At 44.2% G+C, this 287,551-nt stretch overlaps 3 protein-coding genes and 4 long non-coding RNA genes across 9 annotated transcripts; 6 read left to right on the plus strand and 1 right to left on the minus strand.

Moving 5' to 3' along the window:
• Window positions 1-39,004: 39,004 nt before the first annotated feature.
• On the plus strand, window positions 39,005-42,530 carry LOC141578986 (uncharacterized). Its single transcript, XR_012509892.1, has 4 exons — window positions 39,005-39,292; window positions 39,857-40,121; window positions 40,591-40,726; window positions 41,240-42,530. It is a non-coding gene; the product is annotated as an uncharacterized LOC141578986 (long non-coding RNA).
• Window positions 42,531-44,527: 1,997 nt separating this feature from the next.
• LOC105068438 (uncharacterized) lies at window positions 44,528-72,869 on the plus strand. Its single transcript, XR_006724648.2, has 6 exons — window positions 44,528-45,000; window positions 48,252-48,380; window positions 62,071-62,256; window positions 64,691-64,915; window positions 72,241-72,440; window positions 72,745-72,869. It is a non-coding gene; the product is annotated as an uncharacterized LOC105068438 (long non-coding RNA).
• A 26,002-nt stretch (window positions 72,870-98,871) lies between these two features.
• Window positions 98,872-138,953, plus strand: LOC123616645 (uncharacterized). The gene is made up of 10 exons (XR_012509813.1): window positions 98,872-99,572; window positions 106,645-106,735; window positions 107,602-107,690; window positions 107,887-107,986; window positions 111,502-111,647; window positions 112,178-112,350; window positions 132,766-132,885; window positions 135,718-135,828; window positions 137,588-137,732; window positions 138,825-138,953. It is a non-coding gene; the product is annotated as an uncharacterized LOC123616645 (long non-coding RNA).
• An 8-nt stretch (window positions 138,954-138,961) lies between these two features.
• On the plus strand, window positions 138,962-219,191 carry LOC141578993 (ankyrin repeat domain-containing protein 26-like). Its single transcript, XM_074373094.1, has 39 exons — window positions 138,962-139,087; window positions 139,347-139,524; window positions 141,753-142,076; window positions 145,704-145,793; window positions 147,281-147,428; window positions 150,929-151,016; window positions 157,382-157,668; window positions 158,345-158,459; window positions 158,622-158,795; window positions 165,015-165,121; window positions 166,416-166,553; window positions 167,999-168,084; window positions 170,155-170,307; window positions 170,909-170,960; window positions 171,339-171,408; window positions 174,084-174,144; window positions 174,228-174,415; window positions 175,687-175,816; window positions 176,222-176,283; window positions 178,789-178,882; window positions 181,311-181,339; window positions 181,529-181,601; window positions 183,347-183,598; window positions 185,197-185,267; window positions 186,415-187,149; window positions 189,233-189,387; window positions 189,877-190,044; window positions 192,396-192,429; window positions 192,706-192,847; window positions 195,001-195,211; window positions 196,397-196,580; window positions 197,419-197,556; window positions 198,995-199,507; window positions 200,988-201,140; window positions 207,500-207,873; window positions 208,454-208,642; window positions 210,233-210,443; window positions 215,151-215,196; window positions 216,356-219,191. The coding sequence occupies exons 7-35, from the start codon at window positions 157,454-157,456 to the stop codon at window positions 207,602-207,604; spliced, it is 4,608 nt and encodes a 1,535-aa protein (XP_074229195.1). The 5' UTR covers window positions 138,962-139,087; window positions 139,347-139,524; window positions 141,753-142,076; window positions 145,704-145,793; window positions 147,281-147,428; window positions 150,929-151,016; window positions 157,382-157,453; the 3' UTR covers window positions 207,605-207,873; window positions 208,454-208,642; window positions 210,233-210,443; window positions 215,151-215,196; window positions 216,356-219,191.
• Window positions 219,192-219,390: 199 nt separating this feature from the next.
• Window positions 219,391-224,190, minus strand: LOC141578920 (uncharacterized). Of its 2 annotated transcripts, none has more exons than XR_012509815.1 (4): window positions 223,876-224,190; window positions 222,099-222,281; window positions 219,627-219,774; window positions 219,391-219,527 (listed from the first exon to the last, which is right to left on the minus strand). It is a non-coding gene; the product is annotated as an uncharacterized LOC141578920 (long non-coding RNA). The 2 variants fall into 2 exon arrangements; XR_012509814.1 differs by lacking the exon at window positions 223,876-224,190 and adding an exon at window positions 223,546-223,686.
• A 10,437-nt stretch (window positions 224,191-234,627) lies between these two features.
• LOC141578919 (uncharacterized) lies at window positions 234,628-241,779 on the plus strand. Its single transcript, XM_074372970.1, has 5 exons — window positions 234,628-235,007; window positions 235,670-235,784; window positions 235,943-236,116; window positions 239,201-239,307; window positions 240,624-241,779. Exons 1-5 carry the CDS (start codon window positions 234,796-234,798, stop codon window positions 240,763-240,765), a joined length of 750 nt encoding a protein of 249 aa, XP_074229071.1. The 5' UTR covers window positions 234,628-234,795; the 3' UTR covers window positions 240,766-241,779.
• Window positions 241,780-252,756: 10,977 nt separating this feature from the next.
• Window positions 252,757-279,132, plus strand: LOC141578918 (ankyrin repeat domain-containing protein 26-like). Of its 2 annotated transcripts, none has more exons than XM_074372968.1 (13): window positions 252,757-252,799; window positions 254,654-254,727; window positions 255,219-255,360; window positions 257,510-257,720; window positions 258,883-259,066; window positions 259,916-260,053; window positions 261,495-262,007; window positions 263,486-263,638; window positions 270,000-270,365; window positions 270,945-271,135; window positions 272,729-272,939; window positions 277,647-277,692; window positions 278,854-279,132. In XM_074372968.1, the coding sequence occupies exons 1-12, from the start codon at window positions 252,772-252,774 to the stop codon at window positions 277,656-277,658; spliced, it is 2,223 nt and encodes a 740-aa protein (XP_074229069.1). In that variant the 5' UTR covers window positions 252,757-252,771; the 3' UTR covers window positions 277,659-277,692; window positions 278,854-279,132. The 2 variants fall into 2 exon arrangements, with proteins under 2 accessions (XP_074229069.1, XP_074229070.1); XM_074372969.1 differs by having other exon boundaries at window positions 254,657-254,727.
• Window positions 279,133-287,551: the final 8,419 nt, after the last annotated feature.

Raw genomic sequence — 287,551 nt, forward strand, 5'->3', positions numbered from 1 at the left:
CGGCGGGCAGAGGCGGGACGGTTCCAGCTCCAGCTTTCCCAGGCCGCCTTTCTGAGCCGGCCTGGGCGCGGACGAGGGACCGCGTGCGGAGGCGGGACGGCTCTCGGGTCCAGGGCTTCCAGTCCGCTTGTGTGAGCTGCCCTGGGCGCAGACGAGGGACCGCGTGCGGACGCGGGACGGCTCTCTGGGTCAGGGTCTGCATGCCGCATTTGTGACACGCCTCGGGCGCTAACGAGGGACCGCGGGCGAGGCGGGCGGCTCTCCGGTCCTGCGTCTCCAGGCCAATGTTGTGAGCCGTACTGGGGACGGACGAGGGACCGCGGGCGAGGAGGACGGCTCTCCGGTCCAGGCTCTCGAGGTCGCCTTTCTGAGCCGGCCTGGGCGCGGACGAGGGACCGCGTGCGGAGGCGGGACGGCTCTCGGGTCCATGGCTTCCAGGCCGCTTGTGTGAGCTGCCCTGGACGCGAACGAGGGACCGCGTGCGGAGGCGGGACGGCTCTCCGGTACAGGCCTCCAGGCCGCTTGTGTGAACCGTCATGGGCGCGGACGAAGGACGGCGGGCAGAGGAGGGACGTCTCCATCTCCAGCGTTTCCAGGCCGCTTTTCTGAGCCGCCCTGGGCGCCGACGAGGTACCGCGGGCTAGGCCGAGCGCTCTCCGGTCCTGCATCCCCAGGCCGCCTTTCAGAGCCGGCCTGGTCGCGGACGAAGGACGGCGGGCAGAGGCGGGACGGTTCCAGCTCCAGCTTTCCCAGGCCGCCTTTCTGAGCCGGCCTGGGCGCGGACGAGGGACCGCGTGCGGAGGCGGGACGGCTCTCGGGTCCAGGGCTTCCAGGCCGCTTGTGTGAGCTGCCCTGGGCGCGAACGAGGGAGCGCGGGCGAGGCCGACCGCTCTCCGGTCCTGCAATTCCAGGCCGCCTTTCTGAGCCGGCCTGGGCGCGAACGAGGTAAGGCGTGCGGTGGCGGGATGGCTCTGCGATCCAGGGTCTCCAAGCCGCCTTTCTGGGCCATACTGGGCCCTGACGAGGGACCGAGGGCGAAGCGGACGGCTCTGTGGACCAGGCTCTCCAGGCCGCTTGTGTGAGCCGGCCTGTGCGCGAACGAGGGACCGCGGGCGAGGCGGAGCGCTCTCCGTTCCTGCATCCCCAGGCCGCCTTTCAGAGCCGGCCTGGGCGCGGACGAGGGACCGCGTGCGGAGGCGGGCGGCTCTCTGGTCCAGGCTCTCTAGGCCGCCTTTCTGTGCCGGCCTGGGTGCGAACGAGGGACCGCGGGCGGAGGCGGGACAGCTCTCCGGACCAGGGTCTCCAGACCGCTTGTGTGAGCCGGCCTGGGCGCGGACGAGGGACCGCGGGCAGAGGCGGGACGGCTCTCCGGACCAGGGTCTCCAGACCGCTTGTGTGAGCCGGCCTGGGCGTGGACGAGGGACCGCGTGCGGAGGCAGGACGGCTCTCCTGTCCAGGGCCTCCAAGCCGCTTGTGTGAGCCGGCCTGGTCGCGGACGAAGGACGGCGGGCAGGGGCGGGACGGTTCCAGCTCCAGCTTTTCGAGGCCGCCTTTCTGAGCCGGCCTGGGCGCGGACGAGGGACCGCGTGCGGAGGCGGGACGGCTCTCGGGTCCAGGGCTTCCAGTCCGCTTGTGTGAGCTGCCCTGTGCGCGAACGAGGGAGCGCGGGCGAGGCGGAGCGCTCTCCGGTCCTGCATCCCCAGGCCGCCTTTCAGAGCCGGCCTGGGCGCGGACGAGGGACCGCGTGCGGAGGCGGGCGGCTCTACGGTCCAGGCTCTCCAGGCCGCCTTTCTGTGCCGGCCTTGGTGCGAACGAGGGACCGCGGGCGGAGGCGGGACGGCTCTCCGGACCAGGGTCTCCAGACCGCTTGTGTGAGCAGGCCTGGGCGTGGACGAGGGACCGCGTGCGGAGGCGGGACGGCTCACGGGTCCAGGGCTTCCAGGCCGCTTGTGTGAGCCGGCCTGGTCGCGGACGAAGGACGGCGGGCAGAGGCGGGACGGTTCCAGCTCCAGCTTTTCGAGGCCGCCTTTCTGAGCCGGCCTGGGCGCGGACGAGGGACCGCGTGCGTAGGCGGGACGGCTCTCGGGTCCAGGGCTTCCAGTCCGCTTGTGTGAGCTGCCCTGTGCGCGAACGAGGGAGCGCGGGCGAGGCGGAGCGCTCTCCGGTCCTGCATCCCCAGGCCGCCTTTCAGAGCCGGCCTGGGCGCGGACGAGGGACCGCGTGCGGAGGCGGGCGGCTCTACGGTCCAGGCTCTCCAGGCCGCCTTTCTGTGCCGGCCTGGGTGCGAACGAGGGACCGCGGGCGGAGGCGGGACGGCTCTCCGGACCAGGGTCTCCAGACCGCTTGTGTGAGCAGGCCTGGGCGTGGACGAGGGACCGCGTGCGGAGGCGGGACGGCTCTCCTGTCCAGGGCCTCCAAGCCGCTTGTGTGAGCAGGCCTGGTCGCGGACGAAGGACGGCGGGCAGAGGCGGGACGGTTCCAGCTCCAGCTTTTCGAGGCCGCCTTTCTGAGCCGGCCTGGGCGCGGACGAGGGACCGCGTGCGGAGGCGGGACGGCTCTCGGGTCCAGGGCTTCCAGGCCGCTTGTGTGAGCTGCCCTGTGCGCGAACGAGGGAGCGCGGGCGAGGCGGAGCGCTCTCCGGTCCTGCATCCCCAGGCCGCCTTTCAGAGCCGGCCTGGGCGCGGACGAGGGACCGCGTGCGGAGGCGGGCGGCTCTACGGTCCAGGCTCTCCAGGCCGCCTTTCTGTGCCGTCCTGGGTGCGAACGAGGGACCGCGTGCGCAGGCGGGACGGCTCTCCGGACCAGGGTCTCCAGACCGCTTGTGTGAGCCGGCCTGGGCGCGGACGAGGGACCGCGTGCGGAGGCGGGACGGCTCTCGGGTCCAGGGCTTCCAGGCCGCTTGTGTGAGCTGCCCTGTGCGCGAACGAGGGAGCGCGGGCGAGGCGGAGCGCTCTCCGGTCCTGCATCCCCAGGCCGCCTTTCAGAGCCGGCCTGGGCGCGGACGAGGGACCGCGTGCGTAGGCGGGCGGCTCTACGGTCCAGGCTCTCCAGGCCGCCTTTCTGTGCCGGCCTGGGTGCGAACGAGGGACCGCGGGCGGAGGCGGGACGGCTCTCCGGACCAGGGTCTCCAGACCGCTTGTGTGAGCAGGCCTGGGCGTGGACGAGGGACCGCGTGCGGAGGCGGGACGGCTCACGGGTCCAGGGCTTCCAGGCCGCTTGTGTGAGCCGGCCTGGTCGCGGACGAAGGACGGCGGGCAGAGGCGGGACGGTTCCAGCTCCAGCTTTTCGAGGCCGCCTTTCTGAGCCGGCCTGGGCGCGGACGAGGGACCGCGTGCGGAGGCGGGACGGCACTCGGGTCCAGGGCTTCTAGTCCGCTTGTGTGAGCTGCCCTGTGCGCGAACGAGGGAGCGCGGGCGAGGCGGAGCGCTCTCCGGTCCTGCATCCCCAGGCCGCCTTTCAGAGCCGGCCTGGGCGCGGACGAGGGACCGCGTGCGGAGGCGGGCGGCTCTACGGTCCAGGCTCTCCAGGCCGCCTTTCTGTGCCGGCCTGGGTGCGAACGAGGGACCGCGGGCGGAGGCGGGACGGCTCTCCGGACCAGGGTCTCCAGACCGCTTGTGTGAGCAGGCCTGGGCGTGGACGAGGGACCGCGTGCGGAGGCGGGACGGCTCTCCTGTCCAGGGCCTCCAAGCCGCTTGTGTGAGCCGGCCTGGTCGCGGACGAAGGACGGCGGGCAGAGGCGGGACGGTTCCAGCTCCAGCTTTTCGAGGCCGCCTTTCTGAGCCGGCCTGGGCGCGGACGAGGTAAGGCGTGCGATGTCGGGATGGCTCTGCGATCCAGGGTCTCCAAGCCGCCTTTCTGAGCCATACTGGGCCCTGACGAGGGACCGAGGACGAAGCGGACGGCTCTGTGGACCAGGCTCTCCAGGCCGCTTGTGTGAGCCGGCCTGTGCGGGAACGAGGGACCGCGGGAGAGGCGGAGCGCTCTACGGTCCTGCATCCCCAGGCCGCCTTTCAGAGCCGGCCTGGACGCGGACGAGGGACCGCGTGCGGACGCGGGACGTCTCTCTGGGTCAGGGTCTGCATGCCGCATTTGTGACACGCCTTGGGCGCTAACGAGGGACCGCGGGCGAGGCGGGCGTCTCTCCGGTCCTGCGTCTCCAGGCCAATGTTGTGAGCCGTACTGGGCACGGACGAGGGACCGCGGGCGAGGAGGACGGCTCTCCGGTCCAGGCTCTCGAGGTCGCCTTTCTGAGCCGGCCTGGGCGCGGACGAGGGAACGCGTGCGGAGGCGGGACGGCTCACGGGTCCAGGGCTTCCAGGCCGCTTGTGTGAGCTGCCCTGGGCGCGAACGAGGGAGCGCGGGCGAGGACGGCTCTCTGGACCAGGCTCTCCAGGCCGCCTGTGTGAGCCGGCCTGTGCGCGAACGAGGGACCGCGGGCGAGGCGGAGCGCTCTCCGTTCCTGCATCCCCAGGCCGCCTTTCAGTGCCGGCCTGGGCGCGGATGAGGGACCGCGTGCGGAGGCGGGCGGCTCTCCGGTCCAGGCTCTCCAGGCCGCCTTTCAGAGCCGGCCTGGGCGCGGACGAGGGACCGCGGGCGGAAGCGGGACAGCTCTCCGGACCAGGGTCTCCAAGCTGCTTGTGTGAGCCGGACTGGTCGCGGACGAAGGACGGCGGGCAGAGGCGGGACGGTTCCAGCTCCAGCTTTTCCAGGCCGCCTTTCTAAGCCGGCCTGGGCGCGGACGAGGGACCGCGTGCGGAGGCGGGACGGCTCTCCCGTACAGGCCTCCAGGCCGCTTGTGTGAACCGTCATGGGCGCGGACGAAGGACGGCGGGCATAGGAGGGACGTCTCCATCTCCAGCGTTTCCAGGCCGCTTTTCTGAGCCGCCCTGGGCGCCGACGAGGTACCGCGGGCTAGGCCGAGCGCTCTCCGGTCCTGCATCCCCAGGCCGCCTTTCAGAGCCGTCTTGGACGCGGACGAGGGACCGCGTGCGGAGGCGGGACGGCTCTCGGGTCCAGGGCTTCCAGGCCGCTTGTGTGAGCTGCCCTGGGCGCGAACGAGGGAGCGCGGGCGAGGCGCACCGCTCTCCGGTCCTGCATCTCCAGGCCGCCTTTTGAGCCGGCCTGGGCGCGAACGAGGAAGGCGTGCGGTGGCGGGATGGCTCTGCGGTCCAGGGTCTCCAAGCCGCCTTTCTGAGCCATACTGGTCCCTGACGAGGGACCGAGGGCGAGGCGGACGGCTCTCTGGACCAGGCTCTCCAGGCCGCTTGTGTGAGCCGGCCTGTGCGCGAACGAGGGACCGCGGGCGAGGCGGAGCGCTCCCCGGTCCTGCATCCCCAGGCCGCCTTTCAGAGCCGGCCTGGGCGCGGACGAGGGAACGCGTGCGGAGGCGGGACGGCTCACGGGTCCAGGGCTTCCAGGCCGCTTGTGTGAGCTGCCCTGGGCGCGAACGAGGGAGCGCGGGCGAGGCGCACCGCTCTCCGGTCCTGCATCTCCAGGCCGCCTTTTGAGCCGGCCTGGGCGCGAACGAGGTAAGGCATGCGGTGGCGGGATGGCTCTGCGGTCCAGGGTCTCCAAGCCGCCTTTCTGAGCCATACTGGGCCCTGACGAGGGACCACGGGCGAGGCGGACGGCTCTCTGGACCAGGCTCTCCAGGCCGCCTGTGTGAGCCGGCCTGTGCGCGAACGAGGGACCACGGGCGCGGCGGAGCGCTCTCCGTTCCTGCATCCCCAGGCCGCCTTTCAGAGCCGTCCTGGGCGCGGACGAGGGACCGCGTGCGGAGGCAGGACGGCTCTCCGGTCCAGGGCCTCCAGGCCGCTTGTGTGAGCCGGCCTGGTCGCGGACGAAGGACGGCGGGCAGAGGCGGGACGGTTCCAGCTCCAGCTTTCCCAGGCCGCCTTTCTGAGCCGGCCTGGGCGCGGACGAGGGACCGCGTGCGGAGGCGGGACGGCTCTCGGGTCCAGGGCTTCCAGTCCGCTTGTGTGAGCTGCCCTGGGCGCGGACGAGGGACCGCGTGCGGACGCGGGACGGCTCTCTGGGTCAGGGTCTGCATGCCGCATTTGTGACACGCCTCGGGCGCTAACGAGGGACCGCGGGCGAGGCGGGCGGCTCTCCGGTCCTGCGTCTCCAGGCCAATGTTGTGAGCCGTACTGGGCACAGACGAGGGACCGCGGGCGAGGAGGACGGCTCTCCGGTCCAGGCTCTCCAGGTCGCCTTTCTGAGCCGGCCTGGGCGCGGACGAGGGACCGCGTGCGGAGGCGGGACGACTCTCGGGTCCAGGGCTTCCAGGCCGCTTGTGTGAGGTGCCCTGGGCGCGAACGAGGGAGCGCGGGCGAGGCGCACCGCTCTCCGGTCCTGCATCTCCATGCCGCCTTTTGAGCCGTCCTGGGCGCGAACGAGGTAAGGCTTGCGGTGGCGGGATGGCTCTGCGGTCCAGGGTCTCCAAGCCGCCTTTCTGAGCCATACTGGTCCCTGACGAGGGACCGAGGGCGAGGCGGACAGCTCTCTGGACCAGGCTCTCCAGGCCTCCTGTGTGAGCCGGCCTGTGCGCGAACGAGGGACCGCGGGCGAGGCGGAGCGCTCTCCGGTCCTGCATCCCCAGGCCGCCTTTCAGTGCCGGCCTGGGCGCGGACGAGGGACCGCGTGCGGAGGCGGGCGGCTCTCCGGTCCAGGCTCTCCAGGCCGCCTTTCTGTGCCGGCCTGGGTGCGAACGAGGGACCGCGGGCGGAAGCGGGACTGCTCTCCGGACCAGGGTCTCCAGACCGCTTGTGTGAGCCGGCCTGGGCGCGGACGAGGGACCGCGTGCGGAGGCGGGCGGCTCTCCGGTCCAGGGCCTCCAGGCCGCTTGTGTGAGCCGTCATGGGCGCGGACGAAGGACGGCGGGCAAAGGAGGGACGGCTCCATCTCCAGCGTTTCCAGGCCGCCTTTCTGAGCTGGCCTGGGCGCGAACGAGGGACCGCGGGGGAGGAGGTCCGCTCTCAGGTCCTGCGTTTCCATGCCGCCTTTCTGAGACGCCCTGGACGCGGTCGAGGGACCGCGTGCGTAGGCGTGATGGCTCTCCGGTCCAGGGCTTCCAGGCCGCTTGTGTGAGCCGGCCTGTGCGCGAACGAGGGACCGCGGGCGTGGCGGAGCGCTCTCCGTTCCTGCATCCCCAGGCCGCCTTTCAGAGCCGGCCTGGACGCGGACGAGGGACCGCGTGCGGACGCGGGACGGCTCTCTGGGTCAGGGTCTGCATGCCGCATTTGTGACACGCCTCGGGCGCTAACGAGGGACCGCGGGCGAGGCGGGCGGCTCTCCGGTCCTGCGTCTCCAGGCCAATGTTGTGAGCCGTACTGGGGACGGACGAGGGACCGCGGGCGAGGAGGACGGCTCTCCGGTCCATGCTCTCGAGGTCGCCTTTCTGAGCCGGCCTGGGCGCGGACGAGGGACCGCGTGCCGAGGCGGGACGGCTCTCGGGTCCATGGCTTCCAGGCCGCTTGTGTGAGCTGCCCTGGGCGCGAACGAGGGACCGCGTGCGGAGGCGGACGGCTCTACGGTACAGGCCTCCAGGCCGCTTGTGTGAACCGTCATGGGCGCGGACGAAGGACGGCGGGCAGAGGAGGGACGTCTCCATCTCCAGCGTTTCCAGGCCGCTTTTCTGAGCCGCCCTGGGCGCCAACGAGGTACCGCGGGCTAGGCCGAGCGCTTTCCGGTCCTGCATCCCCAGGCCGCCTTTCAGAGCCGTCCTGGACGCGGACGAGGGACCGCGTGCGGAGGCGGGACGGCTCTCGGGTCCAGGGCTTCCAGGCCGCTTGTGTGAGCTGCCCTGGGCGCGAACGAGGGAGCGCGGGCGAGGCGCACCGCTCTCCGGTCCTGCATCTCCAGGCCGCCTTTTGAGCCGGCCTGGGCGCGAACGAGGAAGGCGTGCGGTGGCGGGATGGCTCTGCGGTCCAGGGTCTCCAAGCCGCCTTTCTGAGCCATACTGGTCCCTGACGAGGGACCGAGGGCGAGGCGGACGGCTCTCTGGACCAGGCTCTCCAGGCCGCCTGTGTGAGCCGGCCTGTGCGCGAACGAGGGACCGCGGGCGCGGCGGAGCGCTCTCCGGTCCTGCATCCCCAGGCCGCCTTTCAGAGCCGGCCTGGGCGCGGACGAGGGACCGCGTGCGGAGGCGGGCGGCTCTACGGTCCAGGCTCTCCAGGCCGCCTTTCTGTGCCGGCCTGGGTGCGAAGGAGGGAACGCGTGCGGAGGCGGGACGGCTCTCGGGTCCAGGGCTTCCAGGCCGCTTGTGTGAGCTGCCCTGGGCGCCGACGAGGTACCGCGGGCTAGGCCGAGCGCTCTCCGGTCCTGCATCCCCAGGCCGCCTTTCAGAGCCGTCCTGGACGCGGACGAGGGACCGCGTGCGGAGGCGGGACGGCTCTCGGGTCCAGGGCTTCCAGGCCGCTTGTGTGAGCTGCCCTGGGCGCGAACGAGGGAGCGCGGGCGAGGCGCACCGCTCTCCGGTCCTGCATCTCCAGGCCGCCTTTTGAGCCGGCCTGGGCGCGAACGAGGAAGGCGTGCGGTGGCGGGATGGCTCTGCGGTCCAGGGTCTCCAAGCCGCCTTTCTGAGCCATACTGGTCCCTGACGAGGGACCGAGGGCGAGGCGGACGGCTCTCTGGACCAGGCTCTCCAGGCCGCTTGTGTGAGCCGGCCTGTGCGCGAACGAGGGACCGCGGGCGAGGCGGAGCGCTCCCCGGTCCTGCATCCCCAGGCCGCCTTTCAGAGCCGGCCTGGGCGCGGACGACGGAACGCGTGCGGAGGCGGGACGGCTCACGGGTCCAGGGCTTCCAGGCCGCTTGTGTGAGCTGCCCTGGCCGCGAACGAGGGAGCGCGGGCGAGGCGCACCGCTCTCCGGTCCTGCATCTCCAGGCCGCCTTTTGAGCCGGCCTGGGCGCGAACGAGGTAAGGCATGCGGTGGCGGGATGGCTCTGCGGTCCAGGGTCTCCAAGCCGCCTTTCTGAGCCATACTGGGCCCTGACGAGGGACCACGGGCGAGGCGGACGGCTCTCTGGACCAGGCTCTCCAGGCCGCCTGTGTGAGCCGGCCTGTGCGCGAACGAGGGACCGCGGGCGCGGCGGAGCGCTCTCCGGTCCTGCATCCCCAGGCCGCCTTTCAGAGCCGGCCTGGGCGCGGACGAGGGACCGCGTGCGGAGGCGGGCGGCTCTACGGTCCAGGCTCTCCAGGCCGCCTTTCTGTGCCGGCCTGGGTGCGAACGAGGGAACGCGTGCGGAGGCGGGACGGCTCTCGGGTCCAGGGCTTCCAGGCCGCTTGTGTGAGCTGCCCTGGGCGCGAACGAGGGAGCGCGTGCGAGGCGCACCGCTCTCCGGTCCTGCATCTCCAGGCCGCCTTTTGAGCCGGCCTGGGCGCGAACGAGGTAAGGCGTGCGGTGGCGGGATGGCTCTGCGGTCCAGGGTCTCCAAGCCGCCTTTCTGAGCCATACTGGTCCCTGACGAGGGACCGAGGGCGAGGCGGACGGCTCTCTGGACCAGGCTCTCCAGGCCGCTTGTGTGAGCCGGCCTGGTCGCGGACGAAGGACGGCGGGCAGAGGCGGGACGGTTCCAGCTCCAGCTTTTCGAGGCCGCCTTTCTGAGCCGGCCTGGGCGCGGACGAGGGTCCGCGTGCGTAGGCGGGACGGCTCTCGGGTCCAGGGCTTCCAGTCCCCTTGTGTGAGCTGCCCTGTGCGCGAACGAGGGAGCGCGGGCGAGGCGGAGCGCTCTCCGGTCCTGCATCCCCAGGCCGCCTTTCAGAGCCGGCCTGGGCGCGGACGAGGGACCGCGTGCGGAAGCGGGCGGCTCTACGGTCCAGGCTCTCCAGGCCGCCTTTCAGAGCCGGCCTGGGCGCGGACGAGGGACCGCGTGCGGAGGCAGGACGGCTCTCCGGTCCAGGGCCTCCAGGCCGCTTGTGTGAGCCGGCCTGGTCGCGGACGAAGGACGGCGGGCAGAGGCGGGACGGTTCCAGCTCCAGCTTTCCCAGGCCGCCTTTCTGAGCCGGCCTGGGCGCGGACGAGGGACCGCGTGCGGAGGCGGGACGGCTCTCGGGTCCAGGGCTTCCAGTCCGCTTGTGTGAGCTGCCCTGGGCGCGGACGAGGGACCGCGTGCGGACGCGGGACGGCTCTCTGGGTCAGGGTCTGCATGCCGCATTTGTGACACGCCTCGGGCGCTAACGAGGGACCGCGGGCGAGGCGGGCGGCTCTCCGGTCCTGCGTCTCCAGGCCAATGTTGTGAGCCGTACTGGGCACAGACGAGGGACCGCGGGCGAGGAGGACGGCTCTCCGGTCCTGTATCCCCAGGCCGCCTTTCAGAGCCGCCCTGGGCGCGGACGAGGGACCGCGTGCGGAGGCGGGCGTCTCTACGGTCCATTCTCTCCAGGCCGCCTTTCTGTGCCGGCCTGGGTGCGAACGAGGGACCGCGGGCGGAGGCGGGACGGCTCTCCGGACCAGGGTCTCCAGACCGCTTGTGTGAGCCGGCCTGGGCGCGGACGAGGGACCGCGTGCGAAGGCGGGACGGCTCTCGGGTCCAGGGCTTCCAGGCCGCTTGTGTGAGCTGCCCTGGGCGCGAACGAGGGAGCGCGGGCGAGGCCGACCGCTCTCCGGTCCTGCAATTCCAGGCCGCCTTTCTGAGCCGGCCTGGGCGCGAACGAGGTAAGGCGTGCGGTGGCGGGATGGCTCTGCGATCCAGGGTCTCCAAGCCGCCTTTCTGGGCCATACTGGGCCCTGACGAGGGACCGAGGGCGAAGCGGACGGCTCTGTGGACCAGGCTCTCCAGGCCGCTTGTGTGAGCCGGCCTGTGCGCGAACGAGGGACCGCGGGCGAGGCGGAGCGCTCTCCGTTCCTGCATCCCCAGGCCGCCTTTCAGTGCCGGCCTGGGCGCGGACGAGGGACCGCGTGCGGAGGCGGGCGGCTCTCCGGTCCAGGCTCTCCAGGCCGCCTTTCTGTGCCGGCCTGGGTGCGAACGAGGGACCGCGGGCGGAAGCGGGACTGCTCTCCGGACCAGGGTCTCCAGACCGCTTGTGTGAGCCGGCCTGGGCGCGGACGAGGGACCGCGTGCGGAGGCGGGCGGCTCTCCGGTCCAGGGCCTCCAGGCCGCTTGTGTGAGCCGTCATGGGCGCGGACGAAGTACGGCGGGCAAAGGAGGGACGGCTCCATCTCCAGCGTTTCCAGGCCGCCTTTCTGAGCTGGCCTGGGCGCGAACGAGGGACCGCGGCGGAGGAGGTCCGCTCTCAGGTCCTGCGTTTCCATGCCGCCTTTCTGAGACGCCCTGGACGCGGTCGAGGGACCGCGTGCGTAGGCGTGATGGCTCTCCGGTCCAGGGCTTCCAGGCCGCTTGTGTGAGCCGGCCTGTGCGCGAACGAGGGACCGCGGGCGTGGCGGAGCGCTCTCCGTTCCTGCATCCCCAGGCCGCCTTTCAGAGCCGGCCTGGACGCGGACGAGGGACCGCGTGCGGACGCGGGACGGCTCTCTGGGTCAGGGTCTGCATGCCGCATTTGTGACACGCCTCGGGCGCTAACGAGGGACCGCGGGCGAGGCGGGCGGCTCTCCGGTCCTGCGTCTCCAGGCCAATGTTGTGAGCCGTACTGGGGACGGACGAGGGACCGCGGGCGAGGAGGACGGCTCTCCGGTCCAGGCTCTCGAGGTCGCCTTTCTGAGCCGGCCTGGGCGCGGACGAGGGACCGCGTGCGGAGGCGGGACGGCTCTCGGGTCCATGGCTTCCAGGCCGCTTGTGTGAGCTGCCCTGGGCGCGAACGAGGGACCGCGTGCGGAGGCGGGACGGCTCTCCGGTACAGGCCTCCAGGCCGCTTGTGTGAACCGTCATGGGCGCGGACGAAGGACGGCGGGCAGAGGAGGGACGTCTCCATCTCCAGCGTTTCCAGGCCGCTTTTCTGAGCCGCCCTGGGCGCCGACGAGGTACCGCGGGCTAGGCCGAGCGCTCTCCGGTCCTGCATCCCCAGGCCGCCTTTCAGAGCCGTCCTGGACGCGGACGAGGGACCGCGTGCGGAGGCGGGACGGCTCTCGGGTCCAGGGCTTCCAGGCCGCTTGTGTGAGCTGCCCTGGGCGCGAACGAGGGAGCGCGGGCGAGGCGCACCGCTCTCCGGTCCTGCATCTCCAGGCCGCCTTTTGAGCCGGCCTGGGCGCGAACGAGGAAGGCGTGCGGTGGCGGGATGGCTCTGCGGTCCAGGGTCTCCAAGCCGCCTTTCTGAGCCATACTGGTCCCTGACGAGGGACCGAGGGCGAGGCGGACGGCTCTCTGGACCAGGCTCTCCAGGCCGCTTGTGTGAGCCGGCCTGTGCGCGAACGAGGGACCGCGGGCGAGGCGGAGCGCTCCCCGGTCCTGCATCCCCAGGCCGCCTTTCAGAGCCGGCCTGGGCGCGGACGACGGAACGCGTGCGGAGGCGGGACGGCTCACGGGTCCAGGGCTTCCAGGCCGCTTGTGTGAGCTGCCCTGGCCGCGAACGAGGGAGCGCGGGCGAGGCGCACCGCTCTCCGGTCCTGCATCTCCAGGCCGCCTTTTGAGCCGGCCTGGGCGCGAACGAGGTAAGGCATGCGGTGGCGGGATGGCTCTGCGGTCCAGGGTCTCCAAGCCGCCTTTCTGAGCCATACTGGGCCCTGACGCGGGACCACGGGCGAGGCGGACGGCTCTCTGGACCAGGCTCTCCAGGCCGCCTGTGTGAGCCGGCCTGTGCGCGAACGAGGGACCGCGGGCGAGGCGGAGCGCTCTCCGTTCCTGCATCCCCAGGCCGCCTTTCAGTGCCGGCCTGGGCGCGGACGAGGGACCGCGTGCGGAGGCGGGCGGCTCTCCGGTCCAGGCTCTCCAGGCCGCCTTTCTGTGCCGGCCTGGGTGCGAACGAGGGACCGCGGGCGGAAGCGGGACTGCTCTCCGGACCAGGGTCTCCAGACCGCTTGTGTGAGCCGGCCTGGGCGCGGACGAGGGACCGCGTGCGGAGGCGGGCGGCTCTCCGGTCCAGGGCCTCCAGGCCGCTTGTGTGAGCCGTCATGGGCGCGGACGAAGTACGGCGGGCAAAGGAGGGACGGCTCCATCTCCAGCGTTTCCAGGCCGCCTTTCTGAGCTGGCCTGGGCGCGAACGAGGGACCGCGGCGGAGGAGGTCCGCTCTCAGGTCCTGCGTTTCCATGCCGCCTTTCTGAGACGCCCTGGACGCGGTCGAGGGACCGCGTGCGTAGGCGTGATGGCTCTCCGGTCCAGGGCTTCCAGGCCGCTTGTGTGAGCCGGCCTGTGCGCGAACGAGGGACCGCGGGCGTGGCGGAGCGCTCTCCGTTCCTGCATCCCCAGGCCGCCTTTCAGAGCCGGCCTGGACGCGGACGAGGGACCGCGTGCGGACGCGGGACGGCTCTCTGGGTCAGGGTCTGCATGCCGCATTTGTGACACGCCTCGGGCGCTAACGAGGGACCGCGGGCGAGGCGGGCGGCTCTCCGGTCCTGCGTCTCCAGGCCAATGTTGTGAGCCGTACTGGGGACGGACGAGGGACCGCGGGCGAGGAGGACGGCTCTCCGGTCCAGGCTCTCGAGGTCGCCTTTCTGAGCCGGCCTGGGCGCGGACGAGGGACCGCGTGCGGAGGCGGGACGGCTCTCGGGTCCATGGCTTCCAGGCCGCTTGTGTGAGCTGCCCTGGGCGCGAACGAGGGACCGCGTGCGGAGGCGGGACGGCTCTCCGGTACAGGCCTCCAGGCCGCTTGTGTGAACCGTCATGGGCGCGGACGAAGGACGGCGGGCAGAGGAGGGACGTCTCCATCTCCAGCGTTTCCAGGCCGCTTTTCTGAGCCGCCCTGGGCGCCGACGAGGTACCGCGGGCTAGGCCGAGCGCTCTCCGGTCCTGCATCCCCAGGCCGCCTTTCAGAGCCGGCCTGGTCGCGGACGAAGGACGGCGGGCAGAGGCGGGACGGTTCCAGCTCCAGCTTTCCCAGGCCGCCTTTCTGAGCCGGCCTGGGCGCGGACGAGGGACCGCGTGCGGAGGCGGGACGGCTCTCGGGTCCAGGGCTTCCAGGCCGCTTGTGTGAGCTGCCCTGGGCGCGAACGAGGGAGCGCGGGCGAGGCCGACCGCTCTCCGGTCCTGCAATTCCAGGCCGCCTTTCTGAGCCGGCCTGGGCGCGAACGAGGTAAGGCGTGCGGTGGCGGGATGGCTCTGCGATCCAGGGTCTCCAAGCCGCCTTTCTGGGCCATACTGGGCCCTGACGAGGGACCGAGGGCGAAGCGGACGGCTCTGTGGACCAGGCTCTCCAGGCCGCTTGTGTGAGCCGGCCTGTGCGCGAACGAGGGACCGCGGGCGAGGCGGAGCGCTCTCCGTTCCTGCATCCCCAGGCCGCCTTTCAGAGCCGGCCTGGGCGCGGACGAGGGACCGCGTGCGGAGGCGGGCGGCTCTCTGGTCCAGGCTCTCTAGGCCGCCTTTCTGTGCCGGCCTGGGTGCGAACGAGGGACCGCGGGCGGAGGCGGGACAGCTCTCCGGACCAGGGTCTCCAGACCGCTTGTGTGAGCCGGCCTGGGCGCGGACGAGGGACCGCGGGCAGAGGCGGGACGGCTCTCCGGACCAGGGTCTCCAGACCGCTTGTGTGAGCCGGCCTGGGCGTGGACGAGGGACCGCGTGCGGAGGCAGGACGGCTCTCCTGTCCAGGGCCTCCAAGCCGCTTGTGTGAGCCGGCCTGGTCGCGGACGAAGGACGGCGGGCAGGGGCGGGACGGTTCCAGCTCCAGCTTTTCGAGGCCGCCTTTCTGAGCCGGCCTGGGCGCGGACGAGGGACCGCGTGCGGAGGCGGGACGGCTCTCGGGTCCAGGGCTTCCAGTCCGCTTGTGTGAGCTGCCCTGTGCGCGAACGAGGGAGCGCGGGCGAGGCGGAGCGCTCTCCGGTCCTGCATCCCCAGGCCGCCTTTCAGAGCCGGCCTGGGCGCGGACGAGGGACCGCGTGCGGAGGCGGGCGGCTCTACGGTCCAGGCTCTCCAGGCCGCCTTTCTGTGCCGGCCTTGGTGCGAACGAGGGACCGCGGGCGGAGGCGGGACGGCTCTCCGGACCAGGGTCTCCAGACCGCTTGTGTGAGCAGGCCTGGGCGTGGACGAGGGACCGCGTGCGGAGGCGGGACGGCTCACGGGTCCAGGGCTTCCAGGCCGCTTGTGTGAGCCGGCCTGGTCGCGGACGAAGGACGGCGGGCAGAGGCGGGACGGTTCCAGCTCCAGCTTTTCGAGGCCGCCTTTCTGAGCCGGCCTGGGCGCGGACGAGGGACCGCGTGCGTAGGCGGGACGGCTCTCGGGTCCAGGGCTTCCAGTCCGCTTGTGTGAGCTGCCCTGTGCGCGAACGAGGGAGCGCGGGCGAGGCGGAGCGCTCTCCGGTCCTGCATCCCCAGGCCGCCTTTCAGAGCCGGCCTGGGCGCGGACGAGGGACCGCGTGCGGAGGCGGGCGGCTCTACGGTCCAGGCTCTCCAGGCCGCCTTTCTGTGCCGGCCTGGGTGCGAACGAGGGACCGCGGGCGGAGGCGGGACGGCTCTCCGGACCAGGGTCTCCAGACCGCTTGTGTGAGCAGGCCTGGGCGTGGACGAGGGACCGCGTGCGGAGGCGGGACGGCTCTCCTGTCCAGGGCCTCCAAGCCGCTTGTGTGAGCCGGCCTGGTCGCGGACGAAGGACGGCGGGCAGAGGCGGGACGGTTCCAGCTCCAGCTTTTCGAGGCCGCCTTTCTGAGCCGGCCTGGGCGCGGACGAGGGACCGCGTGCGGAGGCGGGACGGCTCTCGGGTCCAGGGCTTCCAGGCCGCTTGTGTGAGCTGCCCTGTGCGCGAACGAGGGAGCGCGGGCGAGGCGGAGCGCTCTCCGGTCCTGCATCCCCAGGCCGCCTTTCAGAGCCGGCCTGGGCGCGGACGAGGGACCGCGTGCGGAGGCGGGCGGCTCTACGGTCCAGGCTCTCCAGGCCGCCTTTCTGTGCCGGCCTGGGTGCGAACGAGGGACCGCGTGCGCAGGCGGGACGGCTCTCCGGACCAGGGTCTCCAGACCGCTTGTGTGAGCCGGCCTGGGCGCGGACGAGGGACCGCGTGCGGAGGCGGGACGGCTCTCGGGTCCAGGGCTTCCAGGCCGCTTGTGTGAGCTGCCCTGTGCGCGAACGAGGGAGCGCGGGCGAGGCGGAGCGCTCTCCGGTCCTGCATCCCCAGGCCGCCTTTCAGAGCCGGCCTGGGCGCGGACGAGGGACCGCGTGCGTAGGCGGGCGGCTCTACGGTCCAGGCTCTCCAGGCCGCCTTTCTGTGCCGGCCTGGGTGCGAACGAGGGACCGCGGGCGGAGGCGGGACGGCTCTCCGGACCAGGGTCTCCAGACCGCTTGTGTGAGCAGGCCTGGGCGTGGACGAGGGACCGCGTGCGGAGGCGGGACGGCTCACGGGTCAAGGGCTTCCAAGCCGCTTGTGTGAGCCGGCCTGGTCGCGGACGAAGGACGGCGGGCAGAGGCGGGACGGTTCCAGCTCCAGCTTTTCGAGGCCGCCTTTCTGAGCCGGCCTGGGCGCGGACGAGGGACCGCGTGCGGAGGCGGGACGGCACTCGGGTCCAGGGCTTCTAGTCCGCTTGTGTGAGCTGCCCTGTGCGCGAACGAGGGAGCGCGGGCGAGGCGGAGCGCTCTCCGGTCCTGCATCCCCAGGCCGCCTTTCAGAGCCGGCCTGGGCGCGGACGAGGGACCGCGTGCGGAGGCGGGCGGCTCTACGGTCCAGGCTCTCCAGGCCGCCTTTCTGTGCCGTCCTGGGTGCGAACGAGGGACCGCGGGCGGAGGCGGGACGGCTCTCCGGACCAGGGTCTCCAGACCGCTTGTGTGAGCAGGCCTGGGCGTGGACGAGGGACCGCGTGCGGAGGCGGGACGGCTCTCCTGTCCAGGGCCTCCAAGCCGCTTGTGTGAGCCGGCCTGGTCGCGGACGAAGGACGGCGGGCAGAGGCGGGACGGTTCCAGCTCCAGCTTTTCGAGGCCGCCTTTCTGAGCCGGCCTGGGCGCGGACGAGGTAAGGCGTGCGATGTCGGGATGGCTCTGCGATCCAGGGTCTCCAAGCCGCCTTTCTGAGCCATACTGGGCCCTGACGAGGGACCGAGGACGAAGCGGACGGCTCTGTGGACCAGGCTCTCCAGGCCGCTTGTGTGAGCCGGCCTGTGCGGGAACGAGGGACCGCGGGAGAGGCGGAGCGCTCTACGGTCCTGCATCCCCAGGCCGCCTTTCAGAGCCGGCCTGGACGCGGACGAGGGACCGCGTGCGGACGCGGGACGTCTCTCTGGGTCAGGGTCTGCATGCCGCATTTGTGACACGCCTTGGGCGCTAACGAGGGACCGCGGGCGAGGCGGGCGTCTCTCCGGTCCTGCGTCTCCAGGCCAATGTTGTGAGCCGTACTGGGCACGGACGAGGGACCGCGGGCGAGGAGGACGGCTCTCCGGTCCAGGCTCTCGAGGTCGCCTTTCTGAGCCGGCCTGGGCGCGGACGAGGGAACGCGTGCGGAGGCGGGACGGCTCACGGGTCCAGGGCTTCCAGGCCGCTTGTGTGAGCTGCCCTGGGCGCGAACGAGGGAGCGCGGGCGAGGACGGCTCTCTGGACCAGGCTCTCCAGGCCGCCTGTGTGAGCCGGCCTGTGCGCGAACGAGGGACCGCGGGCGAGGCGGAGCGCTCTCCGTTCCTGCATCCCCAGGCCGCCTTTCAGTGCCGGCCTGGGCGCGGATGAGGGACCGCGTGCGGAGGCGGGCGGCTCTCCGGTCCAGGCTCTCCAGGCCGCCTTTCAGAGCCGGCCTGGGCGCGGACGAGGGACCGCGGGCGGAAGCGGGACAGCTCTCCGGACCAGGGTCTCCAAGCTGCTTGTGTGAGCCGGACTGGTCGCGGACGAAGGACGGCGGGCAGAGGCGGGACGGTTCCAGCTCCAGCTTTTCCAGGCCGCCTTTCTAAGCCGGCCTGGGCGCGGACGAGGGACCGCGTGCGGAGGCGGGACGGCTCTCCCGTACAGGCCTCCAGGCCGCTTGTGTGAACCGTCATGGGCGCGGACGAAGGACGGCGGGCATAGGAGGGACGTCTCCATCTCCAGCGTTTCCAGGCCGCTTTTCTGAGCCGCCCTGGGCGCCGACGAGGTACCGCGGGCTAGGCCGAGCGCTCTCCGGTCCTGCATCCCCAGGCCGCCTTTCAGAGCCGTCTTGGACGCGGACGAGGGACCGCGTGCGGAGGCGGGACGGCTCTCGGGTCCAGGGCTTCCAGGCCGCTTGTGTGAGCTGCCCTGGGCGCGAACGAGGGAGCGCGGGCGAGGCGCACCGCTCTCCGGTCCTGCATCTCCAGGCCGCCTTTTGAGCCGGCCTGGGCGCGAACGAGGAAGGCGTGCGGTGGCGGGATGGCTCTGCGGTCCAGGGTCTCCAAGCCGCCTTTCTGAGCCATACTGGTCCCTGACGAGGGACCGAGGGCGAGGCGGACGGCTCTCTGGACCAGGCTCTCCAGGCCGCTTGTGTGAGCCGGCCTGTGCGCGAACGAGGGACCGCGGGCGAGGCGGAGCGCTCCCCGGTCCTGCATCCCCAGGCCGCCTTTCAGAGCCGGCCTGGGCGCGGACGAGGGAACGCGTGCGGAGGCGGGACGGCTCACGGGTCCAGGGCTTCCAGGCCGCTTGTGTGAGCTGCCCTGGGCGCGAACGAGGGAGCGCGGGCGAGGCGCACCGCTCTCCGGTCCTGCATCTCCAGGCCGCCTTTTGAGCCGGCCTGGGCGCGAACGAGGTAAGGCATGCGGTGGCGGGATGGCTCTGCGGTCCAGGGTCTCCAAGCCGCCTTTCTGAGCCATACTGGGCCCTGACGAGGGACCACGGGCGAGGCGGACGGCTCTCTGGACCAGGCTCTCCAGGCCGCCTGTGTGAGCCGGCCTGTGCGCGAACGAGGGACCACGGGCGCGGCGGAGCGCTCTCCGTTCCTGCATCCCCAGGCCGCCTTTCAGAGCCGTCCTGGGCGCGGACGAGGGACCGCGTGCGGAGGCAGGACGGCTCTCCGGTCCAGGGCCTCCAGGCCGCTTGTGTGAGCCGGCCTGGTCGCGGACGAAGGACGGCGGGCAGAGGCGGGACGGTTCCAGCTCCAGCTTTCCCAGGCCGCCTTTCTGAGCCGGCCTGGGCGCGGACGAGGGACCGCGTGCGGAGGCGGGACGGCTCTCGGGTCCAGGGCTTCCAGTCCGCTTGTGTGAGCTGCCCTGGGCGCGGACGAGGGACCGCGTGCGGACGCGGGACGGCTCTCTGGGTCAGGGTCTGCATGCCGCATTTGTGACACGCCTCGGGCGCTAACGAGGGACCGCGGGCGAGGCGGGCGGCTCTCCGGTCCTGCGTCTCCAGGCCAATGTTGTGAGCCGTACTGGGCACAGACGAGGGACCGCGGGCGAGGAGGACGGCTCTCCGGTCCAGGCTCTCCAGGTCGCCTTTCTGAGCCGGCCTGGGCGCGGACGAGGGACCGCGTGCGGAGGCGGGACGACTCTCGGGTCCAGGGCTTCCAGGCCGCTTGTGTGAGGTGCCCTGGGCGCGAACGAGGGAGCGCGGGCGAGGCGCACCGCTCTCCGGTCCTGCATCTCCATGCCGCCTTTTGAGCCGTCCTGGGCGCGAACGAGGTAAGGCTTGCGGTGGCGGGATGGCTCTGCGGTCCAGGGTCTCCAAGCCGCCTTTCTGAGCCATACTGGTCCCTGACGAGGGACCGAGGGCGAGGCGGACAGCTCTCTGGACCAGGCTCTCCAGGCCTCCTGTGTGAGCCGGCCTGTGCGCGAACGAGGGACCGCGGGCGAGGCGGAGCGCTCTCCGGTCCTGCATCCCCAGGCCGCCTTTCAGTGCCGGCCTGGGCGCGGACGAGGGACCGCGTGCGGAGGCGGGCGGCTCTCCGGTCCAGGCTCTCCAGGCCGCCTTTCTGTGCCGGCCTGGGTGCGAACGAGGGACCGCGAGCGGAAGCGGGACTGCTCTCCGGACCAGGGTCTCCAGACCGCTTGTGTGAGCCGGCCTGGGCGCGGACGAGGGACCGCGTGCGGAGGCGGGCGGCTCTCCGGTCCAGGGCCTCCAGGCCGCTTGTGTGAGCCGTCATGGGCGCGGACGAAGGACGGCGGGCAAAGGAGGGACGGCTCCATCTCCAGCGTTTCCAGGCCGCCTTTCTGAGCTGGCCTGGGCGCGAACGAGGGACCGCGGGGGAGGAGGTCCGCTCTCAGGTCCTGCGTTTCCATGCCGCCTTTCTGAGACGCCCTGGACGCGGTCGAGGGACCGCGTGCGTAGGCGTGATGGCTCTCCGGTCCAGGGCTTCCAGGCCGCTTGTGTGAGCCGGCCTGTGCGCGAACGAGGGACCGCGGGCGTGGCGGAGCGCTCTCCGTTCCTGCATCCCCAGGCCGCCTTTCAGAGCCGGCCTGGACGCGGACGAGGGACCGCGTGCGGACGCGGGACGGCTCTCTGGGTCAGGGTCTGCATGCCGCATTTGTGACACGCCTCGGGCGCTAACGAGGGACCGCGGGCGAGGCGGGCGGCTCTCCGGTCCTGCGTCTCCAGGCCAATGTTGTGAGCCGTACTGGGGACGGACGAGGGACCGCGGGCGAGGAGGACGGCTCTCCGGTCCATGCTCTCGAGGTCGCCTTTCTGAGCCGGCCTGGGCGCGGACGAGGGACCGCGTGCGGAGGCGGGACGGCTCTCGGGTCCATGGCTTCCAGGCCGCTTGTGTGAGCTGCCCTGGGCGCGAACGAGGGACCGCGTGCGGAGGCGGACGGCTCTCCGGTACAGGCCTCCAGGCCGCTTGTGTGAACCGTCATGGGCGCGGACGAAGGACGGCGGGCAGAGGAGGGACGTCTCCATCTCCAGCGTTTCCAGGCCGCTTTTCTGAGCCGCCCTGGGCGCCAACGAGGTACCGCGGGCTAGGCCGAGCGCTTTCCGGTCCTGCATCCCCAGGCCGCCTTTCAGAGCCGTCCTGGACGCGGACGAGGGACCGCGTGCGGAGGCGGGACGGCTCTCGGGTCCAGGGCTTCCAGGCCGCTTGTGTGAGCTGCCCTGGGCGCGAACGAGGGAGCGCGGGCGAGGCGCACCGCTCTCCGGTCCTGCATCTCCAGGCCGCCTTTTGAGCCGGCCTGGGCGCGAACGAGGAAGGCGTGCGGTGGCGGGATGGCTCTGCGGTCCAGGGTCTCCAAGCCGCCTTTCTGAGCCATACTGGTCCCTGACGAGGGACCGAGGGCGAGGCGGACGGCTCTCTGGACCAGGCTCTCCAGGCCGCCTGTGTGAGCCGGCCTGTGCGCGAACGAGGGACCGCGGGCGCGGCGGAGCGCTCTCCGGTCCTGCATCCCCAGGCCGCCTTTCAGAGCCGGCCTGGGCGCGGACGAGGGACCGCGTGCGGAGGCGGGCGGCTCTACGGTCCAGGCTCTCCAGGCCGCCTTTCTGTGCCGGCCTGGGTGCGAAGGAGGGAACGCGTGCGGAGGCGGGACGGCTCTCGGGTCCAGGGCTTCCAGGCCGCTTGTGTGAGCTGCCCTGGGCGCCGACGAGGTACCGCGGGCTAGGCCGAGCGCTCTCCGGTCCTGCATCCCCAGGCCGCCTTTCAGAGCCGTCCTGGACGCGGACGAGGGACCGCGTGCGGAGGCGGGACGGCTCTCGGGTCCAGGGCTTCCAGGCCGCTTGTGTGAGCTGCCCTGGGCGCGAACGAGGGAGCGCGGGCGAGGCGCACCGCTCTCCGGTCCTGCATCTCCAGGCCGCCTTTTGAGCCGGCCTGGGCGCGAACGAGGAAGGCGTGCGGTGGCGGGATGGCTCTGCGGTCCAGGGTCTCCAAGCCGCCTTTCTGAGCCATACTGGTCCCTGACGAGGGACCGAGGGCGAGGCGGACGGCTCTCTGGACCAGGCTCTCCAGGCCGCTTGTGTGAGCCGGCCTGTGCGCGAACGAGGGACCGCGGGCGAGGCGGAGCGCTCCCCGGTCCTGCATCCCCAGGCCGCCTTTCAGAGCCGGCCTGGGCGCGGACGACGGAACGCGTGCGGAGGCGGGACGGCTCACGGGTCCAGGGCTTCCAGGCCGCTTGTGTGAGCTGCCCTGGCCGCGAACGAGGGAGCGCGGGCGAGGCGCACCGCTCTCCGGTCCTGCATCTCCAGGCCGCCTTTTGAGCCGGCCTGGGCGCGAACGAGGTAAGGCATGCGGTGGCGGGATGGCTCTGCGGTCCAGGGTCTCCAAGCCGCCTTTCTGAGCCATACTGGGCCCTGACGAGGGACCACGGGCGAGGCGGACGGCTCTCTGGACCAGGCTCTCCAGGCCGCCTGTGTGAGCCGGCCTGTGCGCGAACGAGGGACCGCGGGCGCGGCGGAGCGCTCTCCGGTCCTGCATCCCCAGGCCGCCTTTCAGAGCCGGCCTGGGCGCGGACGAGGGACCGCGTGCGGAGGCGGGCGGCTCTACGGTCCAGGCTCTCCAGGCCGCCTTTCTGTGCCGGCCTGGGTGCGAACGAGGGAACGCGTGCGGAGGCGGGACGGCTCTCGGGTCCAGGGCTTCCAGGCCGCTTGTGTGAGCTGCCCTGGGCGCGAACGAGGGAGCGCGTGCGAGGCGCACCGCTCTCCGGTCCTGCATCTCCAGGCCGCCTTTTGAGCCGGCCTGGGCGCGAACGAGGTAAGGCGTGCGGTGGCGGGATGGCTCTGCGGTCCAGGGTCTCCAAGCCGCCTTTCTGAGCCATACTGGTCCCTGACGAGGGACCGAGGGCGAGGCGGACGGCTCTCTGGACCAGGCTCTCCAGGCCGCTTGTGTGAGCCGGCCTGGTCGCGGACGAAGGACGGCGGGCAGAGGCGGGACGGTTCCAGCTCCAGCTTTTCGAGGCCGCCTTTCTGAGCCGGCCTGGGCGCGGACGAGGGTCCGCGTGCGGAGGCGGGACGGCTCTCGGGTCCAGGGCTTCCAGTCCCCTTGTGTGAGCTGCCCTGTGCGCGAACGAGGGAGCGCGGGCGAGGCGGAGCGCTCTCCGGTCCTGCATCCCCAGGCCGCCTTTCAGAGCCGGCCTGGGCGCGGACGAGGGACCGCGTGCGGAAGCGGGCGGCTCTACGGTCCAGGCTCTCCAGGCCGCCTTTCAGAGCCGGCCTGGGCGCGGACGAGGGACCGCGTGCGGAGGCAGGACGGCTCTCCGGTCCAGGGCCTCCAGGCCGCTTGTGTGAGCCGGCCTGGTCGCGGACGAAGGACGGCGGGCAGAGGCGGGACGGTTCCAGCTCCAGCTTTCCCAGGCCGCCTTTCTGAGCCGGCCTGGGCGCGGACGAGGGACCGCGTGCGGAGGCGGGACGGCTCTCGGGTCCAGGGCTTCCAGTCCGCTTGTGTGAGCTGCCCTGGGCGCGGACGAGGGACCGCGTGCGGACGCGGGACGGCTCTCTGGGTCAGGGTCTGCATGCCGCATTTGTGACACGCCTCGGGCGCTAACGAGGGACCGCGGGCGAGGCGGGCGGCTCTCCGGTCCTGCGTCTCCAGGCCAATGTTGTGAGCCGTACTGGGCACAGACGAGGGACCGCGGGCGAGGAGGACGGCTCTCCGGTCCTGTATCCCCAGGCCGCCTTTCAGAGCCGCCCTGGGCGCGGACGAGGGACCGCGTGCGGAGGCGGGCGTCTCTACGGTCCATTCTCTCCAGGCCGCCTTTCTGTGCCGGCCTGGGTGCGAACGAGGGACCGCGGGCGGAGGCGGGACGGCTCTCCGGACCAGGGTCTCCAGACCGCTTGTGTGAGCCGGCCTGGGCGCGGACGAGGGACCGCGTGCGAAGGCGGGACGGCTCTCGGGTCCAGGGCTTCCAGGCCGCTTGTGTGAGCTGCCCTGGGCGCGAACGAGGGAGCGCGGGCGAGGCCGACCGCTCTCCGGTCCTGCAATTCCAGGCCGCCTTTCTGAGCCGGCCTGGGCGCGAACGAGGTAAGGCGTGCGGTGGCGGGATGGCTCTGCGATCCAGGGTCTCCAAGCCGCCTTTCTGGGCCATACTGGGCCCTGACGAGGGACCGAGGGCGAAGCGGACGGCTCTGTGGACCAGGCTCTCCAGGCCGCTTGTGTGAGCTGGCCTGTGCGCGAACGAGGGACCGCGGGCGAGGCGGAGCGCTCTCCGTTCCTGCATCCCCAGGCCGCCTTTCAGTGCCGGCCTGGGCGCGGACGAGGGACCGCGTGCGGAGGCGGGCGGCTCTCCGGTCCAGGCTCTCCAGGCCGCCTTTCTGTGCCGGCCTGGGTGCGAACGAGGGACCGCGGGCGGAAGCGGGACTGCTCTCCGGACCAGGGTCTCCAGACCGCTTGTGTGAGCCGGCCTGGGCGCGGACGAGGGACCGCGTGCGGAGGCGGGCGGCTCTCCGGTCCAGGGCCTCCAGGCCGCTTGTGTGAGCCGTCATGGGCGCGGACGAAGTACGGCGGGCAAAGGAGGGACGGCTCCATCTCCAGCGTTTCCAGGCCGCCTTTCTGAGCTGGCCTGGGCGCGAACGAGGGACCGCGGCGGAGGAGGTCCGCTCTCAGGTCCTGCGTTTCCATGCCGCCTTTCTGAGACGCCCTGGACGCGGTCGAGGGACCGCGTGCGTAGGCGTGATGGCTCTCCGGTCCAGGGCTTCCAGGCCGCTTGTGTGAGCCGGCCTGTGCGCGAACGAGGGACCGCGGGCGTGGCGGAGCGCTCTCCGTTCCTGCATCCCCAGGCCGCCTTTCAGAGCCGGCCTGGACGCGGACGAGGGACCGCGTGCGGACGCGGGACGGCTCTCTGGGTCAGGGTCTGCATGCCGCATTTGTGACACGCCTCGGGCGCTAACGAGGGACCGCGGGCGAGGCGGGCGGCTCTCCGGTCCTGCGTCTCCAGGCCAATGTTGTGAGCCGTACTGGGGACGGACGAGGGACCGCGGGCGAGGAGGACGGCTCTCCGGTCCAGGCTCTCGAGGTCGCCTTTCTGAGCCGGCCTGGGCGCGGACGAGGGACCGCGTGCGGAGGCGGGACGGCTCTCGGGTCCATGGCTTCCAGGCCGCTTGTGTGAGCTGCCCTGGGCGCGAACGAGGGACCGCGTGCGGAGGCGGACGGCTCTCCGGTACAGGCCTCCAGGCCGCTTGTGTGAACCGTCATGGGCGCGGACGAAGGACGGCGGGCAGAGGAGGGACGTCTCCATCTCCAGCGTTTCCAGGCCGCTTTTCTGAGCCGCCCTGGGCGCCGACGAGGTACCGCGGGCTAGGCCGAGCGCTCTCCGGTCCTGCATCCCCAGGCCGCCTTTCAGAGCCGTCCTGGACGCGGACGAGGGACCGCGTGCGGAGGCGGGACGGCTCTCGGGTCCAGGGCTTCCAGGCCGCTTGTGTGAGCTGCCCTGGGCGCGAACGAGGGAGCGCGGGCGAGGCGCACCGCTCTCCGGTCCTGCATCTCCAGGCCGCCTTTTGAGCCGGCCTGGGCGCGAACGAGGAAGGCGTGCGGTGGCGGGATGGCTCTGCGGTCCAGGGTCTCCAAGCCGCCTTTCTGAGCCATACTGGTCCCTGACGAGGGACCGAGGGCGAGGCGGACGGCTCTCTGGACCAGGCTCTCCAGGCCGCTTGTGTGAGCCGGCCTGTGCGCGAACGAGGGACCGCGGGCGAGGCGGAGCGCTCCCCGGTCCTGCATCCCCAGGCCGCCTTTCAGAGCCGGCCTGGGCGCGGACGACGGAACGCGTGCGGAGGCGGGACGGCTCACGGGTCCAGGGCTTCCAGGCCGCTTGTGTGAGCTGCCCTGGCCGCGAACGAGGGAGCGCGGGCGAGGCGCACCGCTCTCCGGTCCTGCATCTCCAGGCCGCCTTTTGAGCCGGCCTGGGCGCGAACGAGGTAAGGCGTGCGGTGGCGGGATGGCTCTGCGGTCCAGGGTCTCCAAGCCGCCTTTCTGAGCCATACTGGGCCCTGACGAGGGACCACGGGCGAGGCGGACGGCTCTCTGGACCAGGCTCTCCAGGCCGCCTGTGTGAGCCGGCCTGTGCGCGAACGAGGGACCGCGGGCGCGGCGGAGCGCTCTCCGGTCCTGCATCCCCAGGCCGCCTTTCAGAGCCGGCCTGGGCGCGGACGAGGGACCGCGTGCGGAGGCGGGCGGCTCTACGGTCCAGGCTCTCCAGGCCGCCTTTCTGTGCCGGCCTGGGTGCGAACGAGGGAACGCGTGCGGAGGCGGGACGGCTCTCGGGTCCAGGGCTTCCAGGCCGCTTGTGTGAGCTGCCCTGGGCGCGAACGAGGGAGCGCGTGCGAGGCGCACCGCTCTCCGGTCCTGCATCTCCAGGCCGCCTTTTGAGCCGGCCTGGGCGCGAACGAGGTAAGGCGTGCGGTGGCGGGATGGCTCTGCGGTCCAGGGTCTCCAAGCCGCCTTTCTGAGCCATACTGGTCCCTGACGAGGGACCGAGGGCGAGGCGGACGGCTCTCTGGACCAGGCTCTCCAGGCCGCTTGTGTGAGCCGGCCTGGTCGCGGACGAAGGACGGCGGGCAGAGGCGGGACGGTTCCAGCTCCAGCTTTTCGAGGCCGCCTTTCTGAGCCGGCCTGGGCGCGGACGAGGGTCCGCGTGCGGAGGCGGGACGGCTCTCGGGTCCAGGGCTTCCAGTCCCCTTGTGTGAGCTGCCCTGTGCGCGAACGAGGGAGCGCGGGCGAGGCGGAGCGCTCTCCGGTCCTGCATCCCCAGGCCGCCTTTCAGAGCCGGCCTGGGCGCGGACGAGGGACCGCGTGCGGAGGCGGGCGGCTCTCCGGTCCAGGCTCTCGAGGTCGCCTTTCTGAGCCGGCCTGGGCGCGGACGAGGGAACGCGTGCGGAGGCGGGACGGCTCACGGGTCCAGGGCTTCCAGGCCGCTTGTGTGAGCTGCCCTGGGCGCGAACGAGGGAGCGCGGGCGAGGACGGCTCTCTGGACCAGGCTCTCCAGGCCGCCTGTGTGAGCCGGCCTGTGCGCGAACGAGGGCCCGCGGGCGAGGCGGAGCGCTCTCCGGTCCTGCATCCCCAGGCCGCCTTTCAGAGCCGCCCTGGGCGCGTACGAGGGACCGCGTGCGGAGGCGGGACGTCTCTCGGGTCCAGGGCTTCCAGTCCGCTTGTGTGAGCTGCCCTGGGCGCGAACGAGGGAGCGCGGGCGAAGCGTACCGCTCTCCGGTCCTGCCTCTCCAGGCCGCCTTTCTGAGCCGTCCTGGGCGCGGACGAGGGACCGCGTGTGAAGGCGGGACGTGTTTTGGGTCCAGGGCTTCCAGGCCGCTTGTGTGAGCTGCCCTGGGCGCGAACGAGGGAGCGCGGGCGAGGCGCTCCGCTCTCCGGTCCTGCATCTCCAGGCCGCCTTTTGAGCCGGCCTGGGCCCGAAGGAGGTAAGGCGTGCGGTGGCGGGATGGCTCTGCGGTCCAGGGTCTCCAAGCCGCCTTTCTGAGCCATACTGGTCCCTGACGTGGGACCGAGGGCGAGGCGGACGGCTCTCTGGACCAGGCTCTCCAGGCCGCTTGTGTGAGCCGGCCTGGGCGCGGACGAGGGACCGCGTGCGGGGGCGGGACGGCTCTCCTGTCCAGGGCCTCCAGGCCGCTTGTGTGAGCTGGCCTGGTCGCGGACGAAGGACGGCGGGCAGAGGCGGGACGGTTCCAGCTCCAGCGTTTCCAGGCCGCCTTTCTGAGCTGGCCTGGGCGCGAACGAGGGACCGCGTGCGAGGAGGACGGCTCTCATGTCCTGCGTCTCCATGTCGCCTTTCTGAGACGGCCTGGATGCGTACGAGGGACCGCGTGCGTAGGCGGGACGGCTCTCCGGTCCAGGGCCTCCAGGCCGCTTGTGTGAGCCCGCCTGGTCGCGGACGAAGGACGGCGGGCAGAGGCGGGACGGTTCCAGCTCCAGCGTTTCCAGGCCGCCTTTCTGAGCCGGCCTGGGCGCGGACGAGGGACCGGGGGCGAGGCGGATCGCTCCCCGGTCCTGCATCCCCATGCCGCCTTTCAGAGCCGTCCTGGATGCGGACGAGGGACCGCGTGCGGACGCGGGACGGCTCTCTGGGTCAGGGTCTGCATGCCGCCTTTGTGACGCCTCGGGCGGTAACGAGGGACCGCGGGCGAAGCGGGCGGCTCTCCGGTCCTGCGTCTCCAGGCCAATGTTGTGAGCCGTACTGGGCACGGACGAGGGCCCGCGGGCGAGGAGGACGTCTCTCCGGTCCAGGCTCTCCAGGTCGCCTTTCTGAGCCGGCCTGGGCGCGGAGGAGGACCGCGTGCGAAGGCGGGACGGCTCTCGGGTCCAGGGCTTCCAGGCCGCTTGTGTGAGCTGCCCTGGGCGCGAACGAGGGAGCGCGGGCGAGGCGGACCGCTCTCCGGTCCTGCAACTCCAGGCCGCCTTTCTGAGCCGCCCTGGGCGCGGACGAGGGACCGCGTGCATAGGCGGGACGGCTCTCCGGTCCAGGGCCTTCAGGCCGCTTGTGTGAGCCTTCATGGTCGCGGACGAAGGACGGCGAGCAGAGGAGGGACGTCTCCATCTCCAGCGTTTCCAGGCCGCCTTTCTGAGCCGGCCTGGGCGCGAACGAGGTAAAGCGTGCGGTGGCGGGATGGCTCTGCGGTCCAGGGTCTCCAAGCCGCTTTTCTGAGCCATACTGGGCCCTGACGAGGGACCGCGGGCGAGGCGGACGGCTCTCTGGACCAGGCTCTCCAGGCCGCTTGTGTGAGCCGGCCTGTCCGCGAACGAGGGATCGCGGGCGAGGCGGAGCGCTCTCCGGTCCTGCATCCCCAGGCCGCCTTTCAGAGCCGGCCTGGGCGCGGACGAGGGACCGCGTGCGGAGGCGGGCGGCTCTCCGGTCCAGGCTCTCCAGGCCGCCTTTCTGTGCCGGCCTGGGTGCGAACGAGGGACCGCGGGCGGAGGCGGGACGGCTCTCCGGTGCAGGGCCTCCAGGCCGCTTGTGTGAGCCGTCATGGGCGCGGACGAAGGACGACGGGCAGTGAGGGATGGCTCCATCTCCAGCGTTTCCAGGCCGCTTTTCTGAGCCGGCCTGGGCGCGAACGAGGGACCGTGGGCGAGGAGGACCGCTCTCCGGTCCTGCGTCTCCATGCCGCCTTTCTGAGCCGGCCTGGATGCGGACGAGGGACCGCGGGGGGAGGCGGGACAGGTCTCCAGACCAGGGTCTCCAGGCCGCTTGTGTGAGCCATACTGGGCAGGGACGAGGGACTGCGGGCGAGGCGGAGCGCTCTCCGGTCCTGCATCTTCAGGCCGCCTTTCAGAGCCGGCCTGGGCGCGGACGAGGGACCGCGGGCGTGGCGGGAAGGCTCACCGTTTCTGCGTCTCCAGGCCAATGTTGTGAGCCGTACTGGGCAGGGACGAGGGACTGCGGGCGAGGCGGACGGCTCTGCGATTCTATGTCTCCAGGCCAATGGGTTGAGCCGACCTGGGCGCGGACGTGTCCCAGCGAGGTGGTTTCGTTGCCTACAGGGTGCGGGGTGTCGGTGTGCTGTCCGCGTCCGCAGCGTTAGGAGTCTGCCGAGGTGGAGCGGTTCCATTTGGTCCTGTCTCTCCCGTGTGTTGGCCATGGGAGCAGTTTCTGTTGCCCCAGGTGCCATTACACACGTGTCCCTGTGTCTGATCCTGGGAGGCAGGCGCGGTGGTTTTGGGGCGGCGACGTCGCAGGCGGCAGGGCGAGTGGGGCTGCCCTAGCGAGCTGGTCCTTTTTCTTCTGTCAAGTTTGGCCTGGCTTGAGTGCGTCCTCTCTTGCCCAAGATTCGCCCGACACTCCACTGCTGGTCAGGTTTGTCCTCGGAGGTGGGTGTGGTGCAGTCAGGGGCCAGAGAGGGGAAAGGGCTGCCCTTGTCGAGCTGGTGAGTTAGCTCCCATCTCCCCGGCATCCTGGCCTGGGGGCGGGCTCTTCTCCCCCTCATTTGCTGGTTGCCCTTCTCCAGGTCTTCCTGTGAGCAGTGGGGTGGTGGCGGGGGTATGGGAGCCTGCAGGGGGTAGCCGTTGGATTAGCTCTTGTCTTCCCTGTGGCTTGGCCTGGGGGCGGCCTCTTGCCCCAGGTCAAAAGACATAGATTCTCTGACAGCCTCACCACCAGATTTAGGGCACGTTGCCCTGAGGGGACTACCCCTGGCAGTCGGTCAGTTTGTTCCTATCTCCCCTGCAGCCTGGCACATGGGCAACGTTTGCTGCCCCAGGTTCACATGATGCCCAGTCTCCAGTTTACCTGCTTTTGGGAGGCCGGCGAGGTGTAATCAGCCCAAGGTGTGGGCTCTCCCCAGGGGAGGGGCAGAACTCTCTTGGTCTCTTTTGTCTTTTTTCAGCAAAGGGGTCAATGGAACCTGTTCGTCACCCTGAGAAAGTGTAGCCTGTGTTGTGGAAGAGCTGCTGGACAGTGTGGTTTCTGGGTTGGTTTTCACATCAGCTGATGCTCCAGGCAGGCAGAAAGGCTGTTACTCAGAGCTTCTTAGCCTGGAATAGGGGGATGGTGCCACCATCCTCACCGTGCTGTTTCTAAATGTGTTACTCCCCTCTTTTTATCCTAGGTGACATTTTAGGCTATTGGGTCACAGATTGCTGGCACACTCATCCCTGTTCTCAAACATCTTTTAAACTTTGGTGAAGTGACAAGTAGTGGAAGAAGAGTTACTGAAAGGTAAGACCACTTAAATTTGCATTAAAGCCGCATTCTGTCCGTCTTTCTCAAATGATTTTACTCTGATTCTAAACCCACAGTCTAGTGAGTGTTGTGCTCCTGTGTAAGTCATTGATCTTCACATCACATTTGTTGAGTGGGCGACAAGATTTGTTCATCAGGCTTATCAATGAAATGAGAAACTGAGGCTTTGAAGCAGAATTCCTTGTCTGATGTCACCCAGGCAGTCATAATAGGAGATAGATCTGATATAAAAGTCCCTCAGCTGCCTGAACTGCAAAGCTTCTGGGATTACTGATCCCTGAAATGCAGGTGATTCTTGATAATAATTTGGAGGTTAGTTAACATGATCAGTTTTTTCCAGTCCTGTAAATGGGTTCCGTGGCCTCAGCCCCGGTAGAACTTGGTCATAAGGGCCGTGTTGCAAGGAGCAGGTGGCAAGACAGAGGTGTAAGAGCTGGAATCACTGCGATTCCACACTCGCCAAACACAGACGCTAGAGCCTAATTGTTGTCAGGTTCTGCTGTGGATTTGAGAGAGTGTTGAGACATGATTCTTGCCACTGCCTGGGTGGAAGTAACTTTTATATAAACCTGGAAAGGATGGTGATGAAAGTAGATGGGCTGTTACATTACTCAGTTTACCCAGGCTCGCTCTTCCAGGCACTTGTGGGACTAATGGAGAGTTGTGTTATTCACTCATTCACCGATTTATTACCCCTGAATTGATCATTTGTCCCACAGTTAATGAAACAAGGAATCAGGAACCTGAGTTTTGTCTCCTCTCCTATCACTGATTGTATCAGTCAGTCGGGCGCCCTGCGTATGCATTTATGAAATGCTTCTTGCCCTATGGGACTGCGCTGATCAGTTTTGAGGATCAGGTGAGATATGTGGATAGGACAGTGCTTTGACAAACATGAAACCTCTTTATATTGTCACCTGGGAACTTCTGTCTCCATATTTAGCTCTGTATTATTTTTGTTGTTGTGTTTTATCCAGTGTTACTAAAAGTTTTACTTTAAAGGGATCCAAATTAGTTCTGTTCACTTGTTTCCAGATCTGAAAGCTTCAGTTTTAAGAGTATCTGTTTGATTTTTCTTAAAAATACATTCTAGTATATATCTCATGTGAAAATCTTTATCCTGTTAGCTATTTCCCCATCATTTTGTTATTTTCTTGAATATATTAAAAGTAATTATTTTATAGCCTTTATTGTTAACTCTGATGCCTACATCACCTGTGGGTTTGCATCCATTGTCTAGTGTTTCTTATTCTCATAGTGTCAGTCATATAGTCTTGACATGTTGCATGTCTAGAAATTCTTTATTACATGGCAGACATTGTGAGTGAAAAATCCATATGTTGTCTTCTGTGAGAGGTTTTCTACCTTCCTGTTAGGCAGACAGGGTGAGGGACTGATCATCTCACTCCAATCAGGCGCTGAGGTGGGTCAGGACTGAGGTGCCTTTTTTTTCAAACAGCTTTGAGGTATACTTGGCAGAATAATTTTTACATATTTAAAGTGTACAACTTAAAACATGTTGACATAAGTGTATCCCCAAGAAACCATGACCACACTCAGGACAGTGAACATACCTATCACGCACAAAACTTCTCTCCTGCCTTTTGTTGTCCCTCCCTCCCTCCCCATCTCTTCCCCTGGAAACCATTGATCTGCTTTTCATCACAGCATACTGGTTTGCATTTTCAAGATCCTTGTATGAATGGATTCATGCAGTATCTACTCTGTTTTGTCTGACTTCTTTCATTCAGCGTAATTATTTTGAGAGTCATCTGTGTTGCTGTGTGTATTAATAGCTTATTTGTCGTATAGCAGAGTATTGTTTAGTGCTGCGTTATTACTGACTAGTTTATTTTGAGTAGTGTTTGGATAGATCATCATTTGTTTATCCATTTACTTCTTGATGGATGCATGGGTCATTTACAACATTGGCTATTATAAATAAAACTGCAGTGAATATTTGGTTACAAGTCTTTGTATGGACATATGCTTTTATTTTCTAAAGCACCAGATGAGGAATGTCTGGGTCATATGGTAGATAGGTGTTTACCTTTTTTAAGAAACTGCTAAACAGTTTTCCAAAATGATCATATTATTGTAAATTCCTCGTGGTGTAGTATCAGTTCTGGTTGCTCTACTTCCTTGGCAGCACTTTGTGAGGTTGGTCTTTCTAATCGTATTCATTCTAGTATGTATGTGTACTAATATTTCACTGTGGTTTTTAAAAGCATTTCTCTAATGACTAATGGCATCTTTAATCAGCATCTTTTCATACGCTTATTATCCATCTGGGAATCTTTAATGAAGTGTGTTTTCAGGTCTGGCTCATTGTCATTCGGTTTATTATTGAGTTTTGAGAGTTCTTTATTCTGGATCAGATGCAAAGAGAGAGATCTATGTATCTGATCACCTTTATCAGATATATTATTTGCAAATAGTTTCTGTCTGTGGCTTGTCTTTTCACTTGCTCAGCAGTGTTTCAGAAGACTTTGAAGTCTTCATTTTGATAAAGTTCACTGTATCAGTTTCTTTTTTAAATAGATTATACTTTTGGTGTCATAGCAAAGAAATATTTGCCAAACCCAAGGTCATAAAGTTTAAGCCTATGCTTTTTTTCTCTTAGATGTTTTATAGTTTTAGATTTTCTATTAAGATCTATGATCCACTTTGAGTTAATTTTTGTGTATGTGGTGAGGTATGGATCAGAGGTTTTTTTGGTTTTTTTTTTTTTGCATATGGGTATCTAATTGTTCCAGCACTGCTTGTTGAAAAGACCCCTTTCCACTGCATCCTTACTGAGAATTAATTTTCTATGTAAGTGTTGGTTTAGTTCTGAACATTCTATTCCATTCCATTATTCTGTTTTCCTGTTTTCCACCAATACCATACTTTGTGATTACTGTAGCTTTATTAAAAAAAAAGTCTAAAAATCAGATAGTGTCAGTCTTCCAAGTTTGTTCAAAGTTGTTTTGGATATTTGGGATCCTTCGCATTTTTATATGAATTTTAGGATCAGATTTTAAGTTCTCTTCCTTACATCCTGTTCTGCCAAAATTTCTTTGTCCATCTCTAAAGCCACATTTTCTGAAGAAGTCTCTGTAGATCCCAGATGAAAGGAATTTCTCTTTCGTTTGTGCTCCATTCACATTTCATAATATTTGATTGCATTTAGTCATATTTGGCTGTATGTACTTGTCTGATCTTCCCTGCCATGTAGTAAATCTCTCAAGATTAGGAATCTTGACTTGGTTCCGTCTGTCTGCTGAGAAAACTAGTTCTATGCTTTGCAGGAGTGAGCCCTGCAGTAAGAGGTATCTGCAGCACACATCTAGCTCATTGCTTGCATATTGTCAAGGAATCCTGCGGATTTAGAATTGTTTATTGTTTGTTGTCTCCAATACGGCTCAGTCTTTATTATTTCTGTTGCTCCTTCTGCACTGTCAAAGAGCAATGGGCTAATTATTTTCCAAATATCAAAACAAACTGTAATTGACTTGTGATGCTAATTATGTGCTGCTGTGTCTTAACAACCTGCTTAGTGTTCACACACCCCTTCACTCACCGAACTTTTGGGAGAATGTCGTATCCTTAGAGATAGCAATGCTGTCTTTGGCGACCTGAGCAGCAGTATCTGAACTCACTCCTGCTGTATTTCCAGTGTCCCCTGTAGCCCTCTTCCTGCCCTCCAAGGGGGACCTGCAGTTCTGCCCTCTAAAAGCTTGTTGTTTCTCAGGAAGACTTTTCATATGAAATATAATCATGTCCTTCCTGTGGGGACATTCAGTCCAGAGACCTGACAGCAGAGGAAAATGTTTAGTCTGCTTTTGGTAGAGCCTAAACTGTTCCATACTTACTAGAAGCAAATCCAATGAGGAAACTGTTGGCATCTAACAAATCAGCATAAATGTCTGATGAGGAAGGTCAGCTTCCCCATCCCACTCAGGCGTCATGTTGATGTGACGCTCACCTTGGCTAACATTTTCTCCTGTGAGCAACGTAAGGTTCAAGACGTTGTGAATGGCCTTTTGTTTTTCTTCCTTAGTCTTTCCACATTCACTGTGTCTGGTGAGATTATATGAATCCTGCTTATTTTCAGCCCAGCACTAATCTTTTTTAAAGGATCATGTGTTTAAAAGGCCAGTGGGCAATTTGTTAGAAGATAGAAATCCTCTTAGATTTTGGTCCTAAAGTCAAATTTTGGTTAGTGGTGAATGAAAATTCCCCTTAAAATTTTAAATACAGTGATATAAAAATTTAAAAGTAATTAAATATTAGTCGACTTCATTAAACACTATAGCAGTTATTTACCTCTAAGCCTGTTTCTGGCAGTTTTGCAATGATTCCCTCTCTTTATTGATTCTCTCATTATCAGAGTCCTTGAGAGGCCCCTGTCAGCACTGTCAGTATCATCAGCACCATGGAACTGATTACTCTGGAAGAGCCTAGGAAAATAGAGATGGATGGGGATACGTGTAGGTGAGTGTGTGATAACAATAAGAACAGTTGTCACATGTTAGATGCACAATATCCATTCCATTTAGAGAAGAATGTGGCCATGAAATCCTGATGTGGTGAACAAAGGAAGTGGTGGGAACAGGATGGTCAATGAAAAGGAGGAGAAAGTGAGCAAAGCTGGGAGCATAGATCCTCAGCTAGGAGATCATGTTGGTGTGAATGACAGGAGTGTGGTGGCAGAATAATGTGCCCCCCCCCCCCCCGCAGGGTGGCCACCTGTGACATGTTACTGTGCACGGCCAAAGGGATGACACATATTTTAGGACAAAAATCTTAGAGGACTTCTATCTTCTAAATTGTCTACTAGTTAGCCTTTTAAACTGATGATACATTATTAAAGATTAGTGCCACAAATAAACAGGAGTCATATAATCTTACCAGATGTACTGAATGTGGAAAGACTTAAGAAAGAAAAACAAAAAGCCATTCATAAGTGTCTTGAACCTTAAATTGCTTGTGAGAGGAAACGTTACCCAAGGTGAGTGTCACAGCCACATACATAATGCCTGAGTGGGGTGGGAAAAGGGGATCCTGAGATGAGACAATAGGGAGAGTAGCCTGGATTGTCCAGGTGGGCCCAGTGTAATCACAGGGGTCCTTAAAAGCAGAGGACATTTCCCAGTTGAGCTTAGGGTCAGAGGGAGGTGTAGCCATGGAGCAAAGTTCAGAAAGGCTGCTGGCCATGAAGATGGAGGAAGTCATGGGGCACAAGCTAAGGAAGGTGGGTGACCTCTGGAAACTGGAAAAAAACAAGGAAACGCTCTCTTCTAGACCCTCCAGAAGGCAGGCACCCTGCTGGTACCTTGAATTATCCGTGAGAACTGTGTTGGACCCCTGACCTCCACAGCTGTAAGGTGATAAATCCTTGCTGGTTTAAGCCATTAAGTTTCTGGAAATTTGTAATAGTAGTAATAGAAAAGTAACATAGGGAGGGGGTGTGTAAGGGATTAAAGGTCTGGGATGGGGTGTGGAGGGGATTCTGACATTTACACCTAAAAAAATGAGGTGAAGTGGGAAGATGGTATCCTCAAGCCAAGTTTTAGGGAGAACTATGTGGCAGACTGGAATGAGGAGAGAATTGGAGTAGAGGAATCAATGAAACCTCTACCAGGAAAATAAGGAGTAAAATGTCACAGGGCTTCAGTGGTAGTGGATGTAGGAATGGAAAAGGGCAGAGAGATATAAGTGTTAATTTGAAGGAATTAGTATAGGTTTGATGATAGCAAGCTGGGGAGAGTTAGCCGATGTGTGGACTGAATGGGTCCCCTCGAAATCCATATGTTGAAACCGGATCTCCCAGTGTGAAATCCATATGTTGAAACCGGATCTCCCAGTGTGATGGTGTTGGGAGGTGGGGCCTTTGGTGATTAGTGGATTAGTAGGATAAAATGAGGTCATGAGAGTAGAGCCCTCATGAATGGGATTAGTGCCCTTATAAGGGGCCCCAGAAACTTGCCTCTCTCTGCTCTCAGCCCCATGAAGATAGTGGGAAGACGGCCATCTTCAAGCCATGAAGCCAGTCGTCTCCCAGATACCTTCATCTTGAACATCTAAGCCTCCAAAACTTGAGGAATATGCTGGTTGTTTAAGCTGCCTGACCCATGGTAACTTGTTACAGCATCCCAGACTAACTAAGGCAGTGGAGAATGCCTCCAAGTTTGGAGCTGATTGCCTGGAGAATGCTTAAACTCAGGGGAGTGGGCGGCACATACGTTAACTCATTAATCCTGCCAGCACAGTAGGAGATAGAGTCTACATATTCCTCAGTATTTAAAAGGTAAGGAAAAAGAGGCACAAATCAATTAAGAAAAATAGAAGAAGAATTTGTCCACGATTCACACAGAAACCCTCAGAGGCAGAGTGAGAATTTATACTCAGGCAGGCTGGCCCCAGAGCCTCTGCTTTAACTATGAAATCAGATCACCTTATGTGGATCAATTTTTTTCAACTGTGATATGAGGGTACTGTGTCTAGTAACTTATAATTTCAAAATACCTCACTATAAGGGAATGGTTAGTCACGGGCATTACAAACCACAGAAAGGCAGACATACAAAAATAACTCGTTAGGGCAAGAAACCCACTAATGTTTCTAAACATCATACATACTGAGCCTTTGCAGTAAAATGTTTATAATTCTGCCTGGGTACAGAATAACTTCATTATTCTGCATGTGGCTGATGGCTCCCAAAAGAGGACAGCATGGGCCTAGAGAACTTAAATGACTTGCCTAGCCTCGCCCAGGAAGCTCCTGGTGGGATCAGTGCTACAGTCTGGAAGTTTTCCGTCCTATCCAGCAAGTCCCTCATGGGGGCTTAGAAGCTTCTCCTTTGGTGCCCAGCTGTCTGTCCCTGCTTAAGACATCTTGTCAGGTGTCCCAGCCTGCTCCTGAGCCCCAGCCAGTACCCACTTCTGCCCCTTTCTGACCAGGTAATACCTCTTAGCAGCTTCCATTGCCTCTTGGCATCAGTTTTTGCCTGGAAGGGTAGTGGCTAGATGGAAATGTGTCCACATGAGCAGACGGACAGACTTTTCATAAACGTAGCAGGAGTGGGCAAGAGAAGGAAAAGTCAGGAAGAAAGACCAGTGGAAGCAAGTCATTAAATACACCAAATGGATACTTTCAAGGTATGTTTGTGTTACTGAATCCAAACTCATTCTTTTCCCTGCGTGACAGGCCAGTAAATTGGGAGACCAGGTTTTGGGGCAAGTAATGGTGACTTTATTTGGAAAGCCAGCTGACCAAGAAGATGGTCAACTAATGTACTAGAGAAGCATCTTCCCCAAGTTAAAATTCAGGCTCCTTTTATATTAAAAAGGGGCAGGGGGTGTGCTTGGTTGTTGCAAACATCTTGGTGTAGGAGTTCTTTGTTGTTAGAATCCTTTGTTCTTGCAGCTGTCCACCTGAGTCAGATCCCTGTAAACATCCAACAAACATGTTATTTTCCATTCTGCAGCTTGTTATCTTTATATGAATGGAACAGTGTTAATATCCTTGAAGCTCAGAGCCTTGAGAATAGGCTCTCCTGTATATTTCAGACTCTAGGCAACATTGTTTTACAAAAGGTGCAGAGCCAGCAAGACTAAGCCTAGGAGACAGAGCGCAGGGTTAAAGTCAAAGGAACAGATGTAATGTCGAGTCCAATTTGTTCTTTTCTATTACAGTAGTGCCATGGAGAAGGCAGTTTGGGCAGCTTTTTGTGGGGCCTTGGAGCCTTCGTGTCTTGGCCTCTGGGTGCCTTTATTGAAAACCCTTCCTAGCTGTCTGGCCTGCTGGAAATTCACTCCACGTGTTTTGCCCTGAAGTTGTGTTCTGTTTATAACATTTCTACTCCTTGGGAAACAACTCAATAAAAACTCAACTGGTTTTCCACCAGCCCTGTGCAGGGGTGAGGGATAGCATGTTGTTACTTTATTAAAAACAAATAATAAAAGAAGTCATAAAACAGCACTGGGCACATAGTAGAGAGTCAGATGCTTCCCAGCTTAAAGCAAAAGTGAATGGCTCAGTGTTTTCATGGATGCTGTATTTGCTGAACTAGTTAGTCCTTCCCTCCATTACACTTTTTTTTTAACTGGAAAAAAAATACATATGGTAAAAAAAAATTCAATCAGAGCACAAAACTACACGAGGGAAAGGTTTCCCTCATCTGTTCTCTCAGCCCTCCCTGGAGATGCCACTGTTTACAACCTTTGTGTGCTTTTCGAAATACACTATGCACATTCCAACCTATGTGTGTAAATTCCTTTAAAGTTTTACTTATTTTTAACCTAAAGGGATTTAAATCCTCAAGTGGCTTCTGCCCCAGTAATAGAAAAGTACAAATGTGACTCCATATTACATCTGTTCCTTTGACTTTAACCCTGTGCTCTGTCTCCTAGGCTTAGTCTTGCTGGCTCTGCACCTTTTGTAAAACAATGTTGCCTAGAGTCTGAAATATACAGGGGAGCCTGTTCTCAAGGCTCTGAGCTTTAAGGATATTAACACTGTTCCATTCATACAAAGATAACAAGCTGCAGAATGGAAGATAACATTTGTTTCCTTGGAGATTTACAGGAATCTGTCCCAGGTGGAGAGCTGCAAGAACAAAAGATTCTAACAACAAAGAACTCCTACACCAAGAAGTTTGCAACAACTAAGCGTACCCCCTGACCCTTTTTAGTATAAAAGGAGCCTGAAATCTGACTTGGGGAAGATGCTTCTCAAGGACATTAGTTTGCCATCTAGGTCTGCAGAAATTCGCTATTCCGTGCCTCAACACCTGGTCTCTGGATTTATTGGCCTGTCCTATGGTGAGCAGAATGAGTTTGGACTCCATAACACTCCTATCTGCCTAGCAAGCTGGGTGCTGGAATTGAGGACAGCTCTCCCAACCCAGGGACCTACTGTGGGACCTTGAAGGGCCCCCTAGCGCAGGGAGTGGTTTACCCAGGAGGGATGGGGACTATGCACTAACACTCAGGCAGTCTGCTCTGTCTAGGGCTCTGATATTGTACTTCCTCTCCCGCCCACCCAGCACCTGAGACAGTGCAGCTAAGGCAGAGATCGTCCCTGCCTCAGTTTCCCATCCTGTAAGAGGGGAATTTATACTGTACCCAAGGTGGTTTTGAGCGACGACGCCTGCGGGTGCTAGGTTCTCAGAGTGACAGGAAACTCAGCTGTCCAGGGGGATAGCAGGTGTGATCCCCGTAGGGGTTCTGCAGGGGCCTAGGCTGGGGGGCTTGACCAGGGAGGTGAAATTTGAGCTGCGGGCCTTGAGAGGTTAGAGGGACGCAGAGGCAGGACTGGCGCCTCCTTTGGGGTGCCCCTGAAGGTAAAGCTTTTTTCCTCTGTCTCACCTACTCTCCTCCCTCCAGATCCCTCCCTACTACCTCCTACTTCTGTCCACCTCTCTCCCTCCACTTTCCCTCTCTTCTCCCGCTCCCAACTTCTCCCTCCCTCGCTTCCCCAGCGTCTCTCATAGAGCCCAGAGCGGCTCGCTGGCCCGTCTGCGCATGCGCACGGCCAATGCGTGCTGGACCGCGGGTCCGAAGCGCCAGCTCCGAGCCGGGATCGGCCACAGAGGCTGCTCTGTCCGCCGCTCCTGCCCCGGGCCGGGGCCTCCGGCTGTGGAATTGTAAGGTAGGGGAACTCCGGGGAAGGGGGTCCACGTATCACAGCCCGCGAGGGCGCGCGTCAGCGCGCTTCCAGCTGAGGGGCTCGCGCCAGCCCCCTCTGCCCTCGCCGCCTGCCCCGGCGCCCAGGCCACACCTGTCCAGGGCTGGGCGCTCGCCTGCCGGGGACCCGGCCACCCCCGTTCCCGTCCCGGCGCGCAGCTGCCGCCTCTCGCCCCAGCCGGGCTTCCCTCAGTCCGCGGCCGGCGTCCCCATCCCCTCTCCCGCCCGCGAGTCCTCTCCTCCCGGGCTTCCTCTCCTCGGCCGCCGACCCGTCCCCGCCCCTGGGTCGGCTGTGTCCGGGGCCGGTGGGGTCTGTGGACCCGGGCGGGGTGGGGGCGGGGGCTGGGACTTGCCTCCGAGTGGGGCTGCAGCCCGCGCCCCGCGCCGCTTTCCCTGCCCCGCGACCCCGGGGCTGCCCTCCTCTCCCTTTCCAGCTCCTTGAGGTCCAGCTCAGCGGTGTGGGTGCTGCTCCCTGGGCTGAGAGCCTCCGGCTGTAAAGCCCAGCTTCTCCTGGCGGAGCCTTAGGAAAAGAGCGTGCATTGGTCTCCTCCCTCAGTGTTTCTGCCCCAGGTAGTACCTTTGAACACTTTCAGGTGTTAGGATGCGGGTGCTTGTTGATGTCACGTGTTTTTATAGTGAGAGGGATTACAGTGTTGAAAGCAGGGCTTGGTTCAGTTATAAATGAGCTGAAGGCGGGAGGCTGTGACATCCTCCATATTCCCCCGTCCCAGGGTGTAACCTGTGACCGTCGTTTTTAAAAAGACAGTTACAGTCCCTGACTAGTCCAGCCCAGCTAGTGTGTGTTAACAGGAACAGAACCACCAGGGGCATTTTGGAGACCCAGGGATATTGCAGTCCTCAAGATCTCCTGGTAAATTTTTGTTTGGTTTTGGTTTTTTTTCTTTTTCTTAAATTGTAGGGCTGACTAGTAGTATAGAGGGAAAAACAGTTGTCAAGGACTATTTTTTTTCATGTAACAGCTTTATTGTGATATTGTTCACACACCATGAAGTCCAGCCATTTAAATGGTACAATTCAGTGGCTTTTAGTATATTCACAGTGGTGCAACCATTATTATTCCAGAATGTTTTCATCGCTTCAGAAAGAACAGTGGAAATGAATGACCTATCCACTCCTCCCCAGCGGTGGTTCTAAAGAAGTTTCTTGGCTGTTCCTGACCATAAATTAATTTGTTACATTCCATGAAAAATCTGGTAGGAATTCTAATCAGAATTGGATTGAATCTATATCAGAATGGGGAGAATTAATGTTTTTATGACATTAACTCTTTCTACCTATGAATATATCTGGGACCCTATCTTCATCTCTCTAGTCTGGCCGATGGGAGGTCCTCAGTAATTGTTGGGTCTGTGAATGATGAGATTATATACATGGTTAGTTGCATCTGTAGCCTTTCACAAAAGAGAAAAAACTAACCTCAGTGAAGCTATGTGACTCCTTGATGGTCAGAGTGACAGCCAGTGCTGGAGTGATCCAGTGGACTTGGTGCTTGTAACCAGAGTTCCCTGCCACCTACAGCTAATGGGATTACAATGTTCTTAATTTTTTTTTATGGCGTTGCTTTTACTTACTTTTAAAATTCTTATTTTTGATTGAAGTGTAGTCAGTTTACAATGTTAATTTCAGGTCTACAGCAGCGACTCAGTTATATATATGCTTATGTATATATATATATATTTCAGGTTGTTTTTATTACAACTCATTATAAGAAATTGAATATAGTTCCCTGTGCTACACAGCAGGTCCTTGTCGTTTATTTATTTTATATATATTAATGTGTATGTGTTAATCTCAAACTCCTAATCTGTCCCTGCCCCCTTTCCTGCCTGCTAACCACAGTTTGCTTTCTATGTCCATGAGTCTATTTCTACAAGCACCATCTTTGCTAGTAATATATGCTGGTTGGCTGCTTTCAGTTTCAGTAACTCCATCTTATCTGTGGGCGTTTTTCTCCTGGTGGGCCTGCATGTGGTTTGCACACGTGGTAATAGAGATCTGTATTTGGGAGAACTCCGGGCCTCATGTAGTGCCTGGCACGGAGCGCCCGCTGAGCTCATGCTTGAACTGGGAAAAACCATAATAAAGGTTGGAATTTCCACTATGGTTCAGACTAGTGGGTTTCTGTAACTTACGTAGCCCACCTTAATGTTGGCTGCACCCATACTGGGTAATTTGGTGGAACTGCATGGTATGGCGATGTAGAGACAGGGCCTTGTCTGTTTCTTCTTTTTTCTAACACTCATTCTCCTGGGCCTCCCAGATCCTCCCCCAGCAGTGCCCAGGGTTGGCTTGGTGCTGCGCTTAGGCAGTATTTGTTAGTAAGGCTCTTTCCTCATCTCTTCTGAGCCTCCATTTCCTTCTCTGCACAATGAGGGCTTAGACTAGATAAGTGCTTTTCAGTTTCTTTTAAACCCATGTCTCCTTTTGAGAAACAGAAAACCCAAATCTCTCCTCCCATCCCAACCCTACAGATTTTGATACGTCCTCCAAGGGGTGACATAGCTCTTTGTGGAAAGTTGATGTGATTTTGGTTCTTTCCAGGTGGCCCAGAAAAGACTCTTCAGAGATTTATTGCAGGGAGGGGGCAGGAGGGGAGCAGTATGTCACACTTTCTAGTGTGAGCATTGAAGTAGGGGCTTGGGTTTAATTACAGCCTCTTACATGGCCTCTCTCTAATGTTGCACAATGTGATAAACCCGTTTTCCTCAGTTTCTTCATGTGTCAAGTTGGGCTGACATTATTTTAGTGTTTTTGTGAAACAATATGCACATAAGCCATTTGTGTCTCAGTAGAAACATGACCTGTTAGGGAGTCAGGGATTTTTTTTTTTTAAAAAATCTTGTCCATAGCACTCTGTCTATGTGTATTTGAAGTTCCTGGAGGGTGTGGATTGAGTCTAAAGTCCATCATAGGACAGGTGGCCCTAGGTCTGCATGTCCTAGATTGCCCCCTCCTCCCCAGTCCTCCTCCTCTCAGTCCAGGATGAAGTTCCCCATTAGAAGTACACACAGGTCTTGTGGAAACAGCTTTTAATTTTGTTTAACCGGGGAGGGCTGCTGTCATGATTTCCGTGATCAGGTTTTGGTAACCTGAAGGCTATGCAGTTGGGGGTTCCTATTTAAGAAAAAGAAAACAAAATTGTAAATACAAAATTAGACCTAGGGCCACGGCAGGGGCTCTTGGAAGTGGGGACCATTAACTTTGTTAGCTTCAGGTGCAGTGGCCTCTGGCCACGAGGACCCATCCTCGTGCTCTGAAGTTGGAGGGACCAGTGGGTTCAGTGGGAATGTTTACTGAGTGTGTCTCATGGGCTGGATGTTGTCCTATTTGCACTGTGTGTTCCTTATTTGAGACAGTGAGCTCATTTAATCTCAACAGCCTCTTTAAAAAATTAGACTTTTTATTTTGAGGTACAGTGTAGATTCCCATGCAGTTGTAAGTGGTAATAGGGAGAGAGCCTATGGACTCTTTGCTCGATTTTCTTTAATGATACCATCTTGCAAAGTTGTGCTACAATTCATTATTAACTCACTAACCTTTTGAGGTTTGTGTTATTACCCTCATTTCTGTTCATGATTAAACTGGGGCTTAGAGAAGCACACAGGCCTGCCCAGGTCACCAACATGGTTAGTGCAGAGTCAAGGGTGGAACGTGGGCTTGGGATTTCCAGGCAGTACCATTATGATGGTCTGTGGCAGGGAGCAGCATTCAGTTTGCTTGTTTATTCATTCATTCAACAAACATTTATTGAGTAACCTCTGTGGGTCAGATGCTTTCGTAGGGTTATCTAATTCTTCAGCAGTACTGGGAATCAGGTAATGTTTTCTTTTTTTATCTGAGAAAATTAGCTCTGAAAGGTTATAAAACCCCCTAAAGGAAACACAACTCATAAAAGAGGGATAGTAAATGTGTACAGCCCCCCCCTTTTTATGCAGGTGGTACTGTAGGCATTTTGCATTTGCAAACTTCTTTAATCCAGATATGTTCTTGTAAGGGAAGTTTTTTTTTTTTAATTGAAGTATAGTCAAGTTTACAGTTGGTCAGTTAGTTGCAAGGTGTGTTTTTTAATTTTGAATTTTTTTAAAAAATTATTTTTTGACGAGGTAATAAGGCTTATTTATTTATTTATTTAATGGAGGTACTGGGGATTGAACCCAGGACCTCATGCATGCCAAGTGTGTGCTCTACCACTGAACTGTACCCTCCTCCCCAAGGCATGTTTTCTTACCTCCATTATTTTGCAGCTTAGGAGCTCAAGTAGATTAGATTTCAAATCTAGATCTTCTGATCCCACTGTGGTTCTTTTCAGTATATTCTGCTGAGGGGTGGGGAAGCAGTTCCCTTGTTTATTCCTTTATTCAGCATTTTTGAGCACTGACTTTGCATCAGGGCCTGGCTAGGTGTTGGAAACAGAAAACAAGAAATGACCCTTTTCTGCAGTGGATGGAAGCCTAGACCAAGAGCTACCGCAAGGTCTTGGGCCTTGCGTCACCAACACTGACTGCTTCTCGGCCAAGAACTGGCCGCAGACCTTCGAGAAGCTCCATGTGCAGAGTTGCCGTGTGGCACCATGCTCTATGACTCTCAGCTCTTTGTCTTTGGGCTGCATGGGGAGGTGGCTGAGCAGCCGCGCACCATCGTGGCCTTCAACCTACGAGGACTGCGGGACGGTGGAGGAGAGGGCCGAGGACTTCAGAGTCACTCTTCATTGTGCTCGAGTCCAAGTGCCTGGACGGGGCCACCAACAAGTCTGGGGACAAGATCCGCCTCCTCTGCGTCCCATTTGAGAAGGAGGACTTGGTGGGACTGGACACAGACAGTAGGTAAGTCTATCTGGAGGCCCGGCCACCCTGGCTGTGTGCCGGGTTGCTTACCTACGTCCAGAAAGGGATCGGCAAGGAGGGGGGCTGTCTTGTAGCCAAGGGGGGAGGGAGGTGCAGCCCGCCGGTTTTCAGACGTTTAAAAATGAATCCGCCTTTGATTCAGAGAGATCCTTTTAGGGTTAGTGTGGACGCTTACTCCCCCTTTTCAGCCAGGACCCCTGGTGGAACCCCTGGAGTTGCTGTCCAATAGAGTAGCCACAGCCACTGATGCTGGGAGCGCTGGGGAGGAAGCTGGTCTGAGCTGAGATGTGCTATAGGTCAAATGCACATCAGATGCTGAGACTTGTCTAGAAAAAAGAATATAAACTATCTTGTTACTTTCTATATTGATTACATGTCAAAATGATAGTATTTTACATACAGTAGATAAGTAGGATTTGTTCTTAAAATCAGTTTCAAATTTTTTTTTTTTTTACCTTTTTAAATGTGGCAACTGGAAAACTTTCTTTGTGTGGCTCGCATTTCATTCCTGTTGGACAGCCTGCCCTGGGGCACAGTCTCGTCCCTTTGATGTATAGGTGAGACGCTGAATCCTGAAAGCTGGGGGTGGAGCCCATGTCTCCTCTCCTGCCTCCCAGGCCCCTCTTCCCTCTAAAATACAGGATGAGGGAGAACTGGTTGAGCTGCTTGCAGTGGGGAGTCTTCTCAGGTGACTCCCTCGCCCTGACTCCAGCCACTCTCCCCCATAGCCCTGCATGGCAGTCCTGCCGAAGCAAGCATGCACTTTGCTCAGAAACACGCTGAATTTCCTTGTGCCTCCGTTTGTCGGCTTTTTTTTAAAAGCACACCTTGCCCTTTGCTTAAATGCCATCCCTGTTAGTCACCTCTTACACTCATTCTTCCAGACCTTGTCCATATGTTGCTGCTGAGTGGATGAACAGAATATAGTATCTCCATGTAGTGGAGTATTATTCAGACATAAGAATGAATGAAAAAGAAAAAAATTAAAGGGGAAGATGAGAAAGGCCACCTGCTCTGGGAAGTCCACTCTGACTGCTCAACCCGCCCTTTTCCTTAGGAAACCCCACCCCTTGTACTCCTCTCTATTTGATAGTACTTAACACCTTCTACTAAACTATAACCTTAAAAAAAAAAGAGAGAGATGCTAATACCCCTTCAACATGGAGGAGCCTTTTTAACAGCATATTAAATAAAAGGAACCAGACACAAAAGGCCACATATGGTTGATTTCAGTGACCTGAAATGCCCAGAATAGGCACATGCAGAGGCAGAGAGCAGGTGATGGTTGCGAGGGGCTGGCTGGAGGGGGAATGAGGAGTGACTGCTTATGGACAGGGGGTTTCTTTTGGGGTGATGGAGTGAGTGTTCTAGAAACAGGTGGTGGTTAGGACCGCACAACCGAGTATACAGAAAGCTGCTGAATCATACCCCTTTAAGCAGGTGAGTTTTATGGTATGTGAATTATATCTCAATTGAAAAAAAAAACCCTCAAAGGACAGCCTCTCCTGGGTCTGTCAGAGTCTCCCTCTGTGCGGGAGCTGCCTGTGACATGGTTTTCTCCTGCAGGGACTGTCTCCTGGAGGTGGGAGCGGGAGGCAAGGTCTGTGTGTCTCCATCATCTGGGATGTTGTAGATGTTCCCTAAGTGCTTGTTAATAAATGCTGTGGGAGTAAGGACTAAAATGGGGCCCTTTCCTGGAAGAAGCTGACAGCTCAGAGAGCCTGCCAGCCCCTTAACAATTAATACGGGTCAGAATGAAGCAATGAAGTTTTAACAACGCGCTGTAGTACACACTAAGTAGAAGAGATTCTTGAATGGACTTAAATTTCCTAATCTGGCTTCTTAAAGAGAGAGAAATAAAAGTGGGAAAGAGAAGAAATCAATGCAAAAGAAAAGAGAAAACAGGTAAAAAAAAAAATTAAGCCAGATGAGAAGGGGAAATGATGGGAGCTTGAGTTCATTGTATTGAAAAAGAACTCTGTAAATTCTTGTGACTGATGGGCTGAGGGTAGCTGTGAGATGGGGCACTTCTCCAGCATGAGAACCCACCCGGGCCCCTGACCCACGTGGTGGTGACGGGCCTGCAGAGGACGGTGCGCTGTGCTCTTGGTGTCTCACCTTCAGTCCATCGGAAACGCACAGTGGAGCTTCCCGGGGGCTCCACGACGTGCGACACCACGGCAGACGGAGCGCAGAAGCGGCCGTGGGGACGTGGCTCACTTGTTTTGAGCCAGACAGGAAGGAAATTTGTAGAACTGAAAAACGATGCCACTCTTCTGGCATTTTGTTTTGGAAAATAGTTATCCTTCATAAAAGTTTAACATGTAATGGGCTTACTATTATTTTAATAGGAATGAATACATACATTTTAAAATCCTTCTCTATTTTTCTTTTTCTTTTTTTTAATGGAGGTACTGGGGATTGAACCAAGGACCTCTTGCATGCTAAGCATGTGCTCTATCCCTGAGCCATATCCCTCTCCCCTAGTTTTATTTTTGAATATGGTAAGTATCTGTAGGTGTAACCTGCACACACACACAAAAGCACTCTTTGAGATCCTCAGTGATTTTTGAGTGTCAGAGAGTTCTAAGACCAAAAAGTTGGAGGCCCATGGAGCTAATGAATACAGATGAAGACTAGCACAGCTTGTCAGGTGTGTGGCTGCGTAAGGTTAGCCAGGTGGAACTGCCAGTGAGAGGAGAGCAAAAGATTGCAGCCACTAACTGTGGCCGCCTTTGAGAAGGAGGCAGGCCAGTTAGATATTTATTCCAGGTGGGGCAGATGCATTTAGGGTGAAGGAGGTGGAAAGGTATTCTGGTACTGCTTCAGGTGGTATTACTTTAAAAGTGTCATTCCAGGCCCTTCCTGCTCCATCCCTCATCCCTCTACAGTGTCAGCACCTGGCCCAGAGCCTGCTGCACAGCGCGCACTGGACTCTTGGTTAAATAAAGGACTGGATGGCCTGTTTTATGTGTGGGCTCAGTTCCTCAGTGGAACCCTGAGCATTGTGAGATTCTTCGGTGTTCCCAGCCTTGACACAGGCGTGCAGAGCAGAAAAGGTGGCATGTTCCTGCTTGTAACAAAACCAGAGATCTGTGGGTTTGATCTTTGTTTGAAGGGAAAATTGGCATTTCCATGTAATCAGACTGTCTAGATCGTTCTTAGTCCCCGCAGTCTGAGCTGAGGATGGCCCCTAACTTTGTTCATTGTACTTTCATTTTAACGTCCAGCTGCCCCTGAGAGGTTGCGTTCGGCCTCTGTCATCTGTCACTATACTGCTGGGACTGGTGGCCAAGCTGGGGCTTGGAGGTTCCAGGGCAGCTCACTTCCTGCCGAGTTAGCCAACAGACATCGCCCAGGTAAGCTCTGCCCGTGCCTCTGTTGTGGGCTTGTTGGCAGTCCTTCAGCGAGCAGGAGCAATTTATTACTGTCCCCCCTGAGTTAAGTTTGACTAATGTTTAAATAAAGTATAAAATCCGTTGGGTCAAGAATCCTACACGAGACATTTTCTTCTGATTTTACTGATATGCATTGATTTTATTGAGTCTTATTGAATGATATTAATGGATTACAATGATTGGTTCATTTCTGGGACAGGTGCATAGCATTTCATGGTAGACCGACCTTGACGTTCTGGGTCCTTTTCATAATTCCTGTGTATTTGGTGAAGTTAATCCCAGATGTCAGTTTTAACAGCTAATTCAGGGCCTGGGGGCTGTTTCTTTTTTTTTTTTTTCTGGTTAACGAAGTTCTCTTACTGAGTGAAGTTAGATTTAGTTATGTTCGTTACCAGCTGCAGAGAGTAAAGAATCTTCTTTGGAGGAGCTGACCCACAAGTGATCGCTGAATGACTTTGACCCTTTGGGCCCCTAATGAATGAACTTGCCTTAAATGTTTCAGGACGTAGCTGTCATATCGCACAGGTCGCAAAGGTAATAACAGAATGCGGAGATCCAGGCAGGACACAGAGCTGCCAGGTGTTGTTTGATACATGAGGTTTTTTTGTTTTTTTTTAAAAAGATTTTTCCCTCCAAAGAGAAAGCCTATGGTAGTAGATGTGTATTAGATGAGGAAATGCCTTAAATTTCCTTTTCCCTGACTTATACCATCCCCCACCATCAACAAGTTGTGCAGAGACCACTTTTATAAACCATCAGTGCAGCCGCACGGTCTGAACCTGGGTGCACTCTTTGTAGATCAGCTTAGATGAATCTGATGGTTCTTGAAGACAGTTCATCATTCTTCCTCAGACCGTTCTAGTGGTTTCAGTGGGGTCTTGGCTACTGGAGAGGGAAGTAAAGCAGGCTGAGAAGTGATAGAGGAGATCAGGTCTAGAATGTCTCTGCTCCCCCTTCCCTGGGCTTGATTCTGACCTGAGGTCCCTCCTGTCAGTGTTCACACCCTCCGTGTTTATCCCTTGTTGTCGTCCCTGCTGTCCTTGGAGGAGGCTCCAGCTTTCTAAGTCCTGCGGTCCTCTGCTCTCTCTGGGAGTGCCTGTTGTTGGGGGCGGCTTTATTTTCTTCTCATCCTACAATGTGAAGAGTCATCATGTGCTGAGGTCGTTCTACTCCTGTGAGTGGTGAGGCTCAGAGACTTTGCAGAGTCGTGTTTCTTTTTTCCCCCTTGCTGAGTGTAGGCAAAAACGGTCTACCCCTGAGAAAGTGCTCCATCTGCAGAAATGTGTTTTAGTTTTGCAGGGTGTAAAAATCTTGAGGGCTTTTTAATCGTTGAGGACAGTCTGGGGGGGGAACAGCCCGTGAAGCCTTGGGGAGACCTGGAAAAGCCGTGCATCCCTCCCTGACATGGGTGGGGATTTCACCCCCGTTTAGGCAGTGAAGGGCCCAGACCCGTGAGCAGAGTTGACAGTCGTGAATATTTATGTGTATCCGCTGCTTCATCTTGGATATTAATTTCAAGCTGAGTCAGTTTGTGGCGGCAGCCTCATCCTACATCAGGAATTTATAGTATCTGCTCTTTGAGGTGAAGACCTGACAGACTTGATTATTTAACAGTCTCTCTTGAATTGATATCTCAGATTCCTTTGTCAATAGCAAAACAGCAGAAATACAGACGTCCTTTAATGCCGATGTGACCTGAAGCAGGTTTAGTCTCTGTGCCTCAGTGGCCTTATCTGCGGGTGGGGAAGGTGATAACAGTGCTTCCCTCAGAGGGGCTGGTGAGGGGGGAGTGGGAAGCACAAATGGAGGACTTACACAAGATGCTCATGAATGACCGAATTGAGTGATCTCAGCCTGGTGAGGCCTCAGGGGCAGAGGTGTCAGAACAGAGCAGTCCTAGCCGGAGCTTGATCCATGTTGGCAGCTGTTAGGATCACTATCACCACTGTGGGTTAGCAGGTAGTTTTAAGACTTGGTAATATGAACTCATGAATAATGTTAAAAGACTAGACATCTCAGATCCAGTTTACATAGTTCTCAAGATTTCCTTTGAGAAAAGGATTTTTTCCCCAACTTAAATCTGAGTTGAGTCTGCAAAAGAATTCTGTAGTCCTCCATCTTTGTGCTTTAATTCTCCATTTCTTCAGAAAAAAGTTTTTAAATGGAGGTACTGGGGACTGAACTGAGGGCCTCATGCATGCTAAGCACGTGCTCTCCCAACTGAGGTGTAATCTCCCCCCTAATCTTTTTTAACTTTACTTTCTTAGTATTCAGAGGTTAGAGGCCTCTTATTCTTTTTCTGGAGACTTGTCCATGAACCTGGAAGTCTATAATTAATCGACAAAACTTGGTTTATTAAAACAGTCAATAGAACATTCTGCAATCCATGCAAAGGAAATGCTCATTGACTTAAAATGTTTCTCCTTTATGGTGATTTGTACTTTTTGGTCTAGCTTACTTTATTAACAGCCATCCTCATCATCATAATGACCAAGTTTGCTCTGAGTGAGTGGGCACCTACCAAAGGCTAAAATGCTTTCCTTATGTTTTACTTCATAGCAGGGGTTCGAGGGTAGGTGTCAGTGTCTCCTTTTTGGCAGCTGAGGGATTGAGAGATGGGGCAGCTTGTCCCAAATCACACGCAGCTGGCAGTGGCAGGCTCAGGGCTGGAGCCCAGGCTGCACGGGATGCATTCTCAATGGCTCCTCTGCTCAGCCCCGTGTTGAGTGGTTTCCCGAACTCCTGTGAGCCCATAAATGACCGATTTTAGTGATCTCAGCCTGATGAGGCCTTCAGAGGAGACACCAGTGAGAATGTGAGACAGAGTGGCATAAATTAAAATTGTATATTTTCACAAATGTTTTTTTCTCAGCTAATGACTTAAAAAATTAGTATTTTTTATTCTAGTGTTCTGTGAGCACTAAAAACAAAATACTAAAAATGTTTATAATGCAAAACAGAAGTGGGCTTTGAAAGTCCAGCCACTGCTAATGACTCATTGCTTGTTTTTCTCTAGTGGTACTTACTGAGAGAAAAGTTTACAAAGACTGAATTGATTTTATGTAGTCTTAGTATGGAAGAAAAGGTTGTCTGTGAATATTGAAAGTAAAATCTTTACTCTTCTTTAATGATGATGATATGTAAGTTGTTCTTCATGGCTTAAGTACATTTTCTCATTTGTGAAATCTGAGTAATGCCGTTTACCCTGTCTGACTGTGAGAGTTAGACGCCTTGTATAGAAAGCACCCAAGAGGTGCTCAATAAAAATGTGCTGTCACAATGACAGTTTCGAAGGATCAATTCTGAATATGAAAGAGGGTGGCTTGTTTCTGATGCATATTCAATATGTATATATATGAATATGACTTAAAGTAACAAGGATTCAGTTTTTTTTAAGTGCAGTATGAAGTTTTGATGAAATCAGTGTCATTCTAGTAAGATAGGGACTAGTTAAATTGCCTTAAGCAGACGACCTTGAAGATTATTGACACAGAATGTGTATTTTTACAATGTGTGTTTTGCCATGTAACTATACACTAGAACCTTTAAATTCATAGGAATCTGACCAGAACCATTAAGTTTAGAAAAATCAACATTGATTCTTTTCAGGGAATAAGCTTATCTCTTTTGTGATTGAAGAAAATTTTGATTTTTTTCTGCATTCTTAATATGTTTAAAAATATCAAAACATTGATTTGACATGTCACTTTTTAAATAGAATAAAGCTCATGCTGTTCTAATATGTAAATAAATGTTTTTGCATTTCAACAAAATTGTATGATTTCCTGACTCTTTGGGAAGTATTTTGCAAGACACTTAGATTACCTACTGTTGGAAAAATGCAGAAATGACTTCTATGAATATAGGCCTAGTACAGATCTGTTGGTTTTTGACAGAGTGCAAGACATGAGGACTAGGAGAGCTTTGCTGCTGATTGCCAGGACAGATCCCGGGTCTCAGTCTCCCCTCCTGTAAAGTGAAGAGGCTGGACTGGATTCTTTCCTCTTCTAAGATGAGTTTCCAGGAGCCTTTGTCTTTTGTTTATATTCAGGAGTATTAATAATTTGAGATTAAATACCGAATACCACTCTCTTCCCCGAAGCAGAATTTAGTATGTGCTAGATAAGCTTTTAGTTATCTGATTCTTTTTTTTTTTTAAACTTTACTGAATTACAGTTACTTTACAATGTTGTGTGAACTTCCAGTGTAGAGCAAAATTTTTTAGTTATACATGAACATACATAGATTCATTGTTGCATTCTTTTTCACCGTGAGCTACCAGAAGATCTTGTATCTATTTCCCTGTGCTATACAGTATAATCTTGTTTATCTATTCCATATATACCTGTCAGTATCTACAAATTTCAAACTCCCCATCTGTCCCTTTCCACCCTCTGTCCCCACGGCAACCACAGGTTTGTATTCTATGTCTATGTGTTTCTGTTTGTATTTATGTTCATTTGTCCTTTTCTTTTTTAAATTTCACATATGAGTGATCTCATGGTATTTTTCTTTCTCTTTCTGGCTGACTCCACTTAGAATGACATTCTCCAGGAGCATCCATGTTGCTGCAAATGGCATTATGTTGTCGGTTTTTATGGCTGAGTAGTATTCCATTGTATAAATACACCACTTCTTTATCCAGTCACCTGTTGATGGACATTTAGGCTGTTCCCATGTCTTGGTTATTGTAAATAATGCTGCTATGAATATTGGGGTGCAGGTGTCATCCTGAAGTAGGGTTCCTTCTGGACATAAGCCCAAGAGCGGGATTCTACAGGCAGTCTTTGTGTTGCATGTTTCCCGGCAACCTGGAAAGCCTTTTTAGCCATAGGTGGTGCTGTTGCACCTTCTTATAGTCTTAATTTTCCTGTTTGTAAAAGAAGGCTTAGACGACGTTGTTATATTTTGATTCCTTTGTTTAATGCTTCAGGACAGCACAATGTCCATTATGTCTGTCTACCGGGAAAAATTATTCTGCTTATATCTTAGTTTTTTATTCTGTCATCTCGCTGTGAACATTTCAGACTTGCTGTGCAAACAATGGCAAAATTGGACTTTTCTTCCAGTGTTAGAAACCAGTGAGGCAGAATTTTATAAAACGGCTAGAAGCAGCCTCTGGAGCGCCTTAAAGCTGAAAAGTGTACTGAGCTCCCTGACTATTGACCCCGCCGCTGTGTGTTAATTGGTGGGAGGTGATTTGGTACATATAGGAAGGGGTGCAGTTTTTTGACTTGGGTTTGTGTGCACGCGCTGCCACTGAGCCACGTGACTCTGAGTCAGTTCGTTCTGAGTTTTTCCCTCATCTGTGGGATGGGGACACTCATACCTGCTTTGTAGAATTAGAATTAGAAATTATGTAAAGTGTTTAGCACAGTGGGTATCTCAAGAGGGCTCATAAACTTTAGCTCCTGTTTTGTGTGAAGCCATCATTTTATAATCTTTGGCAATTGCTAAGAAACAGGAAAATAAGAAAAGCTGGTTTTATGATGAAAGATATTTGAGGAGGTTCCATAGTTCCTATACCCATAATTTAACATCAGCAGAGTCAGGACCGTTACACAGTCGCCCTGAACCAACATTAAGCCACAGAATGTTTTGTTAGTTCATATATGTTGGGGCTTAAGGGGATCCAATACTTACATACATGTTTTCTCCAGCAGCCAACTGAGAGATGACACAGAAGAGCAGGCAGGTGATAAATGTCTCCTTTATTACTGATGGAGCCACGTTCTCCATGAAATTCAGGGATGTGGGAGAGTGGGTGCCATGATACTGTGTCCCAGAAATAGAGACTCACCCAGTCCCAGGTAGCTCTGGGCCACAGCGAGCCTTCCTTTGAGAGGATCTGCCCCATCATGCACAGGGCTGTCCTGCCATGGAGCTGAGCATCCCGGCTGCTTCCTGAGGGTGGCCAACACTGGAGGGAAAGGAAGGGTTTCACATGCCCTGCTTGTCTCCCGGACTCACACCTCACTCTGTTAGTGTGAGGAGGGCTAGCCGTGGGCCAGGGGTCAGGGGTGTGAAGGGAGAAGCACTCTCCGTGGCCCAGAGGAGTGGGGAGGAGGCATCCCCTCCCGCAGTTTAAACAGGTGGTGGGATGGAACAGAAGGGTGCTCCCCAAGAGTTTATAAAAGGAGAAATAAGGATTTCCTTTGGGACTTAGACTAGCCAGGAAACACAAGATGATTAGAAGGGAGACTTGTAAATCACTTTCATATTAAGTTAACATTTGTTGACCAAAAATATGCTACATTCTTTTCTGAGCATTTTATAGAAACGAATCCTTCACTCTTCAGAACAAGTGAGTAAGGAAGGTTTGATTGTTATCCCAGTTTTACAGATGTAGGAATTGAGGCACAGAGAGGTTAAGTAAGTTGGCCAAGGTCACAGAGCTAGTAAGTGGCAGAACTGGGATTTAAACCCTGGCTGTCTGGTTTCCAGGTTCCCAGAAATGGGCTTTGGGTGTTTAGAGGTATCTGCATGCCTGGATCTCTGTACCTCTGTGCATCAGTTAGCCCAGAAAGGACAGGGGAAGGAGCGTTACACAGGTGCTCACAGTCGTGTCTCGGCCACTGTCCGTGGAGAGTGCACCGTGATTGGCGTTAAATGTCTTCTGGGCAGCAGATCTGTTCATATAACAGAAATTTAGCCCATTGAGTTAATCTAGAAACCCTTCCTGCTCTGCTTCTGTCCATGCTTGCCATGTGACCGCCTGCCTGTGATTGGGCTGTTGAGGAGAATCTGTACTGATGGTTGAACTCTGATATTTCAGTCTGGTTCGTAGTTTCACGTCTCCAGTTACATTAATAAGTTAAACTTCTGCTTTTCTTGCATCAGTCTCTCATGAGTTTGGTTAATGTGAAACCAGTCCATGGGAGCCCAGGGGTGCTGATGGTATAATTTCTGAGCACGTTGTGGCACTTCTGCCCGTGCAGACCTGGCTGGAGGATATACCCCTTCCTCACTGATTTCTCGCAAAATCAGCGTCCTCTCCCACCCCCAGATGTGAGGCTGGGGAGCTCTCTGAGTAGGCCAGTCAGAGGCCAAGTCCACCTGTCAGAAAATGAAGTACCTAGAAGTGGGTTTAATAGAAGAAGAGGGCTTCCAGGTAGACTGATGGGCTCTTCGAGTCCGTTTGGTGAAAAGCTGTCCACTTTGTGGTTGAGCTGCTTCTTCGCTGTTGAAAAGACTGGATTAGATGAAGGGAGTTTAAAAGGCAGAAAGGGGTTATTTCAGGTGGTACATCCACACCGGTGAGAAGTGATGGATGACCACCTGTGTGAGGCATAGACAGAGTCTCACAAACTTCATCAAACAGCTTTAAAAACTCTGCCATCTGAGTGCACTTCATATGGGGTCCAGTTCCTCACTGGTCGCACTGAGAGGGCAAATAGTTGACGATGGCAGAAAGGACACAGGCATCAAAAAGGTCTCAGTCATGTTCCCTGTTTAAAGGATATGGCACAGTGTAATATATTTGAGGCAGTTTTTCACTGAAGTTTTGAGTGTTTTCTGGGAATCCTCAGTCCCCAAGGTTCCATGCAGCTGGGTGTCCCCTCAGTGCAGCTCTGTCAGCGCAGCTCTGTCAGCGCTCGTCCTGGGCTGACGTGGGTGTCACGGGGAGCAGGACAGTCAGCGTCCCCAGCTCCTCCGAGCTCTGTCTCCTCATCCGCAGTGCCAGGCTTCTCATCCGTGTCTACTTAGTAGGGTTGCTGAGAATCACACGTGATGGTGTCAGGTGTGATTTGTGGTTGTCACTGTGTTTGGCATGTAGTCAGTATTTGATAGAAAACAATTGTTTTTTATTATAATCTTGGCTCCTAGATTGCAGTGGTTTTTAGTCTGCATTTATTTTTTATAATTATTTTTTATAAGCACTTATTTTTATTTATTTTTTTGGAGGTACTGGGGATTGAAGCCAGGACCTTGTGCATGCTAAGCAGCTGTTCTGCCACTGAGCTATATACCCCTCTCCTTGTCTGCACTTAAAAATAGACATTGCAATACACAAAATAGCTCTCAAGCACCATCATGGGACTTAGTCTCTTTATAGACAATTGAACACATATGCTATTTCAGTAAGAATAAATGTTGTTGGGACATAACCTTTCTGAATCTGTTAATGTGTTTAAAAATGATCATAGCTAGTGATAAACACGAGTCTTGGGTCCAGTACTTCTTAGGGTCTGTTTGGCCATCATGGGAAATTACATTCTACAGAGAAGGCTAATTGGGTCTCTTGATTTTGGATGGTTCAGCAGATGATCAAGGCTTTTAAAAGCTCCTTGATAATAATGAAGTTGACTGTTTCATATTTTAAACTAACTACAAAGTTATCTTCCAAATGTTGGAAGTCGTTAGCTTGTGAATTGCCCAGTAATTCAGTGTGTCTGTGTGTCTGTGTCTGTGAACGTGTGTGTGTGTGATTTCAGGAAGGTGGAAATAAGTTCCATGTAGCCTCCTGGTACCTTTCTCCTCCAGTTCAAGGTGTAGGCGTATATTTACATGAATAAATTGATGTTCTTTTGTCATTTAGTGTATTGGTGGGAATAAGAGGTGGTCATACTTGTTTCAGAAGGGTTGGGGAGCATGAGCTTAGAAAGTGGGAGGGGAAAGAGGCCGGGAGGCACTTCACACTGTGCAGGATGTGAGAAACAGTAGCTTTTCTTTTCTCTTCCCTTCTAAAGCAAACTGGCGCTGAATTGTAACCTACTATTTACTCAGAATTGATTTTCTGATCAGATACAAGTGCCTCAGATTTTTCAAGGCAACGTGAATGATGAAATGTGTTTTAGCAGTTATCTTTAAAAGTAGTTTTATTTTTCAAGTAAAAGACTGTGGCCTGTTCTTTCTTCCAGCGGTACAAGAAGTTCTCATTGATCCAGGTACATGACCTATGTGCTTAGTTTCTTTGGGTTATTTTTTAAGTGCTTGTTTCGTTGTGGTGTGAATGAATGTTTAAAATTTCTGGATTTTGATCTTTAGAACATGCTGATTTATCAGAACTGTTAAAAACCTGATTGTTGTTTGGTCCTTGTTTGGTGGGGCACCCTATTGATTTATGTTGTCTGTTAAAGAGGGAACTTCTTCCTCTAGCCTGCAGATCATTAAGTGAATGGTTTGCAGTGTGACTTTAAAATTCTTGAATGCATTGAGCATGCTTGTCCAGTGAATTTTGAGTTGACTCATAGTAATGATTTTGCTCTGATTCCATGGCTTTTGCTCCTCTCCATGTGAATTTGAATTCTCTGTTGCATTTTGTATATGTGTTCTTAATGGGGGAAGAAATTTTGCTTTTTTAAGAGAGGTGGGTTTTCTTATGCCCTCTGAATGCCTTCTGTAATTAATACAGCAAAAATCTCTTTTTGCAGTGCTTAATTATCTCATAATGAGCTGTTACTTTTTGGTTTAATCAGAAACAATGACAGAGTGATAATAAAATACAAAAACCTTCCTTCCTTTGAAGAATAGAAATCAGGTGGTCAGGCTCACGCATGCTTTGTGCCTGACACACTTTCATGTCATTGTGTATCATGATTCTGAGACAGAGTTGCTTCAGGTTTGTAGATTTTTGTTTTAACATTTGTGTTGAATTCTTTCTGTAGGTTGACATTTCCTGTTGGGTTTGTGGAAAGTGTAGAGGAAGGGGAAACAAATGCTTTGTTTTGTTTTCAGGAGGCCTGAGTTGCTGATGAGAAAAGAGTTGAGGGTGGGCTGAGGAACAGAGTGACACTCCCTCTCCTCCCGGCTGAAATTGATGAACAACGAAATCAATTAGGTATATCGGTATTTGACCAATAGAAGTCAGAGAGCCCAGACTGGCTAGTTATGCCCAATGGAAAGTACTGAATCCACCTGCAGGAGAATTAGGTGCTTTACCAAGTAGAAGCAGCTTAGAGCAATCAGAAAAATCAGTCCTGTGGTGAGATATAGAAAGAATATAATATCTTTTATTTCTGTAACGTTCCTACGTTAGGTTGTGCAGAGCTAAAATTAAGTTTCAAGAACCAGGAGTTAAGAGTGTGGGTGGTTCTGTGGGATAGTTATTCAGGGAGGTGTCTAGACCCTGCTGGAGGGGTTGAAGCTGGCAGGAAAGGACCCAGAGCCAGGCTTTGTCATCCCAGGGTGTCCTCCATAATGGTTCCAGCTGAGAAGGATGCAGGCTTGATCTCTCCTACCTGAGGGAGAGCGAGGAGAGAATTGAGATCTGCTCCCCTGTGGTCCCTTCCTGCCCCAGGGCCACTCCAGTTCACCTGCAGCCTTCTGGCCTCTGCTCACAGGGCCTCTGTCCTGGGACTGACTGCAGCCTTTTCTTGTCAACATTTCCTGTGCCTTTCAGAAGTTGGTCTCTTCTCTGCAGTTCAACCCTGGCAGATGTGATGGTGGTCAGCGTGCTGGTGGGCAGTCACCTGGGGACACCCAGGAGCCATGCTGATTGTCCCGAGTCTCTCATTTGGGGTTACAGAACTGTCGAGCACCGGAGAAAGCCCGTTCACGTGAGGTCAACACAGCATCGCATCACTTTCATTTTATTTTTGAATTTTCAGTGGAGAAATTATTTGTAGCAAACTGTTCCAGATTTTCTGCCACCTGCTTTCCTCACCACTGTCTCCTTGTTGGCTCCGGTGCTTGTTTTAAGAACCAGGTTTCTTCTCTGGTCACTTCTAGCAGCTGGGCTTGCCCAATCCTTGATCTGCATTTGAAGCAGAATGCTTCTTCGTGATGTCCAACTAGTTTTCCTTGTCGTTTCTGAATATTTTGTGTACACTCAGCAACTGTTTCAAGTGAAATGCCCTTGTCCAGTTTCAGTTAACTCACATTTGCTGATCTGCTGCTTTCATGCTGAGGGCAGTTTCTTCTTCCTGTAATAAAAGTTAGCAATTAGCATTTACTATGGGAAGGTACTGGCCCGAGGTGCTTTTGTTCTTAACAGTTTTAATGCAGTTAACCCATTAAAATGTACAGTGGTTTTTACTCTATGCCCAGAATTGTGCATCCCCATCAATCTTAGCACATTTTCATCCCCCCAACAGGAAGCCCCGTACCCATAAGCAGTCATTCCCATCTTCCCCATCCTCCCCCAGCCCCCGGCAGCCACTCTTCTCTCTCTGTGGATTTGCTTGTGCTGGACATTTCATGTAAATCAAGTCATTTCATGTGAATGGAACCGTCTGTTGTGACTGCTTTCACACTGAGTAACGTTTTCAAGGTTTGTCCACGTTGTGGACAGTACACGTTGGGGTCAGTACTCCATGCTTTGCTATTGCTGAATAATATTCCACTGTATGGCTGGGCCCCTCTGTTTACCCATTCATCAGGTGATAGACATTTGGGTTGTTTCTGCTTTTTGGCTATGATGACTAATGGCGCCGTGAACATTCCTGTAGGAGTTTTTATGTGGACATATGTTTTCAGTTCTCTTACGTGTGTGCCCAGGAAGCAGAATTGCTGGGTCATTCAGAAACCAAATGTTCAGCTCTCTGAGGACCCACCAGGTTGTTTTGCAAAGTGGCCATGCTGTGTTACATCCTCACCAGCAAGGGCTGCGAGCTCCGCTTCCTTTGTGTCCTCATTAGTGCTTGTTACTGTTTTTTTGTATTATAACCTATTGTAGTGAGTGTGAAGCAGTTTCTCCTTGTGGTTTTGATTTGGTTTCCCTTACAGCTAATGACACCATGCATCTTTTCCTTGTGCTTATTGGCCATTTGTATATTTTACTTGAAAAACATTTTTTCAGATCCTTTACTCATTTTTTAATTGAGTTGTGTTTTTATTTTTGAGTTGTAGGAGTTTTTTTTTTTTTTTAATCTTGGAGGTACAAATTCCTTATGAGATAAATGATTTGAAAAAATTTTCTCCTGTGTATTGTTTTTTCACTTTCTGGATGGTGTCCTTTGAAGCAAAGTTTTAAATTTTGATGAACTCCAGTTTATCTCTGTTTTCTTTGTTCTTTGTGCTTTTGGGGTCATATCTAAGACCTGAGGTATTTTATATAAACTTTCTATATAAAATAACTGAATTCTTAGGACCGTTCTCAGAGACGGGGTGCTGCTGTTGTCCCCGGTCTATGGATGAGGAGACTGAGATGCAGAAAAGCTCACTGACTTCTCAGGGGCACAGCTACTTTGTGGTGCTGTGAGAGTTCAGACCCTCATGTTTGTCCCCAGCGTCTGTGCTTGTCACCACCACACTCTACTCCTTCCCGGGGTTATTAATGAAAAAGCCTTTACTTTTTTGATTTCTTGTTTTTTTTTCTCATTGGGGATCTCATCTCCTCATTTTCCTTGTAGAACGCAGTGTAGGTTTATTTTAGGCCTCATGTAGGCAGAAGCACTGCTGTCAGTTAACTTCTTTATTACTCACCCTCCAGTGATGGTTGTTGCTAATTGACCTAATCAAGTCATGCTTAACTCTTCCCTGCTCATGACACTAAAAACAGAGTCATGACTTACAGAATGCTCAAAGAAGAAATTGATTGATTTTATTTTGCTAACCAATCAAATAAAAACCCCGGTGTTGACACAGATATAAGCCCTCCAGAATAGAGTCACTGTCTTCCTTGTGTTTCATTTGTTTGGTCACAGTGTCTGGATAGTGCCTTGCTGTCCAGCAGTTTAGTTAGAATACGGTGCTCGTGAGTCATTGTAAGGACAGAATTTTGGCAACAGACTCTGTTGTTCATTTCACAAGGGGAAAGATAATATAGAAATCCTGCTCAGATCTATTTTAAAATTAAGCTTGGAATTTTGAGGAGAGTTCAAGAAACCATACAAAGATATTTTCACTAATTTTAGGTCTATCTTAGACACATTATGGTTACATAGCAGACTAACTTACCAACTATATTTGACAAGAGAAGTGCATTATTGATTATTTGTTTTCGTTAAAATATTCTACCTGGGATAAAGCAATCAGGGCCTATAAATGAACAGTTCGCTTGTATTTCTTTGCAACATGGGAGCAGACTTCATGTATTTATATATTATATATGTGTGTGTGATTTGATCTGTTTGAGTGTTTTTATAGTTTTTCAGCAGTGTTCTAACTTCAGAATTCTTTTAAAAAATCACCCCCATGTCTAGTGCAGTTTGCACTGTGTATCCTGCCTTATGCATGGGATCCCACTGTCCCCTCAGTGAGGAATCTCCTCTCTTACTGAGTTAATAGCAGAGCTACAGGGATTGGGGTTTCTAGGCCTTTGCTCTCCATGTGTTTGAAGTTGACTGTCAATCACGATTTTCCCTTTCTTGGGTTTTCATTGTTCAATTAGAATTTTTGAAAATAACTATTAATATGTTGCACCAGTCTCCCTAGAAACTTGATGTGTTTGTGCTTTTCAGTTTTCATTGTATGGAAAATGTAAATGCATTCATGTTTTTAAGTAGTCCTTTTTCACTAGGCATTTGTTTACCTCTTTATAGTTAAAAAAATTTCTTCCAATGAATGCATCAGTGTGCATGTTTTAAAAGATACCTTACCTTTTATTTTTCTTATTGTAAAAGTTACATTCATTGTGGAGAATTTAGGAAATAAGGATAAACACAATAAATAAGTTAAAAATGACCTGTAATCTCCTCACCTAGAGATAAAGTTGTAAGTTTTGAAATTGAGAATTCCAAGTCCTCTCACGTTGTTCTATTTTTTCAAGTACGTTTTGGTTGCTGAGACCCTCGAATTCCCATATGAATTGTAGCAGCAGCTAGTCAGATTCTGCAGAGGAGCCCGCTGGGATTGTGATCGAGACCACGTTGAATATACGGATTACTCTGGGGAGCACTGACATCTCAAGAGCATTGTCTTCTGATCCAGGAACGTGCGTGGTGTGTCTGTCCAGGTATTTAGGTCTTTAATTGTTTTCAACAATGCTTTGAGTTTACAGAGTATTATTTTACACTTTGTTTTTGCCTTTATACTGAGGACAAGTGTGCAAGGTACTGGGGTCAGAAGTTACTTGTATTTGAGCGCCACCCCTTGCTGCCACCATGGTCGCTGCACTCTTGCTTTGCCCTCTGTACAATCTTTCACAAAATAGGACCTCAGTAACTCTCTCAAATGAATGGTTATATGATTGTTGGATGATGCTTGAGAGCCCTTGCAATGATGTCTTTTTTCCAGCCTTTCCCCACTTCTTCTTAACTATACCCTTTCTCTTTCTTTTCTCCAGCCTGGGTTTCAGCCTGCCTGTGGTGTTGATTTTTCTTGTCTGTAGACTCTTCCTTTCACTGGTTCATGATAATGTTACATGTGGGCTGTGGAAACTTGCTAGATGTCAAGAAAGAACAAATCCATTGCATGCTAGCATTTTTAGAGTGTGTTATTCTTTTATCGATTGAAATTAGATCAGGCTGACCCCCTGAGCTCTCCTGTGAGCTCTTTTCGCCTTCCTACAGGTGATACTGCTCTGGTTGCTGCATGTGCCCTTCCCCCAGCCTTGGTTTTGGAGTTGAGTAAGTCACCATCAGTGGAGCCCTCTCTTTAAAAGATGGAGAGAACATTTGCTCCTTCTCCCTGGTTGAGGACGTGGATGAGATGAGGTATCAGATAAAGAATGGAGCCCCACCTCATTCTGACCCGTTCCTTTCCCCAAGGGAAAAGAGTACAGTTCCAACAGTATAAACACTAATTGTGAGCTAATGAGATAAAGACAACTGATCATTTATTAAATATCCTTTCACAAATGTATTAATACACATGAAAAAGCACACAAAGCACAGTAGTACTGTGGTTACAAACCTGGGTCCGAGTTCAAGTCTCCATCTGGAGTGACCAGTCCTGTGAGCTGGAGAACTAGCAGGTCTACTTAGCCTCTCCTGGACTTGTTTTCTGTCCTGCAGAGACGGGCTCGCTAGGCGTCCCTCCCGCATAGAGGTGCTGTGGGGTGTAAATGACGCGCGTGGGCAGCCCGAGCACAGCTCCTTGTTCCTTGTAAGTGCAGGATAGCATAGCTTTTGCGGTGATGGCTTTATGACCGCCCCGTGTAGACTCTCAGTGCTCCAAAGGGGTGCCTTGTGGTTTGGAGATGGGATTGTGTTGTTGGGCCTTGCTGATTTGAATCTACTCTTTACAAAGTATATAATGTATATTTTTTTTCAAGCATGCATGCTTTTTTTCTTTTATTATTTATAGTTCTGCCCTCTCATCTCTTGGTGTGACTTTTCATAGAATCCAGGAAACAGCCCTAAGCCACCTGCCTCTTCAAACGTCTCCGTGGTGGTTTTCTTCCCTGATTAGAGGAGGGTTTTGCATAGGAAATTTTCTTTGTTCCCCTTTTCTTGGAGTCACCGTCTCTCTGCCCATCTCTCACCTGTCCATCTGTCCATTTATCTACCCACCCATTCTTGTGACTTGTTTCAAAAAGCATTCCAGGCAGCTTACAGAATAACAGATACCAAATAAGCAGGTGAGAAAACGGGGCCAAGTTCAGATGGTGAGGCTAGGAGGCGAGCCTGTGTGAGGGTTGCAGGTGTGAGACACATGCCTCTGCCCTGTGACTTGCAAGATCGACAGCAAGAATGTGCCTGAGGCTCCCAGCAGACACAGGGAAACAGGGTTTGTGGGAGATGCTCACTGGCTGTGAAATAAATAAGTGGCTTAGGAGAAGCCCAGCCTTTCCAGCTACTAAGGCTTAGGAGAATATTTTGAGTGTCTTCCAAAATCAGTATTTCATCTTTTCTTTTGTCAGAGTTCTACGTATAGTTGGTTACATTCTATACCTGGAAATTTCTCCAAAACTCCTTCCCACGAGAGTCCCATGGCTCGGGAATGGGGTGGTTCTGCTCATTGACGGGGGCTGACAAGAAACAGAAATGACAGCCTCAAAGGAGCCTGGGATTTGTCAGTCATGTTTTGTCAGTGCTGTAGATTTCAGAAAATGCTTTCACAGTTCCTCTCCATCTGAGGCGGCAGCGTGCTCTCTTACCAGCACCAGGAGCTCAGGGCCACGGGATGGTGGGGGTGACTGCACTGCCGTCAAGACAGCTGAGCTGGTCACTGCAGGCCTGGTGCTTTCACGTAGTGCATTTCATGTTCTTTAATAGAAGGTTTCAACAGGGAGTTAATTAACTGAGTTGATTAACATTTAATAAATATGATGCTTTGTTGAAAAGACAGTTATAGGCAGAAAATAAGCTGTGGAGACTTTAAACGGTTTCATTACTGAAATTTCAGTAGGGAAGATACAGAGTTTATCTTATTTGTGCCTCTCTTTTAAAGTAACACAGAAAAAGAAAAGGCAGAGGATGATTTCTGTTCTTCCTGTCTGTTTGCAGGCGCCCTCACCTCCAGTGTCATCAATCCAGACACCAGCACTGACACTGGCCGTGCTCAGAACTGCCTCAGCCCTGAAGACACAACTGACAAATAGAAGGGGGCCACGCCCTGTGACAGCGGGTGCCCTCACTTTGTGGGTCCTTACATAGCTGCGCGGTGTTAATCAGGATCGCCCATTCTACATTGTGTGACGCCGCTACAGTGTCTCCTAGTGACTTGTTTCTGTAAGTACTCATGTATTATCCTCCAATGCGTGGTACTACACACCTAAAAATGCTTTTTTCAGATGAAAAATAATGTGCATTTAATTTAATAAGTCTGAAAAAAGGGGCAAAAGAGGCTATCCTGGCCCCGCTACTCAGAGATAATAATTAACATTTTAACATTTATCTTTGGTTCTTTTCCTCAGTGTGTATCACCTCTGTTATATAAACCAGCGAGGACTCTGTGCCTGTTTACTGTGTGGAGACCTCCAATTCCATTTGGCTTGTTACGTGTTTTTCTACGATATTTAGTCTCCCCTGGCATGATTTTTAATGACCAGTATAGCATTCTGTCTTGTGGAGGCATCATTCTTTTTACTTAAGAGTTAAATAAATTTTTAAATTCCAAGTATACTTAGCTGAAATACTGCAAAGAGAACTGCGGTGGTACCGAAGAGTGGTATCAAGGGAAAAGCGAAAGGCCCTGCCTCCCGTCCCCTTATTTCCTGAGACTAAAAGCTGTTGACAATGTGGTGTATATATTCCATGACCCTTATGCCCATGACAAATGCATATATACACATATATATGAGAAATCTATGTATACGCGTGTGTATATATGCTTTATTGAAAGATGAGACCATACTGTATGTTTTTCTGCAGCTCGCTTTCTTCACTCAGTGATATATCATAGATGTCCTCCCACTCCAGACCTGCCTGGTCCTTTCAGATAGAGTGGAAGGGTCTCCTGATGTGCGGGTGTGGCCTCTTGTGCACGGACACCTTTGGTGGGAGAGTGCTGTGGACAAGGCCCTGGAACATGCCGAAACACCGGCTCTCTCAGAGCCCGCAGCTTGCCGTGATTTACTGCATCATTGTCTTAATGGTGGGCACTTAGGTTTTCTCCATTTTCCACCGTCAGAAAGGATATTTGACGGACATCCTTCTGTATAGACACTCCTGTGATCTTGTATGAGTATTTCTTTAGTTAAGCCTTCTGGAAATTTAGTCCCTGGATGTGACATTTACACTCATCACAGGTTCCTTTCAAGTGACTCTAGAAATTTCTTCTCCAGTGGGGAATGAAAAGATGTAGATTTACTTATGTAACCAATTCTCTTATCGCTGGATATAATTTCACTTCAGCTTTTCTTCCTGCCATTTTAAACAGTGCTGTGTAAATGCCCTGATGGGTACATCTTTTTGGACTGTTTTTTTTTTTTTTTTAAGGAAACAGTTCCTAGAAGTGGAGTTGAGTCAGTGTGTATGTACGTTTTTCAGAGTTTACATAGCCATTCACATGTCATCCAAAAAGGTCACTCACAGCTTGTTCTCCCACAGATGGACACTAGATAGTAGATCCATTTAAAATATTTGCCAGTATGATGAGCAAAAGTACGTTTTCATTGTTTTAGTTTGCATTTGATGACCAGCGAGGTATTGAGCATTTTTCTCTTGTTAGCCATTTGCCTTTTTTAAAATGAATGGTCCTTTTTGTCCTTCGCACACATTTAGGTGAGGGAGCATCTTGTTGCTTTGTGACAGCTCTTTGTATGTTATGAACATTAGCTTCTTGTCTGTCATCGACATGTATCACAGAGCTTTTTCTTTTTTCTTTTTTTTTACTGATTTATAATCATTTTACAATGTGTCAAATTCCAGTGTAGAGCACAATTTTTAAATTATACATGAACATATATACATTCATTGTCACATTCCTTTCTCTGTGAGCTACCATAAGATCTTGTATATATTTCCCTGTGCTATACAATACAATCTTGTTTATCTGTTCTACAATTTTGAAATCCCAGTGTATCTCTTCCCACTCCCCACCCCCTTGGCAACCACAAGTCTGTATTCTATGTCTATGAGTCTATTTCTGTTCTGTATTTATGCTTTTTTTGTCTTTTTTTTTTTTTTTTTTTTTTTAGATTCCACATATGAGCAATCTCATATGGTATTTTTCTTTCTCTTTCTGGCTTGCTTCACTTAGAATGACATTCTCCAGGAGCATCCATGTTGCTGCAAATGGTGTTATGTTGTCAGTTCTTATGGCTGAGTAGTATTCCATTGTATAAATATACCACATCTTTATCTAGTCACCTGTTGATGGACATTTAGGCTGTTTCCATGTCTTGGCTGTTGTAAATAATGCTGCTATGAACAATGGGGTGTAGGTGTCATCCTGAAGTAGGGTTCTTTCTGGATATAAGCCCAGCAGTGGGATTCCTGGGTTGTATGGTAAATTTATTCCTAGTCTTTTGAGGAATCTCCACACTGTTTTCCACAGTGGCTGCACCAAACTACATTCCCACCAGCAGTGTAGGAGGGTTCCCTTTTCTCCACAGCCTCTCCAGCATTTGTTATTTGTGAACTTTTGAATGATGGCCATTCTGACTGGTGTGAGGTGATACCTCATTGTAGTTTTGATTTGCATTTCTCTGATAATTAGTGATATTGAGCATTTTTTCATGTGTCTATCGGTCATTTGTATTTCTTCCTTGGAGAATTGCTTGTTTAGGTCTTCTGCCCACTTTTGGATTGGGTTATTTATTTTCTTCTTATTGAGTTGTATGAGCTGCTTATATATTCTGGAGATCAAGCCTTTGTCAGTTTCATTTGTAAAAATTTTCTCCCATTCTGTAGGTTGTCTTTTTGTTTTACTTATGGTTTCCTTTGCTGTGTAGAAGCTTATAAGTTTCATTAGGTCCCATTTGTTTGTTCTTGATTTTATTTCTTCTAGGATAAAATTTTTGAGATGTATGTCAGATAATGTTTTGCCTATATTTTCCTCTAGGAGGTTTATTGTATCTTGTTTTATGTTTAAGTCTTTGATCCATTTTGAGTTGATTTTTATGTATGGTGTAAGGGAGTGTTATAGCTTCATTGTTTTACATGCACCACAGAGCTTTTTCTTGACATTGCTTGCCTTTCATTTTGTCATGAGGTTTTTCATTTTGGTTGTGGCTAAAAATATTCTTAATATAGTAAATCTTTTCCATATGGGTTTTATCCTTGGCTTTATTCTTAGAAATACCTTCTTAAATGGAATAAAATTCTTTTCTGTAGGCTTTTGTATTCTCTAAAGTGGAGATGATAATAGTACTTGTGATAGGAGGTTAAGTTGAGTTAATATGAGCAAAGAGTTGTATTTGCTGCTACTAGTATTTTTTAATTCTTACATCATTATCTAATTTATCTTGTGGTCATTATGGTAGGAATAGAATTTATTTTTTCCAGGTGATTCTCTGAGTGTCCCAGCACAATTTATTAAATTCATACTTTCTCTCTGAATTGAAATCCCACCTGTACTAAGTACTTACATGTACTAGAGCCTCTTTCTGAGCTCATGGTTCCTGTCAATCTATCCTTTCTTACTCCAGCACTGTATCTTACGTATTATAAACATTTATTTAATATGTAACAGTGTGATTCTTTTTTCCTCTTTTTTTTTTCTTCCATCCCAAATTTTCTTGGCTAGTATTATGACTTTATTATTCCCGAATAATTCTAAAATATTTTAAGTTAAAAAAAATCAGATTGGAGTTGTCATGGGAATTTTTAGTAAGTTTTGAATTACTTTTGGGAGAACTTACATCTCTACAGAACTGCTCTCCTCCAAGCAGTGTGTTGCTGTCGCTACATTGACACCTCTGATTTTTACCCCTTAGTGCAGTCCTGTAGTTTTCTCCATTTAGAACATGGGCATTGTTTTTGAATTTATTCCAGGTTATTGTTTTTGTTAATTTTGTAAGTGAGAATTTTTTGCTGTTATACTTTTTAACTGCTTAAAACTGACACATAGAAAGGCAGACTGGTTTTGTAAATACTCATTTTGTAACTGGTCATTTAAAAATTGTAAGAATTAAGTACTTTTCCCAGAGCCCTTTTCTGTTTTTAAAAATTTGGTTCCAAGATGGTCAAACTGATCGTAGCTAAGCAGCACAGACAGGGAGACAGCTGGAGAGAGGGGGTGCGGCTTCTGTACAGACTGAGCAGGTTTGTGGCTGCCTTTGGATAGGAAAAGCCCTGAAAGAGGTTGTTAGACCAGGGCTGGCTTTGAATGCACTTGAAGGCCAGCTCTCCTGCCTTTAAGGTGAAGCCCAGTGGGCGTGGCAGGCAGATGCCACTTCACTGGTCCAGCCTGATCAAGGTCACTGGCTGCACAGAGCACCCTGTCGGTGAGAACTGGAGACCATCGCCGTGGGAAGTGCTCGATGGCAGGAGCACAGCGGGGGAGTGGGCAGCCTGTGTGTTAAGGGCTTTCCAGGCCTGGGAGTGGGAAGAGCAGACTCTGCAGCTGGAGCTGAGTTTGAATCCATCCTCTCCTGTTCACTGATCCTCTGACTTTTGTCAGGTTATATGGCCTCTTTGAACTCCTGTTTTCTTGTCTCTCAAAATAGGGGAATTACGGCCTGCTGCTAGTGTTTTAATCAGGTAAATGATTTGTGTCTATAAAATGCCACGTACAGAGACAGGCTCATTTGTACTGCTCAGTAAGAAATGAGCTCTTGTTTCTTCTTCTGCAATTCAGTGCTCGACAGGACACTGGGGGAAAGTCAGTTCCTAATTTGTATGTGATGCAAATAGGAACAAAATTAACGTCTTGCCTTTCCCTAGCAGTAGTCTTATTTCTTTGCTTCATTTACCTCTTTCCTCCTTTCCTTTCCCCTTCTACCTCCTCCACCAAAAGAGCCCGAGACTTTCTCAGAACACTTGATTCAAATTGGTTTTAAGGTTGGCTCATCCCCATGAAATGACAGTGACATAAACAATATCTGTACACATCCCAGACTTGATTGTATTTGATTTACACACACACACACACAAACCAGGCTACCTCCCACTTGCTGAGGGAGAAGGACCACCTTTTCTGAGTTTTCATTCACTGAGCGTGAGAGCAAAGCCTCTTAAGCAGACTTTTGCCTGGCTTCATGCGTGGTTTTTTATTGGATTTCTGCTGTGGCCAAAGAAATCTCCTAGTAGAAGAGAGGAAGTGGAGACATAGATATTCTGAGATATTGGTGTCATCATATTTGAGTTGGAAGGAACTTAAGACAGCATAGGGCCATAACTTTTTATGGGTGAGAATCCATGATGGTGTAACTTGGACTAGAACCTGGGTCTTCTGTCATCGTGTCCACGCGGATGAAGAGGCAACTGGGTAGGGGATTGCAGGGGCCCTTCTTGCTTGAGTTCCAGGGTCTTGCTAGTTTTCATTGCTCAACTGCCTTTAGTTTATATCCATGTGGCCTCTCATGGGAAGGTCACTCTATCCTGATAGATTGAGTTTCTAATCAGCAAAAAGCTCTGGACCCGCTCATATTTCCCAGAGTTTTTCTGCTGACCTGCTGACACTTTATAAATGAGACCTAAGAAACTACTGGATATAAAATTCCTATTATCATTTGCCCTCAAGTTCCATAGGTATGAGGTGCTGTCTCAGGCTGTCTAAGGCTAGATCTGAACAAAGATAGGGTCATAGGCTGTGCTGCTGGACCCTCCCCAGTGGAATGGGATTCCCACCTTAGTGTTTAGAATCAGGCAGACGTGAGTTTTAGAATTGAATGAGCCAATCCTCTCATTTGTTCCTAAAATGCTGATCGCATGGTTCTGTGCTGGTGCCTGGGTAGTTGATTACTGAGGGACTCGGCAGTGAGAATGGGGGTGGGGCCCCCTGGATCATAAAGCTTATATCACAGGATATGCTGTAAAAGACTGGGTGTGCAGTGGGTTTTTAGTAAATGTCCATTCCTTTCCTAATCCCCATTGATTATGTATCTTTATAGTAATATATGAACAATTTTCTCATTGCAGTTTAAATCTCTGTAATATTTAAAATATGTAGCTAGAACCAAAGTACGTGAAATAAAATTATTTGACTTTTATTTTCTTTTCAGTAAGCAAAACAAAACAATAGAAAAGAAAAAGTTTTGAAGGAGTAGAAATAATTTTATTTCCATGGAATCAAGTCCCTGTGTTAGGTTTTTTGGTTTTGTTGTTAAACAGTATATAAAATTCATAAGATTTTTGACTTCAGTGTTGATAGTTAAGTAAGAATAGTTTCTTTTTGTGGTTGTTTTTGATGAATTATTTGCACCAGATCATAGATGATGTGCATGTTTACATATTGGAAACGAGGAAACAGTGAAGACATACTACCTCCAATGCAGTCATTTTGTTACCGAGTCTAAGCATGGTTTGCTTGCCACATGACAGGCCAGTAAATCAGGAGATGAGGTGCTGGGGCAAGGAATAGTGACTTTATTTGGAAAGCCGGCAGACCCAGAAGATGGCAGACTGATGTCCTGGAGAATCATTTTCTCCAAGTCAGAATTCGGGGTCCTTTTATATTAAAAAGGGGAGGGGGTGTGGTTGGTTGGTACAAACTTGCTGTAGGAATTGTTTGTTCATGCAGCTGTCCCTGTGGGTCAGGTCATGGTGCCCCCGTAAAACCTCCAACAAAAGAAATGTTATTTGCTATTCTGCAAGTTGTTACATTTATCTAAGTGCACAAGTGTCAATATCCTTAAAGGTCAGAGCCTTGAGAATAGGCTCTCCTGTCTATTTCAGGCTAAAGGCAACATTGTTTTACAAAAGGTGCAGAACCAGCAAGGCTAAGCCTAGAAAACAGCACAGGGTTAAAGCCAAAGGAACAGACCTGACAGGAGTCAGATTTGTTCTTTCCTATTACAATTTCTTTTTCTACCTCATAAATAATTTCAGTAAGAAACAAGAGCAGTTTTGTATTTTTGCGTCTTAATAACCGGTAAGTGGGCTGACTGCGTTTTTGTGAGCAGGGATGCTGTGCGGGCCTTGGGGTCTCAGCAAACTCTTGTTGGGGGTGGTCAACCCTGCAACATGCCTGATGCCCCGTTAGTGTTGGTGAGGGTCCCCCTAGCCAGGGGCTCTCTTCAGGCACCAGCATATGGGCATTGACCTCTGGAGACCACTTTCTCAGCTGCAGGAAATTTTTTCAGGTACTGTGATTGAAAAATCACTCCAGCTGGGGATAATTTTAGGGGAAAAAGGAGAAGGGTTTTTGGAGTAGAAGAGAAGGGCAGAAAAACAGGGAGCCTGAGGGCTTTGCAGTGGGGCCTTGGGGGCGAGGACAGCAGGGGTGGGGAGGGCCTGGCTCCGGATCCAGCTCCTGCACCTGTTCCCGCACCCAAGCCACACAGCTTTTAGTTAGCCGGGGCTCTCTCCTGGCTGGATGTCACCTTGGTCACATCCTTGAGAACTGAAGGCAAGGGGTGGGCAGCACTCACCCAGGGGGTCACTGAGGACTTCGGTCAAGTCCACGGTGCCTTTTCTAGTCATGTGCCTTCACTTGTTCTTTATCTCAGGATCTGAGGAGCAGGACCAAGGAACTCAGGGAGAGATCCAGGAAGACATCCAACTGGGTTAAGAGAGGACAGACACAGTGACACGGGGAGTGAGGACTTTCACAGCAAAGTAAAATGACTTCACAACTACTGCATCAGAGGTGCCCGTGTGAGAGAACCCAAGCCTGTCTCAGAGTGCAGGGGACAAGTGGAAAGGAAAGGTAAAATTTCCACTGACAATTGAAGTTGTGTAAAATAGCCTGCTACTGTTGGTTGTATCACTTGAATGAACACAGGTGTATTTCTGTGGGCATTTATAGGTTCACTCAACCCTACCAGCCCCTCTTGCCCCATCGGGGATGGGCTTTCTCAAGCACAGTGCCCCTCCTGCTTGGGGGGGTGCCACACTGCGGGTCCTCGCCTGGGGCCGGGCTGCTGCAGGGCACTGAGTCCCCGAGGCACAGCCTGTGAGACACGACAGGAACATCTCTGCTCTTGACTGAGGGCCTCTTTTTTCTCTTGCAGTGTAGGAATGCCGGTGAATGAGTTAGAAGCATGCATCCAAGCCGTCTGTGTCCTCGCCATCCAGAAGCAGAGCCTGCAAGCTTCCGAATTTCTCCAGAATGCGGTTGCCATTCACCTTCAACAGGTGAGTGTGTGTCCTCTTGCAAGTGGAGGAATTACTGCAGTTTTCCTGGAACTTACTCACCACTAGTCCATCTGATTATTCTGTGCTAGGATTCAGTATGGCCTGCTAAAAACTCTGGAGTCAGATCTTGAAACCCTGATGAAGAGGGTTATTTATTTTATTTCCTTATATGATAGTCTTTTACTTTCAAATTTCAGAATTTTCGGTTCTTTCAGGATTTTTTGGGGGGGTTGGAGAAACAACTTTGCTCTCACCAGCTTTGCAACCTGTTGCTTTGTGCCTCTCACCTGTCTTCTGTCACTTGCGAGGTGGTTCCATTTGTGACCCTGTGCGGGTCGTTCGTGTTATAAAGCATGAAGTCTGTGAAAGTATAGTTCCTTTTACTCTGAAGGCATTCCACAAATACTGCTTAAATCTGGGTGTGGTTTTAAGAAGACAGAATCATTAGAACACGTACTTGCAGGTTGCTAGTGCAAAATCCCCAAATCGATAGTCTAGCTCAACATCTAAAATCTTTCTAACCTACCTTGGATTTGTATAGATAAGTGAGGCAGTTTGCTAAGAACACAAGACCAGGGTTAGAATACAGGCCGGTGTAGCTCAGCAGGTCCTCCCGAGCTGGCGCTGTGCCAGAGGGTCATACCGAGGGGAGAGGGCGGGTCCTGCCCTCCCTGAGCTGACAGTTTCATGGCAAAGACCTTCACCAGGTGAAGAACTTGAAGTTTCTTCTAAGAACAGTGGATTTGAAAAGAAAGGTCTTAAAAGCACGGGAGGGACACAATCCTATTTGTCTCAAGTAGGGGACAGTGGTGGGGGACCACTTGGGAGACTCGTGAGTCCAGGTGGGCAGTGTTGGTGGCTTCCACCTGAGTGGTGGGATGGTCAGTGGGAAAAAGCGAACAGATTGAAGGCATATTTAGATGGTAAAATGAAAGAATGAATGATGTCTGTGAGGGTAGGATGGAGTAAGGCCTAGGTTTTTTGGGTGGATTAATGAGGTAAATACTGTGCTCTTAGGAGGGAAAGCTGCAGAGGGAGTTCTGGGGGAAAAGTGATGAGTTCAGCTGTGGGTAAAATGAAAGACTGTTAGATGTGTGGTCTGGGAGCTCAGGTGAGAGCCAGTGGTGAGTAGGGGGAGGGAAGAGAGACTTTCAAATCATTTTGTCTTGTGAACATACAAAAAAGTATGAGTAGTACGACACTCACGCCTCTGCCTTCTGGATTTAAACCCATTAACATTTTGCTATATTGACTGCAGAGGTTCTTAATTTTTTAAATAGAAATAAAATAAATAGAAGCAACATAGTGGAATTAATGAACACCTTAGAGTTGATGTGTGTCCTTGTATGTCATTTTGATACCTCATCTGTTTGTAACCGTAATCTATAAAAAGGTAACTAGTTTAGCATAAGAGTTAAACAGAGAGACATGACACACACTGTTGGGGCTTGAAGCCAATCTTCTCAGGCAAATTATGCAGCCTCTCTGTGCCTTAGTTCCATCTTCTGTGACTGCCCCCGGGCCCCTCGTCACAGCTGATTTCCTAGACTAGATGTTGGGAGGGAGGCTGCTGTAGGGAGTGAGAAGTGGCAACTGCCAGGGACACTGAAGAGAGAGACAAAAACAGAGTAAAGCCGATAAACTGAGTACAAACAAAAACCCTCAAAAGAGAAAGAATCCCACGGTGTTTTGAGCCACTTAGCGTAAGGGAAACAAAACCATGTGGACGCAAAGCTCTTGAGCGTGTGAGTATTGTGGGTGGGAAGGTGTCATCAGGAGAGGGTTGAGAAAAGGCCTTTTGGTTTCCCTTGACGTTTCCAGTAAGGATAGACAGCAGAAGAAAACCCCCCGCTGCACAGTGGAAGCTGCTGTTTTCTGCGAAACTGAGCAAAGGGTGGAAAGCAGCCGTCAGCGGTGCTGGCACGTGAACAGACTTCTGGATTGGGTGGGGCACTTACTGTGACTTCCAGGAGACCTACTGGCTGGGGGCTGTGAGGCGGGCAGTAGGTTTGCAGGGTGACCCGGGCATAATCCCTGGCTCTGAGGCTGCTGGTCTGATTAGCAGACCTGGGCACACGCAGTCCTAATGGGGCAGCTCGGGATGTGGCCTGGGACACCTGCCATGCTGAGGGTGAGAGGAGGGCTCCCCTGAGGGGGTGTCCCTGCGGAGAGTGGAAACATCCACCTGCAGGGGCAGAATATCCTCTGAGCAGGGGCCAGATGCGCAGGCAAGACCAGCCTGAGCACGGAGGGTTCGGTGAGCCGGAAGTCATACAGTGGCCCGAGCAACCTTGTTCCTGAGAAACTGGAGGGAAAAGATGGTGAAAAGGCAGGCTAGGGACAGACCCTGTGGTGGGTCATGAGTGACAGGAAAGGACTGGTCAGGCGGGCACGAGAGAACCCTGTGGGCATCCCAGCTGGGGCGTCACGCCGGAGAGGAGGAGCAGAGTTACGGACTTTGCCACTTACTAGCTGCGTGACCTTGAGCAAGATCACCCCACCTCTGTCTATATATATCTTCACCTGTAAAGTAACAATGATAAGCTCATGTCATCAGAAGGCTTAGTTTAGCTCTGATCCTCGGTGTCCAGTCCTGTCAGTGCTGCCCTGCAAGGTTCTACAGCGGCTACTCTTGTCCTGAGATGGGAGGGCGTAGAGGGACATCTGTAGCGCCTGAGGGCAGGCGGGGGCTGCTTTAAAAACAGACATGTAGTCGCCTGCAGCTGCAGACCTGCAGGCAGTTTGGCTGATGGTTGTGGAGAGGGCTTTGGAGGACTTGGCATTGTCTTAAGACTTGCTTTCCCTTGGTGACCGGAATTGCCTTTGCAGATGAATGTTTAAGATTTGGGCTCCTGGCAGACCTGTTTTCAGAGATGGGTGTATATGTAACATATCGTATAAAATAAAATGCTTTTATTTAATGTGTGGGACTTTGCAGCTGCTGAGAACAGCTCTGTTGGCCTGGTCTCCACGGAGGACACTTGGGGTCCTCAGAGCGTGTGGGAGGGCAGGCAGCCCACAGTGCTGCTGTGGGGTGTTCTCCCCAGCATGGCACTCTGCTGAATTAACTCTTCTCCGAGTTTGGTTGCCAGATGAGCAGACAGCAAAGTAATGAGTTCTGGTGGGATGTTATAAATGACAGGAACAAAGAGGGACCCATAGTTTTTCTGGACTATGACATGCTTTTGGTTCTTGATTCAGTGTGTTCCATTGTGGAATTGATGAGTTGTGTCTGTTCTGGGTCTGATTTGGGCTAATCTGGAAACTTGGAAAGAAACTGACATGGAATTATTGCAGGTATCTTGTGCTTTAATAAGCCTTGTGCAAACATAAACACGGATGAAGCATACATTTGGATTTGGTGGTGTAGGGAAGAGTTTCTGCACATCACAGGGAAGGCAAGGCAGAATTCCTCTTCTTTGTGGGCAGGGATGTGGGTCCACCTGTCTTTTCTGTAGCAGTTTCAGAGAGCAGTTGATGGTAATTAACCAGCATTGACAAACGGTGGCACACATTGCATTTAAGAGCTGGCCGGCTGCAAACTTGTGTATTGGACAGGTGGGTTTCACAGGCAAGTGGTCAGGGGGATGGGAGAGAGATGGAGCCCAGGCCTGGGCACCCCAGCTTCAGATTTAAATCGCCATTTTCTCACCTTAGGACCTTGGACTAGAATGTAACCTCCCTCAGCCTGTTGGTGAATCTGTAAAATGGGTGTGATAATACTCGCTTCTTCCTGGGTTTGTTGTAAGTTGTAAACAGTATTATAACACACGTGAAGCACTTGACACATTGTTTGGCACTTAGCAGTGTTCACTGTGTGCGTCCGCCCTGCTTGGCGTGTGTCAGAGCCGTAAAGGCAGCATGTGTCTGTTGAGGACGCAGTGGTAGCCCCTTGGCTAGGTTGTGAATTCGGTGATTTCCTTTAATCCTTGTAACTCTGTGTGCCATGGGCAGTTATTTTCATGGACAGATGAGGAACCTCAGGGTAAAGAAGACTCTGTAATTTGCCCAAAGTCAGACCATAATTTCGGGTGCAGGGGCCTCGGTTCAGCATGGGCCTCTGGGCTTTCTGCCCTCTCTGTTCAGCACCAGAGCCAGATGCAGAGTCGGCTGTCTCCCAGGCCAGAATATCCAGCAGGCAGCAAGACACACTGGCCCTGTGCTGCTTGAGCAAAAACTCCGGAGGGGAGGCAGGTACTAAAGAGATAAACAAAAACAGATGACTGCAAACTGTGATCAGCTCTGAGCAGGAAAGGAACAGGCCTCGCCGTGCAGAGCTGGGAGCTTTCCTGTTGGGGCTGCTCTGGGGGCATTCATTTCAGCTAAACAAGCTCTGCTCCTGCACCAAGGCAGGAAGGCAGGGCGCGTGTGACCAGGTAGACTGGGCATCGTTGATCATACTCTTTCCCCGTTAAGCGGCAGCTGTCACGGGCACTTACCTGGTAAACATGTTGGCCATAAGCATCATGCACTTTGCTTGGTAGTTTTATTGGCCCCACCTTTGAGATGAGGTAACTAAAGCTGGGGAGTTTGCTGCATGCCTGTGATTACCTTGGAAACACCCCCACTGGTCTTTAAACCTAGACTGGTGTGGCTCTTATGTCCCAGCTCTGTGAATGGCATCATGTAGCTTCCCCCAAGTGGCTCAAATGACTGACATTGATTTTCTTAATTCGTAGGAAATGGTATGTGACAATAAGGGAAAACTGTAGTAAGGAATTGTTTGGAAAACTAGAAAAAAGCCCAATGCTTCCCCAGCTGGGGGAGCATACCCTGGGACCAGTGTCATCACCGCACTCACTGCCTGGCACCTCCTCCCTGCTGACCCTGTGTTCAGAAGCCACTCTGAGCCGTTGAAGACATTTTGCCTCATGACATTGTTGACGAGGATCTGCGACCTCTCTGTCCCCGGTTAACTCTCTTCAAAGCCATTTAAGTTTTTTGCAGGCTCCTCCGCTCAGATGTAAGAATAGCCTCTTTAAACTTCTTGATGCAGCTCCTTGATGAAGATCTTGTGAAGGAAACCTAGTCAAAACCTGGGGGGTATGCACATAGTGACTGTAACCTCAGCACTTTGTCAAGTTCAGAATCAGAGGGGTGGGAGACTCAGGAAAGGCTATTTTAAGGTAGAAAGAGGAAATTGAAAGGACGCAGGCTCTGTGAGACTGAAACATCTCAGTCCCAGCCAGCAAGGCACCTGCGTTCAGGATGCTGTGTGGGGAGTGCAGAGTTCTCACAAAGAAAGAAGAGGTGGGATGGGAAGGCAGGAAAGTCAGGTTCTTAACTGGGGAAGGAAAAAGAGGGGGCTGAAAACTTCTTGGTTGAACAAGAGGACTGTGATACGACGTATTAGGAGAGAAGGGTTTTGTGAGGACAGGCCTCGGGAGAACGCTCTCTGGGTGGGAAGTCACCACAACAGAGAACCGGGCAGACCCGAGGGCCCCTGCTGGGGGAGGGGCTGCCCGCCAAGCCCAACCCTGGGGGCTGCCTCTGTCCCTTAGCTGGGGCCTCAGAGCTACCTTTGCAGCCCAGTCCTGTGATGACAGGGAGAGCAAAGGCCTGGCTGAAGCTCGAGCCACATACACCTGCTCCTTGCATTTAACGGGGAGGGTGGGGTGGGCCTGAGGATGGCACTGGGTGGTGAGAAAGATGTTTCAGGTTTTCCCATGTGGGACCTGTGCACCTGCCAGTAGCTGCTGCAGATTTATCTCCCAGGCATTACAGCTCCTGTCACTCATCTTCTGTTTCTTCTGTTTCTTTTTTTTTAAGTATTTAAATTTAACTTCTCTTTCTTGTTTGGAGGGGTAGGTAATTAGGATTATTTATTTGTTAGTGGAGGCCCTGGGGCTTGAACCCAGGACCCCGTGCACGCTAAGCACGCACTCTGCCACTGGGCTGTACCACCCACCCAATCATCTTTTTCTTTTTGCTTCAGCTGCCAAGAATCTTAGAGCTGGATCTCTAGTTGGCCTTTAACACTTACCCCGACTTCGTGGCATGCATTTTTATGGCTTTACCTCCCCCTGGTTTCATTTAAGTATTGAATCCCCATTTTCTCTTCACTCTCACTTTTGTCTTTTTGTTGTCTATGGTGGTTAAATTTTGTTTAAAAAATTGTTTAATTTCTCTTTTAGCAGGACGCTGAAAATAAATGTGTAAACAGACTGTATCACACTTAACTGCTTTTATACATCCTAAGCTGCTAGTTATTTAAAAACAGTTGAATATTAAAGTGATGACATTTTAAAATTATTTTTTAATTTTCTGTAAAGGTATAGTTGATTTACAGTATTATATAAATTTCAGATGTACAATAGATTCACAATTTTTAATGTGCTCCATTTGCAGTTATTGTAAAATATTGGCTGTATTCCCTGTGTTGTACAGTACATCTTTGTAGCATGTTTATATTACATGCAGCCATTTGTATGAGAAAGTTGGGTAAGGCAGGCCGTCTGGAGCGGGGGCTGTGTCTGACCCAGGTTCACGGTCACTGTGCCGAGCATGGTGCCTGCTAGAGCCTAGGCCCCCCTGCTTGTCGGGGAGAGAGTGGAGGCAGTTCTCCCCAGCCCTGGCGCCACCCCTCCCCAGCCCTGGTGCCACCCTCTGAGTGGCAGTGAAAGCGCTGACTGACTGTGGATGTGCAGAGTGTTGTTCCAAGAGCTTTACAGGCATGTCTGGGTTTAATCCTTAAAGCCCTCCTATGAGGAATCATTTTATGTTTTTTTAATGTATAATAATACACTGTATTTTGAAAGACTTCAAACCTCTGGAAAATTTACAGGAGTTGCACAATGAACGCTTAGATACCCTTCACCTAAAAGGGCAGCATTTGTCCTTTTGTGTCTGGCTTATTCACTTAGTGTAATGTTTTCAAGGTTCATCCATTTTGTAGCCTGTATCAGTACTTTCTTTTGGCTTGATAATATTCTTTTTATTTTTTAATTTTTTGTTTTTTTTTGTCTTTTGGTTTTTAAAAAAATTTTTATTGAAGTATAGTCAGTTTACAGTGTTGTGTCCATTTCTCATGTACAGCACAACACTCAGTTATATAGGACCATATATACTCATTTTCATACTTTTTAAACATAAGTTACTATAGCATATTGAATATATTTCCCTGTGCTATACAGTATAAACTTTGTCTATTCTATGCATAGTAGTCGGTATCTGGAAATGTTGAACACCCAATTTATCCCTTCCCCCTCTTCCCCCCACTGGTAACCATAAGTTTGTTTTCTATGTCTGTGAGTCTGTTTCTATTCTGTACATAAGTTTGTCTTTTTTCTTTTTTTTTTTAGATTCCACATATATATGGTATTTTTCTTTCTCTTCCTGACTTACTTCACTTAGAATGACATTCATCAGGTCCATCTTATTGCTGCAAATGGCATTATTTTACTATTTTTTATGGCTGAGTAGTATCCCATTTGTAAATATACTGCAACTTCTTTATCCAATCATCTGTCAGTGGACATTTAGGTTGTTTCCATGTCTTGGCTATTGTCAATAATGCTGCTATGAACATTGGGGTGCATGTATCTTTTTAAATTAAGGGTCCCTCTGGAAATATGCCCAGGAATGGAATTGCTGGGTCATATGATAGGTCTATTTTTAGTCTTTTGAGGAATCTCCATACTGTTTTCCACAGTGGCTGCACCAAACTGCATTCCCACCAGCAGTGTAGGAGGGTTCTCTCTTCACACCCTCTTGTGGACTTTTGAATGATGGCCATTCTGACTGGTGTGAAATGAAACCTGATTGTAGTTTTGATTTGCAATTCCCTGATAATTAGTGATATTGAACATTTTTTCATGTGCCTAATGGCCATTTGTATGTCTTCATTGGAGAATTACTTGTTTAGTTCTGCCCATTTTTGGATTAGGTGGTTTGTTTTTTGTTATTAAGTTGTATGAGCCATTTATATATTCTGGGAATTAAGCCCGTGTCAGTCTCATCTTTTGCAAATATTTTCTCCCATTTTTGTAGTTTGTGTGTTTTGCTTATGGTTTCCTTTGCTGTGTAAATGCTTATGAGTTCAATTAGGTCCCATTTGTTTATTTTTGCTTTTTTTCTATTGCTTGGGTAGACTGTCCTAGGGGAACATTGCTGAGATGTATGTCAGAAAAGTTTTGCCTATTCTTTCTTCTAAGAGGTTTATAGTGTCTTGTCTTATATTTAAATCTTTAAGCCATTTGAATTTATTTTTGTGTATGGGTGTGAGGGAGTGTTCTAACTTCATTGATTTACATGCAGCTGTCCAGTTTTCCCCACGTTATTTGCTGAGGAGACTGTCTTTACTCCATTGTATGTTCTTGCCTCCTTCATCAAAGTTTAATTGACCAAAAGTTTGTGGGTTTATTTCTAGGCTCTCTATTCTGTTCCATTGATCCATATGTCTGTTTTGTACCAATACCATTGCTCTGTAGTATTGCCTGAAGACTGGGAGGGTTATTCCTCCAGCTTCATTCTTTTTCTTCAGTAATGCTTTGGTAATTCTCGGTCTTTTGTGGTTCCATATAAATTTTAGGGTTACTTGTAGTTTTGTGAAAAATGTCCTGCGTGATTTGATAGGGATCGCATTAAATCTATAAATTGCTTTGGGCAGTATGGCCATTTTAACAATATTAATTCTTTCAGAACAAGAACATGGGATATCCTTCCATTCCTTTAAGTCCTCTTTCGTTTCCTTAGTCAGTGTTTTGTAATTCTTTGCATATAATTCTTTCATGTCCTTGGTCAGATTTATTCCTAAATGTTTTATATTTTGAATGCAATTTTAAAAGGGACTATTACTTTCGTGTAAAGAAATGCCACTGATTTCTGTATGTTGATGTGTCCTGCTGCCTTGATGAGTAGTAGCTTTAATAGTTTTTGTGTGGAGCCTTTAGGGTTTTCTATATATAGTGTCATGTCATCCACATATAATGAGTTTTACCTCTTCTCTTCCAATTTGGATCCGTTTTCTTTCTTTTTCTCCTTTAATTGCTGTGGCTGGGAACTCCAATACTGTATTGGATAGAAGTGGTGAGAGTGGGCATCCTTGTCTTTTTCCAGATTATAGTGGAAAGGCTTTCAGCCCTCTTGTTAGAGTATTATGAAGACTGTAGGTTTGTCATGAATAGCTTTTATACTGTTGAGATATGTTCCCTGTATACCCACTTTAGTAAGACCATGGGTGCAGTGCGGTCAGTGGATTGGGAAGATGGCAGAGGCGGTAGCCTTGGAGGTGGCAGTGAGGGGAGGGGGACTACCCCTTGGGAGCCAGTCACTTGCTCCCCTCTCCCCCGCCGCCTGGCCTGGGGGCTGCCTCTGCTGCCCCAGGTCCGTCTTTAGGTCAGCCTGCTCCCTAGGGGCCTGTGCGATCCAGTTACGGAGCCATGGGGAGGATGAAAGCTGTGGCAGCTGTGGAGGTGGGATAAGAGGTGCTGCCATGTGTGAGCAGGAGGATTTGCGCCCAACTCCCTGTGGTCTGGCCTAGGGGCAGCCTCTGTTGCCCCATGTTCGCTGGAGGCACATCCCCAGGTCAGCCAGCTCCCGGGAACCTTGTGCGGTGAGGTCAGCGGGCAGCGGCAGCCACGGTGAGAGGGGGGCTGCCCTATGTGAGCCCCTGAATTTGTTCTCGTCTCCCAAGGCCTGGCTTGGGGGCGGCATCTGCTTCCCCCGCTTTGTGGGACGCATGTCTTGCAATATCTTTCTCTTAGGAGGCCTGCGCGGTGTGATCGAGGGTCGGGGGGCAGGGGGCCTGTCCCGGACGCTCCGCTTTGGTCATTTTGCTCCCATCTCCCCTGCGGCCTGGCCTGGTGCTGGCCTCTACTTCCCTAGGATCGCCGGACACAGGTTACAGGTCAGCCTGTTCTGGGAGGCAGGCGTGAAGTCTGTGCTGGGGCGGCTGCAGCAGGAAATAGGAGCAAATCCCCAGGTTAGCACGGGGCAGCCCCAATCCCGCCACCGCCGCTGCCACCCCCTGAGCACAGCGCGCCCGCCTCCCAGGAGCAGGCTGACTGGGAGGAGTGCACTCTGCGAAGCTGGGGTGGCCCGCCGCCAGGGAGAGGGGAGCAAGTCGACTGGCTCTCCCAGGGCAGCCCCCTCCCCGCCGCCTCTACCTCCACCGTAGCCCCCTGACCTCACAGCCCTGGCCTCACTTGAGCAGACTGACATGTAAGCCGAGTCCCGTGAACCTGGGGCAGCAGAAGCCGCCCCCAGGCCAGGCCGCTGGGGAGAGGAGAGCAAATGGACAGGGTCACAGGAGCATTCCTCCTGCACCCCCTGCCGCCATCCCCTGAGCGCACCATGCCCTCCCCCGGGCAGCAGACTGACAGGGAGACGTGCCCTCCTGGAAGCTGGGGCAGCAGAGGCCGCCCCCAGGCCAGGCTGCAGGGAAGATGGGAGCAAGTCGACTGTCTCTCGGGCTGCCTTCCTCCCTGCCGTTGTCGTCATCGTCGATGCTGCAGCCCTCGCATCCTCACTGCACTGCGCCTGCATCCCAGTTCCCAAGACGTGCATCCCGCGAATCTGGGGCAGAAGAGGCCGCCCCGAGACAGGCCACGGGGGAGACTGAAGTAAATCTACAGGCTTGCACAGGGCAGCCCCCCTAACCCACTGCCACCACCCCGTGACCTCACCGCGGCCGCCTCCCGGGAGCGGGCTGGCCTGGAGAGGTGCCTCCAGTGAAGCTGGAGCAGCAGAGGCTGCCCCAAGGCCATGCCCCAGGGGAGATGGGGGCAAATAGACCAGCTTGTCGGGGGCAGCACCCCTCTTCCCACTGTTGCCCCAGGTTCACAGGACACATTTCCAGGTAAGTTGGCTCCCAGGAGGTGGGCATGGTGCTGTTGGGGCAGCAGCAGCAGGAAGGCAGCGGCAGTGTAGGCAGGGGGTCTGCCCTGGGGGAGCAGGTGGACCCGCTCTCATCTCCCCTGTGGCATGTCCTGTGAATCTGTTTTGTAGAAGAGTTCAGTGCCCCATCCCCCTTTTTTTTTTTAAGATTCCACATGTGAGTGATATATGGTACATTCCTTTCTTTTTCTGACTCGATTTAGAATGATGATCTCTAGGTCCTTCCATGTTGCTGCAAATGACATTATTTTATTCTTTTTCATGACAGAGTAGTATTCCATTGTGTAAATACACCACATCTGCTCTATCCAGTCATCTGTTGCTACATTTAGGTTGCTTCCATGTCTTGGCTGTTCTATATAGTGACAATGTACTATGAACATTGGGGTGCAGGTATCTTTTCACATTAGCGTTCCCTCCGGACATATATCCAGGAGTGGGATTGCTGGGTCATATGATAAGTCTATTTTTAGTTTTTAAGTTTCCATACTGTTTTCCATAATGGCTGCACCAAACTACATTCTCACTAGCACTGTAGGAGGGTTTCCTTTTCTCCACACCCTCTCCAGCATTTATCATTCATAAACTTTCGAGTGATGGCCATTTTGCCTGGTGTCAGGTGATACCTCATTATAGTTTTGATTTGCATTTCATTTGATAATTGAGCATTTTTTCATCTGCCTATTGACCATTTGTTTGTCTTCATTGGAGAATGGCTTGTTTAAATGCTTTGCTCATTTTTGGATTGGGTTTTTTTAAAGTTGTATGAGCTGTTTATGTATTCTGGAAATTAAGCCTTTGTCAGTCACATCATTTGCAAATATTTTCTCCCATTCTATAAGTTGTTGTTTCATTTTGCTGTGCAATACTTACGAGTTTAACTACATCCCATTTGTTTATTTTTGCTCTTACTTCCATTGCCTGGGTAGACTGCCCTAGGAGAATGTTGCTAACATTTATGTCATCTTTTGCCCTTATTTTCTTCTAGGAGATTTATCATGTCTTGTCTTAAATATATTTAAGTCTTTAAGCCATTTTGAGTTTATTTTTGTGTATGGGGTGAGGGAGTATTCTAAGTTCATTGATTTACATGCTGCTGTCCATTTTACCCAACACCATTTGCTGAAGAGAGTGTCTTTTCTCTACTGTATATTCTTGTCTTCTTTGTCAAAGGTTAATTGACCATAGGTCTGTGGATTTATTTCTGGGCTCTCTATTCTGTTCCATAGATCCGTCTGTCTGTTTTTATGCCAGTACCATGCTGTTTTCTCTTTTTTGCTGTCTCAGCAGAAAACTGAATATGTTGATTTAGGCACTTGTCACATTGTGTCATAAAAATCTGTTTAAAAATCTGTGTCTGTAAGAAATCCTTTGGCTGCAAGTGACAAATTCCAACTGGCTTTTTGGATGAGGAAATTGCTTATGTCAAGGGATGAAAAGCTGGAAGGAAGTAGCCTCCAACTCAGAGTTCAAGAGGTGCAACCAAGGGAGAGGGGATGGAGTAGTTTTAAAATATGAAGGGAAACTCTTTTGCACACCTCTCTTCTAAAGGTAGAGTCTAAATCCCTGTCCTTGAGTGCACGTTCTTCTGGATCCTCATGGTCTTCATCTGTCTAATGGGGTAATAATCACACTCACCTCCTAGAGTTACTGTCAGTACAGTGAGATCAGGCAGGTGATGTGCCTCAGGGAAGACAGTGTTTCCAGGAATGTTGATGGTCATTCTGCACCAGCAAAGATTCAGCTGTTGGCCAAGTAAGTTTGGGAAGCTCTGAGTTAAGCTGGTTGGCTGTAGGATTTCTCAGAGCCTTGAATAAGCTAATCTTCATTGCACCTATCTAAGAAAGACGTATTACCAAGCGGTGTTTCTTTAGTATATTTGACCCTAGGGTCCTACTTTGGAGGGCATTTTATGGGTCTCTGTCCACTGCCTTAGCTCTGTGTTAGGGAAGCCACCTGTGGCCACCCCGTGTCCTGTGGTGGGTCCGTGGTTGGTACCTCTCCTATTTGAGATGCAGGGCAGACCCTCCGCCGTGAGTGGAGCCCTGCCTTTCCTGCTGCCTTGTGTGAATTCTGGGCTGAGTAGACTTAGCAGTGGCCTCACCTGTACCTCACTTGTCTCCCATAGTGCACAGGGGCTCATAGTCTCAAGGCTGCCCTGGGCATCTGGTGCCACGATGGCTGTGGAAAGGCACCCGGCAGGTGGTCCTGGGGGGCCCGGGCATGCACCATGCTCTTCTTACCACCTGGGCCTTGCAGCTCCATTTGTTACCAAAAGCCCCTGGAAAGTGAGCTCAAGGACGACATGAGCACCTTTAAGTAAAAGGAACCTTTAAAATCCACACGCCAAGTGAGGTGCTTCCTGAGTGGACCCCGTCACGGAGAACCCATCCTTAGCTTCCTTAGCTCCCAAGGTAGCTGATGGGAGTCAGGGTGGAAGAGGGCACTGACACAGACAGGATGGCACACAGCCACTCCCCGCCGTTCCTCCCAAGTTTCTGTTTTCCTACCCTAGAGAAAATAGCCATTTCTCCTGGCTTTGAGAATGTGATGCAGTGCCCTTTCTGTGATGGGTTTTGGCCTCCTTTGTCCCTGGCTGTCCCAGTGAGGCTGCTTTTTTTAAAAATTTTAATTTAATTTTGAAATATAGTCAGTTTTTTAATGTGTTAATTTCTGGTTTACAGCCTAGTGATTCAGTTATGCATATATATATATTCCTTTTCATATTGTTTTTCATTATGGGTTACTACAAGATACTGAATATAAATTTCCTGGGCTAACAACAAGTTTAGCTATTTTGTTTAATTTGTGTTTTGTTTTGTTTGTTTGTTTGTTTTGGTAGAGAGAGGCAATCAGGTCTGCTTGTTTGTTTATATATATATTTAGTTGCAGTACTGGAGATGGAACCCAGGACCTCGTGCATGCCAGGCACATACTCTAGCACTGAGTGATATCCTCCCCCATCCTCCCCCATATTTTCCTTTTTTAAAAGTATAGTCAGTTTACAATGTTGTGTCAGTTTGCAGTGTAATGTTTTAGTCATACATGTATGTACATATATTGACCTTAATGTTTTTTCATTATAGGTTACTACAACATATTGAATATAGTTCCCTGTGCTGTACAGTAGAAATTTGTCTATTTTGTATATAGTAGTTAGTATCTGCAAATCTCAAACTCCCAATTTGTCCCTTCCTGCCCCTTTCTCCCTCTGGTAACCATAAATTAGTTTTCTGTCAGTGAGTCTGTTTCTGTTTTGGGAGGCTCCTTCTTAAGGCAGAAAAGGCTGTGGGTGAGGGAAGGGAAGCCTGTTGGGCCGAGGGTTCAGACTCAGGGTTTATCTGTCCCAGCCCACAGCTTTGATACCAATAGTGTGGAGTTAGTTTGGGATTCCCAGGGCTGTTGGGCCATATTGGGATGAGCAGAGCCTCTGAGTGACAGTTCTTGGTCTATTCTGGGGACCATATGGAATCATTGATTCCTCTCCCCAGAGAAACACACCCAGACTGACGCAGACAGGGTAAAACCCCTTGGATTAGGGCACTGTGAGTCTGCTCTCTTCTCGTTTCCCTTTTGCGGTCCCTGTTTGGTGTTGCCTTCCTCCCCTTTACGGCTGCATTTGTGCCTGTGCCCAAGACAGTGACGACGATGAGACACAGGGATGACCAGTTCCTCCATTGTGATCCCCCATCCTGGTGGTGACAACATGGGTGACAGGGACCAGAGCATGAGCTTCCCTCATCCAGAGCCTGGATTGGGACAAATCAGGGCTGGAGGATGGGGGATGGGGAGGAGAGGAAATAGATGGGGAGGGAAGAGGGTAGGAGAGGATGGAGGGGGGGTGAGGAAAGAGACCCAAGAGGAGGGGGAGGGGAGGGGCAGGTGGGAGGGGAGGGGTAAGTGGGAGGCAAGGGCCAGAGGGAGCAAAGGTTCCTGACTGGGGCATTCAGGACAGGGTGACATGGGAATGATGCCTGGTGACTTAAGAGAGACATTGGCGGCCTGAAAGGGAGGGAGACAGAAAGCCGGGCTTTTCAATATGAGCATTCATGTCACTGTGACAGTGGTCATTTATCACACCCTGAATGGGAGCTCAGGGCCCAGTGCTGCCGCCAAAGGCCTCTGGGTAAAGTTTTACCTGAGTGTGAAAGGGTCTGGGGCCTGGCCGAGCAGCAGCTCCTGGCGCTTCCAGGGCTGCGGGGGTGGCCCCCTGGGGGCTGTATGTTTGGAGCAGAAGGACTTTGGCACCAGGAGAAGGGGATACAGGACAGGATGTCTGCAGCTGGGGGGCCCCTCCAGGCATCCCTGGCCATTGGGGGAAGGGGCTGCTTCATACAGGGGCCTGGAAAGACTTCCAGGCACTGAATCAGGGCCCTTCCCCCATTCAGTCTTGTGAGCCTGCCAAGTGGGGGACATATCTGGGCAAGTGATGTCACTGGTAGCAGTTCAAGTTTTTAGAAAAAGATATTATTTCATACTTACCACGTGTAGGTCATGTATAGTTTTTTAATGAGGGTGACCCTCCGTTTGCTGTCCGGGAACTCGGGTTTCCTGAGATGCCGGACGTAGCTCTTGGAAAGATGGACTGCGTTTATCTCCACTTACAAGTAAGGAAACGGGCAGGGAGGACAAAGTTCCAGAGGCCGGAGGCCACAGAGCCAGGGAGCGGGAGGGCCTGGGTCTGGAGGTAACTAGTCTGGTGCCTAAGTGTGCGCTCCCAACCACTCCCCTGTGCCGCCTGGAACCTGGAGGCGACACCAGTGTGATGAACATGTTTTCTGAACAGTGAACCAGGATGATGGGGGCCAAGGGGGTCACTGGTCTGTAGGTCCCAGTGCTTGAGACAGTGTGTGAAGAACTGAAAGATGGCTTGTAAGATTAGAGCCCCATGAGTGGCATGGGGCAGAGGCCCAGTTCTCCTGGAGCTTCCCCTGCCACCCCCCACCCCTGAGCCTCCCACTCCAGCCTTAATTGTCTCAGAGGAGCTGAGCAGGGAGTCTGTGAGGGGCTCGTGTTTGTGCCTTGCACAAAGGACATTAAGTGAACAGGGTCCCTCTCTGTTTTTCATGTCATTAATTGGTGACCTTCAGACTCTGAAATAGCATTTTTCCTCTCCCATCCCTGATTTCAGCATGCTTGGATATGTTAGGAATTTCTTAAATGAGATGGGGATATATGGGTAGTTAAAAACAGCCTTCTATTCTGCCCCAATTATGTATCGAATTATGTTACAATTATTCCCAAATAAACTTGCTGAGAATCTCAAAAGGGGAGGTCCTGGGAGATTCAGGAGAAAAGTGAAATAGGGCACCGTTTGGGGTGGTGGCCCTACGGCCTGCATGGGCTCTGAAACCCAGGCAGTGTGTGTGTGTGAGTCTGGGTGTCTGTGTCTGTGTTATCAATCCATTTGCCTTGCTTTGTCTGTTGGGCTTCATTGGCTCGGGCCTTGGCAGCTGTAGGAGGGCAACAAGAGGTCTTGTGCAGCCTCTGTGCCAAGGGATCTGCTAAGACGCCACCATTCCCCAGCCATGTGATTGAGGAGAAAGTCTTGGAGCCTCTTGGAGCCTCAGTTTCCTCCTCTGTAAAGAGGAGGTGATGCCGGTGGCTCTAGTCTCTAGTACCTGGCACCTGGGGGCTCTTGGGAAATGGGATGAGTCACCATTTTTACTGCTGTTAGCTCACCAGTTGGGTCCATCATGGTTATCGGCTTCTGTCAGGGGTGGGAACCTGCCCTTCCCTCTGGCTCTGACTCCCTCTGCCAAGCTGATCAGGCTCGGGGCTCATGCCTCCGTAAGGCTGCAGCCTTCCCTATAAGACTGACGACACTGCAGAGCACCTCCCCTGCCTGGCCCTGTGCAAATGCTCATTCAGTCTTGGGAGGGAGGCATGGACTCATTCAAGGTGTTTCTGCTAAAAAGTGGTTGAGTGGGATTCAGACCTTGGTGTGCCTCTGAGGCCACAGGCCCCAGGAGGTGACAGGGCGCCACTTGGTCCCCGGGCTAGCGGTGAAGTTTCCTCTGAGTGGTTTTCAGCCATTCATTTTATGCAAGGAGCCAGCCTCCCCTGTGGCTCTTAGGAAAGGTCTGGATTAATCTTTATTAGTAACTTATTCATAATTATTAATCATCAGGAGGCTACTGTTGTTGCGGGGCTCCGAGCTAGGCTGCCTCCATTCCTCTTCTCCCACGACTGCCACCCACAGCTGCTCCTGTTCCAGGCCTGGGGTGGGGGACGGGAGGTGTTCCCATCAAAGGACCCTTTCCCTCTCTATTAGGTGGGTAAGGTTGCCCACGGCTGTCAAGGCATTTTCAGCCAGACCTCAGAGCCTGCTGAGACCTTGCTGTGGGGTGAACTGTATCCCCCCCACAAAAGATGTTGGAATCCTAATCCCCAGGACCTGTTTCCAAATAGCGTCTTTGCAGGTAATCAAGTTGAAATGAGATCATTGTGTTGGGTGCTATCCGGTATGATTGTGTCCTTATAAATGGGGGAATGTGGTTTGCAGAGTCCCAGCTCCAGCATCAAAATCAGAGTATAGAAGAGGTTTGAAACTTACAAACAGTAGCTTAATAACTGACACACTATGTCAACAAAAATTTAATGTATATACAGGCTGCATTATTAGAAGTATAAAGCCTAGTTTGAGGGAGGTGATAATCACCTTTTATCTTGAACTGGTCAGATCCATTGTGTTCAGGTGTGTGTACAACAATTCTAACAGGATCTAGGCCCCCCTGGAGTCCACGTTGTTAAGTGTCTTAACCTGGGGAGGAGATTCAGAACCAAAGCAACATGAGGAACACATGATCAGAGGAACTAAGGCCTCAGAGGAATAAGCACTGTCCTCATGTCCCTCAGGCTGCAGGTGAGAGACAGAGGCAGCTCAGTCTGGATGGTTCTGGGTGGGCAACAGTGGGCCCCAGAAAGGCAGGTTCCAGCTTTGAGATAAAGGAGATTGTTCTCCTTAAAAAAGGAAAAAAAATAAAACATTTCTTCCCCTTGATGGTAGAAGCAATGCCTGCTTGTTACAGAGCACTTGGAACATACGGGTTACTGGGCTGTCAGCTGGGATGCAGGATAGAGACATTATCTTTTAGAGTTCTGGGTGCAAAGGGCTCGACCCCTCCATTCTGTGAGCCGAGGGCCCTCAAAGCACTTGCAGGAGATCTGCGCATTCCCCGCTGGCTTCTGTTCTCCGAGCCTCCCCAGATTAGACCCCTGCCCACGTGGCCCTGAGATTCAGCTTGCCTGGCATCAGTTCCCCCTGGGCCAGGCCCTCAAGGGTTCAGCTTCTAGTCCAGGTGCTTATCAAAGCATTTCTCCAAAGCCAGATTCTTTCCTCAGAGGAATTCTGGCTCCAGCTCTCAAGATAATTAAATTTTTTCCCCCTTGTTGCCTACGGGAAAGTTTAAAGAAGCAAATAAAAACCATTTGTAATTATACCTCCCAAAGATGACCACTGTTAACATTTTGTCCTTTTTCCCCCTGCACCAGTATATTCATTTTTAAGATCATTGGGATCATGGTGAATATGTAATTTTATATCTTGCTTCTCCTTACCCTCCTCACTTAGCACATGAGACTAACCTCATTTAAATTATCTTCATCAGTAGGAATTGGGGAGCCTTAAGGCTATAAGAGCATTACGGCTCTATTTTTACCGCTTTGAGCCTGCAAATGTGTAACATGCCATATATCTGAACATACGCATGCATAGGTGGCCTCCATTGTGCAAATACTTAACACACAGATCTGCATTTCTTTGAGAGTTTATGTAAATATTCTAAAGAAATAAACATGGGCTTTTGATTTCTTAAATTTTTTTCCAGGCTGAAACATACAGGCATTTTTATTTTGGAAAATACATCATGGGATGTTTTCAGTTTGGTGTATTTTTGTTGCTTATATTTAAGCCTTGGGAAATAACCTGTTGCATTTGTAAGCCTTTTACTTTTTTCCCGTTTTGTTATTGTTGTTTATTGCCAAAACCGCATTAAAAGTGCTTCAAACCTCTTGTTAAGTGTAGGGAAGGAGGACTACAACACTTCCCACCTCCCCAGCAAAGCTGTTTACAAGGCTGATATTGTCCTAAAAAACGATTTTCTAGGTTTTCATGAATCTGTATACATTTTTACACGTGTATTTTGTTCAGGCAAAGGACTGAACAGGGACTTATGATCATAGGTGGAACGAGCAATCTGGATGTCTGTTTGTAGCTAACCCTTCAAGTAACATCCTAAGGCTTGGGCTGTTTCTGGGTAAATTCTTTTTTTTTTTTTTTTTTTCATTCTAGGAGCTAGAATTCTGGAGGAAATAAGCGGGCAGGCTCTGCTAGCTGTACTTTTCTGTATTTCCAAGTTGAATTTTTAAATTTCTATGCTGACCTTTAATTTTTTGTCTTATTTTTCTTTTCTCCAATAACTTTCTGGTTTTTTTTTTTTTTTTTTAATTTTTATTGAAGTACAGCCAGTTACAATGTGTCAGTTTCTGGTGTGCAGCATAGTGTCCCAGTCGTGTATGTACATACATACATTCCTTTTCATATTCTTTTTCATTAAAGGTTGTTGCGGGATACGAAGTATAGTTCCTTGTGCTATACAGAAGATACTTTGTTTTTTAAAAAATCTATTTATATATATAGTGGCTAGCATTCATAAATCTCAACTCCCAAATTTATACCTTCCCACCCTCTTTCTCCCGGTAACCATAAGATTATTTATTATGTCTGCAAGTCTGTTTCTGTTTTGTAGATGAGTTCATTAGTGGCCTCCTTTTCTTTTTTTTAGATTCCACATATGAGTGATATCATGTGGGTTTTTTTCTTTCTCTTTCTGGCTAACTTCACTTAGAATGACGATCTCTAGGTCCACCCATGTTGCTGCACATGGCATCATTTGTTTATGGCTGAGTAATATTCCACTGTATAAATACACCGCAATGTCTTTATCCAGTCATCTGTGAGTGGACATTTAGGTTGTTTCCATGTCTTGGCTATTGTAAATAGTGCTGCTGTGAACATTGGGGTGCATGTATCTTTTTGAATTAGAGTTCCCTCCAGATATATGCCCAGGAGTGGGATTGCTGGATCATATGGTAAGTCTGCTTTTAGTTTTGTGAGGAATCTCCATACTATTTTCTATAATGACTGCACTGAACTGCATTCCCACCAGCAGTGTAGGGGGGTGTCCCTTTTCTCCACAGCCTCTCCAGCATTTGTCATTTGTGGACTTTTTAACAATGGCCATTCTGACTGGTGTGAAGGGATACCTCATTGTAGTTTTGATTTGCATTTCTCTCATAATTAGTGATATTGACCATTTTTTCATGTGCCTATTGGTCATTTATATGTTTTCATTGGAGAATTGTTTGTTTAGGTCCTCTGCCCATTTTTGGATTGGCTTGTTTGTTGTTTTATTATCAAGTTATATGAGCTATTTATATATTCTGGAAATTAAACCTTTGTCAGTCGCATCATTTGCTAATATTTTCTCCCATTCCGTAGGTTGTCATTTTGTTTTGCTTATGGTTTCCTTTGCTGTGCAAAAGCTTCTAAGTTTGATTAGGTCCCATGTGTTAATTTTTACTTTTTTTCTATTGCTTGGGTAGACTGCCCTAGGAGAAGATTGCTGAGTTTTATGTCAGAGAATGTTTTGCCTCCATTTTCTTCTGAGAGGTTTATAGTGTCTTGTCTTAGGTTTAAGTCTTTAAGCCATTTTGAGTTTATTTTTGTGTATGGTGTTCTAAATTCATTGGTATACATGCTGCTATCCAATTGGGTTTTTTCAAAATTGGCATATAGTCAGTTTACAGCAAGATTCAAGATCTCACAGTATACCCATGATAATATGTTAAGTATGCTCCTTTGTGCTGCGGGGTCTTTCTTTAAGCTGGCATGAAGCCTGGCATCATCTTCACCCTCTACCTCTCAACCTTGTGTCCCTGAAAAACTGTTCTCAGTCCAATTCCAGTGCTCCTCATAAATGAAGATTTCCATGGTCCCTGCAGGCTGACGTGGGCAGTTCCTCCTCTAAGAACCCTAGTAAAGCACATGTCACATTGTGCTGTACCTGTCCCCATGTCTGTCTCTCCTGTCAATGTCTCTATGAGGGCTAGGATCTGTCTTTGCCTTTATGGATCCAGGGCCAACTCCCGGCCTGGCTTTTATGGCTCAGTTTGTTGAATGAATGAAAGAATGAATTAGTTTGCTGGCAGAAAGAATAAAGTCAGAAGAGGATAATTTAAACAAATAAGATTAACATTACTGTGCAGGCATGACCAGGGCCCATATCATGTTTTAATTGCTTTCTCTACTGGGACGTGATCTAAGGAATGTTACAACAAGGAGTCCAAACAGCATGGAAACTTTACAGTGTGGCTTTCTTGTGGAGTCCATTCCCACAGGGCAAGTTGCACTCATGATGATCAAACAATTACTGAGTCTCCTCCTCATGCCAAGGAGGGTCTGAGGCGAGGCTCAACCCAAGAAACTTGGCCGTGGCACCAAACCAGAAGCACCATCTGATGGAGTCAGCAGGATTCATGGTAGAAAAGAAGTGGGCAGGAGCCCGAGGTCACAGAGAATTAGTAGCCGAGGTGGACGTAAACCCCAAACCTTCGAAGGCCTGTTTGCTGCTCTTCCCGTTGGTCCTTGTTGCTTTGCTTCATCTGTGTTGAATGAAATAGTGGTTTTTATGGGAAGATAAGTAAGGATTGGTGGCTGGCGCCCCTCCCCTCTTGCATCTACAGGTTGGCCTGCTTAGTTGGGTAACTAGTGACTAGTCAGTCCATGTTTCCTTCAGGAATCATGTTTCTTGTGCGTATCATCAGCTCATAGCTGCTTTCCCACGTTCATACTTTTATATCTCATGCTGTGGCCCATCATTGGCCTGCTTGTCCTCGGAATCCCTCACTGTTCTCCTGTTCTGTATCACAGGGCAGGCATTCATACAGGATGCACTTCTCAGGCTCCCCATTTCACGTGGTTTTGAGTAGGCCGGCCCCTGGGAGTCACAGACAGGGGTTGGTGTTTGAGGGGGTAAGCGAGAATCTAGGGTATCTTCCCCCTCTCTCGGGCAGTATCCCCAACAGTGACCATCTTCCGTGCCTCCAGATATCCCCCTTCTGTCTGTAGTTCCTGCCTCTTCCAGTTAGCCTTCACCAGGGTGTTCTGGCCCCAGTGATACCTCCAGCTTTTGAGGCCTGGTCACACCCCCTCCTCTTGGTGTACCTCTAGCCCCTGGTGTGCTGATGTTAATCTCTGCATTTTTGTCACCACCTTTTGCTTAGCTTTTCAGCTCACCCATCACTTTTATAACTAATTCCATGTCTTAAATTCCCTTTCTTGAACACACCTAGAATGCATTCTGGGTTCCCTCCTGGCCCCTGACAACCCTCTTGAAGTGATAAAACATTTCAATTGCCTTTACTGCTCAAAGTAGCTCAGATGCTCCCAAGCCCTTGGAGCATGCTGAAAATATTGGTTCCCTAGACCTACCACGTAGGAGCAGTGATTCGTTGCTTTGGTGCATGGCCCGAAAACCTGAGTTTTCAAAAAGCTCCTCGCTGTTTCTGATGCTTAGCACTGGGATAGAGAACAGCAGAGCCCGGCTGAGATGGAGGGACTGCAGGTCACTCTCTAAGGGCTTCTCTTCTACAAACCAGCCTCCCAGCAAAAACCTCGGCAAAATTAAAAATGACTGCACCCCGTGGATATTACAGGAAGCTCAATTACATGTGTCAAAATAGCAGAAGCTAAATGGGAGAATGCTAAGGGATTCATTGCAGGAGTCAATGAAATCATGTATGTGATAGCACCTCACACAGTAGAGTTGTTGCTCTGTAAGTGATAATGTCTTTTCTCCACTCAAATTGAATGAAAGCATAGACATGTAGAAGGCTATGAAATAATGTAAATTATTTATTTTTTAAATGAACAGAATCCAGATGCCAAATAACCAGAAAGGACAGATAAGAAATTAAAAGTCAAAAAAATTTTCATTGCTTGGCATGTATTATTGTTAATGGAGCTGGTGTCTCAACAATCTAGCCATAGGACACCATAAATTGTCTCTGTTTAATGACAGAAATAATTTAAGAAAATAAGTTCCAACTGGGAGTCTCGTGTCAGGTTACATCTTAAATTTCCTAGGGAGACTTGAGTCTTATGATCATGCCCTTACTTGGCCATTAGAAATTTTGCATTCCAGGCTCTTGCCAGAAACTAAAACTTTGAGTGCTGCCTAGTCCAATTCTTATCAAAAGTTTGTTATGAGAAGTAGTATTCATAGAACACCGCCTGAGGGATACGCAGTTTGTTCATTCCTCAGCTTGACAGCCTAAATATTATTCATGGTTTAAGTCATCACCCTTCTGTGTAATAGCTTCTTGTCAGTTTCCCTTTACTGAGCAGGATGGATAAAAAAGGACATATCTTTCCTTATGGACTTTTTGAACTATGTGTTAAGAGAGAAAACTCTCATAGGTTTCAAAAAAGAAAACCACAAAGTTACCAAGACAGGAGCATCTGACTAGCATGAAACTATTCATCTGTAATCCAGGAAGCAAGGAGATGGCAATGGCACATCAACAGAGATGAAAGAAGGACTGTGAGCCAGGAATCCAAAAAATCTAGTTATATATGAGGACAAGAGAGAGACATTTCTGGACATGGAATGACACAGAACGGACCATCCATGTGCCACTCGTGAGAAAACTACTTGAGAAGTTCTCCAGCCAAATGAAAATTGAATCAAAAGTGTTCGGGTAGCGGGAGATGAAGAACCAAAGAAATGCTGAGCAACAAAGCTCGTAAAACTTAACGGTCAAGTTGAAATAAATGATACTAATGTGGCCATGAACTATAAATTGTTCATTAAGAAGAGCTGTGAGAGTAAAAATATTCCATGTATCTCCTCTTGGGGATGAGGAAGAGAAGAGATGTCATGGGTTGGGCTCTCTGGAAGCAAGCACTGGACCAGAGTTTTGGGTGCAAGATGTTTTTAGCATCAGTACCTGTGGCATGAGTTGAATTGTGTCCCGCAAAATACGTTGAAGTCCTAACCCCCAGTTCCCATTAACGTGACTTGTTTGGAAATAGGGTCTTTGCAGATATAGTCAAGTTAAAAGGTGGTCATTGGGGTGGGCGCTGATCCAACATGATGTGTCATGTAAGAAGAAGAAAGTGCCACGTGAGGACAGAGACACAGGGAGACGACAGAAGCAGAGGTTGGAGTGATGCAGCTGCATGCAGAGGAGCACTAAGGATCCATGGCCACCCCTAGAAGCTAAGCTGGAAGGGGAAAGGAAGGATTCTGTCCAGAGCCTCGGGGAGTAGGGTCCTGCTGACAACACCTTGATTTGGGGCTTTTAGCTTCCACAACTGTGAGAGGATAAATTTGTGCCATTTAAATCCACGCAGTTTGGAGACTAATACAACCTGCGAAAGGAGGAGGCAGCCGAGGAGGCACGCTGGGCAAGCAGAGGAAGAAGTCAAGTCCTCCATGGAGGACCCACAGAGCCAGGGCCAACTCGGGATGGGGGTGCTCCCTTGTCATCCAGTCACGGGCTCTGTGCAGTCCCAGGGAGGCCGTGGCCTACGGGGCAGTGGCAGACCCTGAGAGGGCTGACAGCCAGATGTGTCTGCGGACCGTGCTCATAAATGACCAGCAACCTTCCCTCCTGGGGGGCACAGCTCTGTGTCCCCCACAGTAGACCAAAGGGAAATGACTGGATGGTGGGATGGAATCATTTTATTTTTTTAATAGAAATACATGGACTCAATGTTTTAGAAATGGAAAGATAATTATCAGGAAAACGTGGAATAAAAAATTATTAGGAAAACAGATATAATGGAAGTAAATCAAATACAGTCTTACCACAATAGAAGTGAACTTATTGAGATCCCTTTTCAAATGACAGACTTAGATTGGTTAAAAAACCAAAAATCCAATGTTAAGCTATTTGTTGGGAACACAGCTAAAACCAAATGAAAACAACTAAAAACATTGAAGGTGAAGAAATGGACAAGGATATGCCAAGTGTGAACAAATAAAAGGAAAGCAGAAGTGGGGATATTAACATTAGCTAAGATGGAACTGGAGACCAAAATTATTAAATAAGAAAAAAAAGATACTTTTATAGATAAAAGAGTACAATTCACAAGGACACTATTACACACATATCCTTTGTACACTGGCCACCATAGCTATGGAAATTTTAAGGCAAAAAATAAAAAGAACTACAGGAGAATATGATTAATCTATAACCATATTAGGGGATTTTAATTTTTTTTCATAATTTGACAAAGTAAATGATATACAGTGGTAATAATATAGTCCTTTTTCTAGTCTAAACAGAAAATGCACATTTTTCTCTTGTGTCTACAGAACATTTATTAAAAAGTTATTTCTGTAGCCATAAGCAAAAACTTGATACATTCAGGAGTGGAGGAAAGATATTTCACTCATCCCATATTTTGATCCTAGTGTGATAAAGTAAGAATGTGCAATGAATAAAACATTAATAATTAAAATATACTTAGATGATTTTTAGATGATTTTAGATGACCTCTTTTAGATGATTCCTTGGTCAAATTGAAAATCAAATCCAAAATGACAAATTATTTGGAAATTAACAGAATACTTCACATCTAAATTTATGGGGAAATAATATATTCAGAAATACTTTATAGCCTGTTACTTCAATATTATATTTTAAAATAATGAAAATAAACTATTGCATCTAAGAAAAAAATAGTTTCTGTCAGCAGGCATTAAGGAGATCAACACACAACTGCACGTCTGTCTTTCATATTCTAATCTTATGGTTACCAGGGAAAGGAGGTGGGAAGGGATTAATTTGGGATTTGCAAATACTAACCACTATGTGTGAAAACAGGTTGAAAAATTTCTTCTGTATAACACAGGCAGCTACATTCAATCTTACGATAACCTTTAATGAAAATGAATACAAAAACGCATATATGTATGTATATGTATGACTGGGACATTGTGCTGTACACCAGAAGTTAACACGTTGTAATTACTTAAATAAGAGAGTCTGAGAAGAATAGCTTCTTTAAAACACTACGTCTCAGAAATAATTTATTCGAATAGTTTTAAATACAAAAAGACAAGCATCTTTATGTAATCATACTGTTAAGTTGTCACTTTTTTCTTATCTACAGAAAAAATAAACACGTGGCAGCAAGTGTGTTAGGTCAGGGGGCTGATTGTCTTTACGTGTAAAACCAAACCAAACAGAAAAACCAACCTTCTGCTTCTACCGGAGGTGAGTGGACACCTAATGGACTCTGGTTCCTGCTGCAGGTGCAGCGGGGAGAGCAGACTAACCCAGGCGGGCGCTGGCTGTGGCGCACACGCGCGCACGCGGGGCTGGGGGCGGGGCGGCGGCGTTTGGGGACTTAAGCAGGGCGGGCGGCGGCCGCGGAGGCGCGCGGCATGTGAGGTCCCAGACGCGTTTGCGGCTCCTGCGGCTCTTCCGGGCTCGTGCCCGGAGCTGAGAAGGGAACGACGGCCGCCTTGAGACCGCCGAGCACACCCCCAGCTACTTTCCACACCAACCGCCCTCCCTTTCCAGCTGTGGGTGCGGGGCGGCCCCGAGCGGAGGCGGCCCGTCGGTGGAGCGGAGCCCCGCGCTCCAGCCTCGCTCCGCCGCAGGCCGCGGGGGCCTACAGAGCCCCGCGCCCGCCCTTGCTCTGGCCTCTGCGTCCGCCGGTCGGAGCGGCGTCGGTCCGGGAGGTCTCTGGGCGGCGGCGGCGGCCGCTTGTCCGGCTCCACCGTGTCCGCGGGCGGAGGCTCCGGGGCTCCGCTGAGGACGTCCGAGCTGGAGCTCGTGTGGGAGCAGAGCGGTGAGTGCGCGGCGCCCCCCTCCTGCCGGCCCGCCCGGCCGCCCCGCCCGTGCGGCCCCGCCGTCCGCGGAGCCTCCCTGCTGGCCTCGCGCCCCCGCTCCGTCCCAGCCTCGGTCCTTGCCCGTGCTCGCCGCCCCGTCTCAGCCCCCGGGTCCTCCGGGCGCCCACGGTGCGTCGTGCTGCTGTGACCCTTCCGTCCCCGACGCCGCCCGCTCCCGTGGACCTGCCCTCCCGGTCCGCACCCCGCCCGGCCCAGCCTCCCGTCCATCCCTTTCCTCCCCGTCTCCGGCGTCTCCCCGACCCCCGCGCCCTTCTTGGAGCCGCACCCTTGTTCCCGCTCCGCTTCTGGTGCGTCAGCTCTGCGAGGCCACCGGGAAGCCCCACTCGGGGGACCGGCCTCCTTCAACCTGGCGCGGGGAGGGTGGGATTCAGGCGTCGCTTTCCCCTGAGGCTGGGCCCGGACAAGTGCTGGCCTTACGGAAGGCGGGAAGTGGGGTCCTGGGACATTCTCGGATGGTTTTCCCCTGGGTAGGGGCTTGCTCTGGGTTCCAGGGGATATATTTTCGGAGGTGACTGGAGGACGGAGCGGTCGGGGAGTGAGGGAGTGGCGGCGGCAGTGGCGATTTGTGGCCCTTGGGTTAGGCTGCGGCTTGTTGGAAAACCTGGTTTTCTTGTCTTGGCTTTCATCCCTGACAGTTCGTTTGGCAGTGTTAAAGGTTTTCTAGTCTCTACCAGATGCTGTGTCATGATGCTCTGACTTGGAATTTTTCACGTCACCTCATTTTTCTCTTTTCAACATGAAGCAGTGTCTGATTCTCCTCGCGGAGCAGACAGCAGGGATTACTGGGGAAATGGGAATTACTCCGTTTCTTGACTATTTTCCAGTGATACAGTTAGGATTCCTGAGAGAAAAGGCAGAACGAACATCTTTGTTTTGTAGGATTTCCTTTGGAGTTAGGGAGTATTAGAGACGGAACGGATTTATCATTTATTTATCTAAATTAGATTTAAATGTTATGCCATTTTGGCTAAATGTTTTTGGTTAATATTTCATAGTATCTGATGAGTGAAGTTTTTATGCCATTTACATCTCAGGCTTCTGCTGTCGCTGTATTCTATATGAGGTATAGCATTCTAATTTCGTGATGGCTGTCTCTAAATATTTCTTGTGATAGTTGTGCTTTTATGCTGTATTAAGCAAACTTCACACTGTATAACTTAGAGATGATCATCCTCCGTTGTTTTTCTCACACTTCTGACTGTCTTTAAAGTTGAGACATTGAGGTATTAGTTCTTCCAGAGTCATCAGACATTGAGTTACCTGCTAGGTGTTTTAGGTTAGGTTGTAAGACATTTATTTCTTTTGACTGGAAAGAAGGTAGCTGATAGAAATCCAGAGCTTTTACCACCACCTTGAACTAATTTGTATGGCATTAAAAGTAGTTTAATAGTAGTTGCAAAATTGCTTCCAGTTAGACCTTAGAAATCATTTTTCTCCATTCATATATAATTTTTCCTCCCTGCCCTTTAACCAAGTCTCCTCTTTGCCTGTTTTTTCCATAAGTAAATATGAACTTGTTTTTCTAGTAACTTAGTAAGACTTGTAAAGTGGACCCTTGTTCAGGTATTTTATGACAATTGCAAGGCACTGCCATACATAAGATACAGCCTTTTGGTCATTATTGTTAAGTATGGTTTGAAATGCTTGTTGTGTGCTCTAGGGATGTTACTGCCTGCCTTATGTTGTGATGCAGAGCTGTTTAGTGTGCATGAAAAATCCATTAATCTCTGTCCTAGGAAGGTTTTAGTATGAATGTTTTTGCATTTGCAAGTATTTGCATGTTTCCTTTGAATGTCTTCAGTATTTATGTTCTAATTCACATTGCAGAGTTTTACGGCTTTTCATTTCTTTAAGTCTTTACTAACTTCCCCCCATTCCACTGTAATTCCTGAAGCCATCTTAGTGTTTTTTTTTTTTTTAAGATTTGATTTTTTTAGAATGGTCTTAGATTTACAGAAAAATTAAGATCATGCAGAGGGTTCCCATGTATCTTCACCGTGTTCCCTTGTTATTACCATCTTAGGTTAAGTATGGTACTTTGATTATAGTTAATAAACTGATACTGATACATTATTAACTATAATTAATATGGCCTATAGTTTATTCAGATTTCCTTAGTTTTTATCTTTTCTTACTTCACCATTCAGTTCAGTATAAATACTACATTACATTTAGTTGTTGTATCTACTTAGATGCCTCTTAGGTTTTTTGTTTTGTTTTTTTTTTGTATTGGGTTTACATGCTTTTGAGATTAAGCTGTGAGATTAATTATCTTCTGAGGCCACTGTATTGCTAAGTGATGCCATCCAGTAGCTTTGACAATGAAAGATTGATCTGTTTTCACAGACAATGTCTGTAGTTTTCTTGTGCATGAGCAAAGGTCTGTTGTAGAATCCATGTCATCTTGATGTAACTCTTCATGAATTTTTTTACTTTCAGGTTTTAGAATCTCGTAATTCAACTTTCAGAGACTAACCTGTGGCAAAGCCTTTCTGTCTCCTTCATAGCATTTACCACATTTATATCTTATTTTTCTGTGTGTTTTTGTCTGTTTCCCATTGCAGAATGCAAGTCCCTGGAAGATTAAAAACCACTATTTATTTGTTCATTGTATCCCCAGTGCCTAGAATAGTGCCAGGCTTTTAGTAGCTACCCAGGAAAGTTGGTAAATGAATGATGGTTGAATCTAATAGTAACCAAAGCTAGTAGTCCTGTTGGTTATGATGAAGTCAACATTTTTTCCTTATGTAATTAATGGTTTAACAATAACATTTAGAGGGAGGATGTAACTAAGTTTGTTTTTTAACAGAGGTACTGGGGATTGGACCCAAGACCTTGTGCATGCTAGGCAGGCGCTCGCTCTACCCCTGAGCTATATCTTCCCCCCAACAATAACACTTTGTATTATTTGATTGTAACAGGGATATTCCAGATGCTCAGGGGACAGGGAATCCAATAATTTTTTACCCTGTCACTAAAAAGTAGAATACGACTGACCAGAATCTTACATTTTTTTTTTGAGTTGAACAAAATTAGTTTTGTTTTGTTAAAGCTATTGTTAAATTATTGCTGTTAGCATAGCACCTAAAGTATGTCAAATGATTGTTGAAGCTGTGTTCATGGAACAGATTTAAAGTTAGACCATTTTACTTAGCTTTTCAAAAATTTAAGGTTCTGTGGTCTATAATGAGGATGAATTGTTTCAGTATATGAAGCCTCATATTAAATTAATGATGTCAATCTTGGTAATCTTCCTGTAAACACTTACGGTTTTTTTATATTTCAGTGGTATACATGGCTTAATAGAGGAATGTTGAAATGCCAAAAGAAAATCAATCAATAAATCAATCAATCAATCCTTGGGGAACTGAATTCTATCCAAGGCAAAGTATGCTATTACACTCATTCACTAATCACTAGTAAAAATTGCAGAAGATTTCAAAATATTGAATCTGATCATTTTATTATTTTTCTGTTATTTCTGACTTTTTAAAATTGAAATATAGCAGTTACAATGTGTCAGTTTCTGGTGTACAGCACAATGTTTTAGTTATGCATATACATACATATATTTGTTTTCATATTCTTCTTTGTTAAAGGCTATTACAAGGTATTGAATATAGTTCCCTGTGCTATACAGAATATTTACATCTATTTTTATATATAGTGGCTAACATTTGCAAATCTCAAGACTCCCAAATATATCCCTTCCCACCCCTTTTCCCCCAGTAACCATAGGTCTTTTTTCACTTGGCCTCTTTCTGTTTTGTAGATGAGTTCATTAGCGTCCTCTCTGTTTCTTTTTTCAGATTCCACGTATGAGTGATATTCATAAGGCATTTTTCTTTCTCTTTCTGGCTTACTTTGACAGTCTCCAGGTACATCCATGTTGCAGCAAATGGCATTTTATTTTTATGGCTGAGTAGTATTCCATTGTGTAAATGTACCACAATTTCTTCATCTAGTGATCTGTTGATGGATATTAGGTTGTTTCTATGTCTTGGCTATTGTAAATACTGCTGCTGTGAACATTGGAGTGCACATATTTTTTGGACTTAGAGTTCCCTCTGGATATATGTCTAGGAGTGGGATTGCTGGAGCATAAGCCAAGTCTATTTTTAATTTTTTGAGGACTCTCCATACTGTTTTCCATAATGGCTGCATCAAAATACATTCTCACCAGCAGCTTAGCACGGTTCCCTTTTATCCTCTCCGGGATTTATTGCTCATGGACTTTTTGATGATGGCCATCCTGACTGGTGTGAGGTAGGTATAATTTTGATTTGCATTTCTCTGATAATTAGCGATACTGAGCATTTTTTCATGTGCCTATTGGCCAGTTACATGTCTTCAGTGGAGAATTGCTTGTTTAGGTTTTCTGCCCATTTTTGGATTGGTTTTTTTTTTTTTATTATTATTATTAAGTTGTATGAGCTGTTTGTATATTCTAGAAATTAAACGTTTACAAATCTGACCAGTATCAATCAGGTGATATTTTCCTCACAGTCATTTGTTTATCTTCTCTGTTATTATATTTTCCTGGTGGGAATTACTGGTCATTTTCCTGTTTTCACTTTATCTTTTGAATGGAATTTTCTTGTATCTTTGTATAAATCTTGTTTTGGTACAAAAAATACTTCATTATGGAAAATTTCAAACATATGCAGAAGCAGAGAGAAGAGGTCAGTGAATTCCCACATACCCATCATCCAGCCTCAACAACCATCAACTTACATCCATGAAATTCCATCTCGGCCCCACCTGCTTGTCCACTGCTGTAGTGTAATTATTTATAGTACAATATTCATAACGTAAAATATGTCATTTTAATCATTTTTAAGTGTGCATTTCTGTGACAGTAAATGCTTTCACATTGTTGTGTAACCATTGCTACCATCCATCTCTAGAACCCTTTAGTCTTCCCAAACTTAAAACTCGCTACCCATTTAAACAACTGTCCATTCCCCACTCTCCTCAGCCTCTGGCAACCACCAGGAGAATGTACTTTCTATCTCTATGAATTTGGTTACGCTGGGTACCTCATATAAATGGAATCATACAATATTTGCCCTGTTGTGACTTGCTTATTTCACTTACCATGATGCCGTCATGGTTCAAACATGTTAGAACTTGTCACGTGTCAGAACTTCTTTTCTGAACAATCTCCCCTGGTGTAAATATGCCACATTTTGTTTATCCATTAATTCATCAAGGAACACTTAGGTGGCTTTCACATTTTGGCCCTTGGAAATAACACTTCTATGAGCACAGGTGTAAAAATAACTGCTTGAGTGCCTGCATTTAATTCTTTAGGGTATATACCCAGAAGTGGAATTAATTCCTGGACTGTATAGTGGTAATTCCATGTTTAATTTTTTTGAGGAACTGCCTTGCAGTTTTCCACAGTAGCTGCACCATTTAACATTCTTACCAGCAATGCAGAGGGGCTTCAGTTTCTCCACACCCTTTCTAACATGTTACTTTCTGTGGTTTATTTATTTTTGATAGTAGCCATCCTAATGAGTCTGAATTGGTTCCTATATTGTTTCTGAAGCAAATCTCAGATATCGTAAATTTTACCTACAAATATTTCAGTATATGTTTCTGAAAGATGAAGACCTTTTTAAAAAATACACCTCCAGTGTAAACAATTGGTACAATCTTTAAAATATCAAATATCTAGTCAGTATGTACAATTTCAACTATTTTTGAAAAGGAATAATTATTTTTTTCAGTTTTCTGTTTGGATCTGGAGCTAGAAAATATTCACACATTGCCATTAGTTGTCTGAGTCTCTTTAGATTTATAGTTTCTTTCAATTCTCTTTATTTTTCCTTGCAGTTTATTTGTTGAAGAAATTCGATTGTTTGATGTAGTATCCCACAGTCTAAATTTTGCTAACACATCCCTATGGTATTTTAACATATTCCCCTATATTTCCTTGCAAATTGGAATCAAATTCAGGTTCAGTCTTTAGACAAGACCAGTTCAGTGGTTCTGTTTCTTCTATAGGAAGACTTAAGGTATCTGGATGTTTCCTTTTGTAATACTAGCAGCCATATATGATCATTGTTTAGGTATGCATGATACTATATGGTGGTCACATGTTGCTACTTAAGTTTAAATTAATTCAAATGAAATAAAATACAAAAATCAGTGTCTTGGGTGTTCTAGCCACATGTCCAATGTGCAGCAGCCTCATGTTGCTCATGGCTACTGTATTAGGGCAGACATGGAACGTTTTCACCATCACAGAAAGTTCTAATGGATAGAACTGGTCTAGACCTATTAATTCATCGAGGGTTGTGATACAGTGGATTTCTAATTCTAATATTTAGTTCACATTTACTAGCTGGAAAACTTCTATGAAGAGAAATTTCCCCATTTCTACTATTTTGCTACCAGTTCACGTAGGAAAGGCAAGTGCGCTTCCTTTAATGAGGTTGATTCTCTAAGCTGTAAGTAAACCATGCTTATGTCAACATTATATAATTCTTGTGTACTACAGAGCCAACTAATGGGTTATGTTACACTTCCTATTTTATCCAGTTTTTTCTTTCCCTTGAGTTTCTAAGTTTCCTTCCCTTCATTGCACAATTTTACATTATCATAGTCTCGATTTTCTCCCCCCATTTTCCATCACACTAATCTACTCTATGAAGATCCTTTTTTTCCCCCTTGAGACCTTGCTCTTGGTGTTCTTCCTTTTGGAAGTCTCTCTTCACTACTCTCTGGGATTATAAGTTTTTCCTGAATCTTACATCTTCCTATTTTGTGGCTTAATTTATTGGTTTGTTAAATATGTTCTCTTAAGATAATTTCCTGAAAAGAGTTTGTTGAAGGCAACATTTCTGAGTCACTCCATTTCTGAAAATGTTTTTTTCTGTCTCCATTCTTACTTGATAATTTGGTTGGACACAGAATTCTAATTTTAAATTCTGAACTTTAATGTAGAAAGTTAAGTACAAATCTTATTCCTTGTTAATTCCAGTATCATTCTTTGTCTTCCAGTGGACAGGGATTTCCTCCTCTGCCCTTGGTAAAAAGAATTTTGGTGTTCTGGCAGAATTCTGTCTAAATAGTTCTCAAATAGAAGATGAATGTAAGTAGACATTCATTTCATACTTAATATTTCTGAACTTTTATACAATTCGAATGTGTAAAAATCAAACAAGAGACTTGAGGACCTAGACTATGCTCTAAATCAGTAAGTAATGTTTCTCCCAAAGCCAGCCTCACTGGTCTGAGAATAGAGGATGGAAATAAATGAAAGGGGCTTCTCTATTAACCCCTAGTGACCCACCTCTGAAACTTGTCTCATTCCCGCAACAGCGGGCTGTGCTGGTTTAAAGTTCTCAATTCTCATGAGAGAAATACTTTCACTAGGGGGCACTGCAGTGGTTCAGTTAAACTGGCAGTTGAACCTGGCCACTTGGGGCTCCTCATACCAGTGAATCAACAGTCACTGAAGTGGTTACTCTACTGGCTGGAGTAATGGAATGATCTTGATTGTCAAGGAATTGCCACTACACAATGGAAGTACAGAGTATATTTCTGGGATGCAGAAGATACACTGGGGCATCTCTTAGTCCTCCCAGGTCCTGTGAATACAATCAATAGAAAACAATATAACATGAGGGCTGCTAATGGCTCACACCTTTCAGGAGTGAAGATTTGAGTCACCCCACCATGCAAAGAGCCATGAGCAGCCTACCTGCTTACTGAGGGCAGAGGAATAAGTAGTAGAAGGTAGTTATAAGTACAACCATGTGACCAGGAGCAGAAATAAGGACTGTAATAGTTGTTTGCATTTTCTTCTGATTTTGATATACTTATGTGTGTGTGTGTGTGTGTGTGTGTATGTGTGTATATATAAATATAAATATTTTTTTCTTCCCCATCTCATTCTCCTACCATCTAACATGTGTTAATAGCAGTTAATCTTACACGTTTGGATTAAATCTACAGGATGTCAAAGGCAGAATGTGATTTCAGCTAGAAGAGAGACAAATAACTTCCAAAGTTGAAGGAACTTTGTAAACTCTTTGGAGAGACAGGTTGGTTTTCATTGTATGAGGGATAATTGCATCATGTTGGGGGCAAGCATGGTTTTTCTACTCTTTTTTTGAAGTTAAGTATGGTTACAAGGTGTATACACAGAGGCCAAGTGGATTTTGGTAGCTTTGTACTGTGCCAGCTTACTGAAGATGAAGCTAAACCTCAGAATTTCCCTCCTTGTCTGGTTGTGAGTAGGTGTTGGCCACAAGAGACACTTCATGGGATTTTGGAAGCCAGCAGTGAAGCAGAAGTCATATCTTTCACCCTCTGAAGCTCAGTGCAGGATGCTAGGCAGGTGAGCCACTCGCCTAGACTGTCACCAATGTGCTAGCTGACTTGGTGGGCGTGGGGCAGCAATGGGGCCCATAGCTCCTCCAGGCCTCAGAGGATCTCCTCTTGGAGCTCTTCTGAATCCCGGGCCCAGTGCATGTGCAGTCAGCTTCCCCTGCGTGATGTCCCATGATGTCAGCATTGGAAGTGGTAACAGAAGCATGGGTTCCGCTTCACCTTCACATCTCCGTGTTCTGGTGCACAGGCAGCTTTCTCCTCTGGCTGTCTAGAGTGACTTAGGCTTCTCACTGACACAGAGGCCGTGGCTACTCCAGCTCCCACAGTTGCACAGGATCTGTCTCCTCGTGGTTCTGCTTTTCTCATTGAATTACACCTTAAAAGTCATGTCAGAAGGGACGTGGGAACAGTATGGGGTTCTTATGCCAAAGGCCATTCAGTTTTCTTGGCAGGAACGCATACATACTTTTTGTATCAAAATTCATGAAATTTATTTCAAAGAGTTTCTAAGATGCTCCCTTAAAGACTACTCATTAAAACTATCATTTTTGTTTGTTTTCTTCTTAAAATATGTATATTAATTGTGGAAAACTTGGCAGGTCCAGGTAATTATCCGGATACCAATGACATTTTGGTAAGCACCCTTCAAGCCTTTCTTCAATGTATGTATCAATAATGTATACATACACATAAGCACACTTTATTTTTTATTAATATGGAATCACATTTAATTTCTGTTCTGTAAAAGACTCCCCCAAAGAGCAAGCACATCAAGAATATTTGTCTCTAGGTAATTAAATAGCCCTAATTCAAGAACATACTTTTTAATTACTTCACAGTATCCTTTTGCTTAGGTATACCATAACTTATTTAACCCCATTTCTTATTGTTGCTCTCACACAAATTTCAGTTTTTCTTAATTAATTAAAAAAAAAAAACCAACTGAGGAGAACATTTTTTAATTAATCCTTTCAACCAATTTTGTTGAGTAGCTTCTCTGTTCCTGGCAGGTCATAGTGTTGTCTCTGTGCAAATTCTAAATTCTAAACATAGCTGAACTTCTGCATGGTTAAGTTTTCCATGTGTGTTGTGAGAAGGAAAGCATAAACAGGGAGGTTGCATCAATTTAAAATCTACCTAGATTGAATTGTATAAAATAGTAGGATTTTGTAAACCTTTCTAGAAGTCTCTTTGGAATGCAGCATTATCATCCATCTTTGGGAGTCCCTCTTACATTTGCCTGCGTCTAGAATATGCATGGATTTGCTGATCCATCTTATGAAGTAAAACTTTAAGTCCAACTTCTTTTCTCATCAGAGTGCCCCCCAAATTGCCTCTAGACCCTCTGCGGCCCACTGTACATGGAAACAAAGCAGAACTTCAGTCCCTCCTCCAGACATGCTGGATCCATGTCTGCATTTCACTGATTCTCATGCACACAGGTAGAGCTTGAGAAGCGCTGATTTAGCCCCTGACACAGCCCACACTGGACCTTGAACAACAGCGGTGAGGAGGCCAGGCCAGCAGTAACAGCTGTGTCAGGGACAGGGTCTGTACCAAGGTCCTGTGCCCACTCCTGCCCTTTCACTTTACCAGAGCCCTGCCTGCACAGGAAGGCGGCCACTAAAATAGGCACTTGCAGGAGACAGGATGATACAGGGATCCCTGCAGGCTGCTCAGCAGGGTGAGGAAGGGTGGCACAGGAAAGGAAGGAAGGCAGTTCCTGGACACCAAAACCACAGCGTGTCTAGATGCTGCTTCCCCCCATTTAGCCCCATAGCTCTGCCCCCGAGATGACTCTTCGCTGACCTCTTTCCCTTTCTGCATTTTGCCTTGTATCAAAATGTCACCATCTAAAACTTTTCTCCATGAAAATTAGAAATGTTACATTGTCAGGGACTGAATGTGCCTGATTTCTGACAGTTGTTGGCAGTTCCCAGTTTTTATGGTGTAGTCATGGTGGAACCTGAGTCATCTAAAGATGGTGACAGTGCCAAGGAGCTGAAAAGGAGCTGCACACAAGCCAGGCTGCAGGAGCTGGGGCCCAGCCACTGCCGGGCATCCTGGGCCACTGGCCCTCCTGGGGACAGGAGAGCCACGCTGGCCCTAACAGGGTTGATACGAATTGCTCCAAGCCTTGCGGTGCTGATGAATTCTTGTAGCAGATGTGCTTAGAGACAGCCCAGAGTATGGAGTTTCTTCCCACATAGTTGTTTCTCAGAGATCCAAGGGACGACACCTGACTTCCACGTGTGTCAGAATTCTTTTCTCCCTTTTCTTTTTAAAGCTGAGAAACCACATTTTCTTGGATATAGACCTTACTTTTTGTTTCAAGGAAAAAAGGTTTCTTTTGTGCCTATTCATATACATTAAACAACTACCTGTGTGTGTGAGCGAGCGTGCATGCGCGCACACTTTTTCTCTAAAATTCTTACTCATAGTCTGGAGGACAATGACTTTTTCCCACCTCACATAACTGCTATGAATTTCTCCACGCAAGGATGGGCCTGTTTGTACACACTGGGCACCGTTGGTGGAATGTTAATGCAAACAGCCCCAGAAGCTCAGTGGGCCAGGGCACCCTATGTTCTCCTCAGGGAGCAGGGATGCCGGGGCCAGAGCCAGGTTGGGCTGACCACACTTGGCCTGCCCCGGGTTTGAGATGTTTGCCAGGGCAGCAAGGAGCACCATTGTGATGGGCTGGGAGGGATGAAGCTACCAAATTCCAGCTCAGTTTAGATCCTTCCCTCTACTGGGCTCCGGGGCGTGCCCAGTGCTAAACTCCAGAGTTGGTTGGGAGAAATCTCAGAGGAGGTTGGAGGCCACATCCCCTAGTGCCTGTGAATTTCCTTGGGAGCCCACAGTCCCTGGGCACAGGCTGCCAAGATGCCGGGCCCCCGGATGGTGACCCCTGCCCCACCTCTTACGCTTATGGAGCTCAGAGCTGGCCGCTGTCCCCGGGTAGGAGCGCGTGGGGTTGGGGGGCATCGGAGGCGATCCCCAGCCAGACCCTGGCCAGGAGGTCTGATCGTCTGTCGCTTGATCTCAGTGTTCCGTGGGACAGTTGCTTTCTCCACCCCGGAGGTTGCTGAAAGGTCTCTGCCCATAACTGCTTTCTAAAGACGGTTGTTATACTTTTAGTTCATGTTGCCTCTGCATTTTTCTCAACTTTTTCCTCCCAAATAATGTGCCTTTTTCTTTCGAAGACTTCCCCCCCCCAAATGAGATATCCTGACTTTGACATTGGCAAGGTGTGGCCGAGGTGACTGAAGCATGGGTTCAGGTACAGACTTTGTAGGAAGATAACTCTTGAGACACCCAAGTAATAGCCCCTGTCAATCCCCCTAGCCCCCCACTTCTGCAAAGGTTTTTGCCCTTGAGCCCTAACCCCTAGCTCTGGCAGAGAAAGTGCTGTTTTAGCGATTTTTATGCTCTGTACCTGATAAAGTCACCAAGGATCATTGAATTTTAGATGGCATACTTTAATCAGTGGTGTTGGTTAAATGATGTTTTCTTGAGTAGATGCCAAAGCATGAAGATTTGAATAAGAAACAGGCAAAATGTGTGTGTGTGTTTAAGCCAAGAAAACAAAAGCCACGCTGGGATGAGATCTTCTGTAAAGGAGTTTAGAGGCTTATACTTTGCCAGTAACTTCTGCGTGTCCCAGGGTAAGCTGTCCTGTGCTGTTTGTAGTTTATAAAATGGAAATTGTAACACAGGCCATCCTCTAGTGGTGCATGAATTAACTGCATTAAAATTGATTTATGAGAATGTACAGCATGATAAATACAACTAACACTGCTGTATGTCATATAAAAGTTAAGAGTAAATCCTTAGAGTTTTGATCATAAGGAAAAACTACATTTTTTCTATTTCTTTAATTTGTAGCTAAATGAGATTATGGATATTCGTTAAACTTACGATAATCATGATGTTATGTAAGTCAGATCCTTCTCTGTACACTTTAAACTTACATGGTGCTGTATGTCAATTTTATCAATAAAGCTGGATAAAAATTGATTATGGGTGTTACTGTTATAATAGCATGTCAGTGCTGTTGCTAAATGGAGCAGTGGGGCAACAGTAATTGGAACAGTTGTAGTTAGCACAATACAGGGAGACTGTCTCACTGTGAAAGTTGAGAATCTTGAAAGAACAGAGATGTGCGGCTAAGAAACTTTGTTTTCCCCTCCTTTAGGCCCAAGTTTCTGGTGACAGCCCCGGGGATCATCAGGCCTGGAAGAAACGTGACTATTGGGGTGGAGCTTCTTGAACACAGCCCCTCACAGGTCACTGTGAAGGTGGAGCTGGTCAAGATGTCAGCCAACCTCACTGTCTCTGTGCTGGAAGCAGGAGTCATCTTTGAAAAAGGTAAGATAAACAGCAGTCTGGCCCTTCTGCAGTAGTAACTGTAGTATGTTGATAAAGCTGTGTGCTAGGTGAGTTAATGGAGAAGCCCTACATTTTCAGTAGCTTACATGATACACTTTTTTTTTTTTCATATGAGAAAGGCTTTATTTATCTATCTCACAATTCTTAAAAGAGAAAGTTGGTAAACAGTAACATCTTGATTAATTGTGCTCTTCATTTTTTCTAGTTTATTTTTCTTTTCCTGCATTTTTAAGAGATGGAACCTTAGAACCAAAAAACTTACTTCTTTAACTTAAAAAAAATTCTTCACACTGTAAACATCAACCACTTAAGAAGTTACTTTGAAAGAGCTTTGGACAAGCAAACAGAGCCCACTTACTTCCCACTTCATAATACACTTCTAATCCTTATGCATGTGAGTCCAAAATGGTGTTCCTGAGATGCTCTTCCAGGTGGAGATTCTGAGACCCAGGTTCCTTCCATTTTGTGGCTCCATCATCATTAATATGTGGTTTCCAAGTGTACAGTGGAAGAGCATGGAATTTCTCCCCTGGGAGTTTTTAATAGGGCAGGCCTGGATGTGGTCATATCACTCCTTTTCTGTTGGCCACATTTAGCTGCACAGGAGGCTGGGAACGTGGACCAGTGTGTGCCCAGAAGAGGAGATGGGTGTCTTAACAGTCTGACACAAAACCATATTTATGTATGGTTTACACAAACTATGTATAACCATATTTCTTTATTGAGTGCAGAGGATTTTACTAGGTAGTCCTGTGGGAAGGAAAAGATGAGCTGTAGTTAAAAATCTAGTTTTATGGAATTTTTTTTAGTTTTTTAAGTAGCAGGAAAAAAGATAATGTAAAAGTGGGAACCATTTGTAAAAAGAACCCACATCTCCTGTTTTGTTTTTTTCTAACCAGGCCCAGGATTAAGTTGGGTCAAGGAATGTCTTCTTTTTCAATACTAAGGGGAAAATAATTTGAGGAGGGGACGATAAACAGTTAAAATATGTAAACATTTTCTTTTGATTAAAATGAACTTTTTTTTTTAATTGAAAGAATAGTCTATACTCAGTGCTCACAACCTGATAAACAGTAGGAAGTAAAGGAAATGAACCAATAAACAGTAGGAAGTAAAGGAAATAAACCAAAATCACCTGCAATCCTACCACCCAACTATAAACAGTGTTAACCAGAGGCACATTTAGATGTTTAGTCAGAGGACAAAAATTGAGGCATGAGTTCTTATTATATTAAGAATTATCTTTTAAAAACATTATTTAAGGGCATGAAATGAAAGGTGGATGGGATTCCACAGTACTTCATTATTATAAATGTTTGTTTATCCTTTACCAGCACAGAGAAATTAACCCCATCATGAAATGAGATAAAATCAAGGTTTATCTACATCCAAGGTTCTTTCTGCACTGCGAAGCTGAATGGGTTAGTTTGGGATAGGAGTCAGGAAAAGGTGATAAGTGCAGGTGCCAGACCACTTTGTCTTTCATAGGTATGATGTCAGGAAAGTGGGAGGCCTTGTTTCCCTGGAGAGGAAACGTAGTTAGTGCTTAAGATCTGAGACTGAGTCTTAGTATTAGCTGTGTGATCTTGGGCAGGTTACTTTACTTCTCTGAGCCTCAATTTCCTCATCTATAAAATGGGGATGAGGTACTTCCCAGGGTTGTTATAAAGTTATGTTCAGTACTAGTACCTATTGGGCATGCAGTAAACAATAGCTGTTAATATTGTAAGTAGTGGTAATGTTGAAGAAGATGCCAGAAGTGTCATTTCCATCTTATGTGGGGGTGGATCTGTACTTTTATTATTGAACTGTTTATTCTGAAAATGAATGAATTTTGCTTTTATGATAATGGCTAAGAAAATGTTGAAATACTAAGTCATAGCAGACAACACTTAAGGTAGTTCCACATTCATTGTTCATTAAGAATGATCACTTTGGCTCTAGTAGTGTGGCAGTTTTCCTCCAGGGCAGAGGTCCAGAATAACAAGGATGATTTTGATAGGTATTTGGGCTTTGCTTGGGCATTTGCATACTCTTATTCTAGAATTTCTCCTACATTGTCTCTTCTGCAGTCTCCTTTATCAGTCTCCTTTCTTTTTTTCTATAAACAAATAGAATGAACACTGGGGTGCATGTTACTGTGACTTGGTTTTTAAACTTAGATTTTCCCTTTGGGAGGAAAGTTGGTCATACGCCTTTGGGAAGGCTACAGTTCTCAAGATTGGGTCGGACAACCCTATCCTGGGAGCAGGATAGATCTTTGAAAAAGAGAAAGAAAATGCTACTTTCAGGGGCTGTTTTGGACTCAGTTGATGTACAGTTTTATTGAAAATACTATTGCCTGGAGCGTTCTCCCTCTTTCAAAGGAGAATGTTAACTTTGTTATCGGGGCTGTGAGTCATTGTTATCAGAGCAGTTGCTTACTGTAAGGTTAGGGCCGAAGGATCAAGACATTTCTCCCTCCTTGTCTTCACATCATTTGCTTTATCTGATTTCTCCAGTTGTAACAACATGTAGATAAAGGAGGACTTTCTAAATCAATGGGGTCTGGATCTTCCTAGGATTCATTTTTTTCCCTGCCACATAAACACAAATGAATATATGTTAGGTCTCATTATTTCATCATTATCTTATGAGGGCCTCCAAAAACTTCCTGCCAAGAAAAGATTGGTTTTAACACAGATTCATCTTCTAGCAGAACTGGGTAAGGAGGGGACTGTTTCTGAGGGCTATTTCTAGCAGTTCTAGTCTTAGAAATTTGTGGGGCAGGGCAGTGTTTCACCATAACCATATTGCATTTCTAGCTTAATTTGTGTCAGAAATAGCAACAGCTAAAGGATTTGAATTGCAGGACGACACCAAGTTGAAAAAAGTCAAGTACTTGAAGTCGATCTTTTAATAAGGATGCGTGGGGCAAGGAAGGGGGCCTTAAGTTGGATCTCTCTGCACATCCTCCAAGTCATTCCCTGAATCCAGCAAGAATTAGGCATTAGTGGGGCCTCTCTGCTGCTACATTCCAGTTTTGAGGTGTGGCTTCTGTTTCTGGCTGTGTGTCTCCTGGGTCTGTGATGGACACAGTCACGTGTCAGAGCAGTAGGACTCAGGCTGCAGTTCAGTCCCCTTCAGTTTCTCTCAAGTGAGAAAACCCCTCAAAGCTTTGACTCTATGAAGAGCTACATTAAAAAATATTTCTATAAATGGGATTTCTTGCACTTCAGATCTGAGTAGCTGTTTTAAATTGCTGAAATGCTTGCCCTTCAATTTGTCATCAGTCTACAGATTTATTTGGATTGGAGACTCAAAGCTGTTTTTTCACTTTCTTCCTTGCTTGGTGTCACTTAGATAAAACTAAATCCATCCCCTGCACAGACACACATATACTTGGTCTTTAGACTGTGAGTGTTGGGAGGTAAGACGGTGTGTCAGGCCATGATAAAAGGAAGCACAGTGTTTCCTCCAGTTGCTGGGCTGACACAGTAGTCAACCCTGATGACTTACCCTGAAGTAATGAAAATCAGGGACTCTCAATAATCAAGGGTCCTGGTTGGTTGGGGCCGATCCCCTGCAGTTCATTCCACAGTGGGACGTTGTGGGGATGCTGTGCTGTGCTGTCCAGGTACTGCCCATCAGGGATGAAGACTTGTTCCCTGAAGCTGCTGGGAGTACTGCCCTTCGAGCCAGCCCCTTCGGGGACTGCACCAGCTAGAGTCACCCTGTCCCGGGGGCACCCCTCCCTGGGGTACCCCTCCCCCTCAACTCAGGACAACTCTCAGGAGTCAGTGCTGCTTCTGAGTGCCCCATGGACCTGTCCTGAGCCTGCATTGTGGCCCCCTTCTCCCTCTCCCTAGTCCTGCCTCCTAGTCCGTTCTCTTCTCCAGATGCTGGTCCCAGGCACAGTCCCTGCAAAACCTCTTGCACTTTTTTTTTAGGACATCTGATACTATATTTTTTCAGACTAATGAATCAAAGGGGAAATTATTTGATAATGAGAGGTTTCCAAAAAACATAGTATCTTGACTTTTTAGAAATTCAGTAAAATTAATAGCATACACATACATAAAACCAGTAACTTGTATCCTGCTTATCGGTGTAACAAGCATTCTGATTAAAGTCTCACACAGTATAAACATGCTAAATAAAATAGCTAAAAAGTAAAAGGCATTAATACTCTAAATGAGAAAGCACATTTCCTATTATCTGTGGATATTGTCATTGCATTCCTCAAAAAAAACAAAATCAACTGAAAAGCAATTGGAAATAATAAACAAATTCAATAAAGTGATCATCTATAAAAATGCAGAAAATCTGTATAAAACCTCTTGTAGTTTAATCAACTATCTCAGAGTGGGCTTCCTGGGGAACCCAGCCCTAGATAGACAGTTGGTTGTGAGGCAACTTTCCTTTGATCTTGATCTTGAAATTAACTTTATACTGTGTAGTGTGAAGAACTGATAGAAGAGTTGGGAAATTTTCTAGTTTTTATTTCCTTTTTGGAAGTTCTTGTGTACCACAAAGTATTTTAAAATTAGTTCCACTGCTGCAGTGCTTGTGTGTAACTAAGGGATGGGAGAAACATTAAGGAAGAAGAATCCATAGGTTGTGGTGTTGACTAACATAGAGCTGAGGAGAGAAAGGAGACCAAGAGGACTGAGATTCTGAACCTCTGTGACTGAGGGAATAGGACTGTAAGATGTTACCAAGTCCAAACTCGTTCTGCTTGCCGCACAACAGGCCAGAAAATCAGGAGACAAGTTGTTGGGGCAACTTTGGAAAGCTGGTAGACCTAGAGGATGGCAGACTAATGTCCACTTCCCCAAGTCAGACTTCAGGCTGCTTTTACGCTAAACAGGGAAGGTGGTGTGGCTGGTTGGTACAAATTTCTTGGTTTAGGAATCTTTTCTTGCAGCTGTCCACATGGGTCAGGTCATGGTGTCCCTGTAAACCTCCAACAAAACAAAAGTTAGTTTCTATTCTGCAACTTGTTATCTTTATATAGTACAAAAGTATCAATATCCTTGAAAGTCAGAGCCTTGAGAATAGGCTCTCCTGTGTATTTCAGGCTAAAGGCAACATTCTTTTATGGAAGGTGCAGAACCAGCAAGACTTAAGCCTAGAAAACAGGGCACAGGGTTAAAGCCAAAAGAAAGATCTCATGGAGTCAGATTTGTTCTTTTCTATTACGAAGATACACAAAGTGGCTACCCAGGCTCCCAATGCCAGTCCCCCCCCCCCATATTGACTGTTGAAGTGTTTCAGCCCAAATATTTTGCAAGATCTGCCTGCAGAGTACCTTGCCTCTTTTTAACAAATATTTTTACAAGACAGAACTTGTCAATAGTCTATATTTATGGTTCTTTTGGGGTTCCACCCAGTTTAGTTGCTGCAACATCTCTAGGGCTTCTCAATTTCACTTTAGTTCACCATAGAATACACCTCTCCCATTAAAAACAAGAACTTAATGCACAGAAGTTTCTTCCCACAAAAGGAGATATTCCCGAAGCGTGATTACACGCTTTCAGAATTAAATCTTGTGCAAATTATACCCACTTCATATTAATACTTTGCTAAATCAAAAAAGATCCATGACAAATGCTAGACACAATGCTGGGGTAACATTGTGACCCGTACCCTCCTGGCGAGGCTCACCTGTCTAAAGGGCCTTTTGTGGTCTGGTCTAGCCTTGTCTCCACAGCCTCTCCCTCTGGTCTTGTCTCATCCAGCTCTTTGCTTCAGTAGACTCATGCTGACCCCCCCTCCTTGCACTTGCTGTATCTGCTTAGCTGTCCCTCCCTCAGCTTTCCAAGACACTCTGTCCAGTGGCCTATGATTTCAGAGTCCTGCTCTTTGCTTCCTGTGGTGACAGTTATTAGAAAAACTGATCTGCACTGAGTGGTTAGTGATTTTGATGCATTGCTTATCTCCTCCTAAAAACATATTTGTGTTTCACTGAGGTCCATTGGGGCAGTGGTCACAGAGGGGGTGCCCACATCTGAGAGTGCACAAGACCATTTATAAGAGTGTAGGTGGAAAAAGTACTTTTATTTCTATTATTTTATTGACAAAATTAAAAAAAATATTTAATACTTGGAGAAAGTGCATGTATATTTTTATAAAATATATCTTACATTTATATATAAACACTTTATATATTGTATAATACAGAAATATATAACATTTAAATAAATACAATATATATGTAAATTATGTATTTATAATATCACATAATATATAAAACTATATATTTATGTATTTTATACTTATATGTTTTATAAATCTAACTTGACAAGGGTAATGGGTACTAAGTATTTTATTGATAGAGCACTCTGTCATCGGACACTGCTGTAGAGGCACACTGATGTGCCAGTAGGTGACTCTACAAACTTTCTGGCACTGTGATGACTTACATTTATCAAGTATTTTTTATGTGCCAGACACTGTCCTGTACCCTTTACAGGCATGGGTGTACTTATTCCTTACAACCACCTGGTGAGATGGTTGCAGTTATTACTAGCACCCTCATTTTATGGATGACAAAAGAACCTGGAGGGTCAGGTAACGTCAAGGACAGGACTCATATGTGGCTGGCTCAGGAGAGCACTGATGTGGTCTGATTGCAGAGGCTACTGGCTTAACCCTGCTCCATGCTGTTTCTGTCTGTTCCCTCAGGGCAGACACATGTGACCTCCAGGAGAGAGGGACCACATGTGTCTCGTTCACTGTGGTGAAATAAATGTTTTTCAAATGAATGAAGGAATTCAGGGCCTGTCACCATCTCTGAATTCATATCACTTAAATAAGAACTTTGGATGAGTACTCTTTTATTTTGAACTTGAAACAATTTTCTCCTTGTAATAGATTTGATGAGGAATTGGCATGTGTTAAATTAGCAGTCTTTGTTTAGGAACTTACATGAAAAAAAAGTCTGCATCATTCTAGTACTAACGGGTCAGGTATGAGTCCCAGCTCTCCCCGACGTGACTAGTGCCTCCCTCTCTTCCCTGTGTCCTGACTGTGTGAGAGCATAGGAAATGGACCTCAGCTTGCTTGTGTGCACTGTAGGAAGTGTCCCTCAGACAATGCACAAGCTTAAACAGCAGCAGGAGCAGCAGCAGCACTGACAGCAAAAGTAAAAATGGAAAGCAGAAGCAGAACTTAACTAATTTTGGGGGGGTTCACCCACTGATAGCCTTTCAAATCTTAGTTCTTGGCACTAGAATCTGTAACAACTCTCAGGTATTTTGGGCTTTAGTAAAATTGTTCTGGTTTGACCAAATAAGTTTGTGGTTTTGTAAGTTTATGACTCCCTTTGCATCTGAAAGAGGATTGAGTCTTAGGAGTGTTGTATTATATCATCATATTCAAATTATGACTATTTTCTTTCTTTTGGGCTCTTTCAAGACACTTACTCTTCCTTTAGTATTTATTTTAAAAACTTGATTTCAAAGATATATTAATATTTTATTGGCTTTTATATCAATTTGCATTCCTTGTGAGTTTGACTTGAGTTCAGTTCCCCCTTCAGATTATTTAAGAATAATACTACTTCTGAGAGATTGGCTATTAGCCTCCTCAAACTCATAGCAGAGATTTTCTTCTCATAAAATAGAGAACCTCACTCAGGGGGACTGGCTTGGGCTCTTGGCACAGGGACCTGGGCTGGTTTGGCCCTGCTTCTGACGTAATGAGCCTTATAGTCTTGGGTGTGTTATTGATGCTCTGTCTGAGTTTCTCTGTTCTGGAAAAGGACACTGCCTTGCTGAGCTGTATTGGAGTCTGAGGCAAAAAGGAAACTTAAGTGAGTAATACTGATCCTGCCTTTGTTTAATGTTTTGACTTTTTGGTTTATAATTTAATTTTTGCATCACTTTTGCCATTTAAAAATTTAAAATATTTTAAGTATTAAAAATTTGTTTTATCTTTATTACTGAGATTTTTTGATGCCCCCTTGAATTTGGCACTTGGGGCAAGTGCCTTGCTCACCTGAGCTTTGTCCTGGCCCTGGAGGAGGGTGAAGGTGTCGCCTGTCTGGCACAGGGGCTGCCTTGGAGGTGAAGGGAGATGGTCACGTGCTGCAACACTTGCTACAGAAAGTTTTGATTTTGAGAGAGTCGTAAAACCTGACGACTAAAGGTTGTGTGTGAGCCAGTCCTACTTCCCGTAGCTTTGATTTGGAAGTTTATGCTTTTATTACTGTTTTGTTTTGGAGCATCCCACGTTTGCTGTACAGTTGAGTCGACTACAGCATCCACAATGAGGTGCAATTCGATGGACTTTTCTGGAAATAGATGACTGATAATTTTGACCCTGACACCACATTACGTACTTAAGTAGGGTCAGCGCTACCCGATGAGCCAGGTTCCCCCATTACCTCTTCTTTAGGGGGAGGGAGGGTAAGTGATCAGGTTTATTTACTTAATTGAACCCAGGACCTCCTGCATGCTAAAAGCATATGCTCTACCACTGAGCTACACCCTCCCTGCCCCTATTCAGAAACATTCAGAAGCCCCATTCCTTTGAGGGATTCTTAGAGAATATAGTGCTCCCAAACCGTCCTTTGTAAAAATTACTTATATTCCATTGATACTACACTTCTTATCTATGTTTTTATATACTAACCTTACTAAGAAATACACTGCTGTAACAATGGAAACTGGGGGGAAAAGGCATAAGCAGACAGATGTGGGGGAAAATCCCCAATCATAGTGACAGTAAGACAGTAGATCGCATTAATGTAAACCTCAGAGGTTAGGTGCTGGCCTCCAGCGCCCCGTGCCAGTAACTCCGTGGAAAGAGAATTCCAATGAGAAGATTCAGATGAATCCTTTGTCATACAATTGCCTGATAGCAGAAGGGGGCGATGTTTAAGTTTGGGAATCACAGGCTGTAGTGAAGAGAGGGCTGAAAAGAACAAGCATGTAGATGGTCCAAGGGCACTCAGGCTGATTCCAGTAATGCTTTCGTGAACTGTGTTCCTCCCAGCTCTCATTAACAAGAAATTGGCTACTATTATTCTTTAAGGTCTGAACAATAAGAAATGCTAACCCTAACATCCTACATTTATCTCTAATATTATGCCACTTCTGTTGTATATATCTTAACAATTATTTATTAAAAGCTTTACTAGAGGTTATATTTAGGACTAGATCCGCTTTTAGTGAAACAGAATTTTAAAGACTTAGTCATGAATTGGGAAAATTTGATAAGGCTTAGCAAAAATAGACAGTTCTGCATTTTTATGAATTTTCAATTAAAACAGACCCATCTTTTAAAGTTCACTTGCACCCTGCTGCTTCTGAGTGTAATATTTTAAATTAATTTTAAGGTCCTCATGAATTTTTGCTAATGATATGACTGTCTTGACTACACTGAACAAATTAAATATATGATTAGCTCATTGTTTCTAGTTTTTATACAGTAAAAGCAGCCTTTAATAAGAAGTAAATGTAATTTCTACTTGCTATGAAGAAAAATTGTGCTGAACACTGGAATTTGACACAACATTGTAAAATGATTATAAATCAATAAAATATAAATCAATTAAAAAAGATTTTCCCAAAGGGCCTCCACATTGCGCAGGCGCAGCCTGCGTGGGTCTCGCCCCACGTGCACCACTGACAGCGAGGGCGCGGGCAGGATGGGCGGCTCGGGAAGCCCGCTGGGCCCGTGCTGGAGTGGGGAACGTCGGGAGCGTCGCAGTGGCACCGGGGCTGGCTTGGTGGTGGTGATGGTCAGGTCGTGGGTGTAGTCACGTTCCAACCAGACTGGTGTTCTGACCCATAGCCCACGAGGAGCGCGGCCAGGCAGCCGGCAGCCCAGAGCAAGGAGCGGGAGAGTCCCGACATCCAGCCGTCTGCGCTGGCGTTTCAGCTAAAACTGGGGTGCCCAGGGCTGCATTTGTCGCTTGGTTCCCCACAGCGCAGCCTGGGAGGCTCCGCTGCGCCCGCGGGAGCGCGCCGGGTCCAGAAGGGACCCCAGGCCGCAGGATGCGGAGGCGGGGTGCCGGCGGTACCAGCTGGGCTTCTACGGGAGGGAGAACAGGGGCGTGGAGAGGAAACCAAGGGAAGCTGTTCTTCTCAGCCACTGTAACCATAGCGGAGAAACTGGCAGACCCGGGAAGCTCTTGTATTTGCCTTCAGGATGCCACACTCGGCGCGGATGAGCTTTTCTCGTGCCTGAGATAGAGAAGGCTCCCACCAAAGCTTGGTTGGAGCAACCTACGTGACAGGCGATGACCTCCCCTCGCCCCCCTGGCCCTGCTGGGCTGTAATTCCGCAGCCCCACGTGACCCAATCCAGGGCTGCGCCGCCCCGACCAGGGTGCCGCTGAGCAGAAGTGGTTTCCAGGCGGTGCAAGAGTTAAGTTTGTGCTGTCCTGCCGCATTCCCAAGGTTCTTGCATACTTACCCTTCAGAGGACCGCGCTTTTTTCCTTTGAAAATCAATTTTGTTGAAGTAATCCTGTGTTAGGACACCCCAGGAAAATGAAGACATCACGTGGCGGAGGGGTTTCTGCTCGCTACACAAGTCTGTGAGCAGCTGAAACACGGAAAGTGGTCTTCTGCCCTCATTCCTGAGCGGCACACCATCTGTCTCTGTCGCACTTTCCCACCCTGACTTTTCCAGATTTCTTGAGGTTTCAGCCAGCCATAACAGCAGCCAGTCAGCGCCACTGCTGTAATCAGAGATGATACGAGTTGGGAATCCCTTTGGTCCATTCCCACCTTCACTTTACAAGTGGAGAATCCGAGACTCAGAAGTGACTTGACAGAAAGGCACAACTGTTTGGCATCAGGGCTGGATTTTGAAATGCCTGTTAGTGTTCTGTCACTGCTCAGGCTTTAGTAAGGGTGAATGCCATCTGATGCCCAATCACAAAAATATCCACAAGTGCATCCATGTTTACAGCAAATGGTAGAAACTAGGTTGTAAAAGCAGTATTTAATGCTGTTTTCAGCTATTTGTACTTACTTAATTATGCACGTTTACCCTTAAAAAAAAAACCCTGAGCTTGCTTTGAGGTCTGCTTTGTTTTAAAATGCCCCCAGAAGATGACTACAGAAATGCTGTATCTTTTTTTTTCTGGCCCAATCATGAAAGCTTTTCTAAATTCCTAAAATCTAAGCAGTGGGGTCATTCTGTACCTCTATGACTATGAACATTTTTTCCATCGACTACACTAGTTGAAGATTTCCTTGGATGTAAACAAGAAACTGATGGTTTTCATTGATCCAGCCTATGGCCAGAAGCACGAGAGTGCAGCCAAATAAGTGAGGTCCCATCATCAGCCTTCAAACAATGAAAGGTGGCTCTTCTCTCAGGATACCTCAGAACAGTATTTATTTATTAGTGCATGACCATCTGACACCCAGGCCAGATGAAGGCACTAGTCAACTTTTACATTTTTAGGTTGAAAATACAGTAGAAGTTGTGTTTTCTTCCCAGATCCTAGTAGGTTATCTTGTTTAAGTGCTCAGATGCACACACCCCACTGTGGAAGCCATTGTTTTAGTTTGCCATCTGGACGTTCAACTTTAGTCCTCAGATTTTTATTAGTCTTTGTAAGGGGACATTTCACTATTTTAAAACTAGAGACACATTGGCTTATTTTATTTTACTTTGTTTTATGTGGCATCTGTTGAGCTAGATCAAGGAAGACTTCCAAATTGATTTTCACCATTTCAGAGCAAGGACTGGCATCTATAATACAGTTTTAACATGTATTAAACCTAGTATAATATTTAAACGACTTTCGATAAAATTAGAAGATGATTGTAATAAATCAAAGATTATTAGTGATAAAAGATTTTTTGTACAAAATATGCTAGAAAGAATTATTTTATTCTCTGTGAAGAAATCAACTTAAAATGAGGGAGTGGCTTTTAAAATCAGAATGCCTTTAAAGTTTAAATTTAATTATCAGTATATATTTAAATGAAAACTGCCGTCTTAAGTTTCTCAATTTTTTTGAAAGTTATTAAAAATCTCCATTACTTTTGATAACGAGTTACTAATGAAGTAAAGTTGGAGAAATAATATTTTGTTGCCTCAGTTGCCTTAAGACAGCTGGTCTTTCAGAGAAGGGGAAATGGTTTTAAATGGCCCAGATTAGAGTAAGGAATCCATTTATTGTCCCTCAAGACCCTTTTTGATAATGCCTCCCTCATGTACTCTGGGTGGAGAACTGTCATCTACTCCAAGAGACACAAGAGACTTAGCATAACTAAGAATCAACCATGCTCAACTCAGGAGATATCTTGTTGATCAAAGCCCTTGGTACTGTGCACCCCTAGACTCTTGTCCTGCTGCCAGACAGGGTCTGCGGAAGCTACATCTTTCCCCAGCCCTGTGGCCTCGGTAATTGTGGCCCCAAGGAGGCAGAAGGCAAGTGACCAGCAGAGATCAGGAGCTTTTACTGTCTTCTGGGATCCCCTCCACTGTGGGACACAGGTTACAACCCATCCAGGTCTGGCACAGACAGAATCTTTCAGAAGGATTGCTTAACATCCACAGTATTTTCCGTAGTCTCCTTCTCCTTATGTCCCTCTACTGTTGACAATGGAGGGCCAAGATCTGTACTGACACCCAGGGTCCATGATGACGCCCCCAGCTGTACAGTGGTGCCCCATGGTTCACAGGGACACCCCAGGTCTACTGTTGTGGCAAATCCATATTGTCATCTCTGACTTTCCGCCTCTAGGATTAGCACTGAGGCTTCGAGGATCCCAAATCACCTAAATTTTACATGTGGGGAGGTAAGGTTTCTAACTGGAGGGTTGAAAAAGAGAGGGTAACTGAAAGGAGCAGAAAGATAGTACCATCTCTCCTGTGTCAACTCCTTAAGGAGGATGGAGTCGGGGACAAAGTGAAATGTTTTGGACACCTTTGTGTTAATTGTGATTCTGTAATTCTTTGGCTGCCTCATGGTTAATAGACCTCTTTAGTTTCAGGCCTCTGTGGTGTTAATTTTGACATATCTACTGTCTGTTCTGGGGCCTCTGTGGCACTAAAAATCATCAAATTATATGCAAATCATAGACATTCCATCAAATATTTTTTAAGCATGAACAATTTATCAAATTTGTTCCATATGTAAGCATGTGGTATGCTGGTCCCTGGCATATATATTTTTCTACTTACAGTATTCAGGAATCTGTTTAAAGCAGTCTGAGGACTGAAGCATCATTTGAGGGAATAGAATATAAGAATGCAAGTTCCAGGCCAGTTTCTCATCCCTCTAGGGCACACATCTTGGTTCATGTTGAATCCCAAGTGCCTAGAACAACCTGGAGCCAGAAGGTACTAAAACCAGTACCAGAGGTCATTTGAAGCTGATGTTACTGGTGGTTTCACCCAAAATTTTATTATGAAAATTTCCAATATCCAAAAAAAATGTGAAAGGGTTTCATACTGAGCACTCCTACAGCACATGCTTAGAATTTGACCATACCTGCTCCGTCTCATGCCTGTTCACCTACTCATCTCTTTGTCCATTAATTCACCTTATGTTTAAAGTGCACTTCCAAGTAAACTGCAGACATCAGTACTTTCTCCCTAAGTGTTTCCTGCTGACGATTTTACGGTTATGTTTCCTTCATTTCCTTTTCCATATTGCTGTCCTCTTGGTGGCTGCTATTGCTCGAAAATCTCCTCGGAGCTCTCTGTGGACAAATACTATTTGCAAAAAGGAGGCAGAATGTAGTTTCAGAATCTCAGATTTATGAATGTGAAAATGAACTAAAAATCAGGTGTACTAGTTATCTCTTGTTGTGTAACCTGTTATCCCGAAACTGGTGTGAACCAGCTATAAGCTTGTTTCACTTCTCACAGGTGCTGTAGGTCGGGAACTGGGGAGCCACGTGGTTGGGTGGTTCTGCTTTGGGGTCTCATGAGGCTGTTCTCACGGTGTCAGAGCCACAGTCACGTGAAGGCTCCCCCACGTGGGCCCTGCCCAGGCTTCATGAGTGTCCCCATCACGTGGTGGCTGACTTCCCCCAGAGCCAGGAATCCAAGGAAGAGAGAAGCAGGCAGAAGCTGTCCTTTTAATGACGGAGCGTCATTCTGCTCTTGAGAAGCAAGTCCCTGGGGCATTAGGCGCTACCTTTTCGAGGGAGGAGGGTCAGAGAGGCTTTGGACGTCCTTGAGAACCACCATGTGAAGGCTCTTTAGAGTAGCTCATCCTGGAGGTGACTCCACCTGCGACCTGGAGCACCTTCCTTTAACTTCCAAGCCCCAGTCTCCCGGTGCATGAACTGATATGTGTTAGAGCTCCCACCTGAAGGACTGCTGTGAGGTGAGATGACACTGTGTGTGAGCTGCTGAGTCTGGCTTCTGGTCTGTTGATGCTAATGTTAGGAAGTGGCATTTCCATTACGGATAGAGACAGCAAAAACCGTGGCACCAGCATCCTTACGCAGACTCTGACATGATGCTCAAGATACAGGAAGAGACTGCATCATAGAGCAGGTAGGAGATGCTGGAAGAGGTATGGCAAGAAAACAAATCATGTGCAGCTGTCCTTTCACCCATGGGCTGCCTCAGGCAGGGCGAGGCGTGGAACAGAGCGCTGAGGGTTGTTAGGTACTCTGACCCACAAGGGCGTCAGTGAGGAAGAGTGCACTTGGCGTAGGAAATGACAGGGTGACTGCTGGAGAGCCGTGGGCTGTGCTTTAACTTGAGAGCCGATTCCAGGTTGCTGAAAGAAGAAAACAAATTGTTTAACTTTGGCTCCTAGGAGGGACACGTTTTTCAACATTGCAATTACTTTTGATAATAGCATGTATTTAAAATTTCAATCCTAACTTACAATTAACTTACAGTTTTTGAGATAAAATAAGGAGACCTTGATATGTCTGACCCCATTTTTCCCCCACAGCTACCTCTGAGCAGTGCCAATGAGATTTATGAGCCTCAATGTGTCCAGGGTGAGATTTTATTCTCAAATAGTACATGCTTATCACTTGAAACCATGGGAATGACTGTCTTCATTCAAACAGACAAGCCCCCATATAAGCCAAAGCAAGAAGTGAAATTTCGGATTGTTACACTCTTCTCAGATGTTAAGCCTTACAGAACATCTTTAAATATTCTAATAAGATAAGTACCAGACAGAAAGGAAGCGAGGAGCTGAAGCTGCCTCCCTGAAACTCTCTTGGAATTTCTGCTCATGTTACTGGTACTGGGATGTCTTAGAATTCACATGGCTGAGCTTCCCTCCCAACATGGGGGTGTCTCTCCAGGAAGGGGAATGGTAGGGCACTGGGTTGAGAGCTCAGGCTCTGGGGTCCAGTCCTGGCTTCTTCTTTGATTAACTCATTCATCAAACATTTATTAAACTAATGTGTCCTAGGTCCAGAAGGGACAGGGCAGTGAACAGAACACATTGAGTCTCTGCTAACATCGAGCTGTTTATTCCAGTGGGTAGTAGACAGACAATAAGTAAGTACATATATATACATATAAAAAGGAATAGGTACGTACGTGTGTGTTTGTGTGTGTATGAGAGAGAATGTGTGTGTTTACTGTTTTCTGTAGGGTTGTTAGAGAAGCTCTATTTGAACAGAGACCTCAAGGAACTAAAAGAATGAGCCTACACAAACGGAATAGCACGTGCAAAGACCCTGAGGTGGGAGCTTGTTAGGTGCATTGGGGGAACCAGCTGGCAGTACACTGGAGCCCAGGAAGTGAGGGGACAGGTATTAGGAGATGAGATCAGATAATGGGTAGGTTGGTTGGAGGAGTGGTTATGCAAGATCTTCTTGACCATGATACGGAGTTTGGAGCTTACTTTGAGTGAAATGAGAATTCACTGGAGAGTCCTGAGGAGAGAGGCATAAAGTGATTTGACTTAACATCTTAAAAGGATCACTGCTCTAAGAATGGATTGAGGCTCTGGAATCTGGAGAAGATTAATTCTTTTGGAGCCTCAGTTTCCTTTTTTGTAAAATGTATTATTATAATAATAATGAAAATGCCTCCCAAAGGTTTTTGTGGGGTTTATGTGAGATGATTCATGTAAAGGATTTTGAATGGTGCCTGGCACATAGTACGCGCTCACTGAACATAAGCTGTGGTTAGAATAGGACCCCCCTCTGGCAGGGAGTCACTGGCCTTTGCTGCTTGAACACTCTGAGCTCCGGAGACAGCATGGTTAGTAGACTGAGTTTTCCTGTGTGAACCAAGCTGAAGACAGCTGAGATCCAGCTGGATCTGGCTTTCTGTGCTTAAGCCGAGGAGAATACTAGACATTTGATGATTACATGGGAATAGGGTGACCAGTGCATCCCATTTTGCTGAGACTCTCTGAGAACTGAAGTGTACCCCTCAGTCCAACACATTGGTTACCCTAAATGTTCTGACGAATAACACACAATGGAAGATAAAGTCAGGCTTTTCAGTTCAGTATATTCCCTTCCTTAGTTTCTTTGTTGTTAGAAGCTAAACAAACAAAAATCTGGCAAAAAACCATGTATATGTGTAACTCCAAGCCAAGAAATCTGTAGCAGACAAGGCATTGGTTGGCATGCTCAGTGCGTACCTTGAATGGAACTGATGTTACTTCAGAGTTTGCAGCTGTGTGAATTTCTGCCCGTACTCCACTCTCCGCTGCTCTGTGTTGGAATGAAGTGGGTTGACACAGTGAGTAGCATTTCTCAATTCATGTAACTCTCAGAGCAGCGTTTAGGGATGACTTCATCCCACCCTCCATCATTTATCCACAAATACTGAGAACTGAGTCTATACCAGAAATTTTATGGAAAATGCAGGACTTAGAATTAAATGTCTGCCTGTGTCTGGCTGTTTTCCTATTCAATCTGCCTCATCTGTCTTAGGTAAATAAAAGTCAGCACTGGCTAAATTGCCTATTCTAGGCATTAACCTGAAACTAACCCTGCTGATTCTGGACAGCTGGTCTGTGTATTTTTATATTCTTCCTCCTTCTGCTCTAGCATCTGCCTTTGAAACTTCAGATTTGTAGATTCCTTGGGCTTCTCTCTATGATTTTGCGCTTTGCCTGTCACATTCGGCTTTCCCAGAGGTGCTCAGAGAGCCCTTCCTCTTGCTGCTTCTGGTCCTGGGATCCTGCTGGCCTGGCTGACGTGTGGCTTGCTTGGGCAGGGAAGGGAGTTTAGACTGAAATTGCAGCTGGAACGCAGTGTTTGGGACCAGTGAATGAGCATGAGTGTGGGTGCCTGAACTCCGCTCTCTGTATCTTGGTAGTGAGGCGGGGATGTGAACTCAGGTCCAGCCGACTCCTTGCTTGTAATTTGCAGGGGCCAGGTCAGACCACTGATGTGAATGCCTGCACACTGCCTGCACTCCTCCACCTGAAAACAGTCTTTTGGGCCAGGGTTCGCCAGACTGTGATGTTTTCTACATTTTTCAGTGTGGGATAGCTGGTTTCTTGGAAAAATTTCCCAGAGAAAAGTGAGCCTTTAGTGTAATGAAAGCTCCTGACTTGGACAGTCGCACTTGCCAGCACAGTGCCACCTGCAGGCTAGTGTGAAGCGCACCTTAGAGCTGCGGGAGCCAAATCTGGGGGAGCCGTGTTGCCCAGCCAAGAACGCCTGGAGGATGTAGCTAAGATATTGACCATCAAAGCATGTATCAGGCATATTATTGGAGGATCATTGGATGTTACTCATTTCGCATGCCCTGATAACTGACCTCAGGAAGCAAAGGGTCTTCAAAGGCCTTTCTATGGTGGAGTAGACCTCTGCCCTAGTTCAGCTTCCTCTGGCCTGTCTATCCTTACGCTGTGTAAACAAGTGCCTTCAACACCCTGATGGCACTTGGCCTGCTGGCTTCTACCCTCACCTCCCTTCCCGAAGAAGGTTATTGCTGTTGGTACAGGTGAATGACCTTGTGGGAGCTGGTGCTGTTGGCTTGAGGTCTGCCCTGTGACTGTGCTCTGACCCTTTGGCCTGGAGCAGTGGTGGCAAACCCAGAACCTCATCCCTGGCCAGGTGAGAGGCCATCTCTGTTAAAGTGATTTGACATCTCTAATTTGATGTGCTAGACACATACTTTGTGCATCATCCAGGACTCCTGGCAGTGGCAGAAATACTTACATCCTCCAGCCAGGGAGTTCATTGCTTGAGACATTTGGCACAGGCAGCGGGCGCTGTGCTGTGCAGAGGGGATTGTTGGAGAGCCAAAGCCATCCAGATATGACTCAGAGAGCATAGGAGACCACTTTTCCAGTGTCTCCAGCCACATGGTTGTTCCAGCTGTGACGGGCATGCTTCACATCGTACTTGGCTGGCCTGTGTGCATCCCAGCAGGGGGTGGCCACACGCAGTTGCAGGGCTCTGCTGCGATGCCACCGTGCATTGCCTGTTCAAATCCCAATGTGCTCTAAAGACATTCTCTGTGTGCTCCTTGTTGGTGATGTGCCCAGGTCCAGGACAGGCTTGGGACGTAAGACGGATCGTCTCATTCCCTCCCATCCCTCCAGATCCTCCAGGCCATCACCCTTTGGTTCTGATTTCCTTTGCTTGTAGGACTGTGGGAGAAATGTGCACCTTCACGAAAATAATACATCCGTGAACTAGGAACATTTGTTTCCCTACATTTTAAACAATACTGGGAATTAATATTTTTATTTTTGTCAGTGTGACAGGAGAAAAACGGGCTTCATTGTTTTATTTGCATTCCCTTAGGTACTAGACAGCATGTTTTTAGTAGCTCTTTGTCTTCATCTGTGTTTGATCCTTTGACTCCTTTAACCCTCCCACGTATCACGCTGTGGCAGGCACAGGAGAGCCAGGCCTGGTGACAGTGTCTGCTTGCCCCCGGGCTTGGCGAGGACAGTGACCTGCTTACTCCTGACCTGCTTGTGGTCTTTGGTTTTAACAATTCGTTCCTGGCTCCCTAGACCACTTTCTGCTCAGTTCTCAGCATTGTATTTATGCTGATTAACATTCTCCCTCGCTCAGGGAGAGAGGTTTCTTATGGCTTCTAATAACCAGGCCAACCCACTACCTCTAGTCAGAGGATAAGAACAAGGGAAAATATTTGATCCCGGCTGCCAGTTCATAGTCTAGGGAACAAAGAAATACCAAAACCAAAAAAATAACAATGACATAAACACCAAAACAAAACAAAACAAAACAAAAAAAACCCCAGAAAACAAATGAGTGCCTTAAACAATAATAGATGTCAAGAGGGGTAAACTCTAGGTGAACTTAGGGGCTCTCCTGCCGGGTGCAGGCACGTCCAGAAGGCGAGAAGCTGGACAAGGATGAGCTGGCATTCCCTACAGCAGTTGCCAAGGCCAAGAGGGCCCTGGGGACAAATTGCAAACAAATCTGTGTTTGGAGGAAGATGTGCCTAAAAATGTAGGTGGGGCAGCTTCCTAAGCCTTTTAAACTATGCCAAGAAGTGTGGATCTCATCCTGTAGACAAAAGTCATCGTTACCTACTGGTCTAATGATCGTAGCCAGTGTTTCCTCACTGCTTGTTACATACCAGGAACTGTGCCAAGCATTTCAATCACTTAGCCTTAGTCACAGGTCCGTGTTTCAGATAGATGACACTGTTGGGGGAATATGGATTAAGGGGCAAGACTGGAGGAAGGAGATTAGTTGCAATAGTTAGAACAGAGGCTATGGTGGCTGATTGTGAGGGTGGAAAGAAAGAGACAAATTTGAGAGAAATTAAAGAGGCAGAGTTGACAGGTCTGGGCAGGTGAGGGGGGTCTGGGATGACTGCCGGATTGGCTTGGATGAATATTGCATGAAGCTTTTGTGGTCTGGGAGAGCATAAGAAGACTAAACTGTTTTGCATGCACCCACTTGGTAAACACCCCTGTGGCACACTTTTGTTGAGTGAAAAGACATGTGGGTTTGAATCCTGTATTCCACCATTTACTGGGGCTGTGGTATTGGACCATTGCTCTCATTTACAGCTGAGGGCTTACGTAACCTTTCTAGGCATCAGTTTTCTCAACCACAGCGTGAGGATAATCCTAGCTTGAAGGAGGATTGGAATGACTGAATCACGTGTGAGTGGTAATGATAAGGCAGAGTGCCGGACACATCGTGGGCCTTCATCACATGGGGCCTGTTATCTCCACAGTGGAATTTTCTCTCAACACCACCACCACCACCAACACGTTTGGTGATGTACATGCTGTAGTGTTTCATGTAGAAGGAAATACGTTGCCAAGAATTAAAAAGTAGAGCCGAGTAAAGGTGTTCCTGGGAAAATCTGAGAAAAGAAGAAATTTTGATTTGTCGTCTCTAGTCACATTGAGCTGACATTTTCCAAAAGCATCTGTGTCCCACATTTTGGATGTGCCTTGCCTGGGTGTACTGCACGGCCTCATGCATAACCATTTAGGATCCACATGTACACGGGCCAGCTTTATCTAGTTAAATGTGTGGTTTTCATTGTAGGACCCCGAGTCAAATTTGATCCAACAGTCAGAAGAAAGTGATCTTGGAGTCGTTCCCAAAACTTCCCAGTTATCTTCCCATCCAGTACTTGGTGACTGGTCCATTCAAGCTCAAGTAAATGTGAGTATAAATATATTTTCTGGGGGGAATGTTACTATGATTTAAATAGGTCGGGTGGGGGAAATACCTCCAAAGTCATTTATTCAGTGAACAGAAAAACATTAGTCTGAGCACCTAGACAATTCAAGTGGTTTATTTTTAATTTACTATTGCTATCAGTGGGTTAGCCTTTGTTATATGTGAGGTTTAATCGTCTTTTTATGTAATATAACATTTCAAGATTAAAACACTTTGCATTTTAGTATGAAACTGGTTAAATGATGTTTATTGTACTTATTGCATACATTGAGTATTTAAAAACAGTATTTAAAACAGTAATAAATACGTAGCTGTTATATGGTAAATTTTATGTCCCAGAATGATGACTTTTGATGAACGGTTGGGCTAACCTACTTTATCTTTAAAAACTCCAGTGACCTTAAACGGCCACATCAATCTCTGTTCCCCAGTCTTTCCTTCTCCTCAGCTCCTTCACCATTTCCTTTGTTTGCTGCCAACTCCCCTAGCTCTGAGATCTAGCAGGGCAGGGGCACAAAAACGCCCCATCCATCCATCCATCCATTCACCCACCCATCCATCCATCCATTCACCCACCCACCCATCCATCCACCCATCCATTCACCCACCCGTCCGTCCACCCTCCATCCATCAAGTATGTGCTGAGGACTTACAGTGCCATGACAGATACAAGGAGGCTAAACATGTGATCTCTGTCTTCAGAGGTGTGGGGAGATGACTAATGTGACAAGGATTAAGTTAAACAAGGGTAACAGAAAAACATGAGGTCGTGCAATAGCAGAGGAATTGTGAGGCGCTGAGTCCGTGAGGCCCATGAGGTGCATCCAAGACTCAGGCCAGCTCGGGATAAAGAGGGTCTGCTGTAAGCATGAGGGCCTGTGCTTTGGGGGCCAGAGGCTGTCCTTGTGGCCAGCTCCATTGCCCTATCTCTTGTCCAACCTCTAAGGTGTTCTCTAGTCGCAGTCTAGACTGAGCACATTGGTTCAGCTGAATAACCTCCAACCTCAGAGTGCTGCAAGGACCTCTGCACGGGTGGCTGGCCCCCTACAGATGGGTCACTGGGTCAGGTGTCCATGGTTGGTCCATTCAGAGGCCACCTCTGCTCCATGACCAGGCAGGACAGTCTCTGAGGCCCTAAGGGTGGCAGCCTTAGAGGGATTAATTTGTTCAGTGAGTGGTACACAGAATATGTACCAGAGGAGAGAGGACAATAGTGGAGAAAGGCTGGAAGATGTGAGATTGTAGGTTGAAAGATTTGTAGGATTTCTCATGTAGTGAGTTTTGGATTCAACGCGTCATATTGCTTTAGTAGGAAAAAAAAAGATAAATGCTCTTAATTAAATTTGGGTGCTTGCAAAATGAAAAATCATTCACAAAAGCTGGTCCTTGCTCACCTCTTAGGTCTTGTCAAATGCCATCCTTATCCTCGATCTCTGTGCTTTAGGCACAAATTACTTCATAAGTTTCTTTTTTTTTTTTCTCCACAAGTTTCTTAAACCCACCCATCTGTCTGATCCCAGAGCCTTCCCCTGTGCTGTTCCCTCTGCCTGGAATGCTGTTTGTCTGCTTGCTGTCCTCCTTTGGGCATTGCCTGAGGTGGCCCAGCCCCACTGGCATCTCCACTGCCCTCTGTGCTTCTCTTGGTCCATGCCTGTCACTGTTAGTAGACAGGGCCTGATGGAGAGTCTGTGTGGGGCCTGTTCTCCCTGTGTCTTTGGGACCTAGTAGCACAGGACTCTGCACACAGGTACACGTCAGTACGTAGTAAATGAGTGCGTGAAAGCTATATAATCGTCATTTGTCTTGAACTAAACATGATGTCCCCTTTTCCACATTCTGTAAATGTCTTTATCCTTTGTGAAGACAGGCATATCGATCAGGAACTTACTAGTGGTGATGTCGTGTTTCTTCCTTCTAGATTTACTGAGGTATAATTGACAAAGTTGTAGGATATTTAAAGTGTGCAATGTGAGGATTTAATACACACGTGCATTGTGAGAGGATTCCTTGCAGGGGATATAATGTTAAGGCACACAACGAAAATAAGCTGCTTTGTTTAAAAAAAAAAAAAAAAGGAATCCTTCCATTGCCATCAGGAGTCAGTATAGTCAAATAAGTGAGAGGCCTGGGCCCAGCCCTGAGCTCTGGCTTTTGTCTTTCCTTGATTCCTGCACAGCATTCAAGGATGATACACACACACACATACATATAAATAAATAATATATAATATATATATATAATTACATTTCTCTTTTAGCAATTAATAATGACTATGGAGGAAGTATATTAATTATTTAAATAGTCACCATTATAGCCCATATTTTAATTTCCCCAAGGCAGTGACCATTCTCGGTATAAACCTTAGGAAGGGGAAATACTTAATTTTTAGGAGAGTGTTTTGAAATCCCAGTTTGTCTCTAGAAAAAATATGGAATGATCCTAGTATTACTACTGAAGGACAGTGCATTAAAAAAAATATACAACATACCAGAGCTTTGTTTAGTGGTTACAGTGCAGATAAGCAGACTGGCATTTTTTCATTCCCCATCCACTAGATCAGGAGAAGACTCCTTTAGGTAAAACACACTTGATTGTCCCCTTGGTATTTCTATAACTGTAACTGTTTATAGGATAAGAGTGAATGAATTCTTTTAATATACTGTTAACCTTTCTGGGTTACTTATATTGCTTTTGAATTTCAAGTGTTTTTCACCTTTAGGCTTTTTAATGACAATTATTTTGATCGAGTAAGATTTGTAGGTTTTTATTCTTCTTTCAATCCCCTTTATTGTGCAATGTATGGTGGTGGAACAGATAAGACCTTCCCTGAGGGATGCAAGACACAGAACCTCCTAGCCCAGGGCAAGCCCCACCACCAGCTGGGAGTCCTGGTACTGGGCCCACTACAGCCACCCATCCCCTGGGGTAAGTCACCAGGCTGAAGTGGGGAGGCAGGAGGCCCTTCAGAGATTCTACCCAAGGTGGGAGGCCTCAGCAATGGAAGAAGGCAGGGAAGCAAGCCACACAGAACCTGGCCTCATCCCCAAGTCCTGAAGGAGCATCCTCTGGAGATGCTGCTGGCCCCTGCCAGCCTGGACCAGTATGTTCTGCTCTGGGAAAGGTAGGGGGAGGCAACCATGATCTTCCAATATGAAGTGTCCTCCGGGAGGTCAGAGGCTATGATTATTTGGTGGGTTCCCAACACCGCCAGGAGGCCATCGCTGCCTCTGAGTCAGTGAGGAGGTGTAAGCTCCCTCTTACTGCACATGGTACCCAATTCCCACTGCACTTAGCACTTCCAGGTAAACCTGGGCCCCGTCCCATATCCCCAAGGCCTCTTGCATATAACCGCAGCTTTTCCCCCAGGAGCATGATGTAGTTTTAAAAAAAAGCACTAGACCAGAAATTTGGGGACCTGAACTATTTTCCTATGCAGCAACAACCTCTGTGACTCTGAGTGGGCCACTTACCTCCACGTCGTCATCTATCATGACATCTGTAGTTGTGAATATCAAACAAGAAATGAAAGCAACCCCCAAACTATGCAGCATTCCACAAATGTCTGAGACAGTTAAGGATACCATCAATAGCCACTTTAAATCGTAGGAGATAAGGGGCAATGGACAGAGCACCCCAAACCTGAGAAAACCTAAGCCACTGCTGTGAAATAGGTTACACAGGAAGGACCTGCTGGGGACACACAAAAACCTCAGCCAGGGCAGAAATCATGTCCAGGGTTTCAAACTTCCTGTCTGGAGTTTCCGTTTATGAGGCAGGCTGCTGTCGGCACCCGGGCAAGCCAGCTTGCGTGTTCCATGCTAGATGTCACCGCCAGAGCACAGGAACAGGGCGGTTCCACGCAGATCAGAGGTCTCCACTGCCCACAAAGTGATGACCCCTTTGGCAGAGATTGGCCACATGCCTCTCCTCCCAGTTTCATCTCCAAGTATGTTTTTACAGCAGAGGGGAGGGAGCTTCCGGATGGTAGATTGATATATTTAAGTGACAGCCATTGTGCAGAATTTTTAGAAATCACGCATGTGGCCATTTTATCCACCTAAACTTGGCCTCAGAATATTCCTGTGAGAGGCAGAAGGGAAGGGAGGTGTGGGGTGGAAAGAGCTTTATGGCCCAGCAGGAACACAGGGTACCTGGAAGCAGAGGGCACCTGGCTGAAGACTGAAGGATCTCTGATGATCAGTCACAGTGGAGCTGAGAGCTGAGCTCACAGTCAGGAAGCCCCAGCTGGGCTGTACTGCCAGGCCAGCAGGGCACCCTCATCTTTCTAGGAGAAAGGAAGGAGAGTGAGAGGGTGAAGAAGAGGCCTGGTTTTTCCCAGTGTTACGATCTCCATCCTGAATCCCAAAAAAGGAATCATGAAGGTGTTTTATGAGCGTTCTCCCCGCAGCCCAGAGAAGCCCCATGTCCTGCTCACTTCCTCTTCGCCCAGAGGCCCATCCTGCAAGGTCGGGTGAGAACACACTCTCACCAGCTCCTGCAGTGGTAGGAACCAACTTTATACAGAGCAGGACCTCATTTCTGCCAGGGACACGGAAAACTGGGCTGACTCAGTGCATCAGAATGTAAGTGGGTGGGAGGAGGGGGCTAGATGAATATAGCTTCTGAGGACAGTCAGTCCCAACCACCCCCTGCCATTCCTGCACTCTTCTTTCCATGGTAACAGGACGGTTCTGCTAGAAGGTGGTGCCGACCCAAACCTCACAGACATCACTGGCAACACTGCTCTCCATTACGCTGCCTTGTTTGCAAATACTTCAGTTGCGGCAAAGCTGCTTTCCTCCAATGCCAATATTGAAACAAGAAACAAGGTATAATAGCTCCACTAGCTTTATTTACAAAATAATTTGAAATACAGGGTCTTTTTTAGCTACAGGTGTTACATTTATAGTATGTATACTGAATACAATATCTCAGGCCCTGTTAACCATAGAAACAACGCCAAAGCCAAGGCCGGGGCTAGTGAAAGGTGGTGCCCACAGAAAGGGCAGAGCTCTGTCTCCCAGCCCCTCCTCTACCCTGGAAGGAACACTGCTCCATTAGGAAGTGCCTGGGAATGGGTGGTAGGCTCAGAGCCCACAGAAGATGAAAGCCTGGGGGTAGTGAAGTGATGGTGGGGGCTGACTGCGTGCGGAGGCAGAGGTGCTACTTGGGTGGGTGGAAGGAGGAAGGAGACCCAGTACCCAGCAGGGGAGCTGGGTGAGTGCACATGGGCAGGGGAGGCAGTAGGCCACAGGCCCTGAACACCCCAGGACCCCCAGTTCTGCGATCAGGACAAGTGAGGTCAGGTCATGTTTGACAGCCAGCAGGGATGTTCACTGGTGCTGGTGGCCATGTGGCCGGCCGTGTACACCTTGGGGTCTTCCACGCTCAGCCTGGAGCAGCTTCGCAGCGGGGCTGTGGCTACGTATGGGGAGCAGGTGATGGTGAAGCTGGTCCTTCTGCTTTTGCTCCGGGACATCAGTTGCCTCCTGCTGCTGCAGCCCTGCCAGGAATGCCCTCCGCTGATATAGTAGGTGCAGGTTTACATATTGGAGGCTCAGGTACTCCCTGAGTGAAAATATTTGGAAAGAACTTAATTGTCTGAGATTTCACTTTAAATAATGAGATTTCTATCGAAGCATTAAAAGGTACAGCTTTCTTTTATTTATTTATGGCAGATATTTATGAAAACATTGCTTTTGTTGCAAATAAAAATTTTTTTCAGATATTTTTCCCCACTCAAAATTTCTTTCTGATTAGCATAAAAATAGAAGAAAGCAAAACTTGCCTTGGAAATAGACTTTGTCTTAATACTCAAACAAAAACACCTGACAATATAATCAGTCTTGCTGCTGCGGGTAAGTTCCTGTTTTATTTAAAAAATGATTTATATAAAAGTGATTTCTTTCTCATTGCCCAAGGCTTAAGAGGAAAAAAAGAAACAGACTGGAGAGAGCAGTTGAAATATACAGGCCAGTTTGGAAATTGGACAATTGGGAATTACCAAGAGGAGGTTTTTGTTTTTGTTCTCCTTCTCCTTCTCCTTCTTTTTATGTAGGTGGGCAAGCTACTCTTCAGTTGTCGGGGATAATCATTCTCATTTTGGGAAAGAGGGAGTGAATTGTAAACTTGGGAGAGATCAGTTTTATGAGGACTCTGAGGAAATCACACTGGCAGTGAACAGGTGATGATTAAGTGGGAAGTAGGAGAGAAGAACAGATAATTAACTGGCCTAGTGTCCTATTCTGGCAGAAACAGCCACTTAGAGAAGAGTCTAGACTTGGCTTTCAAATCTAGGATGTCTTGATGGGAAGTAAGGAATGCATAGATAATAAAATCAAGTTGCTTCTGAATTGACTAGCCCCTGTTCTACCGCTATTTACCCAGGACAATGAAATGCAGTTTTGTTAAGTAACTTATCTCTCACACTTTTCTTTGTGCAGATCCTCAAATGAGAGAAGGAACTGGCCACGTGGGTAAGAAATGAGACTGCAGTGGTCGGTTGTCTCCTGCATGAGTTCTCAGCTAGAATTGTGCTGATGAACCACAATCACCTGGGAGAATTTACAAGAAATTTACAAGCCTAGGCTCTACTCTCAAGATTGTGACTGAATAAATCTGGTAAGGCCTGGACCACGGATATTTAGAAATAGTTCCTTGAGATTCTGATAAAACCCTTGGTTAAGAACTGTTGAATGGATACGTGTAATACCTGTAAATTCACAGATCTCAAAAAAAGACCTCTCTAGAAGAGTGGGAGATTTGACAGATGCTACTTCTTCAGTGCTCTCCTTTCCAGCCACATAAGCCTGACTTTTATCCATCTCTGCTTCTGTGCTTGACAAGTTAAAAGGAATATTATTGGCAGTATCTGTGGGCTTGAAGAATAACTCCTTTTTCCTTCCAATCACTGATCATTCAGTGACACTCAGTCTTAGAAATTTGCTTATGGTGAATGATTTAATAAGTAGAGCCCTTTAAGGATTTTGCACCTTTTGTTACCATCCAAGTCATTAGGCCAACAGGGTTTTCCTGACTGTGATCATAGTTAAATCATGACCTTTCTTTTGGTTAAAGCTGTGTGGCAGATCTTGGAATGTATCTGTTAGATTCACTGAGCGCTGGCATAATCAAAATGCAGTTTTATTATTTTTATTGCAGTATAGTTGACTTACAGTGTTGTGTTTATTTCTGGGGTACAGCAGAGTGGTTCAGTTTTACATACGTGTGTGTATACACACACACACACACACATACTTTTTCATATTCTTTTCCATTTTGGTTTATTACAGGACATTGAGTATAGTTCCCTATACTATACAGTAGGATTTTGTTGTTCATCTATTTTATATAGAGTAATTGCTATCTGCGAATCCCAAACTGGTCATTTTCCCCCCTGCAACCCCCTTTCCTCTTTGGTAACCATCAGTTTGTTTTCAATGTCTATGAGTCTGTTTCTGTTTTGTAAATAAGTTCATTTGTATCATATTTTAGAGTCCATATATTAAGTGATATCACATGGGATTTATCTTTCTCTTTTTGACTTACCTCATTCAGTGTGATCATCTCTAGGTCCATTCATGTTGCTGCAAATGGCATTATTTCATTCTTTTTTTTCTATGACTGAATAGTATTCTATTATATGTAAGTATACCGTGCAAGATGGCAGTTTCAAACATCCAAACCCATGAAGTTAGTGACAGATGAGAATTGTTTTAATAATTTAGTTTCAGCCATCTTATGAACTAATTGTCCATTTGATTAAAAATAAGGGAAATTGTGATACAGATTGTAGTTTTAGTAGGCATTGGAAAAATTCTCATAGTGGGTATTATGAGTCTTAATAGCAATTTTTATGACATGTTGGGGCCCAGTTTATTTTCTGTAAAACATGATACTAAAGAAAGGAAAGGTTTTATGTCCAAATATTTGCTTTATACCCAACTGTTTGGAAACACAGCAAACAGAAAACTTCAGGTGGGCTGTAGACTAAACATGGTGCCTGGGTATGTTCAGTTTGCCTCCACACATTGAATCAACATTTAAAATTTAGGAGACTCGTGCAGAAATGTGCATTTCAGACTTCTAAAGAAACAAATCTGGTCCCCTTTGAGCCCAGGCTGCTGTGTGGTCTGCTGTGCAGAGGCGGCCCCTTCTTAGTGGGGCATGTGTTCTCCGGTTTGCTATCCTCACCTGGGACCTTCAGTTACATGAGTCACCTACTTTGCCTCTGTAAGCATTTGACTCTACAATTCCTGTTTTATAGTATATTTTGATAACTACTTCAAGATTTTAAAGACTATGATCTATTTCATATTTTATAATAATCTCTTAAGAATGGGACTGAATTTTTCAAATTAGATTTGTAAGTTGCTTTTAAAGAAAAACTTTTTCTTTACATGTACATGCAAATAATCATACTCCCATTGGAATGTCTGTTAACCTGATGAGGTTGGTCATGATTGTAGCTGGATAGGTTATGCATATTGCAGACAGTCTATCTTTCCCCTCAGCCTGGTTCCTTAAAAATGCAGTTGACTCAGTAGCTAAATGGTTCTCTGTGGAGCCGTGTTGAGAGTTTTGAGAGTAATAGAGCCAAGAAATGAAGTACAGGAATGCCTGGTAGACACTGATAGAAGGGAAGCTTCTTGGAGCCAGTAAACTTCACAGTGAATCTTTTGAAGAGGTCAAGGAGGTACGTTTTAAAGAGTAGGAGCCCAGAGGGGTGGGGGAGGGGCTACTCTTTACTTACTGCATGTGATATGCTTAAGTTCAGAGACTGTTACAAGTATTACACTCAGTTTTGAATTATGTAATTTTGTACATTATAAACTTTTTGCTGTTTACAGGATGACTTCACACCACTGGTACTTGCTGTAAGTGAAAACAAAGAGCCCCGTCGACCCGCCACCCTGTCGACCCGCCGCCCGGCCCCGCTTGGCCCACCAGGCCCCACTCGCCACATCCCGAGCAGCAGGAGCCCCAGCCTGAGGGTCTGTGCTGCTGGGGGTGGGGGTGGGGGCTGCGCATGCGCGGACACGGGAGCGCGCCCAGAGCCTATGGAAGCTGGGCGGGAGCCCGGTGCTCCTGGACCAGCTTTGGAGGAAGAAGACGGCCTGGGGACTGGGCCGTCGCTTGCCATTGCCTCCCCTGCTGCCGCTGGCGCCGGGAAGGTAAGGGGACGCTGGTGGGGGTACGCTGGTCAGGAGCTGGCGGGTGAGGCCTGGGCTGCGCAGTTGGGGAGGCGCACAGGTAGGGGTGTGTGGGTGAGGCCCAGGCCGCGCGGCCCGTTAGGACCCCGAGGTAGGTTCGTGGTGCCCCACCTCCCACGTCTGTAGTCCCTGAACCCCATTTCTTCATTTGTTCGCTGCCACTTGTAGCTGGGTTTGGGGAAGCAGGACACCCCCGGGAGATGGGAGGGCGTGGGACTCCCCGGAGCGCCTCCGACCGGCCCTCAGGTCATGGCCTGCTCTCGGGAGGCTGGTGGTGCGTTCATGGGGCCCAGGCTGCAGCCGCGGTGGGATGGGGGCTGCCCAGTGCAAGCACGTGGATTTGTTTTTTATTCTCCCGCGGCCTGGGCCGGGTTCTGCTTCCCCATGTTCTTGGGGTGCACGTCTGGCAGTCAGCCTGCTCCTGGGAGGTGATGAGGTGCTGTCAGGGTGCGGGGGGGTGGGGGGGCCGTACCACCTACGGAGGCGGCGCGGAGAGGGGTCCGCCTCTTGGATCCTGTTGATTGCTCCCATCTCGAAGGCGCTGGCTCTGCTTCCTTACATTCGTGGGGTGCTTGTCTGGCGGTCAGCCTGCTCCTGGGAGGCGACGCGGTACTGTTAGGGTGCGGGGGGCGGTGAGGGGCGGTATCCTCGGTGCAGGCGGCTCGGGGAGAAAGGTCTGCCTGTTGTATCCTGTTGATTTGCTCCCATCTGGAAGGTGTCCTGTCCTGGGGGCTGGCTCTGCTTCCTTATGTTCGCAGGATGCTCATCTGGTGGTCAGCCAGCTCCCAGGAGGCGGGCGTGGTGTAGTCAGGGAGCAGGGGGCAGCTGGGGAGGGGGCCTGCCTTGGAGAATCTGGCCTATTTGCTCCAGTCTCCCTTGCGGCCTGGCTTGGGGGTGGCCTCTGCTGCCCCAGGTGGGCAGGGGGTGGGGGCCACCTGACCGTACAAGCTGACCCCATCTCACCAACCTCCAGTAAGTAAATTGGGAAGTGTGTGTCCTGCCACTGGGGACAGCAAAGGGTGCCCACAAGCCAGGTGTTGGGGAGACAAGGAAGCCTTGGGCAAATCCAAAGTCTTCCGCAGGGCAACCCTCCTCCCCTTGCTATTAGCTCTGTATTCTTGCTAGATTTTAAAATTTTGTCAATCTAGTGTATGTGTAATATTTCATTATGTTTTAAATTTACATATTCTTAATTATTAATGAGATTGGTGGCCTTGTTATATTTGTTGGCCATTTAAATTTCCTTTCTGTGATGTGGTTGTTCAAGTCTTCTGCCCATTTTTCTGGTGGAATGTCTTTTGTCTTAATTGATCTGTAGGAGTTCTTTATGTAGCTGGATGTTAAGTCTTTTTGTCAGTGATACCTGTTATAAATATCCTCTGGCTTTTTTCTATGGTTCTTTTTAATAAGAACTTCTTTTCCTCAAGTAGTCAAAATAATTTTTTCTTTCCATATCAAAGGAGAAGTTCTCCTATATTATTATCTAGAAGTTTTCTTTTTTTCCCCATCTTTAAATCTTACATCCATCTGAAAGCAGTTTTGGTATATGGTTTGAGGTGGAGAGCCATCTAATTTTAAAAAATATGGATGCATAGCTCTCCCAGCAGCAGTTATTTTGAAAGGTTGCCTTTCCCCATGCTCAGCAGTGCGGCCTTAACATGAGTGTAGCAAGGGTCTACGTGCTTGGTCTGTTTTTCTGGACCCTCTTCTGTTTGATTGATCTTCGTCTCTACATCAGTACCACACTGTCCTAAATATTGTTGCTTTATTATAAGTCTTGATATCTTTAAGAGAGTATTGACTGTTCCTAACCTTTGATGCTTCCAAATACAGTTTAGAATCAACTTGTCAAATCCCACCCAAAAATGTTTTTAACCTTCTGATTCTAATAGGGGTTGCATTGAATCTGTCATTCAGTGTCAGTTTAAATTGACATCTTCAATTCTTTACATCATGAGTCTTCTGTTTAGTGACCATTTGGCATAACCCTTTATTCAGGTATCTTTCTATAAAGTTTTAAAATTTTCTCTGTAGAGATTTTTCATCTCTAGATTGTTAGATTTACTGTTACAACTGTATATTAGCACAACAAAGCTATTGTTAATATTAAAAATTTTTTTATTTCTAACGTGTGCAGTATTTACTATAAAATTTTTTATGGAAGTCTTTTATTTCTAGTATGCTAATGGTTTTTCTCAAGAGTAAATTTTATTACCTTTTCTCCCTTATATTTTTGTTATAAATTTTATTGATGTTAAACCACCCTTGAACTCTGGATAACTGTAACTTGATCCTAGTGTATGATCCTTTTTATACATTTTGTGTTTTGTTTTTATTTAGGATGTTTGTATCAGTGTTCACGATTAAGATTGATCTGTGATTTTCCTTTTCTTTGTTATCTTCTGTTGGGTTTAGGTATCAAAATTTTGTTAGCCTTATACAGTGAGCTGAAGAAGTTTCCCTCTTTTCTGTTCTTTATGAGATGTAATGTTGGGAATACTTCTTCCTTAAATGATTTCTAGGACTTAGAGTGAAGCTGTTTGGGCCTAGAGTGTTCCACATGGGAAGATGTTTGACTATTTATTCAATTTCTTCAGTGGTTAAAAATCAACGCAGCTTTTCCATTTCTTACGTCAGCTTAGTAAATTATATTTTTCCAGGAATTTACCCATTCAGATTCTCAACATTAATTCATAATAGTTTCTTCTTAACGTCTGAAGATCAGTAGTAACATTTTCTTTTTCATTTGTGATACTACCTTCTCTGTTTTGAAATGTATAAAGTGGTATAAAAACTATAGTTATTTCTATCAGCTAATTATTATTCATCTACAATTACTATCGTGAAATTACTAGATGTATCATAAATTTTGCAGTCATAATAACTTACTTTTATTTGGGAATATAATATGTTTATCTGTAGCCAATCTTTGCATTTTAGCAATAGAACATGCAATTGAAAAGGTGTAACAGTGTCACAGAAACCAAGCATGAAGAGAGTTTCAAGAAGACAAGAAGAGCCAGTGGTACTGAGGAAAGTTCAAGGAGAGGGCAGATTGGAGGTCTTAGATTGGACAGAAATAGGCCTTATGAAGAGTGGTCAACCTCTTAGAGTTACGATCTTAAGTTCCTTTCTTAAGACACTTCTGACTTCAAAACCCACCAGGCATCAGAGGTAAAATTTCAGAATTCTTAGCCAGAGAAATCACAGCTATATTCCTTTTTTTCATTTCTTTAAAGTTACGACTCTAAGATCAAGGGTGAAATGCACTGAGGGGAATTTGGGGAGGTGTTTTTTCCTTTTCATCCTGTAGGTGTCGTCGCCTATGTCCTGAATGTTTACTGCTTTCATTTTCTAAGAATTCTGAATTACCTTTTATATCAAAATCAGGTTTTTCACATGGTACTTTTAAAATTTTGCTTATTTGCAATATGCCTTTAATTAAAATTGAGGCCCTGTGTTGAGGTCTCCTGAAAGGTAGTGCAGAAGCTCATGAAAATTTTGAAGGAGGTGATCATGCTTCACATCTGTGGAAATTCTATTTAAATTTAATGTTAAAGATCATTTTATCTTTGCCTTTCATTCCAGGAACCTGTGTCCCTGAAGTGTGGTAAAGCTGCAGAGCTGGTTGCTACTCACTTTTCTAAACAGATTGAAACAGTCCTTAAAAAACTTCAGGTAAATTTTGCAGAATATATTGGGAAAAAATACGTAGTGGAGAGACAGTTATTGAAAATGTACTTAAGAACTTTTGCTTGTAATCATTTCTTCAATTGATAGTTCCTTTTAATAGCAATTTTTGCACATTGTGTGTGTGTGTGGTGTGGGGAGGGGGAATTTGGGAGCAGTTGTGGGTCTCTTGAGTCTGGAAATGAGGATACTCATCTTTATGCTTTAGAAATACTAACATGACAGAAACATTTCTGGAGCTGTGACCTGCACTCACCCTAGACATTGTAACCATGGAGGCCCCCCCCACCCCCCCATATCTTCTGCTGTAGTAGCTGCAACGGTATTCTCTTTGGGTTTCACGTAATTCAGACTTCTGTCATCCTCGCATTGTGTTAATGATGACTAGAATTTTTCTTGGAAAATCTTAATTGGAATATAGCTGTATTAATGTTGAATGCTGAGATGCTCAGTTGGAAGTACTGTATGTATCATGGAGCTAGTATTCCATTCACCACTACCACAGCACTGCTGGGAGAGTGCTTTGCTCACTACCATTATGGCCACAAGTGGTAGAGATAGGGAATAGGACAGTGACAGGAACATGTAGCACAACCCAGGGTCCCCACATGGCAGTAATAGTAGTAGGAGACACATGCACAAGATGAAAACCACAGCAGTGAGTGGGAGGCAGCTGGTGTAAGAGATAGAGATATGGAGTTCATTCATTGACACGCTTCATTTTCCCACTACTGTGCCCCCACCACCACAGTATGGTGGGCTCTGGGGGGCACAGATAAGTGTACAATGTTTTCTTTAATTTTTTCATATGGAACAGAGGAGTACCTGTATAAGCACAGTACAGTGTTAAAAGCTCTACACCAGACATAGTAAAAAAGTGCTGCAGGAACAAGAGCAGAGATTGAGAGAGTCAGACAAGAGTTCCTAGATATGCACGAACTGGGCTTAAATAATTGGTATTAGTTGTCTAGGCAGAGAATTGGGCAGGAGTTCTAGATAAAGGGCCCTGGGTGTGCAGAGACTTAAAGGCACAAAGCGACATGCATTTTCAGAGGATGACGTGGGGGCGATAGCAGAAGATGAAGCTATAAATATGTCGGGGGGAGGAGTTAGAAGTATAGAGACTCGAAAATAGGGTTTGGGGGTTTACAGTGAACAATTTAATATGTAAAGCTAAGAAATAATATACTGAATCTTCTGTGTGCTGGAGAATTACTAAGTGTTTTACGCAAGGGAACTATAGCATTAGATTCAGCTTAGAGAAGATTAACCCTGTAGTGTGAGGAAGACTTAGAGGCGCTGCCACTGAATATTGTTACTGAAGATTGTTTTTCCACTTAAAGTGAGAAATACTGTGATTTAGAAGGTCTCTGATGTAACTTGCAGTTTTACCTGGCCAAAAAGCAGTCTTGGTAACATACTTTTTACCTGTAGCCTTAGTTATAGATGTGATTACATAATGCTTTTTGTTTCAGAGAAGATGTCCTTGTAAATCAGGAATTGCTGCAAACGTCTCCATGTGTCGCAGAGCCGTTCACTGAGCTGTTGTGTCCATTCAGCCCCAACCGGGTTATAGAGATGCTGCCAGGCCTGGAGTGCTGCCGCCTGGAAGAAAGCATTCAGGTGAGACCAGTGGTGTAGAGGAGGCAAGAGTCAACTTCCCTTAATCATTCACCATTGTATAAATGAGCAAAGGGAGACTCACATTAAATTAATCTGCTTAAGTTTATACCTGAGATTAAACCCAGTCTGACTCCGTGGTGCATGGGCTCCATTGCTGTGATAAAGTTCTTCTGTGTTTATTCCAGTAAAATCAGAAACAGCACATGTCCATCATTGTTACTAGTCAAGGTTCACAGCCATTCTAGCCAACATGATAAATGTGGAAAAAGGAATACCATAAAAATACTAAGAGAACAAAACACGCTCTAACTTGCAGGCACTGATGTCACATGGTCCTGTTGTGCCAGGACCTACAGGTTGAGTGGCAGCCAGGAGCCTTAGCACAGGCGCTGCCTGGATCCTCTTTTCCTTGTGTTCTGTTTCCAAATGAAAATGAATGTGTGTGCACACGCGCGCGTACCTGTGTGTACGCATATACACGTGAATTCTAGTCTACGGAAAGAGGCAGCACATTCCCTGCTTGAGATTTGTTTTTAAGCCTCAATCAGATCTTTCCTCTGCTGTCAGTACTCCTGAAACGGTAACCTCCGTTTTCCACATCCACCTCCTGAACTCCCCACACACTTACAAATTTTTAATTATGAAATATTTCAAATGTATAGAAGTATACATATATTATACCTACCAACCCAATTTTATATGTGTGAACACTGCTGTACTGGCTTCTATCTTTGTTGTTTTGTAGTTTGTCTTAGAAATAAAGCACCCATTATCTGTTATGTCCCCCTGAGCTTATCACCCACATGAAGCTAGGCAGTTTCTCCTTCCCATCCATGTTTTTTATTTTTCCTATATGTGCATTTACCTAAGGAACACAAGATACAGTTTTATATCTTTTAAAAATTTGTATTAATGATATAGTGTATGTATCCAAATGCAAATTTTTATTAATTTTTATCTATTTTTATATGTACAGATGTAGTTCATTCATTTTAATCTTTATACAGTAGTCTATTGACTGACCACAACATTGTACACTGACTATACTTCAATAAAAAAAGTAAATAAATAAATAAAAGCAGTCTACTGACTGACCCGCCACAGTTCATATATTTCCCTATTCATGGATGTTCTGATTGTCTGCAGTCCTTGGCCGTTACAAACTGCTCCATGGGACACCTTTGTGCTTATCTCCTAGGTACTCAGGTGAGGTTTCTCTAGGTAATGTGCCTTAATATCCCAGGAAGTGGGATTCTTTAGACAACAGAGTAGCTTAATTCCACTGGTTTTTGCCAAGTTGATTTCTTAGTTGTTTCCATTCTCCTCATCCGTGTTTTTAGTTTGCTGTTTTTCCACATCCTTGCATGTTCCTAATATTCAGACATCTTAAGTCTTTTTTTATTTGATGGAGCATGACACGTAGCCTTGTTGTTTTAGTCTGTTGATTCCTGCCAGTTCTGATGGCTCTCACTGATCACTCGTGACACTGCGTCTCTTTCCATGTGTTCAATGACACTTTGGGTTTTCTTGTCCCTGAACTATCTGTTCACATCATTGACCCATTTTCCTAGTGAGGATTTGCCCTTTGTGCTGATTTCTCGAAGTTCTTGTTATTTCTGGGTTTCTAATGCTAAGTGCTCTTTTATGTTGGAGGTGCCTCCTTCCATGCTGTTATGGCGTATTTTTTAAATTTGTTTTCAGTGATTTCCAATTTAATTATCAGTATTTTCCTTTAAAGTTAAGTTTTTGTGTGTGTGACTTTTATTTCTATTCCTACTTTAATGGCATAAAGGATATCTTATATGAGTTTTATAGTTTGGCTTTTTACATTTTATCTGGAATTTATTTTTGTAAACAGACCAAGAGAGGGATTTATATATTTTTTCCATGTGGATGACTGATGGTCCACATGTCATTTTATTGTCCTTTCTTCCCTTATTTTTAATGCCATATACCAAAATCCCAAATATACATAGATGTTTCTGTGGATTCTGTTCTTTTTTGGTCATTTTTCTTTCCTTATACTAATACCACAGATTTTAATGAAAACAGCTTTAGAATAAGATTTATTAGTTGAAAGAAAATTCTTCCCTCGTCATTCTTTTTCTTTAAAACCCTTTGGCTGTTCTTGGCCTCTTACTATTTCATATCAGTTTAGGAATCACACTGTCACATACCTTTATAACTAGGATTTTGATGAAGAAATGCATTGAATTTATAGATTCATTTCAGGAGAATTGACATTTTATGGTATTGTTTTCACATCCAGGACCATGGTTGCCTTTTTAAAATGCCCTTTGTGCTCTTTGGTGAGGTTTTATCACTTTATATAATATCCTACTTGTCTCTTGGCATATTTTCTTAAATTTGTTTCCAGATACTTACACTTATTAACATTCTAAAGGAAATTTTTTAAAATGACATTTTTTACTGATTACTTTTGGTGCATATTACTAAGTTTAGCATGTTGTTTTGTAGCTAGAGCTACGAGGCTGAAGTATTTTTTCATTCAAATAGCGTCTAGATTTTTATTATGACTGTAATATTTTGTGAGAACCATGGTAGTTTTTTTCCTTTCCAATCTTGATGCTTTTTTCAGTCTCCTGTCAGAGGTCTAGGAGCTCTGGGGTTTTACTGAAAAGAGGCAATGACAGTGTGCACTGTCATTCCTGATTTAAAAGTGAGTGTGTCTACCATTTTATATTAAATATGACTTTTATTGTAGTATTTTGATAGCTTTTTTTTTTTTTATTAAATTACAAAAGTTCCATTCCCAGTTTGGGTTAGAGTGTTTTATATTTTTATTTTTGTCAAGAATGGGTTCTGTGCTGCATTTTATCAAATGATTTTTTTCTCTATTTATTGAGATGATCACATATTTTCCTTGTTTTACCTGTTAATATGTTATTTGTGCTTCTCTTTTTCCTTGGTAAGAAAGTATTATTCTACTTTATTAGTCTTTCCAAAGACTAATTGGGGATTTTTAAAAACCTCTGTTGTTTCTCTGTTGATTGTGACATTCTTTTCTGTACTTATTTTCTTTGTTTTATCGTGGCTTAATTGCTATTTCTCATTTACTCCCTAGAAACTTAGTTTATGAATTTTTATTGAGATCCCACAAGCTAATGTGTAGTGGTTTCATTGTCATTTTGTTCTAAGTATTTTGTGTGTAGTTATACTTGTCAATTTCTGGTGTATATTATTATTGTTTATATATTCATTTTACCTTTTATGTCATGGATACACATAATTCAGGTTCACAAACAACTTTTAAAATAAAGTAGAAAAAAATGAATGACCTTGGTTCAGTTAGAGTCCCAAATGGGCCACTCCAAGACTAGAAAGTCAAATATTTGCATGTTATTCTGTAAAGTAGCATACTTCTGGGGTTTGAATTCATGTTTTATTATCCAGGGTTTTTTTTTTTTTTTCCATTCTTAATAGAATCTTCTAACTCAGTGAACAAGATTTATGAAAGTTTGTCATTTCCTTTTTCCTAGATTACTCAAGTATCAGCTTCATGAGGTCACTGCCTAACTATTTGAGAAGAAAGGAGATATTCATGGTGCCTTTTTAATAATGCTAGAGGTAAGATTTTACTCTGTGCTTTGTCATGTTTCTATCTAGCCCTCTATTCATTTATCATTCCCATGTTTTTTTATTTGATGTATAAAACTAAGTTTTCATCATTCCATCTTAATTTCCTATGTCTCAAAGTAAGTTGCAGACAGGGTACATTTTATCTGTAAGTATTTCTATCACATGTATCATTAACTAGATTTGCTTTCTTTGTGGCATTTTTTTGAGGTAAAATAACCGTACGCAATGCATAAGTGTTAGTTGTGGCATTTATTGAGTTTTAACAAATGCATACATCTGTGTAACCCTAGTCCCCAACAAAATAGAGAACATCACCTTCAACCCAGGAAGTCCCTTCACAGTCAGTCCCCACTTCCATCCCCCAGAGATAACCACACTTCCGATTTTTTTTCCATTGTGGATGAGTTTTGCCTGTTTTATTCATTCGTACTAGTGGAATCACTCAGTAGCTACTCTAGTAGAATTCTCCTTTCACTCAGCGTAATGGTTTTGAGGCTTATCTCTGTCACTGCACGTGTCAGTCCTTGTGCCTGTTACTGCTGCGCACTGTTGAACTGTAGGAAGACAGCACCGCTTCGCCGTTCTCCTGGTGACTGACACCCGGGCTAGTTCCAGCTTCTGACTATTCCGAGTACAGTTGCTGTGACCACGCTTGTACGGAAATGCTCTCCTTCCCCTGCAGTCACTGCCAAGGAGTGGGGCTGGGATATCGCAGGGTAGGCGTCAGTTCAGTTTTGTAAGCAATTAGCAGGCGTTTTCCCAGTGATTGTGGCATTTCACGTTCCACCAGTGATGTATGAGAGTTGTGGTTCCGCATTCTTGCCAACAGTTTGTCCTATCAGTTTTTCAAAAATTTTTTTCTATTCAATTGTTGTAAAATAAGTTTTATTACCATTAAATACATTCACATTGTTCTGCAGCCATCACCACCTTCCATCTCCAGATCTTTTTGAACTTCCCAAACTCATTAGGTAATTACTCCCATTCTTCCCTGTCCCTGGCAACCACCATTCTACTTTAGACTCTATGCGTTTGATTACTCGAGATACTTCATATAAGAGGAATCAGTGTTTGTATTTGTCTTTTTTTTTTTTTTTGGTGGTGATAGGTAATTAGGTTTGTTTATTTATTTTTAGAGAAGTTCTTGGGGATTAAACCCAGGACCTTGTGTATGCTAGGTGTGTGCTCTACCACTGGGCTATACCCTCCCCAGTATTTGTCCTCTTTGTTTCTAGCTTATTGCACTTAAACCATAAGATCTTCAAGATTTATCTGTGTTGTGGCACATAACAGAATTTCATTCATTTTTTAAAGCTAAGTAACACTCCATTTTATGTACACACCACATTTAGTTTTTCCATTCATCCATCCATGGACACTTGGGTTGCTCCCACCTTTTGACTCATGTGAATAACGCTGCTATGAACATGAGTGTGCAAATACTTTTTGAGTCCTTTCAATTCTTCGGGATATATACTGAGAAATGATATTGCTGGATTAAATGGTAATTCTATTTTTAATCGTCTCAGGGACCACCGTACCATTTTCCATAATGGCTGCATCACTTTACATTCTCACCGGCAGTGCACCAGGGTTTCAGCTTCTCCACATCCTCACCAACACATGTTGTTTCCTGTTTTCTTGATGGTAGCCATCGTCGTGGGTGTGAAGTGTTATGTATCAGTTTTTAAACACTGTCACCTAGCTAAGAATAGGGATGTTCTATTTTTAATTTAAAAAAATGGTTACTATTGGCTTCTTGTTTTTTCCTAGCCGTATGATTGTGAAACAGGCCAGGAACACTATTCCACAGAGCATTTGTGTAGGCTCTTACCCTCTTTTAGTCTCTGCATTACCCTGACATCTCTTTTTTCCCTTGTAATTTATGTGTAGGTGACATCATGAACCTAATTTTAAAGGGTAAGTAAAAGTACTCATGGCGTGGATAGGGAGTGGGGAAGTGGGAGGTCCTCCCAGGGAGTGAGATGGCCATTTGCAAAGGCACAGGGATGTGAAGAAATAACAAGCTTGTAGGAGAGGAACTGGCAGCCCTACGGGGGCACAACTGTCCATGTATAGGCAGGTCAGGCTAGAGACAGAAGTTAGGTCCGGATTTGGAAAGATTTTGTAAGACGTGCTATAAAGAATTGGGACTGGTAAACATTTCACACAAAATCAACTGAAGGTTTTTCAACAAGGAGCTGATGTGATACTGTGTTTCATAAAGACTGCTCTGTGGACCCTAGGAGGATCTATGAGAGGAGGGTGGGGAAGGGGGAAGGGGGAGGGGACACCGGAAGCAGAGAGCACTTGGCGGGGTACTGCAATAGTACAGGTGTGACTCAGTGAGGACGTGAGCTGGGCATGGCAGTGGTCGTGGAGTGAGAGGAGGTGGATTTGAGAACTTACTGATCATTTGAATGTGGTATGGGGTGAAGGAGAGGGGATTAATGACTCTGAACTTCAGCTTAACATGAGCCTGTGAGGAACCTCAGGGAAAGGAGCAGATTTGGTAGAAGGGGTAGATGAAGATCAGCTTCAGCTTGTATTAAGAAGCCTTTGAAACATCAGTTAAGGGGGTGTAAGAATCCAGAATTCAGCAGAGTAGGGGATCCTGCAGCTGCGTGTTGAGGAGGGGCCACACCTGAGGCTGTGCACTACGCTGTCACCATAGACCTGTCATGTCCTTTTTATTCCCACCCATCCCTCTTTCTCATAACCCGGTATGAATTTTACTCCCTTACTGTAAGTTTGGGTTAATTGTAATCTTCATTGCTTTGCCTAAAGAACGTCATGATTGACTGTGGTGGCACAACGGAAGCGAAAGTGGGGCACACTTGGTGATATTTGGTATTTTGAATCTGTTCCAGTGCAACTAGTGATGCTTTCTGTATACAGAGCAAGTCTCATCTAAATGACAGAGATCACTCTTAATAACTTTCTTTCTTGGGTTTTATCTTTAAAATATGTTAATTCAGATATTGATGGATGAGAGATATAAAGTGTTCCTTTCACCTCCTAGAGACTGCAAAGCAAGCTTCCAGAGAGAGCACATCAAGATGAACGTCAGTTCTTGAGTAAAATTGATTCGTTTTTCCGTGGACCCCACGTTTTAAAAAATGTTGAATGATAACTGTATCTGTTAAACAGTAATACATTGACCTGCATAATTACTGTTTATCCACTTTAATAGTGATCCCAATTTTCTCTTTGTTTTCAAGGGCTTCTAGTAGGAAGTGAAAGAAACCGTTGTGATTTTGTGCTGCTAATTGTCAGGAGAGGTCGTTGTACAGGAACTTAGGTGCTTTTCACTGATCCTGATGAATTTTTTGGCTATGTTTTTGTACTTGTGTTTTGGTTATTATAAATGAGGTACATACTAACACCCTAAAAATTACTATAATGTGCTGAACAACAGCAAAGTGAGCTTCTAATCAGTAAGTAGTAGCCAGTTTTTCTGTGTTGAATTTATATAATTTTAGCACAATGCAGCAAAGTTTGACAGTTTAGAATTTTAAGTCTTCGTCACAGATACATAGTTTCCATGACATTCCTTGATAATAAAAAATTACTGATCTTATAAAATTGTGGTACAATATACATAACATAAAATTCACTATTGTAGCCATTTTTAAGTATTCAGTTCAGTGGCGATAAGTACATTCACATTGTTGTGCAATCCACCGCCATCCATCTCCAGAACCATGTCAGCTTCCCAAACTGAAACTCTGTGCCCGTTAGACAGTTACTCCCCATCCCTCCTCCCGATACAGCCCCATTAAGCATTCTCTTTTCTGAATTTGATTATTCTGTGTATCTTGTATAAGTGGAATCAAGCCGCATTTGTCCCTTTTTGTCTAGCTTATTTCATTTAGTATTACGTTTTCAAGATTGGTCCATGTTGTGGCACATGTCAGAATTTCATCCTTTTTGTTTTTTTAAATGGAAAGATAGCCAGTTTACAATGTTGTGTCAATTTCCAGTGCAGAGCACAATTTTTCACTTACACCTGAACATACATATATTTATTGTCACATTCTTTTTCATTCTGAGCTACCATAAGATCTTGTATGTATTTCCCTGTGCTATACTTTATAATCTTGTTTATCTATTCTGCATATGCCTGTCAGTATCTGCAAATTTTGAACTCCCAGTCTGTCCTTTCCCACCCCCCACCCCCTTGGCAACCACAAGTTTGTATTCTATGTCTATGAGTCTGTTACTGTTTCATATTTATTTAATTTTATTTTTTTAAGATTCCACATATGAGAGATCTCATACTGTATTTTTTTTTCTCTTTCTGGCTTACTTCCCCAGGAGAGAGAGGGCAAGACGAGGAGAGGGCAGGCCTGGGGAGGGCAGGCAAAGGACATGGCAGGCCCAGGAAAGGGCAGGCCCAGGTGAGGGGAAGCCCAGGAGATAGTGGGGAGGACCAGGTGAGGGCAGGCCCAGGAGAGGGCAGGTCGAAGGGCAGGACCAGGTGTGTTCAGGCACAGGAAAGGGCAGGTCCATGAGAGAGCAGGCCCTGGTGAGGGCAGGACCAGGTGATGGCAGGCCCAGGAGAGGGCAGGCAAATTACATGTCATGCTCAGGTGAGGGTAAACCCAGGAAAGTGCAGCCCTAGGAGAGGGCAGGCCCAGGGGAGGGCCGGCCCAGGAGAAGTCCTATTAAACTTCCAAGAGATGACATTGAGAGGCAATGGGTATTTGAGTCTGGAATACAGGAGGGAGGTCTAGGTTGGAAATAGCAGTTTGGAAGTTGTCAACTTGTAGAGAATACATAAAGCCCTAAGGCTGATGGGGGCAGCAGCAGAAAGTAGTAGAGGCCAGAAGACTGAGCCTCAGGGGTGCTGTGTGCCAGCATTCAGGGGCTGGGACTGAGAAGTCCAGCCAGGGCCATGGGAGGAAATCAGAGCAGCCTGAGACCCAGGAATCCCTGTGAGGAAAGGGCTTGACGTGACAAGTCAGGGAGAGCAGCGGTGGGAAGTGTGGCTGCCGGGCTGTGCGAGGAGAGGACTGAGCTCCCCGTGGAGTCAGCACCTGGTGGGTGGTGGGTGATCCTGTCATGAGCAGTTGCAGTTCAGTGGACACGCTTGCTTGGATGGAAAATGAGAGGAATCAGAGGAAGCGAATGGGAAGAGCTCCTTTGCAGGGGCAGGAGTCGTGTGTGCCGGAGAGCAGAGAGATGGGGCCTCAGCTGGAGGGTGAATGCATCTTTTTTAAGATGAGGGCAATAACAGTGTATGCTAATAGAAAAGATAGATTAAAGGGGTAAATTAGTAAGACCACATCCACTTAGGTGAGGGGAGTTGCAGGTGACGGCAGGTGTGGGCCCAGAAATGCCCCTGAGAGAGTCAGCTTCAAAACACTTACCAGGTTGAGTCCACTCAAGACCAGCTCCCAGGAGTGTCAGCCACTTAGGAACTCTACCGCCCCCTGCAGTTTTGATCCTGGCAGGGCCAGAAACCATAATTAGCCAGCTGAGGGAGGTAGGATGGAGTTTGGCAGGAAGAAGAGGCCTGCCCTGCCTTCCCCCCCTCCTGCAAGTGCTCAGCCAGCAGCGTGGCCTCACTGAGTAACTGACGTGGTGCTTTCATAGTTATGTGGTTAAAAAGTTCTCAAATGTTATACCATGCTCCCAAATAAATCTTTGATTGATTAAAGATTTACTTGGTGGAAATAAAAGCAAAAAGTAAAATAAAGTGAAGAAAGTGTGTAAACATAAGGCTGAGCCACAGAGCAAGGTCAGCAGACATGCATAAACACGTTTTCATTTCATCTGGAGAGCGTGTGTTGGTTTCTCAAGTTTGTACTTAATGATACATATTGCCACAATCTCTGAAACCATGAAAACAGCTTTTTGATGTTTGCATCTGCTAAATTCCATGGAGACTGGCTGGGGCCCAGAGGGATGTGGAAAGGAATGAACTGAGGGATGAGATTTAGAGATTTTTGTTGGGGAGCTCCCTGGGGGACTAGGCCTTCAGCATCCTGTGGTTCCACCCCACTCTAACCACAGTTGCGTACAAACATGGCTTTCTCAGGGGCAAGCCTCACTTGTGGAAATCTCCCAAAACACTCAGCCACCTAGCACCAACATTTGAAAGGAATCCAAAATGGCCCATAAGTAATTGCAGAGATTTGAAATGCCTTAGGCTCCCAAGTGCGCACCAGGCACACTGGGCCTCTGGGTCTCTGTGCACACTCACAGGGACACTGGCTCTGGAGGGACAGTTGAGGGACAGTTGAGGGTCAGTGCTGTTGCTAGGCTACGACTGTTCCGGACCAAACATTCCGAGCCGTTGAGCTTTTCAGCCAAGGTGTGGCAGCGAGACCTCTGTGGCTCTTCTGCAGCGCCAGCGCTGAGATTGGGAGGTGGCAAGAGACCAGGAGGGAAGTGAGCGGTGTCGGAAGGCGATAAGCCAGATGAAGAAGAGACTCACTGAGTTCGCGAGCTGTGTGGGCTTCAGCATCCATCAGAGAGAGCGCAGGAATCGTGAGAACCCCGTGCCTGGGTATCACGTCCGTAAGCGCGAACTAACTCCGTTCCACAAAGCCGCATATTTTGGTCATCTGGACACAGCGGAGGTGTTGCTGTTATATAACAAAAATGTTGTAAACAGCAGAGACAGGAAGAACAGGTAACAGCGGCGGGACGGGGTGGGGCAGGCCTGGGACGAGCTGCCAACTATGGTTTTAAGACATGAATTTTAAATTGCCTTCCCATGTCAGAGATGTTCAAGTGTGAGAAAATGAGCATGTTAGAATCATTGAAGTACAGTGTTCTCTCTCATCCTTGCAGCAGCAAAGTAGATACATTATCACTTTACTTAATTGAAATGTTGTTTTTGTAAAATAGTAACGGTAACAATTATAAGATTATCTAACAATTATTGAGCTGTTATTTTGTGCAAGGAACTGCCAGACAGTTTGCATAGCTTTTCATTTAAGCATCACAGCGGCGTCCTGTAAGATAACTACTACTTCATGCCCATTTTGTTGATGAGGAAATTGAGGCACAGACAGGCTAAGTGAGAGCTAATAAGGGACAGTGTTAAAGTAGAAGTCAGACCCAAGGTGAGCTGAATCTCAATGGCATGCCCTTTCTATTCAAACAGGTGGTTCTTCCATTAATGTGGTGAGTAATAAGAGCTAATAAATATTGTTCTTTCCCCATAGAAAGAACTAAGATAAGAAGACTAAATGTTAGTTTTAAAGGGGTAGGAATAGCATGCTGTTGAATGTTTACAATTACACGAGTAACTGTACCTTTGAACTAGTACGCTCTAATTTCCTAAAAAGTCCTCATGTTCGCAGGACTGCCCTACACTTGGCCTGCACCACCGGCCAGTCATCAGTGGTGAGTCTCCTCATACATTGGGATTGTAATCTGAATGCTCGTGACAAGGAAGGCAAGACAGCTCTCATCAAGGTGTGTAGCAGCCAACCATGTCCACGTGAGATGGATTCGATGTAATTACTTAGAATAAAAATGAATTTATCTGTTTTAAATATAACGAACTAATGGAACTTGAGGAATGTTAACTTGGAATGCCTAGCACTTACAGTCTGTTTCTTGGCGTGATACCAACAGGCTGTACAATGCCAGAAAGAAGTATGTGTCACTGTCCTGCTGGAATACAGAGCTGACCCAAATCTTGAGGACAACTGTCAAAACACTGCTCTGCATTACGCTGTCTTGGCTGGAGATATATCAATTGCAGCAAAGCTGCTCCGCTATAATGCAAATATCGAGGCGACAGACAAGGTATAGCTCAACTGACTTTATTTACAAGATATTTGAAATACAGGGTCTTTTCTAGCTACAGGTGTTTTATTTATAGTAATATGTATACTGAATACAGTACATCAAGCCCTGTTATCATGGAAACAACTCCAAAGCCAAGGCCAGGGGCTAGAGGTAGTGCCCACGGAAAGGGCAGAGCTCTGTCTCCCAGCCGCACTTCTACCCCAGAAGGAACAACGTCCCATTAGGAAGTGCCTGGGAGTGGGTGGTAGGCTCAGCGCCTAAAGAAGATGAAGGCTTGCGGGGAGTGAAGTGATGGCAAGGGCTGGCTGCCTGCCTGGGGGTGGGTGGGAGGAGGAAGGAGCCCAGTACCCAGCAGGGGGAGCTGGGTGACTGCACCTGGGCAGGGGAGGCGGCAAACTGCAGGCCCTGAGCACCCCAGGATCCCAGGTTCTAGAATCTGGGCAAGTGAGGTCAGGTCATGTTTGACAGCCAGCAGGGGCATTCACCTGTGCTGGTGGCCACATGGCCCTCCACGTACACCTTCACCTTGGGGTCTTCCATGCTCAGCCGGGTGCAGCTCCCCTGCGGGGCTGTGGCTGTAGGTGGGGAGCAAGTGATGGCGCAGCTGGTCCTCCTGCTTTTCCTCCTGGCTCTCCCCTGAAGATTTGGATTGAATAAAGGTACTCAGGTCTAGACACAGTATTTAGAAATACTTCCCTGAGATTCTGATACAACCCTTGGTTAAGGACTATTGAATGGATACATGTAATACATGTAAATTCACAGATCTCAAAAATAAGACATCTCTGGAAGATCGGGAGTTTGATAGATGCTGCTGCTTTCAGTGCTCTCCTTTCCAGCCGTGTTAGCCTGACTTACCCATCTCTTCCTCTGTGATTGAGGAGTTTATTGGTAATATTACTGGCAGTATCTATTGCCTTGAAGAATAGCTCCTTTTCCCTTCTAACCACTGATCATTCAGTGGCACTCAGACAGTCTTAGAAACTTAGTTGTGGTGAGTGATTCAGTAAGTAGAGTCGGACCCTTTAAAGATTTTGCACCTTTTGTTCCCATCCAGGTCATTAGGTCAGTAGTTTTTTTTTTTTTTTTTAACATTTTTTATTGATTTATGATCATTTTACAATGTTGTGTCAAATTCCAGTGTTCAGCACAATTTTTCAGTCATTCATGGACGTGTACACACTCACTGTCACATTTTTTTCTCTGTGAGTTATCATAACATTTTGTGTATATTTCCCTGTGCTATACAGTGTAATTTTGTTTATCTATTCTACAATTTTGAAATCCCAGTCTATCCTTTCCCACCCTCCACCCCCCTGGCAACCACAAGTCTGTATTCTCTGTCTATGAGTCTGTTTCTGTCCTGTATTTACACTTTGTTCTTGTTTGTTTGTTTTTGTTTTTGTTTTTTAGATTCCACATATGAGCAATCTCATACGATATTTTTCTTTCTCTTTCTGGCTTATTTCACTTAGAATGACATTCTCCAGGAGCATCCAAGTTGCTGTAAATGGCATTATGTTGTCGGTTTTTATGGCTGAGTAGTATTCCATTGTATAAATATACCACATCTTCTTTATCCAGTAACCTGTTGATGGACGTTTAGGCTGTTTCCATGTTTTGGTTATTGTAAATAGTGCTGCTATGAACATTGGGGTGCAGGTGTCATCCTGAAGTAGGGTTCTTTCTGGATACAAGCCCAGGAGTGGGATTCCTGGGTCATATAGTAAGTCTATTCCTAGTCTTTTGAGGAATCTCCACACTGTTTTCCATAGTGGCTGCACCAAACTGCATTCCCACCAGCAGTGTAGGAAGGTTCCCCTTTCTCCACAGCCTCTCCAGCATTTGTCATTTGTGGATTTTTGAATGACGGCCATTCTGACTGGTGTGAGGTGATACCTCATTGTAGTTTTGATTGGCATTTCTCTGATAATTAGTGATATTGAGCATTTATTCATGTGCCTTTTGATCATTTGTATGTCTTCCTTGGAGAATTGCTTGTTTAGGTCTTCTGCCCATTTTTGGATTGGGTTGTTTATTTTTTTCTTACTGAGTTGTATGAGCTGCTTATATATTCTGGAAATCAAGCCTTTGTCGGTTTCATTGGCAAAAATTTTCTCCCATTCCGTAGGTTGTCTTCTTGTTTTGCTTCTGGTTTCCTTTGCTGTGCAGAAGCTTGTAAGTTTCATTAGGTCCCATTTGTTTATTCTTGCTTTTATTTCTTCTAGGAGAAAATTTTTGAAATGTATGTCAGATAATGTTTTGCCTATGTTTTCCTCTAGGAGGTTTATTGTATCTTGTCTTATGTTTAAGTCTTTGATCCATTTTGAGTTGATTTTTGTATATGGTGTAAGGGAGTGTTCTAGCTTCACTGTTTTACATGCTGCTGTCCAGTTTTCCCAACACCATTTGCTGAAGAGACTGTCTTTATTCCATTGTATATTCTTGCCTCCTTTGTCGAAGATTAGTTGACCAAAAGCTTGTGGGTTCATTTCTGGGCTCTCTATTCTGTTCCATTGGTCTATATGTCTGTTTTGGTACCAATAGCATGCTGTCTTGATGACTGTAGCTCTGTAGTATTGTTTGAAGTCTGGGAGAGTTATTTCTCCAGCCTCTTTCTTTCTCTTCAGTAATGCTTTGGCAATTCTAGGTCTTTGATGGTTCCATATAAATTTTGTTATGATTTGTTCTAGTTCTGTGAAATATGTCCTGGGTAATTGGATAGGGATTGCATTAAATCTGTAGATTGCCTTGGGCAGTGTGACCATTTTAACAATATTGATTCTTCCAATCCAAGAGCATGGAATATCTTTCCATTTTTTAAAGTCTTCTTTAATTTCCTTCATCAATGGTTTATAGTTTTCTGTGTATAATTCTTTCACCTCCTTGGTTAGATTTATTCCCAGATATTTTATTACTTTGGGTGCTATTTTAAAGGGGATTGTTTCTTTACTTTGTTTTTCTGTTGATTCATCATTAGTGTAAAGAAATGCAACTGATTTTTGAACATTAATTTTGTAACCTACCTTGCTGAATTCTTCAATTAGCTCTAGTAGCTTTTGTGTGGACCTTTTAGGGTTTTCTATATATAGTAACATGTCGTCAGCATATAGTGACACTTTTACCTCTTCTTTTCCAATTTGGATCCCTTTTATTTCTTTCTCTTGCCTGATTGCTGTGGCTAGGACTTCCAGGACTGTGTTGAATAGGAGTGGTGATAGTGGGCATCCTTGTCTTGTCCCAGATTTTAGTGGGAAGCTTTTGAATTTTTTTACCATTGAGTACTATGCTGGCTGTAGGTTTGTCATATATAGCTTTTATTATGTTGATATATGTTCCCTCTATACACACTTTGGCAAGAATTTTTATCATAAATGTTGAATTTTATCAAATGCTTTTTCTGCATCGATTGAGATGATCATGTGGTTTTTGTCCTTTCTCTTGTTGATGTGATGTATTACATTGATTGACTTGCGTATGTTGAACCAGCCTTGTGTCCCTGGGATGAACCCCACTTGGTCATGATCTATAATCTTTTTTATGTGTTGTTGGATTCTATTTGCTAAAATTTTGGTGAGGATTTTGGCGTCTATGTTCATCAGTGATATTGGCCTATAATTCTCTTTTTTTGTAGTGTCTTTGCCTGATTTTGGTATCAGGGTGATGGTGGCTTCATAGAATGAGTTTGGGAGTATTCCCTCCTTTTCAATCGTCTGGAAGAGTTTGAGAAGGACTGGTATGAGTTCTTCTTTGTATGTTTGGTAGAATTCCCCAGTGAAGCCGTCTGGTCCTGGACTTTTATTTGTAGGGAGGTTTTTAATTGCTATTTCTATTTCCTTTCTAGTGATCGGATTGTTCAAGTGTTCAGATTCTTCTTGATTCAGTCTTGGTGGACAGTATGTTTCCAGAAACTTGTCCATCTCCTCTAGGTTATCCAGTTTGGTTCCATATAGTTTTTCATAATATTCTCGTATGATATTCTGTATTTCTATTTTGTTTGTTGTAATTTCTCCATTTTCCTTTCTTATTTTGCTAATTTGTGCGCTCTCTTTTCTTTGTGAGTTTGGCCAGAGGTTTGTCGATTTTATTTACTTTTTCAAAAAACCAGCTTTTGGTTTGGTTGATTTTTTTCTATGGTCTTGTTAATCTCTATTGTATTTAATTCCTCTCTGATCTTTATTCCTTCTGCTGCTTTTTGGGGCTTTTTGTTCTTCTTTTTCTAATTCATTCAGGTGGTGGGTTAAATTGTTTATTTGAGATTGTTCTTTTTTGAGGAAGGCCTGTATCGTTATACAGTAGGGTTTTTCTGATTGCAGTAATAGGAAGTCATGAGCCTTCTTTTGGTTAAAGCTGTGTGACAGACTCTTGCAATATATCTGTTAGATTCATTGAGCCCTAGCATAACCAAGATGACAGGTTTTTTTTAAATTAAAGTCTAATTGATTTACAGTGTTGTGATTGTTTCTGGTGTACAGCAAAGTGATTCAGTTATATATATATATATTCTTATTCAGTTATATATATTCTTATTCAGTTATATGTATATACATATATATATATATTCATATTCTTTTCCATTATGGTTTATTACAAGATATTGAGTATAGTTCCCTGTAGTATATACAGTAGGACCTTGTTGTTCATCTATTTTATATACAGTAATTTGTATCTGCTAGTCCAAAACTGCTAATTTATTCCTCTCCCACCCCTTTGGTAACGATCAGTTTGTTTTCTATGTCTGTGAGTCTATTTCTGTTTTGTAAATAAGTTCATTTGTATCATATTTTAGAATCCACATATTAAGTGATATCCTATGGGATTTGTCTTTCACTGTCTGACTTACCTCACTCAGTATGATAATCTCTAGGTCCTTCCATGTTGCTGCAAACGGCATTATTTCATTCTTTTTTATGGCTAAGTCGTATTCCATTATATATAAATATACCATGCAAGATGGCAGTTTTAAACATCAAGACCCATGACATTAGTAACAAATTGGAATTGTTTTAATAATTTAGTTTCGGCCATCTTATGAACTAATAATCCATTTGATTAACAATTGGGGAGAATTAGATACAGGTAGATTGTAGTTTTAGTAGGCATTGGAAAAATTCTTGTGAGTCTTAATCACAATTTTTATTACATGTTGGGGTCCAGTGTTTTTGTGTGTAAGATGTATGATTCTAAAGAAAGGCAAGGTTTTACACACAAATACTTGATTTATACCCTACTGTTTGGAAACACCTCAAACATAAAAACACAAGTGGGCTATAGACTAAACATGGCCCTGGATATGTTCAGTTTGTCTCCACACATTGAGTCAACATTTAAAATATAGGAGACTTGTGCAGAAATCTACACTTTAGAACTTCTCCTAAAGAATCAAATCTGGTCCCCCTTGAGCCCAGGCTCCTATGTGGTCTGCTCTGCAGAGGTGGCCCCTTCTCGGTGGGGCGTGTGTTCTCCAGTTTGCTGTCCTCACTTGTGATTTTCACTTGGGCCACCTATGTTGCCTCTGTAAGCATTTGAATTTACAATTCCTGTTTGTATATTTTGATAAATATTTCAAGATTTTAAAGACAATCTATATTAATTTATAGTTTATTTCATATTTTGTAATAATCCCTTAAGAGTAGTTGATTTCATATTTTGTAATAATCCCTTAAGAGTGGGAAGGAATTTTTCAAATTAGAATGTATAAGTTGGTTTAAGAAAAACTTTTTCTTTACATGCAAATAATCATATTCCCATTGGAATGTCTCCAAGCTTTATGAGATTAGTCATAGTTGTAATTGGATAGGGTATACATGCTGCAGACAGTATGGTATCTTTCTCCTCAGCGTGGCTCCTTAAAAATGTAGTTGATTCAGCAGCTAAATGGTTCTCTCTGGAGCAGTGTTTAGAGTGTCAGGAGTAGTAGTTGAGCAGTAAGGTAACTAGAGAATGCCTGACACACGCTGCGATAGAAGCGAAGGTTCTTGGAACCAGCTAATGTCTGAAGTGAGTTTCAGAGAATGACTTCCCAGGGAAACTTTTGAGGAGGTCAAGGAGGAACCTTTTAAAGAGAAGGGGCATAGAGGGGCGAGGAAGAAGGGGCTGCTTGTTATTTACTTTATAGTGTATGTTTAAGTTCTTTAAGAGACTTAAGTTTTTAAATTCAGTTTTGAAATTTATATGTAATTTTACACATTATCAACTGTTTTTACTGTTTTACAGTATAACTTCACACCACTTTTACTCGCCATCAGGGAGAACAAAGAAGAAATGGTCAAATTTTTGATAGAGAACGGGGCAAATGTACATGCAGTCGACAAGCTGCAAAGGTACAATAGTTTGTTCTCTCTCTCTTTTTTTTTTTTAAATCTTAATGTTGTTCTAGAGCAGTAACAGCCAATCAGAAAGATTAACTTAATAAGAAGAGGATTAACTTAAAATCAACACATCATCAGTCAGGTAGAAAAGCAATTATTCTGCCTGGTGTCACGAAGAACGGTATGCAGCAGGACTCATCTTCCTTTATGGTAGTGACTGCTGTCATTTGCAACCTGATTTTTTTGGTCATGTGATCTTACCATAGTTCAGGGATTTCATTTTAGTTTTATTAGTATGGACTCTAATTTTAATTTACCTTATGAGACAGTGTTGAATTTCTTCATTCTTTTATAACTTTTTAACCTCTTCTTGGTACTTTTTTTTCTTAAAAAATGCATATTAAACAAAGAGGAGTTTGTTTTGTCTTTTGGATGACTCTGCTTTAAATTACTTTCTTTGAAGGATACTGATGTTATTAGGTTATCACTGAGTATCACTAAGAGAGTAACTATGACCAGATACTGTGGGCTCATCAGTTTTTATCCTTTTTCATTTCTAGTACATTTTGTTTTTATTTTTAATTGATAATAGTAGAAGGAAGAAAAATAGCTTTAAATATTGAATAAACATTCCCTTTAAAGAAGACAGGTCATTGGTGGATGATAAAGAGGAAAGAGCTGGGCTTTAGAGTCAGACGAGGTTGAATTCCCAGCTCTCCTGCTGGTCCAGGTGTGTTACCTGGGGGACATGACTTACCACCAACCAGTATGTTTCCTGTCACGTAAAGGAGGGTCGTCATACATCCTTCAAGGGGGGTTGTGCCTAAGAAAGACCATACGTAGACTGTTCAGGTTAGTGCCGGCCACATGCTTCTCAGCGTGTTAACTGCAGCCGTGACTATTTTTGTTGCCGTTTTTATTCATATTACTGTTTTCATCCTGCAAACAGCTTCTCCTTACCTGATTTCTAGCTGATTTTAAAGTATTATATTTCAGACTAGGGAAGAAATGGGGAATCCTTTAAATCTTTACCTACTTCAGATAAGTGACCTCAGCATCCTTTCTTGTCCATCAGAGGACTTTAAATTAGCCACTTCTACTGTGTGCTACCCAAGTAGGACAGGAGGCTTCTTTTTTGTCCCTCCATTTTGGCCTTCGAGGTGATTTGCAAAGATGAGCACTTGAGCATGTAAGTGGTCAGTTCTCCAGGGGTGGGCAGGATATTAACTTGGTAAACTAGACCAAATTAACTGCTTGAGTTACGCTAACTAAGTTCCTAAGGGTGAAGTTGTCTCTTTTATTTTAGATCAGCGCTCACGCTTGCTGTGTTTCATGACTCACCGGACATAGTCAAGCTGCTGCTTCAGAAGCATGTTAATGCCAGTTCTCGAGATTTACAGGGATGGTGTCCTGAACAATACGCTCATTTTAACGGTTTTAAACAGTAAGTGTTTCCATTAAAGTGCCAGTTATCTCTAAACTGAGGTTGGAAGTGACCTAACTGTTACTTGTTACGTGACAGGTGAGAGTTCCTAGTTGGGAGCAGGCACTTTGGGGATGGCAGTGAGACCCTCCCCATCACCAGCTGGAAACCAGCAAAAGGCCAGACTAGTGAGATGGAGCAGTGGGCACGGGGTTCTTTATCTCAGGATTTGTAAGACATTTATCCTTAGGGTCCTGCTGTTCTCCATTTCATTCCAGTGTAACACCTATGCGTGGGGTACAAGTAATGTCACATATCTGATTTTTCTAACTAGTTGGGTCTTGAAATGTTTAGTAGAGCAGAAAATCCTGTATTTTCCTTTGGGGACTTTCTTCTATAATCTTCCTCTTGAATTTTCCAGGAACCTATGGGATTCCCTAAGGCCACAGTGACAGTCCTCTCCCACAAGGCATTGGGGCAGGGCGAGGGCACTCTAATCGTTCTCTTGTTTCTTTTGATTCTGTTGCTGCAGCGTTGGTACTAAAACTAGTTTTAACAGGATCTCCTTGGCAGCTGAGTCTGGAGTCTGGATGTTGCTCTCTAAAGACCTTTAATAAAACTTTAAAAGAAGAAAAGGAAAAAGAAACTGGTCGTGCAGTCGGGTCATTGACCTCTGCTCCCGGGATGCCTGTGCTGATCCAGTTTCCGTGGTCTTCATGGTGATCGACACGTAAACTTCAGCGTGACAGCTTGTTTAGTTCTCATACATATGCTTGTATGAGGTCATATATTTATAAATAAATGTAGCTACAAATTATGTAGTAGCTGAGGTGTCCTGAATTATAAACCACGAGGAACACCTAATCACCGTAATTTGTAACATTTTCTGAAAACTGCCACATTTAAATGTTACACCTGGGAAAGAAAACACACATTGGGTTTTATTTGGGATTCTCAAATAGTTCCAGCATTTAAGTTCAGGAAGAAATTATTCCATTCTTCCACTATTTCTCTGAGCATCTGGGGGATACATTATCTCATTAAATCTTCGTAATACTCTTATGAGTATTAATAACTAATTGCCTAACAAGACAGTAAGATCCCAGTTTTATAAAGGAAGACTTTGAGCTGAAGAGAAGCCCCTTTTCCAGGAACAAATAGTTGTTGGTTATAGAGCTGGGACTTCTGAGTTCGAGATACCTTCCATATGTCAGGCTCGCTTTAGTTAACTTGCTGAGCTGTACTGCCCTCAGCTCATGACAACTTCACCTTTTTTCTTTTTTAGTTGTACATGCTAAATTTAAAAGTTTGTATATTGTACAAACTTGAACTATATGGGACAATTTGAAGGTTTGCTATTACCTCTGATATTGTCTGAAATAATCTAAGAATTTAATATTTTTGGTAATTGTTTTTATATTAGTATTCAAGTAGTAATATTTATTTATCACTGTTTTTATACGTAGCATTTACCAACTGATTGTCGACTACAGAGACGAAAAGATACCAACTACTCCCGCTGAAAATAGCGACCTAGGACAGAGTTCGGGTAGTAAGTTACTCTTGTTGGGCCCATCATAGATACGGAAGTAAGAGTGAGGAACTTTTGATAATGAAAGAGCAGTGAAAAAAGCCAGTGTGTAAATTTCATGCATGTTTTTATTTTTTTCATTAATTTTTTCTTAATGGTCTAGTATTCAGAATTACTTAAGAAGTTAATTGTAGGTAATTTAAAATCTGAGACAATATTGTCTGAAAAGAAATTCATTTATTTAATCATGGCCCCTGAAATCCCATATTTTTTTTTGTGTAAATAAGAAAAACAGGTTTTTAACTTTGTTGTACATTTCCCCTAACATTATAACAAGTTGGCCTTGTTACAGAACTGGATCTTTAGTTTTTACAGCAAATGGATTACATTGGGTAAATGAATGCTAGTTATTGCACAGTGATTAGCCTCACTAAAAAGTGATTGTCTTTAAAACTGGGAGCTCAGCAATACCTTCCTGGTGCTGTAAACAAATGGCCAACAATTAGAACTGCACAGCTGGGCCAGTGTGTAGCATACTAATAAGAGATTGTTTTTTAAAGATACCTAGTGATAGTGCAGAAGTCAGGAAAGCAGTGCCTTATTGAGAAGCACTGGTTACTTTTCGCATCATTACACCAACAAAGTCTCAGTCTCACCGATTGCATTCCTCAGAAGTGCAAACAGAATGTGACATGTTGCCTTTGTGAGAGTCAGATGTTTTCTTCTCTTTTTTGGGATACTTGTCATGAAAGTATAATTTTGTTAGAACAAGATTTCCTGTTCCCATTAGTTAAAGGATTGTCATAATAATTACTCAAATAGCACAACTCAGGACTTAACAAATTGTAATAAAAGCACAGAAGTACTTCACATAAAAAAAAAAAAAAGACTGTGTTGCCTAGGTGTGACCCCTAGCGTGCTGTTCAGTCTGAACTGTATAAGGGCACCTTTAACTTGGTAGGCCTGGATCAAGCAAAGAACTATTGTAGGAAATACAAAGATGGAATAGACAGAGTTTTGGTCTTCAAGGTGCTCATAACACAACAGAGTTGTCCCTGGTTAATGTCTGTATGTTTTTTAAACAGGACTTCCAAAGAAAACATTCTTATCTGTTAATTGATCCACTTAACAGATGACTATCGAGGGTCGTTTAGGTACTAAGCACCACTCTGACGTTACAGCATGCAAACAGGTCAAAAGCACAGTTCCTGGCCTCCTGGAGCTTGTTACTGTCATCCTCATTTTTATGATTTTCTTTACTTTATTCTGTGCTTACTGTGTCCCAGAGCCCACGAGGACTTTGTAACTGTCTTTATATATATTTTTATGGGTATTTAATATGTGCCAAATACTTTAAGTCCATGGTGAGGAAAGAAGTTTTTGAAAAGTGGGTAGGATGTCAGGTAAGCCATGCAGAGCGAGTAGAAGTTTGCCAGGGAAGGATGCAGAAGGGCAGTGTTTGGTGGGCGGAACATCTTTGAAGATTACATTTGGCAGAAAGGACAGCGGTGCAAAGGCTAAGATGTGCCAGTGAACTTTGCAGGGTCTATGAGTTTCATTTTGTTGGTGCAGGAAGGATGCTGTAGGAATGGTTGGGAACGAGGTGACTACGTAGCTCAGGCACGCTTCTGAAAGCCTTTCTAGTAGTATAGAAAGGAGGAGGTCTGCTGTAGACCTTGGGAGATGTGTCAGAGTGCTTTTAGCCACAAATAATAATAGGAGGCCTAAGTAACAGTGGCTACAGCAGCAGGAGTCAGGATTGTTTAGAAGGTTTGGTGATGTCATCAGGATCCCAGACGCTGTCCCTCCTTCAGCTGTGAGGCTGCTGGTGTTTGATGTCGCCTTTCCTGGTCTGCTGATTAGCGGCAGCTCCAAGCATCATATTCTCGCATGGCAGTATCCGCAGGCAAGGAGGGCTGCTTCCCTCTGCATGTTTTCTGTTAACTAGGAAGAAAACAGAGAAGCTTCTGGTAGACTTCCCCTAGCATCTTACTGGCTGGGCTACATCGCATGCTCATGCCTCAACCAGCCACTGGGGAAGGAGATGTAGTTACTGTGATGACTGTAGAATAATCATTTCTCTTTTTGCAGCTAAGGAGAGTTTACCTTCTTCGCATACTGGAGCAGAGAATATCCAAGAAAAGTTGCAATTGTCCGGCAAGGATGACGAAGAAGAAATGGTTGTCGAGTTGGGAACCAGCAATGGCAGCTGCACGGATTCACCAAAGAATGTTGAGCAGAAGAGTAAGAAGATTCAATTTGAGTCTTGGGGTTTCCTGTTATGACATAAAGCAGGGATGCACAAGCTTTTTCTATAAAGGGCCAGAGAGTCAATATTTTAGGCCATGTGGTGTCTGTCACATCTACTCATGTCGCCATTGCAGTGTGAAAGCAGCCCTAGACCGTATGTGAGCAAATAGGGATGAATGTGCCCAGATAACATGAGGCTGACAAAGCCAAATGGCGGGGTGGGTTAGTCCCATGGGTGTCGTCCAGAAACACCACGCTGTGTGAGCTTGATGTCAGTTTATGATGCTGATTCTACTAACGATTACCATTTTTTGTGAGTCTCATAAAGTTTGGTTGGGATTTTGGTCCTTGTAAACAGTTCACTTTAAGATATCAAATTTGGATAAACACCCTTTTTTTGATAAATATAAAGGAGGGGAAGTGGTTTTTATGCATTAATTACCTACCAGGAGTATACTCAGTATTCACTGAAGTGTGTAGTCTCCAGGTGTGGTCCCAAAGGAATGCTTTTTAACAAAACATTGGTCTTACACTTTTAATATTCTGTGTTTTTCTATTGCTGATATAGAATCTTTTTTACTTTTTTCTTTAATAGCGGATTTAGTGGTTGAGGTTTCACCAAGGTTTGAAGACATCTCTGTCATCAGGTAGGATTTTATGGATTTTTCAAAATATGTTGACTAAGGGAACACAGAGAAAAGAAACAAGGCTTGTTGAGTGTCCTACTCTGGGTTAGACACCGTGCTGTGTACTTGACATTTGTTACCTCGTACAGTCACCACAACAGCTTTGCAGAGAAGCTGTGCTGTTACAGCTTACTATTAGTTAGTTAGGCAGCTGTGGTTTAAGGAGGTTGACTAGTTGACCCATGATTCCATGGTTAACAAGTAGTTGACCTGTGACTTAACCATCAAGCAGCCTGGCTCCCAAATCTGCTTTCTTATCTCTCAGCATAGACTTTTGTCACTTTTGTTTGTTTAAAGAAATGAACTCACTCATTTTTGATGTGTATTTTTGCTCCAAAGTATTTCACCCAAACATGATGTTGATGATTCAAGGCCTCCATCAGATGCTGACTTAGCTCTTCCTCCCAAGGTAAAGTGTTCTCTTGTGAAATTCATTTTTCTGCTCTGAATTTAGTTTTGTGTAGTATTTACTCTTAAAATTTAGCAGTGGTCTGCCTATCATTGTTTTATGTTTGTGTTAGAAAGTTGGTCAGAGTAAACCATTTTATAAAAATATGACAGGTTGAATTTTTTTCTTTTTTTTACTTTGGTAAATACTGAAGATGAGGCTGAAGCAGAATGGACTAGAAAATAGATTGTGACAGGAAAACTGTACTGTGAAAAGGTTTCCCACAACAGAGGAAGTGTGAAGCTTGGCCAAGGATAAAGATTCTTTGACTTTTAAACCACACTGACGGGACTTGTATAATACTTGTGCCTCAGGGACATCTTCAGTGCACAACAGCTACTTACTGTGATCATCATGGCATCTTCCTGGGGCCTTTCAGTTCCAAAACTACGTAGCATGTATCTTTTTTTTTTTCCCCCTTGGACACTTTTTGTTTTGGTATCAGAGAGTTCTGAGGAAAGAGGGTTTTTTTTTTTTCCCCCTTTATTTCTATCTCTGGTTCTGCATTAAGACTAATAGTTGAAATTATAGAAATTTTGAAATTAAAATTCTGTTTCTCAAAATCCACGTTATAAAGAGATTCCTCTGTGTTTTCTAAATTACCTCATTACGAGTATATTCAAAACTCTTCATCTAATTGAAGAGTACATGTTTTCCCTAAAATAACAGCCAGCTCTCAAAGTAGACTCCTAATAACCATATGATAAAACCTACTTCAGAATTCTTTTGTGTTATAGTTTTAAAAAGTAGGTGCAGTCCTCGTGTCCCATTCTAAAACTTCAAGTTTCAGATATTTTGTAGTATAGTTATTTACATACTCATTTTATAGCCCCTGCATCAGCATACACCACTAGAGATTAGGGAACATAATTGTGCATTTCCTGGAGCACTGAGAATAAGGTCTTAAATGTAAGAAGCATTTTATTATTTTTGAATGTGAATGCATGAAGAGACATGGAATTCTGCATCATGCTGCAGGTACTATAACATGCACACTCTGTCATAATGAAATCTATTTGATGGTACTATGCATACTATGTCATAGTGAAATCTATTCAAATTCTAAAAATATGACTTAAATTTCTATTCCCTTTGTTTAGGCTGTAAAAGTTCAGTTGTTATGAGAGGAAGTATGTCATAAATGCCAAGGAAATAGATAAGAAGTATATGAGAAATAGGAAAAGGTTACAGTCTGTTTTTCAGTGTCCACCAACTGTGAGCTTAGAATTTGAGATGAAAACTTTTTAACCTTCTTTTAGCCCCCTCTCATGTTCCATTCAATATATCTTTTCAAGCTATATAATATCCTTAGAATCCTGACCACCAGTTCTTTCTCTAGGTGGAAAGCTGATATGTTAGGAACTTTTAAAATCTGTTTTTCTCTCTCTCTAGTAATAATTTGCAGTGTTCCTAGTAATAATTTGCAGTGTTCAGGTAGGGAGAGATGACCATGTTCAACTGAGTGACTTGGAGTGACAAAATTTAACTCTCACTTATAGTAGTATTTACAAACAAACAGTTGTAGAGTAATACAGGTCAGCATTATTGGGGATACACTATGAACAAAGGCCTTTGTTTTATATATATGTTTCATATATTATGTATTTTGATATTTTTATAATACTTGCTGAAGAATAATATATATACTTTCATATATAATTTATACATTTTTACATATATAATAAAAAGGTAAAACAGAGGCTTTCACTCGTAGTATATATATCCCTAACAATACTGATACAGCCCTTATCTATTATATATAGATGCTGAAATATATATATTTCTCCACATGCCTTGTTATACTTACATTTTCCTTTTTTTCTTGCCTGAAGTTTGTACTTGACTAGTCATGTCTCACTTTTTCTTTTCTTCCTCCTCCCCACTTTTTTTTTTTAATGGTTTGTCCCAAACCTAATATTTCTTTGCAGAAAACACTTCTTCAGTGTCTGTTCTTTCAGTCCATCTCACTCTGCCTCTGTGAACATGTTTAGTTACAGCTTTCTGTTCACTATGTGTGTGGCTTTCACTCATGAGTCATTGCCCTTCAGAATTACTTTTGTTTTTATTCCTCTTTCTTAGAAGTAGCTGAATTTGAACAATCATTTGTCTTTAGCTTTTTGGCGAATGGGATAGAAGTAGCTTATACTGTTTGCTGTTCTAACTCATCCAAATAAGATACTGCTAAAAAGTAAACTCTCGTATTTCCCCCATGAGAGAGAATTCACACATATATAAATCATGCAAGCACATTTCAAAATATAACAATTACTTTAAATTTCTTAATGTTAGTTTTTTCAGTAGGACTCTAAACAATAGAACTCCAAACTATCAGGGATAAGTTTTTGTTCTAGATCATTTTGGTCAAGAAAGTCATCTAATGGATACCATAATGTTTGTATAATAATCAATGAAGGGTAAAGAAAGTAACATTTTAGGACCCCTGAGGTCATCTCTCATAATCCTCACCCCATGAGAAGATGTAGGTTGGTAAATGACAGACCCAGAACTTGAATCCATATCTGAATGACTCCAAAGCCAGCGCTCTTTGTGTTAGATCATCTAGGAATGGGGAATGTTGTAATTACTTTATTCAATTTCATATTTGTTGTTCTTAAAGCTGTTATTTTCTTCTCTAGAAAGTCCGGCATCCAAGATTTGCAAAGCCAGTTCAGGCCTGGCAAGAACCCATGATAAACAGTAAGTTATTTGAAGACTGTCATTTTGCGTTTTCACTGATGAGAAATTATAATTTCATCTACCATACCTTGTTTTCACTACAGCAGAGGCAAAAGATGGTGTTTTGAAACCAGGAACTAGCACCTTCTTTGAGGACAATAATTCTAATAATGAAAATGAAGATGCGGTTACAACCTTTTCCCAACCATCAACCAAAGTTCCAGGCTTTTCTCATCCTGCCTTCCCAGCACCGGAACCTCTCATGTCTTCAGCAGTCCTTGGTGTTACAGAGGTAAGTCGTTTTGTTTTTAACATTTCCTTCCTGTACTTTTTCACTTATCATCCCCCTGATTCTCATGGGGATGAAAAGGATCCTACACAGAAATGGAAGTCCTCAAGATCACAATAGAAAACAGTGTGATAACAAGAGAGGTACACGTGCAGGACTGAGATTTGTAAAGGTTGGTGGCATAAACAGTTCTCAAATATGCCATTAAGAAAAGAAAGAATAAGGAAGCAACTGGAAAGAACAGCTGGATGAATATGAAGATGGGCAGGGGTACAAAGGGGAAGGATTCATCTAATAAGGACAAGATGAATATAAAGATAAACGAGTGTCAAAATGAGAGAGATTTTTATACAAACACAGCAGAAATAGTGGGGTTAAGTGAGAGCAGGAACTCCATAGTACACATTATGAGAGAAATCATCTCAAATTCAAATTAGAGAAGGAAAAGTCAGCTCATGGAAAAAAGTGCTCAGACTCTTCTGAAGGACATATAGCTGATTTTATGAACAACAGAAAGAAAATTTGATCCTCACCTTTTTTCTTTTTGGTTATAGAAGTTTTTTTTTTTTAATTCAGATGTAATTGATGTACAGTATTATATGAGTTACAGGTGTGCAGTAAAGTGATTTGGTTACACATATATGTACATATCTAATTCTTTTTCTTTCTTTTCCATTATAGTTTTTTATGAGATATTGAATATAGTTCCCTATGGAAGTTAGTTTTAACTTGAAGTTATTTCTTTTTTTAGCACATTTAAATTAATGAAGTGATGTCTTATATTTAATCTAGCAAATTTTGTCTCTCCATTCCGTCCCCAGTAACTGAGTTCTAGTTTTCCATGTGACTTCTCATGCTGTTTCACACCTCGACCTTTGGCTCCGGCTGCCCTTTTTAGAATCCCCTTCACATCTGCTCTTTGCACTGGGTCTGTCTTTTAAGACACAGTCTGGTCTTCCCAGCATTCCCTGAGCTATTGACACGCAGCAAGTCTCTTCTCTCCGTTGTGCCCTTACTGTATCTGTTCACTTCAGGTGTAGAGCTGTTGAATGATACTTGTCTGTGTTGATTCATTTTCATGTGTGTCTGCCTCCCCTAGAATATAGAGCAGAATCTGTCTTTTATATATATTGCCAGCTTCTCCCAGGATAATGCCTATGATCTGATGGATACAGTAAATATATGCTGTCTTCCTGACTGATTGAATGACCAAGTGTGGGAATATGACGTCTTCTGAAGTTGGGTTTTTGTTACATTTTGTTTTGTTTTTATAGGAGGAAGCAAGAAAGCCGAAAACTGGGGGAAAAGAGACCGGCACTCGGACTATTAACAGTGTTCTAAAGGAGCAAGCAGATCATAGCAAATTGATTTCTTCTGACAGAGCACACAAAATTGACAGAGGTGGTAAGTCAGTGAGCATCTATGGATTTTCTTCTCTGCTTAAAAGCTAGTATGGTTGGAGGGGGGAGGGTACAGCTCAGTGGGAGAGCGCATGCCTAGCATGCACGAGGTCCTGGGTTCAATTCCCGGTACCTCCGTTAAAAAAAAAAAGCTAGTATAAAAAACCTGAAGTGTGTAGATCCAAATATGATATCCATTTCTTCTTAAGTGTTTTTCTTTTGCCATCTTCCTTCATAAATATCCCAACTACGACCAAGTTTTCTTCCAGAAAATGCTTCAACCCTCTGAAATTCTTTTCTGCCACTTTAATTTATTGACATATTCATGAATCAAGATAGACTTATATATGTATTTAAACTTCCCAGTGGTATGTGTTCTCATTAATGTATCTGTGACTGCATTTTGTAGACTCAACATCAGCATTAAGATTCGAAGAAAAGGAAGATCTTAAATCACCCTGGGATTCTGAGGTGCTGCCTTCTACTATTATTTTCAAATATAAGAATTGTATGATGTTAAAACATAAATGGAGGGATGTTTTGACTTTGCTTTCTCACTTTTACATTTGCCCAGCAAAATTTTTTCCTCATTTTAACCTACGCTTAGTAAAGTCATTCCGTGCTACATGTCATACCACTGCAGAGTGCACTTCTGTTAATTTTCCAGACTCACCTAATGGAACTGGTGTATGTAGTGCAAAAACCAAGGCTTAGAAGTCATAGGGAATCGGTTTGGGTTCTGAAGTTACATTTTCTAAAAACTAAAGAAAATAATTCTTGGTCAGCCTGTGACCAGATGTTTGTTTCTTTGTTATAAATGAATGTGTAAAACCCTTAGTGAGATTTAGAGAGAAACAGGTTGTACTAAAAAAAAAACACACACACACAAGAAAACTGTTTTTGTTTAACCACTTTGACCTTGAAAAGACAGTGCTTGTGACTTGAAAGTATTATTATATTTGGATTGTCAATTAGAGCTGCAACGAACATTTCAGGAGAAGCAGAATCATGGGGAATAGTAATAAGCATGTGGGGTTAAAATATCAGCAGTTTGGTTTAGTGATGTTTTACTGAGGACAGCCCATTTTGGGTAGGGAAAATAGCGTGCACTGAGTACCTTTATGGCGACCGGACTTGAAGCTAAGTACAGGGTAGTGGTGACCTATTCCAAGGTGATAGCCGTGGAAAGAGGTCAGAAGAGCCTGAACTCTTGGATCCCGGCAGCTCCTGCCTGGTGGCACAGCACTGTACTTGAAGTCAGGAGATGTGGTAGCATCCTGGTTCTGACCCACTGTGGGATCTTGGAAACACTTGTCTGACTTGTTTGAATGTCAGTGACCTCGTTCAAAAACATGATACTGATACCTACCTCTCAGGTTATGTGTCGTGAACAAAAATGTGGTAACAAGTGTGAAAACACATTGTCAACTGTAAAGGGTGCTATAGAAACGTAAGACAGAATGATCACAGTGGCCACTAGTGGCCTACTGAAGTGTTGAGGACACTTTTTTAAAATCTGAAGGATAATAAAATGGGGAAGTTAGAGCGGGCATGGGGAGTTCTCATTTGGGGTATGTTAAGTGTCAGCAAACTATTACCAGACATCTCCGATAGGTATGTAGTGCTTTGGTACTTGACGCCTTCTGGGGACTTTAGATGATTTGACCTTAAATAAACTCCTGTTCCTGAACACCGACTAGCACCAGGCAGCTAGACACTGAATGTAGCAGTTGAGGGGTTAGGCTGTAGTGGCAGGAACAGAAGAACAAGTAAACAGGAACCCTTCATCAGGGACAGTAAGTCCTTCACTTAAGGAACGTGGAGAGCGTTAGGTTAGACAACAGTGGGGGAGTTTGTAGTTAGGCCGGGGGTGGAGTAAGGGTGGAATTTAGGTAGTCAGAAAGGAGCTGAGTGTGACCAAAGCTGCCAGGTGATGAACAGGAAGGAGCCAGTCACACGAAGGTCCAGGGGAGGGATGTTCCGGACAGAGAGAACAGCGGGTCCCGTCTGCTCATCACGGTGCTCCAGCATGTTGGAGTGGCCAGGAAGCAGCAAGTGTGTAACTGTCCTTAGAATCACTTTTACTATGATTGTGTGTAGAGAAGAGAATGTGCGTGATAAGGGCCTGGCACAGGCGGTTGGTCACTAAACAGTGTTCTTACTCTTCCCTAAGTAAAGCTTATGGTACTTTTTTGAAGAACTGCATAACTACATTTAAAATTTTTCTGCTGTTAATTTAAACATAAATGTTTTTCTTTCTACTTTGGTACTTTATTCAACTATTTTTCCTATGAATAAAAGTTTTATCAAATAATCGTTAGATTCTGCTAAGCCTTTGTTTACTGAAATGTAGCAGTTTCCACAGTGTTCTTTTAATACTCAACATGACAGACTCCAAGGCTTCTTTTCATGCCAAGTATGTTATTTTAATATTAAAAGCAGTATCTGTCCTAAGAAACAGTTTAAATTTATAGCATGTATACTTATTAAAGAATATATTTAAATATGTATGTTTTTAATTTTATTTTTTATTGAAGTGTAGTCAGTTTATAAAGTTAGTTTCAAGTTTACTGCAAAGCAATTCAGTTATACATATAAAAATGTGTATTTTTTAAAATGTCCTCTTCTTTTGTCGAGGAATGCAGAATGGAATTAGGTATTTTGAAGTTAATTCTTTGTTGAAATCTGCACATAAATCAGTATTTTGTCTATGAAAATATTTGCTCTGGCTTTCCATGCTCAGTTTACAGAGTCAGAAGCCAACTGAAGATAAAAGATAGACTTGATCTAGAGAGTCTATATGAAATTTTCTCTTTAAATGTTTGGGTTTCCAGGATATGCTTATTTTGTTTTTAAGCCTAATTGCTTTTAAAGTAGGAAATTTAAAAATAATAATAAGGTAGGAAACACAGGTATTTTCTTAGAAAGGGATAAGGGAATCTTTATGCAACTCATTATTAATATTAATTTTAACAGAGTACCTCCGAGATTCAACTACGGAGCCATGTTGGTCATTTATCTGGAGCTGCAGGTCTAAGAGAAAAAAATACATTAAATGGACAAATAGAAAGTAAGCACTGTATTTTATAAAGAAGTCATTTGACAGAATGTTGATTTAAAACAAGGATTTGGATCTGTTCTCTCAACCAAAGAAAATCACCTGTTGAACGTATAGTGAGAAAAAAGAGGAGGAAAGGAAGTAAATTGTATATCTTATCGGGTGTCAGCAAGAGATTAAACTAGAATGCTGTTTAAGGAGCTCAGTTGTTAGCTTTCTTTCAAGATGCTCTGTGACCTGAGGACAGTCAGGAAATCAGGAGGAGGGAAGGAGGGAGCGAAGAATGAGAGAGGTAGAGAGGAGGGGAGAAAATGAAGGAAAAGGAGGGGGGGGTCCCTGGCAGGAGGTGGTAATGAATGTAGAATAGTTCTTTAGAAGAAGGAAGAGGAGTGTTTGAAATGAGGTGGGTATGAAGTGAGCTGCTTCCAGCACCAAAGCTTGTCCGGGAAGCTCAGCAGAATGTTCCACTCCCCCGTCCCCCGATCATTAGGAAGGCGGTGAGGACTGCGGTACCTGATCACACAGAGCTGGGTGTGCCTGCCGTGGGTGAGCACAGGCGTGTGTGGTCAGCTGTCAGTGTCTGGACCTTCGTGTCATGCAGCGTGCTGCTGCCTTATAGGATGGTGTCTCATAGGCCAACAGAAGAGAGTGGGAAAGAGGAAGAGGGCAGGGTGCGTTCCGGGGAGGTCAGGGGCGCTGGAGCCTGGTAAAGAGTCCACTGGAAAGTCTGCAACTCCTGATGCAGCTTTCGGGGAAGTGTTACAGTGAGACGCGTGCGGCTGGATTTCAGAAGGATCAGTTAAGTCCGAGTGCTGCAGAAGCAGACTCGGTATAGACCAGAGTTTCTCATATTTTACTCAGTCACCTGGGGACCCAGTGAAAAGTGCACATTCTGAGCAGTGGGTCTGTGTTTCTAACAAGCTCTCAGGTGATGCCCTTGTTGCTGGTCTTCAGATCACGCTCAAAGGGTAGACTTGTGTTTAAGGGAATCTAGAAGACGAGCCGCTGGGGAGTTAAAGACATAACAGCATCAAGGAAAAGCACAATTTTGTTTTTCTTTCTGAGCACGTTCATAGCCAGAGCGAGGCAAAGAGTTGAAGTAGAAATTAGAGATGTAAGCTACTGCTGCTAAGCAGAGAGGGAAAAGAAGTGGTGGGCATCATCTGTCCAAAGAATAGAGAAGGGGAAGAATTAAGACCACAGATCTAGAGGTACCTTTGAAGAGGAAAGTGAAAGGAAGGAAGGAGGGAAAAAAGGCCGCAGGTAGGTGATTTTGGAATTGAGGGGAAACTTGCGAGAACTCCTTTTCGATGGCGTCAGTATATTTATAGAGAAGCAAGGTTAGATCATTGCCACTCCAGAGAATACTGGAATCAGGAGGCGGCCTAGAATTGGGGTAAACCACAGCTACTCCTCCTATCAGGCTTCAAAGATATATGTTGTATTGGTATTTGTTACTCAAGTGAGATTAATTTGAATATGAAGCATTGGCTGTGGTTTTTTTTTTTTTTTTCTTTACTGATACCTGATTTTTTGATAAGATAGTTGTTTCACAGAAATGCTTTTAAACATTAGCCTGATTTACCAAACCAATTTTGGAAATGATAGAAATTAATAGAATTCATTCCATAAATGCTAAAGTTGTTATTTTCAGTGAATACTACACAGGTTTTGAAATATAAAAGACTTTTAATGTCTAATAATTCTGTGGCAATGAATTTTTTTTTGATCACCAGATTTCAATATTGAAAACTCAGTATACATTCTTTCTTGCATGAGTGGATCAAGAAACTTTGATGGCTAGAGGATCCAAGAAATGTAGGCATACCAACAGCCCATGTGGGTATGGAAAAAAATGGTTATGAACGATTATTCTACAAGTGTGTATCCAAGCCGATCAATTCATAACACTTTCTCTGACGAGAAGTGAATTGCACATTGAAATGAACTGCCATCACAGCTGTGGACTTCCTAAATCACAGGACGAATTGAAGAGCGTGGTAAATACTTGTAGTCTAATGGTGTCAGTCGCATGGAAGATGTGCTGTTGCGTTTTACCGTCAGCTTTCACATTTGTCTTCTTGGAGCCGTGACTTGCTCCTCTGTTTGGAGATTGCTTTTCTCCTCCTCAGGCAGCATGTTCACACTGGTACATGTGCACGTTTCTAGTTTATAAAGTCATTTGAAACATAATCGTACTTTTGAGATCTTACCTGCATGTTTTGTTAAACCTATATTCCTGCTCTTTATTCAGTGTCTATAATGGATTTCTATTTCTGCCTTGTTGCTGTCCTAACTGCCCCTGAAAAACAAAACACCGAAACGTAACGTGTTCATTTCCAAAGCAAGCATGAGGATTGCGCTCAGTACTAACTGCATGACTGGATAGTTGGCTTTCATATTTACTTATAATTGATTATGTGTCCCTTTTGGCTTTTAGATTCTACTGAAAAGTATCCTCACCTGAAGGTAAAAACTTTTATACTTTTATCTTGAATTTTTTTTTTTTTTTAATGAGGGTACTGGGAATTTAGCCTAGGACCTCATGCACTGCTAAGCAGGCAGTCTGCCACTGAGCTAGACCCTCCCCCCTTGAATTATTACTACAGATTGTATCAAATGTACATTATTAATCGGTTTGTTTCAAAAACCATTCAGCCTGCAGTTGGAGTGAAAGATTCTGTTCCTAAAAAAACAGGAGCAATGAAGAATTTTCAAAGATTCAAATCAGGTAAATTTTGCAATACAAATTTAACTCTGAAATGAAGTACAGTGTTCTTCTTCCTAACTCCTTTTGCTTTTTCAAATTTAATTGAAAGATGACATAAGTAAGGCAGATGTTATGATCGGTATCCATGTTTGAAAAATACATATAAGCATAAGAAATAGATTTTTAAAATGTCAGCTTTGACTCGGATGTTTCTATTGATGTTGGGAGACACTAAAGTGCTCAGTTTGGAGTCCGTATACTTCTCGGGGATTCTGAGAGATTGATTATTTGGTTCTAAGATTTTTCCAGTTTTAAAATGCTTAATTGAATTCTGACCTTTACATAGGGTAAAGCTTCACTTGCTAACATGTCAGTCATATTTCACTTTAATTATTTCATCTAGTGCTATCACATTGACGATATTTATTTTTATATTTACTTATTAATGGAGGTCCTAGGGATTGAACCCAGAACCTTGTACATGCTAAGCATGTGCTCTACCACTGAGCTATTTCCCTAGCCCAAAGATCTTAAGCCAACTGAATGTTTTGATTAGGAGTGTGTGTGTGTGTGTGTGTGTTGTCTTTGATTATTAAAAATGATGGAAGTTATTAGTCCTACCTTAGTATTTGGTAGACGTGATCTTTTGAAACAATAATCCTAAAAGTTCTGGGGTGTAGGACATTTCTTTATAGTATTAAAAGTTATTGAGAATTCTGAAGAACTTTTAAGTGGGTTGTATCTATTGATGTTTAGTATGTTAGAAAATGAAACTGAAAGATTTAAAAAACAAGCACACACAAGCATTCCATTAGCCATTAGAGCTATGATGTTATCATATGTCATGTATCTGGAAACCTCCACTGCACACTTAACGGAGAATGAGAATGAAAATAGCGTTCAGTATTATTGTGAAATTAGTTTTGACCTCCTGGACTCCGTAGATGGAGGGAACTTGGGGCTTCAGGGCTTGTCAGATGACACTTGAGAACTGCTGTTTTAAACAGGGCTCATGGATGTGAAATGATAAAGGGGCCCTTGTGATGAAGTGGGCTTTAAAGTTCACGTCTACATTTCTTGCCTTTTTTTCTTTAACTTGTCTCTAAAAGTTTACATCTAACAACTTAATTCTTTTAAGAAAAGGAAAATATTTTTGTTATATATTCCCTGCCTCGTGGCACTCTGTACTCTTTGGATCTAGTTTGTACCTAGACTTATCCTATTTTTATATGAAAAAAATTAGTCACTCAAGGCTATCCTTTCTTATATAAATTTATGATGTTTATCCAAGGCTTAAGGTAAGAATTCTGAAGATATTGGTACATTGGGGAAAGACTGTCTCATTGTAATTTAAGTAGTACCATTCAGTAAATTTTTCTTAAAGCCCATGTGTCTAGGACACAATACTGTCATGCATATTTAAAAGTCTAGTAAATGGCTGGTTAGACATACATTTTGTTAATGAAAAAATTCATATGTTGAAGAATCATAATTATTCATAAAGCTCTTATGGAATATAGACTGTTTTATAGAAAGTGATGAGTGAATCCAAATAAGTAATACTAGGAAATTAAAAGTAGGAAAAAGAGAGACAGTGGTTCCCTATGTGAACAGCAATGACATGTAAAGTACAACCAGCTGGGAAGGAGCAGTGTGTATGGGGGGAGAGGAGGATGTGGGGCTGCTGCTCTGGAAAGAGAATTTGTGTAAGTTAGTCAAGTTTGTATTGTTATTCACATTCTGATATGTGGAAACTTTGTTTTCAGATCATTCAGACTGGGATTCTAGTTTGAGCCTCAATAATGAGGCTGGTCAAAGAGCTGAGCATTTGAAAGTTAATAAATGTCCGTTGGTATCACAATCAGTGACCACAAACCAGTCAGCACCCACAGAACTGAGGCAGACGGCCCTACTAGATAAAGACCGGATGAATATTGAAGCCGTGTCTCTGTCAGAAAATGCAGCGCTCCGTGGCCTGTGTGAATCACAGCTGCCAGAGAACAGAAGCAGCCAAGAAGGTAATAAAGCAGCATAGAGAACTAGCCATAGTCTACCTGTGCGTGGCTTCACCATACTCTGACTTTGCAGAAATCACTTTGTGGCAGGATCGCCTTTGTGTTTACTCCTTTTATGCAACCTACAACCAGACAGTACCTTTTGGCATGACATTTACATTCATCCTCTGACCAAAGCAACATATTAAATAGCAAAGAGAATTAGGAGAAAGTAAGTTCATTCAGACTAGTATTTAGCACACTCCTGAGAGCGGGTAGGAGGATGATGTCCAGAGCTTTGTGACTAGTTGGGAAACCTAGGTGGACATCCAAAGATTCCCTTCTGAAAATATGGTTTCTTAGCTTTTTTATCTAGCTCTGAATTTTTAAGTGTTTGTTATAGCTATATTCAGTGTAACTGAAAAAGCACCTCTGCAACTAAATATCAAAATATTTCTGGTATATTCTCTGCCTTTCTGTATTTTAGAAGTGGCTTTCCCAGCGGTAGTGGCAGTCATTGGGAATTTGCTACACAGGACCTCCTTCTTAACTGTGTCCACGTAGTATATCAGCTTGTTTTATTATTTTTAATGGATTGACAGGGCGAAAAGGATATTGGTTTTTAAGGAGTGCTTTATCACTTAAAAATAATCTATGGAATATCAATTCTAATTCTCCTAGGATAGCCAGTCTGTTGATTAACCACATCTAATATGTGTTCTACTTTATATATCAATTAATTTAGTGCCTTAATGAGTGATATAATCAGAGCTGTAGTAGAAAGTCATACAATATTTTTTCTGCTCCTATAGTTTTTTCTTTTCTTTCCTTACCTGTAGAATTAATGTCGTATTTACAAAAGATTCTCAGTTATCTCCTATAGTAGTGACTACAAGCTATAAACTCGAAGTTTTTCTTATAAATACTGTTTATACAAAGATACTTTTAAGAGTTTGTCCTCGGCAGCAGAGGAGCAAAGAGGATAGACATGTAAAGAAATAGTTTACAGTTCAGCTGGTGAAGACACACTAGAAAAGTCTGTGAAGTACCAAGGTAGCTCCAAGGAAAGAGATCCCTGTGTCTCTGCAGAAAGACAGCTGCAATCAAGGAGGACTTCACAGAGCAGGCTGAGTCTTCAAAGAGGAAAAGGAACTTGTCAGAACAATAGAGGGAAACATTTCAGATTAAGGAAAGATAAAAGCATAAAAAGTAACAGTAATTTTGGAAACCATGAATAACATTGCTCTTGAAGCTTGGTATGTTGTTAAAAAGGTACTGTTAGGAGAATAGAGTCTATTGTGACTTTGTATATTTCTACTGTATTTTTAAATTTTGTTTTATTTCTCTTTGTTTTGTTCATGTCTGGTGAATCAATTTGTGAGTGAAACTTTGAGATGTTTGTATGCCTTTAATCTGGTAACATCTAGTATTTCCCAAATAGTTTGTTGAAGTTTTAGATAATTAGAAGTATTTCTTAAAGAAGTAAATATCCAGCTAAAGATTAAGCTTAATTTAAACTGTCAATTGATGAAATGTGTTTTATGTTTTTATAAAGATGATGCCTTTTATCTAGCTGTTCTAAGTAGTGAATTTTAACTTAAGCGTATTCATTTTTTCATCAGACCTAGACTTAGAAAGGACTTCTGAGGAAGAGCAAGAAAGACGTGATGGAAGGGAAAATAACCACTCACAGGTATGTAAAAATGTAAATTTAAATTTCTTGTTTAATACTGTTTTCTATGCTTTAATAACACAGTTCAAGAGAAATTGCCTTTCAAACTAGACTTTTAGAGTCAATAAATAATTATTTAATATTTAGTTTTTAATAGCATTTTATCTAGTTACAAAACTTAAAGTATTGTTAGGATCTATAATAATTTATAGTTAAACTTTATCCTTGGAATTGAGGCAAAAAACCTTCCTGAATATTGTTTACTTCTTCCATTTTTATAACTTCCTCACATGATAAATGTGAAGGTGATATCAAATATTAAATCATGTGATTAAGCAGTTGAAATTGTAAATAATATAGCAGTGATGGCCACCGAGTTAGTTTCATGTAAGGAACAGTCATTCCCAGTGGTCCAAAATTTGCAGTTTCAAATTGCAAGTCATTAATGCCAAGATGAAATTTCTTCTGTCTTGTGATCTCTATGTAATCAATTTCAGAATCTACAATCAGGGAGAGAATAGGGGTCATAGAGTCAACCCAACTGCCTAGTAAGAGAATCAAACCTTCCAGGATTGGATCTTTGCTGTTAGGGAACAGACAAAAAGTTTCTAACTTATTTCATTTCAGGGTAGGAAATCAGTAAGTATTATTAACAATTCTTTTATTCACTCTCACTAGTGAATGTTAGAGTATAATATAACTCGGTGGATGCAGAGAATACATATTGAGATAAGTCACTATCATAGTATATCGTTTGCATTAAAATTCAGGAATTTGTTCCTCTTTCTGATTGATGTTAATTGATTTTGGCTCCTAATAATTTGCAGTTTGCCTTTTCTCCAGTTATTAGTCCTTTAAAAAAAAATCTTTACATGCACTGGAGGGGCTCACTATTTAAGGTACGAGAGGTGAAATATTTTTTAGTGAGGAAATCTTTGTAATGTTAAAAATCTAATCTCCTCTAATTCTTGGTAGATTTAACATGTGTGAATTGTTTAGTTCAAACAAACAGTGACAAAGTTAGGTTTCTGAGTTCCTGTTTTTCTCCTATTTCAAGGCTAAGGCAAGTTATGTTTTACTTCTTAGTTTGTGAGTAGCCAAACATAGATTGGTTTGTTAAATCTTAATTATTTTCTAATTTTTCTTTATCCATACTTGACTACTTAAGGATAAGTGTGTTTTACAGGCATGTACTGTGAAAGAAAAGAAATCTGAAGATCAAATCAAGCAGATTAATCTTTCACTTGTGCATCTGCAAAAAATGCCTAGAGAACCAGAAATGAATATGGAACATGACAGAAAGGACGTACCTGTATCTTCAAAACATTCTTGTGTGGAGAAGCATGAGGACATGTGGGTCAAACAAGGCAAATTGGACTGGAAAAATACTTCCGAATTTATCACAAAGAAGGCAAATCAGAAAATCAGTAAAATCCTTGAAAAATGCAAAATTATTTTTCATCGTAAGGGAGGGTCACTACGTGACAACTCTGAACTACATGGTGATTTAAAGGAACTACCTTCCAATGTGACAGATAATATATTTGATAGTGAGGAAAAAGATGCACCTGGAGCCTCTGTCTCTGTAGGATCCCAGGCATTCTCTGAACACAAAGAGCCCAGTCTTGAAAAAGTTTCTCCATCTTATTCCAAGTCTGAGTCAACAGAGTATGGTTGCCAGCCATCTTCAAAACTTTATTTAAATGAAAAGAAGTTAGATGAAAATGATAAGCCAGACACTGAACGCGTTAACAAAAATGAGAGTTTTTATAATGATAGAGAAAATGAAGTAAGGAACCGAGTTCCATTTAAAGTGAAAGAAGACCAAGAATTTGATACAAAAAGAAAACAAAAAAGGAACCAAAATACTCACTGGAAATCAGACATTGGCCGTGCACCTCAGGTAAGTGATCCTGAAAGCCTTTTTGGTTTGTGGCTTGCCCGCTCCAGTGAGATGAAACACACGATTCAAATAAAAAGTCACGATATGTCTGCTGTTTCAAATACTTACAAGAAAACCAAACCAACACAAGACCAGCTCCAGAAGCCATTGCTTGCAGATAACTGCGGTGCTAATAACTAAAATCATGGACCCTGAATTAGGAAATGTGAGTTCTTCTCCATCAAATGGTAATAGAACATCCAAAGTATATCTAAAAGATTTACACCAAGATATGCAAAGGTTTCAGAATGAGGTAGACATGTTACAAGTAGAATTCCTGGCTTTGGAAAAAGAAAATTCAGCTTCAGAAAGAGGTAGAGGTTCCTCTGCTGCTACTCTGTTTTTTTCTCTTTATCAATAATCTCTTCCATTCTGATCCATATTTGATCTGATTTTCCACTTATGAAAATAGCCTATGTATAAAATGGGGTCATCTAAATATGTAATCGTGTAGAAACAGACTATTTCTGCCATCTAAATAACAGGAACTCAGGGAAGTATTTTCCTGGGTTTTGTTCTTTAATCAACCTAAGTCTGTGCCAGTCTTTCGTATGAAGTGGGAAAGTAATTCAGCTGTGTGCCACATGACCTGAGCCAGAATAAACGTGAGTGAAATGGCTTAGGAAATATAATAAGCTCAAGGGTTTTTTTTTTGTTTTTTTGTTTTAATCTGTTGGCTTAAATGTAAGTTGCACTTCCATAGAATGGGAAGGAAGCAGTGACTGAGAGAAGGGATACAAGCACACACTCCCACTAAAGTGATCTGTGTATTGTGCTTTAGTGAGTGCGGGCTTATCTGTCTTACTGATCACTGAACACTCAGAATTCCATCATGGCCACTTTGAGATCTTCTTAAGAACAAATACATGTGCTCCCACATATTCTTGAATCACCACTTTTCAGGTGTTTCTGTTGAGTCAGACACTTACATTGTATTATGTAATAAAATGTAGTAAGTTTTGACATGTATGATTTTATCATATAGGTAGTATGAACCCTCAGCCAAAAAAATTCAGTATTTATCTCCAAAGGAGAAAACTTGAGTTTTGAGATGCACTGAATGATTTTTTTTTTTTACTTCTAGTAATAGATTTTTAAAATGTGTGTGTTCTTTTGTGTGAGGTGCGAAGAGTGTTAAAGATAGAAATCTGAAGGTGTTCTCCTTTAATAGAAAAAGGAGATGAGCCCTGCCCCCAACTTTGCCAAAGTCACACTTTTAACTTACCTGATCAATTTGATGAATTTATTTGGTAGCTTATTAGATTCAGTGTTACAGAATTGTATCATCTCTTTTGACACTGTAAAATGCTGGGGAATACTGCTTTAGGGAGTTTGGACAAATCATTTAACCTTTCTTGGTTGTGTTCCCGTTTTCAGTAAACAGTGGGGCTAAAGTAGATCATTCATTACTCCTATGCCATCGAGCTATAAAATGGTCATGGTTATTGAATGTGAAATTGGGAAGCATTATTCCTTTTGCAGAATTCCACACTTAACTGGCAATTCATCAGTTTCACTCTGCTCCTTTCAGTAAACTTGGGTTTATATATTTTATTAAACACCACTTTTTTGATACCCCAGGATCCAAATGAAACAAGAATTATAAAAAGTAGTGGGGAAAGGATAGCTTTAGCACAGAAAGAAGAATGTTTCCTTTCTGTTACTGAAGCACCAAGGTGTGACATCTTCTAAATCTGGCTGTTTAATACAAAATCTAGGTGGTAAAGACAGGAGAGGACAAATTTTATGCCTTTGTCTTTTTATTTCTTTGTCTCTGCCATTCACATGGGGAAGAGTGGTTGTAAGAGCACAACACTCAGAAAGTCCTTTTTGAAATTTTAAAAATTCTGTTTCTTTTCCTCAAAGAGAAAGAAGCAGAATTTACAAACATTTCAATGACTTGAAATGATAAAATTAAAATAAGCACAAAAATATTTTAATCATTGAAATCAGGGCAAACTGAGTCAAGTGATAAAATGAATGAAAAAAAGTCTTTATAATGAATGAAGTAATAATTACCCTTTGTATCAAACTTTCACTAAAGGTTGAAGTAGAAGAGAACAGGAGCAAAAGTAGTGAACTGAAAGGATCAGAAACCATGTGTGATGGCAGTTATTACAAAGGATTAACTCAGCAGAGGAAGAGGGGAAAAACTGATGACCAGCAGTTTCCTGCTCTGCAGAAAGGAAATTCTGATAGGTAAGCCTAAATCAGTATTCAACAGTAGGTAAGTATTATTTTCCTAGATACTGTTCACAATTTCTTCCCAGACTCATCTCTCTACTTGCTTCCATGTATTTTGTACTCTTCCTTCCAGGTTCCCAGGACACACCTAAATGCCATGTGCCTAATCTTTGTGCTCACGTTCTAATCTCTTAAGTAGAATAATTTCCTCCTGTCTCTTCTGCTCATGACCTCCTGTTTATTTTCCCTCTTCTTAAAAGCCTTCCTTATGCTCACTTTAGCTGCTACATGTCAGCTCTTGCGTATCACATTGTATCATAATTGTGTATCTGTCTTTGAAGCAAGAATTTGTGTTTCCTTGCATATGGTTGGCACTTGATAACCATTTTGTGAATTAATAAATGATTGAAGATAGGTAAGAGTTGGAATTTTACAAAAATTGTTTTTTAATTTATCAGTAGAATTATTTTTTAAAAATTGGCTTTTTTATGGATTGTTTTACAGTAGCTGTCCTGGCTTGTGTATGACGGAAGTAAAGAATAAAAGTGGAAAACGGACATTAAAAGCATCTGCGACTTCACGTGTACTTGCGAAGACTGCCTCGCTGGCTGGTGGTCTCCTACACGTGAATGACAACAGCAGTTTAAGTGAAGGAGATCAAGATTGTGGCAGGTAAAATCTACAAATTCTTTATTTCTAGGCGAAGACATATTAGCAGTGATTACCTTCTCTGGAAATAGGACAGCAGCATATAGTGCAAAGGCCAAGGCAAGAGGATTCTCCACTGTGTCGGAGGAGCTCTGCCGAAAGGCTAAGATGAGGACAAGTGCCTTTGACTGAAAGTAGTTTCAATAATACGTCCCCATGGAAGCCGGGCTGCAGTGAGTCAGTGTGAACAGCCCCTCAGAGGACATTTCCTGGGAAGGCAGGAGAGGACTAGGCGATAACTGAAGGGGAACATGGGGCTCGTGGGGGTTCCCTTTCTTTTTTTAATGATGACATGGTAGTTTGTAGACCATGTCTGTATGCTGTTGGATGTGATTCCATAGAAGACATGTTTTTCAATTTCATCTTGTTTGCATTTCTGGTATTAGAAAGTGTATTGATTGTACTGTGTTATCTTTAAAATACTGTAGTAAGCTTCTATTCATGTATAGTTTTGTTGTAAGGTCTTATTCATTAGTTCTGAAGCGTAATCTTACACAATTGAATATTCAGATAATGACTTTAAAGTTACACCATTGTCCATAGATTTTTAAAAATTGTATACTCATAACTATACAAACAGGCCATACTGAATAGGGTTTAATCATTCCTTGATGATTCTAGATTTTATAGTGTCCTTGACAGTATCATCATGAGTGGCTGTGGTTTTGTATGCTATTGTAAAATACCAGATTCTATTAACTTAATATTTGTTTAGATTCTAGGAAGAACGGGAAGGTTTTGTTTATATACAATAGAATAATAAACTATTAACAATCTATCACAGATGATTACTTTTGGATTACTAAGTTCTGAATTAAAAAAGCCATCATTCTCCATAAGGACATGTCAAATGCATGAACAAACAGCTGAATGGATAATGAATGCCTGCTGATTAATGTCTTTAGCAAAAGCAAATCTTTATTAAAAGTAGATTTCCAGTATTGCCTAGTTCTAAAGTCTTTTTATTTTTAAAAAATAGGTGTTAAGATTCAGAAATTATTATTTTAACATTTTTTTATTGAGTCATAGTCGTTTTGCAATGTTGTGTCAAATTCCAGTGTAGAGCACAATTTTTCAGTTATACATGAACATACATATATTCATGGTCACATTTTTTTTGCTGTGAGCTACCATAAGATCTTATATATATTTCCCTGTGCTATACAGTATAATCTTGTTTATCTATTCTACATTTTGAAATCCCAGTCTGTCCCTTCCCACCCTCTGCCCCCTTGGCAACCACAAGTTTGTATTCTATGTCTGTAAGTCTGTTTCTGTTTTGTATTTGTTTTGTTTTGTTTTTGTTTTTAGATTCCACATATGAGTGATCTCATATGTTTTTTTTTCTTTCTCTTTCTGGCTTACTTCACTTAGAATGACATTCTCCAAGAGCATCCATGTTGCTACAAACGGCGTTATGTTGTCGGTTTTTATGGCTGAATAGTATTCCATTGCATAAATATACCACATCTTCTTTATCCAGTCCTCTGTTGCTGAACATTTAGGCTGTCTCCATGTCTTGGCTATTGTAAATAGTGCTGCTATGAACATTGGGGTGCAGGTGTCATTTTGAAGTAGGGTTCCCTCTGGACATATGCCCCAGAAGTTATTATTTATAATTATACCTAGATACAGAATAATAATAGAGATTCATTTACTCCATTAGTTAAAAATACTTAAATATTACTTTCTTCGCATACTGTGAAGTGCAAGTATTGAAGCCAGATTGCCTGGGTTGGAATTCTGGGCAGACATAGGGGCTTCGACAAATGACTTAGCCTTTCTGTGCCTCATTTTCTTCCTGGGTAAAGTACCTAATGTATTACCTACCTCCCAGGATTGTTGTGAGGATAAAAATGTCTTTAAGACATGTAAAGTGCTGATAATAATGCACAGCAGTTGCACACTAAGTCCTCAAAAAAGCTAATACCATGATTATTAGAAAAGGGTTTCTTTCATATAAGGACTTAAGTAATACTTTCCAAATGGGTTTTATTGTCATAAAAGCCAGTTTTTATTGAAAAAGACAACAACAATAAAATCCTGGTACACTTTTTCCTATCAAATAATACAGGTAATGTTATGTTCTTCCTTTTCCTTTGCTTGTCCTCTTGATCTAAATTTAATACTTTGTTAATAATATAATTGATATACTTTCTTTGTCCTTTAATGTTACTGTTTCATTTAATCCTTTTTATTGAAAATTAATTATCAATGCAAAGATTTTTATATAAAAAATAATAGATGTACATATTTCTTGTATTTTCAATATTTAGTATTTGGCTTAAATGAATTTTTCTTTTTTCTTTTTTCAGGTCTTCAAAGAAAACGTCTACTAAAAAGGACCAGGTATAGTAAAATATTAATTATAAAAGTATTTTCCTGTAGTAAAAAAATTTATAAAAGAGTGGAAAAACAGAAAATCCTCCTTTGTTGTAGAGACATTTACTTAAAAATAATTTAGAAACGCTATAGATTAAGTTAGCCTTTTCACAAAAATCAGTTCTTTTGAGAAGTGTCTGTGTGTTTGCTCTCATAAAAAGATGGATATCTATCACCTCTGTACACTGAGCATATTTTATAACTATGTTGGAGACACTGTGAAATAGCATTATTTATTTGTAGGTCAAAGAGCAGATGAATTCTGTGGATGGCCTCAAAGACTTAACTCTGTCACCAGAAACAGCTTCCAAGGATTGCGACTCCCTTTTCCCTAATTATAAGAATACCCTGAGGCTAATCGAACAACTTGGTCCGGAGAGTAAAGGTAGGACCCCCGTATGACTACACAGCCTTTTTAAGTATCTCATGGTAACGTGTGCACACCTAGTACTGCCCAGGGAGCATGGCTCCGTTACAGTCCGCTGTGTCTCAGAAACCTGCTTTGTGTCAAAGCAGAAGCAGACGTGTTGTGCGCTGCCAGCCAGGGGCTGTGACCGTTCCCTCTCCCTGTGCTTTCTGTTGACTCTGCTGCTCCTACGCCTTCACCCAAGGTCGGGGTATCACTACTTCCCTCCTAGAACGCTGAAATCACCTCAGGACTTTCTTCTCCGCCATTCCGCCTCCTGGAACCTTGGTCTACACCGCAACCATGATTACTAGATAGTTTTTAAAATTCAGATCTTTGTTACCCCCTTATTTAAAATCCAGCTACTGCTTCTCACAGCTCCATGGTTAAAGGCCACAGTCCTCTGGCTTCATCTTGTTTCCTTTTATTACCCTTCTTTCCACATGAATTTTAGAATCAGCTTGTCAGTGTAAAAAAAAAAAAAGTCTGCTAGTGTCCTGGAAATGAGATGTAGATTATGTTGAATCTGTAGATTAATTTGGGGAGAACTGACTTCTTAACAATATGGAATTTTTAACCCCGAACAAAGTTTATTTCTCCGTTTACATAGGTCTTCCTTGATTTTCTCACTAATATTTTAGAGTTTTTAGTGTCTGGGTCTTTCCGTCTTTTATGAGTTTACCTGTATTTCTTATTCTTCAGTGTGGTTATAAGTAGTATATTTTTATTTATTTGTTTGTTTTAAAATAATGTATTTTAAGTTTTAGTTTCTGATGATAGAAATACAGTTGATTTCTGTATACTGACTCTGTGCCCTCCAACCTGACTGAACACATTTGTTAATTCTAGTAGCCTTTTTATGGATTCTCTCAGATTTTCTATGTAACCAAAGGTGGTCAAGATTTTTCTTCTTTAAACTACTGTCTTACTAAAGATAGTTCACATTTAAGACTTGCAGCCAGTAAATACATTCTCTGTTACAGCTAGTCAGCTCTGTCACCGTTGCCAACAAGAGTAGCCATAGACAATACACAAGTTAATGGATGTGGCTGTATTTCAGTAAAACTTTATTTACCAAAGCAAGCAACAGCCCACAGGTTGGAGTTAGCTGACTTGTACCATGTAATCATATTCTCCGCTGATTAGCAGACAGTTTTACCTCTTCATTTACCATCTAGATGTCTTTTGCTTCTTTATTTTGCCTGATTGCACTGGCTCTAGTATAGTGCTGAATAGAAGGAGTAAGAGAAGCCATTCCTGTCCGGTTCCTCACCTTCTGGGAAAAGCGTTCCGTTTTTCACCATTGCGTATGGTGCCAGCTGTAGGCTTAGCACAGATCTTTGTCATAGTGAAGACGTTCCCTTGGTTCCTAGTTTGCTGGAAGTTTTTATCAGGAATAGATGTTGAGGTTTGGCAAGTGCCTCTTTTTATCCACTGACATGATCATATGGTTTCATTTTTAGTTTGTTAATATGATGAATAACATTGATTTTTACATGTTAAAACAGCCCTGCATTCTTGGGATACACCCCACTTGGTCACGATGAATTATCCTGTATTGTTGGATTTAATTTGCAAATGTTTTGTTTAGAAATTTTACCTCCATTTTCATGACATTAGTTTTCTTTCTTGTAATATCTTTGTCTGGTTTTGGATTCAGGGTAATGTCAGTTTTATAGAATGAGGACATATTTCTTCCTCTTCATTTTTTGAGAATTTGTGTAGAATTGGTATTAAATTTTCCTAAAGTATTTGGTAGAATTCACCAGTGTAACCATTGGGACTGGAATTTTCTTTGTCGTAAGGTCTTTAAATAGGACTTTTGTTTTGGTTTTTAAGATGTAGGGGTTTTTGGCTTATTTGTTCTTTCTTAATTGAGCTTTTGTAATTCCTCTCTTTCAAGGAATTTTACCCACTTCATCTGAATTGTCAAATTTATTTGCATAATGTTCATAATATTACTTTGTCATTCTTTTAATATCTGCAGAGCTTAGAAGAATGTCTTCCACATTATAGATGCTCAATATCCATTTGTTCAATGTATGGATGAATGAATGTGAAAATGCATGGTCTTTTATACACAAAAATTATTCATGTATTTTGTTTCTATTTTTGTTTTCTTCCTAATGCAGATTCTGATAGGTTATTGAAAATTCAGGATCCAGTTGATTCATTCAGATCAACAGAACGTAAAGAATCTGACTGCACAGAACTTAGAGGAAAACTTAAAGAAATGGAAAAGAAGGTGAACTGGCTACACACAGAGCTGCTGAAAACAAGAGAAGCAAAATCACAGTTAAAACTTCAAAATGTGGAGTGGGAACGAGAGCTCTGCTGCATGAGGTACTGAATTTCTTGGTTTTAAAGAAATATTTGAACTCTTTATATTTACTTTAATACTGTAGGTATGTAGGAGAAGTCTTATAATTGCTAACTTCCCTTTTGGGATTTTACAGGGGAGAAAATTTCATTAATATTGTGGAATATGAGACTCTTGGAAATAAGGCAATATATATATATATATGTATCTCCTCATTCTATATTTCTTTAAAAAAAAATCTTTGATCCTTATCTCTCAATTGTCCTCCAGAAAGTTTATATTACTTTACATTCCCACTTGCAGAATTATGAAATGACCATTTTTCTCAAGGCAGAAACTTTAAAAAAAATTTATGCAGTTTGATTCTTAACATATGAATGGATGGACTGAAAAATAAAGTGGAAAGTGATTACTGGTTAGTTTATTCAGCATCGCTCTCATACAGAGATAAGATTAGTTCAAAGGTCTATGCTGAAAGCACGGATTACTCTTTATTTTTTAATCACTTACTATGGATCCTGCCTTGTACCAAAAGGGATTTAAAAATGATTTACTAAATAAATAATGTTCAACAAGGTAAGTTCAAAGTGTTGCAAAAGAAGAAACAAAGTGTAGGGAATCAGGGAGTAGGCTCCCCAGCCTTGCCTTGGATTATGCTAATTAGCGGGTCTGTGCTCTGGGAAAGATGCCTGTGGATGTCACCTTCCGCTGGAGGTCATGTAGGAGTCCCTGTAATACTTCAGGAAGTTGAAATTTTCTCTCTCATGAACTTGCAAACTTGTTTCTAAATAGCAGCGTCTCTTTTAAGTAGTAACTCAATTCTCTGTCCCAATGAAGGAGTAATTTATGACTATGTGGGGAAAAAAGGGTAATTTTCAATTCAAACCTTAGTGAATAATTGCAAAATTTCTTTCCTACACTATTGACCAGAGTTACTCTTGACTGAAACTCAGTAGCATTGTCTTTTCATTGCTACTTTTCAAATTGTGTGTGTGTGTGTGTGTGTGTGTGCGCGCGTGTGTGTATAGATCTATCTTTATGAAGAGATTGAAGTGAGGAATTTAAAATATGAGACTTAGAAATGAAAAAAAATTGAGACCATAGAAACTCCATTAGGGTAATAAATCAGCATGTGAAGAACCATATCATAAAATGAACTTTTTATTTTCTAACAAAATAAATTTTAAGGTAAGCATATTTCACTGCAGATTCGCATTAGAACAAGAAACAAAGAAGAAGAAAAATGCTTATATATTATATGAAAAATCTAAGGATGACTTAAAAAGAAAAGAGAAACAATACAATGAGCAAGTTTCCATGAACCAACAACTTGAAATCACTGCCCGAGCACTAGAATGCAAACTGAAGAGCATAAGGAATAAACCAAATCAGGTAAATTAGTCTTAATGTGAAAATTTCATACCTCTAACACTGTTTCATCAATATTATTTATAATATTCTTTTGAATTAATCTATACTTTCATTTAAAACAAATAAAAGTTATCTCATCCTAAATATGAAGTATGACATTTAGAGCTTAATTTACTAATTTCTTGGTGTTCTCGGCATCTAATAGATGCTCTGTGTCTTTTCTGAATGAAGGAATGGAAGTTAAATTGAGCTTAATCATCAACATAAGGATTGATAGTTTTGGTCCATTCAACAAAGTAACAAGTCTAATTCTTAATTTTGGCTTTTTGAAGTTAAAATCCAGGCTAAATTGCCTTGAGACTATGATGGAACTGGTTAAATGCCTTATAAAGAAATTTTATCTCACTGGGATTTCAAAATTTGTAGAGACTGACAGGCATATGCAGAATAGATAAACAAGGTTATACTGTATAGCACAGGGAAATATATAGAAGATTTTGTGGTAGCTCACAACAAAAAAAGTTACAATGACTATATATATGTTCATGTAAAACTGAAAAATTGTGCTCTACACTGGAATTTGACACAACATTGTAAAATGACTATAACTCAATTTAAAAAGTCTTAAAAAACTTTTTCTTTCATGATACTACATCCCTTGTGTTTTTGCTCTGTGATGAATTTAGCTGTCACATATATTAGAATTTGAGTTATTTCTGTGCATTAGAGATCCCTGTGCTTAAAAAGACTACTTCTTTTTAACAGGTTTAAAATTTTTTTTTAAAGATTCCCCTTCTAAGCTTTTTTTTGACTTTTTTTCATAGTATAAAACCCAAAACCTAATGAAATGTGTCTCCAGGTTTTAGAAGAGCGAAATGATGCTCAGAGACAACTTTCTCGAGAGCAGAATGCCAGAGTAATACAAGATGAAATCCTGGCCCATCATCTTTCCCAACAAAAGGAGGCAGAAAAGGCTAATAAGGAAATGAATGCTGAGGTATTTTCTTTAGTCATCTTCAAACGTGTGTCTATGAATTTGTATACTTACATAGTTTAAAAACCAATACTGTAGGTACAGAAAGTATAGAGGGTTTTAAAAGCCTATATATGTAAATATATTTTCTGGAGGTTTCATTTCTGGTCCATTGGATAAAGCAATATTTTGAATTCAAATCTATTTGCTGGCAACAGTGACGTAGTAACATTCACAATGGCCTCATCCTAGGAGAGGCTGTTAATATTGTCCATAGGAATCGATGAACTTTCAATTATTTCAAAACTGTTGCTACTAATGGCAGGCATTCTAGTTTCTGGCAGTGATCTCACTCCTTTGATAGATGATTGGAGAGGTTACTTTATCATTTCCACTGATGGTAAGGAGGGAAAAGCGCAGCCAGTTCAGAAACTGTAGTTTGGGTGTCATTCTCATACGTGTGATAAAAGTAACGCTCTGCTCCATGTGGTATCCGATTTCAGTACAAGGAGCTTTTGAATATAGTGATAGATATGCCATAATCTGTACTTAGTGATAATTTATTGATCAGTATTTTATTTTTAATAGAACAGTTCACTGTGTTTCCCTGCTATTTCACATCCATTACTGTTATAAACACCATGAAGAAGAAAAAAAATTATTGCAGAAGCAAAAAGTCCCCTGGTTTTCTAAGAAGAGCTCTGTAAATTTGACCTTCTTTACCTTTAGTGTATTCACCATTAGGGAAATAGAAGGCTTCTGTTGTGTTTATGTATTTATCTTAGAGAAGTAGCTTTGGTTTGGTGTAAGAGTCAGAGAGTCAGAAGCCCTGGGGGAAACCCTGCAGCTTGCTTGTTTTTTAACCCTTTATTCCGGAATTGTCACAGCTAACTGAGTTAGCTGATGTTTGTAGATGTGCTCAGTACAGTGCTTAGATTTATCACTTATCCGTAGATGTAATTCTTATAACTCACTCTAAAAATGTTAGGAAGGGAGAATATTTATGGAATATTCTCAGGAAAAAAATTTTTAGGAAATTTAACCTGTCCCAATATATACAGAGCTAAGGCACTTACTTTGGGGGTAGCTGTAAAGGCTAGATGTCAAATACAATTTTTAAGTATAGTCAGATTTATTCATTATTTTAAGCCTTTTGGGTTTGTTGCATTTCAGAGAAAGAAAGGCCTTTCCAGTTCTGAGCTTCTTAAACATCGTTTCGTGGTTTCTTTTTTACTTTCATGGATTCATTGTCTTTAATTAAATTTTTGAACTTTTGGGGATTTCTGCTTGTTTAAAGTTTGAGATTTGTATCCACCTTAAGTTTTTCCAGTTGGATACCCAGATATTGCAAACTTATTGTTGTATAAACTTAGAGATTAGTCTTTCACTTCCAAGGAAATTATGATATGTCAGTTTATTGCGTACAGTTCAAAGAGTAAGAGATGAGGGGTTTCACTTACAGGACACGATGGATTTTAAGCTGTCTGACCCAAAAGATAGCAGCGAGGTGCTTCCTCAGCAACTTCCTGAAGCTGAACGTCAATTCCGTGGCCCAGAAATTGAGCTCCATCCCAGGAGAGACGCTCTTAGACCAATGACGTTGGTATTACAATGTGTGCATGGGGACCGAGGCCAAGCCCAGCGTTCAAACAAGGAAACTGAACCCTTGTCTCAGAGCAAACAAGTGGAATTCAGCAAATACACTGGGAAGCAGGCGTTCTTGAAGGAGACAATATGTAAACTACAGAGTGAAAACACGTTGCTTCGACAGCGACTGGAAGTTGCTCAAAATGAAGGCAGAAGCGAAGAGACAATACTTAATGCCCCACAGCTGTTTCTGGATCACATGGGAAAACTTGAAGCCATGAGCAGACGAGTTCTGATGCTGGAGGAAGGAAACAAGGAGTTGATCGATGAATGCAGATGTTTAAAGCACAGACTGTGTCAGTATGAAACTGACAGAGCAGAAATGGAAGTAAGTACCCAGAAAGGGAACCAATTGTCAGACTTCCTCAAAGAAAATTCAAAGTAGTATCTGATGAAAGCTGAACGTTGAAACTAGTTGAATATATGAAATGTGCGGGCTATAAATATATACACTGTAAAACAGCCTAAAGGCATTTCTTGTATCCAGCAAACAAAAATTAGACCTGAGAGGTGCTTTACTTTGAGTAAAGATGCCGTGTCACCTGAAATTCTAAGAGATTAAGCTATAAGTTGTTGACAGATGCAGCCAGGTCTTAGCAATTTATACTGCCCAAATCATTTTAATCTTTCTGTCACCACATTTTAGTATCGTGAAGCAGATAAATGAAATGCTGAGAACTAAAATGAGTATTTTGAAATTAAGATTCAGTTGTGTGAACAAATGAGTAAAGAAACAAAAAAAAAAAAAAAAAAAAAAGAGAGAGAGAGAGAAAGAGAGAAAAGATTCAATTGTGTGGATTACCTTGACAGTTAAATCCAGATTTCCCAGATGAACTGATGTGTAAATGCTGTATCTTGCAGTACTTATCCTTCAGTACCTTTTCATACATTGTTCGTTGATATAACTTTATTTTTATTCATGTAAATTGGAATTAAATTTATAAATACTTCCATCTCAAATCATGTATTGTTATGACCTCTCCACTCCTTAAAGACATCTACTTTTCATTCAGTCATAATTTGGGACAAATGTAATTTTTAGCAAAATTGTGTTTGACTTAGTCTCCCCTGTTGTATTTATAATTTACTTTGAACATTTTTTCAAATAATGTGCTCACAGTTCTCATTGCAAGGCTCAGTTACTGTCATTTGGATCTAAGTTTGTCCAGTACAGAGGAACTGGAGCGCTCTGTGATGTTCGAGTTTGGCACTGGGGTCCCATTTTCAGACTGAGGAGGAGCAGCCAGAGTCCTGAGTGGCAGGAAGGGAGTGAGTGGGAGGGGTGGGGGGAGCCGTAGGAGCTGCAGTCCAGGAGGCAAGGGAGGCCAGGTTGTCTCGGGTCCCCAAAGGCCACTGGAATAACCTCGCTTTTATTGTGAGATGGGAGTCTATTGGAAGGCTTTAAACACCAGATTGAATATGTGAAGAACTCTGAACTTAAGCCTCTAGTGAGAAAGAGGGAGAATGTTCCACAGTGTGGAATTTACCACCACTCATCCCACCCACACACCCCTTTCTGTTTGAGACTTCAGTGGGGGTAAAGCTTGGCCACTTCCTGGGAGGGGCAGGGAATGGCTGGTGGGGCTGCATCCATCGTCTAAGTTAACTTACTGTTGGTAAGGCAGGAGGGTCACGCTTTCTGTGTCTTTAATGGAACTCAGTAGAAAGGAATGTGTGCCTGTGAGGAAAAGAAGGCGAATTGATGTCTGTGGGGATAGTTCTTAAAGTCCATTTGTTGGAGTTATATATTATTAATGTAACTTAATGATAAGGTGACTTAAAATTCAGTAACAGAGTTATCTCTTTAGGCCCATATGAGACAGCTTCAACAAGAACTGACTGACACCCGAAAGAAAGTGTCCATGTTGGAAGCGTCCCTGGAGGTGACAGCACATCATAAGACTAATTCAGAAAACAAGAGACGGGATGGAGAGAGGAAGTCACATCAAACTGCGAATCCAGTACGTATGAAATTCAGCACGTCGGCCGTGAGTGTGCAGCGCAGAGTGTTGCAGGACACTAGCTTTTCAGGGACAGCTTTCTTTTGCATCTTCCTTATAATTTCACTTTTATTATCTTTATAATGCACTTGTTTCTTAAACTTGGACTTTCATTCTGCCATTCTTTATTTTTTTCTTATAATATTTACCCTTAGAGAAGTTGAGAATTATACCTCTTTCCTCACAGAAGTTAACTTTCTTTTTCCTATTAAACAGTATTTGTTAGTGATCTCTCACCACAATGAGGCAAGCTAGATCAAATCAGAGGATAATGTTTCATGGAATGTTCCAGAAAATTGTCATGTCTCATCTTCACTTTTGTGAATGGATATCGAATCTGTGTGTATTTATTTCATGGATTTCAGAATGCCTTGTGCAGAAAGGTCATTATACAAACCAGTTGAAGTTAGGCATTGCCTTCATTTTCTCTTCATTTTAGACATGTTGTCAATGCACGGAGAAATTCAGATCACATCTGTACACCCAAAATAGAGAATTAAGAAAATTGTCTAGATCCTGCCTTTGGATTTTTTTTTTTTAACTTTGTTCAAATATAATTCACATATTATAAGGGGATTGCATAACTCAAGTGGTAGAGTGCATGCTTAGCATACACAAGGTCCTGGGTTCGATCCCCTGTACCTCCTCTAAAAATAAATAAGTAAAACTTAATTACTTCCCTCCACCAAAAAAGAAAAAAATTCACGTATCATATAATTCGCCCATTTAGGATGCATAGTTAGTATCTCCTAGTATATTCAGAGATGTGCAGCTGTCACCACAATCAATTTTAGAACATCCCCATCACCCCAAAAAGAAATCCTGCATCCCTTGTCCATCACCCCCGGCACCACAGCCCCCCCATCCCCTGGCAACCACCAGTCTGACTTCTGTCTCTATAGATGTGCCTGCTCTGGGTGTTTCCCAGGAATGGAATCACATGCTGTGTGGTCCTTCATGATTAGCTTTTTTCATTTGACAAAACGTCTTCAAGGTTCATCCATGTTACAGCGCTTGTCAGTGTTTCCATTTCTGTTTATTGTTGAACAGTACTCGGTTGTGGGGCTAAACCATTTACCCATCCATCAGTTGATGGACCTTTGGGTTGCCTCTGCTTTTTGGCTATTGCTAATAATGCTGTGAACATTTCTGTCCAAGTTTGGGTGTAAACATGTTTCCATTTCTTTGGGGAACAGACTTAAGGATGGAAATGCTGTCAAATGGGTCATATGGTAACTCTGTTTAACCTCTTGAGGACCTGCCATGCTGTTTTCCAGAGTGGCTGCACCATCTAACATTTTTATCCAAAGTGTATAATTCTCCCAATTTCTATGCATTCCTGTCACCACTGTCCACCAGCTCTCCTGCTAGGTGTGAGCTGGCATCTCATTGTGGCTGTGATTTGCATTTTTCTGATGACTGAGAATGTTGGGGATGTTTTCATGTGTTTATCCATTTGTGTATCTTCTTTGAAGACCTGTCTGTTTAGGTTTTTGCCCATTTTCAAATTGGGTTGTCTTTTTATGATTGAATTGTCAGAGTTCTTTTGTATCCTGGGTGCAATTCTTTGATCAGAAGTAGGATTTTCAAGTATTTCCTCCTGTTCAGGAGCTTGCCTTCTTACCTTCTTGACGGTGTCTTTTGAAGAGTAGAAGTTTTTAATATTGATGAAGTTCAGTTAATCTATTTCTGTCTTTTACTGTCCTAAGAAACAAGTGCCAGATCCAGTCATGAAGACACACCCCTGTGTTTTCTTCTAAGAATTTTGTAGTTTTAGCTTTTTCATTTTGAGTTAATTTTTTATATATTGTATGAGGTAGAGGTCGAATTTTGTTCTTTTGCATGTGGATATCCAGTTGTCCCAGTACCATTTGTTAAAAAGACTATTATTGTCTCATTCAGTTATTTGACACTCGTATTGAAAAGCAATTGACCGTAAATGTGAGGGTTTCTTTTAGATTGTCAGTGGTGATGCATTGATGTATGTCTGTCCTATGCCAGTACCAATTCAGATGTTCTGAGAACTCTTTCCGAGTCTTCTTGCATATTTCCAGTTGTTTTACATAATAATAAAAAGTCAGTGTCACGGAATGTCTGTAACTCTACTTCTGTGGAGATTTGCTGCTTCGTGAAGGGGCCTGTGGCCAGCTTATGGCTTGCTGACTCTGTGACATGACAGAAAGTAGGCTTGCAAAGGTAAAGTCCATCCCTTCCCCCCCATTCAGACCTTTAGTTTCTCACCCAGTGCCTCCCACTTCACTCCAGTTTCCATCAAATCATGGTCACGGGATCTGCTGACTCAGTCTGCAATATACTTCATTATGTTGCATTCATTATAATTCATAGACTCATCCATAGATTTCAGTATCTAGAGGCAAAAGGTTAAGCCTGGAAAAGATTAAATCAACCTTCCTCTTTGGAAACCTCTCTAATCCATCCTCTTGCCGTTCACGATGAAGTCCTCTTTTGGCTTGGTTCTTGTGTGTAACACTGGTGCCGATCTTGTTCTTGGTGTACATCCTGCATCCTCAGCTCCCTGTGTCTACCTCCTTTTACTTAAAAGGAGAGGCGCCTAGCTGTATTCTATAGCTTAATGCATAATTAATGAAATAAATATTTCATCCCATCCAAGGAAAATTTTCCAAGAGTACAGCTGTTAAAAATTAGATAATATTCAATCAGTTTATCAGAAACAGATAACAGATTAGTAATTTGAATTTCAAAAGTTCAAAGCCAATCTCTGATATGGAGAAGCATCGTGCTACAACATGAAGCTGAGACAATCTTACCTTCCCTTCCCAACAAGCTTTTAAGTAAGGTAAAGGAAAAATTGTATTTAATTTAAATACTGCGAAAGGACATTACATTTATGGTTCCATAATATTTTATTTTGTCTCTGAGGAAAGGAAAATGAAGAGTGAGTGCTAGATTAATACGTTCTCAAAGCTGCCTGTCTCTTAGAATTTCAGTTAATTGAAATGAGGTAAAAAGGCTGATTTTGGTAAACTGACTCTTTCTATTTGTTTTTCAATTATTAGACTTCAAATCCTGTGTCTCCTTGCTCACCAGTCTTCCTTAACCTCAAAGTTGAGGGGAAACTGTGAAATACATGCCTGTTTGTAAGGAGCTGTAATGGGATGGAGCTCTAAAGTATCTTCCCTCTCGCTAGTTCTGAGGTCTTTCTTTCAGTTATCTGCTGCTTCTCATCAGCACTTTGTCATTAATAAGTTAATCTCAACGTTTGTTACATTCCAGTTTATAGACCAATTTCTACTATATTCAAGTTACATTTCTTACTGTCTTTTTTCATCCACTTTTGTGCTTATCTGTTTTTGCCTAACAAACTCCCCAAAGTTCAGTGGCTTAAATAAGCATTTATTTTGTTCACAACCTGCACTTAGGAAAAGTGTGGCCAAGACAGCTGGCCTGTATTCCTCTCAGCTTCAGGTGGGGCAGCTCGAAGGTGGGGGGCTGGAATCACGTGAAGGTTCACCCATTGATGTCTGATGGTTGTTGTGGGTGGTGGGCTGTGGCTTAGGTGGGGCGGGAAGGTGGACCCCCTCCCCTGGAACACGTAAGCTGTCTCTGTGGCCTGAGCTTGCCCACCTGAGACTGGGTTCCAGGGTTAAGAGCGAGGCAGAAGCTGAATTGCCTTTTCAAACCGAGCCCTGCAGTTCACTCGGTGTGACTTTCACTGTTTTCTGTTCATTAGGAGCAAGTCACTTAAGGTTGGCCCATATTCTACCTTTTTTATGGAATTTAATTTTGAAAATTTATGGAGACACTCAAAAACCAGCATAATCTACTCACTAGCCACAACGTTTTGTTACTGCTTCCACACAAGAAATCCACTTATCCCCACTCAGTCCCCAAGCAGGTCTCGGTCGCTGTGGTGTTAGGCTCAGGCTCCAGTCCAGGGCCTTACTTTCCCATCTTCCCCAGGTCCAGGTGGGGCTGAGGTTCCTGGGCGTGGTGGTTCTGGAGTACAGCCCTTGGGAATACTCCCCTCAGTGCTGGGGCTTGAGGATAAGGAGACACGGGTTATTTACCACCACACACCCGACATTCTGCTAAACTGCTAAGGACTCCTTCTCTCACAGCTGGAAGATGGGAGGCACACTGGCCCGTAGCAGTTTTGAAGTGCAGCCTGATGTTGCGGGCTCTTTGATTAGGACTTAGTCCTAACCCTGGGGGGGGGGTTTTCTTCGCCGCTCTCTCTGAGCTCTTGGTTCTGTCCCTTTCATGAGCAGTGACCTGCGTTTGCAGCTGAGTGGTTCTCTCAAGCCAGCTTCCTCCTCGTAGACCTTCTAAGAAAAACCCAAAGGCTTCTTCCCATTTTGCACTGTCTCTGTCTCTTTCAGTCCAAGCTAGCAAGCAGTAGTTTTGCTACCACAGTTCTCTTTAAAACTTTGAGTTTCCTGTGAATTTTATTGGGGTTCCTGCCATTGGAAAAGCTATTCTCACGTCTTTTTGAGATAAACTCTTCACCTTCGGCTTCCTGTGAAGCTGTTGTGGGACCGTGCCTTTGAAATTCTTACGCTTTTAAGATCTTTAAAGGAATTTGAGGCAGCACGTTAAACCTTTCCAAGGTCTTAACAAAGCCTTGGCTTCATCTTTAGACTGTTTTCCTGGCAGCACCCTAGATTTGATCTTCGCCCGGAAGCCATTTCTCTGCTTACCCATTATTTGACAATTGGGCGTGTGGAGATGCTTTAAATGGGATACAGATATTTGAACCCAGTGAGTCCTGGTTCCTTCCTATTTAATAATCTTTTTGCTTGTTTTAGCTTATCTCTCTCATCAATTTTACTTTCAGCTGTTCGGTAGCAAGAGTCCCGTTCCCTCCGGTTTCAGTGTCATTTTCTTCCCTGGCCTAGAATCCTTCACTCTCAGCCCTTCAAGGGCCCTCAGGCTTCCACTAACAGTCTCGTGGACACTTTGGGCTTTCACTCTTACTCTTCTCTACATCTGTTCAGGTTTCACCTACCTCCAGGTGCAAAGGCATCCCCACAGTTTGGGTTCTTTACTAATGGTTGTGCCCCATTTTTAATATCAATATCTGTGCCAGTGATTTATTGCTAATAATTTATATAATAAACTGCTTCAAAACCTGGTGACTCCAAACAGCATTTGCTTGGTTCCCAAATCTGTGTTTAGACAAGGCTCAGTGGAGCCAACTCATTTCTTCTCCACTTGGCATCAAGCAGGCACTAGAATAATCTAAAGGCTTGTTCATGCACATGTCTGGAAGTTGGAGCTGGCTTTGGTTGAGGACATTCCCTGGGGTCATCAGCTGGGACAGCTGTGTGTACAAAGACTCAGTAGGTGGCCTGGGCTTCACAACGTGGTGGCTGGGTTCTAAGGGTGAGCGTCCCTATGGAGTGAAAGTCAGAGGCCATTTAGCCTTAGAAACCACACCGCAGTGCCCCCGCATTCTGTCCCCTGGAAACCAGTTAACTGAGGCCAGTACATACTTCAGGGGAGGGAATTTCACAGGGGAAGTGCCAAGGAATTTGTAGAGATGTTTTACAACCACCACCTCCGCCTGCCTTGTCTCAGCAAATAATCCTTCTATCTGAAGGAAAGCAGTTCTTCCCAATTCAGTGTCACTGAAATTCCAGCAAGTTTTTTTGTTTGTTTTTGTTAAGTATGTTCTCTTGTTTTGTGGAGAGCCACAAAGGATTACAAGAATTAAGGCTTTTTTGTGTGTTTAGAAAAATGTATGGGTCATCTTACTAAACCACTACACTAGGAGATGGATTTCTCCTTAACTCTGTGAATCATTCATTGCTCCTTGGCATGCAATTCAAACTAGCATAAAATATTTGTATTTCAGAGAAAGGCTTATGGCATTAGAATCCATATTTGTAAGATGTATTAATTGCAGTCTTTTTTTCAAAGTCTTGTTTTGGGAGGCATTTATGAATTCAGCCCTAAGTAACTCAATATGATCTCCCTAAACTTTAAAAATCATGAAGAGTTGAGACTTGCGGAAGGAAGGGGTAAGAGACTTTCTACTAAGAGGTGACTTGTAGTCATTTTATGTAGGAAAGACATGAAACAACTACAGAAAATAAGATTGTAAAATCAAGTACAAATGTATAACAAAGATGATGAAAATAAACAGTATATTTTTGTGACTCTTGGTGGTTTGAACTTTTTTTCTTGATTTTCTGAGTAATTTGAGTTTCTCCATTCCACTAGGTAGATATGCCACTTTATTGTAACTGAATTTATTTCAACCTTTGATGCTGGGTTAGAGTTAGGCTGTTCTCAGTCTGCTAACATCATTACCAAACAATTTTATCTTTTTCATGCAGAATACTGATCTTCCAGCAAAAGAGGAGTCTACATCTTCAGTAGTTCTCCATCTGAGTGCAGAAACTCAGCTTCTTCTAAAGGAGTTATTACCCTATTACCTGTGAAAGAGATGCAAAGGAAATGTGAAGCACTAGAGGAGGAGAAGAAGAAGTTGGAGGAAGAAGCAGTAAATCTGAGACGTCACCTCGAAATGAACCCAGTAAAACGCAGCCAAGTGGAGCATTACAAACGGGAGCCTGGAGAGCAAGCAAGACGGGATGCAGTAGAAGCACTGAAAGAACTCAGGCGAGCTGTGCAGCACAGACAGGAAACTGAAGAGCAAGCAAGACATGATGTAGTAGAGAAAGTAATAGAAATCAGCCAGTTTTTACAGGTGAGACACTGATCTCTAACGTGCTCTAACTCACTTTGCTGAGAATTACAGTTCTGATGTGTACATTTTATGTGTTTCCTCTACTTCCCATATAGCAGTTGGTTTTGTAGATTTCTGGAAGGAAGGCCGCATTTGTTACTCCCTTTAAATAATTCAGTTTCCATCATCACTATCACTAAATTGATCCTTCAGAACAATTCTCACTAGAGAATCATTTTTAAGACCAATTGGTGTAAGTCAAGACTACTAGGAGGAGAAGAATATATTGTGATGTAAATACTGTGCCACACTGGGGGATTGCTGTTAAGTTGTATTGTTCAACTTTTAAAATTTTAAATTGATCCTTTTATTCTTTGAACTATCACATTACATGAGTACTAATATAAGAGTGATTCAACTTTAATTTTGTAATTCAGATGTAATTCACTTGACATTGATGATAAGTAGTTTAACATTCAGCTTTTTTCTCACACTTAAAATTGCTCTCTGAGTCATTGACTCAAAACTAAAGGGAACAAATAGACTGTAATTACTCAGGTTATAATTATTTTTAAAGTTGTATCCTTTTAATTTGCTTTAGGCACAAGCAGGATTTCAAGAAAACGTGTTGAGAGTATAAGCGTGCTTCAGTTAGTCAAACGGAACCCAGAGTTAAAGATCTGGAGCCTGAACTTAAAAGCGATTCTAATGAAAACAAAGTGGAAAAATACAAACAAGTGTACCTGCAAGAGCTAGAAAATAGAAAGTCTTTGGCAAGTGAACTTACCTCGTAAGTCAAAACGTAGAATTATAGAAAATAACTCCGGTCATTAATTTGCCTCTAAGGCATAATTCTTACTGAGCCAGGTTCATGAGGTGAGCAACAAGTGAAAACTAACTAGATAGTGTAATTTGGGGAAATGATGTTAGCAAATGAATTCCCCTTTAAAATGTCCGTCCAGGGCACTTTGCATCTCCCTGCCTTTTGTTGCTTTTACACGACTTTATTTTTTATATTTGCATATATTTAACCTGATCTAGTCTTTAAGCTAGGGGTTTTGCAAACTTTGTAATTTAGACAGCCATATTATCACAAATTTCTAGCTGGAATTCCCATAAATAGAAATGTTAATGAGTTTAAAATTAACTGTGTTTTGGAAGAGCACAACGTAAACCCAAGGGGCCCATGCTGGTGTTTGGTGAATTTACGTTCTTGATTGTGATATTTGGTGTCACCGCTCGTGGGCACCCTGAGACGAAGTACTGTACCCTTCTAAGTTTGTCTTCGCTATACAAAGGCATGCTTGGGGAATAGGGGGAACTTCACATAGGGGTGAAGGGCAGCATAGTGGTTCACAAAGTGGCTAAGAAGAATGTGGTGGCCTGCCCGAGGGGGTGTGTGGGAGACAGAAAGGGCGGGTCCCACCTCCGGTGCCTGACTAGCAGTGTTACAAGCTACAGGTCTCCCCGCTATCCAAAAGTAGAGCGTTCCTATGAAAGTTGTCAATGTAAAGCAAAGAGGCAGTTACCTTAGGACACATCTTGCTGGTGGATGCATGAAATAAATATGCATAAAGCACAGGCGCTCACGGACACGGTCCTAAGCCGTGGCGGCGTGATGCCGGGACACTGAGTGTGATTCTGGGGAAGGAGCTCGGTGGGGCCCCTCTCGCTGCTCGGGGCGCTCGTTGCCCCTCTGATTGCTCGGGCTAAAACAAACACCCAGCGCTATTCTGGCTTTTTGCTTTTTTTCCATAAAAGTGAAAATCCGCTTGAGAGTTTGATTATGGAAAACAGGTGCTGATGTAGGCCTCTGGTAAAAGCGAAGTACCAAAGTGAGCTTTGGGAAATTGGGGGACACTTGAAATTGCCCCTGGCGCTGTCGGAGTTCTTTCCCACCATCGACTGTGCCGCCTGGTGCCCCCCAGAGGTGGTGGCTCTAAACTGTTGCTCAGTGCCGCATGCTTCCTTTCTCCCAGGTAATGAGTGAAATGTGTATATAAGGGGGGTGAAAGCAAATGCTTGAAAATGGCTTTGAGGAATGGTTTATCTTTTATTTCTAAACTGGTTTACTGAGGGTGAGTATGTCTAGATGCAGCCGGTGCAGAAGGCAGTGGGGGTCCTCTGTAGGGGCGTCTCCATCTCTGACTCTCCCCACTTTGAAGTACTTGTTAGTTAAGCGCCCCCCCCGAGGAACGTACATCCTTCTTTAGGACAGTATTAAACTGTACTTGTTTACAGTAGATCTTCGCTGACGTATTTTTGGTGTTAAAACGCAGTTTAATGGGACAATCTGTTTACTATTATAGCAACTTAAAAAATACACATCACTTAGGAAGAAAATGAAATGAATGAAATCTGTGTTTTGTGATCCTCGCAGGGTTAATGAGAGGCTGGCCGAGGTGAGCACTAAGCTTCTGCTGGAGAGACAGCACAAGAGCTCTTTCCCAGGCTTTATTCCTGCAAGGCCTGTTGGCGCACCGCCTTCTGCTGCAGGTACTAGCGTGGAGGCCAAAAGGAGTCCTACTCGAAGAAGGCGCTTCAGGACTTTTTCCGACCCTTCAACTAACTTGAGCGTTCCCTTGTTCCGGGTTAGTTATATTATCTTTTTTTCCTTGGGTTTCAGATTTCTGATACACTTCTTGTTTTTAATTTGATGAAATTCTGAGTTGTTTCTTTGACTGATGCACACTAAGTAGAAGCCATAGTTAATTGTGCTAATAAAGAAAGGAGACAAATTTTATAATTTTTTAAAGTCCCTGGACTTGTAGTTTTCAAGAGATACATGTCATTAACTTTATTCAATAGATGCAACTAAACTGACAAATGTTAAATTTCTTAAAAAGCTCCATTTTAAATTCTATTTTAGAAGTTAAGTATTAGTGCCAAATAACTAGAGATCCACTTTCCATCGATTGGCTTAGTTTCTGATTGATTTCGTTTTGGCATTGGTTGATAGTAATTTTCAAGTTTTCCTGCAGCCCAGTTTTTCTACCCCTAAGCATAAGTAAATGATTGGCATTGAGCTACTTAACCACATGCGGATGCTTTTTATTTAAAGGAATCCAAGATAAATTCTTTTTATGAATTCAATAAACTAGTAACACTAAAAATATTAAGTTCCATTTTTAAGTTTAAAATTTTTATCATTTTCTTCTGTAAGAGTACATCCTTAATTGCTATTTTACTTCTAGCATTGTTATTTTAATTGTTATAAAATGTCTTACTGAGCAGTTGTAGAACATTTCTAAATACGTAGTCAAGGAAAGCAAATACTTCAATTTTTAACAAGAAGTTCACTTATGTCTGTGTCTTGCCCTCACCTGCAGGAATGCCGAGGTTTCAACGATAGTGAGTCTTTAAATTACAACCAGTTTTCATTGTGTATCGTTGTTAAAATAGCCATTTAAAGCGGTGTGCGTTGGTTTATGGTTTGATGGTGTTTTCATGATCTTCTTGATGCAGAGAAGGGTAACACGGGCCCTTGTTATGTGAGGTCTCAACCCATTTCTTCTCACTTGGCTTCGTGTCATAATAAATCAAAGAAGAATAAAGCTCAGGTTTCGTAGACAGTGTTGTGGGTAAATTGAGTCTAAGTGCTTCAGAGTCATGAAACCGGACTGCGTGGTGTTAAAAAAAAAAAAAAATGCATGGCTAACACTTCTGCCAGTGGCTAAGCATGATGCAAACTCGAAATGTTTTCATTAGTTGTCACCAAAAAATCGACATTGTGTCACTTTGCAGGATGATGGTGGAAGAGTGTGAGTGCAAAAGCAATGCAAGAGAAAGCTCCTGAGGACAGTTTTCTCCTTTAATGTTTTTTGGGGAAAGAGGTGTCTATGTTTTAGTACTTCTAGATACACTGGAAAATGATTTATTTTAACCTCAGTGTTGTAGTTCCGAGGTACACGTAGTTCTGTGGGGCCGTGGGGTCGAATCATGCTAGGTTTAGCAGGGAGGTTAACAAGTCCCGCTCTGTCCGGGTGCAGAGAAACGTCTCCCTCAGCACTGCCGGGCGCCTCACAGGAGTTACTGTACATTTACTGCTTACAGATTTCTTAGTCAGACTTAGAGAAAGAAGGTGCCTTGTGGAATTGCTAGGGATGTAATTATTTCTGCTGGGAAAACATAAATGCTATGAGAGGTGTGAACATACTGTTTAAAATGACAGGAAGGGATGGGTTTTTGCATGGGGCTTAACAAAACAACAGACTTCCACAGCTTTTCAGCTATGGTTCTAGAAAGCAAAATGTTAAAAATGGCATTGCGGTTGAATTTAACATTCTCCTTTATGTGCAAGGTTTTAACATTTTGGACTGTTCCTACTGTGAAGTTCCAGCCTTCTCAGCATTTTTTTCTAACTTGACAGAAGTGCTGCTCTAAGTCTGTGACTTCAGTCGTGCTGGTTGTCGAAGCAAGTTTTTTCCAGTTCATAACACTTGGGTTTATTGCCTCTCTTACCACTGAATGAAGTATAGCCTTGTCACGTGACATCGTTGTAGCGGTGACAGATGGACCCCGTATCTGTTTTGCTGATTTTTACCCTCAGATTTCACATTCTAGTTTATTTCTGGGCTGTTTTGTCCTACATGTCAGAAGCAATTTTACAATTTTACTCAATTGTGTTATTTAATTATATTACTATAAAATGCAAAAAGTTAAAATTAGCCTGAGCAGATACATCACTGTTAGATTTTCTTGCACATAGAATTTTTTTCTGAGAACTGAAAACTTAAAAATGGATTCCAGACAGTATTATAACAGACAAAATTTCTCTGTTTTAAAGATTATTTTGTGTTCAAGAGTGTTTTAGTATTGGTATGCCTAACGTGAAGCATGGCCACAATAGTTAATAAATGTCCTTCAGATCTATTTTAAATAGGAAGACTAAATTTTACACTCATTGATTTTGGACTTTTGGTGTATTACTGACACTTTCAAACATTTTCTAATGATTTATTTAAGTAACTTAAATTTCTCAAGTGTCCATTCAGTTTAGCAGCCCTTTTTCTAAATGGAATTATAGCAGTGCACCAGAGCTAAAACGATTAACATTCCTAAGACTTTAACTTTTGACATGACACAGCACTGCGTCTCAGCAGAATCTGGTCATGTTTCTTTTAAAAGAAGTCTTCCAAGGCAGGGCACATCCACTGTGAATTTTAATTCTAATCAAACTATCACAGTAGTTAAGCTCACTTCTCATAAGGCAGAGGCAGAGTTCAGTAACCTTGTTTCTGCTATCAGCTCTCTGCCCTGTGGACTCCCTCCTGCCCTCATTTCATTTTGTCTGAATGGACAAATGAGGAAGCGTGTTATCTTTTGAAAGACAATCACTCAACTTCTTCCAGTTCTTTTTCTTTCATTCACTTTTTTCTCTGTACTTAATTTTTTAGCTCCTTGATCAACAAATACTTTCTCATTTCCTTTCTCTGCAGCAAAATACATGCATTTAATAGTTACAAACTGACAAGTGTCATTTCCTTCATACGTTAACCTATTTACAACAGGATAATGAATGAAAGCAGTTAAATGACTTGATTTTATTTCATTTCTGGAATTGTACTTATGTTTATAACATTTAAAATAAAAATGGTACCAAATATTAACTGAAAAGTATCAATAATCTAAGAACATATTCACTTTGGAAATGAAGGTGCGTGTATACGTGTGTGGCAAGTGTGTTTTTATCAAATTGATCTCAGAAAGAGAGGGCAGCATTATCTGCAAGCCTGTGACCTCAGTTTTGACCTCAATCCTGCAGTGTCCCCAGTGGGACCTTCCATTTCTATGGGACATAGTCTGCAAACTGCCAGTTAGGAGAGAATGCTCCTAATTAAAAACCATTAGAATTAAAACTTGCTGATACATTGTCTTCCTGTGTATAATTTTCTCACCTTTCTGTGTTTTTGTTAAATGGAAATGTTTAAGGAAAACTGCAGGTGCCTTCTCCTTATTAATGTTGGACTTCAGACCACTTCCACCATCTGGACATGGGGGTCCTCACCTAGAAATAAACATAAAGGTCCCAGAAGTACCTATTTAGGAAAATAGCTTTGTAGAGGAAAAGATAGTAATCTTACATTCAGCTCATGTGAAAGTGTGATCTACATTTTGCGTAGTGTTTATTAACGGTTATATGAATTATTTCAGTAAAGTCTTCTCCCTTCATCTGTTAGGCGTTTTTCACTTCACAGGACCCACCTGGCACTGTTGTCACATTGTTGATGGTAGAAGGCCTCTGTAGAATGCTCTTGTCAGACAGTGTTACGGAAAACAGTCTCTGAAAATACTGGCAAATGGTAGCCCCAAATTTTGTCTTTGCACCTAACATTTACAAAGGCCTCGGCTCTCGTGTCGCTGTTACCACCGCAGTGTTTATTATGTCTGGTGGACTAGTTTAGACCCTGTTTAGTGAGCGGGTGACTTTTATAAGGTTTTTAAAAGAACACTCTAGGTGGGGACATTTGTAGTTTGAAATGTCCCCACACATTTCATAATTAAATACGTAACTAATTAAGTTTCAAAAAGTTGGCCCTAATTTCTAGAATGGAAACAAAGTTACATTTAAAGAATTATGTATTGTTTTCCTTATTTCTAACTCTAGGAAGTTGTGAATCAGAAACCAACTGTTGAAACTGTCGCTACCCTCTCCTTTTCTTTTCTTCAAGCAGATTTTCTGGTATGAATATTTTAGTCATAGACAGAGCAAAATACATTTGCTTAACTTGTTTGCCAGTAGAATTTTCACTTGACATTATAACAGAACACTTTTCTTCATTTTATGCTTCTACGATTCTGTGCTAAAAACATTAGCAAGAACAGACCTTAAAATTTTCGTTTTCTAAAAGTGCAGGAATGGAAAGCTCATTTTAAGGAAAAATCCATTAACGTTAAAAAAAACTAAACTTTTATAAAGGGCAGTTTTTCTGAGAACTGCAGAGTAATGCATTCAGTGTAGAACATGACTTGAATTGTTTAAACTCTTTGTGCTAATGAGATTGGGCATCGCCCTCTGAGATTTTGTGTATCTGACAGGGCAGCGTTTATTGTGCTTTCCATCAGGGGAATCTAAATAGCCTTACATATATATGTTCTCTATTATCTAAAATCAAAGTAAGTAGGAATTTATTTGATTTTATTTCTGTGATTATTTTTTCTATTTAAGCAATCCTCAAGTTAGGTGAAGTCCCTAAAAGTATTTATTTAAAGGCCACATTTCATAAGCTAGCTGTCAATCCTATGATAGTGTTTCTTGTTTAACTTACACATTAAAAATAATATTTGACTTATTTCAGATGCGGAAGTAGTTGGAGAATAATACAGATAGAGAATTAAAAGAAGGTATGTTGCCAACATTTCTGAATTAAATTTAGACATTGGTTTCCAAAATGCACTGTAAACAGTAAATGGCACCTCTTTCTATTGTTTGAATAACAGATACTATGTTAAATTTTTTTCTTACACACATCTAATGAGAAATGTGAAAGCACAATTTCATTCATAATGATAAGTGTACTTACTACTCATTTATTCGTCATGATCCATAGCTTTAAAAAAAATCTCAGGAAGTCTGTGTTCTCTCTCTGTTTCTGGCTGTGCCCTTCCTCTTCTGCTGTCCCCGTGGGCCTGTCACCTGCACACGGACCTGTTCTCAGAAAGCATGGAGGTCATCAGCTTCTCGAGTTTGGTAGTGACTGAGGCCAAAAACCCAGACTCAAGCAATCACAGTTCATGTACCTGTCCCCTGGTGGATGACAATTAATTTCCTGTCATTCACTTTGTCAGGGGTTAACCTTTTGCCCTCAGGAAAAATTCCAAATTCCTTAGCTTGGAAGAAAAACACCCACATCGATCTGGCTCTTGCCAAAGGCCTCAGCTGTATCTCTTTCCTCCCCTGCCCTGCCCCTTGGCTCCAGCGGCTGGTCCGACTGCGTCCGGCTCAGTGGGCGCCCTTCCTGCCTCCGCTCTTTGTGTTTGCTTCTTGCCTCTCCCTCCCACACGTTCTCCTCCTCCTTTGGGTATCTGCTTACACATCATGGCCACGAAAGTGGGGACAAAATTGACACAAAGCTGGACGTCCCTTCTGAGTGTTCCAACTGTGCCCTCTTTTATACCTGTCATGGCATTTATGTCTGTACCGAAATTGCCTGTTTAGTTTTCCAGTTTACGGTACATGATTTTTCAGGGTGGACTCTGTCATCTTCATCTTGTGATTCCAGTGCTTGTCACAGTGCCTTAGTACATGGTTGCCGAGTAAATGAATGAAGAATGAGAAAACCGGGGGCTCTGATCCTTAGCCACAGGAGCAGTTATTTCAACGTGCAGCCCTGGGCAAAGTCTAGAATAGTAATCTTGTATTTTGTGTTGTAATCGTGTGTAGGTATTTTTCGTTCTTCTTAAAACTTAGAAGAGTCTCAGCTTTTCTTAAAAAATAAACTGTCATTTAGTTACCTATGAAGTATTTTAAGTAAAGAATCTAATTCTTTCATTTTCTTTCCAGCTACTACTGAACTTGAATCTAAGTCCTAGAGACTCTCTCATAGCCTTGATGGACGAGTCAAGTCTAAGTCCAGATCTGGTTTCGAAAGCACGTGAAAAATATGTGGAGATTTTGAAGAATAATTATATGATCTGCAAGATAAATAGTAAATATTTACCTGCTGGGCTGTTCGCTTAACATTTTATTTACTTCCCGTTATGTAAGATACTGATACTGTTCATTAAGGGAAAATACACTTGCATTCTATGGGCATGATTAAAATTGATGTAGTATTTTAAACCACGTTTCTCTGCATCTCATTGACTTTTAAGCAGATTTTGGGAATAAAACCCAGCACTTTGGAGTATTATATACTCAAACTGAGCCCGGATGCCAGCTGTTTAAACAGCACCCAGCCACCCACCGAACTTGTCGTTGATATTGAGCCGTGTTGATTGATAGCTTTTTTGAATTTTCCAGCGTTAATCACTGTCTATAGACCTAAAGATTTAGACGGACAGCGTTTGGATCTGCTGTGGCTGTTGCAGTGTTCTGATGGATCACAACAATCATTACAGTGCCATCAAGCTTTCTGTATGTCACCTTAAACACTGATTCACAGATGTTTTCTCATGGAGAAACGAAATCTGCGTCAGGCTTTTCACTTTCTCTATTTATTTACTTTTTGGAAACAGTCTTAAAATTAGAGACAAGTTCCGAGCACCAGACTCAAACGGACGTTGTCCCAAACATGCCATCTCTCCCATACATTCTCCTAAGGCGTTATCTATCTTCCCTAAATGTCACTTGTTGTACCATAAGTGCCCTTTCTCTCCCCTCTCACCAAGTAGTCATTTGTTTTTCAGAAAATGCCTTTCTCCTTTTCCTGTCACTTATTAAATTGCATATAAGCCCCCACTTCTAGCCACCCCTTCAAGTCCCATTGCTTTGTGAACTCCTGCATGTATTCATACGTTATTGTTTTCTCACAGTAATCTTCTTTAGTCAATTTAATTTGCAGGTTCCCAATCACTGAATGTAAGATGATAAAGGAAATACTCTCCTTCTCAACAATTTCCAGGAGCTAAATTTTTAATAACTCCTACTTAGATCCTTTATTCCCTTTTCTGTCTTTTCAGTGTGCTTACTTGGCAAAACTCCCAGCTGCACAACAGACTATCACTCTTCCCCCTTACATCCCCCCAGGCATCTAAGTGCTGCTGAAGAAAGTCACACACTGCCCAGCGATCCTACTACTTTTATTTAGTTAACTTGCACCTTCTTCCTTCTCAGTGACGATTTCAAATTTCCCTCTCTGTAAACATCTCCCTCTGTTTCTTCCCTCTCCTATGAACCAGTCTTACTTCTGACGACAAACTTCCTGAAGGATTTGCCTGCTTCCCCACCAGCAGTCTGTCCCCACCCATGCTGGTGTGTCTTCCCTTCCTCCATTCCCACGCAGCGAGTCACTGATGACTCCCACGTCTAAACCAAAGTGACACCTTTCCGGCCCTTGTCTAACTGAACTTCTCATTCCTCCGGGCATTCCATGTAGCTGACCTCTGTAACTGACCGCTGCCTGCAGCTTCCTCTTTAGTCTTCAGCTGAAGAGGATGTTGAAGGTGAGGGCTGCAGCCTTCTTGGTGAGTTCACTCAGTTTACCCTGGCTGTCTCCCAAGGAAGTACACGTGTTATTCAATTTTTATTTTTCTCCTGTTAGTCTGCCTCATGTCAGGTTAATTCTTAGACCAGCCAGATGAGTCTAGAAGGGTGGAGGACCGCTCCCCGCCCCCACCCGAGCTCAAGCCTGAGCACAGGTAGCTGTGCTCATTCTCAGCTGGCATGGGCGCTGCCGCGCCTGCAGGGAAGAGGTCGATGGCAGACGCTGCTGTTCCTCCAGCACTAGCCAGTGAGCTGAAGCTCACCTGAATGTCCTCCAGGCTGAGCTGGGGTCACTGCTCCCGGCAGCAGAAGACTGCCTTTGTGAAAGGAAAACAAAAACGGAGTCTGCATTGCTCGAGAGGGCTCACGAAGGAGGTGAGACTTACGCACGTCTCAGCCCACAGAGAACCCGGCCCTGTGAGCATTTATTGCCCGAATGAAGTCATCCGGAACACCTGCCAGAAACTTCAGCTTCCCTCCTGCTCTGCTCTCTCAAGATGGCCCTACAGTCCTGAGACGCTCTGCCCCCTTCCCATCCCCACACCGTCTCATACCTCAGATCTCACTACACCACCACTATTTTATTTTCCTCTCTGTTTTCTCTTTGGCTTATTTAGTTATTTGCCTTTTTAGTGATGTATATAGTTAGTCAAGATGTGTCTGTTTCTGGTGTACAGAAATGGAATTGACCTTAATGTACTAACAAAGAATGTCAAACAGTTTGCGTTAAACGTTCATGTTTACTTGTATTAACCAAAGTTTTGCAGCCGAGCTGTACTCTGCTCAGGACTAAAGTGCTGTTGAATTGTTTCATTAGTGCTGTGCATATGCTCTGATGGGAAAGTTTTTGATGTCCTAACAGAAATACATTATGATCTATTTTCCTATGGAGTTGTTTCTATTATCACCTTTTATTTTCACTTTTATTTAACAGCAGTACCTCTTTTCCTTTTAATCCAATTTTATATGCTGCTAAATATATTTTAAGTATAGTGTGTTTGCAAACCTTGGTAGCCATGATGAGAACTTTATCATGTGTAGTAGGAAAAGCTATGAAAATAGGTAGATTGTAAACAGAAAATATTATGTTGTAACTGTATGAATTTTTAACTGCTGTAGACTGGATTTTGGAAAAAAATGTATAATTTATCCGCTCAGAATAATTAATTTGTAAATTCTGGAAGTTCAATTTTTATGTGGATGGTATGACACTTGAAAATACTGTCTTGGGGTTTTTCCCTGAAAATACCCAGATGTGGCACCAGAGTCAGCAGGGACAGCAGAGGCACCAGAGGCGGGGGAGAGAGGAGGAGGAGGACCCGGAGCGGCGGCGGCGGCGGCAAGAAGGGGGGCGGCAGCTCAGCAGGAGGAGAAGACCCGGTAGGTATTCGTGCTCCGCGGTGCTGAGCCAGACTCGTCTTCTTACACACACGTTGCCACTTCCAGGGCTTGAGAGTGAGCATGGTGTCGGCGGAGGGAGATGGCCTGGGAGCGCATTATTTCATATTTATGTTAGTTGTGTGGGTCCAGACTGAAGATATAAAATCCATAATTTAGTATAGGTTGTGGATAAAAAATAGTGAAAAATCCTGAGCTAAAGGGTCACACTCAGAGAATGCCATCAATGTACCACTGTCTGCTGGAGGTGGAGACCCACGGGAGAGTCCACTGGGGTCAGCGCTGGGTGCCAGGGGTGTTTCAGCATCTTGTCTATGTCCCAGGTTATGAAAAGCAGAGCATTGATGACGTCCAATAGGGAGATAACCAAGTACCAGAACCTGCAAATAGAGAACTGAGGTTTCATATTGCCTTTCAACACTGAAAACCTGAGCCAAGTACAGTATTTTTTTCAAGTTTTGGCTACATATTCAGAAAGATATGAGCCTTATACTTTTTGCTTATCTAAAAATAAGGCAGGATTTCATAGGATTTGCAACTGGGTTAAGACAAACTTTAGGGACATTAAAAGTGGTGTCTAGGTTACTTATGTTTTCATGAGAAAATGTTAAGTGTATACAGACTTTCACATTAAATTTTTTCCTGGAACATGTACTTGAAATAATAAGCAATTATATTCTGATCTCAATACCATGTACTATTTATAGGTAGAGCTCTGGGAATTTAAAAAATCGTAACAAAATCCCAACAGATACTCATTTTATATGACATTGGGGTTGTAACATGTGAATGATTGCATAGAAGAAAGAAACCCTCCAGCAAACTTTCCTGAAATTGTGTGGGTGATGGAACAGAAAACATAATAAATATAGGAAAAAAAGTGAAAATACAGCTTTTAAAATATATTTAGGGGCGATGAAGTTTAATCATATAAAAGCTTCTGGGACAGAGAGAGAGAGTGTGTGTGTGTATGTGTGTGTGATATATAATTGTATTAAGAAAGCACATTTGTGAGAGGTAGGATTACAGGTACTTGTAAAAAATGTGGTTTAGTAGTGTTTAGGAGCATGGATTCAAAAATAAGACTGATCCGGGTCCAAGTCCTGTCGCCTGGAAACCTGGCTAAATTCTGTGGCTGAGCAAAGTTACACAGCTCCTGGGGGTACTCTTTTCACTGTATTTGATATGAGTGGCTCTTGGTAGAATAGTGTGCTGTGACAGTCCTGGTACACCCAGCACTTAAGAACGTTATGAGGATTATATAAGAAATGAGTATAAAGTACCAGATTTATGCTCAGTAATTTCTCACAAATGATTATATTATTGTTTATTTTTGCCTATTTTTCTTGCAGAACTTCTAAAAAATGTCATACATTATTTTTGTAAAGAAAAATAAAAACAAAATAGACCTACAAAAGTTTCGGGCATGGAAGTTTACTTTTATAATACATAGGGCAGGGGAGGGAGACATTTCTATTACAAAAAGCTAAAATTTTACCCCCAAATTTTTCCTACACTGATTTTTTCCCATTATTTCATCAGAAAATGCAAGTGAGGGTAAGATTGATTGGGCCTATCAGCACTATCTATATGAGGTTTATGTTGAAGGTAAAAATCAGTACATTGCTTATTTGTAATCATGTAGTATGGAGTAGGTCTATGTAAATTGAACATTAAATTAAGAAATATTTATTCCAGTCATATCTCTTCTGTTATACTGAAACCATAATTAACTATAGCCATAATTATTGCATCCCATTTGAAAAAAATTAATTCCAGCCATAACTAACCCTTTGTATTTGAAAAGAAATGACATTTTGAAAGATGGTAAATTTAGGGCAGCTACACATTCTTTGCTGCCCCTCCCACTGAGAAGTGAAGGTTACTTCCCCTACCTTGAAACTGGGCTAAATTTAGTGACTTGTTTGACCAAGAGAATTTAGGAGAAATAACTTTCTGGGACTTCCAAGGCTATGGCATAAAGGACCCTGCAGTTTCTGCCCCAGCCTTTTAGAATACTCGCTTTGGGAGAAGTTGGCTGCTGTGTAAGAAATCTGACTACCTTGGGACCACTGCACCATGATGAAACCCGTGGTGACCACATGGACAGGCTGTATGTAGAAAAAGGGAAGGTGTGTAGGCAGCCCAGCTATGTCAGCCATCCTTAGGTGTCAGACACAGCAAATGAACCACCTTAATAGACGTATGAGCTCAGGTGATGTGACAGAGAGAGAACTGAAGAATCTAACCAACAGCCAGAGTGAAATCTAGACATGGCTCCAGTAGAGGAGTTCCAGCTATCTCCAGCCAGTCAAGCCATCCAAGGTGAGGCCCCGTACGTCTTAAAGAAACGCACCACCCCCACTGTAGTCTGCCCAATTCCTGACCCACAAATGATGACTGCAACGGAAGGTATTGTTTTATGCCTCTTAAGTTTTAGGGAGGTTTGATACGCAGAAATAGATAACCAGAATAGAACCCGTATTTATAAATCAGAGGCACTTCAAGTAGATTTACTACTAATCTATGTAACTGTCCTTCTTTTCCATGAATCACACACTCCTAAACCAGTCATTTACCAAAGCTGAGCCGAATGTATAGTCACAAAAACTTGCTACATGGGTGATCACAACATAAGCAGCAAACTAATGAAAAGATCCAACATATTTTTTTCAAAGTATCAGTCCATGCCACGTGTTCTTACCAAAGCAAACTCATGAGCTATCCTTCCATCTGGAGGCAGTTTTGCACCAAAACCTGCAGCTGGGAACATTCTATCACGGTCACAATCTTGAACGGTCTCCCCCACTGCTGTCAGCGCCGCACCGCTGGTGTGCAGTTTTGACAAGGATTCATGTAGTGGAGAGAAGGGGGCTGGGCAGGTTGCCTGATGACAAAAAATACTTCAAACATAAGTGATCAAGCTAAAGATGTAATTTTTGGACATTTTACTTGATGTCTATTTCAGATTGAAGTACTAAAAGTTATGTTTTTCTGCCTACATTCATAGTATGTTAAATAGTTTCTTTTGGATAGAGATTGACATAGTGGTATTTATTACATTAGACCAGACATGTAAAAAGTTTCTGAAATATATGCTAAGCATATGCAGCTTTTTCTCAAACATTTCTTCTCATTGTCAATGCCGTAGGCTATTCTTGAGTTTCAGTCTCAGAAGAAGGGTAAGAGTACTTTTGTTAATCTTGTTTTATTATAATCTTTATTTTTTTGCCTATAGTCGAAGGCCCCAACTGATTTAATGGGCTTCAGTTATTCTGAAGCCTTCTTAAAGTTGTATCACAAATAGAAATTTATTAAATACTATGCCATATCTTAATTTAATCACTTAAAAAGAGAAGAGCATAATGATTTTGAAATTGATGCTAGTTAATTAGCAACATCTGAAAAAAGTATTCAGTTTCTAACTAGATATTTAGCTAGGAGCCCAAAGCCTCAAAGTCAAGTCTTGCCATTTCCAGGACGACAACTATAAAAGCCTGTAGTAAACCCCACCACAGTGGTTACTGGGAAGACAAAATAAGATTATGTACGAGGAAGTGATTAAAAATTATAGAGCACCATAGAAATGCAAAGTTTAGGTACTAATGCTATGATTGTGTGGGTCATCCACAAGGCTCTGAATTTTCAGTATGCTCTGTTGTGGAATATTGCATTTGAATAAAGGTGAATTTGAGAGAGAAAGTAATACATGTGCTACCACTTCAACACACTGAGATTCACATTCACTTGCCCTAATTACCAGCACAAAGGCAGCCTCAAAGTCCACTTAGTTTCTGAAGTGAAGATGGAAATTCAATGGGACTTGTCATAGCTCATAAAGCGCAATTCTGCATTAAAATATTGCCTGAAGAAGGAAAGCCTCAAGTCATAGTTCTTTTCTGACAGGGAAAAAATAGTAATAAGGCCTTGAGATCCAAAGGAAAACAAAATGAAGGAAAGACCTCCCTTTGGTTTATAATGCATATAATTGTACCCAGAACATTTTTGATTTAAAAATAATTCATTGCGTAAATGCATATATATTTCCAAAGCGTTACCAGCATTCAAGGGCTGTTTCCACATGACAGAATTTCTAAAATATGCATCCTTTGACCAAGATGAGCCTTAATGTTCCCCTCAGCTGGACTAACCTTTAGAAAGATTTCTCCTGACTCCAGGCCCTTGACCTCTTATTTCTCAGAGCATAGACTTCAGGAAACTTGGAATTGCACATTGTTTCTCTGCTCCTTTGAGATGCAGATCTTCTGTAATCCTGGAGTGTCTTTCTCGGGGCCCTGGGAGCTGGCCCTCTGACGTGTAACCATCAAGGAAGGGAGCCCCTGGTCTCTGGGAGAGCTGGGGCCTAACAGCAGCAAGAGGGACTTAGTAACCGCAGCAGCCTGATCACCCAGGCCAGCTCCCCACCATCAGCCCTCAGCGCTTTCCCGCTAGTTCACCACAGCACTTAAAAACCCTCTCACCGTTTGTTCTGGAAGAGCGGAATTCAGGTTCTCTCTTCTGTTGCAATAGCTTCAGTCTCTATTGCAAAAGTCCTGAGTCAGGTCTTCCTTAGCCATTCATCTGGTGCAGTTTTCCTTTGACCCCTCTTTCTAAGATAGGGATTTTGCTTCTTGGTTAAAAGCCCACTGGAGACAGAGCTAAACATTACCACTACTTGGCTAAGTGGTTATTTGACACAACTCTCAAATATAAGAACTGTTACCCAGTGGTGGCAATATGCAACTAATCCTGTTTCTCTAAGAAAACCACAATTTTCAAAGTTAAGATAAAAATTCCACTAATACCCCGCGTATCTAAACATCTTAGCCTATCATGTGTAGCAGAGCTCAGTCCTACCTGTTCAAAGATGTTCTTTCCAGCATCTTCATCCTGCCCAATCTCTTCACTATTCCACTAGTGATATCTTCCTTTCCATCCCTACCTCTCAGTTTGCCATTCTGTCCTGAGATTCACTTTCTCCTCCTCCAGCTTGGGTCTTCTCACATGCATTAGACAACCTTTCTTATTTATTCCAGCTCTTGTTGTCTTTCCTCACCTACTCTCATGTGCTTGTGTTCTGCACCACGAAATTCAGCAGTTCTTTGAATCTGGGACCTGTTTGTATCACATCTGTTTCAGGAGCAGTGCATATGAGAAATGAACTTGTAGTAGGTTGGTAACACTGGGTTGTCAGCGAATAACAATAAGAATTATGAAAGTATGAAATCTAACATGAACTTACTTCAGATCTCACTTAATCTCTTTAATAAACCTATGACATGCGTACTTTTATTACACCCATTTCTCAGATTAAATAACTTTCAGATTATATAACTTGCCTGAATCATATAGTAATAATGGGTCAAACTAGAATAGAAATCTAGGCAGACTTCATGGGCCTTACTCTTAGCTATAACTCTTTTCTTACGGATTTTGTAATATTTTAAACCCTGAATACTATCAAACACGTCTGATTTTGTTTTAGAGGTACACTATGCCTTAATTTAAAAATCCACACTTGAATAGGCTCATTTTTAAAAGTTTTACTGAGATATAATTCATATAACATAACTAACCCATTTAAAATGTATAATTCAACTATTTTAAGTATATTTACAGATATGTACAATGATCAATACAATTTTAGAAGATTTTCATTACCTCAAAAAGTGTACCTATTTACTATCATTCCCTATCACTCCATCCAGCCCAGCACTAAACAATGGCTAATCTTCTTTTTGGCTCTATCAATTTGCCTATTTTGGACATTTCATGTACAATAGAATCCCATTATATGTGATGTACTGTGACTATCTTTCACTTAGCAGAGTGATTTCGAGGTTCATCTGTGTTGTAACGTGTCAAACTTCATATTTCACTCCTGTTTATTGCTGTATAGTATTCCATTATATGAATATACCTCATTTTAAAATCCATTTATCAGTTGATGGACATTTGGGGTGTTTCCAAATTTTGGCTATTATGCTGCTATAAACATTCATGTACAAATTTTTGTGTGGACATATGTTTTCATCTCTGTTGCATATGTGTCTAGTGGAATTGCTGGGTCATATGGTAACTCTATGTTCAACAACTTTAAAAACTGCCAAAGAGTTTTCCAAAGTGGCTGCAGCATTCTACATTCTCAGCAGCAGTATAAGAGGGTTCCAATTTCTCCATATGCTTGTCAACACTTGTGACCTGACTTTTGGATTATAATTATCATAATAGGTGTGAAATAGTATCTTATTATGGTTTTAATTTGTGTTTCCTGTTATATAAGTATGCCAAGTACCTTTTCTTGTACTTATTGGTCAGTTGTATATCTTCTTTGAATAAATGGAATATCATTTTAATTGGGTTATTTGTCTTTTTTGAGTTATAAGATTTCATTACACATTCTAGATAAAAGTCCGTTATGACATACTCGATCTGCTAATATTTTATCCCATTCTGGGATTTCTCTTTTCGCTTTATTAACTACATTCTGTGGCACACAAAAAAGTCTGAATTTTGATGGAGTTCAATTTACTTATCATTTGCTCTTGTTGCTTGTGTGTTTGGTGTCATATCTAAGAATCAACTGTCAAATCCAATGTCGTGAAGGTACATCCCTATGTTTTCTTCTAATAGTTGTATACTTTTAACACTTACATTTAGATTTTGGATCTATTTCATATTAACTTTGCATACGATGTTAGCTAAGGATCTAACCTCATCGTTTTGCATGTGGCCACCCACCTGTCCCAGTGCCATTTTTGAATAGACCCTCCTCTGACTGAATTGTCTTGTAATCTTCTCAAAATCAGTTAACCTTAGATGCATGGGTTTATTTCTATTTCAGTGATCTATGTATCTATCTTTATGCCAGCCCCACACTGTCTTGATTACTGTTGCTTTGTAGGAAATTCAGAAAATGAGGAATATGAATCTTCTTACTTTGTTCTTCTTCCAAATCTGCTTTGGTTCTTCTGTGTCCTTTTAAATTCCAGACAAATTTGGGGGTCAGTTATTCATTTCTTCAAAAAAGGCCTTTCAGATTTTGACAGAGTTTAAATATTGCCATCTTAACAATGTTGAATTTTCTCAACATGCTTTCCACTTTTTTAGATCTTTAATTTCTTTCTAAAATTTATCAGAATCTAATTTTAGGGTATGCGTTTTGCACTCACTTTGTTAAATTTATTCCTAAGTACTATTCCTTTTGATACTATTGTATGGAATTGTTTTCCTAATTTCATTTCACAAGAGATGTCTCTTGCCTGAGTATTCATAAAACTATCACACATAAGTCTTTGAAAGATTTTGCTTAGGAAGCATTATTTTAGCTGTCTTTTTATGTTTTAAAAGCAGACAGCAGGATTTCAAGAAACCCAGATAGGAATACTATAGAATACTATAACAAGGCATGCCTGCCAAATGTCACAAGTCAGTTTTTGGCTGCGACCACTGTAATAAAGACAGGTTTCCAAGAGAAAAACAAGCAGAAGTTTATTAACATGTACACCTCATGTATATATGGGAGATACCCAAGGAAAAATGAGTAATTCAAAGAGACAATTTAGAATTGCAGCTTATATAGCGTCTTCAACAAAGAATAAATTTGTGGAGAAATGACAGGACAGCAGAAAGAAGGTTCAGGCCTCCAGGGGTTGAAATAAAGGTTGTTTAGTAAAGTTTCTTATGCAGATTCCTCTGGTTCCAAAACTCAGAAGGATAGAAAGAAAATTATTTGTCCTCCCCTGTAGAGCCCAGGAGGATGGAGGAAAAATCTTTTTCCCCTTATGGGAAAATGGGGTGTCTAATGGTGTGATTAACTTTTGTCCTTTTTGGTAGAAATGGGAGAAGGAATGGCTGTGAAAATGTATGTCCTACTTTTAAGCAAATAAGGGAAGGTGGCAGCTTTTCTTTTATCCTCAGCTCAAAAGAATTCTTATGCCCAAATCATACATCTGGGAGTGGCACACTCTGCTACACTTCAGTTCAAAAGCTGACTCTATGAAATAAGCCACAAAGCAAATTAAAAGGAGAATAGATTCACAACTGTATTATTTTTAATATTGCATACACAAGGAGTTTCACAGGAAAAAAAGAAAAGTACCTCCCCAAAAGGGGTGAGATTTGAGAGCTTATATACAACCTTAATAGGGGAAGGGAATGGGGGGATGCCTGAATTCTAGGGGAGAATAAAACGTTTTTTTGAAAGATAAACGGGCCCTTTCTAAAGCCTTTTTGTTTATTTTGCTTTCTTTAACTTTGCTGCAGAAGCTTAATTGTTTCCATTTGGGCCGCGGCTCAGGCGGGGCTCCAGGGTGGTTAAAAGCTGCCTGGTGGCTGCAAGCAGAAAGGCTCAAGCAGAAGCCCTGACACCCGGGAAACGCAGAGGCGCCCCTCAAGCGCCCCGGAGCTCCCGAGGCTCCAGTCCTGCTCGAGGATGAGCCTTTGGAAGAGATACTTGCCCTGCGCACCCTGGGGTCAGCAGGCTGAGAGGTCACTCAGATGGTTGCCCACCTGGAGGATGCCTTCCACCGGCTCGCCTAGGCGGTCGCTCCGGGGAGCCGCGGGAGGGGGCGGGGCCGGGCGGCTCCCGCAGGACAGCGGGGAGGGAGCGAGGCCGGGCGGCTCCCGCAGGACCGCGGGGAGGGGGCGGGGACGGGCGGCCGCTCCGGGAAGCCGCGGGGAGGGGGCGGCGGGGCGGGCGGCTGCCGCAGGGTCTCGGGGAGGGGGTGGGGCCGGGCGGCCGCTCCGGGAAGCCGCGGGAGGGGCCGGGGCCTAGAGAGACGGTAGGGGCGGCGGCTCCGGAGAAGCCCGAGCTCACCGTGGCTCTCATGGCTCGGCCGCGGGAACGGGCGACGGGAACCACCGAGTTTTAGCCCGAAATCCCGGTCACCCCTCGGTTCGCCCCCGCACACGCCCCCCCCTCCCCGCCCCTTGCCTCCGGAGCTCGCTCTGCCGCCGCCGCCGCCGCCGCTGCTGCCGCGTCGTCTTGTACCCGATCCCCGTCTCCTTTCTCCTTTCCTCTCGTGTTCCTGTTGAAGAAAGATATATCGCAGCTTCATTATACATACTACCTTTCAATACGTGTATGCACTGTAATTTTTTTTCACAAAATTCTTTGTCCTTTTACCCCACCTTCTAAATCAGAGAATGTTTTAAAAGTGAGAAAAATAGAATCCATGTATTTAAATTCTACCCTTAACCATTTCATGTGGTAATTACGATTTTAAAAATTGACATGTTTTGATGAGTCATACTCATTTTGGTTTTGTTTCCAAATAATCGCATTACACTTTTTTTCACAGATATATTCGTGAATAATGTATACTTTCTAGGAAATAAAGTTTGAATCCACTTATCTCAATATGCTGAAGAATTTATTATTTAGTGTCAATTTAATTAAAAGTCACAATGTTGATTTAAGTCAGAAAGTAGGGATTTAAATTAGATGCTGTCATAAATTGCTAGATAATTTCCCTTCAGTCGACTTTGCTGTTTTTAAATCACTTTTTCATTTCATAAATGGTAGAGATATTATTATGAATACCTTTTAATGATAAATAATTCTCTGCAAATAGAATATACATATGTATATCTGTATTTGTATCTGTGTCTATATACATCTGTAGTTAAATATTTCTCCTGCAAAGTGACATCCTACTACCAAGAAAAAAGACCTCGAAAATATTTTTTATAGTCAAAAAGAATATACTCTCTCATGGTATCTGTTAAACTCAATCTGTGTCTTGCCATTTTAATAGGAAAATAAAATAATTACAATAATCTCATTTTATGAGTTCCTTTTCGATCCCCTTGGCAATGAGACCAAAATAGTTAAAATGTATTTTTTGGAAGAAAGACTATAAATATTATTTTAAATGAAATCTCAATATTTTAAGTACATCCAGGACTGTTCTAGTTGAAGGGATTAGTTCATCATAGTTGTACATGTTCATTTTCCTACACAAATTTTTAAAGAAATATGATTAGAATTTACCCAGCATAAATTGTTTGTTCTCATTACTTGCTACTTTTGGTGGCTGACGTATCTCAATAAATCAACAGTTACGTAGCTTTAAAAATTCTAATGTTCTGATTGCATGTAAATGATTAATATATTCTGATTTATCTATAATATTTGGATTAAATATAAAGTATCTTGATTAGATATTTCTTATTAAAATAATACCAGGACTATTAATAAGAATGCTTAAGTAAATGCATTTGGAGAGTATGCTCACTGACGTTTAAAAAGGATGTTTCCTAATATAAATGCAAACAGCAGATACTTTTAAATGCCTTTTTGAAAAGCAATATTAATAATCTGAGATTTAATTTTTTACTTGTGATCTCTTATGATCATACTTTTATTGAGAATACAGAATTAATTTGAGAAAGCGAGAGTTAATACAAGTGTAGAGTTGTACTGTTTTTATTTTTATCTGAAAAATATATTGTTTTAGTTATTTATACTTTACTATGTAAAAACCAAACATCTTGGAAAATCAGGAGAGGATAAAAATCCTTACATAATATTTTTCTGGTAGTATAAAATATTACCTGACCAAATTTGAATTATGTATTAGAATTTATTTTTAATAATTCTAGCTTAAACCTTTATTTAGCTCACAAACAATTCATTTTAACCACCCAGTCAAGGCTTTTCCCTAGAAGTAATGCTAGAAATAATCAAGACATGCAAGCTCAGGTTTGTTTTCAGAGATGTTCTTCGGAGTGTTATTTATGAGAATGAAGATTCTGGAGGAAAAAAACTAATAGTCAATAATACAGAAATGTTTGACTTAAGTGTTGCGTATATGAAACACATACTAAGAATCAAATTTTGGTTAATAGTTAGTGGTCAGTGAAATGTTAACGACAGAAGTCATGAAATTCAGAAGTACAGGCCTGTATATAAGCCTGCTTATTCTTAGTTACATGAGTATAAATCTGTCTATAAGCATAAGCACACAGACACATACACATATATGTATACATACAGACACACATACACGTTGATGAAAATAAATCTTGGAAAGAATCATGCAGAATGTTAATAGAATTAAGGTTGTTTTTCAAATTAAATATAACATACAAACATAGTAAATACTCATTATAGCTATTGAGTTTTACAGTGCTCATAAACTTATCCCATCCTCCCTACACTTGTAGCTCAGTTTACAGATATTGGTAAAGGCTACATCAAAAATGTTCAGTTTTAAATTCAGGTAATACACAATAATAGTATTAACCTATAAATTGAGGTTAAAGAAACATTGTTAAATATTAAAATATAGTAAGACTTAAGTGGTAGAATGTTTTAATTTGAATGTGTTTATTGCTTGGATTCAGTGGGAAAAAATTATAGGGCTAACCCATCAGAAGTTAATTGATGAATAAATTCATAGAAGAGTACTTATCCTAAAGAATAGATGAACTGAGGTACAAATGAAAGCTTTGGCCTTGGTGGGGAGAGATGATTCTAAGAATAGACTTTGTAAGTTTTGTGCTTGAAGGTATACATTGGGCTAGAGGACACAATGCAAAGCTTCTCATCAACATATAATAAAGCGCTGTGGAAAAGTGTTGACTTCCTGAATTATGCAGATGGTGTCACATAAAGTAAATTAAAAAAAAACATGCTTATACTTAGTTATTTGTAATAGATAAAGATTTCATATATCTACACATTATACATTTTATACTTTTCCAGTTTGTATCTTATTTTCAGTTCGTATCTTTTTTTCTTATCTGCTTGATCCAAACTAAGGTATCTGAAACTGTGGATATATATAAATTAGTATCATATTTGAACATAGCATTATTAGCAAAAGATTAGAGGATGTCATAGGAACAGTTTTGTGAAGAAGATTGAAGATTACAGGAGATGATTTTCTATTTCCACTAATTCTTTCTTTTAATGGTACACACACACACACAAGACTGAATACACAAAATGTGCTGAGAAAATTACTAAACTGGTATCAAAAAGAAAGTTTTCCACAAACACACTACTTCTGTATCTCAATCCTTCACATTGATGACTTTATGCTCAGTTAGTCATCTCTTTTTTTAATAATCACTTTTAGTAAACATTTGTTTTTGAGAAGCTGTCTTGAGGGAGCTCAGCTATTGGATTTAGAAGAAAATCAAAGCTTCTGTTATAAATATGTTCTCAGAATACAAGTACTATAGTACTAGTATATTACAAGGTATTATAAATATATTCAAAGAAAACCATGTTTAAGATTTAAAGGAAAGTATGATGACACTGATTCAAGAAATCAATGATAACAGCAAGAGATAAAAATTACATTAAGAAAACAAATGAAGATTTTAAAATTGAAACATTCAATAACTAAAATTAAAAACTCACTGTTGGGGCTCAACAACACATTAGAGGTGGCAGAAGGAACAATTAGTAAAGTTGAAAACAGGGCAAAAGAGATTATCCAATCTGACAGACAGTGAAAAATTAAGATAGTTTCTCGTAGAACTGTGGTACACCAGTAAGCGTGGCAACACGCACAAAACTGGCAGACCAGAAGAGAGAAAAATACAAAAAAATTTAGAAGGCATAATGCCTGAAAACTTTTTAAATTCAAAGAAAACATTAATCTGCACACCTAAGTTCAACAAACATTACAGAGAACAAACATAAGAGATTCACAACTAGACAGCACAGACAGTTGAAAAGACAAGGAGAAAATCTTAAAAGCAACGAGCAAAACAATTCATTCTGTGCAGCAAACCACGAGATTAGCAACTGACTCCTTATCAGACATATTACAGAACTCTTTTAAGGGCCTCGTATTCGTAAATAGTAAAGCAAGTGTACATATTTTGTGGCCTTCACTTAGGATAGATAAATAGCACTTTTCTGGTGTCCAGTCAATATCAAAAATGCCTTACTTGATTGGCCTTTGGAACCAAGTCTGTGCAAGAAGACTGGCTTGCCTGGATCTGGGTGTGAGCCAAAGCTTGAAGAAATATAAATCAAGGGCCAAGTGAGAACACCAAGCTTGGTAACGTAAAGAAAATCGTATACACAATTTGGCTTAACACGTTTCCGGTGAGCCAGAGTACCGGCACATGGAAGAAGTAGGCAGGCAGGAACCTATTTCAGTGATCAGATGAATGCAGATCACCTGGAAAGACTTGGGAGTAGCGTAAATGGCCCATGAATAGATATCTTCACTAAAGCATGATGCACAGCACAGCATGTACATAAGCTGACTCATTTCAGTTGTCAGAGCTGTAGTGACAACACAAGGACCTACTCCTTTAACAGTAAATGAAGGGGAATCTACCTACAAGACTGGAGTATCAGCACAATGTACAGAAGGATAGGAGGGCAAAATACATATAATTTTCAAAAGACTGGGATGTGCTGCAGTGTTATTAAACAGCATGGAAAAGCTAAGAAGTGTGAAAAATCTTTTAAATTGTTAGATGTTACAGGGTCACTATCAAGAAAGTGGTCAAAGTACTAGGAAAATGATCCATAATTTAAAGAGAAAGTGTTGAGGGTTTTGAGAGTAGTGAGCAAATGTATACCAAGAGTAGGGCAGGAACATGAGAGGGCAGGCCCAGGAGTGTGCAGGCACAGAAGGGAGCAGGACAGGTGAGGGCCAGCCCAGGAGTGGTCCTATTAGACTTCCAAGAGATGACTTTGAGAGGCAATGGGTATTTGAGTCTGGAATACAGGAGGGAGGTCTGGATTGGAAATAGCAGTTTGGAAGTTACCAACTTGTAGATAATACATAAAGCCCTAAGGCTGATGTGGGTGGCAGCAGACAGTAGTAGAGGCCAGAAGACTGAGCCTCAGGGGTGCTGTGCCAGCATTCAGGGGCTGGGACTGAGAAGACCGGCCAGGGCCGTGGGAGGAAACCAGAGCAGCCCGAGACCCAGGAAGCCCCATGAAGAAAGGGCTTCAGGAAGTCGGGGAGAGCAGCGGTGGGAAGTGTGGCTGCCAGGCCATGCGAGGAGAGGACTGAGAGCTCCCCGTGGAGTCAGCACCTGGTGGGTGGTGGGTGACCCTGTCGTGAGCAGTTGCAGTGAGTGGACACACTTGCTTGGATGGAAAATGAGGGGAATCAGAGGAAGTGAATGGGAACAGCTCCTTTGCAGGGGCAGGAGGCGTGTGTGCTGGAGAGCAGAGAACTGGGGCCGCAGTTGGAGGGTGAACGCATCTTTTTTTATAAGATGAGGGTAATAACAGTGTATGCTAATAGAAAAGATAGTTTAAATGGGGAAGTTAGTAACACCACATTCCCTTAGGTCAGGGGAATTGCAGGTGGGGACACAGAAATGCCCCTGAGAGAGTCAGCTTCAAAACACTTGCCAGGTCCAGTCCACTCAAGACCAGGTCCCAGGAGTGTCAGCCACTTAGGAACTTTACCGCCCCCTGCAGTTTTGATCCTTGCAGGGCCAGAAGCCATAATTAGCCAGCTGAGGAAGGATGTAGTTAGGCAGGAAGAAGAGGCCTGCCCTGCCTTCCCCCCCTCCTGCAAGTGGTCAGCCAGCAGCATGGCCTCACTGAGTAACTGACGTGGTCTTTTCATAGTTATGTGGTTAAAAAGTTCTCAAATGTTATACCATGCTCCCGAATAAGTCTCAGATTGATTGAAGATTTAATTGGTGGAAATAAAAGAAAAAAAAATACAGTGAAGAAAGCGTGTAAACATAAGGCTGAGCCACAGAGCAGGGTCAGCAGACATGAAGAAACACATTTTCATTTCATCTGGAGAGCGAGTGTTGGCTTCTCGAGTTTGTACTTAATGATATATATTGCCACAATCTCTGAAACCATGAAAACAGCTTTTTGCTGTTTGCATCTGCTAAATTCCTTGGAGACTGGCTGGGGCCCAGAGGCATGGGGAAAGGAATACACTGGGGGATATGGAGATACAGAGGTTTTTGGTGGGGAGCTCTCTGGGGGACTAGGCCTTCAGCATCCTGTGGTTCCACCCCACTCTAACCGCAGTTGCATACAAACATGGCTTTCTCAGGGTCAAGCCTCACTTCTGGAAATGTCCCAAAACACTCAGCCACCTAGCACCAACATTTCAAAGGAATCCAAAATGGCCCACAAGCAATTGCAGAGACTTAAAATGACTTAGGCTCCCACGTGCGCACCGGGCACACTGGGCCTCTGGGCCTCTGTGCACACTCACAGGGACACTGGCTCTGGAGGGACAGTTGAGGGACAGTTGAGGGACTGTTGAGGGTCAGTGCTGTTGCTAGGCTACGAGTGTTCCGGACCAAACATTCCAAGCCGCTGAGCTTCACAGCCAAGGTGTGGCAGCGAGACCTCTGTGGCTCTTCTGCAGCGCCAGCGCTGAGATTGGGAGGTGGCAAGAGACCAGGAGGGAAGTGAGCGGTGTCGGAAGGCGATAAGCCAGATGAAGAAGAGACTCGTTGAGTTCGTGAACTGGGTGGACTTCAGCATCCATCAGAGAGAGCGCAGGAATCGTGAGAAGCCTGTGCCTGGGTATCATGTCCATAGGTGTGAGCTAAAGGAGTTCCACAAAGCCGCATATTTAGGTGACACGCATACACTGCAGGAGCTGCTGTCACATAAGAAAAATGTAGACAGCAGAGACAGGAAGAACAGGTAACAGAGGTGGTGCGGGGTGGGGCGGGCCTAGGAGGAGCTGCCAACTGTGGTTGTAAGACATGGATTTTAAATTGCCTTCCCATGTCAGAGATGTTCAAGTGTGAGACAATGAGCATGTTAGAATCATTGAAGTACAGTGTTCTCATCCTTGCAGCAGCAAAGTAGATACACTATCATTTTACTTAATTGAAATGTTGTCTTGGTAAAACAGTAACGGTAACAATTATAATATTATCTAACAATTATTGAGCTGTTCAACTGCCAGACACTTTGCATAGCTTTTCATTTAAGCATCACAGCGGCATCCTGTAAGATAACTACTACTTCATGCCCATTTTGTTGATGAGGAAATTGAAGCACAGACAGGCTAAGTGAGAGCTAATAAGGGACAGTGTTAAAGTAGAAGTCAGACCCAAGGTGAGCTGAATCTCAACGGCATGCCCTTTCTATTCAAACAGGTAGTTCTTCCATTAATGTGGTGAGTAATAAGAGCTAATAAATATTGTTCTTTCCCCATAGAAAGAACTAAGATAAGAAGACTAAATGTTAGTTTTAAAGGGGTAGGAATAGCATGCTGTTGAATGTTTACAATTACATGAGTAACTGTACCTTTGAACTAGTACGCTCTAATTTCCTAAAAAGTCCTCTCATGTTCTCAGGACTGCCCTACACTTAGCCTGCGCCAGCGGCCAGTCATCAGTGGTGGCTCTCCTTATCCAGCGGAAGTGTGACCTGGATGCTCGTGATGAGGAAAGCAAGACAGCTCTCATCAAGGTGTGTAGCAGCCAACCGTGTCCACGTGAGATGGATTCGATTTACTTAGAATAAAAATGAATTTATCTGTTTTAAATATAACGAGCTGCTGGGACTTGAGGAATGTTAACTTGGAATGCCTAGCACTTACAGTCTGTTTCTTGGCTTGATACCAACAGGCTGTACAATGCCAGAAAGAAGTGTGTGTCACTATCCTGCTGAAACAGGGTGCTGACCCAAATCTTGCGGACAACTGTCAGAACACTGCTCTGCATTACGCCGTCTTGGCTGAAGATACATCAATTGCAGCAGAGCTGCTCTGCTATAAGGCAAACATCGAGGCGATAAACCAGGTATAGCTCAACTATTTACAAGATATTTGAAATACAGGGATTTTTCTAGCTACAGGTGTTTTATTTATAGTAGAATGTATACTGAATACACCAGGCCCTGTTACCATGGAAACAACTCCAAAGCCAAGGCCAGGGGCTAGAGGTAGTGCCCACGGAAAGGGCAGAGCTCTGTCTCCCAGCCGCACTTCTACCCCAGAAGGAACAACGTCCCATTAGGAAGTGCCTGGGAGTGGGTGGTAGGCTCAGCGCCTAAAGAAGATGAAGGCTTGCGGGGAGTGAAGTGATGGCAAGGGCTGGCTGCCTGCCTGGGGGTGGGTGGGAGGAGGAAGGAGCCCAGTACCCAGCAGGGGGAGCTGGGTGACTGCACCTGGGCAGGGGAGGCGGCAAACTGCAGGCCCTGAGCACCCCAGCATCCCAGGTTCTAGAATCTGGGCAAGTGAGGTCAGGTCATGTTTGACAGCCAGCAGGGGCATTCACCTGTGCTGGTGGCCACATGGCCCTCCACGTACACCTTCACCTTGGGGTCTTCCATGCTCAGCCGGGTGCAGCTCCCCTGCAGGGCTGTGGCTGTAGGTGGGGAGCAAGTGATGGCGCAGCTGGTCCTCCTGCTTTTCCTCCTGGCTCTCCCCTGAAGATTTGGATTGAATAAAGGTACTCAGGTCTAGACACAGTATTTAGAAATACTTCCCTGAGATTCTGATACAACCCTTGGTTAAGGACTATTGAATGGATACATGTAATACATGTAAATTCACAGATCTCAAAAATAAGACGTCTCTGGAAGTGCGGGGGTTTGATAGATGCTGCTTCTTTCAGTGCTCTCGTTTCCAGCCATGTTAGCCTGACTTCTATCCGTCTCTTCCTGGCAATATTACTGGCAGTATCTATTGCCTTGAAGAGTAGCTCCTTTTCCCTTCTAACCACTGATCATTCAGTGGCTCTCAGACAATCCTATAAACTTGGTTGTGGTGAGTGATTCAGTAAGTAGAGTCAGACCCTTTAAAGATTTTGCACCATTTGTTCCCATCCAGGTCATTAGGTCAACAGGGTTTTTCTGATTGCAGTAATAGGAAATCATGAGCCTTCTTTTGGTTAAAGCTGTGTGACAGACTCTTGCAATCTATCTGTTAGATTCACTGAGCCCTAGCATAATCAAGATGACAGCTTTTTAAAATTAAAGTCTAGTTACAGTGTTGTGATAGTTTCTGGTGTACAGCAAAGTGATTCTATTATATATATATATATATATATATATATATATATATATATATATATATATTCTTATTCAGTTAAATATAAAATTCTTATTCAGTTATATATATTCTTTTTCAGTTATATATAAAATTCTTACTCAGTTATATATATTCTTATTCAGTTATATATATTTTCTTATTCAGTTATATATATTCTTTTTCAGTTATATGTATGTACATATATATATTCATATTCTTTTCCGTTATGGTTTACTACAGGATATTGAGTATAGTTCCCTGTAGTATATACAGTAGGACCTTGTTGTTCATCTATTTTATATATAGTAGTTTCTATCTGCTAGTCCAAAACTGCTAATTTATTCTTCTCCCACCCCCTTTCCCCTTTGGTAACCACCAGTTTGTTTTCTATGTCTGTGAGTCTGTTTCTGCTTTGTAAATAAGTTCATTTGTATCATATTTTAGAGTCCACATATTAAGTGATAGCCTATGGGGTTTGTCTTTCACTTTCTGACTTACCTCACTCAGTATGAGACTCTCTAGGTCCTTCCATGTTGCTGCAAGTGGCATTATTTCATTCTTTTTTTTATGGCTGAGTCGTATTCCATTGTATATAAGTGTACCATGCAAGATGGCAGTTTTAAACATCAAGACCCATGACATTAGTAACAAATTGGAATTGTTATAATAATTTAGTTTCAGCCGTCTTATGAACTGATGATCCATTTGATTAACAATCAGGGAGAATAAGATACAGGTAGATTGTAGTTTTAGCAGGCATTGGAAAAATTCTTGAAGTGGATATTATGAGTCTTAATCACAATTTTTATTTCATGTTGGGGCCCAGTGTTTTCGTGTGTAAGACATATGATTCTACAGGAAGGCAAGGTTTTACATACAAATACTTGATTTACACCCAACTGTTTGGAAACACAGCAAACATAAAAACACAAGTGGGCTATAGACTAAACATGGCCCTGGGTATGTTCAGTTTGTCTCCACACATTGAGTCAACATTTAAAATTTAGGAGACTTGTGCAGAAATCTGCACTTCAGAACTTCTCCTCAAGAATCAAATCTGGTCCCCCTTGAGCCCAGGCTCCTGTGCGGTCTGCCCTGCAGAGGTGGCCCCTTCTTGGTGGGGCGTGTGTTCTCCGGTGTGCTGTCCTCACCTGGGACCTTCACTTACTCGGGCCACCTATGTTGCCTCTGTAAGCATTTGAATTTACAATTCCTGTTGTATATTTTGATAAGTATTTCAATATTTTAAAGACAGCCTATATTAATTTATAGTCTACTTCATATTTTATAATAATCCCTTAAGAGTGGGATGGAAGTTTTCAAATTAGAATGTATAAGTTGGTTTAAAAAAAACCTTTTCTTTACATGCAAGTAGTCATATTCCCATTGGAATGTCTGCAAGCTTTATGAGATTAGTCGTAGTTGTAACTGGATAGGTTATGCATGTTGCAGACAGTATGGTATCTTTCTCCTCAGCGTGGCTCCTTAAAAATGTAGTTGATTCAGTAGCTAAATGGCTCTCTCTGGAGCAGTGTTTAGAGTGTCAGGAGTAGTAGTTGAGCAGTAAGGGAACTAGAGAATGCCTGACGCACGCTGCGATAGAAGCGAAGGTTCTTGGAACCAGCAAATGTCTGAAGGGGGTTTCAGAGAATGACTTCACAGGGAAACTTTCCAGGAGGCCAAGGAGGAACCTTTTCAAGAGAAGGGGCACAGTGGGGCGAGGAGGAAGGAGCTACTTGTTATTTACTTTTTTATAGTATATGTTTTAAGTTCAGAGGCTTAAGTTTTTAAATTCAGTTTTGAAATGTATATGTAATTTTGTACATTATCAAATGTTTTTACTATTTTACAGTATAACTTCACACCATTTTTAGTCGCCGTCAGGGAGAACAAAGAAGAGATGGTCAAATTTTTGATTGAGAACGGGGCAAATGTACATGCAGTCGACAAGATGCAAAGGTACAATAGTTTGTTCTCTCTCCCTCTTTTTTTTTTTTTTTGTTTAATCTTAATGTTGTTCTAGAGTAGTAACAGCCAATCAGAAAGATTAACTTAATAAGAAGAGGATTAACTTGGAATCAACACATCATCAGTCAGGTAGAAAAGCAATTATTCTGCCTGGTGTCACGAAGAACGGTATGCAGCAGGACTCATCTTCCTTTATGGTAGTGACTGCTGTCATTTGCAACCTGATTTTTTTGGTCATGTGATCTTACCATAGTTCAGGGATTTCATTTTAGTTTTATTAGTATGGACTCTAATTTTAATTTACCTTATGAGACAGTGTTGAATTTCTTCATTCTTTTATAATTTTTTTAACCTCTACTTGGTGTATATTTTTTTCTTAAAAGATGCATATTAAACAGAGAGGAGTTTGTTTTGCCTTTTGGATGATTCTGCTTTAAATTACTTTCTTTGAAGGATAGTGATGTGATTAGGTTATCACTAAGTGAGTATCACTAATAGAGTAACTATGACCAGATACTGTGGGCTCATCAGTTTTTATCCTTTTTCATTTCTAGTACAGTTTGATGTTTTTATTTTCAATTGATAACGGTAGAAGGAAGAAAAATAGCTTTAAATATTGAATAAACATTCCCTTTAAAGAAGACAGGTCATTAGTGGATGATAGAGAGGAAGGAGCTGGGCTTTAGAGTCAGATGAGGTTGAATTCCCAGCTCTCCTGCTGGTCAGGTGTGTTACCTGGGGGACATGATTTATCACCAACCAGTACGTTTCCTGTCACGTAAAGGAGGGTCGTCGTACATCCTTCAAGGGTGGTTGTGCCTAAGAAAGACCATGCGTAGACTGTTCAGGTTAGTGCCGGGCACATGCTTCTCAGCGTGGTTAACTGCAGCCGTGACTATTTTTGTTGCCATTTTTATTCATGTTACTGTTTTCAGCCTGCAAACAGCTTCTCCTTACCTGATCTCTAGCTGATTTTAAAGCATTATATTTCAGACTAGAGAAGAAATGGGGAATCCTTTATTTAAACCTTTACCTACTTCAGATAAGTGACCTCAGCATCCTTTCTTGTCCATCAGAGGACTTTAAGTTAGCAGCTTCTACTATGTGCTACCCAAGTAGGACAGGAGGCTTCTTTTTTGTCCCTCCATTTTGGCCTTGGAGGGGATTTGCAAAGATGAGCACTTGAGCATGTAAATGGTCAGTTCTCCAGGGGTGGGCAAGATATTAACTTGGTAAACTAGACCAAATTAACTGCTTGAGTTACGCTAACTAATTTCCTAAGGGTGAAGTTGTCTCTTTTATTTTAGATCAGCGCTCATGCTTGCTGTGTTTCATGACTCACCGGACACAGTCAAGCTGCTGCTTCAGAAGCACGTTAATGCCAGTTCTCGAGATTTACACGGAATGTCTGCTGAAAGATATGCTTGTCGTAATGGTTTTAAACAGTAAGTGTTTACATTAAAATGGCAGTTATCTCTAAATTGAGGTTGAAAATGACCTAACTGTTACTTGTTACATGACAGGTGAGAGTTCCTAGTTGGGAGCAGGCACTTTGGGGATGGCAGTGAGACCCTCCCCATCACCAGCTGGAAACCAGCAAAAGGCCAGACTAGTGAGATGGAGCAGTGGGCACGGGGTTCTTTATCTCAGGGTTTATAAGACCTTTATCCTTAGGGTCCTACTGGTCTCCATTTCATTTCAGTGTAACCCCTATGCATGCGGTCCAAGTAATGTCACATATCTGATTTTTCTAACTAGTCATTTGGGTCTTGAAATGTTTAGCAGAGCAGAAAATCCTGTATTTTCCTTTGGGGGCTTTCTTCTATAATCTTCCTCTTGCATTTTTCAAGAACCTAAGGGATTCCCTAAGGCCACAGTGACAACCCTCTCCCAAAGGCATTGGGGCAGGGCGAGGGCATGCTAATCGTTCTCTTGTTTCCCTTGATTCTGTTGCTGCAGCGTTGGTACTAAAACTAGTTTTAACAGGATCTCCTTGGCAGCTGAGTCTGGGTCTGGATGTTGCTCTCTAAAGACCTTTAATAAAATTTTAAAAGAAGAAAAGGAAAAAGAAACTGGTCGTGCAGTCGGGTCATGACTGACCTCTGCTCCCGGGATGCCTGTGCTGATCCAGTTTCCGCGGTCTTCGTGGCGATCGACACGTAAACTTCAGCGTGACAGCTTGTTTAGTTCTCATACATATGCTTGTATGAGGTCATATATTTATAAATGAGTTTAGCTACAAGTTATATAGTAGCTGAGGTGTCCTGAATTATAAACCACGAAGAACAGCTAATCACCATAATTTGTAACATTTTCTGAAAACTGCCACATCTAAATGTTACACCTATAAAAAAAACACACATTGGGTTTTATTTGGGATTCTCAAATAGTTCCAGCATTAAAGTTCAAGAACAGATTATTCCATTCTTCCCCTATTTCTCTCAGCATCTGAGGAATACATTCTCTCATTAAATCTTTGTAATACTCTTATGAGTGTTAATAACTAATTGCCTAACAAGACAGTAAGATCCCAGTTTTATAAAGGAAGACTTTGAGCTGAAGAGAAGCCCCTTTTCCAGGAACAAATAGCTGTTGGTTATAGAGCTGGGACTTGTGAGTTCGAGACACTTTCCTTATGTCAGGCTCGCTCTAGTTAACTTACTGAGCTGTACTGCCCTCAGTTCATGACTACTTCACCTTCCTTTTTTTTGTTTTTTAATTATACATCCTAAATTTAAAAGTGTAGATTGTACAAGTTTGAAGTATATGGGACAGTTGAAGTTTTGATATTACCTCTGATATTGTCTGAAATAATCTAAGAATTTAATATACTTGGTAATTGTTTTTGATATTAGTATTCAAGTAGTAATATGTATTTATCCCATGTTTTTATACACAGCCTTTACCAGCTGATTGTCGACTACACAGATGGAAATATACCAACTACTCCCCCTCAAAATACCGACCTAGGACAGAGTTCTGGTAATAAGTTACTCTTGTTGGGCCTACCATAGATAAGGAAGTAAGATTGAGGACGTTTTGATAATGGAAGAGCAGTGAAAAAAGCCAGTGTGTAAATTTCATGTATGTTTTTATTTTTTTCATTAATTTTTTCTTAATGGTCTAGTATTCAGAATTATTTAAGAAGTTAATTGTAGGTAATTTAAAATGAGAGACAATATTGTCTGAAAACAAATTCATTTATTTAATCATGGCTCCTGAAATGCCATATTACATCTTTGTGTAAATAAGAAAAACAGGGTTTTAACTTTGTTGTACATTTCCTCTAACATTATAACAAGTTGGCCTTGTTACAGAACTGGATCTTTAATTTTTACAGCAAATGGATTACTTCCGGTAAATGAATGCTAGTTATTGCATAATGAGTAGTCTCACTAAAAAGTTATTGTCTTTAACACTGGGAGCTCAGGAATACCTTCCTGGTGCTGTAAACAAATGGCCAACAATTAGAACTGCACAGCTGGGCCAGTGTGTAGCATACTAATAAGAGATTGTTTTTTAAAGATACCCAGTGATAGTGCAGAAGTCAGGAAAGCAGTGTCTTGTTGAGAAGCACTGGTTTCTTTTCACATCATTACACCAACAAGGTCTCTTTCTTACCGATTGCATTCCTCAGAAGTGCAAACAGAATGAGATATGTTGCCGTCATGAGAGTCAGATGTTTTCTTCTTTTTGGGGGATTCTTGTCATGAAACTATATTTTGTTGGAACAAGATTTTCTATTGCCATTAGTTAAAGGATTGTCATAATAAATACTCAAATAGCACAACTCAGGACTCAATAAATTTTAATAAAGGCACAGAAGTGCTTCACATGAAAAAAAGAAGACTATGTTGCCTAGATGTGACCCCTAGGGTGCTGTTCCACCTGAACTGTATGAGGGCACCTTTAATTTGGTAGGCCTGGATCAAGCAAAGAACTTCTGTTGTAGGAAATACAAAGATGGAATAGACAGAGTTTTGGTCTTCAAGGTGCTCATAACACAACAGAGTTGTCCCTGGTTAATGTCTGTATTTTTTTTAAACAGGATTTTCAAAGAAAACATTCTTATCTGTTAATTCATCCACTTAACAGATGACTCTCAAGTGTCTTTTAGGTACTAATCGCCACTGTGACTTTACAGAACGCAAACAGGTCAAAAGCACAGTTCCTGGCCTCCGGGAGCTCGTTATTGTCATCACCATTTTTAAGATTTGCTTTACTTTATTCTGTGCTTACTGTGTCCCAGAGCCCACGAGGACTTTGTAACTGTCTTTATATATATTTTTATGTTTATTTAATATGTGCCAAATACTTTAAGTCCATGGTGAGGAAAGAAGTTTTTGAAAAGTGGGTAGGATGTCAGGTAAGCCATGCAGAGCGAGTAGAAGTTTACCAGGGAAGGAGGCAGAAGGACAGTGTTTGGTGGGCGGAACATCTTTGAAGATTACATTTGGCAGAAAGGACAGCGGTGCAAAGGCTAAGATGTGCCAGTGAACTTTGCAGGGTCTATGAGTTTCGTTTTGTTGGTGCAGGAAGGATGCTGTAGGAATGGTTGGGAACGAGGTGACTACGTAGCTCAGGCACGCTTCTGAAAGCCTTTCTAGTAGTATAGAAAGGAGGAGGTCTGCTGTAGACCTTTGGAGATGTGTCAGAATGCTCTTAGCCACAAATAATAATAGGAGGCCTAAGTAACAGTGGCTACAGCAGCAGGAGTCAGGATTGTTTAGAAGGTTTGGTGATGTCGTCAGGATCCCAGACGCTGTCCCTCCTTCAGCTGTGAGGCTGCTGGTGTTTGATGTCGCCTTTCCTGGTCTGCTGATTGGCAGCAGCTCCAAGCGTCTTCTTCTCACCTGACAGTATCCGCAGGCGAGGAGGGCTGCTTCCCTCTGCATGTTTCCTGTTAACGAGGAAGAAAACAGAGACGCTTCCGGTAGACTTCCCCTGGCATCTTACTGGCTGGGGTACATCGCATGCTCATGCCTCAACCAGCCACGGGGGAAGGAGATGTAGTTACTGTGATGACCGCAGAATAATCATTTCTCTTTTTGCAGCTAAGAAGAGATTACCTTCTTCGCATACTGGGGCAGAAAACATCAAAGAAAAGTTGCAATTGTCCGGCAAGGACGACAAAGAAGAAATGGTTGTTGAGTTGGGAACCACCAATGGCAGCCGCATGGATCTACTGAAGAATGTTGAGCAGAAGAGTAAGAAGATTCGATGTGAGTCTTCGGGCTTCCTGGTTGTGACATAAGGCAGGGATGCACAAGCTTTTTCTATAAAGGGCCAGAGAGTCAATATTTTAGGCCATGTGGTGTCTGTCACATCTACTCATCTCTGCCATTGCAGTGTGAAGGCAGCCCTAGACCGTATGTGAGCGAAAAGGGATGACCGTGCCCAGATAACACGAGGCCGACAAAGCCAAATGGCAGGGTGGGTTAGTCCCATGAGTGTCGTCCAGAAACACCACGCTGTGTGAGCTTGACGTTGTCAGTTTATGGTACTGATTCTACTAATGAATATCATCCTTTGTGAGTCTCGTAAAGTTTGGTTGGGATTTTGGTCCTTGTAAACAGCAGTTCACTTCAAGATATCAAATTTGGATAAACACCCTTTTACTTTTTGATAAATATAAAGGAGGGGAAGTGGTTTTTACGCATTAATTACCTACCAGGAGTATACTCAGTATTCACTCAAGTGTGTAGTCTCCAGGTGTGGTCCCAAAGGAAAGCTTGTTAACAGAACATTGGTCTTATACTTTCAATAGTCTGTATTTTTCTATTGCTGATATGAAATCTATTTTACTTTTTTCTTTAATAGCGGATTTAGTGGTTGAGGTTTCACCGAGGAATGAAGATATCTCTGTCATCAGGTAGGATTTTATGGATTTTTAAAAATTACATGTTGACTAAGGGAACACAGAGAAAAGAAACAAGGCTTGTTGAGTGTCCTACTCTGGGTTAGACACCGTGTTATGTACTTGACATATGTTACCTCGTACAGTCACCACAACAGCTTTGCAGAGTAGCTGTGCTGATACAGCTTACTGTTAGTTAACTAGGCAAGTGTAGCTTAAGGAGGTTGACTGGTTGACCCATGATTCCATGGTTATCAAGTAGTTGACCTGTGACTTGACCATCAGGCAGCCTGGCTCCCAGATCTGCTTTCTTATCCCTCAGCATAGACTTTTGTGACTAGTTTGTTTAAAGAAATGAACTCACTCATTTTTAATGTGTATTTTTGCTCCAAAGCGTTTCACCCAAACGTGACATTGATGATTCAAGGCCTCCATCAGATGATGACTTAGCTCTTCCTCCCAAGGTAAAGTGTTCTCTTGTGAAATTCATTTTTCTGCTCTGAATTTAGTTTTGTGTAGTATTTACTCTTAAAATTTAGCAGTGGTCTGCCTATCATTGTTTTATGTTTGTGTTAGAAAGTTGGTCAGAGTAAACCATTTTATAAAAATATGACAGGTTGATTTTTTTTTCTTTTCTTTTCTTTTTTTTTTCCTTTGGTAAATACTGAAGATAAGGCTGAAGCAAAATGGACTAGAACATATATAGTGACAGGAAAACTGTACTGTGAAAAGCTTTCCCACCATAGAGGAAGTGTGAAGCTTGGCCAAGGATAAGGGTTCTTTGACTTTTAAACCACACTGGCGGCACTTGTATAATACTCGTGCCTCAGGGACATCTTCAGTGCAGACAGCTACTTACTGTGATAATCATGGCCTCTTCCTGGGGCCTTTCAGTTCCAAAACTGCGTAGCATGTGTCTCTTTTTTTCCCCTTGGACATTTTTTATTTTGGTATCAGAGAGTTGTGAGGAAAGAGGTTTTTGTTTTGTTTGTTTGTTTGCTTGTTTTACTTTATTTCTATCTCTGGTTCTGCATTAAGACTAAAATGATAATTGAAATTATAGAAATTTAGAAATTAAAATTCTGTTTCTCAAAATCCATATTATAGATTCCTCTGTGTTTTCTAAATTATCCCATTAAGGGTATATTCAAAGCTCTTCATCTAATTGAAGAATACATGTTTTCCCTGAAATAACAACCAGCTCTCAAAGTAGACTGTTAATAAAAACCATATGAAAAACCTACTTCAGAATTCTTTTGTATTATAGTTTAAAAAAGTATGTCCAGTCCTTGTGTCCCATTCTAAAATTTCAAGTTTCAGATACTTTGTAGTATAGTTATTTACATATTCATTTTATAACCCCTGCATCAGCATACACCGCTAGAGATTAGGGAATGTAATTGTGCATTTCCTGGAGCACCTAGAATAAGGTCTTAAATGTAAGAAGCATTTTAGTATTTTTTGAATGTGAGTGCATGAGGAGACATGGACTTCTGCACCACGCTGCAGGTTATATAACACGCATACTCTATCATAATGAAATCTATTTGATTGTACAGGTAATATAGTACACGTACTATGTCATAATGAAATCTATTTGAATTCTAAAAATATGACTTCAATTTCTATTCCCTTTGCTTAGGTTGTAAAATTCAGTTGTTATGACAGGAAATCTGTCATAAATGCCAAGGAAATAGATAAGAAGTATATGATGAATAGGAATAAGTTACAGTCTGTTTTCCAGTATCTACCAATTGTGAGCTTAGAATTTGAGATGAAAACTTTTTAACCTTCTTTTTAGCCCCCTCTCATGTTCCATTCAATGTATCTTTTCAAGCTATATATTATGCTTAGAATCCTGATTACCTGTTGTTTCTCTAAGTGGAAAGTTGATGTGTTAGGAACTTTCTAAAATGTATATTTCTCTCTCTCTAGTAATAATTCACAGTGCTCAGGTAGTGAGAGATGACCGTGTTCAATTGAGCGACTTCTAGTGACAAAATTTAAGTCTTACTTATAGTAGTATTTACAAACAAACGGTTGTAGATTAGTACAAGTCAGTATTATTGGGGATATATTATGAACAAAGGCCTTTGTTTTATATATCATATATTTTGATATTTTTATAAAATTTGCTGAAGAATAATATATATACTTGCATATGTAATTTATATATTTTTATATATATAATAAAAAGGTTAAACAGAAGCTTTCATTCATAGTATATCCCTGACAATACTGACACATCACCCATCTATTATCTATAAATGCTGAAATACATGTATTTCTCCACATGCCTTGTTATACTTACATTTTCCTTTTTTTCTTGCCTTAAGTTTGTACTTGACTAGTCATGTTAAAACATAAATGGAGGGATGTTTTGACTTCACTTTCTCACTTTTACATTTGCCCAGCAAAATTTTTTCCTCATTTTAACCCACACTTAGTAAAGTCATTCCGTGCCACGTGTCATACCACTGCAGACGGCACTTCTGTTAATTTTCCAGACTCACCTAATGAAACTGGTGTATGTAGTGCAAAAACCAAGGCTTAGAAGTCATAGGGAATCGGTTTGGGTTCTGAAGTTACATTTTCTAAAAACTAAAGAAAATAATTCTTGGTCAGCCTGTGACCAGCTGTTTCTTTGTTATAAATGAATGTGTAAAACTCTTCGTGAGATTCAGAGAGAAACAGGTTGTACTAAAAAAAAAAAACCCACAAATAATGGTGTGTTTGTTTGTTTGTTTAACCACTTTGACCTTGAAAAGACAGTGCTTGTGACTTCAAAGTATTAATATATTTGGATTGTCAGTTAGAGCTGCAAAGAACATTTCAGGAGAAGCAAAAGCATGGGGAGTAGTAATAAGTATGTGGTGTTAAAATACCAGCAGTTTGGGTTAGTGATGTTTTACTGAGGACAGCCCATTTCGGGTAGGGAAAATAGCGTGCACTGAGTACCTTTATGGCGACCGGACTTGAAGGCAGCTAAGTGCAGGGTAGTGGTGACCTATTCCAAGGTGACAGCCGTGGAAAGAGGTAAGAGCCTGAGCCCTTGGATCCCGGCAGCTCCTGCCTGGTGGCACAGCACTGTACTTGAAGTCAGCAGACGTGGCATCCTGGTTCTGACCCACTGTGGGATCTTGGAAACACTTGTCTGACTTGTTTGAATGTCAGTGACCTCGTTCAAAAACATGGTACTGATACCTACCTCTCAGGTTATGTGTCGTGAACAAAACTGTGGTAACAAATGTGAAAACACATTGTCAACTGTAAAGGGTGCTATAGAAACATAAGACAGAATGATCACAGTGGCCACTAGGGACCTACTGAAATGTTGAGGACACTTTTCTAAAATCTGAAGGACAATAAAATGGGAACGTTAGAGCGGGCACGGGGACTTCTCATTTGGGGTACGTTAAGTGTCAGCAAACTAGTACCGGACATCTCCGATAGGTATGTAGTGCTTTGGTACTTGACGCCTTCTGGGGACTTGAGATGTTTTGACCTTAAATAAACTCCTGTTCCTGAACACCGACTAGCACCAGGCAGCTAGACACTGAATGTAGCAGTTGAGGGGTTAGGCTGTAGTGGCAGGAACAGAAGAACAAGTAAACAGGAACCCTTTATCAGAGACAGTAAGTCCTTCACTTAAGGAATGTGGAGAGCGTTAGGTTAGACAACAGTGGGGGAGTTTGTAGTTAGGCCGGGGGTGGAGTAAGGGTGGAATTTAGGTAGTCAGAAAGGAGCTGAGTGTGACCAAAGCTGTCAGGTGAAGGACAGGAAGGAGCCATTCACACAAAGGTCCCGGGGAGGGATGTTCTGGACAGAGGGAACAGCGGGTCCCATCTGCTCATCACTGTGCTCCAGCGTCTTGGAGTGGCCAGGAAGCAGCAAGTGTGTAACCGTCCTTAGGATCACTTTTATTATTGCTGTGTGTCGAGAAGAGAATGTGCATCATAAGGGCCTGGCACATGCGGGTGGTCACTAAACAGTGTTCTTATTCTTCCCTTAGTAAAGTAAAGCTTATGGTACTTTTTTGAAGAGCTGCATAGCTACAATTAAAATTTCTCTGCTGTTAATTTAAACATAAATGTTTTTCTTTCTACTTTGGTACTTTATTCAACTATTTTTCTTATGAATAAAAGTTTTATCAAATAATCTTAGATTCTGCTAAGCCTTTGTTTCCTGAAATGTAGCAGTTTCCACAGTGTTCTGTTGATACTCAACATGACACACTCCAAGGCTTTTTTTCATGCCAAGTATGTTATTTTAATATTAAAAGCAATATCTATCCTAAGAAATATTTTAAATTTATAGCACGTATACTTATTAAAGAATATATTTAAATATGTATATTTTAAATTTTATTTTTTATTGAAGTGTAGTCAGTTTATAATTTTAGTTTCAAGTGTACTGCAAAGCAATTCAGTTATACATATAAAAATGTGTATTTTTTAAAATGTCCTCTTCTTTTGTCGAGGAATGCAGAATGGAATTAGGTATTTTGAAGTTAATTCTTTGTTGAAATCTGCACATAAGTCAGTATTTTGTCTATGAAAATATTTGCTCTGGCTTTCCATGCTCAGTTTACAGAGTCAGAAGCCAACTGAAGATAAAAGATAGACTTGATCTAGAGAGTCTATATGAAATTTTCTCTTTAAATGTTTGGGTTTCCAGGATATGCTTATTTTGTTTTTAAGTCTAATTGCTTTTAAAGTAGGAAATTTAAAAATAATAATAAGGTAGGAAACACAGGTATTTTCTTAGAAAGGGATAAGGGAATCTTTATGCAACTCATTATTAATATTAATTTTAACAGAGTACCTCCGAGATTCAACTACGGAGCCATGTTGGTCATTTATCTGGAGCTGCAGGTCTAAGAGAAAAAAATACATTAAATGGACAAATAGAAAGTAAGCACTGTATTTTATAAAGAAGTCATTTGACAGAATGTTGATTTAAAACATGGATTTGGATCTATTCTCTCAGCCAAAGAAAATCACCTGTTGAACATATAGTGAGAAAAAAGAGGAGGAAAGGAAGTAAATTGTATATCTTATCGGGTGTCAGCAAGAGATTAAACTAGAATGCTGTTTAAGGAGCTCAGTTGTTAGCTTTCTTTCAAGATGCTCTGTGACCTGAGGACAGTCAGGAAATCAGGAGGAGGGAAGGAGGGAGCGAAGAATGAGAGAGGTAGAGAGGAGGGGAGAAAATGAAGGAAAAGGAGGGGGGGTCCCTGGTAGGAGGTGGTAATGAATGTAGAATAGTTCTTTAGAAGAAGGAAGAGGAGTGTTTGAAATGAGGTGGGTATGAAGTGAGCTGCTTCCAGCACCAAAGCTTGTCCGGGAAGCTCAGCAGAATGTTCCACTCCCCCGTCCCCCGATCATTAGGAAGGCGGTGAGGACTGCAGTACCTGATCACGCAGAGCTGGGTGTGCCTGCCGTGGGTGAGCACAGGCGTGTGTGGTCAGCTGTCAGTGTCTGGACCTTCGTGTCATGCAGCGTGCTGCTGCCTTACAGGATGGTGTCTCATAGGCCAACAGAAGAGAGTGGGAAAGAGGAAGAGGGCAGGGTGCGTTCCGGGGAGGTCAGGGGCGCTGGAGCCTGGTAAAGAGTCCACTGGAAAGTCTGCAACTCCTGATGCAGCTTTCGGGGAAGTGTTACAGTGAGACGCGTGCGGCTGGATTTCAGAAGGATCAGTTAAGTCCGAGTGCTGCAGAAGCAGACTCGGTATAGATCAGAGTTGCTCACGTTTTACTCAGTCACCTGGGGACCCAGTGAAAAGTGCACATTCTGAGCAGTGGGTCTGCGTTTCTAACAAGCTCTCAGGTGATGCCCTTGTTGCTGGTCTTCAGATCACGCTCAGAGGGTAGACTTGTGTTTAGGGGAATCTGGAAAAAGAGCCACTGGGGAGTTAAAGACAGAACAGCATCAAGGAAAAGCACGATTTTGTGTTTCTTTCTGAGCACGTTCATAGCCAGAGCGAGGCAAAGAGTTGAAGTAGAAATTAGAGATGTAAGCTACTGCTGCTAAGCAGAGAGGGAAAAGAAATGGTGGGCATCATCCATCCAAAGAATAGAGAAGGGGAAGAATTAAGACCACAGATCTAGAGGTACCTTTGAAGAGGAAAGTGAAAGGAAGGAAGGAGGGGAAAAAGGCCGCAGGTAGGTGATTTTGGAATTGAGGGGAAACTTGCGAGAACTCCTTTTCGATGGCGTCAGTATCTTTGCACTGAAGCCAGGTTAGATCACTGCCACTACAGAGAATACTGGAATCAGGAGGGGACCTATAATTGGGGTAAACCACTGCCACTCCTCCTATCAGGCTTCAAAGATACATGTTGTATTGGTATTTGTTATTCAAGTGAGATTAATTTGAATATGAAGCATTGGCTGTGTTGTTGTTGTTTTTAATGGTACCTAATTTTTTGATAAGATATTTGTTTCACAATAATCCTTTTAAACATTAGCCTGATTTACCAAACCAATTTTGGAAATAAAAGAAATTAATAGGATTCATTCCATAAATGCGAAAGTTGTTGTTTTCAGTGAATACTACACAGGTTTTGAAATATAAAAGACTTTTAATGTCTAATAATTCTGTGGCAATGAATTTTTTTTGATCACCAGATTTCAATATTGAAAACTCAGTATACATTCTTTCTTGCATGAGTGGATCAAGAAACTTTGACGGCTAGAGGATCCAAGAAATGTAGGCACACCGGTAGCCCATGTGGGTATGGAAAAAAATGAATATTTTTATGAACGATTATTCTACAAGTGTGTATCCAAGCCGATCAATTCATAACACTTTCTCTGACGAGAAGTGAATTGCACATTCAAATGAACTGCCATCACAGCTGTGGACTTCCTAAATCACAGGACGAATTGAAGAGCGTGGTAAATACTTGTAGTCTAATGGTGTCAGTCGCATGGAAGATGTGCTGTTGCACTTTACCGTCAGCTTTCACATTTGTCTTCTTGGAGCCGTGACTTGTTCCTCTGATTAAAGATCGCTTTTCTCCTCCTCAGGCAGCATGTTCACACTGGTACATGTGCACGTTTCTAGTTTATAAAGTCATTTGAAACATAATCGTACTTTTGAGATCTTACCTGCATGTTTTGTTAAACCTATATTCCTGCTCTTTATTCAGTGTCTATAACGGATTCCTATTTCTGCCTTGTTGCTGTCCTAACTGCCCCTGAAAAACAAAACACCGAAACCTAACGTGTTCATTTCCAAAGCAAGCATGAGGATTGCCCTCAGTACTAACTGCATGACTGGATAGTTGGCTTTCATATTTACTTATAATTGATTATGTGTCCCTTTTGGCTTTTAGATTCTACTGAAAAGTATCCTCACCTGAAGGTAAAAACTTTTATACTTTTATCTTGAATTTTTTTTTTTTAATGAGGGTACTGGGAATTTAGCCTAGGACCTCATACACTGCTAAGCAGGCACTCTGCCACTGAGCTAGACCCTCCCCCCTTGAATTATTACTACAGATTGTATCAAATGTACATTATTAATCGGTTTGTTTCAAAAACCATTCAGCCTGCAGTTGGAGTGAAAGATTCTGTTCCTAAAAAAACAGGAGCAATGAAGAATTTTCAAAGATTCAAATCAGGTAAATTTTGCAATACAAATTTAACTCTGAAATGAAGTACAGTGTTCTTCTTCCTAACTCCTTTTGCTTTTTCAAATTTAATTGAAAGATGACATAAGTAAGGCAGATGTTATGATCGGTATCCATGTTTGAAAAATATATATAAGCATAAGAAATAGATTTTTAAAATGTCAGCTTTGACTCGGATGTTTCTATTGATGTCGGGAGACACTAAAGTGCTCAGTTTGGAGTCCGTATACTTCTCGGGGATTCTGAGAGATTGATTATTTGGTTCTAAGATTTTTCCAGTTTTAAAATGCTTAATTGAATTCTGACCTTTACGTAGGGTAAACCTTCACTTGCTAACATGTCAGTCATATTTCACTTTAATGATTTCATCGAGTGCTATCACATTGCTGATATTTATTTATTTCTGTACTTATTTATTAATGGAGGTCCTAGGGATTGAACCCAGAACCTTGTACATGCTCAGCATGTGCTCTACCACTGAGCTATTTCCCTAGCCCAAAGATCTTAAGCCAACTGGATGTTTTGATTAGGAGAGTGTGTGTGTGGTGTCTTTGATTATTAAAAATGATGGAAGTTATTAGTCCTACCTTAGTATTTGGTAGACATGATCTTTTCAAAAATAATCCTAAAAGTTTTGGGGTTTAGGATATTTTTTATACTATGAAAAATTATTGAGAATTCTGAAGAACTTTTAAGTGGGTTATATCTATTGATGTTTAGTATATTAGAAAATGAAACTGAAAGATTTAAAAAACAAGCACACAGAAACATTGCGTTAGCCATTAGAGCTATAATGTTATCACATGTCATGTATCTGGAAACCTCCACTGCACACTTAACGGAGAATGAGAATGAAAATAGTGTTCAGTATTATTGTGAAATTAGTTTTGACCTCCTGGACTTCCTAGATGGAGGGGACTTGGGGCTTCAGGGCTTCTCGGATGGCACCTGAGAACTGCTGTTTTAAACAGGGCTCATGGATGTGAAACCAGTGATATAATCAGAGCTGTAGTAATAAGTCATACAATATTTTTTCTGCTCCTATAGTTTTATCTTTTCTTTCCTTACCTGTAGAATTAGTGTCGTATTTACAAAAGATTCTCAGTTATCTCCTATAGTAGTGACTACAAGCTATAAACTCAAAGTTTTTCTAATAAATACTGTTTATTCAAAGATACTTTTAAGAGTTTGTCCTCTGCAGCAGAGGAGCAAAGAGGATAGACATGTAAAGAAATAGTTTAGAGTTCAGCTGGTGAAGACACACTAGAAAAATCTGTGAAGTACCAAGGTAACTCCAAGGAAAGAGATCCCTGTGTCTCTGCAGAAAGAGAGCTGCAATCAAGGAGGACTTCACAGAGCAGGCTGAGTCTTCAAAGACGAAAAAGAACTTGTCAGAACAATAGAGGGAAACGTTCAGATAAAGGAAAGATAAAAGCATAAAAAGTAACAGTAATTTTGGAAAGCATGAATAACATTGCTCTTGAAGCTTGGTATGTTGTTAAAAAGGTACTGTTAGGAGGTATAGAAGGTGACTTTGTATATTTCTAGTGTATTTTTAAATTTTGTTTTATTTCTTTGTTTTGTTCATGTCTGGTGAATCAATTTGTGAGTGAAACTTTGAGATGTTTGTATGCCTTTAATCTGGTAACATCTAGTATTTCCCAAATAGTTTGTTGAAATTTTAAATAATTAGAAGTATTTCTTAAAGAAGTAAATATCCAGCTAAAGATTAAGCTTAATTTAAACTGTCAATTGATGAAATGTGTTTTATGTTTTTATAAAGATGATGCCTTTTATCTAGCTGTTCTAAGTAGTGAATTTTAACTAAGCATATTCATTTTTCAGCAGACCTAGACTTAGAAAGCACATCTGAGGAAGAGCAAGAAAGACTTGATGGAAGTGAAAATAACCACTCACAGGTATGTAAAAATGTAAATTTAAATTTCTTGTTTAATACTGTTTTTTGTGCTTTGATAACACAGTTGAAAAGAAATTGCCTTTCAAACTAGACTTTTAGAGTCAATAAATAATTATTTAATATCTAGTTTTTAATAGCATTTTATCTAGTCACAAAACTTAAAGTATTGTTAGGATCTATAATAATTTATAGTTAAATTTTTTCCTTGGAATTGAGGCAAAAAACCTTCCTGAATATTGTTTTCCTGTAGTAAAAAAAAATTATAAAAGATAGAGAGGAAAAACAGAAAATCCTCCTTTGTTGTAGAAACGTTTACTTTAAAATCATTTAGAAACACTACTGATAAAGTTAGCCTTTTGACAGAAATCAGTTCTTTCGAGAAGTGTCTGTGTTTTTGCTCTCATAAAAAGATGGATATCGATCACCTCTGTACACTGAGCGTATTTTATAACAATGTTGGAGACACTGTGAAATAGCATTATTTATTTGTAGGTCAAAGAGCAGATGAATTCTCTGGATGGCCTCGATGACTTACCTCGGTCACCGGGGACAGCTTCCGAGGATTGCGAGTCGCTTTCCCCTAATTATAAGAACACCCTGAGGCTAATCGAGCGACTTAGCCCGGAGAGTAAAGGTAGGACCCCCGTGTGGCTACACAGCCTTTCTAAGTGTCTCGCGGTAACGTGTGCACACCTAGTGCCGCCCAGGGAACGCGGCTCCGTTACAGTCCCCTGCGTCTCAGGAACCTGCTCTGTGTTAAAGCAGAAGCAGACGTGTTGTGCGCTGCCAGCCAGGGGCTGTGACCGTTCCCTCTCCCTGTGCTTTCTGTTGACTCTGCTGCTCCTACGCCTTCACCCAAGGTCAGGGTATCACTACTTCCCTCCTAGAACGCTGAAATCACCTCAGGACTTTCTTCTGCACCGTTCCACCTCCTGGGACCTTGGTCTACACCGCAACCATGATTACTAGACAGTTTTTAAAATTCAGGTCTTTGTTACCTCCTTGCCTAAAATCCATCTCCTGCCACTCGTAGCTCCATGGTTAAAGGCCACAGTCCTCTGGCTTCGTCTTGTTTCCTTTTATTACCCTTCTTTCCACATGAATTTTAGAATCAGCTTGTCAATGCTAAAAAAAAAGTCTGCTAGTGTCCTGGAAATGAGATGTAGATTATGTTGAATCTGTAGATTAATTTGGGGAGAATTGACTTCTTAACAAAATGAAATTTTTAATCCCGAACAAAGTTTATTTCTCCATTTATATAGGTCTTCCTTGATTTTCTCAGCAATATTTTAGAGTTTTTAGTGTCTGGGTGTTTCCGTCTTTTATGAGTTTACCTGTATTTCTTATTTTTCAGTGAGATTATAAGTAGTATATTTTTATTTATTTGTTTTAAAATAATATATTTTAAATTTTAGTTTCTGATGATAGAAATACAGTTGATTTCTGTATAGTGACTCTCTGCCCTCCAACCTGGCTGAACCCATTGTTAGTTCTAGTAGTGTTTTTATGGATTCTCTCAGATTTTCTAAATAACCAGAGGTGGTCCAGCTTTTTCTTCTTTAAACTACTGTGTTACTAAGGATAGTTCACATTTAAGACTTGCAGCCAATAAATACATTCTCTGTCACAGCTAATCAGCTCTGTCACCGTTGCAACAAGAGTAGCCATAGACAATACACAAGTTAATGGACGTGGCTGTATTTCAGTAAAAGTTTATTTACCAAAGCAAGCAACCCAGCCCACAGGTTGGAGTTAGCTGACTCGCACCATGTAGTCATATTCCCCGCTGATTAGCAGATAGTTTTACCTCTTCATTTCCCATCCAGATGCCTTTTGGTTCTTTATTTTGCCTGATTGCACTGGCTCCAGTACAGTGCTGATTAGAAGGAGTAAGAGAAGCCACTCCTATCCGGTTCCTCACCTTCTGGGAAAAGCATTCCGTTTTTCACCGTTGCGTATGGTGCCAGCTGTCGGCTTAGCACGGATCTTTGTCATAGTGAAGACGTTCCCTTGGTTCCCAGTTTGCTGGAAGTTTTTATCAGGAATAGATGTTGAGGTTTGGCAAGTGCCTCTTTTTATCCACTGACACGATCATATGGTTTCTTTTTTAGTTTGTTAATATGATGAATAACATAGATTTTTACGTGTTAAAACAGCCCTGCATTCCTGGGATACACCCGACTTGGTCACGATGAATTATCCTGTGTTGTTGGATTTAATTCGCTAATGTTTTGTTTAGAAATTTTACCTCCATTTTCACGACATTAGTTTTCTTTCTTGTAATATCTTTGTCTGGTTTTGGATTCAGGGTAATGTGAGTTTCATAGAATGAGGACATATTTCTTCCTCTTCATTTTTTGAGGAGAATTTGTGTAGAATTGGTATTAAATTTTCCTAAAATATTTGGAAGAATTCACCAGTGTAACCATTGGGACTGGAATTTTCTTTGTCATAAGGTCTTTAAATAGGACTTTTGTTTTGGTTTTTAAGATGTAGGGGTTTTTGGCTTATTTGTTCTTTCTTAAGTGAGCTTTTGTAATTCCTCTCTTTCAAGGAATTTTACCCACTTCATCTGAATTGTCAAATTTATTTGCATAATGTTCATAATATTACCTTGTGATTCTTTTAACATCTGCAGAGCTTAGACGAATGTCTTCCATGTTATAGATGCTCAATATCCATTTGTTCAATGTATGGATGAATGAATGTGAAAATGCACAGTCCTTTATACACAAAAATTATTCATATATTTTGTTTCTATTTTTGTTTTCTTCCTAATGCAGATCCTGATAGGTTATTGAAAATTCAGGATCCAGTTGATTCATTCCGATCAATAGAACTTAAAGAATCTGACTGCACACAACTTAGAGGAAAACTTAAAGAAATGGAAAAGAAGGTGAACTGGCTACACACAGAGCTGCTGAAAACAAGAGAAGCAAAATCACAGTTAAAACTTCAAAATGTGGAGTGGGAACGAGAGGTCCGCCATATGAGGTACTGAATTTCTTGGTTTTAAAGAAATATTTGAACTCTTTATATTTACTTTAATACTGTAGGTATATAGGAGAAGTCATAATTGCTAACTTCCCTTTTGGGATTTTACAGGGGAGAAAATTTCATTAATATTGTGGAATGTGAGACTCTTGGAAATAACACAGCAATATATATATACAATATATATATCCTCATTCTATATTTCTGTAAAAAAAATTCTTTGATCTTTATCTGTCAAGTGTTCTCCAGAAAGTTTATATTACTTTACATTCCCACTTGCAGAATTATGAAATGACCATTTTTCTCAAGGCAGAAACTTTCAAAAAATTTATGCAGTTTGATTCTTAACATATGAATGGATGGACTAAAAAGTAAAGTGGAAAGTGATTACTGGTTAGTTTATTCAGCATCGCTCTCATACAGAGATAAGATTAGTTCAAAGGTCTATGCTGAAAGCGTGGATTACTCTTTATTTTTTAATTACTTACTATGGATCCTGCCTTGTACCAAAAGGGATTTAAAAATGATTTACTAAATAAATAATATTCAACAAGGTAAGTTCAAAGTGTTGCGAAAGAAGAAACAAAGTGTAGGGCATCAGGGAGTAGAGTCCCCAGCCTCGCCTTGGATTATGCTAATTAGCGGGTCTGTGTTCTGGAAAAGGCACCTGCGGTTGTTATCTTCCCCTGGAGATCATGTAGGAGTCCCTGTAATACTTCAGGAAGTTGAAATTTTATCTCTCATGAACTTATAAACTTGTTTCTAAATAGCAACTTCTCTTTTAACTAGTAACTAATTTCTCTGTCCCAATGAAGGAGTAACTTATGACTATGTGGGGAAAAGAGGGTAATTTTCAATTCAAACCTTAGTGAATAATTGCAAAATTTCTTTCCTACACTATTGACCAGAGTTACTCTTGATTGGAACTCAGTAGCATTTTGTCTTTTTATTGCTACTTTTCAAACATGTGTGTGTGTGTGTGTGTATCTTTATGAAGAGATTGAAGTGAGGAATTTAAAATGTGAGACTTAGAAATGAAAAAAAAATTGAGAACATAGAAATTCCATTAGGGTAATAAATCAGCATGTGAAGAACCAGATCATAAAATGAACTTTTTATTTTCTAACAAAATAAATTTTAAGGTAAGCATATTTCACTGCAGATTCACATTAGAACAAGAAACAAAGAAGAAGAAAAATGCTTATACATTATATGAAAAACCTGAGGATGATTTAAAAAGAAAAGAGAAACAAGACAATGAGCAAGTTTTCCTGAAGCAACAGATTGAAAGCACTGCCCGAGCACTAGAATGCAAACCGAAGGGCGTAAGGAATAAACCAAATCAGGTAAATTAATCTTAACGTGAAAGTTTCATATCTCTAACACTGTTTCATCAATATTATTTATAATATTCTTCTGAATGAATCTATATTTGCATTTAAAACAAATAAAAGTTATCTCATCCTAGATATGAACTATGACATTTAGAGCTTAATTTACTAATTTCTTGGTGTTCTTGGCATCTAACAGATGCTCTGTGTCTTTTCTGAATGAAGGAATGGAAGTTAAATTGAGCTTAATCATTAACATAAGGTTTGACAGTTTTGGTCCGTTCAACAAAATAACAAGTCTAATTCAAATCCATGTGTTAATTTTGGCTTTTTGAAGTTAAAATCCAGGTTAAATCGCCTTGAGACTATGATGGAACTGGTTAAATGCCTTATAAAGAAATTTTCTTTCACTGGGATTTCAAAATTTGTAGATACTGACAGGCATATGCAGAATAGATAAGCCAGATTATACTGTATAGCACAGGGAAATATATGCAAGATCTTGTGGTAGCTCACAACAAAAAACAGTCACAATGAATATATATATGTTCATGTACAACTGAAAACTTGTGCTCTACACTGGAATTTGACACAACATTGTTAAATGACTATAACTCAATTTCAAAAGTGTTAAAAAAGTTTTTCTTTCATGACACTACATCCCTTGTGTTTTTGCTCTGTGATAAATTTAGCTGTCATGTATATTAGAATTTGAGTTATTTATATGCATTAAAGGTCCCTGTGCTTAAAAAGGCTACTTCTTTTTAACAGGTTTAAAAAAATTTTTTAAAGATTCCCCTCCTAAGCTTTTTTTGACTTTTTTTCATGGTATAAAACCCAAAACCTAATGTAATATGTCTCCAGGTTTTAGAAGAGCGAAATGACGCTGAGAGACAACGTTCTCGAGTGCAGAATGCCAGAGTAATACAAGATGACATCCTGGCCCATCATCTTTCCCAACAAAAGGAGGCAGAAAAGGCTAATAAGGAAATGAATGCTGAGGTATTTTCTTTAGTCATCTTCAAACGTGTGTGTATGAATTTGTATACTTACATAGTTTAAAAACCAATACTGTAGGTACAGAAAGTATAGAGGGTTTTAAAAGCCTATATATGTAAATATATTTTCTGGAGGTTTCATTTCCGGTCCATTGGATAAAGCAATATTTTGAATTCAAGTCCACTTGCCGGCAACAGTGACGTAGTGACATTCACAATGGCCTCATCCAAGGAGAGGCTGTTAATATTGCCCATAGGAATCGATGAACTTTCCATTATCTCAAAACTGTTGCTACTAACGGCAGGCATTCTAGTTTCTGGCAGTGATCTCACTCCTTTGATAGACGAATGGAGAGGTAACTTCATCATTTCCACTGATGGTAAGGAGGGAAAAGCGCAGCCAGTTCAGAAACCGTAGTTTGGGTGTCATTCTCCTACGTCTGATGAAAAGGAACGCTCTGCTCCATGTGGTATCCGATTTCAGTACAAGGAGATTTCGAATATAGTGATAGATATGCCGTACTCTGTACTGAGTGATAATTTATTGATCAGTATTTTATTTTTAATAAAGCAGTTCACTGTATTTCCCTGCTATTTCACATCCATTACTGTTATAAACACCATGAAGAAGAAATCAAAATTATTGCAGAAGCAAATAGTCTCCTGATTTTCTACGAAGAGCTCTGTAAATTTGACCTTGTTGACCTTTAGTGTGTTCACCATTAGGGAAGTAGAAGGCTTCTGTTGTGTTTATGTATTTATCTTAGAGAAGTAGCTTTGGTTTGGTGTAAGTGTCAGAGAGTCAGAAGCCCTGGGGGAAACCCTGCAGCTTGCTTGTGTTTTCAACCCTTTATTCCAGAATTGTCACAGCTAAATGAGTTAACTGATGTTTGTAGATGTGCTTAGAACAGTGCTTAGATTTATCATTTATCCGTAGATGTAATTCTTATAACTCACTCTAAAAATGATAGAAAGGGAGAATATTTATGGAATATTCTCAGGAAAGAAGTTTTTAGGAAATCTAACCTGGCCCAATTTATACAGAGCTAAGGCTCTTACTTTGGGGGTAGCTGTAAAGGTAAGATGTCAGATATAATTTTTAAGTGTAGTCAGATTTATTCATTTTTTTTAAGCCTTTTGGGTTTGTTGTATTTCAGAGAAAGAAAGGCCTTTCCGATTCTGAGCTTCTTAAACATCCTTTTGTGGTTTCTTTTTTACTTTCATGGATTCACTGTCTTTCATTAAATTTTTGAACTTTGGGGATTTCTGGTTGTTTAAAGTTTGAGATTTGTATCCACCTTAAGTTTTTCCAGTTGGATACCCAGTTACTGCAAACTTTTTGTTGTATAAACTTAGAGATTAGTCTTTCACTTCCAAGGAAATTATGATATGTCAGTTTATTGCGTACAGTTCAAAGAGTAAGAGATGAGGGGTTTCACTTACAGGACACGATGGATTTTAAGCTGTCTGACCCAAAAGATAGCAGCGAGGTGCTTCCTCAGCAACTTCCTGAAGCTGAACGTCAATTCCGTGGCCCAGAAATTGAGCTCCATCCCAGGAAAGATGCTCTTAGACCAAAGACGTTGTTATTAGAATGCGTGCATAGAGACCGAGGCCAAGCCCAGCGTTCAAACAAGGAAACTGAACCCTTGTCTCAGAGCAAACAAGTGGAATTCAGCAAATACACTGGGAAGCAGGCGTTCTTGAAGGAGACAGTATGTAAACTACAGAGTGAAAACACGTTGCTTCGACAGCGACTGGAAGTTGCTCAAAATGAAGGCAGAAGCGAAGAGACAATACTTAATGCCCCACAGCTGTTTCTGGATCACATGGGAAAACTTGAAGCCATGAGCAGACGAGTTCTGATGCTGGAGGAAGGAAACAAGGAGTTAATCGATGAATGCAGATGTTTAAAGCACAGACTGTGTCAGTATGAAACAGACAGAGCAGAAATGGAAGTAAGTACCCAGAAAGGGAACCAATTGTCAGACTTCCTCAAAGAAAATTCAAAGTAGTATCTGATGAAAGCTGAACGTTGAAACTAGTTGAATATGAGAAATGTGCGGTCTATAAATATATACACTGTAAAGCAGCCTAAAGGCATTTCTTGTATCCAGCAAACAAAAATTAGACCTGAGAGGTGCTTTACTTTGAGTAAAGATGCCGTGTCACCTGAAATTCTAAGAGATTAAGCTATAAGTTGTTGACAGATGCAGCCAGGTCTTAGTAATTTATACTGCCCAAATCATTTTAATCTTTCTGTCACCACATTTTAGTATCGTGAAGCAGATAAATGAAATGCTGAGAACTAAAATGAGTATTTTGAAATTAAGATTCAGTTGTGTGAACAAATGAGTAAAGAAACAAAAAAAAAAAAAAAAAAAAGAGAGAGAGAGAGAAAGAGAGAAAAGATTCAATTGTGTGGATTACCTTGACAGTTAAATCCAGATTTCCCAGATGAACTGATGTGTAAATGCTGTATCTTGCAGTACTTATCCTTCAGTACCTTTTCATACATTGTTCGTTGATATAACTTTATTTTTATTCATGTAAATTGGAATTAAATTTATAAATACTTCCATCTCAAATCATGTATTGTTATGACCTCTCCACTCCTTAAAGACATCTACTTTTCATTCAGTCATAATTTGGGACAAATGTAATTTTTAGCAAAATTGTGTTTGACTTAGTCTCCCCTGTTGTATTTATAATTTACTTTGAACATTTTTTCAAATAATGTGCTCACAGTTCTCATTGCAAGGCTCAGTTACTGTCATTTGGATCTAAGTTTGTCCAGTACAGAGGAACTGGAGCGCTCTGTGATGTTCGAGTTTGGCACTGGGGTCCCATTTTCAGACTGAGGAGGAGCAGCCAGAGTCCTGAGTGGCAGGAAGGGAGTGAGTGGGAGGGGTGGGGGGAGCCGTAGGAGCTGCAGTCCAGGAGGCAAGGGAGGCCAGGTTGTCTCGGGTCCCCAAAGGCCACTGGAATAACCTCGCTTTTATTGTGAGATGGGAGTCTATTGGAAGGCTTTAAACACCAGATTGAATATGTGAAGAACTCTGAACTTAAGCCTCTAGTGAGAAAGAGGGAGAATGTTCCACAGTGTGGAATTTACCACCACTCATCCCACCCACACACCCCTTTCTGTTTGAGACTTCAGTGGGGGTAAAGCTTGGCCACTTCCTGGGAGGGGCAGGGAATGGCTGGTGGGGCTGCATCCATCGTCTAAGTTAACTTACTGTTGGTAAGGCAGGAGGGTCACGCTTTCTGTGTCTTTAATGGAACTCAGTAGAAAGGAATGTGTGCCTGTGAGGAAAAGAAGGCGAATTGATGTCTGTGGGGATAGTTCTTAAAGTCCATTTGTTGGAGTTATATATTATTAATGTAACTTAATGATAAGGTGACTTAAAATTCAGTAACAGAGTTATCTCTTTAGGCCCATATGAGACAGCTTCAACAAGAACTGACTGACACCCGAAAGAAAGTGTCCATGTTGGAAGCGTCCCTGGAGGTGACAGCACATCATAAGACTAATTCAGAAAACAAGAGACGGGATGGAGAGAGGAAGTCACATCAAACTGCGAATCCAGTACGTATGAAATTCAGCACGTCGGCCGTGAGTGTGCAGCGCAGAGTGTTGCAGGACACTAGCTTTTCAGGGACAGCTTTCTTTTGCATCTTCCTTATAATTTCACTTTTATTATCTTTATAATGCACTTGTTTCTTAAACTTGGACTTTCATTCTGCCATTCTTTATTTTTTTCTTATAATATTTACCCTTAGAGAAGTTGAGAATTATACCTCTTTCCTCACAGAAGTTAACTTTCTTTTTCCTATTAAACAGTATTTGTTAGTGATCTCTCACCACAATGAGGCAAGCTAGATCAAATCAGAGGATAATGTTTCATGGAATGTTCCAGAAAATTGTCATGTCTCATCTTCACTTTTGTGAATGGATATCGAATCTGTGTGTATTTATTTCATGGATTTCAGAATGCCTTGTGCAGAAAGGTCATTATACAAACCAGTTGAAGTTAGGCATTGCCTTCATTTTCTCTTCATTTTAGACATGTTGTCAATGCACGGAGAAATTCAGATCACATCTGTACACCCAAAATAGAGAATTAAGAAAATTGTCTAGATCCTGCCTTTGGATTTTTTTTTTTTAACTTTGTTCAAATATAATTCACATATTATAAGGGGATTGCATAACTCAAGTGGTAGAGTGCATGCTTAGCATACACAAGGTCCTGGGTTCGATCCCCTGTACCTCCTCTAAAAATAAATAAGTAAAACTTAATTACTTCCCTCCACCAAAAAAGAAAAAAATTCACGTATCATATAATTCGCCCATTTAGGATGCATAGTTAGTATCTCCTAGTATATTCAGAGATGTGCAGCTGTCACCACAATCAATTTTAGAACATCCCCATCACCCCAAAAAGAAATCCTGCATCCCTTGTCCATCACCCCCGGCACCACAGCCCCCCCATCCCCTGGCAACCACCAGTCTGACTTCTGTCTCTATAGATGTGCCTGCTCTGGGTGTTTCCCAGGAATGGAATCACATGCTGTGTGGTCCTTCATGATTAGCTTTTTTCATTTGACAAAACGTCTTCAAGGTTCATCCATGTTACAGCGCTTGTCAGTGTTTCCATTTCTGTTTATTGTTGAACAGTACTCGGTTGTGGGGCTAAACCATTTACCCATCCATCAGTTGATGGACCTTTGGGTTGCCTCTGCTTTTTGGCTATTGCTAATAATGCTGTGAACATTTCTGTCCAAGTTTGGGTGTAAACATGTTTCCATTTCTTTGGGGAACAGACTTAAGGATGGAAATGCTGTCAAATGGGTCATATGGTAACTCTGTTTAACCTCTTGAGGACCTGCCATGCTGTTTTCCAGAGTGGCTGCACCATCTAACATTTTTATCCAAAGTGTATAATTCTCCCAATTTCTATGCATTCCTGTCACCACTGTCCACCAGCTCTCCTGCTAGGTGTGAGCTGGCATCTCATTGTGGCTGTGATTTGCATTTTTCTGATGACTGAGAATGTTGGGGATGTTTTCATGTGTTTATCCATTTGTGTATCTTCTTTGAAGACCTGTCTGTTTAGGTTTTTGCCCATTTTCAAATTGGGTTGTCTTTTTATGATTGAATTGTCAGAGTTCTTTTGTATCCTGGGTGCAATTCTTTGATCAGAAGTAGGATTTTCAAGTATTTCCTCCTGTTCAGGAGCTTGCCTTCTTACCTTCTTGACGGTGTCTTTTGAAGAGTAGAAGTTTTTAATATTGATGAAGTTCAGTTAATCTATTTCTGTCTTTTACTGTCCTAAGAAACAAGTGCCAGATCCAGTCATGAAGACACACCCCTGTGTTTTCTTCTAAGAATTTTGTAGTTTTAGCTTTTTCATTTTGAGTTAATTTTTTATATATTGTATGAGGTAGAGGTCGAATTTTGTTCTTTTGCATGTGGATATCCAGTTGTCCCAGTACCATTTGTTAAAAAGACTATTATTGTCTCATTCAGTTATTTGACACTCGTATTGAAAAGCAATTGACCGTAAATGTGAGGGTTTCTTTTAGATTGTCAGTGGTGATGCATTGATGTATGTCTGTCCTATGCCAGTACCAATTCAGATGTTCTGAGAACTCTTTCCGAGTCTTCTTGCATATTTCCAGTTGTTTTACATAATAATAAAAAGTCAGTGTCACGGAATGTCTGTAACTCTACTTCTGTGGAGATTTGCTGCTTCGTGAAGGGGCCTGTGGCCAGCTTATGGCTTGCTGACTCTGTGACATGACAGAAAGTAGGCTTGCAAAGGTAAAGTCCATCCCTTCCCCCCCATTCAGACCTTTAGTTTCTCACCCAGTGCCTCCCACTTCACTCCAGTTTCCATCAAATCATGGTCACGGGATCTGCTGACTCAGTCTGCAATATACTTCATTATGTTGCATTCATTATAATTCATAGACTCATCCATAGATTTCAGTATCTAGAGGCAAAAGGTTAAGCCTGGAAAAGATTAAATCAACCTTCCTCTTTGGAAACCTCTCTAATCCATCCTCTTGCCGTTCACGATGAAGTCCTCTTTTGGCTTGGTTCTTGTGTGTAACACTGGTGCCGATCTTGTTCTTGGTGTACATCCTGCATCCTCAGCTCCCTGTGTCTACCTCCTTTTACTTAAAAGGAGAGGCGCCTAGCTGTATTCTATAGCTTAATGCATAATTAATGAAATAAATATTTCATCCCATCCAAGGAAAATTTTCCAAGAGTACAGCTGTTAAAAATTAGATAATATTCAATCAGTTTATCAGAAACAGATAACAGATTAGTAATTTGAATTTCAAAAGTTCAAAGCCAATCTCTGATATGGAGAAGCATCGTGCTACAACATGAAGCTGAGACAATCTTACCTTCCCTTCCCAACAAGCTTTTAAGTAAGGTAAAGGAAAAATTGTATTTAATTTAAATACTGCGAAAGGACATTACATTTATGGTTCCATAATATTTTATTTTGTCTCTGAGGAAAGGAAAATGAAGAGTGAGTGCTAGATTAATACGTTCTCAAAGCTGCCTGTCTCTTAGAATTTCAGTTAATTGAAATGAGGTAAAAAGGCTGATTTTGGTAAACTGACTCTTTCTATTTGTTTTTCAATTATTAGACTTCAAATCCTGTGTCTCCTTGCTCACCAGTCTTCCTTAACCTCAAAGTTGAGGGGAAACTGTGAAATACATGCCTGTTTGTAAGGAGCTGTAATGGGATGGAGCTCTAAAGTATCTTCCCTCTCGCTAGTTCTGAGGTCTTTCTTTCAGTTATCTGCTGCTTCTCATCAGTACTTTGTCATTAATAAGTTAATCTCAATGTTTGTTACATTCCAGTTTATAGGAGACCAATTTCTACTATATTCAAGTTACATTTCTTACTGTCTTTTTTCATCCACTTTTGTGCTTATCTGTTTTTGCCTAACAAACTCCTCAAAGTTCAGTGGCTTAAATAAGCATTTATTTTGTTCACAACCTGCACTTAGGAAAAGTGTGGCCAAGACAGCTGGCCTGTATTCCTCTCAGCTTCAGGTGGGGCAGCTCGAAGGCGGGGGGCTGGAATCACGTGAAGGTTCACCCATTGATGTCTGATGGTTGATGTGGGTGGTGGGCTGTGGCTTAGGTCGGTCGGGAAGGTGGACCCCCTCCCCTGGAACACGTAAGCTGTCTCTGTGGCCTGAGCTTGCCCACCTGAGACTGGGTTCCAGGGTTAAGAGCGAGGCAGAAGCTGAATTGCCTTTTGAAACTGAGCCCTGCAGTTCACTCGGTGGGACTTTCACTGTTTTCTGTTCATTAGGAGCAAGTCACTTAAGGTTGGCCCATATTCTACCTTTTTTATGGAATTTAATTTTGAAAATTTATGGAGACACTCAAAAACCAGCATAATCTACTCACTAGCCACAACGTTTTCTTACTGCTTCCACACGAGAAATCCACTTATCCCCACTCAGTCCCCAAGCAGGTCTCGGTCGCTGTGGTGTTAGGCTCAGGCTCCAGTCCAGGGCCTTACTTTCCCATCTTCCCCAGGTCCAGGTGGGGCTGAGGTTCCTGGTCATGGTGGTTCTGGAGTACAGCCCTTGGGAACAATCCCCTCAGTGCTGAGGCTTGAGGATAAGGAGACACGGTTTATACGCCGCCACACACCCGACATTCTGCTGAACTGCTAAGGATTCCCTCACTCACAGGTGGAAGGTGGGAGGCACACTGGCCCGTAGCAGTTCTGAAGTGCAGCCCGATGCTGCCGGCTCTTTGATTAGGACTTAGTCCTAACCCTGGGAGGTGTTCTCCTTCGCCGCCCTCTCTGAGCTCTTGGTTCTGTCCCTTTCATGAGCAGTGACCTGCGTTTGCAGCTGAGTGGTTCTCTCAAGCCAGCTTCCTCCTCGTAGACCTTCTAAGAAAAACCCAAAGGCCTCTTCCCGTTTTGCACTGTCTTGTCTCTTTCAGTCCAAGCTAGCAAGCAGTAGTTTTGCTACCACAGTTCTCTTTAAAACTTTGAGTTTCCTGTGAATTTTATTGGGGTTCCTGCCATTGGAAAAGCTATTCTCACGTCTTTTTGAGATAAACTCTTCACCTTGGGCTTCCTGTGAAACTGTTGTGGGACCGTGCCTTTGAAATTCTTACGCTTTTAAGATCTTTAAAGGAATTTGAGGCAGCACGTTAAACCTTTCCAAGGTCTTAACAAAGTCTTGGCTTCATCTTTAGACTGTTTTCCTGGCAGCACCCTAGATTTGATCTTCACCCGGAAGCCATTTCTCTGCTTACCCATTATGTGACAATTGGGCGTGTGGAGATGCTTTAAATGGGATACAGATATTTGAACCCAGTGAGTCCTGGTTCCTTTCTATTTAATAATCTTTTTGCTTGTTTTAGCTTATCTCTCTCATCAATTTTACTTTCAGCTGTTCGGTAGCAAGAGTCCCGTTCCCTCCGGTTTCAGTGTCATTTTCTTCCCTGGCCTAGAATCCTTCACTCTCAGCCCTTCAAGGGCCCTCAGGCTTCCACTAACAGTCTCGTGGACACTTTGGGCTTTCACTCTTACTCTTCTCTACATCTGTTCAGGTTTCACCTACCTCCAGGTGCAAAGGCATCCCCACAGTTTGGGTTCTTTTCTAATGGTTGTGCCCCATTTTTAATATCAATATCTGTGCCAGTGATTTATTGCTAATAATTTATATAATAAACTGCCTCAAAACCTGGTGACTCCAAACAGCATTTGCTTGGTTCCCAAATCTGGGTTTAGACAAGGCTCAGTGGAGCCAGCTCATTTCTTCTCCACTTGGCATCAAGCGGGCACTAGCATAATCTAAAGGCTTGTTCATGCACATGTCTGGAAGTTGTAGCTGGCTTTGGTTGAGGACATTCCCTGGGGTCATCAGCTGGGACAGCTGTGTGTACAAAGACTCAGTAGGTGGCCTGGGCTTCACAACGTGGTGGCTGGGTTCTAAGGGTGAGCATCCCTATGGAGTGAAAGTCAGAGGCCATTTAGCCTTAGAAACCATACAGCGGTGCCCCTGCATTCTGTCCCCTGGAAACCAGTTAACTGAGGCCAGTACATACTTCAGGGGAGGGAATTTCGCAGGGGAAGTGCCAAGGAATTTGTAGAGATGTTTTACAACCACCACCTCCGCCTGCCTAGTCTCAGCAAATAATCCTTCTATCTGAAGGAAAGCAGTTCTTCCCAATTCAGTGTCACTGAAATTCCAGCAAGATTTTTTGTTTGTTTTTGTTAAGTATGTTCTCTTGTTTTGTGGAGAGCCACAAAGGATTACAAGAATTAAGGCTTTTTTTGTGTGTTTAGAAAAATGTATCGGTCATCTTACTAAACCACTACACTAGGAGATGGATTTCTCCTTAACTCTGTGAATCATTCATTGCTCCTTGGCATGCAATTCAAACTAGCATAAAATATTTGTAGTTCAGAGAAAGGCTTATGGCATTAGAATCCATATTTGTAAGATGTATTAATTGCAGTCTTTTTTTCAAAGTCTTGTTTTGGGAGGCATTTATGAATTCAGCCATAAATAACTCAATATGATCTCCCTAAACTTTAAAAATCATGAAGAGTTGAGACTTGGGGAAGGAAGGGATAAGAGACTTTCTACTAAGAGGTGACTTGTAGTCATTTTATGTAGGAAAGACATGAAACAACTACAGAAAATAAGATTGTAAAATCAAGTACAAATGTATAACAAAGATGATGAAAATAAACAGTATATTTTTGTGACTCTTGGTGGTTTGAACTTTTTTTCTTGATTTTCTGAGTAATTTGTGTTTCTCCATTCCACAAGGTAGATATGCCACTTTATTGTAACTGAATTTATTTCAACCTTTGATGCTGGGTTAGAGTTAGGCTGTTCTCAGTCTGCTAATATCATTACCAAACAATTTTATCTTTTTCATGCAGAATGCTGATCTTCCAGCAAAAGAGGAGTCTACATCTTCAGTAGTTCTCCATCTGAGTGCAGAAACTCAGCTTCTTCTAAAGGAGTTGTTACCTGTGAAAGAGATGCAAAGGAAATGTGAAGCACTAGAGGAGGAGAAGAAGAAGTTGGAGGAAGAAGCAGTAAACCTGAGACGTCACCTCGCAATGAACCCAGTGGAACGCAGCCAAGTGGAGCATTACAAACGGGAGCCCGGAGAGCAAGCAAGACGGGATGCAGTAGAAGCACTGAAAGAGCTCAGGCTGGCTGTGCAGCACAGACAGGAAACTGAAGAGCAAGCAAGACATGATGTAGTAGAGAAACTAAAAGAAATCAGCCAGTTTTTACAGGTGAGACACTGATCTGTAACTTGCTCTAACTCACTTTGCTGAGAATTACAGTTCTGATGTGTACATTTTATGTGTTTCCTCTACTTCCCATATAGCAGTTGGTTTTGTAGATTTCTGGAAGGAAGGCCGCATTTGTTACTCCCTTTAAATAATTCAGTTTCCATCATCACTATCACTAAATTGATCTTTCAGAACAATTCTCACTAGAGAATCATTTTTAAGACCAATTGGTGTAAGTCAAGACTACTAGGAGGAGAAGAATATATTGTGATGTAAATACTGTGCCACACTCGGGGATTGCTCTTAAGTTGTATTGTTCAACTTTTAAAATTTTAAATTCATCCTTTTATTCTTTGAACTATCACATTACATGAGTACTAATATAAGAGTGATTCAACTTTAATTTTGTAATTCAGATTTAATTCACTTGACATTGATGATAAGTAGTTTAACATTCAGCTTTTTTCTCACACTTAAAATTGCTCTCTGAGTCATTGACTCAAAACTAAAGGGAACAAATAGACTGTAATTACTGAGGTTATAATTATTTTTAAAGTTGTACCTTTTAATTTGCTTTAGGCACAAGCAGGATTTCAAGAAAACGTGTTGACAGAGTATAAGCGTGCTTCAGTTAGTCAAACGGAACCCAGAGTTAAAGATCTGGAGCCTGAACTTAAAAGTGATTGTAATGAAAACAAATTGGAAAAATACAAACAACTATACCTGCAAGAGCTAGAAAATAGAAAGTCTTTGGCAAGTGAACTTACCTCGTAAGTCAAAACGTAGAATTATAGAAAATAACTCCGGTCATTAATATGCCTCTAAGGCATAATTCTTACTGAGCCAGGTTCATGAGGTGAGCAGCAAGTGAAAACTAACTAGATAGTGTAATTTGGGGAAATGATGTTAGCAAATGATCTCCCCTTTAAAATGTCAGTCCAGGGCAGTTTGCATCTCCCTGCCTTTTGTTGCTTTTACACGACTTTTTTTTTTATATTTGCATATATTTAACCTGATCTAGTCTTTAAGCTAGGGGTTTTGCAAACTTTGTAATTTAGACAGCCATATTATCACAAATTTCTAGCTGGAATTCCCATAAATAGAAATGTTAATGAGTTTAAAATTGACTGTGTTTTGGAAGAGCACAATGTAAACCCAAGGGGCCCATGCTGGTGTTTGGTGGATTTACTTTCTTGATTGTGATATTTGGTGTCACCGCTCGTGGGCACCCTGAGACGAAGTACTGTACCCTTCTAAGTTTGTCTCCGCTATACAAAGGCATGCTTGGGGAATAGGGGGAACTTCACATAGGGGTGAAGGGCAGCATAGTGGTTCACAAAGTGGCTAAGAAGAATGTGGTGGCCTGCCCGAGGGGGTGTGTGGGAGATAGAAAGGGCGGGTCCCACCTCCGGTGCCTGACTAGCAGTGTTACAAGCTACAGGTCTCCCCGCTATCCAAAAGTAGAGCGTTCCTATGAAAGTTGTCAATGTAAAGCAAAGAGGCAGTTACCTTAGGACACATCTTGCTGGTGGATGCATGAAATAAATATGCATAAAGCACAGGCGCTCACGGACACAGTCCTAAGTCGTGGCGGCGTGATGCCGGGACACTGAGTGTGGTTCTGCGGAAGGAGCTCGGTGGGGCCCCTCTCGCTGCTCGGGGCGCTCGTTGCCCCTCTGATGGCTCGGGCTAAAACAAACACCCAGCGCTATTCTGGCTTTTTGCTTTTTTCCCATAAAAGTGAAAATCCGCTTGAGAGTTTGTTTGATTATGGAAAACAGGTGCTGATGTAGGCCTCTGGTAAAAGCGAAGTACCAAAGTGAGCTTTGGGAAATTGGGGGACACTTGAAATTGCCCCTGGCGCTGTCGGAGTTCTTTCCCACCATCGACTGTGCCGCCTGGTGCCCCCCAGAGGTGGTGGCTCTAAACTGTTGCTCAGTGCCGCATGCTTCCTTTCTCCCAGGTAATGAGTGAAATGTGTATATAAGGGGGGTGAAAGCAAATGCTTGAAAATGGCTTTGAGGAATGGTTTATCTTTTATTTCTAAACTGGTTTACTGAGGGTGAGTATGTCTAGATGCAGCCGGTGCAGAAGGCAGTGGGGGTCCTCTGTAGGGGCGTCTCCATCTCTGACTCTCCCCACTTTGAAGTACTTGTTAGTTAAGCGCCCCCCCCAGGCACGTACGTCCTTCTTTAGGACAGTTTTAAACTGTAATTGTTTACAGTAGGTCTTCGCTGACGTATTTTTGGTGTTAAAACGCAGTTTAATGGGACAATCTGTTTACTATTATAGCAACTTAAAAAATACACATCACTTAGGAAGAAAATGAAATGAATGAAATCTGTGTTTTGCGATCCTCGCAGGGTTAATGAGAGGCTGGCCGAGGTGAGCACTAAGCTTCTGCTGGAGAGACAGCACAAGAGCTCTTTCCCAGGCTTTGTTCCTGCAAGGCCTGTTGGCGCACCGCCTTCTGCTGCTGGTACTAGCGTGGAGGCCAAAAGGAGTCCTACTCGAAGAAGGCGCTTCAGGACTTTTTCCGACCCTTCAACTAACTTGAGCGTTCCCTTGTTCCGGGTTAGTTATATTATCTTTTTTTCCTTGGGTTTCAGATTTCTGATACAATTCTTGTTTTTAATTTGATGAAATTCTGAGTTGTTTCTTTGACTGATGCACACTAAGTAGAAGCCATAGTTAATTGTGCTAATAAAGAAAGGAGACAAATTTTATAATTTTTTAAAGTCCCTGGACTTGTAGTTTTCAAGAGATACCTGTCATTAACTTTATTCAATAGATGCAACTAAACTGACAAATGTTAAATTTCTTAAAAAGCTCCATTTTAAATTCTATTTTAGAAGTTAAGCATTAGTGCCAAATAACTAGAGATCCACTTTCCATCGATTGGCTTAGTTTCTGATTGATTTCGTTTTGGCATTGGTTGATAGTAATTTTCAAGTTTTCCTGCAGCCCAGTTTTTCTACCCCTAAGCATAAGTAAATGATTGGCATTGAGCTACTTAACCACATGCGGATGCTTTTTAGGTAAAGGAATCCAAGATAAATTCTTTTTATGAATTCAATAAACTAGTAACACTAAAAATATTAAGTTCCATTTTTAAGTTTAAAATTTTTATCATTTTCTTCTGTAAGAGTACATCCTTAATTGCTATTTTACTTCTAGCATTGTTATTTTAATTGTTATAAAATGTCTTACTGAGCAGTTGTAGAACATTTCTAAATACGTAGTCAAGGAAAGCAAATACTTCAATTTTTAACAAGAAGTTCACTTATGTCTGTGTCTTGCCCTCACCTGCAGGAATGCCGAGGTTTCAACGATAGTGAGTCTTTAAATTACAACCAGTTTTCATTGTGTATCGTTGTTAAAATAGCCATTTAAAGCGGTGTGCGTTGGTTTATGGTTTGATGGTGTTTTCATGATCTTCTTGATGCAGAGAAGGGTAACACGGGCCCTTGTTATGTGAGGTCTCAACCCATTTCTTCTCACTTGGCTTCGTGTCATAATAAATCAAAGAAGAATAAAGCTCAGGTTTCGTAGACAGTGTTGTGGGTAAATTGAGTCTAAGTGCTTCAGAGTCATGAAACCGGACTGCGTGGTGTTAAAAAAAAAAAAATGCATGGCTAACACTTCTGCCAGTGGCTAAGCATGATGCAAACTCGAAATGTTTTCATTAGTTGTCACCAAAAAATCGACATTGTGTCACTTTGCAGGATGATGGTGGAAGAGTGTGAGTGCAAAAGCAATGCAAGAGAAAGCTCCTGAGGACAGTTTTCTCCTTTAATGTTTTTTGGGGAAAGAGGTGTCTATGTTTTAGTACTTCTAGATACACTGGAAAATGATTTATTTTAACCTCAGTGTTGTAGTTCCGAGGTACACGTAGTTCTGTGGGGCCGTGGGGTCGAATCATGCTAGGTTTAGCAGGGAGGTTAACAAGTCCCGCTCTGTCCGGGTGCAGAGAAACGTCTCCCTCAGCACTGCCGGGCGCCTCACAGGAGTTACTGTACATTTACTGCTTACAGATTTCTTAGTCAGACTTAGAGAAAGAAGGTGCCTTGTGGAATTGCTAGGGATGTAATTATTTCTGCTGGGAAAACATAAATGCTATGAGAGGTGTGAACATACTGTTTAAAATGACAGGAAGGGATGGGTTTTTGCATGGGGCTTAACAAAACAACAGACTTCCACAGCTTTTCAGCTATGGTTCTAGAAAGCAAAATGTTAAAAATGGCATTGCGGTTGAATTTAACATTCTCCTTTATGTGCAAGGTTTTAACATTTTGGACTGTTCCTACTGTGAAGTTCCAGCCTTCTCAGCATTTTTTTCTAACTTGACAGAAGTGCTGCTCTAAGTCTGTGACTTCAGTCGTGCTGGTTGTCGAAGCAAGTTTTTTCCAGTTCATAACACTTGGGTTTATTGCCTCTCTTACCACTGAATGAAGTATAGCCTTGTCACGTGACATCGTTGTAGCGGTGACAGATGGACCCCATATGTGTTTTGCTGATTTTTACCCTCAGATTTCACATTCTAGTTTATTTCTGGGCTGTTTTGTCCTACATGTCAGAAGCAATTTTACAATTTTACTCAATTGTGTTATTTAATTATATTACTATAAAATGCAAAAAGTTAAAATTAGCCTGAGCAGATATATCACTGTTAGATTTTCTTGCACATAGAATTTTTTTCTGAGAACTGAAAACTTAAAAATGGATTCCAGACAGTATTATAACAGACAAAATTTCTCTGTTTTAAAGATTATTTTGTGTTCAAGAGTGTTTTAGTATTGGTATGCCTAACGTGAATCATGGCCACAATAGTTAATAAATGTCCTTCAGATCTATTTTAAATAGGAAGACTAAATTTTACACTCATTGATTTTGGACTTTTGGTGTATTACTGACACTTTCAAACATTTTCTAATGATTTATTTAAGTAACTTAAATTTCTCAAGTGTCCATTCAGTTTAGCAGCCCTTTTTCTAAATGGAATTATAGCAGTGCACCAGAGCTAAAACGATTAACATTCCTAAGACTTTAACTTTTGACATGACACAGCACTGCGTCTCAGCAGAATCTGGTCATGTTTCTTTTAAAAGAAGTCTTCCAAGGCAGGGCACATCCACTGTGAATTTTAATTCTAATCAAACTATCACAGTAGTTAAGCTCACTTCTCATAAGGCAGAGGCAGAGTTCAGTAACCTTGTTTCTGCTATCAGCTCTTTGCCCTGTGGACTCCCTCCTGCCCTCATTTCATTTTGTCTGAATGGACAAATGAGGAAGCGTGCTATCTTTTGAAAGACAATCACTCAACTTCTTCCAGTTCTTTTTCTTTCATTCACTTTTTTCTCTGTACTTAATTTTTTAGCTCCTTGATCAACAAATACTTTCTCATTTCCTTTCTCTGCAGCAAAATACATGCATTTAATAGTTACAAACTGACAAGTGTCATTTCCTTCATACATTAACCTATTTACAACAGGATAATGAATCAAAGCAGTTAAATGACTTGATTTTATTTCATTTGTGGAATTGTACTTATGTTTATTACATTTAAAATAAGAATGGTACCAAATTTTAACTGAAAAGTATCAATAATCTGAGAACATATTCACTTTGGAAATGAAGGTGTGTGTATACGTGTGTGGCAAGTGTGTTTTTATCAAATTGATCTCGGAAAGAGAGGGCAGCATTATCTTCCAGCCTGTGACCTCAGTTTTGACCTCAATCCTGCAGTGTCCCCAGTGGGACCTTCCATTTCTATGGGACATAGTCTGCAAACTGCCAGTTAGGAGAGAATGCTCCTAATTAAAAACCATTAGAATTAAAACTTGCTGATACATTGTCTTCCTGTGTATAATTTTCTCACCTTTCTGTGTTTTTGTTAAATGGAAAAGTTTAAGTAAAGCTGCAGGTTCCTTCTCCTTATTAATGTTGGACTTCAGACCACTTCCACCATCTGGACATGGGGGTCCTCACCTAGAAATAAACATAAAGGTCCCAGAAATACCTATTTAGGAAAATAGCTTTGCAGAGGAAAAGATAGTAATCTTACATTCAGCTCATGTGAAAGTGTGATCTACATTTTGCATAGTGTTTATTAACGGTTATATGAATTTATTTCAGTAAAGTCTTCTCCCTTCATCTGTTAGGCATTTTTCACTTCACAGGACCCAGCTGGCACTGTTGTCATGTTGTTGATGGCAGAAGGCCTCTGTAGAATGCTCTTGTCAGACAGTGTTACGGAAAACAGTCTCTGAAAATACTGGCAAATGGTAGTCCCAAATTTTGTCTTTGCACCTAACATTTACAAAGGCCTCGGCTCTCGTGTCGCTGTTACCACCGCAGTGTTTATTATGTCTGGTGGACTAGTTTAGACCCTGTTTAGTGAGCGGGTGACTTTTATAAGAAAGGTTTTTAAAAGAGCACTGTAGGTGGGGACTTTTGCAGTTTGAAATGTCCCCACACATTTCATAATTAAATACCTAACTAATTAAGTCAAGTTTCAAAAAGTTGGCCCTAATTTCTAGAATGGAAACAAAGTTACATTTAAAGAATTACGTATTGTTTTCCGTATTTCTAACTCTAGGAATTTGTGAATCAGAATCCAACTTTTGTAACTGTCGCTAGTCTCTCCTTTTCTTTTCTTCAAGCAGATTTTCTGATATAAATATTTTAGTCATATACAGAGAGCAAAATACATTTGCTTAACTTGTTTGCCAGTAGAATTTTCACTTGACATTATAACAGAACACTTTTCTACATTTTATGCATCTGCAATTCTGTGCTAAAAACTTTAGCAAGAACAGACCTTAAAATTAAAAGTGCAGGAATGGAAATCTCATTTTAAGGAAAAATCCATTAAGGTTAAAAAAACCTAAACTTTTATAAAGGGCAGTTTTTCTGAGAACTGCAGAGTAATGCATTCAGTGTAGAACATGACTTGAATTGTTTAAACTCTTTGTGCTAATAAGATCGGGCATCGCCCTCTGAGATTTTGTGTATCCGACTGGGCAGTGTTTATTGTGCTTTCCATCAGGGGAATCTAAATAGCCTTTCATATATATGTTCTGTATTATCTAAAATGAAAGTAAGTTAGAATTTATTTTATTTTAGTCCTGTGATTATTTTTTCTATTTAAGCAATCCTCAAGTAAGGTCAAGTCTCTAAAAGTATTTATTTAAAGGCCACATATCATAAGCTAGCTGTCATTCCTATGATAGTGTTTCATATTTAACTTACACATTAAAAATAATATTTGACTTATTTCAGATGCGGAAGTAGTTGGAGAATAATACAGATAAAGAATTAAAAGAAGGTATGTTACCAACATTTCTGAATTAAATTTAGACATTGATTTCCGAAATACACTGTAAACAGTAAATGGCATCTCTTTCTATTGTTTGAATAACAGATACTATGTTAAATTTTTTTGTTACACATATCTAATGAAAAATGTGAAAGCACAATTTCATTCATAATGATAAGTGTACTTATTCCTCATTTATTCATCATGATCCATAGCTTTAAAAAAAATCTCAGGAAGTCTGTGTTCTCTGTTTCTGGCTGTGCCCTTCCTCTTCTGCTGTCCCCGTGGGCCTGTCACCTGCACACGGACCTGTTCTCAGAAAGCATGGAGGTCATCAGCTTCTCGAGTTTGGTAGTGACTGAGGCCAAAAACCCAGACTCAAGCAATCACAGTTCATGTACCTGTCCCCTGGTGGATGACAATTAATTTCCTGTCATTCACTTTGTCAGGGGTTAACATTTTGCCCTCAGGAAAAATTCCAAATTCCTTAGCTTGGAAGAAAAACACCCACATCGATCTGGCTCTTGCCAAAGGCTTCAGCCGTATGTCTTTACTCCCCTGCTCTGCCCCTGTTCTCCAGCGGCTGGTCAGACTGCGTCCGGCTCCGCGGGCGCCCCACCTGCCTCTGCTCTGTGTGTTTGCTTCTTGCCTCTCCCTCCCACACTTTCTCCTCCTCCTTCGGGTATCTGCTTACACGTCACGGCCACCAAAGAGGGGACAGTATTGACACAAAGCTGGACGTCCCTTCTGAGTGTTCCAACTGTGCCCTCTTTTATACCTGTCATGGCATTTATGTCTCTGTACCGAAATTGCCGGTTTATCTAGTTTTCCAGCTTACGGTACATGATTTTTCAGGGTGGGCTTTGTCATCTTCATCTTGTGATTCCAGTGCTTGTCACAGTGACTTAGTACATGGTTGCCGAGTAAATGAATGAAGAATGAGAAAACCGGGGGCTCTGATCCTTAGCCACAGGAGCAGTTAATTCAACATGCAGCCCTGGGCAAAGTCTAGAGTAGTAATCTTGTATTTTGTGTTGTAATCGTGTGTAGGTATTTTTCGTTCTTCTTAAAACTTAGAAGAGTCTCAGCTTTTCTTAAAAAATAAACTGACATTTAGTTACCTATGAAGTATTTTAAGTAAAGAATCTAATTCTTTCATTTTCTTTCCAGCTACTACTGAACTTGGATCTAAGTCCTAGAGACTCTCTCACAGCCTTGATGGACGAATCAAGTCTAAGTCCAGATCTGGTTTTGAAAGCACGTGAAGAATATGTGGAGATTTTGAAGAATAATTATATGATGTGCAAGATAAATAGTAAACATTTACCTGCTGGGCTGTTTGCTTAACATTTTATTTACTTTCCATTATGTAAGATACTGACCCTGTTTATTAAGGGAAAATACTCTTGCATTCTATGGGCATGATTAAAATTGATGTAGTATTTTAAATCATGTTTCTCTGCATCTCATTGACTTTTAAGCAGATTTTGGGAATAAAACCCAGCACTTTGGAGTATTATATACTCAAACTGAGCCCAGATGCCAGCTGTTTAAACAGCACCCATCCACCCACCAAACTTGTCGATATTGAGCCGTGTTGATTGATAGCTTTTTTGAATTTTCCAGCGTTAATCACTGTCTATAGACCTAAAGATTTAGACGGACAGGGCTTGGATCTGCTGTGGCTGTTGCAGTGTTCTGATGGATCACAACAATCGTTACAGTGCCATCAAGCTTTCTATATGTTACCTTAAACACTGATTCACAGATGTTTCGTCATGGAGAAACGAAATCTGCCTCAGGCTTTTCACTTTCTCTATTTATTTACTTTTTGGAAACAGTCTTAAAATTAGAGACAAGTTCTGAGCACCAGACTCAAGCGGACATTGTCACAAACATGCCATCTCTCCCATACATTCTCCTAAGGCTTTATCTATCTTCCCTAAATGTCACTTGTTCTACCATAAGTGCCCTTTCTCTCCCCTCTCACCAAGAAGTCATTTGTTTTTCAGAAAATGCCTTTCTCCTCTTCCTGTCACTTATTAAATTGCATATAAGCCCCACTTTTAGCTACCTCTTCAAATCCCATTGCTATGTGAACTCCTGCATGTATTCATACATAATTTTTTTCTCACAGTAATCAGCTTTAGTCAATTTAATTTGCAGGTTCCCAATCACTGAATGTAAGATGATAAAGGAAATACTCTCCTTCTCAACAATTTCCAGGAGCTAAATTTTTAATAACTCCTACTTAGATCCTTTATTCCCTTTTCTGTCTTTTCAGTGTGCTTACTTGGCAAAACTCCCAACTGCACAACAGACTGATTGTCACTCTTCCCCCTTACATCCCCCCAGGCATCTAAGTGCTGCTGAAGAAAGTCACACACTGCCCATCCATCCTACTACTTTTATTTAGTTAACTTGCACCTTCTTCCTTCTCAGTGACGATTTCAAATTTCCCTCTCTGTAAACATCTCCCTCTGTTTCTTCCCTCTCCTATGAACCAGACAGTCTTACTTCTGACGACAAACTTCCTGAAGGATTTGCCTGCTTCCCCACCAGCAGTCTGTCCCCACCCATGCTGGTGTGTCTTCCCTTCCTCCATTCCCACGCAGCGAGTCACTGATGACTCCCACGTCTAAACCAAAGTGACACCTTTCCGGCCCTTGTCTAACTGAACTTCTCATTCCTCCGGGCATTCCATGTAGCTGACCTCTGTAACTGACCGCTGCCTGCAGCTTCCTCTTTAGTCTTCAGCTGAAGAGGATGTTGAAGGTGAGGGCTGCAGCCTTCTTGGTGAGTTCACTCAGTTTACCCTGGCTGTCTCCCAAGGAAGTACACGTGTTATTCAATTTTTATTTTTCTCCTGTTAGTCTGCCTCATGTCAGGTTAATTCTTAGACCAGCCAGATGAGTCTAGAAGGGTGGAGGACCGCTCCCCGCCCCCACCCGAGCTCAAGCCTGAGCACAGGTAGCTGTGCTCATTCTCAGCTGGCGTGGGCGCTGCTGCGCCTGCAGGGAAGAGGTCGATGGCAAACTCTGCTATTCCTACAGCACTAGCCAGTGAGCTGAAGCTCACCTGAATGTCCTCCAGGCTGAGCTGGGGTCACTGCTCCCGGCAGCAGAAGACTGCCTTTGTGAAAGGAAAACAAAAACGGAGTCTGCATTGCTCGAGAGGGCTCACGAAGGAGGTGAGAGTTACGCACATCTCAGCCCACAGAGAACCCGGCCCTGTGAGCATTTATTGCCCGAATGAAGTCATCCGGAACACCTGCCAGAAACTTCAGCTTCCCTCCTGCTCTGCTCTCTCAAGATGGCCCTACAGTCCTGAGACGCTCTGCCCCCTTCCCATCCCCACACCGTCTCATACCTCAGGTCTCAGTGCACCACCACTGTTTTATTTTCCTCTCTGTTTTCTCTTTGGCTTTTTTAGTTATTTGCCTTTTTATTGATGTATATAATCAGTCAAGATGTGTCTGTTTTTGGTGTACAGAAATGGAATTGACCTTAATCTACTAACAAAGAATGTCAAACATTTTGCGTTAAATGTTCATGTTTACTTGTATTAACCAAAGTTTTGCAGCTGAGCTGTACTCTGCTCAGGACTAAAGTGCTGTTGAATTGTTTCATTAGTGCTGTGCATACGCTCTGATGGGAAAGTTTTTGATGTCCTAACAGAAATACATTATGATCTATTTTCCTATGGAGTTGTTTCTATTATCACCTTTTATTTTCACTTTTATTTAACAGCAGTACCTCTTTTCCTTTTAATCCAATTTTATATGCTGCTAAATATATTTTAAGTATAGTGTGTTTGCAAACCTTGGTAGCCATGATGAGAACTTTATCATGTGTAGTAGGAAAAGCTATGAAAACAGGTAGATTGTAAACAGAAAACATTATGTTGTAACTGTATGAATTTTTAACTGCTGTAGACTGGATTTTGGAAAAGAATGTAAAATTCATCCGCTCAGAATAATTAATTTGTAAATTCTGGAAGTTCAATTTTTATGTGGATGGTATGACACTTGAAAATACTGTCTTGGGGTTTTTCCCTGAAAATACGCAGATGTGGCACCAGTTGCAGCAGGGGCACCAGAGTCAGCAGGGACAGCAGAGGCACCAGAGGCAGGGGAGAGAGGAGGAGGAGGACCCAGAGCATCGGCGGCGGCGGCAGGAGGAGGAGGAGGAGGGGGAGGACCCGGAGCGGCGGCGGCGGCGGCAAGAAGGGGGGCGGCAGCTCAGCAGGAGGAGAAGACCCGGTAGGTATTCACGCTCCGTGGAGCTGAGCCAGACGCGTCTTCTTACACACAGGTTGCCACTTCCCGGGCTTGAGAGTGAGCGTGGTGTCGGCGGAGGGAGATGGCCTGGGAGCGCATTATTTCATATTTATGTTAGTTGTGTGGGTCCAGAGTGAAGATATAAAATCCATAATTTAGTACAGGTTGTGGATAAAAAATAGTGAAAAATCCTGAGCTAAAGGGTCACACTCAGAAAATGCCATCAATGTACCACTGTCTGCTGGAGGTGGAGACCCACGGGAGAGTCCACTGGGGTCAGCGCTGGGTGCCAGGGGTGTTTCAGCTTCTTGTCTATGTCCCAGGTTATGAAAAGCAGAGCACTGATGATGTCCAATAGGGAGATGACCAAGTACCAGAACCTGCAAATAGAGAATTGAGGTTTCATATTGCCTTTCAACACTGAAAACCTGAGCCAAGTACAGTATTTTTTTCAAGTTTTGGCTACATATTCAGAAAGATATGAGCCTTATACTTTTTGCTTATCTAAAAATAAGGCAGGATTTCATAGGATTTGCAACTGGGTTAAGACAAACTTTAGGGACATTAAAAGTGGTGTCTAGGTTACTTATGTTTTCATGGGAAAATGTTAAGTGTATACAGACTTTCACATTAAATTTTTTCCTGGAACATGTACTTGGAATAATAAGCAATTATATTCTGATCTCAATACCATGTACTATTTATTGGTAGAGCTCTGGAAATTTAAAAAATCATAACAAACTCCCAACAGATATTCATTTTGTATTACATTGGGGTTGTAACATGTGAATGATTGCATAGAAGAAAGAAACCCTCCAGCAAACTTTCCTGAAATTGTGTGGGTGATGGAACAGAAAATATAATAAATATAGAAAAAAAGTGAAAATACAGCTTTTAAAATATATTTAGGGGAGATGAAGTTTAATCATATAAAAGCTTCTGGAAGAGTGTGTGTGTGTGTGTGTGATATATATAATTGTATTAAGAAAGCACATTTGTGAGAGGTAGGATTACAGGTACTTGTAAAAAATGTGGTTTAGTAGTGTTTAGGAGCATGGATTCAAAAATAAGACTGATCCGGGTCCAAGTCCTGTACCCTGGAAACCTGGCTAAATTCTGTGGCTGAGCAAAGTTACACAGCTCCTGGGGGTACTCTTTTCACTGTATTTGATATGAGTGGCTCTTGGTAGAATAGTGTGCTGTGACAGTCCTGGTACACCTAGCACTTAAGAACCTTATGAGGATTATATAAGAAATGAGTATAAAGTACCAGACTTATGCTCAGTAATTTCTCACAAATGATTATATTATTGTTTATTTTTGCCTATTTTTCTTGCAGAACTTCTAAAAAATGTCATACATTATTTTTGTAAAGAAAAATAAAAACAAAATAGACCTACAAAAGTATCGGAACTTTACTTTTATAATACATAGGGCAGGGTAGGGAGACATTTTATTACAAAAAGCTAAAATTTTCCCCCAAAATTTTTCCTACACTGATTTTTTCCCATTATTTCATCAGAAAATGCAAGTGAGGGTAAGGTTGATTGGGCCTATCAGCACTATCTATATGAGGTTTATGTTGAAGGTAAAAATCAGTACATTGCTTATTTGTAATCATATAGTATGGAGTAGGTCTATGTAAATTGAACATTAAATTAAGAAATATTTATTCCAGTCATATCTCTTCTGTTATACTGAAACCATAATTAACTATAGCCATAATTATTGCATCCCATTTGAAAAAAATTAATTCCAGCCATAACTAACCCTTTGTATTTGAAAAGAAATGACATTTTGGAAGATGGTAAATTTAGGGCAGCTACACATTCTTTGCTGCCCCTCCCACTGAGAAGTGAAGGTTACTTCCCCTACCTTGAAACTGGGCTAAATTTAGTGACTTGTTTGACCAAGAGAATTTAGGAGAAATAACTTTCTGGGACTTCCAAGGCTATGGCATAAAGGACCCTGCAGTTTCTGCCCCAGCCTTTTAGAATACTCGCTTTGGGAGAAGTTGGCTGCTGTGTAAGAAATCTGACTACCTTGGGACCACTGCACCATGATGAAACCCGTGGTGACCACATGGACAGGCTGTATGTAGAAAAAGGGAAGGTGTGTAGGCAGCCCAGCTATGTCAGCCATCCTTAGGTGTCAGACACAGCAAATGAACCACCTTAATAGACGTATGAGCTCAGGTGATGTGACAGAGAGAGAACTGAAGAATCTAACCAACAGCCAGAGTGAAATCTGGACATATGGCTCCAGTAGAGGAGTTCCAGCTATCTCCAGCCAGTCAAGCCATCCAAGGTGAGGCCCCGTACGTCTTAAAGAAACGCACCACCCCCACTGTAGTCTGCCCAATTCCTGACCCACAAATGATGACTGCAACGGAAGGTATTGTTTTATGCCTCTTAAGTTTTAGGGAGGTTTGATACGCAGAAATAGATAACCAGAATAGAACCCGTATTTATAAATCAGAGGCACTTCAAGTAGATTTACTACTAATCTATGTAACTGTCCTTCTTTTCCATGAATCACACACTCCTAAACCAGTCATTTACCAAAGCTGAGCCGAATGTATAGTCACAAAAACTTGCTACATGGGTGATCACAACATAAGCAGCAAACTAATGAAAAGATCCAACATATTTTTTTCAAAGTATCAGTCCATGCCACGTGTTCTTACCAAAGCAAACTCATGAGCTATCCTTCCATCTGGAGGCAGTTTTGCACCAAAACCTGCAGCTGGGAACATTCTATCACGGTCACAATCTTGAACGGTCTCCCCCACTGCTGTCAGCGCCGCACCGCTGGTGTGCAGTTTTGACAAGGATTCATGTAGTGGAGAGAAGGGGGCTGGGCAGGTTGCCTGATGACAGAAAAAATACTTCAAACATAAGTGATCAAGCTAAAGATGTAATTTTTGGACATTTTACTTGATGTCTATTTCAGATTGAAGTACTAAAAGTTATGTTTTTCTGCCTACATTCATAGTATGTTAAATAGTTTCTTTTGGATAGAGATTGACATAGTGGTATTTATTACATTAGGCCAGACATGTAGAAAGTTTCTCAAATATATGCTAAGCATATGCAGCTTTTTCTCAAACATTTCTTCTCATTGTCAATGCCGTAGGCTATTCTTGAGTTTCAGTCTCAGAAGAAGGGTAAGAGTACTTTTGTTAATCTTGTTTTATTGTAATCTTTATTTTTTTGCCTATAGTCGAAGGCCCCAACTGATTTAATGGGCTTCAGTTATTCTGAAGCCTTCTTAAAGTTGTATCACAAATAGAAACTTATTAAATACTATGCCATATCTTAATTTAATCACTTAAAAAGAGAAGAGCATAATGATTTTGAAATTCATGCTAGTTAATTAGCAAGATCTGAAAAAAGTATTCAGTTTCTAACTAGATATTAAGCTAGGAGCCCGAAGCCTCAAAGTCAAGTCTTGCCATTTCCAGGACGACAACTATAAAAGCCTGTAGTAAACCCCACTGCAGTGGTTACTGGGAAGATAAAATAAGATTATGTACGAGGAAGTGATTAAAAATTATGGAGCACCATAGAAATGCAAAGTTTAGCTACTAATGCTATGATTGTGTGGGTCATCCACAAGGCTCTGAATTTTCAGTATGCTCTGTTGTGGGATATTGCATTTGAATAAAGGTGAATTTGAGAGAGAAAGTAATACATGTGCTACCACTTAAACACACTGAGGTTCACATTCACTTGCCCTAATTACCAGCACAAAGGCAGCCTGAAAGTCCACTTAGTTTCTGAAGTGAAGATGGAAATTCAATGGGACTTGTCATAGCTCATAAAGCGCAATTCTGCATTAAAATATTGCCTGAAGAAGGAAAGCCTCAAGGCATAGTTCTTTTCTGACAGGGAAAAAATAGTAATAAGGCCTTGAGATCCAAAGGAAAACAAAATGAAGGAAAGATCTCCCTTTGGTTTATAATGCATATAATTGTACCCAGAACATTTTTGATTTAAAAATAATTCATTGCGTAAATGCATATATATTTCCAAAGCGTTACCAGCATTCAAGGGCTGTTTCCACATGACAGAATTTCTAAAATATGCATCCTTTGACCAAGATGAGCCTTAATGTTCCCCTCAGCTGGACTAACCTTTAGAAAGATTTCTCCTGACTCCAGGCCCTTGACCTCTTATTTCTCGGAGCATAGACTTCAGGAAACTTGGAATTGCACATTGTTTCTCTGCTCCTTTGAGATGCAGATCTTCTGTAATCCTGGAGTGTCTTTCTCGGGGCCCTGGGAGCTGGCCCTCTGACGTGTAACCATCAAGGAAGGGAGCCCCTGGTCTCTGGGAGAGCTGGGGCCTAACAGCAGCAAGAGGGACTTAGTAACCGCAGCAGCCTGATCACCCAGGCCAGCTCCCCACCATCAGCCCTCAGCGCTTTCCCGCTAGTTCACCACAGCACTTAAAAACCCTCTCACCATTTGTTCTGGAAGAGCGGAATTCAGTTTCTCTCTTCTGTTGCAATAGCTTCAGTCTCTATTGCAAAAGTCCTGAGTCAGGTCTTCCTTAGCCATTCATCTGGTGCAGTTTTCCTTTGACCCTTCTTTCTAAGATAGGGATTTTGCTTCTTGGTTAAAAGCCCACTGGAGACAGAGCTAAACATTACCACTACTTGGCTAAGTGGTTATTTGACACAACTCTCAAATATAAGAACTGTTACCCAGTGGTGGCAATATGCAACTAATCCTGTTTCTCTAAGAAAACCACAATTTTCAAAGTTAAGATAAAAATTCCACTAATACCCCGCGTATCTAAACATATTAGCCTATCATGTGTAGCAGAGCTCAGTCCTACCTGTTCAAAGATGTTCTTTCCAGCATCTTCATCCTGCCCAATCTCTTCACCATTCCACTAGTGATATCTTCCTTTCCATCCTTACCTCTCAGTTTGCCATTCTGTCCTGAGATTCACTTTCTCCTCCTCCAGCTTGGGTCTTCTCACATGCATTAGACAACCTTTCTTATTTATTCCAGCTCTTGTTGTCTTTCCTCACCTACTCTCATGTGCTTGTGTTCTGCACCACGAAATTCAGCAGTTCTTTGAATCTGGGACCTGTTTGTACCACATCTGTTTCAGGAGCAGTGCATATGAGAAATGAACTTGTAGTAGGTTGGTAACACTGGGTTGTCAGTGAATAGCAATAAGAATTATGAAAGTCTGAAATCCTACATGAACTTACTTCAGATCTCACTTAATCTCTTTAATAAACCTATGACACGGGTACTTTTATTACACCCATTTCTCAGATTAAATAACTTTCAGATTAAATAACTTTCCTGAATCATATAGGAATAATGGGTCAAACTAGAATAGAAATCTAGGCAGATTTCATGGGCCTTACTCTTTTCTTATGGATTTTGTAATATTTTAAACCCTGAATACTATCAAACACATCTGATTTTGTTTTAGAGGTACACTATGCCTTAATTTAAAAATTCACACTTGAATAGGCTCATTTTTAAAAGTTTTATTGAGATATAATTCATATAACATAACTAACCCATTTAAAATGTATAATTCAATGATTTTAAGTATATTTACA

Source organism: Camelus bactrianus, chromosome 10 (genome assembly GCF_048773025.1).
Source record: "Camelus bactrianus isolate YW-2024 breed Bactrian camel chromosome 10, ASM4877302v1, whole genome shotgun sequence".
In the NCBI taxonomy this organism is placed as follows: domain Eukaryota; kingdom Metazoa; phylum Chordata; class Mammalia; order Artiodactyla; family Camelidae; genus Camelus; species Camelus bactrianus.

Coding starts and splice junctions, on each gene's coding strand:
- LOC141578993 (XM_074373094.1), top strand. CDS start 157,454: ATGAAGAAGAGACTCACTGAGTTCGCGAGCTGTGTGGGCTTCAGCATC. Junction 175,817..176,221: donor ACACAAAATTGACAGAGGTG/GTAAGTCAGTGA, acceptor TGCATTTTGTAG/ACTCAACATCAGCATTAAGA. Junction 189,388..189,876: donor CAGAAAGGAAATTCTGATAG/GTAAGCCTAAAT, acceptor ATTGTTTTACAG/TAGCTGTCCTGGCTTGTGTA.
- LOC141578919 (XM_074372970.1), top strand. CDS start 234,796: ATGAAGAAGAGACTCGTTGAGTTCGTGAACTGGGTGGACTTCAGCATC. Junction 235,785..235,942: donor GCAAGACAGCTCTCATCAAG/GTGTGTAGCAGC, acceptor TGATACCAACAG/GCTGTACAATGCCAGAAAGA. Junction 236,117..239,200: donor ACATCGAGGCGATAAACCAG/GTATAGCTCAAC, acceptor ACTATTTTACAG/TATAACTTCACACCATTTTT.
- LOC141578918 (XM_074372968.1), top strand. CDS start 252,772: ATGAAGAATTTTCAAAGATTCAAATCAG. Junction 257,721..258,882: donor CGAGAGGTCCGCCATATGAG/GTACTGAATTTC, acceptor ATTTCACTGCAG/ATTCACATTAGAACAAGAAA. Junction 260,054..261,494: donor ATAAGGAAATGAATGCTGAG/GTATTTTCTTTA, acceptor TTTCACTTACAG/GACACGATGGATTTTAAGCT.